The sequence below is a fragment of the Phoenix dactylifera genome, chromosome 3 (genome assembly GCF_051530095.1).
Source record: "Phoenix dactylifera cultivar Ajwa chromosome 3, Ajwa_hap1_PhDact_Kaust_v1.1, whole genome shotgun sequence".
Taxonomy (NCBI): domain Eukaryota; kingdom Viridiplantae; phylum Streptophyta; class Magnoliopsida; order Arecales; family Arecaceae; genus Phoenix; species Phoenix dactylifera.
The window spans coordinates 42890428-43129736 of NC_143192.1; the positions used below are offsets into that span (position 1 = coordinate 42890428).

Genomic DNA, 239309 nt, shown 5'->3' on the forward strand with positions numbered 1-239309 from the left:
GAATACCCCCCCAACGTGCTCGCCCACCCCAAACAAATCTCCGCATCCATTGCTCCAGTTGCTGTAGACATGCTATCAGAACCATGGTATTCGAAAGCATGTACAAGGGAATAGAGCTTAATACTGACCTCACCAATAAAACTCTGCCCACCATGGACAGGGCCCTCGCCTGCCACCCCTCCTGTCTCGGTCGGAAACTAAGCTCCACCCTGAAATTATAGACACATCAAACTAGTTACATTTGCATTCCAAAAATCTAAAAAGTTTCAGTTGGCCACCAAACCTTTATTTTCTTTGCAAGGTAGCTCAGTCATCTATTTGGATCCTGATATCGTTAACAGACTAAGAAAAAGAGCAAAATATTCTTGATTCAGAGAGGTCGGATTGTGACTTTCACGCGATCTTAAAGTACTTCATCCTCTATATTTCATCCACTTGCACATATTTTAAAGCGTTCCATTTTCTCATGCATCCAACTGCATAGATCTCAAAGCACTAGAACATTTGTCATCCATCCACTGCATAGATCTCAAAGCACTGCACCTCTATCATCCATCCGCTTGCATAGATCTCAAAGCATCTTATCCTCTCTCATTCATCCACTTAGATAGATCTTGAAGCATTTCATTTGTCATTCATTTGCTTACACAAATTTTAAAGTGCTTCATCCTCTATCATCCATCTGATTGCACATTTTAAAGCCCTCTATCCTCTATTTGCACAGATTTTAAAGAGCTTCATCCTCTACATCCATCCACATGCACATATCTCAAAGCGCTCCATCATCCATCCATATGCACAGATTTTAAAGCGCTCCATCTTCTATCATTCGTCTGCCTGCATAAATCTCAAAGCATTCCATCCTCTATCATTCGTTCGCCTGCACAGATCTCAAAAAGTCTATCCTCTATTATCCATATACATATACATATCTCAAAGCATTCCATCCTCTACCATCTATTCGTTGATATAGATCTCAAAGCACTCCATCCTTAATCATTCATCTACCTAGCATTATCTTTCAATTCATGCCAAAATAAGAGACCTCTGCTAGATTAGTGGGAAGGGCAGTTCTGCAGCTTTACAAAAGTTTAGTTGTCAAATGATCCTCACATTGTGACGTTTTATAACATAGACAGATGACTGGGCCACATTATAATGAATTTGAAGTTTTGGTCGCTAGTTGGCACTTTTAAACTTTTGGGATCTAACTGTAAATGATCCAAACCTAGAGAGGTCTATCAATAATTTTACTAAAAATTTTACAAACCGGATTTCTTGCTTTTTGGTTTTCCATTTATTTAAGGCATATTCTGGCAGCTGTAGTTTTATCAAGTGTTCCCATGGATCATTGTCTCTACAAATTATGAATTGAGACAACTCTACAAAATATTGCATGAAACTAGAGCTAAGTAAGGTTTGCTCGAACAACTGTGAATAATAGCATCCCTGCACGAACTCCATACCGTGACTCCGTCTTTGTTTAGCGGCCCCGCAGTTAGATATTATATTTTCTCTATAATTATAGGCTTTTGGTTACGTGCTGCTTTCCTTTATCAAAGAATAAGAAAATATTTAAATTAAGCAACTGCACCAAAATGAGTGAATGTGCTGTTATCTACTCATTTATAGTAAAAAGTCTTTAATCAGAAGAGAACGCACGTATCCTCCCTTTTTTTTTCTTTACAAGCCCAGCACGAGTGCTTAAAGAGAGACGATGACTCTCGATGATGCATTGCAGTTCAGTTCAAAAGTACATTAGATATCCTTCTCCTCTATCTTGTCTTATCTCTCTCTCTCTCTCTCTCCCTCTCTCTCCCCTATCAATTTCATTTATGATGACTTGTTGTGTAGGCGCCTTGCTCAAAATTATTTTGGATTCGAGGGTCTTGAACCCTCCTTTAATCCGTATTATTTGATCATGCAATGAAATGCTTTAGCAGCAAAACCCTGCTGTTTTTCCAAAAAAAAGACGTAATGAAAAGAGATTATATAAGTTTTATTGCATCAAACATGCATGTAATTCTTCTTTCCCATGCAACTGAACAATTGCAGAATAGATTCACTCTCTGTTGCCAGTGGCACTATCACAGGCAATCTTATTACAGACCACAGATGATATTAAGCAGAGAAGTAACAGTAGGGATGTTGTCAATTAATTAATTGGCACCAAGGATCCCATTATTGTGGTGCCTGGAGGAGCCGTCAAACGATCGTCGCACGCGAGCAGCCATCGGTTCATCATCATCAGGAGGAAGCGTTGTGTACACCACGAGCGGCATCCTCACGGTATGCGTCGCATCCCTCCATACGATGTACCCAGAAATGAATTGCTGCGATATAGCTCCACCACGGACCGTAACGGTAAAGGACTTCGTCTCCCCAACAGAAGAGAAGGAAAGGAGCGAAGGGGTGACGCTGACCGTCAAAGGATATGGCGCAGCCCAAGAGGCGTAGTACGTCGAGTTCGGCGCTCCCACGTTGGTCACCGTCCGAGGAAAGACCCCTAGAATTCTCTGCCCATCAATCACAGATAGCGCAAAGGATGGGTAGTTGAGGCCCCATGCATTCCCGATGGTGGTGGTGTTCGGGCAAGTGCTCGAGTCACCGGTGACCAGCCTAAGAGTGCTCGTGTTGTAGCCCTGCTTGCAGAGGAAGTCGACGTAATCTTTCTCGGATGCATCAAAGATCAATCCTGGAGTCAGAGCCTTTCTCGGGTCGATCTGGCCTGCGCCGTAGGCAAACTCGGCATCTGCGTTCTTCCTTGGATCCATGACAGTCGCTGCAAACCATGATATTAGTCATCTTCAGGTGAAATCGAACTTATGAAACGCAAAGAAAAGCTCCATTTTCTTGATCCCGTTTGCTTTACCAGTTGTCATGAGAGCAGACTTGATGGCAGCAGGCGACCACCCGGGGTGTGCCGATTTGATGTAGGCAGCAGCGCCGCTAACGTGAGGACAAGACATGGACGTGCCGGAGATCACATTATACTTCACTCTCAGTGGGTCGTCTTCGGAGACCGAAGGTGGCGCCACCGGAGACCAGGCAGCGAGAATATCTACGCCAGGTGCAGTCAGATCGGGCTGTCGATATTGCCAGTTATTCAGAATCTCATGACAGTACTAATGGGGATAGAGGAATGAATTCAAATGAAGCAAGGAACGGGTGGTACCTTGAGCATGTCGGGGACGACTGTATTGGGTCCTCTAGATGAGAACGAGACCACAGTTGGAGCCATGACATCTTCAATTGTCTCGCCCATCAAGATTGTTGCAAAAGGATTGCTGACATGGGATTGAGCTCGTGTGTTCAGTAAAACAGGAGCAGCTAATTAGCATCAGAGAAAATGAGATCATTGATTTGCTGCAATCCTCTTACGTACCTAGTGGACTGGATGTATGCCAATATTTGCGCACCATCTTCTACGCTGATCACAGTTGCAGGTAATGGGTAAGAGAAGGCCAAGTCGGAGTACTCCGAGTCGCTCATGATGACTCCAAGACCATGGGCCATCAAGACACCAGAACCATCCGAAATGCTGTCGCAAAGCACTATCTTGTGCTCTGTTTTGTAGGAATTCAGACTACCAGGAAAGCAATGCTTGGAGATATCACCTGATGCACCTGCTGAGATGTTTGGAGCACCTCCCCCATATATCAATGAATACGTGCCCACGAGCGCGAATCGATTAATGGAGTTTCCCTACATGTTGGGATCATATTAAGCAAGATAAGCTAGTAACTTTTAGATTTTAAATCTATAAAATAGGATCCAGTACTCACAATGAAGATCTGTCCATTGCCGAGGGCAACTTTGGCTATAAATTTCCTGTCGATGGAGCTCGCGGCAACAGTGATTGTCCAAGGAGCGACATTAGTCACTGTTCGTGGGTCAGGACCAGAATTGCCTGCAGAATTGGCTGTTAAGATGCCATTCTTCATCGCATGGAACGACCCGATGGCTATGGGATCGCGGAAGAAAGGACGAGGGGGTCCTCCGAGGGAGACGGACAGTATGTCAACTCCATCAGCAATGGCATCATCAAATGCAGCCAAGATGTCAGCTGATGCACATCCAAAGCTCCAGCACACTTTGTACATTGCAATCCTTGCTTTTGGTACTCCACCTCTTGCAGTGCCAAATGCCAGGCCAAAGTAGCTAGTGTCGGGCACCAGTGCTCCTGCAGCAGTGGAGGAAGTGTGTGTGCCATGTCCCTCAGAGTCTCTCGGGGATTTGAAGTCCGTGCTGGCGTAGATACCTTCACTATTGTAGTACCTTCCTCCAATGATCTTGCTGTTGCAGGGAATCGTTCAGAAGTAATGAAGTGGTTAGATGCTTGCACCTAGGGTCATATTTTCTGCCTCTTAACAATGGACAGAGAAGAAAGAGGGATTACTTGTTGCAAGTGAAGTTTGAGCCTTGACAGATCCCTTTCCATTTGGCAGGTGGGGGACCCATGTCCTTATCACTGAAACTATCAGACTCCGGCCAAATTCCTGAAAATTCAGATGCATGATCTTCAGATTAAATTCCTAGATCTACGTGGTGGGATGTATGGATTAGAATTTTAGGAGATGAAAAAGGATCCAAGTGCATAAAATGGCCATCATGAAGAAAGGATTGAAGATGGAAGAAAAATAGGTGCATATGAGGAATGGGTCCATGAATCACCTCACCACGAATCGTTAGGGAAAGCTGAAGGTGGCAAAGGCACAAGATATTGATGACTGTTTTGCTTAGCACCACAGAGTGCAAAAGAGAGGAGAACTCGTGTTAACATAGATGGAAGCTGTAAGATGCGGCGAAGTATTGAACCAGAAAGGTGCAGATGATCCTTTTTTTTTTGTGATGGAAGAAAGATTGGATATAACGTTTGATACAACGAGGGATATGGTATGTTTGATATACTTTAATCATGTATTTAGATTGGAGTGATGTTTGTTTGTTATTGGCTGCTGAAATGATATTTTGATTGAATTTAAGGAACTGGGAGGGCAGAGCTAGTGTGTGGTGCGGCCAAGCAAATTACGTCAATATATACCTGTGTCAAGCAGTCCAACGATGACATCTCCTTCACTAGGAAAGCGTACAGTTCCACCAAGCGTAAGACCCATGAAATCCCATGACTTCGTGGTATGAAGCTTGATTATGGTATTTGGAAGAACAGAGACCACTCCATCCATCTCTGCGGTCACATATAGAAATGAGTAAGGGAACGAGAACATTTAACCTAATCAAATGATGCATGTCTTATTGCTTAGTAATTCTTACCCTGAATCCTTGTAGCTTCGTTGTCAGTCAACCTAGCAGCAAATCCATTGAAGCTTCTCCCATAACTGTACACAAGAGACTCTTTGGCACCAGAAGAACTGCAGTTAGGGGACCACCATAACTTGTTAGCATATTTAGGATAACACCTATCTTAATGCTGCCCAATAAATTGGAATTTATTTAACAAAAAGCTAGAATTTAAAGTGTCTATTATTTTTTGGTTTTCCAAATGAATGATGCTATATTTTAATTACTAAGCTATGAGACCATGAGTTGAACCATATGAAAAGGTAAAGACTCATTATAACAAACTTTATTCTTGAGCTATTATCAGCAATACATACTTTTGCTACATGTTAAGTACATCTATTGTTCTGAGATCTCATTGGGAAAAATCATGAAAGACAAGAAATGCATTGCTAATGTACACATAAAAACTATAGATCAATGAAATAGCTAAGCATTACAAACTTAGTTAATATCCCTAAATAACCATGATATATAATATGGTGAAAATATCTTTATAATATAATTTAATATGGAGATAATAACATTAAAATTTATAGATAAAAAGCATATAATCTTTATTTCACACTTTTTAATTTGATTTTCTGTTTAGGTAAGGGATATGATCTTGACAGCTGTGATTTTATCAAGTATTCCAATGGATCATTACCTCCACAAAATTATACAAGACATTGCATGAAATGAAAGCCAGAAAAGGTTTACTTGAAGAACTATGAATAATAGCGTCTCTCCTATAAATATTATATTTTCTGGGTATTTATAGGCTTTTGGTTGGGTCTTGCTTGCATAATAAGAAAAAATTTTGAAGCAACTGCACCAAGAAGAGTGATCGTGTTGTTATCTATTCATTTATAATAAAAAGTCTTTAAATCAATTGAGATCACATGTATCCTTTCACTAGTATTTAGACTAGGAAATAGATGAATAATTTTTTCATGCTATTAAGCTTTTTCATTTTTTGTGTATGTGTGCATGGAGTATGTCGCATGCGACCAGGATAGTCCTATCATATTATCACAATGTTATTCTTTAGTGAGTCCAATCCAGTTGTCCCCCTATTAACATGTACGGTTTTCAACTAGTAGAAGAGATGAACAAGCTTCATAACTTTTTAGGAATATGTTTGGGATATTTGAATCAATTTAAAAACAATTTGGCGCAATGTAACCTTGCAAGCTAATTTCTTATCAGCACAGACTATTGGATAACTACAACTAGCCAAACTATATGTAGTGACCTTCCAAGGGCAGCTTCTAAGATGGAGTGATGCATTGACTTGGCAGCAAACCCACCCCTAGGCTTTTCCCCCATGTACACAATGTGGACCTGCACCCAGCTCAGTTAATAAATTAAAAAACTCCTTGCGAACTCATACTGAAAATAGGAAAAGAGAAGTACCAAAAAAACAAAGAAGAAAATATTACCTTTCTTTCCTCAGTGCAATGACAACATATCAGGAAGGATGCAACTAAAACCGTATAAAGAAGGAAAAATGGCTTCGTGGCCATTGATAGGAGTCCTAAAACACTCGGAACGCTTCCCTGAACAGATTCGATTCAACCACAGATGCCCCATTGGCATGGAGATCTGAGCTATTTATAAGCCAGCCTATTAGCGTCTTCCAAACAATGACTCTTTGCCCTCTCCGTTGACAACTAGATAATGAGCATCACTTGGCTACCTCCGCCACCAAATAGATGAGAACAATCACCAGTATCAAACCTCTTCTCGTTGTCCTCTCCAATTCGTTCCTTTTTCGGTCATTGACTCTTACTTCCTCATCATATTTGAGATGAGAACTAGCAAACAGACGGAGGATTTGAGTTTCCAAGGTTTTTAAGCGACGTTGTAAATAGAGTCCTTTGCGTTTTTGTTGTCATGTTCTGCATGATGACTTTGCGGACAGTTGGTTGATAGTCCCGCTGCAGTGCCGACTGTCCATGAGCCTGGCAACGAAAGGAAAAGGAAGAAGTATGGATGGGCTTTCCAAAGTGAACAGTCCACTTTTTTTTTCGGATGGAGGCCGACGATCTGGTCAACGGTCTACTCTAAAGTCTGTTCTTGGGACCTTGGCTTGACCCATGACCCATGTTTTAGTTTAGCTCAAGAACTAATGACATCCTGATTATTAGATAATAAGATGTCATATAAGCATTGTGATTTGTTTGCTATAAAGAAAAAGAATTCGCTGTTCTCTCTGACAATGAGTGAAGGTTATTAATTGGTAATAGTCTGACTACTTGCATACCCTTTCATGTGAAATTTTCCGAGTTCATTTACCATGAAGAACTGGCCCAACAATAGTCTAGACTCCGGGTTAGATATTTGGTCGTTTGGCTTGCTAGGGCCTTAAGAAGGTGAACCAGTACATAAGTGATTGAAAGTGTTTTAACCGATTGAACTTAGCTAAATTGTTGTATCTTATGAATTGATAAGACATCTTAATTTTTTTCTATTTTTATTCCATTATTAATGTTTGAATCAAACATTAATTCAAGGTTGAACCAGGACTTACTTGGAGCTCAATACTGGCTCAAACGGATTTCAGCTTGATTTGAATAATCGTGCTGGTGCTTTTTCGTTCAAATCAAGCTTGAATTAGGCTTGGTTGAAGGATTAAATGAGTCAAGCTTATTCTAAAATTTAGGCTACAATAAATTTAAAACCCTTTACTGAGTGCATGTTCAACCAATCGAGCATGGCTCGGTTTCATCCCTATCGCTAATTATATCGGTCTTTTTTTTCCAAAAAGTTTGCATTTTAACTTTAGTATATTCACAAATAGCAAATTATTCTGTCTTAGTTTTTTGTTTTTGTGTTTTCGGGTATGTAGGCAAACTATGCTTATGTTTATACATATATGTGTGTATATTATATATATATATATATATATATATATATAGAGAGAGAGAGAGAGAGAGAGAGAGAGTTCTGTTATTCTGTCTATTGCGAAGTCTTAACTATGTTGGGACTTTTGCAAAAGACGAAGAATTCGGACAAGTTCTCTAAAGCTATGATAGAACTCGCTTCTTAGATGTTATTGCTCTAGCAGCAAAGCCGAGGAACAGCAAGTAACTAGACTTCTTTGTCTTTGGACTCACTATGATGAAACTTTGCTGGGAAAAGATATATATATATATATATATATATATATATATATATATATATATATATATATATATATATATATATATATATATATATATATATGTGTGTGTGTGTGTGTGTGTGTATGTAGAGAGAGAGAGAGAGAGAGAGAGAGAGAGAGAGGTATACAAACTTGCACTCTTCAAAAGTAATATTTTCACGGTTAGGTTAGCAGTTTTTTATCGTTTATAGGATCCTACTAATAAATCAGATGTTCAAGTCAATGTCAGAATTTTAGTAGAACAAAATTTTGTAAATTATTCACGTAAGGATGCTAAAGGAATTGACTTTAAGGGAAGAAAAAAAAATGTAAGTTGTACAGATGTAATTATTCGTATGGTAATAAAATATGACCTTTATACCACCAGTAGACCAAATAAAAATGATAGAGTAACCAGTACTTGAGTAAGTAAAGAGACTTCATTCATACAACTTAATGTTATAGATAGCAAGAGATACTGCTTGAACTAGAAAAAGGACCAAACAAAATCATACAAGTGGAGAGCTAAACTAGAAGATTCGTGAACCGTTAGATGATTTTACATCATTACTAGGATCACGTATTGAAAATTTAGAAATAGAAAACTCGAACCTATAATTTAGTATTCCTTATGTTTTACTCGACTGAGTTTATATATCGAGCGCAACTAAATAAAATTTCAAAACCATCAAAACTATTATCACAACTAGTGCCACCTCTTATAAGTGAAAAATCATTTAGTAGGATTAGTTGAGGACTAATTTAAGTTCTCACTAATTAACATGAGAAACATTGTCCTTTTGTTGCACAATATATTCATCAAAATTGGATTTTCTTTTTTTTTTGTGCAATTCCTATGGAAATATTTGATCCATGAAAAATCTTTTGCACCTGAATTATGTTGGAAGCATCCCCTTCTGGAGGGTACGTATCCTAGCTGAAAAATTGACAACTAAGACACATCAGCATAGGCAATTGCCTGAACGCATACATGATATACCAACAAAAGTTTATTCTCATCCATGAAATCCCATCTCTCTCTCTCTCTCTCTGATGGAATTGTCCAGACTCTGAACCGGGGCATATTCATGCAGATACCAATCCCGCCTCACCCTGAAACTGTGGTCTTTAGATTTTCTTTTCCTGTTCTCTTTTTCTGCAACAATACAGTACGTATTTGCCACAAGCATCAATCGAACCTAGGGCCCCCCATGGAAAGCGGGGTGCCAACCAACGGAGAACAATCTTACGATTAACCAAGAGTCTATGAACCGCTCCCAGCCAGTGAGATACGTGTAGCTTGGCCGGTGCCCTGGGGGCCTCGTCAAAGATCTTGTGTTCTCTCTTTTTAACTACAGTTGAAATGCATTGAATTCTTTCCAACCGTGACATTGGTGCGCTGTTGAATACCGTCTTCATGAAAACAGTCCTAGATTTGCACTCCGTTGGTGGATCCCACGTAAATCAAATTCTGACCAAACTCACTGGCTCACCCTTCTTTCCACGCGCCAGTTTTTCCTTTGAGCTTGCAAACACGCAACAACCAATGAATGGATTCAGATTGGAACAAGACCCACTTGATTGGACTTCATCCAGCCTTGGTGCTGGATCAACAGCATGCCACCAAAAATAAAAGTTTTTCTCATCCAATACCGACTCAGCCATCAACGCCTCCAATTGTGACCCCACAAAACACACACCATGCAGATACCTAACTCAGGAAGTCAGAACAACATAAGATTCCACAACCACAGTTCACAAGACCAGAAAGATACAAAGCTTCTGATTAGCTCGGAGAAAGGGAGAAAAAACATACAAGCCTAAACCCTCATTCCAAATGATACACCTGATTAGAAAATAAAACACATCCACCACCTCCTCTCCGTTAAATGATCCATCAGACATGCAACTCAAAACAACAGTTAACAACTGAGAGACGGGGGAGCCTTTTACAAGACTAGAAGCTGAAGGATATTCCGGGTCCACGTCACCCACATCCACGTGTCCCTCTGGAGACCCGATCCCACGCTACAACCCACTCCCCCGACTCCACTAAGGACCGCACGAGTGTACCCAAATACCCACCCCACACGGCCACACACCTCCTTGGGCCCCATCCACCCAACATAACAAGAACCTCCCCAACCTTTCCACCCTCCCGGTGCCGCCGAGACCACCACAACATCATCTCGCCCGCCCCCAATTTCCCACCCCAAACCTCCTCCTCACGCTCTTGGGGGCCCGAACCAACCCGCGACGGACAGGTCGTGGCCCACTCACGCAGCCCCACCCCTTTCCCATTCCCCAAGCACGGTCCACGGTCCAGCCGCCCACCTTCCCACCCTCTCAGGACCCTACCTCTACCCCGGGACCACCAACTCCACACGAGTTAAAAAGCAGCTGAGTAAAAGTTAAAGAGCACGTATCTCGCACGTGCGCATGCGCCGACCCCGAGCTACAGAGAAATGGCCGGATGTCGTCCATGGCCGCGGTGCTTCCCGGAACTACAGACCATTTTAATTTAAGTTCAACAAAAATTTAAAAATAAAAAAAGAAAGACGAAGAAGAAGGGGGAGAAGTTCTCTGTGTGAAAAAATAGTTTAATCTTCGGGACTGCTCTCAGAGAGCTCCTCCTCCTCCTCCTCCTCCTCATCCTCCTCCTCCTCCTCCTCCTCGTGATTCTCCTTCTGACTTTCATCTTGGCGGTGGCGTTGCTCGCCGGACTCGCCCATCAGCTGGAGCTCTGCCCTATCTCCTCCGGCCGCCGGCGCGCTCGCCGCGGAACTTCCGGCCGCTGCGGCGGACGACGGCGGCTCCGCCGCGGGGGGAACGGCTACGGGGGGGAACACCGTGGCGGCCGAGATGGTCCGGGCCGTTGCCAGGTTGATGATCTGTGGGACCGACGGGAACGTCCAAAGCTGTGGCTGGCTCGAAGGCCCTGCTATGGCAGAGGGCGGCGGGAGCATCCACAACGCCCCAGGCGGTATCACTCTGCCGCCCGCGGTGGCGGCCCACATCGGCACCATACCCTGCGCCGCCGCGATGGGTGCCAGCCCCGTGGACATGGATGCCGCACCGCTGCCCGGGAGCAACGGGTCCTGGACGGGGTAGTAGACCGCCGCCGCGGCTACGCCGGCCCCAGCAGCGCGGGAGGGCTGGAGCTTTCGCCGCCTCTTCTTGGTGGCCTCCTCCCCGGCGGCGACCGCGGCAGGGGTGGAGGTGGAAGTCACTGGCGCTGTCGACGGGGCCTCGCTGGGGATCTTGAGGGTCCCGCCGACGTTGGTAGCGATGGCCGGGACCGTGCCGGAGCCCGTGGCTGCGATGATCGCCGGCTCCGCGTGCTGGAGGAGCCACCGGATGGTCTCGCCGTCGGACTTGTGGCCGAGCTCCCGGGTCAGCTGGAAGATCCGGGCGGCGCACGGGGCCGGCATCCGGATTCTCCTTCCCCGGCCCTCCACCTTCGTGTGCCGATCCTTGGTCCGCCCGGTCGGCCGCCGGAGAATCTGGAACCCTCCCCTCATGTCGATAGGCTCCGGTTTGGGGATTATGAACCGGTGGACCGGTATGGCGGTCCGGGGCGGCAGTGTCATCCCGCTGCCGCCGCCGCCGCCTCCACCTCCGCTGCTGCCGCCGCCGCCTCCTCCTCCGCTGCTGCCGCCGCCGGCCATTCTTAGGTCGGTTCTCCGGCAGTCGTCGTCCTCCTCCTTCTCCTGCTTCTGCGAATCCATCTCGGCCTCCGTCCCCCTCCCCACTTCGAAAACGCTTACATATTTTCCCCTTCCCTCCACTCGCCCTCCCAAATAACAGATCACTCAGACACACAAAAGGCGCGTGCGAGCAAAACCCTAGAACCCACCCGGCGCCTCCTTTCATTCCTCCAATCCCTCCCCACCCTGCGGCGATGCGACTCTTTCCCGAGATGGGCCCCACCAACTCTACCTGCTGGCCGTCCGATCAGGACCACGGTCCACCGGGTCAAGTTTGGGCGATGCGCACCAGGGTGAATTAAGCTCCAGATATACATACGGTAGATTTTTTAAAGGGAGGGGAAGGGCCTGCGGATGAGGATTCCCGTACTTCTCTCCTTCCCTCGTTCCCTTTTTGCGCTCCCCGGAGAAACTTCGCCAAACTTGTCTTCCCGATGTGCGCTTCTGGGCCCAGCCCACTTTTATTTGTACCGTCTGGCGTATCCCCATACGTACCCGGAACGAGCGCCAAACCGCGGTTTTGTGCGCCAGTCACGTGAATTGCTTTTTGTTTTTTTTTTAATTTTTTTCGTTTTTTTTTCCTAAAGTCATCAATACGTGAAGGGATTTGTTGTCCATTTCATATCTAGCGGATCGAGGTAGCCAAGAGATGAGAGCATTTTCCGTTCTACACCACACACGACGGACTGGAGTAGCTGAGGTTAGTACCTCTCTTTCCAAAAGGCACCCCCAAAAAGCCCTATGGAGGGGTCGTCGCCGCCCCAGGCTGCCGACCTCTCATGCATCACGTCAGCCGTGGTGCTCACCACTCCGTGGGCTGGGCCCAGCGGCCACCCCGGACAAAAGTAAAAGAAAGGAGATGAAAACCGAGGTGAGACTCGATTTTGTAGGAGGGTGGGGCCGGCGGGGGTGGTGGTCCTGGTAGGCTGCCCGCCCAACAACTGGTGTCGCTGGGTGCGTGGCGGGTGGGTTGCCCATCTCGGGGCTCCGGGCACGGTGTCCAACTGGCTTGTGGTCCCCGCGCCAAATATCACGCGGAAGCAGTGAGAGGAGAGTGTGGGCCCCTACACGCTGGTGGACACGTGTCGACAACGCAGTCGGTGGAATTATAAAAGTGGGGTGCACCTGGCATAGGGAACTGGGTCCCGCCCGGGGATTATCGGGGCAAGGTGGGGGATTTACCGTTTGGATGTCGGATCCTACGGTCGCGGGCTGCAGGTACAGCCAGCTGGAACCAACTGGGGTTGGGACCACCGAATAGCCGATGGTGTGGGTCCCGCGTCTGACATCGTGTTTTCCCTTGATAAAAGCTTGAGCAATGGCGTGTATGATGGGCATGCAATAACGTTTTGGCATGACCCGGACCGCCAACCTTGTCTAAACTTGTAATTTTAAAATGTTACTCTTAACGTATGCTTAAAGATTGTAGAAGGAAAGTTGCAAAAAATATTCATGGCAATTCACTCAGAGGTTTGCATCTCCAAAAGGATTATCTGTATAGTATTCGATGTTTGTGACGTAGTATTAGCAGTTTCCCTATATATATATATATAATAAATTGAATGTTGCTAAGGAAATTGTACCAAACATTCGTTCCAACAACGAATGTAGTAAGTCGTTCATTGGGTTATTTGAATGATTGTTTGGATGTTTCAGCAGAAATATCTTACAGCAATCAACCTTGTTGGCGAACTTAGCCCATATCTTGTAAAGACCTATCCATAAATCTCAATCTGTATGTTTATTGGTCTATAGGAAGAAAAAAAAATTGTATAGAGATTTTTTTTTCCCTTCCCATAGGATTCAAATCGAGAGTGCTTGATTATTATGGGCTATGCTTAAATGGATTTTCTAGTCCATGAATCCAGTAGAAAACTCAATCCAAATCCTACTTGATTATCCAAGCAGGCCCTCAAAGAAATAGATAGACAAACGCACTATTAAGTTAATTTTAGTTCTTCACATACCATTTATTTGTGCGCCTTGGTCGGCTTCATTAAGCCCCAATATCCTTATTAACTACTTGGGCCAAATTTAAATGAAAGAGAAACAATTCAAATAAGTTACCTCCAAATGGTACCAACTTGGGCTCACACATATCTGCCTACGTGCTTTTCTAAGAAAGGCATATTTGTGTTCTGATAGGACATATGTACCACCTTAATTTCCTGAATATTTATCTTTCCCATTGTATGCATACATTCCTTCCAATTAAGTTGTGCAAACCAATACAAGGTGCATTGTCTATGCCGTTCTACAACTCATCTGGTTCATTTTGTACCATGTTATCTAAGCTTTTTATTTTCTTTTATTGTCTAGTTAGAGATGATCAAACCTCGTTAGATGTTGGATGGTTTGGATTAGTGCATGTCCTCGAGACCTTTTTATCTCCTATCTGTCTCACCTTAATTTGTCATCGCTTAGTCATAACATATTTGTTAGTTAAATGAACAAGCATTTGTCTTGCAATCAGCATAAGATGGTTCACCTTTGTCATGAGAATGCATATCTGATTGCAAATACTATGCAAATAAGTTGCAGGAAAATAGGAGACACTTGTGCTATAGTTACTGAGAAATGTCAACCAATCAAACATGGCATTGCTAAGAGAAACTCGGTATTCATTTTTCCAATGTCACAATTATTTCTTTTCTAGAAAAATCAGTACTTGCAAGGCTCCAAACAAAGAGTGGGGTTTGCGTGAGGATACCACCAAGATTATAACTTGGATAACTCATCGGCCCCATGAGTTGTGATGCCTAGCAATGGGGACAGATCAAGTAATTGGGTATAATCAAGTTCAAGTCCGCATCAATCATGAGCCTGAAATGTGAGATCAAGCCAACTCGTTTGTTATTTGTCAAGCATAATCGCGCATGCTTTCAAGCTGAGCTAATATCAGGTAATTTTATGGGCTCGCTGACCTCAATAAATTTGAAATCATTAGAATTGAGCTGCTCGAGTTCCAGCCAGATCAGGCTCACTTCAAAGGTTCATGAAAGATTGTCCGTGTGCTGATCAGACCAAAGCTCGGAATTTGTATTCAATGATCGGTTATATGCTAACTAATATGTATACCATACATAATGTTACAAAACAATGATGAACCTTATCAAACCAAGAGCAGTTAAGCCCTTCATGTTGAAGCCAAGCTCGAATTTAATTTGAGGCTTTGAATCAAGTTCAAGCCTTGTTAAAATATATATCAAGTCAATTCCAATTTGAGCTTGCGTATCTCTGTTGAACTTGAGCTGCAAAGATTAATTGAGAGCTCTAAATTGGTACACAAGGTACCACTAGATGCCTAATATACAACTTAGAAAATGCAAGTATATCAAGTACTACTCCCGTGGAACCACATACATAACTCGTCCCTTTCCTGTTGGTGTGAGGAGGGCCACCACAATATACCACTAGTTGTTGTAGACAATTCTATTTTGCCCATAGGGCAGGAAAGTCAGGATCATCTGCGCCTTGTGTTCGATAATCCATTGTTCTCATGCATTAAGTTAGTGACGAATGCTAAGTATATGCACACCTTCGGCATTTTTTTTTTTTTTTTGAGATAAAGTTTATATAAAAATTAACTACTAGTTTTTAGGAAAAGGTGGAACTTTATTTTTATCTATAATGATGTCTATCCAAGTATGAGACAAGCTGTACAAAACTTTAAAATATCATACACAAAGTAAAAGAAGAAACACAAAACAGCGGCAAAGTTGACGGAGGTTTAACAAATAGCGATAACCAATTGAAGATTATAAAATATTATGCATGTGACGTAGGTCCCATGCTGGGCTGCGTGGTTGGGTCCGCCGGGTGGGGCCACGTGTAAGGCGTGATCAGCCCCGCCACCGGCCTTTGCCTGGCCCAGGACAGAATCAGCTGGGCTGTAAGCCCCGCCAATAGGATTAGATATTCCAATAGTCCTGGCCATAAACGATGGACACTAGACGACGCTGTACGTAGCGATCCGTGCACCGCCCCAAGTCATGGTTGCGGGCCTCCACTTGTCCTCCTCACAGGGGCCGGAGGGGGCCCACGCTCTCTGGAGCCATGCCGTGGGGACCTCTTACACTCGTGTGGTGGCACGTGTCAGTTTCTGACGTGGCAGTAAATGTAGCAGGTAAAGGATATGCGATCTCTTCCTATTATGCAACCATACCGCGACCATATAGATATCTCAAATAAACAATTGCACAAGCTCATGGGTACATGCTTTTTTTAAGTCTTTGTCGATTTATTGGCTAAGTGAACCATGTTTTTCACAAAAGTTACAGATTGGAATGTAAAAGTTTCTTTGATCCATTTGTTTAACAGCTTATACATGATAAGTTAGCCGTTGTTGCAAAATTGGGAGATGATTACACATTAGCTCCATAATTTTTAATATAAAATTTCTATACTATAAAGTTTGGAAAGTTGCTTAATCATACTGAAGCATATGTCATTGACACAAAAATGTTAGTGCGCCACGTCACTAAATCATAGTGGATATGTGCCTACGCAAAAACTTTCTTTAGATTTATATTTATTATGCTTACGTCCAATATGTTGTAAAACCTACACTTATATCTAATTAAATGAACGGCGTTAGTAAAACCATATACTAATATGAAAGTTGAAATTACCTTTAAATAGGAAGGAGGATGCATACGTTTTTTTAATATCTTTGGATGATTGTTATATCACATAAGGTCATTTTGATCATTTTTAATGGTTTTCCAATATTGTATTTGGGTCTTGTTTAAAATTAATGGTTTGACTAACATTCTGTTAAGTTATGGGTTAAAGTACTGGATAAAAATAAATCTTAAAAGGTAAGTGTAGAATTTTCAAACTATTAGAAATAAGTATAATTTATCCATAATCTGATAGGAGGAATTTGTAACTTACTGTTGTTCGTGCGTGCGCGCATATATATATATATATATATATATATATATATATATATATATATATATATATATATATATATATATATATATATATATATATATATATATATATATATATATATATATATATTGTTTGGGGCCACCACAGATATCTACTATGATTATTGACATGTCATTTGGAAAGTCTAAAAAATTGACTACTAATCTATGCGAAGCATAATAAAAAAATGTCAATGATAAGGATTAATAGCACATACTCAACATGCTGCAATCATAAGGCAGGGCAACATGCAACCATCCTCGTTGCATATAGCGTAGTCCCATCTTCTGCACTAGTTGTTGCCCATAAATATACATCTAGATGTGATTTATTAACACTAGCTTGTATCTCGAGTATTCATCATGCATCTAAGCAGGCTAGAATGAACTAAAATAGGCATAGCTAATAGAAATAATTACAGCTATAGAAAAAGAGCATTCCAATGCACAAAACTCCTCACATTGCACGATCTAAGAAAGATGAAATATGCATAATCTTATCCTCACACATATAGAGTAGTGTCAACAAAGAATAGGTCAAAATATCGGTCATCAAATTCATCATAATTCATACGCAAATAAAATCTACTTATCCAAGAGCTAAAATTAATTTACTTGCCTTTGAACTTTGGACTCAACCACTATCCTAGTTGTTTTAGGCCATCGATAATATTTCCCCAATATTAGATACTTATTCCAATAAAAAATAGTCCAATCACATACAAAACTAAAAACACAAGATATAAGACCAACTCAATTGTGGTCCCATCAAATAAATCCGACCAGATAACTGTTGGAGATCCATTGCTTATTCTACTTATATTAGAAGTCTATTCCTAGTTTATTTTTGTTTCTTCTTCCAATAGTAGTTGGACTAGTTTGTCTTATAATACTAGTCCATTTTAGTTAGGTTAAGCCTTAGGTTAAATATATTTGGGTTTGTTTTTTCAATTAGAGTGGGATAGTAATATTTTTGTTTTATAGCAGGAGAGAAAGTATAGTTTTATAAATAGGGGGGAGAGTTACATGAGGAAGCTTGGAAAAAATTCTTTAGTTGAGAGAGGAGGAGAATTCTTTTTCGTAAGGAGAGAATTCTTTTTGTACGTAAAGTCTCTTCAGTGAGGCATCTTTATAAGGAGAGTCAAACTTATTATATCAGCTTTTATTTTCTTGTGAATAAATTTAGTTTTTCTCTTCTAAATATTTTTTTAATTATTTTTCTCTCGCAATTCTCTATATTTTTTTTGATATTTATTATGGATCTCAGGCTAATACGATCGATCTACTTCGAATAGCATACCTATTGATTGATTTGTTGGCTCGGGTACTCACACTTGAAAAAAAATGTGGAGCTCTTTTCCCCGCATCATGCACTCACACACCATGCAACCAAAAAGAAGACCCTACGGTGCTGAGCGTATACCAGAGGAAGCAATTTGACTGGTAGCTTCTAGCCAACAACAATGGGTCTCTTCTGTGCACCCCCGCCCCCCCCCCCCCCCCCCCCCCCCCCCTAAACGGGACGCAGGAGAGCCCTCATAACTTTCCACACAAAAGCTGACCCATGTCACTAAGGATACTGCATTAAATAAGCAGACTTTTTTTTTTTGGCTCGACGCAAGTGGGGAATCCTTCCTCCATTTTCACTCAAAAAAAGACACAGGTGGAGTCGTTGGACTCCATGATATGGGATACTAATAATCCTGGAAATAAAAACCTGGCATCAATAAGATAAAGAAGGTTTGGAAAGCAAGTGACAAGCCATTGTATGAGCTGTTGGATTGGTGAGATTCCCACCATTGAAAGCTTCCTTTACTTCCATCAACTGCCCATGGCACCACCATGGTGACCCACATGTTTGCCTGCCTGCTGATCTCTCTTTTCCACTTTCTGACACCACATGGAATTTATCCAATCTGCATGAGTTTTTATCCTCACCAGCTCACTCAATTTATGAGCTTTTCTTCAGTTGGTCAGACCACCTTTTGTGATTGTGGGTTGAGGGGATTTCGGGAAGCGTTAAGAAAAAGTTGGTGGCAATTCAGGAAGTGTGCTTTTTATGAGTACATGAACCTTCTTCTCTATCCAATATGAGCTGAAGAAAAGAGATCACCCTCTTGTCTTTCAAGTAGTAGTTTTCCAATTCACTGAAGTAGGGTGAATTGTCAATTACTAAAAATCAGATCATAATATGGTTTAATGCAATTTGAATGTTTGAGTAGATTATGAATTCTATATGAAGATTTATGCAATTAATTCTTTTCCAAAACAATTAATTCTTAAATTCAGTCAAGCAACTGATATAGCTCCTTCTGACTCTCTTGAAATGTGCTTCTATATAATTTATCTCATACCTTCTAATTCGTTCAAATCAACTTCTCTCACCAGATATTTAATAAATTAATATAAAGTTTAATATCATAACTATAAAATCGATATATTTTAATTTTCTCAGCTTAATTCGTTAATGAAGAACAAATTGTTGATTGCGACTTTGAACTGAAACAAGGTAATTATGCTCTCAATAGCACGAAAAAATTATTTATGTTTTAAAATTTTAAATTCCAGCTTACTTATTTCGAGCCTTGAGAAAAGTTCGATGTTATAATAATTACAAAATGGCTCCAACCCAATCTGAACTTGATAAAATAATGACCTAGTGCAATCTGGGCTTCGAACCAACTGGCTTAATCCAAACCTAACTGACAATTATACCTTATTTCATTGCACTAGTAGAAATTGAAAGTGCTGGCGGTGAGACAATATGAGGCCAATGAGACGCAATTAAGTTTAAAAGAAAGGGGGGCAGAAATAGAGATCTTGAGTTATCTGTAATTCCTCTAGTATGATAACTAGAGGCATCATTAACGACCATTTCCAAATGAATGATTGGCATGAATAACAGTTGTGTCATCTTCACCCTTCTTGGCGTAGTATCTCCGGTACAAGGAGTCCACCTGAGTGAGGTTAAGATATTCCTGGATAAATTAGGCTTGTGTCCTTGCTTGTAACACAATCCTTGGGTCCATACTGGTTCTCTGTCAGCTTCACTTTCTCAGCAAAATTTTCAGGTGGAAACTGAATAGTAGACAACTAGGGTCGGCATGTAGATCAAACTACAATGAACAGATAATTAAATAAACATAAACTAATAATCTTCATCAAATGCATGTCATGGCCACTAAGTTATAATATGATCAAGAATACAAGGCAAGTTACAAAAAGAAGAATACGGGCCAATGAAAGGAGCAAACTCCTCTCATTCAAGTATGTATGTAGATGAATTCCTTCAGATTTCTATGCTCTGAAGTATGGCAGAAAAAACAAAAGGGATCGCATGTTTTAGGTAATTTGGCTATCCCCACAGTGATAGCGGCTTGAAAAGCAATTTCAGCAACAGTTTTAGGTAATTTGTTTGAAGGGTTTTTTCTTATTTATTTTGGAGTACAAAGCTTCAACTTTTAGAACTTTCGATAGTCTCTACAACATGTATTGCACCAAACCTGTATTTTTGCCAATTCCAACTATTCAATCAGTTTGAATTACAAGAAATCCTTGACGATGATAATATATGGATTCCTTGGTGATGGTAACAAATAACTGACAGGCTTTACTCAATATGTTTGGCATTTGGTTAACAAATACTTAGCTTTCCAACCATTTATGATGAAAAGGCATCCCCTTCCTAGGAAACTTTTCAGTCATTTTGTAGCCCCAATAAAAAAACCGTCATGTTTTAATTGCAATTAAAAACAGAAAAAGTATTTGATTAAAAACTATTCTAATTATCAATGCTCTTGTATCAAATAGGGTACCTTAAAGGTCATTGATTGATCATAATAGCTCAATCCTACTTCAAATGAGATCCCTACGTCGTTACATTCTATTTAGGATTAGGAATAGGTGTGATCGAACTAGCTTTTGACAACTAATCAGTACGACCTTGTAGAGCTGCTTTTGCTAAAACTCGAGCGGTTTCTTGAAAACTTGATTCAGTTGAGTTTGATCTTAAACTCGTGTCCACTGAAGACCAATGCACCAATAAACTAAACGGAATGGAAGACCCTTAATAAGAAGCAATGAATGGTTCGACAAAATCTTGGGAGATGTCTTAGGACAGCATCAGAGAACAAACCTTGGACTAGTGTTGGGTTCTACTTCAGCCAAGTAAAGGCAATGTTGGAGATAAGCAAGTTTAGAGGTTGTTCACAGCTATGAAGACCGACCATCGTCTAAGGATATGACTCAGAGTATGCTCATGTGGAAATAACAAGCAAATCAACCCCGCTGCTTTTGAAGAGATCTTGATAAGCAACTTGTATCGAGCTTTCTCGACTGGATGAATGCTCATCAGGGACATTGACAAATGGGCATAAGTTGTTGGAAAACAGTTGAGTTTAAGGGGTTGTTTGGTTGACAAGTTAATGACAAGCTGCACTAAAACACCGAAAACACAAAATGAATGAGTTTTGCCAAAGTTTTTCAGTCAAAAATGAGAAAATGAGCTCTATGAAAAGTGTCTCCCCGCTTTCACAAAACCTGTTTCACAGAGAATCATGTTTTATGATTTTTCTGTTTTAGAAAAAACTCACAGATAACCTAACAGCCCCTAAGTTTAATAGTGATGCATCAATATCCACTTATGCAAAAAATTGTAACTATATTCCAAAGGAAATGAAGTCCTTCAAGAGGATTTTTTCTTCCTTTTTTCCCTGTTTCTTTAGCAGCGAACTTTGAGTCTACCTGCTGAAGCATTGGCTGCTCTAAGATGACCCCAGGAGAAAAAGAATACCTTTTCACAGAAGCTTGACTTCTAGGTGTGGGAATTCTCAATTTATGCATGCGGCATAGAAAATATAGCAGGGCAGAAGCGTGGCAACATATCTGACACAAAATTAAACAAAAAGAAACTCAACATGTACCTTAACTAGAGCCCCAAGACTTTTGGATGGGTCTGAACCTAGATTTTAAAATTAAAACTTAGCAGGTCAGACAGAGCCTAAAAAATAAGCCCATCTATTAAACAGGACAAACAATGAAGCCCAGCCCAATCCACATATGGCTCGAATCACATATCATTTTTTTTTTATTCCTCCAGATGGAAGGCCATAGTTTCCTGTGCTGATATACTTTTCAGCTCGTGCCAACATCTCGGCGAAGTCTACAAAAAACCGTTTTTCCAAAGAGAAGAAACGAGACGGCCTTAAACCGTCCGTCATTATTGACATGGCAATCGACTGATCTAGATTACGGACTTCTAACGTCGCCGCATTGAAGCGGTTGATGTAATCTCTGAGAGACTCTTTTTTCCTCTTCTTGGCATCGAGCAACCATCGGAATCACGAAGCTATCTTCGGCTAGAGACGAAGTGCGCGGTAAAAAGATGTCCAAGCTGCTCGAAAGAATTAATCGATTCGGGCTGAAGCCCTGAGAACCAAAATCGAGCTACTTTGCGAAAAGTAGCAGAAAAAACTTTGTAAAGCACGACATTGGTGGTTCCATGCAACATCGTGAGAGCTTTGAAGCTCTCTAAATAATCTAAAAAATCTGCGATGCCGTCATATGGCTCCACATGAGGCATTTTGAACCGAGGTGGGATCGGTTCTTCCACAATTTGCTGAAAAAAGGGAGGTTCCATGGAGAAGTTGAGGTTATTACTCGACTTCGAAGTCTGCTCCTTAAGGGCTTGAATCTGACGATCTATTTTCTCGATTTTTCTATCGAAGTCGACTTTCCGCTAAGATAAGGGCTTCATATGACAAGAAGATGAAAGACTCGGAGTAGAATCTTTATCGGGATGGAGGATTGAAGTACGTCGATTTTCATCCCAACCAAGATTTTTTTATCAGATGTGCTGACTGAAGCGAGATCACTCTAAACTTTGGCGCTGAAAATAGTGGCTGACTTGGCATGTTACTCAGTGTTCATAGGTGTAGCGAGCTGTACCGGTAGGGCGTTGAACTCTGCAGTGAACCTTGTGAGGACCCAAAAGGCATGCCAACCCATGGACCCCTCAGTCCTCAGGGCACCCGGACTGGCTCTCGCGGTGAAGAGTCGGCCTGGCCGCTGCGGCACCCACATGAACGCTCAATGAAGAAGCTGCCAAGTGGCATCTCACGAGGCCTGCTCGGACCTTACTTTCATTGTTGTCATAAAAATTCGAGCTAAATTTCATTTTAAGTGGGATGCTCGAGAGTCAGGACCATTACCTGTCGTATTGACATTTGTTTGAACAAGGCCCAGGCCAAGGGTATAAGTAAATAGCCCAATGGTTGTCCAAAATATGGGCCAGGTCAGGCTGGTTTCTGATAAGCCTTGGATAGGGTTTGGTGCGGGGTTCGAATCTCTCGCTCGCCTCACCCTTCCCTTTCCCTTTCCCTTCCTCTCCCTCTCCCTCCTCAATTCGTCATCCTTTCAACTTCGTAGATCGATCACTTCGAAGAGGAGGAGATGCGTCTCACTCTCGAATTCGGGTTCTCTCTCTCCTTCCCTCCCTCCCTCTCTCTCTCTCTGTGCGCGCGCTTTTGCGTGTTTTCTTGTTCTGTTATTCCTACCAATTCCAATTAGTATTCTGCTAATCTTGTAAAAATATAATCTTTCTTCCTGCTTGCCGATGCAGTGGTGGCCTCGAGCTTCTTTGCAACTCTATCAAGATCCATCACGTCGATGTCAGCCCCAAAACTGGAGAAGATACGGTTGTCGTCGATTATCCAAATAATCGTGCTCCTGAGTCCCTCTCTCTTTTTTTTTTTTGACGTTTCTTTATTCTATGACTTTGATATGTACAATCCTTTTAATTTCATTGCTAGTTATCAATGCGGGACCTGCTGCCCTGGATCGAGTCCAATTTGATCAAGGAAAGGCCGGAGATGTTCGTGAAAGGAGATTGTGTGTAGGTCCTCGATCCTTTGTGAACAAATAAAGGAGAAGAACCTGATTTTGATTAGGATAATTGTTTAGAGTTAGGATTTGGGCTTCTCAGTTTCGCGATGGTATGATGCTATGGTTGTTTGGTGTGCAGGAGACCAGGCGTTCTAGTCCTTATAAATGACTGTGACTGGGAACTATGTGGTAGTCTCGATGCGGTGCTGGAAGAGAAGGATGTGGTAGTTTTTATATCTACCCTGCATGGTGGGTAGTATCTACTTGAAGAGCGTGCCTATTAGTAATACTTATGTTAAGCTGAGTTATGACAAGGTTGGGAGCATTTCACAGCACTATTGTACTGGATTGAACATTTAATAGAGATACCAAAATTTGGGATTAATGTGTTTGTCCATCATAACTACTTGTTTTTATTCAAATCCTATTCGTATAGATGAGTGCATAGATTTTTGTTCCATCAATTCTGTGTCCTCCAAACATGTTATTCATGATATTATAGTGAAAGACACTCTTTTAGTTTATATACATTTTTTTCTCCTAGATAAGCTAAGGTTGACTGCAGGTAGACCATTTTGTCCTCTAATAAGCTATGCCAAGAGTGAGTGTAGGCATTTATTTTGAAAGTGGCCATAATTTCTGTTAACTAATTGTGCTAAGACAAAAATGTAGTATATACACAAAAATTCTCTAGTATGTGCTGCGGCATTCTTGTAACAGTTCATAGACATCTATTAGAAGGCTGATCCTTCTTGTGCTTCTTAGGCAAGACGTCATGTTCATCAGCTAATTGAGGCAAGTATTTTTCCACTTAGTGACCTACATGCTTTTCCTTTTTTATCTGAAAAGATAAGAAAATTCTATAGCCTCTGTGAACTATCTTTCCAAAACTTATTCATTTTCATTCTACCAGTACGTTGTGTAATCTTTGTTAGTTATCATGATGGTTCTCGGTTCTTACTAAAGTATATCTGTTATAGAAGATTGGCCTTGCCTTGTCAATACTTTTTCCTGGGAATTGGCATCAATTGTTGCCTTGAATATATGCATGATGGCTTTTGGTCTCAAAATCCATGCAAAACCTGAATTATGGTAATCTTAGCGTCAAACTGTAAGTTAGGTTTTGCTATTATTCATTCAGTATGAAACCATGGATTGACACACTTTTTTTATGCAGTGCCTTAGTTATGTACCCATGAATTTTTCAAGGAAGTAGGTAGTGGGTGGGTCTGGTACACAGAGAAACAAGTACCTTGCTAATGTGCCTGTGAATTTTTTAAGGAAGTAGGTAGCGGATGGGCCTAATATACAGAAATCAGCTATTACTTACAGCCCATTACCATCCCCATATCAAATTTGGTCCCAAAAAAATGGCCTGAATTCCTGATGATGCAGAGGGACAAGTAATTCATGACTATGATTTTGTTAGTTAATCTGTATATGGTTGTGAATAATAAGTTATTTTATGCAGTAACCAGCCTGAGTCATGAATCTAGTATGCTTCACAAACTAAACAATTAGGTAAGTGACGAACTTTATGGAAAATCCTAGTAACATACTACCATGAGCTCTCTTTATTTATTTTGGTCCATTTGGATTAAATATGCTTGTCACTATTGGTGCTTGATAAGTGAAGACTGGATGAGCAAGGGCTGTCAACTATCTAGTTTGAATTGGAGAGAAGCACATCCATGATGTCAGATCTTTTTTTTTTATACTTTTTGTTCACATAGGTGTCGTGTAGCTCATGTCTCTCTTATCCGAAAAGCCATGGCAGTGATCTGAATACATAAATCTCTAGCTACTTACAGAGCCAATGATGGCCATTGATTTGCTCATGGATCTTTGTTATATTTAGTTCTCATGGTGCTTTGGTTGGTCTCTGATGCAGAGATCATGTCAGTAGCATTTTCTTTATAATTGTTTTTTCACCATTACATTTGAGCTGTGAAAAGTTAAGTGGATGATCATATTTTTGTAAGAACTACATTTGTATTTGCAATATTTTCTTTATCAACCTATCTTCTGTTTTATAACAATTGAAAAATCAAGAGACTGCTGGTGTGGAATTCAAATCTTAGACTCAATTTTTTCTTAAATGCCTGAAGTTATCTCACAAATGTCATTCAAAGTTTGTTGCTGATGAGATCACCTTTTGGCTGTCATGATTGCTGGACATCTTACTAGCTGGATCTTCTATCTAGGGTATTGCAGCCACCTAGTATTGCTCCACTTCACGACAATTCAACCTTTATCTTTTATTACTGCCATTATTATTTTAAATGCATCATGTTTCCATGTTAAATTATAATTCTTTATGTTGTTACACTTTTCAGTATATTTCATGCATTAGTTTGAAAGAAATAACAAAACAAGCAGCTTTATCATCTTATGATATTTAAAATTACAGTTCCTAGGCCCTCCTGTATTCTAATTTTTATCTTCACTTTCCCGCCCACATTCCAAAACCTAATCCTGAACTTGCTCCCTGTTAAGGTAATGGTAAGGATCATGTCTTTGGCTTCCTTTTTCATTATTTGTTCCTTTTTTTTTTGACAACATACTCTTTCAGGTTGTTAAATTTCAGCCAACTGCCCCATGTCCTTCAAGGGATCTAGATTCTCCTCCAAGCGCAAGGAAGCTCTTTTTTTTTTTTCCTTTTTTTTTTGGACAACAAACTCTTTCAGGTTGTTAAATTTCAGTCAACTGCACCATGTTCTTAAAGCGATCTAGATTTTCCTCCAAGCACACGGAAACTCTTTTCTTTTTGTGTGTGCATGTGCATGTGCCTTTTAAGTGGTTTTTTACTAAGCACCCAGATATGAATTGAAACATCCATATGATGTCTTCTTATCTTGAGGCACAAAGAAAATGAAGCCCAAACAATTTCCATTATCCTTATAAATCAGTAGGTTGGATCATCATTTTGGAGGGTTTCAGATTGTATTCCAGGATCATTTGGAAGCTTGAGAGAGGGGCCTGCCAAGATGCCTGGATAACGTTGGAGTAGCATCCATTGATCCTTTTAGTACCCATGCATTAACAATTCAAACAGCTTTAGATGCCTTTCAGATTGATCTTATAGATTTTAATACTGGATGTTTGTCTATACTGTTATTGCATTGATGTCAACAAAGCAGTAGGCTGCCGACTTTTTTCTTGGAAAAAATAATAAGAAGTAATTATTGCAAAAGAACTTGACGAATATGCCCGAATCTTAGATTATCTAATTTGACTTATGTAACAATATGATACATGATTCATTTTTGTTCGCAATCGTTGATGCAATCAATGAGGTTTATTGGCTAAAGTAAAGGACACCAGCAAATGGCATTCTACATAAAGACTATAGTTTTCTGCAATTGGTGTGATAGCTATTGCTATTTCTTTCTCATTTATTTCAAACCTCAATCAATTTCTGGTCAAGGGCCATGTATCTCCATTTCTCCTTCTCAACAAAATCTGCATCCAGGAACTTAGAAACAAAAGCCCAAAGCCTGTAAGCATCTTCAAAATTGTTGAGGAAACCAAATGAAGCATTAACCACAGTTATCCCCCATTCTATCTTCTCTTTCACTCTGTTACCTGCAATTCTTATCTTAAAGACTCTTCTCTCCATGAGCACATGCTTATCTTCATATTTATCTGGGAACAAGATATTCTGTAGAAATCCACAACCCAGAGATATGTTGCTTCTATCAGCTAGCTTCTGTACCAGAGTAGGCTCAACCTTCTCTCCTTTCCAGTCAAACACATTGAATGCAACTGCCGTTCCCCTGTCATATTTTCTTCGAGGTCCATAGATTCTGACCAAAGGATGGGCATCCTCTGAGTGAGGGTGCTGTAGCTTCATCAATGCATTCACTAACCAATCGATGATGCATCTTAGTCTGTTACTGATGAGTCGTAGACCCATGGAGTCTGCATGATCCAGTCCTCTGCATTCAATCTCGATGGTTGTATTCAATTCTCTGGCATCGGTTGTGGTATTGTTTAATTGCAAGATTTCAGGTTGTTCTCCCTTATTTCTGACTCCAGTAACCATCATTTCACATCTTTCTGAGGTTTCACCCTGCTTATGCCTCTCAATTTGCTTTTCTTTCAAGCGCAAATGGTTGTCACCTAACCTGTTATCTGAACGAGCAGAGTCATCAGAGATCTTGGCAGGTATTTGACCATAGGATGAGCTTGTGATTTCTGTATGGATGAAGCGATGAACCTCCAATTCTGGACTGGATGTATCATGGGAAAACTGAGATGGGCATCTTGCTGGGATGATGCTCACTAAGCCAATACTTGTGGTTGTTGTTGAGGCCTCCAAGATTGCACTGCTGGATCTTTTGATACAGAGAGCTGAAAATCCAGATGGATTCTCTCCAAAGATCTTAAAGAAAGAACAGACAATGAAGTCTGGCTGGGTCAGAGAAAGCCCCAAGGCACCCATCTCCTTCGGCCCAAGAGCGCATGCATCCAGCACCACATGCCAGCCATTTTCTTGTGCAAGGCTCATCCATTTATAAGGATACCTGGCCCCTGTCAACCGAGACTGAAGTGGGAAGACAAACAAGCCTCTCTTCTTCTTCTTCTTGTTTCTCTCTGTGATCATCTTTTTCAATTTTGCAGAGTGAATTCTAAGACTGGACCAAGAGAAGCTGGCAGACATGAATCTGACTCCTCTCTTCTTGGCACTCTCCACCAGTTCACTCACTGCCTCATTATCATGGTCATAAACTGTCAAGAGCCTCTTGTTGGAGTGAAATGGATAGGATTCTGCCAGTAGCTTGAAAGCACAAGCCCTACTACCAATGAAAACCATGCTGTATTCATCATCTGATATGTTGAGGAATCCCATTATTCTTCTCCGGATTGCCGACTCCAGAGCTGTCTCTTGATACCCATACCGCAATTGAGATTTCAAGCTTGCTGGCTTGTGAGCGATGCTGAAAAAAGTGGGCTGTGAAAGAGATGATGACGGCCAAGTTGGAGGATAAGAGGGATCATTTGATGAGTGGAATTGGGCATGAGAGAAGAGTCCGATCCCCGTGTAGTCGAGGCAGGTGAGATTGGAGAGGTGGTAGTACTCGCTGTCTCTGATGCGATCGGCTTGTTCACTCTCAACATGCTTTGGATACACCCTACTGAAATTAGATAAAGCATCTGGAAGGGAAGGCAGGGATTCATGGTTTGTGAAGTGGATGCTTGGGAATAGAGATAGAGCAGCCATCGAAAAATCTAAGCACGAGGACATACCAGTGCCAGCAGGGTGATTCTTCAGTTTGTTAGGCTCAGTGGAGGTGATGGAAAGACAACAACTGATGCATTCATGGGAGGCTTCTCTCATGCAAGATGATAGCATTTTTTTCTTAAGTTCCCCTCTCTCTTCTTCCCTGTGGTGTTCTTTGTTATCGATCTTGTTTGGTGGTCGCTTGAGGTATGTATTTGTTGTAGGATATTTTGTTTCATGGACGGGCCCGGTGGCTGCTATCAAGAAGCTGTCATGGAACAGGTCAGATTACTCAACTGGTCTTTTTTTCCGAAATCTTCAAGCTTGCCCTTATTCTTATGTAAGATGACCTGCCATATTTTATATCTTTTGTAAAGGGCTTTTAATAGTCCTTCCATTGTTTATGGACAGTTACGTGGTTGGTCTTCTAAATGAGAGAAACTCATCATCTTTAACAAAAAGCAATAATCTGTTGGTGTTAGGCTTCAACCACGCGAGGACGGGAGAGCCTTTAAAATAGCCATCAGGATGGGTCCCACTGGAGGCTTGGAACCTGTCAACGGATGCCTGATATCGTTCATGGGTTAGGTTGCTGTCTTGTCACTTTAATTGCTAATATTGACTTGATTTAGAGATTAATCTGGTGCTGCTGGATATGGATAAAGCTAAGCAAACATGATCTCTACTTTGCTGGCTTGTGCTTGGTAAATAGCTGCATAATTCTCTCAACCATAACAAGAGCCGTGATTGGTTCTAGTCTGAATAGACCAGTGGATTCAACTTTTGATATAGATCTATTGAAAGTTTTAATACTTAACCCTGTGTATTCTTCCTTCAAATTATTTTCTATGCTGTGAATTATGGTTCTGAATATATTATCTCAAAAAGAAAAAAAAAACTGTTCTGAATATTAGAGACCATGCAAAATTAGTATTAGGCAATCGAAAAGTTTACAGTATGGATGGACCGCGTGTTCTTTTTAATTATCTGAGTGCTTGTGCCGTACTCCATCTTCGGATGCTTCCTTTTGGCAGATGATGCTACGTTTCTTTGCCTCCGATATTGGACAGGATTGTCCTTAGTCACAAGAGAAAGGTGAAAATAACAAGGTGGTGGGCCGAAGCCTTCGCTATTCATCAACTCCAGAATACGGAGAGCTGAGTCATCTGTGGAGACCACCTTCTTGGGAGCTCCTGTCAATGAAGGCGGCTGTGGGATTTTCAATTGATATGAACAGGGCAGCTAAGGCAACATTTGGGTAGAGGCAGGGTGCAATCACTGCTTCATGAACCCAAGTAATGCTGCACATCTTTGTCTGTGGAACCGCTTGTTCTTGGTCGCATACGGTTGGCTGTTTGATTTAATGATCTCATCTGTCTTGTTGAACTTTGAAGCTATATTTTGTCAATTATTTTAAAGCTCGTGACTTGACAGAGAGGTACAAGTAGACCGGATAATATTTGTTTAGGTTCATTTTCGTATCTGATAATCTATCTGTATATGAATAGGAATTTGAGCATATTTAATTTTATGTGGCACTTATCAGCTTTTAAGAAAATATATGGCCATATTAGCATGCTATTAATTTGATTTACTATCCATTTAGTAATATTTTTGATCTGATTTATATTTACATTTATATCCTTAAATTTGTATTTATATTTGTTTAAAATAAATACGGATATGAATTTTTATATCCAACTAATATCTGTATCTGTATTTGTCAAATAAAATAAATATCAAAGTAGGCCTCCTATGTGATTCTCTTTGTTTTTTACATCTTCAAAGTGCGCTCTAGATTTGCTAGTGGGGGAAAGTCAGAGCCGAAGCGGTTCTCTGCACATGCTTCTTCCAACATTATTCTTCCTCTTGCTTCTGCCGATCTTTTGGCCTAAGGACATGAAGAAAAGGTAGATTCATTAGGCGATATCTAAATGCACATATAGACCAAGATCTTGGCAGGATATAATTCAAATTAGTCTTAGGCACCTACTTGTATTATTTTTTTTATAGCATGACTATTTTTTGTACCAGAAGACCTCCCTTTCGTTTCGGGGGCACAAAAAGTTTGATGCCATGTAGCATAAGAGGTATGACATAGCCTAATACCCGGTCGCCAAACCATCCTTCAAATAAAAAAAAATAAGAAAGAAAGAAAACTCAAGTCACAAGCCAAAACGAAGTGGTCTTTGAGAACTTTCCTTGAGCACTAATGGAGCCCCAATATTTATTTATTTTTAAGAGTTTATTTGGACGATTAAATAAAAAATTCTATAGAATTCACGAATTAGATTAGTACAATCAGTTAGATTATAGTATTACAAGTAGAGATGGGCATCGGGCCCGGGCCGGGCCACAGAATAAACGGGCCGTGCCTGGCCCGGCCCGCTTCGTAAACCGGCACGGCCCGCTTAGCCTAAAAGCTAAGCCCGGCCCGGCCCTAGGCCCGTGGGGTGGCGGGCCGTGCCGGGCCCTGGCACGAGATGGGCCGTGCCTGGCACGGCCCATCACGGGCCGCGAAATGGGCCGTGCCTGGCACGGCCCGTTTGGCACCGTTACGGGCCGTGCCAGGCACGGCCCGTCTAGCAGGGGGAAGAAAATAGCCGTTTTCAAACGGCTTTTTTTTGTTTTTACCCAAAATACCCCTCCCAACAGTCCAAAAACGGCTAATTTGAGGGGTATTTTGGGAAAAAAATATTTGGAGTCCTATAAATACCCCTTTCCTCCCTCATTCTCACCACACCAAACCAACTATTCTCTCCTTCTCTACTACTATTATTTCTTTCTTCTAAAGTGCTCTTCTAGCAATTTAATTTTTAGTTTGCATTTAGCAAGTGTTCAAGTGCTACACAAGAGGAGGTTCTTGTTGAGAAGAGAAGGTCACTCCTTGTTGAGAGCACAAGAGGAAGCTCAGAAATCTCGGCTCTACCTCTGCCCTTTGGTCATCTACTCAATTCCTCCTTGCGGTTAGTTTTTATTTTTTGCATTCACCAATTTAGATATGTCATCTTTTGAGGAAAGTCATTTTGGCATTCCTCCTGTTTCTGAGGGAGAAGAAACTAATCCCCAACCCCATGTTCCTAGTTCCTCTAGAACTAGTGAACCGAGTGAAGATCAAACCTCTTCTCGTAAGAGGACTAGTGCTGTATGGAATGAATTTGATAGAATTATGGTTGATGGAGTCTGTAAAGCAAAATGTAAAAAATGTGCCAAACTTTATAGTTGTAGTAGTAGTGGGGGAACATGCCATTTAAAAAGATATCAAAAGAGTCATAGGATGCATGATTCTCATGCTCAAAGTACCCTTAATATACAAGGGGGATCACTTATAGGTAATTTTGCATATAATCATGAAAATCAAAGAAAAGCACTTGTAAAATGGATAGTTAAGGATGAATTACCTTTTAGTTTATGTGAATCTTTTAATTTTGAAGAATATGTTCAAATAAACCTACAACCTACTTACAAAAGAACTAGTAGGCGTACATTTAGAAGAGTGGCTATGACTAACTTTTTAGCAATGAAACAAAGTTTAATTGAAACACTCTCTACTTTAAATGTAAAAGTTTCATTAACTTCTGATATTTGGTCAGCATCTATAGGTAGTAATTGTTTTATTGCCATTACTACTCATTATATTGATAATGATTGACAATTAAATAAACGTATTCTTGCTTTTCGTGCTTTTGATTTTCCACATTCTAGGCAACAAATTTCAAATGCCATTTATCAAACTGCATGTTCATATAATATTAATGATAAAATTATGTCTATTACTTTTGATAATGCATCTAATAATAATTCTGCTGTTATATTATTAAAGGACTCATTGCATCCCATATTAAATGGAAATTTATTGCATATTAGATGTGCATGTCATATCTTAAATCTTTCTGTTCAAGCTGGCATGGGCATGATTTAAGATGTCATTTCAAAAATTAGAAATGCAGTTTCTTTTATTCATGCTTCAAGATCAAGACTTCAAGAATTTAAGGAACTATGTATAAATCATGGTAAATATTTTAAAAAATTTAAACTTGATGTAATTACTCGTTGGAACTCAACATATAGCATGATATATATATGATCCATACCCATATAAAAACTTATTAAGTGCATATATTAATTATCGTGGATTAGGCTTTACATTGACTGAAATTGATTGGAATAAAGAAAAAATTTTGGAAGATTTTTTGCTTAGTTTTTATAATGCTACTAATGTTCTTTCTGGTATTTATTATCCAACTTCATGTTCATTTTTACAACAAGCATATATAATTAGTCAAAAATTTGCACAACATAGATATGATGTTTTAATGCCTATTATTGAACAAATGGAATCTAAATGGAATGAGTATTGGGACAAGATATGTCCTATGCATGACTTAGTTGCTGTATTTGATCCAAGAGTTAAATTGAATGGCGTGCTAATTTTACTTGATACATACTGTGAAAATATGATTCAAGATCCTGAACCTGCTAAAATTGAGGTAAAACAACTTCTTTATGATATTTATGCTATATATGATGAAAAAATTCGTGGATCTAGATTTTCCGTACAAAGCTCTATTTCTTCTTCTAGTAGTTCTCGTTCGTTATCTATTTTTTCATTCATTGCACAGAGAAAACACACACATACTTCAAGTTCATCTTCATCTTCTTCATCTTTAAGTAGTGAACTAGAATTTTATTTACGAAATGATCTTCAGTCTGCATATGATGAAAATCAAATAGAGAGTCTAGATGTATTATCTTGGTGGAAGAGTGTTAAAAATCAATATCCTGTTATGTCTGCAATTGCACGCGATATTTTAGCTGTGCCGATGTCCACAGTAGCATCGGAATCCGCTTTTAGTGCAGGTCGGCGTGTTCTTGACGAAAAGAGAAGTAGGATGACTGGCGAAACGGTTGAGATGCTTCTCTGCTTCAAAAATTGGTTGGATGCTGAGGCAAGACTTCAAGATAAAGGTGGACATAATACAACATCCTCTAATGATGATGATACAAACACTACTGAATGGTGAATACTGAATCACTGATGATTAGTAAGATTTCTTAATTTTTTATAATTATATATTTTTATTTTTTTAATTGTTAAAGTGAGTCGTCTCTATTTTTTCTCCTTTCTTATTGTATTCTGGAGGTCAGACCAAGGTCCAAACCTCCCTTCATGTACCATTTTGATTTAAATTAATAAACTGGTAGGGGTCTATGCCAAACCCCTCACCATTAAGGTGGCTTTATATTAATAAATCCTTAGTTTTCAATATTTATTAATTTATTAAAAAAATTTATTTTCATTTATTAAGGGGGACGGGCCGTGCCTGGCCCGGCCCAGGCCCGGTTCAGGCCCTTATGGGCCGTTCCGGGCTGGCTCGCGGGCCGTGCCGAGCCCAGGCCCACGAATCGTGCCAGCCCAGGCCCTTATGGGCCGTGCCGGACTGGCTCGCGGCCCGTGCCGTGCTTGGCCCACGAGTCGTGCCAGCCCAGTTCCTTATGGGCCGTGCCGGGCTCGGCCCGCAGGCCAGAAATTGGCAACCCAGCCCGGCCTCCTTTTATGGGCCGTGCTAGGCACGGCCCGTTACTGTAGCAAGCGGGCCGTGCCTAGCACGGCCCGTTTCGTGCCGGGCCATGGGCGGCCTGGCCCAGTGCCCATCTCTAATTACAAGTTGGGGCCAATAGTGGACCAATCCAAATTCTATAAAGAGAAAAAAAAGATCTATTGAGATTTATTTTTTTCTTTGCAACTGTGCCCAATTTGACAGTTGAGATCGAACGCAAATGCTTGCTCCTTTCCACGGGCTAAGAACAGGTAACCTTATGTTTGCTAGCTTCTACATTTATATCCAAAATATCCAATAATTTTATGATCCTGGTCGACGATCTTATCCACCTAGCAGTCCCCATGGTGATGCCATGTGGTAATCCCAGAATTCTTGCAGCTAATCTTCCAGAGACTCGGTGTGGTTACTGTGTCTCGGCTGCATGATTGTTAGGAAATTTTGCAGTCATGTTGAGTAGGGATTCAACTGATAAAATGAGGCACCGCTATTTGGAGATTGCTTTGGATTGTCTCACAGGTTTGATGGTCTCGAGGCCTTTGATGCAAGTTTGGAGAATTGCTTGTTTTCACTTGGTTTGTCCAGTTCAAAGACAAGAGACAGCTCAGCTGCAAAGAGCGCAAACGATTAAACAAATTTAACCATTTTTGTTGCAATGGAAGGCTTCAATATTAAAAGGTTTGTTTTTTCTTTTTATCTTCATTCTCCCTTTTCCCTGATTGAAGAGGAGGCCTCTAGGCAATGGACTAAACCATTGTGAGGGGATTCAAATTTAGGTCAGTCAGTCCCTAGTGCGAATTAGGAAATTTAGGTTAAAAGCTATCATCAAAGACATACCACTTCCAAAAATCAAGTTATCAAGGGAGAAAGCCATCAGAAATCAAATCTTTCCTTATCTATCTGCTTGTATGTATCTGATTACCATTGCCATTTTGTTCTACCCTAGGTCATTTCAAGAGGGTTCGAGCAAGGCTAACTCTTAAGACCTCATCGGTATCTTACATTAGTAATGAACTTGATAATTATATTACTTAAGATCAATCATTGTTATTTTTATTTTATGTCGACTAGATTGCCAATAAAATCACTAGATGGTTGTATCAACTACTTGAGATTGAAGTCTACATGTACATCGGGTTGAGGGGGGCGGAGAAGCAGAAATAAGCTGCAAGTGAAGGTAAATATAGAAAGACAAGATGTTTTGGCCACCTTGGATTTTTCATGAGTAGCATGGAAGGTGTTGTGGGATGGGGTTCCGAACTTTAGTCCCACATCGGCTAATCAGCGAAAAGGTCTGTGCCTTAAATGGGGGGCTCAATAACCTCTTCTCACCGAGGCGCCTTTTGGGACAAAACCATGAGGGGTAGAAAGGGTGGTTCCACCCGGGGCACCGCTAGAGAGCGGACCCCCGGGAGCGGTCGACGATCCCCGATCCCCAAAGCGGACAATACCTTGGTGAGGACGCGGTCGCTTTCCCTGCTCGGCTGGTGTGCGGGCTGTTGCCGGGATGAAAATCCCGCAACAGAAGGAAAGACGTCTTTTACCATTAGGTATCAAGGATCCGAGACTGAATTCTGCCTCTAAACGAGGCTGGGGAAAACCGGGGGAGGAGGAGGAACTAAGCTGAAAGTAGAAGCATAAAAAAAAAAAAAAAAAGATGTCAAAGTTGAGCATGTCACGCTCTCATCTTTGTTATCAAACTTGGATTTTTCATGGGAGGCATGAGGGGCAGGGAGTCAGTCTTTATAAAAGCTGACGCCGATCGCAGGGCAACTCTCCTTTGGCAGGGGCCATGCAGCTCCTACCAAAGAAGAGAAGCCCTGCAACTGGTTAGCTTAACCAGATCATGTCATCGTACCGCTGCGTCACTCCACTGCAGTTTGTTTGCTCTGGACTCGGGGCAGCATCACAAGCTTTTATACCGAGGCCTATCTGCCCTGAAACAAGGGATAAACCCCATCACCCAATGGCATATGCTGAGTGTTGGGAGAGGGTTATACCATGGATATCCGTTTTCACTTTGTGACACCCCATTTTCTTTGCTTTCATATTTGACCTCTTCAAAATGTGCAGTCTAGGTCCGAAAGAAAGAGAGTCGCAGTAGTGAAGGCAGAGTGGAAGCGGTTCTTGGTACATCCCTTCTTGTAACATTATTCTTTCTCTTCACCTCTGCCATAGGATGTCCTCTGAATGCGAGCAAAAGATGCTCATTATTGATATGGTCACTGCTCGAAGAGAACATGGACCTATTTTATCATCCAACAACACAAATCATGCCATCAGAATGCATGAAGTTGTTGAGAGAGACAGAGAGTCCAATGCTACATACTTTGGTATACATCTCACAACTCAATTCGGGCTGATCTCACATATGATCTTTCAACAGAGATGCGGAGTGGATCAAAGCCATGAGCATGCAGCATTTTAGATACCCACGCTTACATGAACAGGATCATGACAGTGGTACAAGCCCATATGAGTGATAGGCTCTCAGTTATACCACACTTTTGATGGTCTTAAGCTGTTTTTTTATTTATTTTCCACAGTCAGTTTGACGGTTGAGATTGGTCTGCTCAGAAAAGAAGGTTGGAATTAACAGTGCAAGCCCCCCTACAGGATCCCAGTAGAACTCCCCAGAAAAATGCACTTCGGCCCAAATTAGCCATTTCCTAGTATGAAATTAATTGACTCTAGAGCCAATCATTTTCTGACCAATTATGAGCTACTATTCTCGAAATTTTTTGAAAAATCTAAGAGAATTGCATATTTTCAACTGTTCCAATCTCATTAATGACTTAACATTGTCAAAGGAATTATGTTGGTGCGTGCATAATTAACGAGTCACATTATGCAATTGCCATCATAATGCTATCAGACTGTCCAAGAACAATACGTACTTAATCTCTCATGGAGATCCACGATAGAATAGCTTTTCTTGTTGATTATCTTGTGCGTTGCACATAGCCTTGCTCTTTCCCAGATATCAATAAAAGTTCAAGGACCAGCCAGCCCTGCATCAGACTATGGAATGTTGTGGTATGATGAGTGCCGAACATGTTATTCTTCATAGATATAGAAAAAAGTACGAGTATACCTCCACCAAACTACAAAAATTCAAGAAAGTCTAGGACCAAAAAAAACAAAACTGAAGAAAAATCATTGAGAACCCCAAACAGAGGGCAAAACAAACAACAGAAAACTGGAACCAAGATTGAGCGCCGCCACCAAAAGATTGGCCGATAGAAAACTGGAGCTCCTCTTGTTATAGTCTCGGCATCATGCTCTTAAAGAAAAACATATCCAGGATACACTGTTAAAAAATGTCTCTCTGCTCGGGCCCTTGGCCCAGAGGTTGCGACCCACTGTCGGGGATGGAAGCCCATATAACATGTTGGCGATCAAATACAAAATATTATCATCTTTGAATCAGAAATAAATTCTGTTTTCTTCATAAAAATCAGAACCTAATTTAAAGATTCGGAGTGTATGCATTCCAATTTACAGGGGACTTGGCCTTCCTTGTCTTTCGGAAGCCAACCAGAGTTAAACGTGGGTGTCGTACAGAGACGACAATTTTGTTCCACTTCTTAGGTAGATCATATGCAAGAAGGCCAATCCAACTCGTTGTTAGAAAGAGGAATTACTATCTGAAAGTTGAGACTATTTTGTTGTTCGCAGCGCAGTCAGTGTTGTTAAAAAGCTCAATACGCTTACGACTAATTTACCGAACTAGTTCCATTGCGGAGCTTAGGGCTGCTTTGGCAGAGTTGTGTCAAGCGCCGAGTGTGCTGCGGGCTAGCATTGCTTAAGGGCGGCTCGACTATAGTAATCGGCTAGATCTAGAGATGCACTGGCGATATGGGTAGCTGCCACCCATTGCTCAGGGATATTCGAGCCATAGCACGTGGAGATGCTGCCTTCCAAACTAAGCATGTCTATAAAGAAACTAACAAAACTATGGATTGGGTGACCTCATATATGGCTAACCACTCTGGAGGAGCTCTCTAGATAAGAAAAAGGGAGCTGCCTAGAGAGCTTTGAGACTTGTTAGCTTTTGACTTTTTTGGATGTATTCACATTAGAAGTATATGAGTCATCCATTATATATATATATATATTAAAAAAAAGTCTCATTGCGTTATTGTATTGCCAACCCTCTTAAGGATTGATTCACATGCATAAGATGTCTTTCCAATAATTACTGCGAAAAGAACAATTCCAAGGACGCTTTTTTACAAACAAAGTAGTCAGTCCTGAGATTTCTTTTTTTCTTTTTTGATTGTATACTGAGAACATATTTAAGTCGTACCAGCGCGTAGGCTCTCCCAGGAACTCTTCCGCGCATGAGAAGACCATTCAGGCTTTGCTCTCTGCTTCATGGGTTCCCAACCTCTCATTTTGGATTCTGATTCCCATATACCTAATAAAGTCCAAAGGGAGCATGCTTTAAAAATCAATACTTATGTTTGCAGGAAATAATTAAATTGGGAACTCAGGTACCATAAGCTCATGAACCAAAATCTAATAAAAATTGTAAGTTATGACTAGCTAAGTTCTGATCGTAAACACAAAAATTTTACTCATTCCTCCTCCATGCAGTAACACTCCAAAAACTTGTGTGGGTTTAATGGCTGAACAATGGTAGTAATGCTGTTTCCATAGTACAATATATAACATAATATGAGGCTTTTGAAAATGTCAGAACGTTGCAAAAACCTCTCGCCAAATTGGCCGACCATTTTCTTTTTCTTTTGAGGGTTTTGGCACAAAGCAACTCTCCCGCAAGGTAAGAACTAAAAAGAAAATTATGATGGTGGTGGTGGTAATTTGCTAAACAATGAAAGTTGGAAGAAGGAATGTATTACCTTCCCAGCATCATGACTGTTGCCTGTGGATTGGTTCCTGGTGAGAAATTAAATGTGGATCCATCTACGACACGAAGCGCATCGACACCAAGAACTTTGTAATCAGAATCAACGACTCGACCAACCTGGCAACCCCCATGGTAGTGCCAGATGGTCATCACGGTGTCCTTGCAGTACTGCTCCAAGGACGTGGAATCGTTGTCATGCCTTGGAATCAAGTTCACCGGGAAGTCTGCAGTCAAATTGAGCAACTCTTCGATGGATATGAAAGGATACTTGAATTTAGAGAATGCCATGGACTGCACTACTTTCTCGATGACCTCGATGCCTTGGATGCATCTTTGGAGGTCCAAGGGATGCTTGAAGTAGTTGAAGGTGACTGATGGGTTGTCATCCGGGTTCCTGTTGCGAAGCTCAAGATGACCTGTAGAGAGGGGGCCAGCGACCTTTTCAAGGATGAATCCACCTCTCAAGGAAGATTCCTCAAGGCTGTTCATGGCATGGACTGCTCTGGCGATGGCTTCAGGAGATCTTTGCTTGGGAGGAACTGTGGATAGTTGACCAGTCTGCAAATGCAGCCGAAAATTTGGATGGTAACTTAGAATGATGTCTAAAAGATTAAGAGAGGAAAAAGATAAATTAAGGCAGTAAATCCTTTGTAACCCAAGTTAATTTCAGGAAACAAGGAAGCAACAAACACTGCCCGTCTACGACACTGCCATCGAGCTAGACCCTCGTGCAAGCCATTTTGGGTGCACTATTAGGTAGCTTGTCTAGGTTTTTCTCTCAAGAGAAATGATAATGATGTAATTAGTGAAACTAAATCCTAGAATTTTCTTCTTTTTTTTTTTGAAAAATCTTTCAAGCAAACTTTCGACAAGGTCTTTCAATTCAGCCAAGATATCAGTTCCTATCTACATCAAGCACTCATCCACACTAGGTCCTAATTTCATCTTTATATAAATTGATGCTTTCCGAGATATTGGCCAGAAAACATCAATTGATATGATATAAATATATTGATTGAGATCTTGAAATAGCAATATCATTTTTTGAATTTCCCTTCGGTATCTTAATTCACCTCAATGTTGCCCACCGGTCGACTCAACATTTTCCAAAAACCTTGGGCTCGAGCACTCCATTTTCAGTTTTTTTTTTTTTCTTCCCCTCAGTAGAGGGGAAAGCTGATCAATCAATCATAGCCGTCCACCAAACACTTGCGAGACACAAAAAGAAGTTAGGGATAAAAGTTCACCATATCAAAGGGTGCATGGACTGCTATGATTAGACTAACCAGCTTCACCAACGTTCAATGGCGTTGCGAGGAAAAGGACTGGGAAGCTCTTTTAGTAAGCACCTGAGGAGAGAACATGCCCAAGTTTCTACTTGGAGGCTCGCCGGAGGTGGGAGTGGCAAAATTGGATCCGCTGGCCCCCTCAATGAAGCTCCCAAACTTTGTGATACCGACGACCTGAATGAGAGAAACCTCGACCGGGTCTGGGGAAGGGACGAAGATGGCGTTCATGGGATTGTCGGCCATGCCCTGCCCGACATTTGGCAGGTCCGCCAACACCCTGATGCCCAGCGACTCGAGGTGGCTCCTCGGGCCGATGCCGCTAAGCATCAGCAGCTGAGGACTCCCCATGGCCCCTGCTGAGAGTATGATCTCGTTCTTGGATCCCTTCTTGAGGTAGGCTTTGTGCGCGGTGCCTGCCTGGTCCCTGAACACCACTCCATGGGCTACTGGCCTTGGTTTTCCTAAAGACAAAATAGTACATGATAAATGGTAGAGTATCATGCAAATCTAAAGGTGGCTTGACAATATAAAATCTCATTCTTGTTATTGTAATAGAATCGTAAGAGCCTGTTTGGATGATTGGGCTAAAAATTCTATTACAATCAGTAAAATTATAAGATTACTATAATTCTATTACTCGAAAGTTACTCATGTATATTTATGAATATAGGTCTGGCCAGCGTATAATTCTATAATTAATATTCATATTGGCCCAATTCATAAATTCTATAAGATTTTCAGTCCACTCATCCGAACGGACTCTGAGATGAAAAAAAATTCCTTTTATTTCTTCATTATTCTCTCTCTTTCCTTGACCAACTCTCAGGCATATGAATGAAAGTATCGTGGATGCGTGTTAAGCAAAACCCTAGAGCTTAGTAGTAGTTTTTTGGAGAGAGCCTCACCTTTGTACCTGAACATGATCCTTCCTACTCTGGCATGCAAGAGCACTGTAAGCCCATCCGGGTTCGCGTACTCGAGCAAATCGGCGGCAGTGTGCCTGCTCCCATCTCTATCGAATATGGTTCCCCCAACTTTAGTCCCATATAAGTGATCAAAAGTGAATTCATTGAACGGCGTCACGCCAACCTCCAGAAGCCCGTCCCTCAACGCTGACTGCCATTGAAGCAAACGCGGTTCGAATGCCACAACCTTCTCTACCCATCTGTAGGACTCGTTCACCAGTCTCCAATCCCAACCAGCCTTCTGCGCGTACTGCGGGCTGGCTCGTGTGTAGAACCCCGCATTGATGCAGCTCCCGCCTCCAAGCACACGAGCCCGTGCATTGATGACTCCATCCTCAGACACGAAGCGCTGCGAGGCCGACGTAGGGGAGTCATCGGCAAGGGTGTCGGCGAAGTAGGCCAAGCTGCTTATGTTCTTGTTGCCATAGGGCGAGCCACCTCTCTCTAGCAACAGAACCTTGAACTTTTGGGAGAGGGTGGCGGCCAGAGGACAGCCCGCCGTCCCACCGCCGACGATGATGTAGTCGTAGTGCGATATTGGTGGAGCATCCTCTGCATTCTTCACAAACGTGTAATTTGGTGCTGCTCATAGCGAACATTAATTAGGAGGCAGCTCATAAGACTTCAATTTAGTACAGTGATCACTTGCCGGAAATTATTATTAAAGAAAAAAAAAACCAGTCCCCCACGGTTCAAATGTAACGGTCGAATTGGATGCATGCTATTAGACTACTCATTTGGCTGGGAGAGACTGAAGGATACAAACCTTTCTCTGAGCGGCAGAACTGCAGAAGGCTAAGTACTGCTAATGCTGATCTCCAAAGGACAGATGCCATCTATCTACCACCAATTAAAAGAAAATGTGGACACCCAATAGAATAAGTCTAAAGAAGATTTCAGACTCTTTGTTGCGCGCAAAGCCTACATATATAGGGAAAGAACAGGACTGTACGTGGATGCCGTGAAGGTGTTGACGCCGTCTCATGAATGGTAGAGTACAAAGATGAGCTCCGGTTTCTCGCCAGTAGAAGCTTCCACTCTAACCACCAGATGGGGCCACAGTCATATAAAGATAATCTCCTTGAGTCCTGTCTCCATGCAGAATGCGTGGGGCTTCGATAACAGATGCAACCACCAGCCACTCCAGAGTCAGCATGAATAAGGTATACCAAAATAAAAGAGGGAGCGAGAGGAGCCCACTGCCATAATTTTAGTGCGGTAGCCACCTTCGTACTACTCTTTCCATGCAACTCTGGGCGATACAGTGGCATTTACTGGTAGCTTAATTTGTTGCCTCTTGAAAAATTGGAACTGTATTTATGGACGTTCAAGGTGGCAGGTGAGCTTTTAGCGCGACCCACCTAAACATCTGACGTCTCCCAGCAAAAACTTTGGAGTTGTCCTGCGGTGAAGCCCGTGATATCGGAAAACACTGCGTAAAAGAGATGATAGACTTGGAACTTTTTACACTACAGGAGAAATGGCCTTTTCCGACGCATTTTTTCCGACGCTAGGTATAAGCGTCGGAAAAAAATTGAATCGGAAAAGATTTGCCGACGCTTTAACTAAGCGTCGGTAATTCTCCAGAACAGACAACGCTCTTGAGCGTTGGCATAATGTTACAGGAACAGCCGACGCTTTTTAAGAAAAGACGACGCTTATTAGCGTCGTCTTAATTGCATCCTAAGACGACGAATTAATAACAAAACCAAGCGGCCGGCCCCCTCTTCCTCATTTGGCATCCCGATCGATCAAGCCCTAGGTCCTCTCCTCCTCCCTTCTCTCCGACGACGAGCGGCCGGCCCTTGTCCTCTCCGGCGCCGAGCGACCGTCCGCACCCTCCTCTCCTCCTCCCTCCTCTGCGGCGCCGACCAACCGACCCCATCTCCCTCCGCCTGAGACAGAGGTAATTCAAAAAAAATTTACCGGGTATTACTGCATTTCTTGAATTTGAGTAATGCTAATGGAAGTATGCTAGCAAAGACAATCAAATCTCACAAAAGGTTGGGATTAGAAACAAAGCGAGGTTAGATGCATACTTTTCTCTGTGTTCTTGGTAAGAACATCCATCTCTGTAATGGTAGTTTTTATGCATCATTCTTGGTATTACCCTATACTTATTTTGGTTTCACAGAACAGGCATGTGCATGTATGAGGGGAATATGTTGCAAGTTTCAAACTGGATCAAGTTTTCTGGTTGTTTAAGTGAAACTGTTCTAATTTAACAAACAGATATTATGCTGTAAATTAATATTCAGCATCCTATTTTCTTTCTTTTTGAAGTTGAATGAGATCTCTAGAATGTGGAAGACTTGGAAGCTGTTTGGAAACTAAAAACCAAAATATTGGATGAAAGGCAGAAAGATGAAGCTATATAATATTCATGTCGAAGACCTCATGAACACTTGATATAACGTCAAATCTTGTTACTTTAGCTATGATACAATTCTAGCCTTTGTGGCATATAATGCAAGTGTTCAAAAACTTAACATGTTAAACAGTAAGATGCTCAGATTTCAAATCCCAATGTCTTCAATTACTTGAGTTCACAGCATCTTGTAGTTGCTTATAATAATTGGTCATGCTTTTCAAAAGATTCACTGTCTTATTCCTGAAATCAGGTACTAAGGCTCTGCATGTAACTTAAATGGTAAGATCAACAACCAGGATCAAAAAACTTAGCGCATCACCAAACATATGGACATACTGTTGTTCACAATAAGTGTATCACCAAAATTGTAACCATCCCAAAGACATTAACTATTTGAGGGAAAGATGCTAAGCTAAATTTTATCATTTAAATTTACGTAAGGGGGATGTCGCTGCTTCGCTAAGTGAAGTAGAATATTCCTGTTAATGTTGCCCATTAATACAGCTGCAGCAAAATCTAAATCTTGACAGAGACAACCGGGACTGTTGATCATTTGGATGAGCTTAGGAATGTTGATAACCTTGAATCCATAAAAACAATTGGTGAAAACTAAACAGCATATGCATTACAAGCAAAATTCGAGTAAAGAGTGTTTGAACAACTGGTTTAAGTTGGAAGACTTCAGAATTTAAAGCAGCCAAAACCATGAGGGAATAGTTGAATGAGGCTAATCAATGGGAAATCAGAAAATGAGTACATGAGGATGAGCTCCACATGACTGATCCCCTAGCCCCTGACTGTGACTGACTTAGAAATGTAACTAAAACTAGCTGATCAAGCCTAGGTTCAAGCCAAGCAGAATATCGGCCTATTTCTAATGCGTTGACCCTTAAAACCATTCTGGGTATCAGACTCAAGGTCATCTTTGCACAAATATTGACTATGATCTTTTAAACCATCATAAGTATATAACTAGCTGACGCATCACAAGTTGGATAATGAAAGCCATGCATAATGAAAACATATAAAACCATTATATTATCTAGATAAGCCATCACAAGGATTGAGCTGGGGTTTGCTTCAACTTGGCTTGATATCAATTTTAAGCCTAGAAGCCAAGATCAAGCTTGGCTGGTTTACATCTGATTGATGCTTGAAAAAGCTAAGAGTCAAGCCAAACACTATCCACTCACAAGGAGCTTGAATCAGATGCATAGACATTATTTTATAGGCTCGAATCACATATGATTGACTGTCATTCTGTTGGCAGATATAAAAGTAATTTGAACATTAAATCAGCTATCTATCTATATTGTTGGTGATGGGGGTTGCCTATGAGGGTGGGTGATAGTCAGTGCAAACAATTTTTAAACTCTTTTACCATTCAGCCTTAGCATTGAATTAATTAGCAATTTATTTAGATTTTATTTATTATTTAACTAATATTGCTTATTTTTGTGCATACTAGGTAACAACATGCTGCGAGGAAAACGATTCAGAGATGTTGAGTTTCAGCACACATCCGTGGGATCTTCTTCCGATCAGTCCCTGCTGTCCCAACAACCCGACGAGCCCCAGCAGCACGAGTCCCATGTTCAGCATGAGTCTCATACTCAGCACGAGTCGCAGTCTGAGCACGTGTCACCTGCTGATTGTCCAGACATGGATGACGTGCACATCCAGAGTAATTTGATTTAATTTTATATATTAATTTTTTTTACAAGCTAATTATATTAAATCATTTGCCTTTAATGTTTTAATTAATGGATATTTTATTTTATTTTTATAGATGTACTGGGGAGAGTGAGAAGGACACGAGGACCCACTCGAGCACGGGACGTGTGGAGCCTACGCGAGGATGAGAAGATCGTGGTACATTACAATGAACTGGGGCAACCCATCAAGAGGGCTGCAAGCATTTTATCGACTTTTCTAGGATCGGTTGCGCGGAAGGGTCGGTTGTGTCCGCTTAACTATACGAAATGGAATGAAATGCTTTCTTCGTATAAGGTTGAACTTCTTAAAGTTATTGAGGTAAAGAATTGAATTTGCTTACTATTACAATTTTATTTTTTGATTTAACATTGTTATAACATTCTTTAATTACTTTGATGTAGAAAAAAGTTTTTACTCCCTAAAGAGAGTCATGATTGGGTGCTGAAGTCCGTCAATCGCAAGTGGAAAGAATATAGGGCCAAGTTAAAGGCGGATTGGAAGCACGATGGTATGACAGAAGAGGAGGTTGTCCGTGTTTGTCCTCCTGATGTAATTCTTCATCAGTGGAGGGAGCTTGTCCACTATTGATTTTCCAAGAAAGCTTAAGTTGTGTATATTTTTTTCAATACCTTATATTGTATTTATTAATAATTTAGATTACAAATTTATATTGTTTATTCCTTTTTTAGGAAGACATATTCCAACATTGGTAGAGCTGCACGAGCCTCTCAGACTGTTTCTCATACTTCAGGCTCGATGAGTTATGCTCGACGTAGAGCTGAATTCGTAAGTTTTTTTGAAACTTTTTGAAACTATTTTAAACTGTTCTATCATATAGCATGTATCATGATAACTAGCTTGCCAATATATCTTTTGTTGTAGATGGATGATAATGGAAGGGAGCCTGGTAAGGTGGAATTTTATAAGATGACTCACACCCACCGAGATGGCAGTTTTGTTCGGGAGGAGTCAAGAGATATAGTTGTATGTATTCATCTTTGAATCTTTCAACGATATTTTTATTAGTTATATTATTGGCATACATTAATATGACCTTTTCTTTTGAGAGATATAGGATAGGGCAACAACTCTTATTTCAGAGCGCATCGGGGAGTCATCATCATCCGACGCGACCAGTCATGTCGAAGCTCAGGTGCTTGCTGAATTATTGGGCCCAGAGCGTTATGGTAGAGTGAGGGATTATGGCGTTGGAGTTATCCCCACTCAGTTGTCTGCAGTGGGCATGTATACAAGAAATGCTGGAGAAGGCAGTAGTAATGCAGAAGTTAGTAGACTTCGGGCAACAATTGAAGATATGAAGGATCGCCATCAGGCAGAGTTGGCGGAGTTGAAGCAGAACCAACAAACTTTGCAGTCTCAGCTTGAGCATATTTCATCTATGTTACAGCGATTTCTCCCTCCTCAGGTAAATAACTATATATATTTGATGACTACATAATTATCATTTATTTTGCATGAGTTAATGATTTTCATATTCCTAACTTCTAAAGTCTTTTTTTTTTTTGTAGATTCCTGATACTTCAACAGCTCGTAGAGATAATGATGGCGCTACATCTGGTCCGTGATACTTTTTAGACTATTATTTAAGAAGTTTTCTTTGTATCTTTCTTATATTTTTCAAAGTACATTGTAATTCTAAACTTATTAATTATATATGACAATATGAATGTTTTGAATGATCTGAATATTTGTGTTGATGTAAATGTAATGCAGGTTCATATTGATGTAAATGTTGATTTATGACAAGCATGTGTTTCTCTAATTTTTTTTTAAAAAAAATTTTACGTCCGATGCTTTAAAGCGTCATTAAAAACCACATCTGGCACAGGCTGAAACGGTTTAGCCGACGCTTATAAGCGTCAGCAAAAACCACCCCAGCAACACTGGCTGGCCCGAGTGATGGTCTATGCCGACGCTAAATTGCGTCGGCAAAACAAGATACACCGACGCTTTATTAAGCATCAGTAAATCTTGGCCTTTGCCGACGCTTTTCGCTTGCGTCGGCCAAAACCTTTTCCACTCAGGTATAGGCAACGCATCTACGACGCTTGCTGTTGCGTCGGCTGGGTTTTGGCCGACGCTAATAAGCGTCGGAAAAGATCAAGAAAAACGCTGGCAAATGTTACTATTCCTGTAGTGTTAGCAGGGTGTTCTCGCACAGGACTCGTGTAGTTCATAATTTTTTTTTCTCACCAAAATATTTTTTTTAAAAAAATTTTTTTAGAAATATAATGCATGAAAAAATAACTTTGGTATATTAGTTGATCGTGGGCAAATGGTACATTTCATAGTAGCTTATATTTGGTCGAGCATCTACTTTCCTAAGAAAGTTATCTGAAATACCTATTATACTTATAATAAAGGAAAAGATCTTATCTATGCATTTTAATGGCCTAAAAAATTTTTTAAAAAAAATGGACCCTAATTTCCAACAGGAGGAAAAGTAGCTTTCTCATATCCTCTATAAATTATTTTTTTCACGAAACATGAAAATTTTATTCTCATAAAAATGCTATATTTTTATCTCTCTCATTTAAAAACTCCAACCAAATAAAAAAATTTTTTTTATTTTTTTCTTAACCATATTTTTTCCTTCTTTTAGAGCGAACCTAAACAAATCCATAGATTTAGTGGCTAATTACATAGTTTTTTGGTTGGCACTATTTGTGAAACATGTGTTGCCACATGATGGCCGCAAGGATTTTCTAGTAGAACTTCAGCTCCATTGCAAGCTAACAATTGCAACAAAATTTTTGAAAATATATAATGAAGTTTTCATTTATTGAAGAAACAATGGATACATTATTACCTCATATTGGATAAGGATGAGGCCTACTTCTTTTATCTTAGGCAAAGATGTGCCTTGATAGATGATCTTAAACTTTACCTTTCGAAGATCGGGTTTGGGTTCTTACTTTTTTTTTTTCTGAAAAATAGAGGAAGGGGGGAGGAAGGGACAAGCCCATCCCCGCGTAGCAGCCCCCAGTGGGCCCCCACCCAACTAGGAGAATGTTCGATGTATACAAAAATGACCGTGTATTGGGCATCCCGGCTGGTTTTACTCATACCCTCCCTACACCTGGGCCCGGCTCAAATACACCCCTTTAGGCTTCGGCATAAATTTTTCGTGTGAGTACGTCACACTTGGCACCACCGAAGCTACCAGTGAACCAATAGCCCTTCCAAACCCCATGTCTGAGTAGAGAGCATCCGGTCTTTACAATTTAATCGACGCCCGTGCATTTTGAATTTGAAACCACTTAATTGAAAATAAGGTTATATTTCACTGAGCTATCGCCTCAATGGTGGGTTCTACCTTTTGAAGAAACTACTTTGAGGGGTAGGCAGGTAGATGGAAAAAAGAGATTGCAATACTTTAAGATACGTTTTTACCAAAAAAAAAAAAAAAACTTTAAGATACGTAGGATATTAAGGCGGAGTTGATGACGTGAGGGAGGCAAAGTAGTTGACATGTCAATTGTGGAACACAAAGTCATTTAGTTTAGTATTTTAAAAATAATATATTCTTTCTGACTTTGCTATTCCCTTTTAGGATTAGTATTTAGTTGCCATCTAACTTTGACATGACACGTCAACTACTTTCCGTAGGAATTATTAGTCGGACTAGGTTCATCATGGGCCACGAATAATTTAATTATATGCTATCTCTGCGTGGGTTTCACCAAGATGTATGCAAGGATATATAGCAACCCTCATATCATTTTGTGTAGAAATAATTATAATCTCTAAATGCTTAACAAACTATGTGAACCGCCGCTTGTGTCAGCTGTCATCCCCTTTGCTTGGCATCCAGAGGCTTTAGATTCGATTATTGAATGGCATGGTATGAGACTAGAGTTTGGACCAACTACTCCATTTTAGATAGCTTTCGCTGCTCTCTAGTAACATGGCAAGTTCCAAGTGATGCGTGAAGAAAGAAGTTTTGTCTCCACGATTCCATTTTAGATTGCTTGCACTGCTACCTAGTATTTATTTCTACCGAGGTTTCGTGAGCAAATATGTGCATGCAAGCGTGCGTTCCGAATGGTACCTAGTGCGTCGTTGAAGTTTTTTTTTTTTTGAAGTTTTTTAAAGGACAGGAGAGAGTTAGTAATTACCAATAAATAAATAGGATAGGAAAGGAGAGAGTTCCATCGGTCGGTGCGACTGAGGGTCAAATCCAATACTTCCACTTGGAATGCATTTCCGTTCGTATTTGGGACGGAATCATGAAATATGGCAACGTTCAGGGCGAACCGGGACCGTCACTTGGAAACAAAAGGGTACGATCGGTAAGCTTTAGTTCATTATTGCTATCAAAATTGGTTGACAGCTAATTCTATTAAAGATAATGCACGTGAAGAGAAGCTGTCCTATTCTCTTTTGTTCTTGGGTCAAACCTTTTCCTATCTGTCTTTTTCCTCTTAAAACCATCTATTTCATCTGTCACATCTTCTTTTTCATCCCTCTTTTTTTTCTCTTTTTTTAAATATTTTTTTAACAAATAAATAAACTTAACCCGGTGAATATGTATCACTTGGCCATATATTGTATGTTAATGAACAGCATATTCTAAAAATTATGAATCAATTTACTTCTATATGTATATTAGAATGATGGATGACTATATCGCTAGATGTGCATCATCTAGCTACGTGATATGTACTGGTGAACACCATAGTCTAGAAATTATATTGATTTATATGAAGATGTGTATTGGATGACTATTTTGCTAGGTATGTATTATCTACCCATGTACTATGTAGCAGAATATTATATTTTAAAAATTGTGTATCAATTAATCTAAAAATTTATATTGAGTTGCAGCTAAGCGTATACCAAAAATACTTATAATATTTATCTGAAAGCCTATACGTGTCTATCACCTGGATATAAACTGTGTACTGATGAACACCATATTATGCAAACTATATTTTGATTTATCTAAATATATGTATTGAGATGCTGGATGACTATGTTGTAAGATATGCATCATCTGATCAAATAGTATATACCGATAAAGATTATATTTTAAAAAATTATATATTAATTTATTTAGAGATGTATATTAAAATATTAGATGATGTATATTTAGCGCAGGGGGAGACGGGCCAGTGACGGGCCACGATACTGCTGGCGTTGACAACGAGGAGGAGGTGCCAACGAGGTTGGTGGGTGGCGAATTGGTGAGCTTTGGCGGCGCGCAGCGGCAGCAGGTGTCAGCGATTAGGTCATTGTATGCTACGCTGGGATTGGGATAAGAAGAGGGAAAAGTGGAAGGGAGGGCGGTCGGATCATGGGATTGTGTGTGATGTAGGCGTCAGGGTTTCCATCCCTTGGATTTTAATCCAACTACTGATTATTTGCCCCTCAAACTATAAATAAAGTATAGACTCGATACTCCGAAGGATATATTTGTTTTTTACACCGCCCTTTCCCTGATCAACCGGCTGTAGCCGGATATTTCAAACTTCACAATTATTTTTGTATTGAACTTGGTAGCAGGTCTGGTAATTGTTTCGAATGGGGGCCGGTCGTCGCCGCCACAGACAGGGAAGAGGCCGAGGAGGAGGAGTGGGGGTATGTCACCGCCGAGGGCAGCGGCGGAGGAGGGAGGCTGGGTCGTCGCCGAGGGTGGGAAAGGAGGAGAGGGGGCTGGGTCATTGCTGAGGAGGAGGAGGGCATCGCCGAGGGTAGGAGGGCGGCTGGGTCATCGCCGAGGGTGGAGGAGGAGGAGGAGGAGGAGGGGGTTGCAGGGTCATTGCCGCTACAGACGGGGAAAAGGAAGAAGGGACGGGGGAGGCGGCTTGGCCCCGCACCATTCAGAAAAATAATAAAAAATAACAGAGGATGTCAATCCATAGTTCACTCGCAACTAATCCATTAAGAACAAAATTTTCTAAAATGGTCAAAATATCTTCTATATTCTAATAAAATAATATTAAGGAGTGCCATGGCGACACCCGAGGTGATACACAAGTAGCTTGCTCATTTGACTGCCTACTTGAGTTGTATTTAAATTGAAAGATCGACCATACTAACCCAAAAAAAGACAACAGAATCTTCAAATCCAATATAACTTAAAAATGATTAAAATCAAAGCGTAAACTAGTGTTGAAAGATAAGGATCAAAATCAAGCAAAGTTTATTTTACGCAAATTATTTAGATTGAAAATTTTAAATTGGATCCAGATTTATGGATGAATAGCTACTTGCATGATCATGTCTTGTCACGTCAAGGTTGGCTATTTTTTCGGTTGAACATGTATTAGATTTGCATTAAGATCAAGAATAAGAAGACTAATTTTTTGTACCCGGCTAACGTATCTTGGTATATACAAATATTTCGGATTATTTATTTTACAATTAAAACTTACATGCCTTTTGGAAAAATGACTATAATTCAGAATTAGGAAAATGATAGAAACAATAACAGGATGATTACATTCTTAAAAGAAAGTTGCTATACTCCGTTCTTCTTTGCCCACCCAATTACTATATTCTTCATGATTTGGACTGTTGGATGCAAAACAGCAGATTTTCTCAAGTATCAAAACTTACAAATAAAAGAGGGATGTAGGAGATCGGGTAAGTGATCCAAGTTCTTGTCAGCTAATTAGAAGTCTTGCATACTTGATAGTATAGGCCAGGAATTGCAAATTTAGCAACCACATACATTTTCGCATGCATTGCAGCTAGTTAGAGAAAAACTTCGCTTGTGTCCAAGACAAAAAAATCGAATGAAATCAATTACCTGTGAAAATTACAAAGAACGTGTCCTTCTTACATCCGATCACCTTTTCTTGACCGAATAAGACAACATGCTTCAGAATTGACAGAGCAAAAAGCTAGGACAAAGCATAGTTAATAAATAAGTTATGTAGTTTTAAACATAAAAAATAACATGTGATGAGTGAATAACCGATGTGGCAAGGAACATCTGAGAATGCACTCAGATAATCAATTCCCACGGAACAGAAATGCAACCGCTCTGCTACCCTGGTAACTTTCCAGCCTCCGCTCCCATGGAGATATCCCACGACACGAATAGCTCTTGGTTACATGCTGAAGGCTCTTGGGGGCACACAGGTACTGGGCATCAAACAAGACCATGGACAAGAATAACCTGGATAGTCTCAGAAATACCATGAGAAAACAAGAGCCATGCTTTTCTTAGAGAACATGGCAGCTGATGAATTACATAAAGCCTTAACCGGACGTGGATCAATTAATGAGCCTTGCTTATTACTGCACAACCCACATACAACAGAGGGGAGCAAGATTGATGCACGTAATGTGAGAATTGGATATAGCATGCATTATCAGTATAGAGTGTTGTATGTAAGGAAGGTAGCGGCAATGGAAGCTAGACAGATCAAGAGAGAAGGTAGCAGGGTGACATTTAGGAGCTGGTCTTCACCCAAGTAGCCAGCCAATGTGATAGTGCCATCAGCAACCACCCGAGCCAAGGTCCCAGCTTCGGTTGACAGCAAGCCACCATTGTAGGTACCACGGGCAAGCCGGGATGACATAACTCGAGAAAGAAGGGATAGATTGACCCCTGTATTGGACAGCCAAAAACACTCGTGAGACAATGGCACTAGATGAAGAGTATGACAAATGTTTGAATAAGCAAAGCCAACAATGCTTAAAACTAATGCTGGGTGCTTGCTAGCTGCGACTACAATAGTGATAATGTGCCATGTGAAAGCAGACAATCAGCAAGATTTAGAAAATAACACAGCAACTAATCCAATTTACAATGTACATGGTCTGATGCTTGATTCAAGTTTATGATTTATACCATATGCAGCATGGACACAAAAGTTAAGGGAGGAAGCTTCTCAAGTGGTCAATAATGTACCAATTTAACATTACCCCAACTTTGAAATTATGACATATTTTCCACTAATCATAGTATGAGATGAACCGAGCCCTTACTTTTATTTCCATGGTGCAGAATGGAGGGATTAGAATCATGTTATTAAAACTGGATCAGAATTATTCTATGTTAATCTTATGAGAACTTTACACCCAATAAATATTATGATATGTAAGGTACATGACATTTCTGTTAAAATAGCATATACCTATGTAAAAATTAGAAAAAATATTTAAATGTCTCACCAGAAAATATTGTTATGTTCATATTTATCAATAGTATGAACACAAACTATCACATACACAGAGGCATATCTAAAAACTCTGAACAAATCAAACAAAAAGAAAGAGAGAAAGATAGATAGATAGATAGATAGATAGATACAATTAGACTTATAGTCTTTCATACTTTAGATCCTTTACAATAAAACTTTCAGAAAAAGGCAGAAAAAGAAAAGAAAAGAAAAACTTTACAAGACAGTACAGACACAAATAGGTACATATAAATAAGAAAAATGAACAAAATTACATTTTGAAAACAAATAAAGTCAGTTAAAACTGCATCTAATCAGCTCTTTTGTTTTTTATCTTTTGATTGTTTCTCATATGTAATATACAGATGATCTTGAAATTCAAAACTTGACTAATACTTGAGAAAGTCTTTGAGCCAACTAAACTAGGTGAAGAAACAATTCAAATTTTTCGTACTAGAACTTTATGATATTAAAAAATGAATGAATGGTAATAGCTATAGAGGGCTTCACTTCTTGCTTGTTAACACAGATAACTTAAGCAGGTCTATCAAGGAGGAAAGCAAAATGCAGTGGATGCTCATATAGATTGATAGAAGTAAAATATAAAATGCATGGGTTTCAAAAAAGAATGTTGCATGAACAAAAAAATCAATAGCAATCATTCATTGGTTGTGAGAAGTTCATGAGAAAACATCTAGTATTGAACCCTCATCCAAAACAACAAAGCCGCTCTCAACATCACTCAAACGGCCTAGAATGTAGTTTAAAAATATGTTATTGGAAGTATATTGTTCTTCTAAGCTCTCCTGTTTATGTCCCTCTTCTTGCAGTCCTGCTCCAGGCTTCCAGCTGTAATTTAGTGATAAGAGTTGAAAGAATGTTACTTCTCAACCACAAAGATGGAATACCCTTGAGACCCTATGATATATTTGGATTTTCAAATCATCCAGAACATTTCTACATAACCTACAAATGATACTAGAAATTCAAAATAATCAAGTTATGCTGGGTCAGCAACCACGGATTACCTTCAAGCACTTCAGAAGATACGAAGGTGATGAGTGCTGAGCAGACATATTGCGGCACAGAGTACAGTCTTGTGACACGGAAGCTTAGAATTATACCTACCAACACCAGAATTTCAGATGCCAACAGGATTTGCCTGCAAAATGTCAACTTTATAGCATAAGTTTAAATATACTTATAAGCTTAGAATATACTTTAAGCACAGAGTATAATAAGTATTATATCTTGTAATTCACAGAAAAATGGGGTTCCCCTTATGGCATAAGCAAAATCATATGCGCTAAGAAACAAATTTTTCATTATACATTTGGACAGAGGCATAAAAAATTTTGTAGTTTATATATTTAATAGTGTATGGACAAGCTACAGCACATAAACTTCAAATTCATTAGCCCCTAAGGGTTATTTTGATATCAAGGTCCTGACTAAGAGTTAAACATCCTATCAGTTTAAACATATCAGCTAATGGTAAATATTCAATTAGTCAGAATTCTGTTAGTTAATTGAACTTCATAGTACAATCTATATATTGAAAAACAGTGCACACATGCCATTCCTGAAAGAGGTAATGCAAGAATACAAGATTACCTATCAGAGATTAAATTTTCAGTAACGACAATATGGAGCTCTACCGCAATGATTAAACAGCCATTTACATTGCTACTTATCATGAGAGAACCAAATATATTGAATTAGATTGCCATTTCAGCTTTTCAGTTACCTTGGGTCATATCAATATTACATTTGTGATATGCTTACAAATAACTATGCAATCAAGAAGCTGGCATAGGACTGCTCTAATATTGGATGTGTCAAAATTTTATTTTAGATTGAGAGAATTGAAGATATGTAATATTTAACCATGTATAGAGGTGATTTGACATGAAGGAGATTACACACAATCACGTATCATCTTTAGTCATTTAGCATAAGGACTTAAATTTTGGTGCATATTGGTTCGTAAACGATATATTTGTAAGGTCCAGTACATACATACCACTGTACAAATACCATTTTACTAACACTACCCTCATTTTTAATGTGATGGCACATGGAAGCATACCTTGCATCAACATACCACTAAGTTACGAATACAAATTCTGATACTGACACTTTAAACTTTGATTCAGCCACTGATAATAGGTGGTCATGCAAATGATACAGAGTCATTTGCATGACCACCTATTATATTCCTTTTCTTTTCTCTTCTACTTTTATTTTCTCTCTCTTATTTAACTACTTATTATATCAACATATTTATGTTCTCATTTATCCTCATTATTCTTTTTTACTTTTCATTCTCTTTTAGGGACATGAGGAATACATGATCACTGGAAGCCCTTCAAGGTTAGCAGAGTCATCTTTAATCTGATCTGGCCCAGGTCTCAAAAAGAGGAGGTTAATGAACCAAATAATATTAAATGATACAGAGTAGGTAAACAACAACGAGGTTTCTTTGAAGGATTATCATATGGATAATTTACGAGGGTAAAGAAGATTGAGCGGTACCATACTTCACAAGGCGATGAACAACACTTCAAACATACCCCTTGTTCTTCAAAGAATATGACAGTTGTTATAGTTGATGAAAATTTCACCTAATGTACTTAACTAATCCTGCAGAAAACTAGAGCAAATATGTAATAGTGAATTTTTCAGAATTGTAATTAAGCATCCACTATGGTTCCTTTACCAACCATTAACTAGAGAGCTTATCTGAACCTTCACTAACCAGAGCTAGAATTCCAGAACTTACAAATGCCACAATTGGATGGACACTTGTTATGACTATAAATGCCTAGATAATATCAAATTCATGAAATAAAACATAAATATACTCTTATTAATTATTTTTCTACAGCATAATTTACTAATAATTATTACTGTGGAACATAAACCTATTAATTATTTTTATGAAATATAAATGTGGAAATATATTGAATTATTTCAGACTGATGAGTTCTATAACCAACCCATAACCAGAAAGCTTTTTTTTTACCTTAACTAACCCAAGCTAAAACTCCATAAATTACAAATGTCATGATTAGAATAGCATTTGATAATTGATATTACTAAAAACATAATTACTACTGTGGAATATAAATGTGGTATATGCTGAATTATTTCACAGAATGATATTTCATAAAGCATATAACAGACAGGAGAAAATATATGGAAAGAATTAAGCAAAACACTATATCAGAAAACAATATTAAAACATTAACCAATAATTCAAGTAACTAGTTATATAAGCCTATACAAATGAATAAAACATAATAACATACAATCATATCATCAATAGTGACAAAACAAGGTCTCCATTATTGTTAATATCATTTAAATAATCAGTATGACATATCATTTACTATTACCTGTCCTCGAACATGTTGGTAAGGTAGCTTCCAACAATGGCATTTACTGGAAGAACTGTCAGTCCAAGGATTGCTAGAAAAATGGCCACTGTGCTGGTAGACCAACTAAAGTATAATGTGGTAATGACACTTGACTCGGAAAGTAAAATCTCCATTGCATATTTGAGCATGAAATAGATCAACAACTGGACCTACAGAAAGAAAATAAACCAAATTAGGAAAGCATGTAAACATAAATAATTCCTTGGCTTCTTATATGAAGATTAACACACTACACACTGAAAAGTGCCAAAGTTGTTAGGCATCTCAAAAATGGGAAAGTATCTTAGAAAATGGACCCATATAATAAAGTGAATTTGACATTTTTAGATAGATGTCAGGCTTTTATAATTAAAAACAAACGCAATTGAAAACAATAACTGCAAAATACTGCAACCTAAGGCCCAGCTATGAACTCTGATCATATAAGACTCCAAGAGGCTTTATTAGCTCTTAATGCTCCTTAATGCTACATCAAGCTACTCCAAGGCCAGCTTCTCCATCATGACCCTATTGACATGAAAGTGTCATTTGAGCTAACCAATGAACCAAAGTAATTGAGAACTTTGGCTAAGCATCATGATTCTCTACTTGAATTTCTTGGTTATTCCTTCACGGTTAGCTCATAAAAAGAATTTCTTCTGCCAACTTTGGCACTTCGTAGTGCATTTCCTGTGGCGCAAAATAAATATAAAACAAACATAGGAAGCTGCAAGATCTCAAAACAAAAGCACTTATGGTCTCTTCCTCAAATATTGCTGTCAGAGGTAACTTATCAGTTCTGGCACATGTAGGAGTCATGAACCATCTACACACCTAGCACCTGCATCTGCACCTGTCCCATGGCACCACATTTGATCTAATTATGCAAAAACACATTCATCCCTCATCTTAATTGGATCTACATTGCCCATAAATCTCCTTCACCTGCCATTCTACACTGATCCATTGCACCACCCTATAATAGAGGCGGTCAATTAGCAAAATGTTAATGTCTTTTATGTTTCAAACTTGTCCACGATCTTCTCATTTTCAGTAAGTTCAATGATTTTGATATTGCCGAAGTCTTTCATAGCAAACAAGATAGGAAGAAACAATGCAGTTCGGCATGTGTACAGGTGTTGGGAGGGGCTGGGCTGTAACCTCACACTTATACAACCTCCAACTTATTGCATTTCTAAGTGTTCTTTGTCTATTTACATGCCACCTATCCGTTAGTAATTACTGACATCAGCATCTAACTATCCTGATGGATCTAGACTTGGGCTTTGTTTCACTAAGCAGCTTTAGAAAATATATATTATTTTATTTGAGATTGCAAGTTACCAAAACACCAAGTCATATATGTCCAGTTTTTACCACATCTGTTATGACTTCATCAACATGGTTTACACCCCAGAAAAGAGAAACGGTAAAAAAAAAATCATTCAAATGAAACTTGCCAACATCTCACTTAAAAAACTTCAAGAATTATATCCTCACAGGTTCCATTTTAAGCAATCAGGAGCTAACACTCACAAGCAAAATGTGGTTTGGCAAAATACAATATTCTTAAGATCACAAGTGCACTTCTCATCTTCATCTCCATGCCTTAGCCATTCTAGGGTATAACTAATATTACCCTGATCTCATACATATTCTTTTTTCCTCCTTAGCAGTCACCTCCAAACAGCAATTTCATAATATTTGCTAAAGAACATCTTCTCAACATTAAGTCTGCACTCCAAGAGCATGATCAGCATGGTTTCCTTGAAGTCAACACTGAAATAGAGTCCCATTGCTCAACACCCTTAAATGTTTTTGGTTTCTTAACATAGAAATGTAAACAAGGTAACACTGGGAGAGAACCCTATCGGGCCATTGGTTCTTACAAATTCCCTCTTCAAGGGGCACTTCAGTCCTCATGCTAATTTGATCAAGGATGTTAAGCACAAACCTTTCTTAGGTTCATGCAAATCCTTTTTCCTCGTTTATTTTTCCCAGCCTGCTTCACCTATTACTTACACAAACTCTCTTAATCATGCTCACTTAGCTGGTGTAGGGATCCCACTTACTTGCACTTGACCTCCTAAGATACCAGTTCTCAATCAAGTCTATAAGCACAACCACAAAAAATCGCATGAGCTATTCCAGTGTCAGCTGCTACCAAGAATTGTTTCTCTTCAAATGCTGTGTTCCTCCAAGCAGGTGTCTGTTCTTTTCCCTAGATGATAATCCTGCTGCCATTCCTCACAACTTAAATTTCCTAATCATATGAATAGGTTGTAGAGAAACTGATTACTTCCCCTTAAGGAATGATATTATAAAATTGCAGTCTTTGCTGCATCCATGTAATGCTTCACTTGACAGCTAATATTATTGTAATATTGTTCAAACCCATGAATATTTATAATTACTTATAGCTAACAAGCCCTAGACTCTGAAACAAACCCAAATACAGTCATAGTTCCAATATCAAGATAAACTTTCCCAATAATAAACAATAACAGGACTTCTGTAGCAAATTATGGTTCACATCCATATGGGACTGATATGACAATTCCTTCCATCAGTATAAAATGTTTACTATGACCTTGCACTTCATGTCTCTTTCAAGGATTGTGTAACTCTTAACGTTAGTTCACCAAGAATGTCATACAATTATGAGCTCTTCATGTAGCGTTCCTCTTCTGACATTATGTTCCTTTATGCAGATTACATGATCAATTCTCAATGCCTCCATTGTCACTCATCTAAATTAACATCTCCATGTTAAGTTTGAAATAGAGGATGATATTTGACATTTTGACTATATATTAGATTGTAGGATGTCTTTGCAAGGGTAGAAGTGCATGAATACAACCAGTTTCTTGTCCCTCTTGGACTCCCATACCGTTATTTCTTCTGACAATGCTTCATGACAACTCCTCTAGGACCCAAACAAACAACCATTAGTTGATTGCTGATTTTTATATACTATACTACTTGTTTTCTGCATTTATCTACTGTTATATATACATAAAATCATGTATAAATAGAGGCCACATATGCTATTAAATTATACGTTATAGTCTGAAAAGTGTGTACATTGCTACTGTCTAAAAGCACCACCTATTTAGTAACGTTTAGAGTAAGAAGTCAAACCTTCACAGATGGTGTAAGCAGTCTATAGGCTGAAGCAATAGAAGTTGCAGGCCCGTGGGACTCTTCAGAGGCTTCTTCACTGTCCTCAAAATCTTCCTCTCCATCTTCATCTTGCTTCTCATTTGAATTTATGAGAAGAGGTTGCACAAGACCATTCTCTAGTCTCTCATTTTCCAAGTGTCCTGCTTTGCAAAATTTCAGATAACTTATCAAATATCAAATAGTAATAAGGTAACTGAGAAAATATTTTTTCCGACTTTTTTTTGAAGGTTTAGATGCTTCAATTATATCAATACAAGGTCACCCTTGTCAACTAACTAATATTTGTACTGAACACTAAGTCTTTTTTTCAATTATTTTCAGAAATCAACATTAAATTCTACGTCACAAATCATTTTGTCTAGTAAAATTATATCAGAACAACTTGCCAAATAAACTAGGATTTATGAAACTAGACTCTTCATTTCTCCACGGCGTACCTGTGTCAACACGGCAAGACACCGACAAAGGCAGAGGATATGGATCCAACATGCTAGTGCATTGGTTGGACATGACACTCCAATTGGCGGGGTGGAGAAAATAGGAAAGAAAGGAACAAAGAAAGGAAGAATGGAAATAAAAAAAGAAGAATGAAAAGAAAGAAAGGAAGGAAAGAAGAAAGAAAGGGAAGAAAGAAAGAAAGAAGAAAGGGAAAGAAAGGAAGGAAAGAATGAAGAAGAAAAGGAACAAAAGGAAGCAAGAAGAAAAGAAAGGAAGGAGATAAGGAAGACGGAAAGAAAGAAGAAAAAAATAAAGAAAGAAAGGAAGAGGAGGAAGGAGGGAGGAGGGCACCTAGCGTTGTGATGGAGGAGAGGTAGTGGAGCAGCAGATCAGCATATTTCTGCTTCTATAGAATAGATGGCAGGGTCGGGTCAGCACAAGTTGTGCATGTGGCCATTTTAAAAGGGCAAATTAAAGTTTAAATCTTGAACTGACTTTTAGTTAATGTTTAGTCTTTATTGATTGAGTTTTTTGTTTTTGATCTTTGAATTTATAATAAATCTGTTGATCTCTGTTTGTGCATTAATATGTATGAAAGGATTCAACATTCATTTCTAATCATATAAAGACTAACTACAACAAGGAATGTTGTAAATGCCGTACAACCGGTTCAGCCGAAGAAGATGGAAGCTCAAAAGCCATCTCTCCCTCCCTCACTTTCTCTCTCTCTCTCTCTCCCTCCCTCCCTCTCTAAAAACAATTCAAAAAAAAGGGGCGGAGCCCCAGTTCCATTTCAAAACAAGGGCTCCGCCCATTTTCGTGCGGCCAAAGGAGATAGGGACTCGAAAGCCCTCTCTCTCCCTCTCTCGGCCTCTCTCTCTCCCTCCTCCATCCTCCTCTCTCTCTTTTCCTCTCTTTCGTTCTCCCTCTTCCCCTCCCTTGCCAGCTCTAGTTATATTAGTACAGGCCCGAAAGAAAATGGCACGGTACCATACCGTACCACCAAGTAACCGATATGAGTCCTGAAACTGGCATAGCATACCTTGCTTCATGTTAAATCTTTATATTTAGATCTAACATTTCAAAATCAATGATTGATCATCAAAATTGAAGATATGTACTTTTGAAAGTGATCTACACTAAAAAACAAAAAAAAAATATCTAGAAACCAAAATCCATGCACTATGGTAATCTCTAACCTAGGCATCGAGGTACAAAAATGAACAGTATCAATTACACTAGAAATACACGATAGGGGAAAGACTAGTAAATCTACCCCATTGGCCATGATCTACATATCTAAAATAGCATCTAATGATTCTAGCTATTATTGATAACCCATCTTGGGGCATGCTCATCTAGCTACAAAAGGAAAAGCTACATTATATCTTCAACTCTCTTCAATATTCAAAACCTTCCATGTTCAAAAATTCACCATTTTGTATTTCTAACATCATTAGCTTGTTTTAGCAAAACCATGTTTGCCATACCATTTGGAGTAACCAACTTCCTACCAACAAAAAGTATCTTTTTTTGTCACATCGTCATGTAGTTAGTGAGACATTTGAATGGCCAGTCTTGATGCTCAAAATTGGGCCTCCACTCAGTTTGTATCAAGAATCATACATGTATGGAACAGCTCATAAACATGAAAAATTCACGAATGTGGCATGAGAGGCCATGACCAAGGATTCAAATCTCAAGAATTGGTAATTTGGTATTGTATTGAAGGTTGGCTGGTATGGTACAATCCTCAGTGTGGGGACATTATGCCTTAGTATGTCACAAAACCTTGGTAAAAATAAGCAAAAAATAAGGAAATGTGCCGAGCATTACGGGTTCAATACACCTCAATAGAAGGGCAATATGGAACAATACATTATTCAATCAATACGGGTGCATACTAGTCCGTCATAATGGATGACACAAGGCAAACATGCACGAGATTTGAGCCCATGGATATGACATTCTTGAGAAGTTTTCATCATGGATCTTTTCGTAAAAGATGAAATCTGGGTTTTCTATCTCCTCTTCTTCTAACCTGAGATCTTGTCACAACCTTCAAAATCTAAGATGCTATCTTAAACCAGATTTCCTTATGTTTTATTGAACAAGGCCAGGTCATATCTATATTTATTTATGAATTTCAACACGATTATAGAAAATGAAAAATATTTAAGGTTGCAATCTTTCTTAAGAAGATACAATATATACTATTGTGGTGACAATCAAATTTAGCTTACCAGCATCAACATCCTGTGGAGGAAGGCCTTCTTTGCTGTCATGGTCTGGCTCTCTAAATGAAATGCACAACCAAAATAAATACACGAGCCAAGCCAGAGCCATAACCCATCCTGGTAAGGTGCTTTGATTAAATGTCAGAGAGTAAAGCTTGAACTTTATTTGGAGCAAGCCAGCGAGGGCAGGACCACAAGCCATTCCAAGAGCACTAGCACTAACAAAACCTGCAGAGGCTTGCATGCGAATTTTAAGAGGCACACAATCACTAATGTAACGACGATTTACAGCCCTAGCAGAACCCAACCTGCAAAATAAGGTGAAGTTTACAATACAATATAAATTGATGGATCACACACCAAAAAAGAGTAAGGAAACCAACATATTCATACTAGAAATATTTTTTCTAAAAAAATGTATAGTGCATATGGAATATCAGAATGAAATGCTTTTGTACAGAACAGATATTTGCAAAGTATATGCGTTGAACTTTTTAGTCAATAAATTACGGGACTTCTAATTTGCAATTTCATGTTAACAGAGGAGAGATGGGCACGGTAAGTGATCTCTGCAATTGACAGAAAATGCCAGAGCATTTAAAATCATTTAAACCCTTTGAAACCAAAGCTATCTTAAATATCATTTGGTAAGAAAATTTTGATTGTTTTCTTTTAGTTATTTTTAGGCTCTCCGAGTACTGGTTGCAAAGAGGTGGAAGGCAGGTATGATAAGCAGTCTTCTCAATCTCTATAGAAAGGTAAGTATGTTCTTATTCCATGCATTCAATCTGTTTGTAATTTAATATATACTGTTTGTAATTTAATATATACTTTCATCTAGTTCTTTGGCTTCTACATTAAGCACCAAATGGCTACCCTAAGAAAAATCTATAAAGACACCAAATGCCTACACAGAAAAATCTAGTGAAATCAAATTTTAGGTTAGTGGAGGAAAAAGGAAATAGGTTGGCCATCCTCCTTATTTGGTTGCATCTGATTTCATAGAAATGCAAATCAACTATAAATCATACTAAAAGTGCTAACAGTTGACGAGATCACTGGATCCATCATACAATCCCTTAACTTGATAGATCACATGAATTGCAAATGCCAGGTTTTAGCTGTGCATGAAATATGATGTTCAAGTTATATGGGCTACCTAACATGTCAAACTTAAAAAAAATCCAAGTTAACAATAAATAGGAATATAAAAGACTCAAGCCACTGTGGAAGTAAAAGCATAGAAATACCTAAATAGTTCAGAAACAAAAGAAAATCATATAATATTGACCGTTTCCAAAGAGGAAACAAGAATTGCTTACCCACATAAAAGGCGACCAATCAGAAGAATAGCTATTGAGTTAAGATCATAAGCCAAAGCATACAACATATTTCCCATAAAGAGCATGATGCTGCTAAATACAAGCGGTCTGAAGTATGACTTGTTTGACCATGCACTAAAATAGATTGAAGAGAATACTTGTGCAATAGCCATTGACCCAATAATTACACCACATACTGTTGCTGCAGCACCAAGGCTCAATGCGTAGTCATCTGCAGTTGGGACAATAATGTATGTGTTGACCATATAAAGGAAAGTGTTTGCCAAGTTCAGGAGAAGAGATATAAAATGGTATCTTTGGTCATCAACATGATCCTCTGCTGCACTTGGTATATCTTCTTGAACAATAAGTGCATGCTGGCCTAAGAATTGAAGGAAATTTGTTGAATGTGTTAGCCTGTCTACTGATGCATTTATTTGGTCTATAACAGGGTCCTGCATTAAATACAGATAGATATTATCAATATGGAGGTCCTTAAAGACAAAACAAAACTATGGGCTAAATAAGAAATATCTAGCTGATAAAACCTTGAGAGGTACAGATGGCTGATCATAAATGGATAAATAGCTTCCTTGACAATCCTGAAAATCTGCAAGGTTGCGAGATAAGGCACCTACAACAGCCACTATTCCCTGTTTATTGAAAAGAACAGCTTCAGAAACGATTTATGTGCCTGCTAGGAGCAAAATTAAAATAGAGAAAAGCAAAGATAATACCAATATACATTAACAAAATAATCAAACTAGAAATATTACCACATGCTTGAAGACCTGTTGCAGCTGAGAATAAGGATGATTTGCTCGAGTAGTAACATAGTAATCAGTGAATCTATAACCAAAGCGCTTATCAAATTTTTTCAGTATCTTGCGAATACCAGTAGCATTCATCTCAACAAACCTAAGAAGCTTCAGTAGATCTTGCCCTACTGTCCTATACACTTCACGTAGTTGATATATTTGGGATATATCTGGCTGCTCTAAAAGAATTGTACGCTGCTCTCCCAATTTCTGAATTCTGCTTGCAAGAAGACCTTGTTGTTCCAACAGAAAGAGGACAGTCTTTTCAATCTGGAGCAAAACAAACAAGAAAGAAATGGAAGATGTCCTCAAAGTAAACTAAAATTTAATGCTAATAACAGAATGCACATAATTTCTATAAATACATAGTTTAGTCCACATCGCAAGTCAACAGAAATATCAATTAAATAAATATTGCTAAATGCTAAATATAGAGTTGATTGATTATCTGATTGGAAAGACGAAGCAAACTGCATAGTTTTTTTCCCCTCCACAAACCTATACATTTTTCATAGAAATTTCAAGGGCTTTATTGGTTAGCAAATACCAATCATTTTACTGAGGCCTTACAATTACTATCCAAGATGTTGAGAAGTCTGTAGGTCATTTTCCCAGGCAAGACTAATATTCAGGTAAACATACATTTTTTAAGAGATAACCTTTTCCACATTGTTTATGATGACATTATATGAAATTAATTGAAACAAACCCAAAAATTCCAGACCTATACTTGTCCTCCAAAAAAAATGTTAAATTGCAGAAAGTATAACAGCTATCATCATCATTTTCTAAGATCATTTATTCCCCTACCTAAAGCTTGAAATCAGAGAAAGGCTGACTACTGCCTCCCTTGGGAGTTTAGTTGAACCAGTAGCAGTATTGTTCAAAATGGTAAAGGAAAGAAGAACACAGTAGAAAATTTGTCAATTAATTGTTAACACCAAGTAGTCGTTCAAGTCGAAAGCAAAGTTACATCAGCCCATAAATGAACAAACTCAAGGAATAATAGCATAGGTAAGTCCCTGCTGATCATATCTTCATATAATAATAGAGATCTTTCGCCAACTTAGATAGTCCTTACTGATCAATAGATATCTTATTGCAATCAATAGATATCTGATTACCAATACAGATCCTAACAATATATTACAGGAAAAGGATAGAGTCAGTAAAAATCAATGAATATAGGTGCGATCAGCAAACCCAAGAAATATCAGATCCAAGAAAAACCATGGTCCACCATGCATGCTAAAAAATGAGGAAGCAAAAAAAACGAACTGGTATTTTCTAGTTTATCCTGTTCAATCTCCTTGTTGATGACCTCAATGCAAACCCAAAATAATCAATGACCTAATCCAAACCACTAGTTTAGCCAAACTATCATAGTGCCACAATACTTGACTAAAGGACATTACCTCTTGACCAAAGCATATATACACATAGATAAATGTATTTATTATTTAAGCCATAAATGCATTTAAGTAATAAAGCATCCAAGCCATCCCATATTATATTATAATCTGAAAAAGACATTAGTCACAATACAATCAAGTTATGGCCTTAATTGTAGCTGTAATCTGATCTGAAAAGATTAAATTTTATGGCCCCTAAATCCTAAACTCAAGACCCATTGAGTTACAATAATCTCCCTTTATTGCATCAACCTTATTCCTATCTCCAGCATAGAAACTTTAATCTTCTTTGGGTTGTCAAATCTTCAAGCTCTGACAGGAAAGACCAAGGCTGAGCCTTTATACAGTTGAGCCATCATCGGTTAGATACATCTTGAGAGACCTGACATGACAGTGAAGGCCTTGTCATGGGATTCTTTACGTCACTTTAAATGTAAAACCTGTACTCGATCATGATTCACTAGTCTTATATTGACATTTGGATCGTGTGACATGTCCTCCTCATACAATCAAGCCTTAAGTTGACTAATGTCTTGAGGGACCTGACCCAACATAAGAAGGCCTCATCAAGGTATCCTAATCACATTTGGATCATGTGATGTTTCCTCTTCCAACTTTTCATCATGAGTAGATCTTAAATGATTTTTGTTTCCACTCATTGATTGAATCATGTAAAACTGACTCAACTGTCAGATTTGTAGTTAACATATCAAAATTCATCCAATTTCTAATGATAGCTCCTTCACTTTTTGTTTCATAATCATCTGGCCTTTATTGACAAAAACCATTTTTCAAAGAATAAAAAAACTCATTGAATCAACAACTCACTTAGGCCAACTCCTGTGATATCTCTGGTATCATTCGTAAATCCATGATTAGGCTTCATTTAGCAAGGATTAAAGTGCCGTCAATGCTAGTCGATATAGTCTGGCATATGATGTAGCAGTCTGTTAGCGGCACATGAGACAGCTATGTGCCAATGCATGTGTGACAGTGCATGCCAAGCATGGCATTACACATACTGCACCAAAGCCAGGCCAGAACATCACAGAGACTTAAAACTTCATCAACTATCTCTACTCATTTGGCATGTCAATCAAAGCTTCTAATAGCATTTCATTTATTCACCATGTTTTAGAACTCAATCAAGTTCTTACAGCAATTATCTATCTCTATCACTTGATAACAATTTGAATAAGCTTTTAATTAAATTATACCAACAGTATGGACCTGATTATTTTAACAGATAATGGATGATAAGTCAATCCAATGATCCCAGGAATGACTTTTATGCTGAGACAATCTTAGATCATAAATTGGAGTCCATGGCCAGCATGAGTGACAAAATTGAAATGAGAAGAAAATAAAATAAAAATAAAATTTCTTATTCGATCTATATAGATGGCCCCAAGCCTACATATATGGAAAATAATAACTTTAAACACTTATAATTCTTGACTTAGTATAAGCAACTAACTGTAAAACTCATCTAAAGATTAAAAAGAGAGGAACAGTCACATCTCGAATCGTAGCCTGACACTCATGATATGATAGCTTGATACAAAATACACAGACCCGTTTTAACACTTCTAGACAAGGTGTCTCATCAAGATTCCCCGATTTCATATATAATAAAGATGAGATGCACTGATAAATCTCAAAAAATTGATCTTAGAGATTTTGGTTGCAAATTATATCTGGAAGTAGACATTTAATTATTTTACATTTTAAACAACATGCCCATACAAAACATTGCAACTGTAGTACTCAACTACATCTGAAAGTTTCATAGCTTGATCTTGACAATAAATGACAACCCAATTGCATCCAGTAAGTGGATCTTAAGGAAAGAAAGATCAAGGAGCTCTTGTTATCCAATGTATGTATGAATGTTTTCATGTGATTGTGTGTATGCATCTACTTATATATAAATATGTGTTCGTGCTCATGAGAAAGAGGGAGGGAGGGAGGGAGGGGGAAGGAGAGGGAGAGGAGGGGAAGGAGAGGGAGAGAGGGAGAGAGGGAGAGAGAATCCCAATAGAAATTGAGCCTAAAATCTTCTAGTGCAAATATATACATACATACATACAAGGTCCGCCAAACCGCCCGATTCAGGCAGTACTGCCGGAACCACAATGGGACCGGTCGAAACCAGTCCTTTTCGGGTTGGAACCGGCCTGAACCTGCCGGAACCGGTCAGTTCCGACCGGTTGGATGCCAACTCGATGCGAATCGGTACCGAGTCATGTAGCACTGTGGCATTATTGCCACAGTGTGGGAGCAGCACTTTGGTGTTGTGACATTATTGCCACAGTACAGTGCTGCTGGTGTGGCTTTATTGCCACAAGACTACAACGCCACTTAGTTAAAGGCGTGGGTTGATATGCCTCCTGACTATACTTATGATCCGGATATATACGAGAGCCATCACCACTCAATCTGATTTTAGAAATCCGCATGTATGTTGTACTTTAAATATATATAATTGATTGTATTATTTTATATTTTTTATGTCACTACTTGAATTGAGAATATCTTATGTTGTTCATTTTATGATTTGCATCAATTTAAAGCAATAAGATGCATCATTTAGGTTAAACTGGAATCATACAAACATCAAAAAATATCAAAAAAATATCAAATTAGACTTAAATTCATAGAAGAAGTTCGAAAATAGTGATTACCAATTAAATTTTTTTGAGAACCGCAAAAAAATATTAGGGAGTGCCAGTCCATGAACCAGCATGCCTTAACGGTTCAGTTCGGCACCGGTGCCGAACCGTATCGGCGCAGACCGGTACGGGTCCCGATATCGGTTCGGCAAACCTTGCATACATATATATACATACATATGTGTGTGTGTGTTGGATCATATGTTTTGATTGTACGCTACAAGAATTAACATCTACAGCATCAGAAACCTGAAGAAACGGAATGAATATAAATACTTTGGAGAGTACTTACAATGCATAATATGGCCACAAAATGGATGGTTTTCCATAATAGTATACATGCATATCACATGTTTCAATAAATGCAACATTGTTAAATTAATTTTATTCATTTCATAATGTAACAAGAGATATGATGGCCAAGCTTAGATTAACTAATCAATTGGTTTCTTTTCATCAGATAAAGTGAAGATCTGACAGATGGAAAATACTCAAGCATGTGGAGCGATGTGCTGGATGCTCTGCTCCTTTAAGGGAGGAATGGTTTGACTGAGGGATTGTCTTTTACATTTGATTGAAACAGAGAGGAGTGGGATGGGAGTTTGCCAAGAATACCATGGCTTTTTGTTGGGAGATGAGAGTTATGGCAGTAGGTGCTGCCATTAAGAACAGGGAAAGTCTTCCTAGGACCCAAAGGTGTGGCATTGGCACCAGTCAGAACCCGAGAAGCAAAATTTCGGGCAGAGACAATGAATGAGCCTATGTGTCCTCTGGGAATTATTACAAGAGCTTAGATTTCTCACTGATCATGAACTGTGAGAAGAAGCCCATTATTACAGACCTCCCTCCTGAGAGAGCCAAAGACAACACAATTGGAAATATTCCTGTTTGTTGTAAGAATGGCGCCCTCCTTTCATCCATCATGAATCCCAGCCCCAGCAGCTGCTGCTGGTGGGATGGATGCACAACAGCTGCTGGTGGTTGTGCATGTAAGTGTGCCACATATACAAGTACCCAAGCAAATGTCACGATCCACTCATGTTTTTGTTCATGGTTTGCAGATCCCTACCCACTCACAAACATAAAAGTGCACCTTCTATCCTCCTACAGTGCCCAACTAACAGGAAACACATACACGCACAGACACATACATATTCAGAATTTGCACACACAGATATACATTCATATTCAGAATGCTGTATCAATGATAAGCCAATGCAGAGGTACAACGGTTATTCACATACCTGGTCATCTAACATCCTTGAGAACTCCTTAAGAACCTGGCGACGATCTTTTCCACCTGCCTGAGTCTGCTGAACATACTGCTTTACTTTCTTCTTCATTAACTTGTAGTTAATGTAGTATCTAGAAACAGCAAAATAACAAAAGTTCACATTGGACCAATAAAAAAAATGAAAGAATTGAATTTTGCACACATGTATTTCCAGTTAAATGGTTAACTTCAAACTGGAAAAAATCAACTTCATAAAATCAAACCATATAGACTAAACTGAAAACTAAGCATCATATACTCCACAAGAAGGACACCACAAAATAGTAATTCATGCGAAAATCGTGATAATATATGATAGAGCTTTAAATCTGATTGCAACAAGAGTGACAGAGGAGTTAATTACAACCACTAAAAATGAATTAAAGAATAATTTCTTTATTATCTTTTCTTCATCTAAGGGTATCTGAAATGGAACATTCGAATATTCCGAATAATTTTTCGTTTTCAAACTGCCTCTTAATAAATGATCCAAAATGTAATTAAGTCCTATACAAAAACAAAAAGTGGCAGATAAGCACAGACAAGAATGATGTGGTCTGATAAAGCTACAAAAAGTCCATCCGCAACTTGAATGAAAGTCAAGTCAAAGAAGAATGTCAAAGATAATGCATTGGATACTGTTACTACGTATGTGTGTGTGTGTGTGTGTGTGTGGCATAGGCATTTATTGAACTATCATGTTGCATCAAAGAAATTTAGACTTCTGCAGTTATCAGTGTTTGAAAGAACTGGACAGAACTAGGCAATACGGGGTATATTGTACCTACCCAATCAGGAACCAATCTAAAAAATAGATAGCAAGGTCTGCAATTTCGGTACCATGTACCATACCAATATCTGACTGATACAGTATGGTACCGAACCATACCATACCGATACTACCGTACCATATCGATACTCGATATGCAAATGCATATTGGTTCGATACAAGTACAACATTTTTATCTTTTTTCTTTTCCTTTTTTTTTGCTTTGAAGCTTATTTTAAGATTGATGGCTGTTTAGAAGTACGGTAATGCACTTTTGATGTACCCAATTGAGCCTTGGTTACTATTCAATGTGTCCAGCACATACATGTATTTTGGCATGCATAACTACATAGATATATAAAAACAAACTTGTGTACATACATATTGGATATAATGTGACCAAGGTTTTAAGTCCCGGCGGAATAGGATCTGTTCTAGCCATCCCGTTCTATTCCTTTGAGAAAACGGGACTGAGATGGAGTCGGGACTCTAAAACCTATCCATGCGGGAAGAAAAGAATAAAGAGGAAAGAAAGGAAAGAAGGAAAGATAAAAAAAAGGGAAAAGTAAAACAAAAGAAGAAGAAAAAAAAAGTAAAGAAAGAAAGTAAGGGAGAAGAAAAAGAAAGAAAGGAAGGAAATAATTCAAAAGGATAAAGAACGAAGAAGCAAAAGAAAAAAAAAAGAAATAAAGGAAGGGATAAGAAAAAGAAAGAAAAAAGAAAGAAAGGAAGGAAGATAGAAGAAAAAGAAAGGACGGAAAGAAAAAATAAAAAGAACGGAAAGGAAAGAGAGATGGGGGGTATCTACTAGGACACATGACTGGGACTGCTGTCGGGACGAGGCAGGACAACAGGACGTCATGTTCTATGGAGAAACCCGGACACCCCTGTGCCACAGGATTTAAAACCTTGAATGTAGCATTTAACTTATCGTCCTACAGCTACACAAGAAGATTGTGTTCTTCCCTAATAGAAGTATGAACCTCACAAAGGAGTGGTATGAAGACCATGACAAATATATAGTTTAAGCATATTGCCACTAGATAGTAGATCATACTTACTATAATCATTGATCAAGATATTCATATAAAACATTAACTATGAGGCCTCATAGTAAAACATAAAGAGATAAAAAGCCAATTGTTCATTTCAAATAAGTCATATGAGGAAATTACAGGCATGCAGAAACAAGGATTATCGTAAAGGATCATGATTAGCCTCCTTTTCTTCTTTCAGTTAGCTAGGAAAGTTTGAGTTAGGTTCTTCCTTAAATAGGGGGGGCGAAGAAAGTTGAGTTCGATCAGCACTTTCCTCTGTGCCATTAGGACAATATTCTTTATAATGCAACCTTGATAAAAATAAGAGAGAAGTTATAAGTTTCTTTTATTAAAAAAATAATAGTAACAAGGAACATGAGCATACCCCTTCCATTCCTGAACTTGATCTGCCATTAATCTCTTTCCGAAGTTAACCATCCTGGCGTCTAGTATGTGAATCTATACCCACAAGAATTATACGTATAAGATTGAAGAGGAATAATTGACAGAAATGAACTTTCCGAACTAAAACATTCTATGAGATATTAGTTATATAATTTTCTTTAAGCTACATAAAAAATAAATGTGCTAATATCATTGTTTCATTACTTCTGTCCATTTTAAAGAAAAATCATAAAAAAATAATGAGAGCTAATGCAACGAATCAAATATAAGAACTTTGCTAAAATGTTAACATCATAGACTTGCAGAGAAAAGGAATTATACAGAAACTCACACTAAAGATTTATATTACATGACAATCGAACAAAAATATGATAAAAGAAAATAGCAAAGAAGTCGAGTTGGACAGAAAATCTACTGACGTATGAAGGAGAAAGTGTCAGAACAAATATCACTTGTATTATGCCCTTTCTTTTCTATAATTCATTATGTCTACAAATTTATCTAGAAATAAGGGCATCAACAATTTCCTTGTGAACATTATGAAAGAACTAATTGATTATGGTCACAGGTAAAAAAACACCCAGTCCTTATTCAATCATGAAATGATCCTCAGATGGACTACAGCATAATTAAATTTTTAAGTTGGTCTGTATAGAGTGGAGTCACTGAATTTTCATATATAAATCAAATTATTCTTCAAAAAAAAGGCAAAAGCTTAAGAATAGAGATGTGAAACTATTATTATTCATAGAACAGGCTTTTCTGTCATATGGAAACAGGTCAAACTACCATGATCACTCAAATACAGCATGCCAACACTGCAAGTAATTTTAAAATTGGTTCAAGCAGATTGACTGAATCAAGCCTCAGTAAGGACCTCAGTGAGTCTATGGGATGGTAATCTTGTAATGTCCAATATGTTGTTTAGTTTCAGCTGCTCCACCATTTTCTTTCGATATCACATTTCCATGCTAACCTGATTCAATTAAAACTATTCTCTTCTACACATAAGTCATGCAGTGAGCTCACAAGATGATTTTCCATAACCATTCTCATTATTATAAGTTCTATATGTAGTTGGCGATCATCTCACAAAAAGGTTTTCATTGTACATCATTGTCATATTGTTCATGAAAATCGGCATTATTCCAGATGGGAGTTACTAATTTTTTTTCACCGTCATCTTCCTTATTTATCAAATACAACTGACTTGTACTTCTTACCATTGATTCACTTCTTACTAGGAGAAACTTCAATATCCTCTCCTCGCATCATTTTTCACTTCTTAGTAATTATCACTCTTCACAGTTTTTCATTCAAAGCCAGTTTAAATTCCAGCATTCTTTTCTCATTTTATAGCTTAGACATCAGATAAACCTTAAACAAATTCACTTCTCAGAGGAATTTACTTTGATCTTTACAACAATCATTTACAAGAACAGTTTTATCATTCCACCTGTTTGATCTGTGCATAATAAAATATCCAGGTGTAAGCATATATATCCATACAAATAACAATAGACAACTCAAAAGTTCTCCAAACTAGATGAATATTTGTTTCAGTGAAACAAATGTATATCATCCACATATAAAACTGTATTATGTACTGTGCAATTCCCATGATTAATTTACCAAGATGATGTAGTATTTGCATATTCAAGAAGATTGTCACACTTGCAATGGTAACTTGAAATTTACAATTCCAGTACAAAGCTTCCAAGGAGATATCTTTGTGTTTTTTTTGTAAGCCATTAGCTAAATGGAGCATCCACCAGTTTGCCTATTTTCTTTCCCCAGAATCATGGATTAGACTGTTAGTAAATGCTTCCAAGACATAGATTTGTCCTCTTCTTGATTGATAAAATGCTTTCCTGAATTTTTCTACACTCTCAAGTATGATTGTCAATGCAAAAATCTCCTTAGCAGGTCTTTCACAAATTTTACTGAATAATTTCAGGTTTAGAAATTCTGTCTAGAGATCAACTTAATAAAGTGATGGGTGTGATGCATGGAGAGAAATCATAACCTGTCTTTTTGAGCAAAAATATCTCTCTTTCTTGTGAAGTAAATGGAGCAGCAGACTTCCTTCAGGTTATCTGCATCTCAACAGCAGGAGGTTCCTTCCCAAAATGTACCACTTCAGATTTGATGGAGAGCCATGACAAGGAGAGAACTGATTTATCATATACTGATAAAGTCTCTACAAGAATGATATTGTTGTATAGGTATCAACAAACAGCTCTTCTTGATTCCAGTGCCTTTTGATTACTTTAAATTGACTAAGAGGATTGTCTGCCTGCCCTAGTACAATATGGTCTCATTAAAATAGCAGAGGTCCATGACAAACCCAGCTAGCCTAGAAAAGTCGATGGAATTTAAATAATACCACTGGTTGAAGGGGCTAAGAGATTCTAGAATGGAGGCAATGACTATAACATGCGGCTAATCCAACTTAGTTCTTCCTTGATGATCACCCAAAATGGTGAAACGAAATTCAGATCTGTTTCAACTGTATAATAGCCAACTAAATACAATCCAAGTACCATTTCTATTATTGAATTTTATTTGCCATTTGCCTGCACTTGGCATTTAATTTTGATTAACTTGCAGTAAAGATCTTTCACATTGTAGGTTTGATCTTTTTTTACTGATCAGCTAGATAGGCACTTTTTTCTAAGGTGCAGAACCGAAAACAGTAAAGGTGTCTGAAGCCACTCACAACTTCTGCACAGAACCAAATCAAAAGCTCCTGAAGCTAACTGGCAAGGCGATGACTTCATTATGATTTTTTTGCACTTCAATATAAATCATGAAACACTTTGATATAAATTATGATTTATAACTTTGATATAAATCATAAGGGAGCAAAGTGTCTTCAAAATCAATCATAAGGCAGTCTTCAATCAAATTAAGGAACCTAGGTAAATGATGTGATGACCCTGCGAATAGCATAATGGACATCTAAGGGAGAAGCAAAAGGCAAACTGATACAAAGGAGATCTATAGAAAAGAGAGTGTACAACTCGACTCAACTCAACTAAGCCTTAATCCCAGACTATAGGAAGAGAGTATATAAAGAGAAAAAAAAGCAGCTAAAGCGATCTGAGGAATGAGATAGAGATGCTGTGAACAGGGAGAATAAAGAGAACCACATGTGACTATGGAGAATAACACTATAGCATATTGAACTTCAAAGTCGAGCTTGTACCCAAGACCACCTTATTATAAAATCTCGACTTGCGGTAGAGGAGGGAGAGGTAAATCCCCTCATCACAAATTTCATGTGGGATATCTACAAAGGATAGAAAGGATGGTTATGGATCAATACAGAATCAAGAAAAAGGGGCTTCACTTGAATGAAGCTCGGATTGGCAGGGTCACTATCAAGGTAGGGACATCACAAGAGAACCAATCTTGGGAAAAATAAAATGATCTTTTGCAAACCTTTCTTGGATAGTAGCAAATGCTCTAAGCTCTGCTATCATCACATACTTGATTAAAATATAGTCATGGGTAGCATCTTACCCACTACGAATTGAAAAATGAACTTTTTTATTCAGAATAAAACCATGATTTTGACACTACCTAAAGAAAATGCTTTCATTACTTGAAGCCAGAGTAGTTATGCTACTATCCTCGCCCAAGAAATTCAAGACTTTTAGAAGTAATTCCCTTTTATTTTCTTTCTTGAGCTCCAAAGATGAAAAGCTTTAAATTTTCCAGACCCGGCACCACAGCTAAAGAGAAAACTAGAAGACAGCAAACTACGGCCCTCGTAAGCGATATAACCTTAAGATCCATAACCTCGCTAGCAGCACCAAAAGCTCTATTTTCTCTGCAGAATTGCTTCTTTCTGTAAACTACTCTCCTATGCATCAAGAAAGCAAGAAACATCCGTTTAACATCCTGTTTTCTCTACCAAACCACTTCTTCCTGATTCATTCTTTCACCCATTCCAATAAATCAAGCTTCTCAGTAGTGCGGCCCTTGTAAGGGATATAACCTTAAGATCCATGACCTCGCTAGCATCACCAGAAACTCTCTTTTCTCCGCAGAATTGCTTCTTGCTGTAAACTACTCTCTTATGCATCAAGAAAGCAAGAAACATCCGTTTAACATCCTCTGTTTTCTCTAACAAACCACTTCTTCTTGATTCATTCTTTCACCCATTTCAAGAAATCAAACTTCTCAGTAGCAATTCATAGACAACTCCAGATTCGGCCCACAGAAACCCATATATAGCAATATCATGACATATAAAACCAAGTAGCAACTTTTTTGGCAAAACGATAGGGAAAAAAGGAAAACCTTTTTCAAGTACTTTGTCAACGTCGATCATCAAACAAAAGATAATAGAAAAATAAATCTTATAGGTAGAAATATTAGGCGAGAAAGGGAATTACCGGGAAGAGATCCGAGTCTCGTGTTACAATGCTTCTTCTGAACTCTTAGATGACCATCAACAAACCCAAAGACCGAGATGGCAACCGTTTCTACCACAAAGAATTTAAATAACCCGCAGAAGGAAAGGGAAAAAATTAAAAAAGAAATGAAGATTTGGGATTTATATGACCTAAAAGATATATAGATATATATACTTCGTATAGGAAAAGGGGAAAAAAAATTCCAGAGTTGTTCGAGAACCCAATAACCAACCCTCGCAAAGTATGGAGGAGGGAAGCAAGCAAAAGAAGAGAGGGAGAGGGAGAGGCCGTCCAAGCGGGTCGGTAGCACTTCCGATTCGACACGGCGAACTGAAACCACGTGAGCGCGGGCTGAACGGCGACGGAGCTGGACTCTATTTATAAGCCGTCCGCCCGTCTAGGGGTAGGAAAAATTGATCCGACCCGAAGCTACCTATTTGGGTCGCAAGGATATTCAGTTAGGATCCGGTATGGATTAGATATTGTGACCCAAAATTTTAAATGGACCGTTGTAGATCAAAACTTTGATCGGACTTGTGCCGAATTCTATTTAAATCAAGAATATTGAGATAGACTGACTTATATTTATTACTAACTGAGTATTGCAAAATAAAATAAGTTAGGCTCAAATGGATAACTCCAAATGAGGCATGGATTGATATAAATAGGACCTCTCGACCAGTCATTTGATTTGATCGTGTATAGATCAAGATTTTATATTATTATCATCACTTAATCTGACCGAACACGGCCGCTTGTAGACCTGCGTGACAAGCTTGCAATGTAGCTTGGAGAGTTGGTTGATATGGTGTATATTTGTCCACCGACCCTCTATATTTATCAAGAACTCGAGATACTCGGTCTTGATATTGTCGAAGAGCTGGACTTTGGAGCTAACTGAAGTGCCATTATGGTCAAGACAAGAACCATGTTGCCTCCATTTAAAAATAGTTAATGCTCACAAACAACATGACACCGATCTTAGAGATAGTTACAATCCAGTTGGTCGACTGTTGCTTTATGATTAAGATAGTTAATTCTTACCCATATGCGGGCAATCGTCATATGTCGCCAATCTCGATAATCAGTACAAACTCCCTTCTATATAAAGGGACAAACGGGAGACCCTCAATCGTGATTTTCTTCTCTCCCTCAAACTCTTTTTATTTTTAGAGTCTGATTTACTTAAGTATCAGAGATTTCCTACTAAAGAAATTCTGATAATTTTTATTATTATTATTTTCAAATCAGTCAGGCATCATTATGCTAAAGCTCAAGTTTGTTTATCATCTGCAATTTCAACTAATTCTCCGGCCACCCTTGGAGATCAAAGCTCCGACCTAGACTCTTCACCTGGGTCGAGTATTGATCTTATCTCACCAATTCGGAGCATGGGTGATGGTGACTTATTAGATATGAATACCAACTTTTCCCTTTGTTTCGCTTTGTCTGTTTCTCTGCATAAAGATGCCTATGCGAACATGATCCCGGGGGTCTTAATGCGCTGTCAAAGGGGGATAATCACCGGTCATAACATTGGCCGCTTAGTGGACGGTGGATGCGCGTGGTCGCATATATGCTATAGTACAGGCGATTGGAAAATTGAAGGCCCGTGACGTATACGGAATATCTTGTAGAACATTCGCGGACCTTTCCGCGACCTCGGAAGCCTGTGGGGTCACCCTCGTATATTTCGGCGCTTGGGTGCGGAAGCGGCCGCTGATCGAAAAGCAGCCATTTATTTATGTAATCAGAAGACTAGAACCTGTGATTCAGTTGACGGTTATGATCTGGCACAAAAAAGACGAAGGTTTTCTCCATATGTTACGATCCTTGAAAATCATAGGGCTCGTTTGGTTCGCAGAAAGCATTTTTTTTCTAAAAATATGATTTTTAGAAAGCAGATTTCTAAAAAAAGAATGCTTAAAAAAGTATTTTTGGTATGTTTGGTTGATTATGGAAAAGTAATAGATTTTCAAAGTGCTAATGTTTCGTTGACCATCCATTTTTTTAGAAAAGTTATGTATAATTTTTATTATACCCTTAATAAAAATTAGATCTTTAATGTCTTTTTAATGTTGAAAAGGTTTTTTGGGAAAAATAAAAATGTAGTGATTCTCGTCTCATGAAAAAGATCTTTCCATAAAATGTGGAAATCATATTTTCATGGAAATATACTTTTACATCTCTCTTTTTTGAAAACTCCAACCAAATAAGAGGCATCTCATTACTTTTCCGTTGACTACACTTTTTCTTCTTCTTTTTCCGTGAACCAAATGAGCCTATAGTTTTATAAGCTCAAGGAGACAAACCAAAAATACCATAACAAATGATAACAAGCGATAATGACAAAAATATCACGAAAACAAGTGATGATGACAACTTAATGGCATCATCTACGATGAAGCGTGCAGCATTGTGCGAAACGTGGGGCAGAGAAAAATTGGAAATGTGGGTACAAGAGCGTGGGACAGGACATGAAGGTTTTGAAGTATGTAAACTATTTTGTTCGAGGATCACGTAATCATAATTTGAGCATTTAAATGCTTAATGAGAAATCACTTTTCTCTTATATTATTGTCATTATTTATGGCATAGAATACTACATTTAAACTACGGAAGAGGTTTGAATTTTTAAAGCATATTGTTATATTATGAACAATAATAAAAATATTAAAAAATATATAATTTTCATTACATAGTTGATATCGTGATGAAATAACAACAGATTAACAATTATTGTTTAAAACCAATCATGCATATCTATAACATATATGAAGACACTTCATAATTGTTATGATGGTATTATAATAACTGCATTAGTATTTTGCAACCTTTCGGTGAGAATTGAAATTTTAATAGAACTGATGTTATCACCGTATAATAACCTTCAATAACTATTGCTTATTATTATAATAGAAAGAATGCTATTCGAGTCTAATTATCGTTCGAGTTAACTTAAAGACGATAGAGCAACTATAATGATGACTATTATGATCAAAAAATATATTTTTTTGGATAGAGCAACAATAGAGTTTTTTTGCTCAAAGCTGAGAATGTGCAATAATATAATTATTTAAAAAAAATTTCAAGCTAGTATGGAATTTTGATTTTGAAAAATTGCTCTATATATGTATTGTCAAAATAATTTCTGTTTGGTAGACAATAAAATTTTAAATAAAAAATGTCAGCTGTATCATATAATGGTGGATATAATAGAACAATGATTAAATATAAGAGAAATGTTAAAATTTTCGTTGCATATCAAATGTACTCTGAGACCGTTATATCGACATGACGGCGTTAAGTTATTCTTTTCAAACGTGCGAAGTAGGAGAATGGAGCCCAGTGACCGTCTCCTCGAGATGGACGTCCACGATGAATGAGAGAACGAGGACGCATGGATGCCAAACAGGGCCTCAATAATTAGCGGAATATGTTTGCGGGGCCCAGAGAGAGATGGATTTGGCACGGAACTGTGGACCACCACTGCGCGCGTGGGTCCCGCATAACGACGGAGTCAAACACGGTGATGCAGTCTGTCGGCGCGCTTTTGTCGTGTGGTAGCTGCCTTCCGGAACGCGAATTCCGGGCCCGTCCGTTTCTTTCGATGGACTCGCGGACAAAATAAAGCGGGTTTGGCCGTATTATTGTTGGCGGTAGAGTTTTTCATAAATAATTTTTTAAAATAATTTTTTTAAATAATTTTTTTAAAAAAATATTTATTATTTAGTAATTAAAATTTTAGAGTTGAGACTTTAATATATATTTAATAATAAATTAAAAAATATTTTTTTGGTATAATAAAATGAGTCTAAATAATATTGTATAGTATTATACAACAAAGTATAATAAAATATAATATACATTAATACATAAATATATAATATAGTATAATATTACTGTAATATAATATAATATTATTATAATATAATAATATAATATTGTATACCATGACATAATAATATAATGTAATTTGATATTATATAAGATATATATCAATGTATTATGATACAATATAATATTATATTATATTTATAGTATAATACAATAATAAATGTATGAAATATTATAATTATTATCACTATATATTAATATTATTATTTTTCGTAATCATTATATTGTATCATGGGTATTTTAGTCCAATAAAAAAATTATAATTCAAAATAGCTTTTCGACGGACCTAAAAGTACTTTTCCGGAAAAGCTCCAAAATGAAGCTTCACCAAAAAGTTATTTTAGCTTTCTGGCGAAGTTAAATAGCTTTCCGATTTTTTTATGAAATACTCTTATTCCATCTAAAAATGCTTTTGGAGGGTCAGAAAATAATTTTCTAGCTCTCCAAAAGCTCTGCCAAACGGGGCATAAATAACGAGATCGATTCTACCCATAATGGAGTGAAATAAATGTACTTGAATAATTTTATTCTAGAATAAACTAAATTTATCTAGAATAATTTTATCCTACACTCTATATCTCTAGACTCATTACGGCGAGGTGTCTCTTTGGTCGAACTTAATACGTCATAACTGTCACGCTCCCAACCTGAGATAGCGAGCCAGGGGTCGCGCCAACCGCCGCACACCCGTAGGAAACTCTCTCCACGAGTATGCAAGGCATCTTAACAAATATCTCAAATATATAAAATAATTCAACTAAATAAAAATGTAATATTATTCCATTAACAACTCAATTATAAAATCCCACAGTTCTAAATATGCAGCAGAACAATAAATTTACCAACATGCAAAATTTAGTTATTTAAATAACAAAACATCACAATGTCTAACAATCATAATAATTGTCCAAGATGACAATTCAACCTAAAGAAATCCTAATTCAAGAATAGCTTGTGCTACCATCCTTCTAGTCGCTCTCCTATTTTGAAACCCCGATAGGTTAGTTCTCGAAATCTGTAAAACAACAAGAAATTATATAATGACCTAAATAGCCCAGTAAGTAATAAATAACTTAACTAGACAATTCATATAATAACATAAAATATAAATACAAATTACGATGAATCAGCATAATGACATAATCAATTTCTTTTCAAACACAGATCTATTGAAATCCGTATCTTTCAAATATCTATATACATAATCATAAATCTGATTCGAGACAAATCGCATTCAATTCAACAGCCTTTAACTACGACCACACTTATACCCTGTGTCTAGGCCAAAAACAGAATCGCACTTATACCCTACGAAGTGGGCCAGAATATCGCACTTGTATCCTGTGGAGTGGGCCAGAATACCGCACTTATACCATGCGGAGTGGGCCAGAATACCACACTTATATTCTGTGGTGGGGCCAGAATTGCCAATGCATAACCTCCAATTGGCAGGGTCCAGAACATAGTCAGGCTGAGAGTTCTAAATCTGATGCACATCAAAATTCTTTTGGTAACATAATAGATATATCATAATCCGATCCAAATATGCATATACGATGCAAGAACAATAAATATAACAATAGTTCGAAAAATGTTATTCCAACTCACATATCTATTTTTCATTCAAACCATCATCTCGTAAGATTCATAAATCACATATAAATTCATTAACAATTTATTCGATGTAAAAATAATATTATATAAATGAAGAGTATAAAAAAGGCAGTTCATTACTTACTTCGAACGCGATCCATAGCGAATCCAATTAATTTCACAAATCCCTCGCAGAACCTAATATCCAAAAATCATATTTTTCTTTTAAAATTCTTAATATATATAAAATTTAAATTTTAACATCCTCCCAGGACCGACCTTGCAGAAGTGTCTAACACCCCGGGTTCAGGTTCGGATTCATACCCGTAAACCACCCCCCTCCCTTTCTTTATATATATATATATATATATATATATATATATATATATATGTATATATATATATATATATGTATATATATATATATATATGTATATATATATTCTCTTTCTTTTTCTTTTTCTTTTCTTTTTCCTTTTTCTCTTTTTTTTTCTTTTCTTTTCTTCTCTTCTTGTCCAGAATCTTCTCCCTACTCCTCTCTTCCTTCTTCCTTTTCTTTCTTCTTCTTTCTTCTCCCGCAAAGTAAGGATGGCGGGCTCGGGAGAGGCCAAGTCAAGGCCGGCGGTGCCTGCGGGGCCGGCCCCCTCCTTCCTGCGGAGGAAGCATGCGCACAGGAGAAGAGAAAAAGCCCGCGGTGATCAACCTTCTCCTTCTTCCCTCTCTTCTTCTTTCTTTCTCCTTCCACTATTCCTTCTCTGTTTTCTTACTGAACAGAGAAGAGGAACAAGGGATGGTGGTGCTCTCTGGCCCTCAAGGTGGCCGCCACTGAGGGCCGGTAGCGCCTGTGGCCGAAGGCATGCCAACTACCACGGGTGCCTCCCCTTCCTTTTCCTTCTCTCTTCCTCTCTTTTTTTATCAAATGGTATAACAAAGAGGTGAAGGCTAAGAATCCTTAGCTTAGCCCCGGCGAAGATCCGGCGGCTCTCTTTCTCTCCGGCGGCAAACGGAGGAAGAAGAGCATCCAACCTACTACTTTAATGGCTCTCTTCCTCTCCCTCTCGGGCGGCAACGCAAAGAAGAAGAAGAACCCCCCAACCAGATGGGGACTCGGGTTTGGCGGTTCCTCTTCGGGTGGCCTCAAAGGGAGGAGGAAAATGCCCTAAAAATCAAGGGTCTTCGGCTTCTTTGTGATGGCTCCCCCCTTCACCGAGCTTCCTCACGTGCGACGCACGTGAGGCCGGAAGCTTGGGGCTGGGCCGGTCAAATGGACTGGGCCCAGTTCCAGGGTCTCACAATACCACTGTAATCTAATCATTGTCGTCGCATGTGGGACTAAACATACGTCCGTACGGATCCTCACATAGTTTCCCATTCAAGCAACACTATAATCTAATTATTGTTGTCATATGTGAGGCTAAACACACTCCTGCACGAATTCTCACATATTTCCTCATTCAAGCCCTGACGAGAATATCTGGCTAAGGGTTCAAATCCATTCACATTTAATCATAAATACCATGATCGACCCGTGGTCAGCCCTAATGAATCTGTACTGCAGTGTCTCCTAGTCCACATAAATTATAAGCTGGGTTTGCTCAGGTACTTGTTGTAACAATCCAGAATCTCATCCAAAATGGCTAACTGGTGATCATGTATAAGTACCTAAAATTTACCCATCGAATAAGCAATATGAAACTAAACATACATCCGTACGGATCCTAATACAGTGAGCCATGCACAAAAAGTCCTCCCAGGCTAATCAAACACGATGCTTCGGCTTTATAAAATGTGAAAAAGTCCTCCCGGCTGATCTAACACGTGGTCAAATTCCGGAGCTTTCACAAGCAAAGGAAGCCGCCATGAGTGTGAAGAAAAATTTCAAAACTCTTCCCCTTTTCAGGAAAAATCACACTCTAACGAGCGTTTCCCAAGCATTGCCATCGTAACATCATTGCTTCGAAAGAAAAGATTATAGAAGGCATAGTATAGTTGCACAACAACAATGACGTCACACACCTGCCACTCCTAACTCCACCGCTGATCCAAAATATTCCTCTAAGAACCCTACCTTGGGCCCACGTATCATGCCTCTCATCCTCTTTAAGAACTAGTTTGGTCCGCAGCGTGTTCTATATATAGTTGATATATTATATTTAAAAATAATTTTAGCATATTTAGTCCATCATATAGAAAATATAATTTTTCAAATAATTTATATTTCGTTGGACATCTATTTTTTAAAAAAATGTAAAAATATATTTTTTTTATCTTTAATCAATTGACTACAAGAAGAAAGAAATAAAATAGGAGGTATTTTTAGAAAAAAAATACTGTGAAATTTCGATCGCATAAAAAATAGGATTTTTTGTATCCCATATAGATTCTATTTTTATAAAACATAAAAAAACTTATCCTATAAAAAAGCTACTAACTCTTTCACTTAAAACTTCTAATAATACCAAAAATATTTTATTATCTTCTTGTCAAGCATACTTTTCTCTTCTTCAGTTACTGCAATGTAAACTAGCCTTATTTTTGTTGATTTTTTTTTTTTGCATGAATAGCTTTCTAAGAATTCAAATTTGTATGAATATCCTCTTCAAATTTATATTTATTTATATACCCTTATAAAATATTATTTTTGCACAAATGATTCTTCTAACACCATTAATAAAAATCATATTTATGTTAATTAAAAATAAAATAAAATTTTGAAATTATTTTTTTTCCATCGCGATCGTTTTATATTTTTTTTCGCACATATACCCATTAAAAATATTTTAGTCATTTTAATTTAAAACTGTTAATTTTTTAACGACGTTAGATGGTATGAGTACATATATAAAAATATAGATAAAAAAATAAAATAAAAAAATAATAATTTTATGAGAGTATATATATAAATATTTATTTTGGAAAATTATTCGGATAAAATTTGATATTTAGGAGGTAATCATGTGAGTTTATTTTTTTTTATTTGTTATGCGAGCAGCTCCGCAAAAAGCCGAGGCGGCCTGTATCACCGGGACGAGCTGGTTTGCGGTTGGGGATCAAAGACACGTGTAGGGAAGGCAAAAAAGTAGTGGGTGGGGCCACGGGGGACAGCTAATGACAGTAGAGGAAAAGGATCCAGCTGCAGGGTGGCCCCACCCTCCCGCAGAGATAAGGTTGCATGCGTAAATCGAAGCACATGTCTCATGCTGCAGTGATTTCTTCTTTTCCGTGCTCTTGGGATCTATGCGTTGTAAGCCATGTCATGAATCAGACACAGCAGGAGGAAGACAATGGGTTGATGGGCTTCTGATTTCAAAAAATAAATAGGCTTTGCATGGTAGCAATAGTTAAATTGAATGTGGGACATCAGTGACACATCAACTTGCCTCCCCACATAGAAAGATTCTTTTGGTTTGTTCTGCTCTACAGATCTATGTTCCATAGTTATGTTATGAATTGGATAAATAATAGAAGAAAGGACAAGTTTTGAGGGGTGACATTGCATTTTTAGGCTTTTGATATCTTAATAGCATTTGGCACTTGCATATGGATCCATGCATTGATGTTCGGATGGTTTAAATTTATATCTACATGTAGATACCGTAGGATGTATTTTATTTTTGGATGGTGACATGATGGCTGCTTAAATTCATGTCGTGTTTTATTAGGCGCACATCTTTCTTGCATTGATCTCTTTGGAAAGATAGCTTATCTTATAAAAAAGGATCCTTGTGTCTAATGATCAGCTCTAACTATGGTGATATCAGAGTTCGAATAAGTCACGTAATTAGTATTATAATAATAGAGAGCAATAATTGATAATCGATAGCTCAGCAACTTATTTTTAGGCAAATATGGCTGGTTGGTGAAATATTGAATGCTCGTCGACAAAAATTTGATGAGGTATAACCCACTCAATGGAGCTTTAGGGCCCATGATATTATAGATGAAGATTTAACACATTAAACCAGTAAAACTATACCTTGTCTCCAATTGAAACAATTGAACCATTAACATTGAGCACCTAAACTCCATACTTTATATGTCATTTAATGATCAAGACTTATTGATCAAAAATTGATTTTCTAGTTCCTTTTTTCTAATGACCAATTATCTTTCAGTTGCTAATAATCTATTTGCAACACCAGGAACAAATGTGTTGTGGTTGAAATCCGGCCTGAGGATGACCACGTCGGAAGAAGCCGAGGAGACATCGGCCGGGACGGAGAAAGAAGGTCACCTCCTGTGCTCCGGAGTACTTGTACAAAGCCTTGGCTGGGGATTTCGATGAAGGTTCTCTGATGGCTAAGTTAGCCGGACTTTTTAAGAGATTTTTGAATGGCTTAGATGGCCTCTTGTAGCTTAAAATAGCTCATAATGGTTCATCGAAGGCCTTTTCCTATCTTCTTTTTATAGGATGAGGCTCTCGGCCATTACTTGAAATTTCGAGTTGATTCGTGATCAGCTAGCCATCAATTGGAGGCGGCGTGGAGCACAGAGATCAATCCTGCGAGTGAAGAATTCGGAAGATATCTTTCTGGATCTGTTCTGAGGGTCCGTCACATCATTCCAAACGAAGGTGGTTGAGGAAGTTTTTAAATGCGTCATGTGCGCACTCACTCCGAGACATTACCTGGTGGTATGCGAGGGGCCAGTCATCAATGCCCTGCCCCCCGAGGCGGCTGTCATAATGACCGACTTTTATCATCGCGATCCAAGAAGATCTGCCGAAGGAGCCTCTGGTACGATCTGGCCGCTCGGCGGCCTGGGCATGGGATCCGCAGGATCTTCGACGAGATCAAGGTTGGCAGGGCGGAGGTCGGCTCGGTCTTCAGCGAGGTCCGAGGTCAACTTAGCTTTGGCCGAGGTCGGCTCGGCCTTCGGTCGAGGGACCCTCTTCGGGCCGCTCAGCTCTGAAGTCTGCTCGACCGGAATTGGATAACTCCATGCCAGAGTAGGACGATCCATTTTGCCTCCCATCAATATGTACATGCAAAACAATCATAATCGCATACAAACAAGGTATAATGCATACAATTATACTTCAAGGACTATAGGTAAATGAAGCATGCTCAAGAACTAAGCATCAAATTGCGTTCATACCAATAGCCCGAAAGGAATTTTATATAGATATTGTCTCATGGTAAGTTACTTAAGTACGAAGCCCACTCAACAATTGACATGCGCGAATTACGCATCAACAAACCTGTTATAAAGTACGAACCCAGCATCTATCGTCTAAGTAATTGTTAGTCATATTTCTAGAGCTTGTCCCTTAAATTTAGTATTAAATGCAGACCAATTTGAGAACCAATTCAGTAATTGGTCTGGGTCTGGTAGCTTTTTATTTTCGATCACAAATAAAGAGAAGAACTTTTGCTGATCAAAGAGATGAATTATTTTATTGGCCTGATTTTGACCTGATCTTGCACATAGCAAGCACATCAGGTTGTGTTTCATAGAAACTGGACCAGGGGGTATTATGATGCATGCTGAGATTCAACTTAATTTCCCCTAAAAAGTTATCAAACTTTTTTAGAATTAATTTAACAACTTTTATCTCATTCATTTTACAATTAAACTCCACCTATTAGCTCTAGAATTTATATGACTCCTAAACTGAAACTCTTAAGTTGCATACATGAGACTAGCTTTTAATATTCTTATTCCATTTGAAACTTGACCAAATTTTGCTGACCTGAATCCATAGCTGATATTCCATAGCTGATTTCCCCTAAGAGGATTGACATTTTTTTTTGTCCCCCATATGAGAGGGATATCTAGGGTTCAAATTCTCTGGATGACAATACCACCATGTGAGAGAGATATCTAGGGTTCCAATTCTCTGGATGACAATTGACAATGCTCATAATTTAGCTATTCGTCAGGTCCACTGTGAATGGAGGTCCCGCGTGCAACCACGGCCACATGCGGGAGCGGAAGAGCTACATGGAGGCATTTCCCAATCTCTCTTTAGTTCTTTGGACTAGAATCAAAGATAGCATGTGGCCAAGCTCGAGGAACAAGTGTCCAACTTGTCTGTTGCAAAACTATTGGAACCTGAGTGCCAATTCCAACTACATGCGACAATGAACTCGAGGCTTGGTTGGGAAGCATGATTGCCGTGGCAGATGAAATGATAGGGAGAGAGAGAGAGAGAGCACATAAAGGTGGATACTTGTGACACCTCCATGATCTTGACATGCTAAGGGAATTTTGACCCACCACATGATTAGTTGCAGTCTTCAATAATGGAGCTAACTTCAGAATTTGATGGATTGTAATGAATATGGATAGAAACTATTGGAGTGGTTGCACAAAATGAATTCATACCTTAATCTAGAAGTGCCAGTTATCAGTTCAAGAATGCAAAATTTCTTGAGCATGGTCAATGGGATCATAGACATCGATTGGTCGTGTTGAAATATTTAGAGAAAAAGAGGAAAACAAAAGAAGAAAAAAGAAAAAAGTGATGAAGAAAAAGAAAAAAAATGAAAAGAAAGAAGAAATAAAAAAAAAAAGAAGGGAGAAGAAAAAGAAAGGAAGGAAGAAAAGAAGAAGAAAAAGAAAAAAATAAAGAAAAGAATAAGTACAAGAAAGTAAAACGGAAATTTTGGGATCGTGGGCCATGAATAACAACACAGACTGGGCTCGGTGAAAGTTATCTTGTAATATAAATATGGGCTCCAATGTGTGATATCCGTTTCTTATCGCCCAGCCCAGACCAAGTTTTTCAGCGAAGCAACCAAATCCAGATGAACCCACTCTAATATGGGCGACCAAGATAAAAAAAATAGAAGGAATCAAACTTGGAGTCTCATAGGGCTCGTTTGGTTCGCGGGAAAATAAGGGGAGAAAGTGTTGTCAACGGGAAAGTAATGAGATGCCTCTTGTTTGGTTGGAGTTTTCAAAGGAGAGAGAAGAGAAAGTTGTATTCCCATCGAAATATGATTCCCACATTTCATGGGAAAGTCTTTCCCATGAGAAATATGGGAAAGTTACTTTCCCAAAAGGTGGGAATCACTCCATAATTACTTTTTCCTAAAAATTCCCTTCAGCTTTAAAGAAGCATTAAAAAGGCATTAAAAACTTAATTTTTATTAAGGGCATAATAGGAATTATACATAACTTTTTTAGGAAAATGGATTGCCAACCAAACATAAGCACTTTAAGAATTTATCACTTTTCCATTGTCAACCAAACATGCCAAAAGTACTTTCTTAGGCATCCTCTTCATAGGAATTTGTTTCCCCGAAATCATATTCCTAGGAGGAAAAATGCTTCCCGCGAACCAAACGAGCCTATAGAGTTTGTGATTCACTGAGGCAGTCCTAGTTGCAATTGATGGGCCAACATACCAGGAAAAATCCTGGCATCAAGTCGCCTATAAAGCCTCAACTCTTTGCTTTTTCACTTGGATCAATGGTGGGAGAACCGCCAATCATGGTATAAAAATAAAAAAAGAATGATCCATGCCGAACAAACAGGTTGATATTTGTATGTACATCCTCATAAAACATTTGTTTTGCTACTATACCCTTTTTTATTTCTTATTTTTGCATATGTACCTATGCTATCTAATGCTATTAAAAAATTAATGGTTTCAAATTAAAATGACTAAAATATCTTCAATGGATAGATGTACAAAAAGAAGGCGATCGTGATGGGAGACGAAAAAATCATTTCAAAATTTTATTTATTTTTAATTAAAATAAATATAGTTTTTTATTAATAGTGTTAGAAGAACCGTTATATTAAGAGTATTTGTGCAAAAATAGTATTTTATGATGGCACAGAAACAAATATAAATTTTAAGCATATTCATGCAAATTTGAATTTTTAGAAGAGTATTTATGCAAAAAAATAAAGTTATTATTAAATTACTTCTGAATTATTCATGAATTAACCAAGACTTGAATAAATCTTTATAGATCATATATTTCAACACACTGTATTTCTGATCGGGGTTCATATATAGCCAGCTCGACTTTTCTCAAAAAGATATATAACTAACCCAACAATTATATATATATATTTGATATTTCATTTGTTACTTTTTTTCTCTGCTATCCATCTATATATTTTGTAAAAATCTCCGTTATTTCTCTATGCTGAATCTTTGTGTGTAAGAGTTTGTTGTCAGAAACCAGGACATGTGAATACCTACATTACTAACCATTTACAAACAACTGAACCAATTGCACAAAATGCTCCAAATTTCACTATCGTTTGCTTCGATGGAGATGACGCGAGCCAGTCGCCTCTTTACCTCGGGAGACATCCAAGAGAATAACAACAAAGCGTTCCCCATCATCACCCTCTCCTTTGAGTCACACACACCTCACAAGCTACATCTAACATCAATCTAAGACGCCTTTATTGACTTCAATTATCAAATCTTTGAAAGGTCTCGACTCCAATTATTCTGCAGAGTCGCACTCAGAAGGATTTATTACTTCAGTGACTTTGTTTTCACCCTTTTCTCTTGTTCCATTTCCTTCTCCAAGGCAACTGTAGGAGTCCATTAATTCCACACCTATGCTTTCTTCCACGATCCGTGCTTTTCACACATTAAAGTTGATACTCCCCCCCCCCCCATAACAGTGGGGTCAATGCATCTGGACTTGAGTGCTAGCTTGGCATGACTTATAAGTTGAGATGGGCCCGGGTTCTTCTTGGATTGAAGACTTGTCAACTTGGAAAACTTTGTTTTAAAATATAGAAAATGATCGTCAAAAAGTGAATAGATCATTCCAAGTCTCCAGTATTTACCTTGAGTTTTTCTCATTGAAGGATGGATGACTTTAGAGCCTCTTTACTGACGAACAATGTGAACTTTGACAGGTGAACGTCAGCTCTATCTCTTATCTATCTTATCATACATCCTATCCTGGAATCATCTTTGTGTTAGAATTTTCAAAAGCAGATGAGATTGCAACATCTTAGTGTCATCTAATGAACAAGTGGAAGATTTTACTTAGACCATCATCAACTTTTGGTAGATAATATGTCAAAAAAGGTAAAATCGGCCATCATCAGGCTATCATTCATATGCTATTAGCATCATTTTTTGCGCCAAGCTTACGCCATGGTCTCCTATTCATGGATACTCTGAGCTCAATCAACTAGTTCCCAACCCACCTAATCTTTGAAGTAGCCAATCTGGAAGTTTGAATTTCATAATAAGGACTACATTGACGATGATATTTTAAGCCGCCGGATTACTATTGCATTTACCTATAGGAAGGGTTTGTTGGAGTGCATGTTTCAGCAAGCATTTGTACAAATTGACCTCAAAAAGGAATCTTATTTGATAATGGCCATGTCTTCATCACTATCAAATTATGCATGTCCAGATCTTTTACTCCGGCAATAGATACTATTAACTTATTATATATTCCCTATTAGATAGTGGAAATTGTCATGTTCTTGAGTATATCTACTCGCCTCCACAACTAACTCATAGAAGAAAGTCAGATGATAAGGATGTGGCATGGTGTCAATAAGAAATAGCTCATTTTCAGAGCAGCAACATTGCACCTTCCCCCTTTTGATGGTGGAAAAAGACTCGGTTGCCTGGACTTCAAGCTGGACGGCCATAGCTCCATAACATGAGAGCCACTTGGTTTTGTGGCATTTAGTTCCAAAGTTTATACCTGACTCATTTGCATCATATTCCGAAGACCAATTTGCATCCATGCCTAACCCTAGCCCATAAGCTGAACTGATCAAATCATCTCTTTCAGGCGAGATGCTGGTTTATTACCCACGACTGATGCAATCTAATTACTTGAGAAGATGTCTTCCACAAGCCTATCGATACCACATATACTTTCCAATTTCATTTTCTGCTTATCTCAAACTTGGCAGAAGAAATTTAGACTTTCTCCTGATTTTTCGAATCAGTACTTCCAAAACTGTTTTATTCTACAATTCCATGATAGCCACATTAGAGAACCATATTACATTAATTTGTTGTTTCCTCAATTCATATGCAAACTAGTTGGCACTCTTCCTCAGTGTATATGCTAATTAATTAGAATAGGATTTGAGCTGGAATCCAGATAATTAATTAATGACAGTCTCATTATATTCATCAAAATGAAATCAGATAAAGTTTGCTCTCCTAAGCAAGATCAATAAAACCTCCCTTTGTATTCATCATTTACAAAGCTATAACACTTATCTTTAACTCACTCCATCTCGGCGTATTCTTAGCGGCTCATCCAATTAAATCACCCTGTGCCTCCCACGCAAAGCAAGCACGTTTTTGGTTCTCTAGTGACAATGGCGATTAGGTTAGGTATTTTTTCTGACAACCCACGACGTCGATAGATACACTGAAAGATAAGAACACGGTCAAACTACATTAAAATTCCCACACCAGTTCACTTGCCTAGGCCCCTTAGCGGGCCCAAACGGCTGCGCGTTTACACTTGCCTTCTTTAATTTACGACGAAGCATCGGTTCCAACTGCAACCCAAAACCCTCACCAAAGTTCCATCAACCAACTTATCCAATCCAAACAGATGCAAGGCTTCAACTCAGAGTTTGGAATCCATATACAATCTCCGGCCATGTGTTACTACTATTAATCTAAGATATAATTCCATCTAGCTAATGATAAAACAAGGCCACCTGAAGCTCTTTTTCTTGGTGATACAAGACAACTCTTACAAAGGAGTTATGAATTGGTATTTCATATGTACAAGTGATGCTCAAATGATTCATAATTCACCCCTGGATGCTTTAAAGAAGCAAATAAAAATAAATAAACAGCGTACAGCTAGGATAGAATCCATGCGAGGTCTACAGAAGAAAGTGCACTCTTTCCCTCTCTACCTAGGCTTGGAGGGGGTGATCTTGATAACGAGGCCGGGGAAGACATCGTCGGGGTCGTGGATGTGCGGGTTCTGCTCGACGATGAAGGGGTCGCCGCACTTGTCGCTGATGGTGTGGAGGGTCTCTCCCTCTCCCACGACATATATCTCGTCGCATGGCCGGCTGACGAGCTTTCCACCGCGCACCGGCTCGATCGTGTCGTCGACCGGGATTTCTTGGACGGAGCTCAGCAAGATGAGGGCGACGATGGCCAGCGCGCAGTACCACGACGCGGCATCGGCGATAAAGTTGGCGGTGGCAAGATGTTTCTTCGGGAGGGAGGCCATGGTGTTGTTCAGAGATAAAAATGGAAGAGGAGTTGGAGTTGGAGGTGGAGTGGGGAAAAGTCAAGGGGTTGGATTTATATAGAGGGGCTAAGGGAGGTCGGTCGTGGGGCCCCGTGGTGGTTTCGTGGGTGTTGGGTTTGGAGACACGTACGGCGTTCAGCCTTTGGAATTTTCCTCCAGTCACGCATGATGGGTTTTGGCGTGAGGTCCGGGGGGTCGCCAAGAGAGCGTTCTTTTGTGGAGTTTTGGACTTCAAGAGGGGATGCCTGAATCTAATCTCACTGCTTGTTCTGGGAGTCCACTAGGGGACACGAGGAACAGTTCAAACTTAGGCAAATAAAGTGAGGGAAAGTATGGCTATTTGGGCCTCAAGTGTGATCTGGATCAGAGGATTCCAGACCCCAAAATATACATGGTCTTGTCATTTTGGAACTTCTTATTTGGGGTGTTGGACCAAGTCTTTGGTTGAGGACACTTGTGATTGTTTCCAAGCCGGTCATCTGTGTTTTCTATCAATTCTACGTATCTTAAAGCACCAACGACTCGAACCTCTGCCCTCTAGGTGTAAAACCGTATCAGAATTTTGGTAAAGGACATTTGCATTCCTCTAAATTCTAAAGGGGTTTAGCTTTCTTGGGCTTTTTGATCTCTTAATCATTGCTCGTTTCTGAATCATAGACTGGAATTAAATTGGGTCGCTGCTAAGCATCTTTTTGCTTTTGGTGAAGTATTGCTTATTTAGTCATTTGATAATGAATATGTAAAGAGTTACTACAGGCACCTCGAGCATGGTGGATTATTATCAAGTTGATTCCCCTGATAGATGCATGCATGCCTTGTGACCATCCTTGGGGATGGATGTCTAGTTGGTGAAACACATTCTTGGTAGTAGTTTAACAAACGATTTGTTTAAAGTATTCTGTAGATAAGTATCATATTGTGGTTAGCTAGAAGAGTTGTTAATATTCCTCAAAAGTACATCTGGACTGGTGTTCAAACAAGTAGCCTTGCATTAAAATGTGCAATTAAATAAGGTATTTAGGAAATTAGGTTTGCATTGAAATGTATTGTCAAGCGACAACTCATAAGATTGTCATGGGATGGGTGTGTTGTAGTAGGTTGGATGGTTGGTTGGTATAGGAGGGGGGTTTGTTAGGGGTGGTGGTGGTGGAGGAGGAGATTCGGGGGAGAAAAGGTGAGAGATGATTTTATGTTGATGCGGTGGAATTGGTTCAATTGAGATATTTGTGCTGTTATGTGGTATAATGGTTGAATTGGGTATTGTTCCCATGAAAGGATCCTGAAATTGACATGCTGTGCCTGCAAAGTGATATGAGAATGTATAGTTATTAGTGGTCCAAATATGCATAGTAATCTGAGAATGTATAGTTATTAGTAGTCTAAATAGTGTTGACAAGAGTAGGAAGCTGAGGTAATCACATAGAAAGAGAGTCAAGAGTAGAAGTGAGATTGTGAGAGGCTAATTAAGATGGTGATATGGTTGAAAAAGGAAAAATATGTTCATCAAAAGTGACATGACGTAATATATATATATTTTTTACTTTTACTAAATTAAAGCATCTATACTATTTGCGAACATTGCTATATAATAAGAAATAATATTTAACAGATTGAAAATCTAGTTTATTTGTCTGATATGGTCGAAGCCAAGGAAAACATAAATAACCGAAAGCTCGTAAATGGGAATAGTCCAAAGATTTTGAAAAAGTTTCCTATATGGCAAAATTTTATGATGAGAAACAACAGGCATTCGATTTATTAAATATACAGTAGTAGAAAATACCTCCAACCAAAATTTTGGAGAAATAAATGCATGAGCAAGAAGTGTAAGTCTGATTTCAATAATATGACGATATTTTCTTTCAACAATACTATTTTGTTTCAGAGTATGGGGGCAAGAATATTGGTGCATTATGCTATGTAAAAACAAAAAATGCTTAAGAGCCTTGCTTTTGAATTCACCACCTCCATTGGAACAAAAAAGTTTAATTTTAGAATTGACAAAAAATCAAAAAAATTAAATTTGTAATACATGGAAAACAACCATGAATAACGTGAAAAATCATCAACAAATAACACCTAATAAGAAAAGTTTGAGCATGAAAGAGCAGGGAAAGGTCCCCAAACATCACAATATATTATTTCTAGAGGACACTAAGAAGCTAAAATAATAAAAATGACAATTTTCTGCTTTTTTCTAATTAGCAAGATAAACATAGAGTTTGTCTTGATTTATTTGAAATTAAAAGAGAAGACAAAATAGAAGATTAGATATTATGAGATAGATGGCTAAGATGATGACACCAGAGATCAATGGAGATGCCACAGCTCATACGGACCATTGGTGACTGATTATGTGCATCTTTTGATAGGAAATGGAAAAGATAAAGTCCATATTCAGTTATCTTGCGATACAATGTCACTTCCATATCTTTGTCCCGAACAACAGCAGATTCATTAAACAAGAAATAGCAATTATTATCATGAGAGAAATAGTTTACACATAAGAGATTTGTTGAGGCTTTAGGACAATGAAGAACATTAGACAAGTAAAATTTAGTTTTATGACTAGTAATGGAAGGTAAACCAAGATGAGAGATAGACAAATCTTGTCCGTTTCCAACTTGGACACTATCATAACCGCCATATTTTGATAAGACAGATAGCTTGTTGAGGTCGGCGGTGATATGGTGAGTAGCACTACAGTCAAAATACTAAGTATTCGTCAATGAGTGAGGAAGCGGTCACCATAGCTGCAAGTTTCTCTGAAGGATGGTGATCTTGATATGCATAGTTCATTCAATGATAGCAATCGATGGCAGTATGTCCAATCTTATTGCAGATTTGACTGGTTGGGCGAGTCAACAATGAAGAACAAGCATGAGAGAAAAAGATACGAGAAGGTTCATTAAGAGAGGGGAGGATGCTATCACGTGAAGGATGATTGGGACATTGGCCATTGTTATGATGGCAATTATTTCCATGGTGAGTAGAACCATGACCTGGATTGAATGTTTTGGTAGGTCTTGAGGCAATAAATGCAGTAGTAGATTGCATGGAGGCTTCTTTCGTGAAACTAATTTCCTCACAGATTAATACGGTATGAAGTTTTTCAAGAGAAATAGGACAGGTGGGAGCATGAATCCAAATTGAAGAAAAGAATGAGCGATAAGATGGTGGAAGTCCATCCAGGATACAAATGAACAAATCATCATCACTTACTAGCGATCTACATACTGGTGATCCATATGCAGCGAGCTGGTCGGCAAGAACTTTGAATTGTTGGAGATAATCTTGCATAGAAGATGATTCCTTTTTAATGTGATGAAGCTGTCATTTCATAATCATGATATGAAAAGGAGCGAGAGAGGCAAAGCAACAAGAGAGAGCATCCCAAGCTTGCTTAGCTAAGGTAACGCCAACTATATAAGGAAGTGTTGATTTAGATAGTGTAGCATTGATCCAAGAAAGAAGCATTTGATCACGTTCATACCATGTAGCATAGGTTGGATGCGTTGGAGAAGGTAGTGAAAGTGAGCCGGCAATGAAAGATATAAGCTTGTATCCCTATAAAATTGGTTCAAAGAGAGACTTCTAAAGGAGATAGTTGCTGCCATCAAGCTTGATTGGGACTAGATTTGAGATATTGGAGATTACAAGGGATGTAGCTGGAGAGGATTCAAGTTTAGGTGAAGAATGTAATATTGTTGACACTGTTGGGATGAGAATTTTCAATATAAGAAGAAGGGCTGGGTTTGCACAAGGAAGACAATGATGCCAAGATGGGCTCTGATACTATGAAAGAAATACAATATGATGGCTAAAATCCCACTTGATTGGGATTTTTTTGAGTTTGTATTGAATATATATAGTATATGCAAGCGTGATTATAGAAGAAAAATTAGGAAAAAATTACAGTAGCAATTAAAATTCAAAATTTGAATTTGAATTTGAATAGAGAGAAAGTAGGAGAGAAATAATCAGAAAATTAGAGCGATAATTTGAATTCAAAAATTGAATTTGAATGGAGTATATTATTAGAGAGAATGAATCATGCATGTTCAGGAGGATATTTGCAGAATATAGAATGGAACATGTGGTTTGTTAGAATAGGACTCAAGATAAAATGCAGTGCAAAGAATATTCTCTATAAAATGTTCTGAATGGTCTCATTTAACCAGTAGTATAAACAATGTAAACAAACAAAAAATTAGCCAATCAAGAACTATATATAGAGTATCATCGTTTAGTGCACCCAGGACATAGCAGGGACGGATAGGCGCCAAACATAGTGAAATCAATGGTATTAGTCACGCCCTGTCTGCAATTAGCGAATCAATCACTTCGACATCCTCCAATGAACCAAGGGGTGATCAATTGTGGGTGATCTATGGCTTTTTCCTTAGGTTTAGTAAACTATTACTAGTTGCAGTGTATTTCCTCGTATCGCTTTTTCTACATTTTGACTCCCTACGAAAAAATCCTTTATCAAATATCTCATATTTCCCAATAAATCTAAACCCTTGTATCAGTTTTTGTGGTAGATGAAAAATTGCATGAATAATAAAAATGAATACCAACAAAAGAGTGAATTGCAAATCATGACCAATGAACTGGGTCACTTTGTTCCAAACCAAATAGATTGACAACATATAGGAAGATAAGGTTGGGGATGATTAGTATTCCACTAAGATTTTTTGGGACAAAGTTCTCTCATCATCAATACGAACTTGTTTTTTTTTTCGAGGATTGGCAGGTTAGGATGAGCATGAAACGTCCCCTGAAATTTATTAAAAGATTAACAAAGAACTTACATGTACAAGGAAGAGAATGTAAGAGGAGTGGGGAAGAATACAAGGAGATAAGGGAGTGTGGGACTCAGCTATTTATACAAGGTAGAGAGCTTGGTGGAATAAAACAAATTTTTTGTTTCTTTAGAATGCATTTTTAATCTTCTGTTAAAGAACTCAGCATGTCTAAAAGCAAATTCTTGTTCATAGCTAGATCCTCATAAAGCTGTCATCCATCTAATAAATATGTTCCTGTCTGGTGTGTATTAGGTCCAAAGGCTGCACACCTCTCTTCTCCTCGCTCATCTGTGCATAAACTTGGACGACGTTACAAGTCTGAATTCAGATGGATGACCATTGCATATATGCCAAAGTATAAAACAAACCAAAAAAAAAGTTATTATGGTATGTACTATCCTTGACCTTTTCATTTCTCAAATGAAATGCTCTTCAGATGTGTTCCAAAAAGCTTCATTGATCAGTGCATTCAGAAAGGGAGGTGGAAAAACGGTAGCAAATATAGTAAAACAAAATTGATATGGATTTTATAACCTTCGAATATCCAGTGAGTGAAGAAGAAAGGAACATGTCCATCCCAAAAAAATACACCACCTAAGACTTGCATGAATGCCAGAGCCGACAAGGCATTGCCATTTCGGCTGTGCCCCCACTAAATCCAGGCGTAATCTCTCATGGCCATTAGATAGATGGCGGGAGAGATCACTTGAGAGATGACCTGCCCAATATGAAGAACCTCTCGGTGTACATTTAACCAGGACATCTCATGATCCCTTCTATTCCACCGTACTTGGGATTTTTTCCCATTGATTAACATGTTGGGTTACCTCCTCTCTTGTTCTTTAAACCTCCTACAAGGTTGGAGGTATTATTATTATTATAATAATTCTCTTATTCTTTTTTCTTATTTTTCCTTTTCATTCAAGTTTGGAGGTGTTATTATTTTTTCTACAATATTGGAGGTATTATTGGGACTTGTTTGCATATCTTTATAGACTTAGGCTGAAAATTCTGTAGGAATCGAGCTTGTTGGCCCATCTATTTTGTACTTTCTAAATGCTTGTCCAAATCAAGCTCACATCCTGGCCTTCAGCCCATAATTTTTTCTTTTTATTCCTATAGGATTTGAGCTGGGTGATGTTTGAATAAACGGCTCAATCTATGAATCCTACAAAATTTTCAACTCAATTTTGTACGAACATCCAAACAAGCCTTAAGCCTTGCTGCAGCACTGGCCATCTCAAAGCCTAAATCAGTCTCTGTTGGATCTGAGACAATGATTGTTAGATGAATGCGCACTGCGTTATTGATCATCAACAGGCCGTAGGACACAAGCAAACTAATCTTTCCTTTATGGCCGTCTTTGTTTCTAATGGTGGGCACCTTGACGCTGAAAAATTCTCTTTTTGAGTCATGTATCATATTTCTGCAGGTACTTCTAATTGAAGTGGGACAAAAGAATGGATTATGTAAGCTCATGGCCGATGTGCGTGTAGAAGATGGACAAGAGTTGCTGCTAATAAGAATATGTTACTTGAATTTAGTACGCTATGGCTGAGACGTTTGTGGACTTGCATGTGGAGTGAAAAGGCAACCCAAGCTCTTTCCAAGTTAGCCATTGCTACGGCGAGGCCAACTCTGCTGATTGAATGGCTTCCTGGCGAACCACGGGGTTGACCTGATGTGGACATCAATTTCCATCAGGCTCTTCTTGAACTTGTTTACTCTGATTCCATCTGTTGTTTTTACTCTACATTTCCTATGTAATTCACCTGGCTCACCAAAAAAAAAAAGCAACAAAAAAACAAGCTTAGAGTGAGCTAAGCCATGCTAGATTCAAGCTCTAACTTTGTTATTAGATCCCAATCTGATTGAAATATTTATAACCAGACGTAATCCCCCCTTCCTTCTCTTTGATTGAGAACTCTCACTCGTTATTGAACCTTATTATCCAGATGACATGTTTCAAATTGTAATAGCCTGGAAACATCAATTATTGCAACATAAAATTATTGACCATGCATATGATGCAGAATAGAGGGAGAAAGAGATAGAGAGAGAATAGGAAGAAGACAATAGAGAAGAAGAGGAGGAGAAAGAAAGAGAGAGAATGAGAGAGAGTAAGAACGATATCTCCGTATCCTGGAGAGAACATAGTGCAGGTCGGCATCGCTATAACCATGACTCTCTTAACAGGTGAACAGAGGGGACTTTCCCGTCTTACCATGGCCCTCCAAATATAGCATATGATGATGGTTATAGTTACGTGGACGGTGGATCCCACAATACCAAGGAGTGTGACGGAGCTCAGACAATCACGACCACAATGCAATACGATTCCAAGTATGATTGTGGAATTGGATCTCTCTTATTAAATCTCGAATTTTATAAAATCCAAAATTAGTTCAAGGACTACTTTCTAAAAAAACTAAACACTATAATTTATCATAAAGAAATTTTTACGAGATCGGAGGATCACACTAATCCACTCTTACGTGTTCCGTCTCGTCTGTACCGGCGAGTAATTTCTTGCGTACGCACGTTGTATGATATCACAGTCGCGTAACGAGCGACGGCGAAAGGGCAGCGCGCGGGCGCGACACCGACGGCGAACCGGAGTAGGATCCCTGCCAGGCAGCGAGGCGGTGCCAAGAAAATAGAAAACCATAACAGGCCTTGGCTCGCCTCACTCCGCTCCTTTCCTCGACCATCATCGAAGTGGTAAAGAGAGAGGGGGGGAGGACGAGAGAGAGAGAGAGAGAGCGCGAGTTCCGAAATCCTCTCCGCTTGGATTCTCCCCAAGATCCCTCGCCCGCCGATCTCCCCTCTCCCTTCTCGATCTTGGTCGCTGGAATCCATCGCAAACCCTCCTCTCGATCGATCATTCGGTCTCTCCATCCTTCAATCCCCAAGTCTTTTCCGTTCTAGGGTATTGTCGAGTCCGCTCGTCTCTTCTTGATATGGACATCGAGACGGCCGGCCGGTATGGCAACAAGAGGGTCCACCAAAGGGTGGGTTCTTCGGCGGCGGCGGCGGCGGTCCCGGACAGGGTCAACAAGGTCTGCTACCACTGGCGGGCGGGGCGGTGCAACCGCCACCCCTGCCCCTTCCTCCACAGCGAGCTGCCGGCGCAGCCGGACGGGGTGGCGGCGAAGCGGGCCCACCACCAGGCCCTCGCGTGGCGGAACCCTAGCTCCGGCGGCGGCAATTCTGGCCCCACCTCGAAGTGGGGGAAGGGGCGAGGGGGAGGGGCGGCGGGGCGGCCCCCGGCCAAGGTCCCGGACAAGGTCTGCAACTACTTTCTTGCCGGAAATTGTACCTTTGGAGAGAGTTGCCGGTTCTTGCACTCGTGGTTTATCAGCGATAGCTTCTCCCTCTTGACCCCTCTCCAGGGGCACCAAAAGGTGGCTTTCTTTACCTCGTTATGTTCCCTTTTCTTGCTTCATGTTCTTTTAGCTGGAACCTTTGGTGGGTTTTGGTGGTTTGATAGAAAGGAGTTATCTTGGAAGGCGGTAGCAGGGATCGCACTTCCATCGGGGTCTGAAAAGTTGTATTCGGGGAGCCAGGATGAATCTGTTCGGGTATGGGATTGTCGGACGGGGCAGGTATAAATTCTCTTGGCATTGTTTACCCATGGAATATTGGATATTATCTTTAATCTATTATATGTCTGTGATAGTGCGTTGGGATCATTAATTTGGGAGACCAAATCGGTTGCATGATCAGCGAGGGGCCATGGGTATTTATTGGCATTCCCAGTGCTGTTAAGGTGAGATTTTTTTAATAAAATTTATTTGTTACTTTGTCTTGGAAAAGTTTGAATTTCGTGTTTCATGTATCACTTTGTTTGCATTTTGAATGGCCTCTATTTTTCAGCTTGGACGTGGATGTGTGTTTGCATGGTGGTGAGCCTTGTGTGTCTCAGTTTTTCTTTGGTGGTCATGCAGGCATGGAACACACAAACTGCGACAGATCTAAGCCTCAGTGGACCTGCTGGCCAAGTGTATGCTTTGGTTGTTGGTAATGAGATGCTTTTTGCTGGGACACAGGTATCCCTCTTTCCTCTTAACCTTTTTCAAAATCTCTTCTTAATTTTGTATGGAGATCAGTGTAGATGAACTGTATGGGCGAACTTGTGGCACATGCTTGAAAGAAAATCCTATGTCTTTCTTCTCTCTGTTGCAGGGTGGATGTATATTGGCATGGAAGTTCAGTGCCGTAGGGAACTGCTTTGAACCGACAGCGTCTCTTAGTGGTCATCAACTTGCTGTAGTTTCATTAGCTGTGGGTGCAATGAGGCTCTACTCTGGCTCAATGGATCATACCATAAAAGTAAAAAAATTATGACTCTTCCCTCAATTTATATTTAATTTTATATGCAATATATTTAAAAATTGAGTTTGATGTGTTCCATTCAATAGATGAGGAATTATGATGCTTCTTGTATAAACTTCCTTAAAAACATGCTAGCACATACAATAATCTAGTGCTGTTAATTTCATGTGTTCAAGGGTAGCCTTGGTACAATGGTAAGATTGCTCCATTATGACATGGGTATCATGGGTTCAAAACATGAAAAGACTGCATGCGGGGGTAAATTTACATACGTTTGACCTTCCGCAGACCTTGTAGTGGCAGAAGCCTCATGTACTTGGACGTCCTTTAAGGATTATACATCTATCAATCATTAAACCTTGAATCTACTTGACCACTAAATATAGCATTTTCAGTTTTATAATGAATTTCTCAACCATACCTTTTCCTCTTAATATTTTATTATTTTTAAAGTTTATGTATTGGCAACATCATCATGTTTGACATACATTGCAACCATAAAGCTACTACAATATTGCTTTGCATGGGTAAAACAACTACATGATCCAAGTTTACTTACCTGACTTTGATTTGTCAGGCTAGTTTCAATCACTGAGATGATTAATCTGTTTCTTTTAATAAAAAAACCTTCCCATCCAGTGTCTTTTTTTGACCTTTTGTTTCAAGAAAGAGAACAAAATTTGCATCACCCTCTTGCCATAAAGGAGGTATAAAGGAGGCAAGTGTCTGGAGCATTATGGCATTTGGGTGATGCAAGATGATTTACAAAATGTGTACCACTGGTTGTTGATTTTGATGTGCAAGATGATGTTCCTGTATCAAAATAAGATTCTCCCTTGCCAATCTTCTTGATTTTCTTTCTTTTTCCCCCATTTACTTTATTGGCATAAGATATACATTGTTCAATTTTATAAACATTGGATATATCTTTCAGGTGTGGGACCTTGCTACTTTACAGTGCATCCAGACCCTTACTGACCATACATCAGTTGTCATGTCTGTACTTTGTTGGGATCAATTTTTATTATCTTGTTCGCTGGACCAAACAATAAAGGTCAGAATTTTTTGGTATATTTAGTGTTGATCACTTACAAGTACATGTTACTTTGGCTCATAAACTCTATAGTTACTTGGTACTCGATCAACAGGTTTCTCAATTATTATTTACCCCTTTTTTTTGTTTTTTGGTCTGTGCAGGTTTGGGTTGCTACTGAAAGTGGAAATTTGGAACTCATAATGAAGAACATGTACGTCTCTGAACCATTGAACATATACTCATGAAATTGAAAATAATTGGGCATTTTACAAGTTATCACCTTTTTTGACAATAAAATTTACCTTGCTTCATAACTGACAGAATTGTGAAATAGGAACATTATAGTGCTTGCTCATATAAATCTCTCTCTATCACTGCTATGAAATCCTTGAATGTTGAAGTTTTAACTTCTAAAAACTTCTTAGCTTAATTATTACTTATTTTTTTGTTATGCTTGTTCCTAACATCAGAACAATGTGGTTAGATCATTTTCAAAATAATGGGGTCGTCTGGTGCCCAATGGGCCTTATAACAGGTTGCTACATTGTAGGTCTCGAAAAGTTATCTAATTTCAAAAAATATTACATTTCAATAGATCTTATAAGTGAAAGTTATGCCCTCTGTAAGTTTTGCAATATGAGTTTGTCTTGGATGTAGTGGATTTTGCTCCTGAACCCCATCTAGACTTAGGCCCTGTTTGGGGGAGCTGTTGGCAGTAGAGCTGTCTGAAGTAAAGCTGTTATAAAAAGCTGTTTTCTGTTTGGTAACTACATTTCTAAAGTGCTGTGGTACTTTAACATATGTTTAGTAAACAAACTGAGAAAGTACTTTTGTATGACAAAATTACCATAAAGGACATTGCATAGTATTATACAACAGGGCATAATAAAACGTAACATATATTAATACATAATATATAATATAGTATAATATTACTGTAATGTAAAATAACATTATTATAATATAGTAATATAACATTGCATAGCATAGCATAGTAATATAATTATTAGAGTAAATTAATTTTTCATAATATAACATAATATTAAATTATTTAACATAAAATATTAATGTATTATGATATAATGTAATATATATTATATTTATAGTATAATAGAATAATAAAGGTATAAAATATTATAATTATTAGCGTAAATTAATTTTTCTTCCTTTTGATGACCATTTATTTTTCTAACAAATTTTCTAGCTAGATGATAAAATTGGTTAAACAATTACTAATATTTTTATTTATTTATTTATTTATTTTTCTTTTCTTTTTCTTCTTTTCTTTTTCTTTTCTTTTATTTTTCTATTCTTTTTCTTTTCTTTTCCTCCTCTTCTTTCTTCTTCTTCCTTTCTGAAGCTTCTCTCCAAACCCGCCACCACCCACCTCGCCGAATTCCACCGCCTCCCCATCGGACTCCCCCAGCCGGCCTCCATTCCCCTTCGTCCCTCCACCACCAACGCCGCCTCCCTCTCCCTTTCCCTGCTCTCTCCCCGATCCTCCAACCCTAACCTCTCCCTGCTCTCGTTCCTCCTCCACGGCCGCAGATGACAAGGCCTCATAGGCGAAGGGGCGTCCGGAGGAGGCCATGACAACAAGTCCGGCAGGGCCGGACCCGGCAGCGGAGAAGAGGGGATCGTTGGCCGCGGCGGAGGAGGGGTGGAGGCTGAGGAGGACGAGGGAGTGGAGGAGGCAGAGGAGGAGGGAGCGGAGGTAGGAGACCCACCCGGCAGCCGCCACGATGAGGAGGATCGAGATGGAGTCGCTGGAGGCGTCACGGAGTTGGTTCAGGAGCCCCATTTCTTTCCCCCTTCTTTCTTCTTTTAATTTAATTTCTTTCTTAATTTTATAGGGTGAAGAATCGGGAGAAAGAAAGAGGGAGAGGGAGGGGGTGCGGCGGCGGCAGGGGGTGGGGGGGGGGTGGGGTGTGTGGGAGAGGAACAGATGGTGAGATAGTGGTTTTTGGGAGGATTTTTTTTTAAATGGGGGTATTTTAGTCAAAAATACAGCTTTCCGACAAAACTGAAAACAACATTTTCGGAAAGCTCTAAATTGGAGCTTCTCGCCAAAAGCTGTTTTCAGCTTTCCGCAAAAGCTGAAACAGCTTTTCCAAAATTTTACCAAACACCTTTTTTTATCTAAAAGTACTTTTGGAGGGCCAGAAAGTGCTTTTTGGCCCTCCAAAAGCTCTCCCAAATAGGGCCTTACTCAACATGGCCAAAATTGTATGAAACGGGTTGCTTCCCTTTTATTTAATCCTTTTGAGGAAAAATCTCTAAAAACATATATTGGGCATTACAGGGGTGGCCCAATACATTTGGGGGCCTAAGGCGAATTCAGTGAATGAGGCTTTTTTTTTTAATAATAATTTTTTTAATAAGTATAAAATACTTAAAAAAATGATATGAAAATAGATAGCTGTCAAGTACACTATTTCAACAAAGATGCATGAATCTAACAAAGATAGACAAGAAGCCTCTTCAGTTTAATATAATTCTTGAATGGAAGCATGGAAAAGTAATTATTTTAAAAGAAGGACCCATGAAACTGATTAAATAACTGAGATAATGCTTGGCAATACTGTTTACCATGTCAAGCAAGAGCAGAATAGGAAAAGGTTATCCCATGGCACTTCATGGTCAAGGTAAAGGAAAGAATTTGTCCAGAAAGAGACCTCTCTATAAGAGAAAGTAGGGGCATTATGGGAAATTCACTCCATCTAATTAATAAAAGTCCCATCCCACCATCTGGTCCATCTCCCCTTCAAGTGAGTACCCAAGCAGCAACTGCAACATCCCAGCATAGCAGCCATTCAACCCCCCCCTCTCTCCCTCCTTTTCTCTCTCTACCACCCAAGAGGGGAGAAGAATCAGAGAGGAAAAAATTAAAAGAATCTCCACCCTCCAAGAAGTCAATCTCCAATCCCCCTATCTTTCTTCCTGATGGCCCAGCTGGATCAGGAGTAATGTGAGGGAAGGAAAACCAAGGCCAAAACCAAAAAAGCGAAGGGATGAAAGATAAGAGTGGCTTCAGACAACCAAATCCCTCCTCTCTCTTTCTCTCCACCCAAAACAAAACTACTATCCCCAACTTCCCAAATTGCCCCTCTGCAGGCTAGGAAACTCTCCACCTCCCTTCCATCAAGGGGGAAGACTCGTAGCCAGCTCCTGTTCTCATTTTATATGGGGCCTTTGCTTCCTTTTGGTCACGGTCACACACAGAAAATAAGGCAAGGAACCTCCCTCCCCCCCCCTCTCTCTCAATCTCTTTCTCTCCTCTCCTCTCTTTATTTCATCGCAAGTCGGTGCCTTTTTGCCTTCTCCCTTCCTTCTGTGGTTATCTTCTCTTTGCCTTCCGGAGGCCTTCCTTTGGGCCAAGGCCTTAGGCGACCACCTCAGTCGCCTAAGGCTCGGGCGGCGATCGCCTAAGGCTCGAGCCAGCCCTGTTGGGCAAAGGGTGTAGAAGAAACCTTCCTAGCAATTAGCTTCAGATTCTATGATCCTCTAGATCTTAAAGTTATTTCCATGGAAGTTTGAATGAGCATATTTTTCTGATTAAATTTCAAATCTTGTTTCCTTAAATTGATTTCAACCTACATTATCATTAGTTTTCTTTTACTTTTTATTGTATTTGGCCTTAACTCTCTTTTTGAAGTCTTTTCTTATAATGGCTTGAGGTAAAAAGTGGTGATATAATGCTTTACATAAAATAATCTATTTAAAAGTTCTTCCTCTTTCCGAAGGGAATGTTTCATAGGATGTAGGTGCACCTACATTATCAAGTGTCGCTATAATGGTATATTTGGAGTCACCAAACCTGGACATGTTACTAAGGATATGTGTAGACCTATGATATCAACCAAGATTTGCTGTATTGGTCGGTACTGTACTATATCGGACGTATTGTACCATATTTGTATTGAACCGGTATGTAGTATCGTACTGTACCGACACTTAGTACACCTTACCATCTCGTACCATACTGTTTTTTGACACCGTAATAGAATGGTACTGGTACGAGATCCGATACCGATGACGAACCTTGATGTCAACAACTTTGAGATCCATGGTAACTCAACATATGTTGCTATATTGAAGATTTTGAGTGCAAACGGACCATGCTACGCCAAACAGACTAGAACCCTAGATGCTTTTCGGTACTCGATTTTGAATGAAAAGGCCTGAACCTAGGATAATACTAATCAGTATTGATCGATATTGGTCAATAGTTAATACTAAGGTTTTAAATACTAGTACCAAACCTCGTACGGTTTTTCCATTCAGTAGTTAGTATGAAGGTTTTAAATGCTAATACCAACCTTCTTATAGTTTTTCCATTGGAGTGGCAATATCAAATACGGCACCAATACTGACCCCATGTCGAAACTATATTCTTTCAAAAATTAAAAAAAAAAACTATTGATATTGACTAGTATGGTTAGCACGGTATCACTGATATGCACCATTACAGAGCAATACAAATTGGTATGCTCAGTATGTACTAATATGGCTTTTCGATGTTCCAGCACCTGTACCAGTGCCATTTTAATACTAGAATGGTAAGATATCTGTTGTATACATGATACGTCATACCATTCCGAACCGGACGGTATAGGTTGTACCGTACCATACCGGTTCGGCACCAAAAAATTTTCGTACTGTATAGTACCGATATTGTGCTAATGTGGCACCGGTATGGGGTCTGGTACCAAGACGGCGAACCTTGGCTGTACCACCATCTTATTTCAGCAGTTTTGAAACCATGGCGAGTACCAAGTCAAAAATTGTTCTATGCCATTTCCTTTTTTGTTTTCTTCCCAATTCGCCCACTTTCTCTTCAATTTGAGTTGGAGAATGAGAGTTTACAAGGGATTTCTACTTTGATATATTGGATTCAGTAAAGTTTTGGTTAGCGTGAAGCCTACAAATACATCAACCCATGATAAGCAACTTGCTCCACCTTTTTTTTGGAAAATTTTTCTATATAAAAAATACTCATATATCACTAAACCTGAGAAAGGAAGATAATTTTTTATATCCATTCTATTTAGATATGTTTCATTTTTTTTAATAATTTCAACATGTTTTCTATTTTTAGATAAATTTTTGCATAAACAATTATTCCAAATAAACTTAAATATGGGAAAAAATGATAGCATGTTAAAGCATGTTAGGAATCACTAGAATGAGCAAATCCATGCCATAGAGCATTGGTGACAACTAATAGTTTTTGGCATCCAAAGCTATGATTTGCTCGAGGATTATATGACAAGCAATCTTGGAAGAGGTCGTCTAATCGGTCCAAACCTCAAAGATTTGTATAAAAAGCTCACAAATGATGAAGCTTTGGCAGTAAGTGGACTAGACCAGGTGAACTTTTGGTAGGAGCGAGAAATGATGTTTTGTTGATAATAATGATCTCACGCTAACTGGACAATTTGATCTTGGAGAAAAGTCGTTGGCATTATTTAATTGTTTGCTAAGTTCAAGACATCAAGGAATGATATGTAGGAAGTCTCTAATTCCATTAGAGGAAGAGCTTGGAGTTTGGAGTATACCTCAACGTAAGGGTGCGAGCACTTTGTGGTAAACATATACGAAAACATATAGTATTATTGTACATGAGTTATGTACATAAACCAACACAACCTAACAAACTTGGCATAATAGAAATGGTGCATACCATGCACCATGGTCTCTTGTGCCGGTACCAGGCATCGGACCAGTTGTCCGGCGGCACGGGTCGGTACAGGCCTGCGCTGTGCCATGTCGGGCTTGTCCGACATAGTAGAGGGGGCGGGGGAAAGGGCGAACAGGAGAGAAAAAGAGAGAAAGGGGAGAAAGGGAGGGAGGCGGGTAGAGGCCGGTGGAGGCCGTGGCTGAACCTCTGGTTCTTTTGAAATAGGGATCTGGCCGCAGCCTCCGCCTCCTACTCGGGCGTCGTCCATCCGCCGGCCCTCCGCCACCCTCTGCTGGCCTCTCTCCCTCTCCCTCCCTCCCTCGCTTGCTCTCTTTTTCTCTCTTTCCTTCTCTTTTTTCTGTAATTGGTTTTGTTTCCGTTGCTGAAATTATCTCCGTCCGCCACCGATACAGCTCGGTATGATCGAAACCGTCCGGTTCGGGACGGTTCCGCCGACCCTGGCATGTACCTATGGTGCTAACTTGTGTTGTATAGGCCCATACCGTAGCATGTTTGTGCAATAATGAAATTCATGGATGTGACCAAAATTCGCCGTATCGTACCGAACTGGGTGGTATGGGGCATAGTGTACCATACGGATTTGATACTGATAAATGGTACAGAGGGCGTATTGATACCGTACCGTATCGTCACAGTGATAGTATAGCACCAGTACGAGGTTCGGTATCGAGACGGCGTACTTTGGATGTGACCAATATGTTGTGTTTGGTTTGCTATGTCAAAGGCAAAGGTATATAGGGGTTAGAACTAAACCCTCTATCTTACCTAAATATTTTATGTAAGATGGTCAGGGATGCCTCCTTGTTCATCCCAAATTATTCTTAGCCTTGTCTTGAAGCTTGTTGAATTGATCGAGGTAGAAATGACATTGAATTGAGAATTAAACCTTGATTTGAAGAGGGATGCGGTGTTATTGTTTTGGATTTTTCCATTCATTTTTAATTGAATCCATTTTCATTATTTTTTTATTGTTTAAAAAATTGTTAATTGATGCATTCTTCAATGAGTTCATGAATGAAACTCTAGCAAGAACGAAGAAATTGTGGGAGAAGTGATATTTTTTAAATAAATCCTTCGATATTCTCGTTACTCAAAGAAGTGTTTGATAAGTATCCATCTATTAACTTTCATTTTTTTAATAATTTTTTCAGTTGAAGGATGAGTAGCCTTCGTAAACATATTGTAGTTTTTTATGCTCAAATATTTATGAAATTGCTCCTGAAGGAAAAATAATTTTCTACAAAAAGATCATGAATAGCACTTGGATATTTTCAGGTTGATTATTTTTAGTGATCAATTGTTAATTTCCTAATAATGCAACTAATAGGTCGTGCCAACTTCATAAACAATATTACAAGTATCCATTAATCTCATGATAAAGATATCTCCTATGTTTATGTATTTATGTTTAGCAACTCAATATCCATTTGAACAGGGAGTTCAGAAGTATATCAAGGACACTACTATGTTTAGTGAAGCCCTAAATATGAAGACATGACTCAAAAAGGTTGATGAAAGATGATTACCTTTAATGTCTCAAGGGAAGTAGTTTCGAGCATGTGGGTCCCTTGTGCTTTTAAGGATAATGTGATTGCCAGGTCACTGATAGAAAATAAATTCACAAAGTTTGGGAACATGAAGAACAGCATTACAGGATGAGAGCATCCTATTGAGAAGCAGGACAGGGATGATGCAAGCACATGAGATGATCAGGACTGGTAATGGTCATGTGGCTGCCGGCACCTGATAATTGAAGGTTACACAGAGTATTTGGCTGGACATCAACAATGGCCATGTCAAAATGATTTTGAGATGATTTGCTGCACCATGTGAACCATGGACTCATAAGAATTAGCCTGAATAAATGGAATCAGAGAAAGAATGCTGTTGCTAATGGTGCTTTCTGTGTAAAGCATGGATTGGAGGCAAAAGGATGACTGGCAAGAATATAATAGCAACAGTAAGTTATGATCGAGGGTAAGCATTGTAGGAAAAGTTCAAGCACTGTAGGATTAAAAAGCATCAACATCATACAATCAGCAGAAACATACAGCCTCTAAAGGTAAGTCTATCACAACCTTTGTAGGATGGTGGGGACGAGCAAGATGCAAAATTAGAATCGACCTGAAGAAATAGAAAAAAATCAAATTCTATTTACCTAGATATGCATACTAAGAAGTAACCACATAAGGTCTTTTTTTCAAATCCCTACACTTATGGAGCTGGACCTTATCTGAGGGTCTAGCTCCTGACACATGGACAATTGAGGAAGCTTGGCAATATTTTACCTTTTAAATCTACGACAGCAGCAATACATATTAGTACTTCTGTCATTTCTAATTATGAGTTTAGCATATGTAAAGCATTTTTAATTGTTTGCATTCATCTATGCCTTTAAGGTTTGGTAATATGCAAATATTGAAATTACATTCGCAGTTTTTATTATAAATAATTTAATTGATTTTTTTATTATAAATTATTTACTTGAATTTTTTATTAGTACTTAGCTTGTTGCCTGGGCAATCGCCTAGGCTATAGCTATGTTTATTACTAGGGTCAACTGGACTATTTTTGACAGCTATGCTCTCCCCTAGCCATCCCTAGCATATCTCCTCTCCAACTATCCACCCTTTAAAACTCATAACGTCCTCTTTTATCTGTAGTTTTAAGATAGAAACTTATAGTCAGCCAGCCAATCATGTCAATAATTTTATAGGCTATGTTTTATGTGCTGTCAAACTAGAGTGCCAATAGTCTAGCAAAAAAAAAACTAGAGCGCCAATACACTACATATGTGAATGTATAGTGTCCTTGCTTGGATTTGTGCGGATACAAATACGCTCAGGTGTTCTTGTAGTTTCTACCCTTAGGCAATCAAGGATGAATCTCTTGACATGTCATATGTGATGTCTGTGATCCACCATTCCATTATTGCAGACTAAGGGAATTTCCTAGCACGTTCTCTTTTGAGCTCACAATGCTTATCACTCTTCGTTGCTACATTCGCCTATCATTTTCTTGTCAATCTTCACTCTTTGCATAAAAGTGTGTGCTTGATGCCAGTTGCTGCATCATCATTTCTTTCCGTATCTTCACTATCCGCATACTCTGCGGAGCTGAAGCGTCTCATTGCCTTAGGAAAAATCACTTGTTCATGCACCAAGTTTTTTATTTAAGAGGTGGGACTCACAGATATTCTTGGCTTTGACAGCTGTCATTGCTTATGAAATGGCTCATCTTAATAATGCTGCTGTCTTCCATGGACTCCAAGTTTGTTCATCATGGGGGCCCTATGTACATGAGTTCTTACAATTTTCATTGTCTAAATTAGGATTTCTATTTTTTCTGAAGCACATCAAAGTTGAGATGTCAATATGCTTCCAATAAAATTGTAAGATATGATTATGTGTACCAATTTTGTGAATGCACCATGACCTAATGCTAATTCAGATCATGTCATTAGCAGATTTAGGTCTGCTAGGTCTATGGATTACTTTGTAAGTTTTAAAGTGAGAGAACTTAAGATTCCTAAACAATTGAATGGTAGTGCATATGGGAAGATTTTATTGGTGCTATAAGATCAGCAAACAACCAGAATTTATTGTGTACTCATGGAGGTTAATTCTCTTCTGTCTTATGGTGAGATAGTGGATTCAATGGATTCTTTTGACCTATTTTATATTTCACAATTTCTTCACTGGAGTGGATATGCATTTGTTTTACAAGTTTATCTAGAAATGCAACATGCTTCTGAAAGTAGATATTAGACAGCTTTGTTTTTGTTCAACTCAGCTGTCAGGATTACATTGTTCGGTAATGCATTTATCCTTTTTCAGGGAGTGCTTGCACTTTGTGGTATGCACGATGCTCAAGCAAAACCATTGTTACTATGTTCATGCAATGACAACGGCATCCGCATCTATGACCTGCCATCGTAAGTATACATATATGTGATCTTGGAAGTTTTGGAAGTTTCCTTCAACTTGAAAGAAATCCTCCATGTAGGTTCAACGAGAGGGGTAAAATCTTCTCCAAGGAGGAAGTGAGAGCAATATGAATTGGTCCTGGTGGGTTATTCTTTACGGGAGAAGGAACAGGCGAACTGAAGGTGTGGAAGTGGTTGACAAATGAGATAACCAACTTCATGAGTTGATGATAATCCACTCTTTGTATTCTATATTCATTTCCTCATGTAATTTATAAGGGATTTATTGAAATGCAATGCAAGATGTATGGCAGCCAGTTTTGATATTTTTGCCAGTTGATCCTTTATATGTTCCTTGGAAAGCACCTTCTCTGAATAGAATCCAGACAACACGGTTTAAAAGCTTGTGCTCGGTATTACTAGCACAATCAAACTCAGGTTCCTGGCAGCATGGGCCATGTCTAGAGCCCAGAGAATAGTGTATGCTAAGATCCGATTCCCCATTGCATTCTAAGTTCTCTACAGCTTGAAAGATCTTTTTTTTTTTTTTTGCCACCAAGGTGGTAGCACAGATGGAATAGGGCGTTGGCTTCCACTAGGATGGCCCAGGCTCGAAACGCGCAAGCGTTGATTAAATTCGGAGATCGGATGCCCTATGTCTGAATGCTGCCGGTGGGAGCACTACTGGTTTGCTGGTATCGAGGTGGTGCTGGGGTGATGTACTTACACATGGATGATGAGCCCAGTGAGAAGAGTCCATAGGTCAAAGAGGGTACGTAGAAACTTGCAGTCTGCATCGAACATTCTCTGGTGGAAGGGGGGCTTAGTGGGGACTGTTATGCGGGCGAGGTTCGCCTCTCCCCCTCCCCTCCTATTCTTTTACCAAAAAAAAAATATATATCCATTTTTCTGTGGAAGAAAAATCCATTCTTAGACATTCTGGCCGGCCCAGTCAGTGGTTTCTCAAAATTTCTTGCTGATTGAGTTGCAGCTGTTTAATGCTTGTGGCTGGAATGAGGATTCTTTTCCGTTGCCTTGAGCTGTCATGATTTGGTATTTGGGGTTAACGCAATTTAAGGCGGTACCAGAGGATCACAATAGTAGAGAACATAGAAGTGCTATTGTTTATCGGATACTGAACATAGATGTGCTATTATTTGTGTATAATGGCAGTATGCTAATATTTTTCATTCTGCGTATTGATCGCATTGAAGGAACAAAACATTACTAGAATTGTCGACAAGAAGGAAATATAACAGGTTGGTTCAAAATTGTTGAAAGACGTGGCTGAGCAGGTAGATATAAGACATAAAATAGATCATGTCCAGGAAAAGTCTTCCTCGAGGAATTCAACATTCGCATCACAAAAATGTAAAATTACTAGAATTTCCACCATCCAAGCACTGAGAAGGAAGGTACGAGACACAAAATCGATCAAATTTACTTTATTTCCCACAAAAGAATTGCTTTGGAGGAATTCCACATTTACATGATGGATATGCAAAATTATTACCCAAGCACCAGTATCTCTTTGTTATATACCAAAATTGGTGCATATACAACTTGTTTTCTTACACTTGCACAATGAAAAGAAAATGGATAGACACAATGACGGATGAATGCTAGGGAGCTAACGAAGCTACTGAAAGCATTATCATTCTCCATAGTTTTAATTGAATGAGTTGAGCAGCAGAAAAAACTTGCAAGTTTAGCAAGGGGGGGACAAAAAAGACTTCCGGTTATTGTTCTGGCTCGCATCCCGAGTGCATAGATGGCCTAAAATTTGGTCCATATGACCGTCAATATCTGTACAAATTTCTCATGAATCATCGCCTCCAGGACATCTTCTTTTCAACCATTGATCCGAATTCTGGTGAGATGCTGTAGGCTGCACCAATGATGCATTTTCTGTATGAGAAATCTTCTGTCGTTCCATCGTTCCTTACCAAAACAAAACACCGTGACCCTGGATGCAATGGGCTATGTCCAATCTGAGTAGGGAAAAAAACAACTTTACTCTCTGATCTTTTGAATTTCCTTGAAATCATAACATAATACCAAACTAAGGTAATGCCAAATATATAATCTAACTTTTGTGAAGTAAATAATATCATCAATCGTCTCTACTATGAGACCATCCATGCTTATCACAAGAAAGGGAGTCCACCAAACCCCTTTAGCCTTTGCGCCTAAAAAATAAAAGAACAGAATAATACTTCTGGTGTGTGGCCCCCCTCACAGCCATATCCCTAGTATTGGTTTCTCAATTCTGCCTGTTTTCTCTTCATGTATGGCAAAGGTGTTACATTTTTCTAGTAACCATGATTAGCAAATCTTGTCCTAACTATTAGAGCAGATTTATGAATCACTTGTCAATCATACTACTGGGAGTCCACCAAGACCCCTTTAACCTTTGCGCCTAAAAAATAAAAGAATAGAGTAAGACTTCTAGAGTGTGGCCTCCCTCACAGCCATATCCCTAGTATTGGTTTCTCAATTCTGCCTGTTTTCTCTTCATGTATAGCAAAGGTGCTACATTTTTCTAGTAACCATGATTAGCAAAACTTGTCCTAACTATTTGGGCAGATTTATGAATCACTTGTCAATCATACCACTGGGGGTGTTTTTGCATATTTCATAAGGAAGATCCCTTGGGCACATGGAAGGACCAAAAATAGAGAACCTAGGCTTAGATTCATGAATAAAAAGTAAAAATTAACATGTGATTAAAAATTCTAGAGACATTACAGATTTTTCTCGAGGCCAAAACAGAACAGGAAACAGCTTCAGCTTCTATGCAGTTTCTTTCATTTGCCAGAAATGGAAGAGTATAGGCTAAACCAAAGAGGCCAGGTTGATTCTGGTATCAACTTATGTTTGGTTTTACCAAATTTTTTAGGGCCTAGATTAATTGAAATTATTCAAACCTTGATCCCCACAACCAATGCAATTTGCAGAAACTGTGCATGTGGTTAGGTCTACAGCTCTCGGGTTCCCAGTTACTTCCGCCAAATGAAGTCATTGGTGAAATGAAAGGCCTAGTTGGGTGTTCTATAATGTTATCTGTCCATGCTGTTGAGATAGATCGTACGATCATCTCTTTGAAGGGGCACAGGGATTGGTCAACTTGCAGGAAGCTTTCTTACACCAGATGCAACATGACAGCAAGTCTTTTTACATTATAATATAAGATCCTTATAGTTTGATGAGTAAATGCTGAAATTACTTATTTTGTTTCCATTGATTACCTAGAAATATTCAACATGAGTATATTAAAATGGCCTCTCGTATAAATTTGACCATAAGGGTGCATGGGGTTAGCATGGATAAATATGAGGGGACTAGACACATGATTTGGAGGCAGACATCCTGTATTTTTGTTGAAGAATAAAATACTTCTTCCTTGCAGTACATATCAACAAAAACCTAAAGAAGCAAGGTTAGGCATAGAGAAGACTTAGAAACTACAATAAGCTAAGATGATAAAGTGATTACTGGGTATCAACAAAGCATCTCCAAGTCTGTAAGGTTCATCAGGCCCCAGCAAGACAAAGGAAGTAACCATGGCATCAGAATGAGTAGAACTTAAATATACAGAAGGTGAATAGGAAACGGCTGGTTTTCTTTACCATGTTGCATTCAAAGTCCGACTTGGCAGAGTTAAGATTAGAATATGCAACCCATAAATATCTTCAATCAAATAAAGGTAAGTATCATTCATAATAAGAAAAATATTATAACCACATACATAATTTTGAGTGTATAACTGCATAATGAGGATCATAATTCTTTTCAAAAAAAGAAATAATGGTTCATTATCAAAGCATAAATTTTTATATTCCAAGGTAATAAATATAAATAAGAAAACATTATTTAATTTCTGTTAGATGCACATATTCCCCTTTTTGGCAAAAGATAATCACTTATCAAGAATATGTCACTTACAATTATATAAAAATAGTCGCCTTAAGCCAATTAAAAACTTTGAGTAACACAAAAACTACGTATGATAAAATAATCACTTTACTAAACAAGACATAAACATTGCTTATGGTTTGGCTTCTTTTTCCATGCATCTCCTTAATTCCTAAAGCAATTTTCTTCTATCAACAAGTGATATTGCTCTAACCCATGGTTGATTATATTTTGTATGATAACGCAAAACAGGTCAATGTTTTACACTATATGTTCACATAAAAGTACACATCTGATATTGATCCCATGCCATAAAAAATTGGATGGCCATATATCTCAACCTTCCAAGCGAATGATTAAGTAGTTTGGCATTAATTCAAGGGTGGGTTATTTCAAGAAGTTTGTCTCCTACTCATGATAGACTTTGGAAAAACCCCTAAACCCAAGTCTATAAAAGGGACCTTTGGGGCGTGTGCATAGATGAATTGGCTCTTCCTCTCCACGAGTATTTGATTAGAATGGTAAAGAACATGATTGTTGAATTCTACAAAGGGTATCAAATTGGTAGAAAAAAATTGATGCTTGGTCATGAAGGTGGTATTGCTATGAATGACAAAGACAAAGGTGTTTTTGGAGTGAAAAGAGAGCACTCGAAGAGATTGTGAAGGTTGAGCTAAATGCAGTTCTGAAAGCCTTGGTGTCAGGTGCCAGAAAACATTTAGGCTATTATGGCAGTGTCAAACATGTTGGGAAGTATTTATTAACAGGGTAAGATGCTACCCACTTTAATTACAGGCAACTTTTCAGGGATATAGGTTGTCAAAATTCCTGATTTGGGAAGTCAAGGCATACAGGTAGAGAAATAAATGGTGAGATTTATCTGCTAGAAAAAAAGGTTAGGAAGAACAAAGCAATGGATTTGGGCGATAGCAATTACCAAGTGAGAAATTAATGTTTGTATTCGGTATACCATGTAACAATTGTATGACTATTTCTAGTCCTTGGGATTATCTATCTAGAATTAAAAGTATTCCAAGAAGGATGATGGTAGAATCTCAAGGGAGGAATTGGATTTTTAAGGTGATTTAGTAATCGTAATCAATATCAACAAGCTTCACATTCCCAAGATGGCTTCAGTATGACAACATTGTGGGTCTAGTCTCTCCACCCTTTTGCAAGTTAATGCACTGACGTGTTTTCATTTTCCACCATAACAGCCTATGAAGTTAAAATAAATAGTAAAGCAACTAATTCTAGAAAAAAATTATGAAACCCAACACTAAAAAGTAATCATTGTATTACCTTAATTCCCTGAATTCCAGTTCCCATCTTTGCATCTCTTTTGGGATGATAGGATAAAGCCTCCATAAGACATGATTTATCTGTCTCATTTAAGTATCCATTTATGGGGTACCTTCATACAGATTTAACTCCATCAGAACAATAGGTTTAACTTTCGAGAGTACAAAAATAAAGGATAGCTACAAGGTAGAAGATTTTAAGAAAGATAAACATATGATGCATGACTACCCATTTTACAAAAACAAAAACTGACAAAACAGAATGGTTACATGTTTATACGGCACCTTGTGCAATAAGGTGCATAACTAAAATAACTACATAATATGTATCTATAAAGCTAGATTATAAGTGGTGATATTTAATTGCCAAATTTGTTTAGATGTCCTGGCATTATATATAAAATTCTCTGAATTGCCGGGCAGAATGAGTTCATATGAAATATCTCTTGCCTTAAGCTTTCTGCTACTAGATGTTTGAATCATCAAAAACGTTACTGCAGATAAGCAGAAAGTTGCTAGCCATTTGCCTGTGTAGTATAACTATACACGTCAACATAAAAAAGATTCTAGGTTGAGAATGTTTGATATGACATTTGAGGATTAATTGTTTCCAAGGATCATGGATCTCAAATTTAAAATTTCATGTCTGTGATACCAGCAGAGAGCTGGTACAATACGACGTAAAACACAAATCTCACTGAAGCTTTTCAAAGAAAGCAAGTATGAAAAGTCTCTTTAAACTCCACATGCCAGCAGCCAATTATTTACCAAAACTATTGAAGTTTGAGAGTAATTTGAGAAAAAGAGAAAATGGAAAAAAAGGCAAAGGTATAAAATTTTGACCTAGGAGGGGAAAAAAGCTCGTTACTTTCTTTACAAAATGCAAACCAAGTACAAATTAAAGGTGATGATTTTGCATCACAAGCCAAGGTCAAGATTATGCTATCAACTTCTTTTGGTTGCTCCAAGTACACCATAGAATAGAAGAATAGTGAAATCATAGTGGAAGATAGTCAAGAAGTTATTCGCATTCATTGGTGAATTCCATGCCCTTTCTTTTCTTAAATCTTTGAAATAGTTCATCAGCATTGAGTTTGTGTTTAGTTGTAGCTGAATGCATATTTCTAGAATTGAGATAGTTGATAACAGAAGAGCGCACAGTGCAAGAGCCAAAAGCTTTTTCAATGACCTGGCTACTAAATCTTGTGAACAAATGGAGACCAAAATTGGATAACAAGATATGAAATAAAGTAACCAGACAATGAAAGAACATGTAAGCCAAACGGAGGGTTCTATCTAGGGCAATGGGGATTTAGTCCTCACACGGATCATGGGAATGCAAAAAGAAGACGAATCCGAATGAAGCTTATATTTCCACATGCCATCTTGGCCTTAATAGTGTTTCCACATGATCTAAGCATTTCATGTTCTGTCATCCTTCAGTGTTGCTTTGACCAAGAGCAATCATGATTATTAAGACTATAACTCAATTTAATGTCTTGGATTGATTTTGGTTAAGTATCGGGTGGGTCCCCCTCCATCCCTCTCTTTCCAAAAAAAATGAAGACACTTCAACTTTGGTCATTAAGTACGACTTCTTTATTAATTTAGAATTAAGATAAAACAAGAGGCACATGGCCATGTGTTATAGTCCATATGCCTTCCTTGTTAATTTAGAATTAAGATAAAACAAAGGCACACGATCATGTGTTATAGTCCATATGCCTCCTCCAAGTATTCTTTCTTTCCACTACTTTGTGAACATCAAATTTCAAGAGGGCATCAAATTTATGTGAAGATCAAAAAAGCCTTTAAGGCTTCCTCTTCATTCAATCTTGACTGGTGTATCATATTTTCTAGCAATAAAAGTGCTACCAAAAATCAAGCACCCCTATTACCTCATGTGGAAACATTGTCATGCTACCATACATTGATGGGGCCTAACAAAATTAACATATTTGTACATTCGTCTAAGAAAGAATATTAAGCACCTACAAACATCAAGGTTGTGCCTTCCCCAAGGCCATCATTAATGCAAAAGTAGAATACCTTTCAATCTTGAATTTTTCTCACTCATGGTCGGCTGCGCTAGAATTCTCTGTTATATTACAATTTGGCAACAAATCTTATGCAATTCAACATCTTGTACAGCCCTACAGGACCCTATTATAATGCTATTGCTCATGCTCCCGCTTGTTGGAGGGCGTTGCTTTTTTTGATCTTAATTGTGTTAATGTCTATAGCCCAATCTTGAATTATTGTCTCACTCAAGGTAAGGCCCACTAAAATTCTTTATTACATTATTACTTGGCAACAAACCCTATATAATTCACCATCTTGTACAATCTTACAGTACGCCTTATGGTACTATTATTTTAACTCATGGTCTCCCTTGTTGGATGCTGTTGCCTTTTTTGATGTTTAATAGGGTTAATGTCTAGACAACTAATATACTCCTGTTACCCTCTGTTTTTCTCGGCAACGAGAAAAGGAGAAAGTCAAAAGTTTCTCATTTCAATTATGTTATGGTGCTGCATGATGGCTCAAACCAACACTAAGAACTACATGTTTTTTAAGGCTATTGTCTATTTCCAACTTAAGAGAAAGCCCCTATGCTCCCATAATTCATGGACCGTTGTACCGCCCCGAACCGTCTGGTACGGGACGTACTGTATCGTGCCAGGGTCGGAACCATTACGAAACTCATGTTCAGATTGGTACGGACTTCATACTACCCCTTACCAAGGCATATCAAGGTGTACCGAGATGCGTGCCAACCTATATCGAGGCATGCCGACCCATACTGAGGTGTAACAAGATAAATAGTGAGAAAAATGATCCAATAGTTATTTCGGTATAGAGTGCATACTGTACCATACCCGATCTGTACCAGGTAGCCTTATATATCCAAATAGCAACACGATGGATGCTTGTAAAATTACTTAATAATATCCTATGGATGGTCTATGGTATGGATTGTACCACCCCGAACCATTCGGTTTGGGGCGTATCGTACCATACCAAATCGGAACTAGTAAGAAAATCATATTCAAGTCGATACAGGCCTTATACCGACCCGTACCAAAATGTATCAAGATGAACTAGGTGTCTACCAACCCATACTAAAGCGTACCAACATAAAAAGTAAGAAAAATGGCTCGAAAGCTATCTCAGTATGAGATGTATACCGTACCATACCAACCCGTATTGTATCGAACTAGACACATATCGGTACAATGCTTAGTACCAAGATTATGAACCTTGATTTATAGTAACTGTATATATATAAAATGACTGCATCCAGTATGGGATAAAATTAATTTCACATCATTAACTCCACTTTATCCTCGAGCTTCAAGCTTAAATAGAATAGAATGAACATAAAGAAATACATAATTCCATTTTAGTGATTGGTACATGCATCATGAAATATTAATCCTAGAAGGAAAAGTTTGAAATGGAAACAAAAACAAGCCACTTTAGGACGAAAAGAGGGCACTTTGAGAAGGAACAAAAAATAGAGCATTTTCCTGCATAATAAGTTAATATGTTCAAACAAATAACATTTGTGATAGAATCACAAGACCGAATGTGACCAATGAAGTTGTAACCAATTACAATATCCGTATCTCCATATTTTACGAGAAAGACAAATAAGCTATAATAATTTTCTTTGATGGATCCACGAATACTCCCAACGTTTTTATAATGTGACTGATGAAGCCAGATTCGAAACAAACTGCAACTTCAAGAAGACAAAATAAAGCCTCAATCAACTTAAGTTAATCATCACAAATATAAAAAAAGGATGAACTTCTTAGATTGTAGTATTATTGGTACCATTTTTATGTTCTCTGTGGAGCACTTCTATTTTGTATATTCCAATTAAGAAAACACCTAATTCTCTTTCTAGCATTCTATTTTCATAATTAACTGATTCATTCAATTCATATGAATAACAGCAAACCAAGTCCAATAGGGATAAAGACTTTGAATTAAAAAACCTGATAACATGAATTCCTTGTTTTGAAATAAAAAAAGGTTAGGCAGAAACTACAGTAGTGCACCAAATATAGTTTCAAAGAACTGTCTAAAGTAAAAGGAAAAACAGGAGGCAGTTAGTTATCAAAAAATAACTTACTCATGTAAAATTGTTCGCAAGTTAGAACACATATCCACGATATTAGCCCATGAACCAGCACTTCTTAAAGCAGATTTTGTACTGAATCCCATTTTTGCATCAGAATTAGAACTAACACTGGAAGACACTACATGGCCTTTGGATTGCCTTTCCCATTTGTTGACAGGATACTCACATGGACATCCTTGCCTAGTGTGAGCTTCTTCAGAAATCAATTGGTCTATTGATTCTCCAGTAGAAGCACCAGTATTGGATAGAATTCTTTTATGTTTCCATTTGGTGGAGACATTTCGATCACCATGTCTGCATAATTTGTTGTCATCTTGCCAAGGCTTCTCAACTTTAAAGTTAAGCAATGTTTTATATATATTCTCAGTCTTTTGGGGATTATGCACCTGCAAAAGAATCAGAAACACTAAGAAGCCATCTAGCAAGATAGAAATTGCTATCGGTGTAAAAAAATATTTATAAAGAAATCAAGCAGATAGGGAAAAATGCTTAAAATATTAGAGATTACTACATACAGACTCTGACCTTGGGCATTCAAATATCCAGGTTATGCAACATAAACCTAGCCAGCAACTTTTAGGTCATCAATATAAGGCTATCCTTATGGATTGAGGCATAATCCATTAAATTTTTGAAACATATCCTGACTGGCTATCAAGCTGTCATAAGTGCTCTAGAGGATTGTGTCCTGTTTTGGCAACTAAAGCTTTATTCACGAGAGGGGCAAGACATACTGTTACGAAACTCAGTGATCCTACTGAAGGATCCCAATCTGGATTGGACAGGCAGCAATCATGGTTAAATTGATTATTGAATCACTGAATTGCACACAAATGATCCAACCTATGTATCAGAAGTCCAATTTACTAACTCAGCAAAGCTTTTAGGTGGAGTCAACTCAATCAAGCTCCCAAAATCAGCCATATGGATGTGTGTTACATCAATGTTACTAGTAGTAATGCTTACATAACAATTATTAGTTATTTCTTTAATACTTTTCACCAACTGTATTAGGAGGCAAGTTGATGAGTACAATGTCTCATAGTTCACACAGATCAAACGTAGCAGCGAGAAGTTTAAGATATTTGAAACAGGGAGCAATGTCTCATAGTTCACACAGATAGGGAAAATTACAGATGAGGAAGAAAACAGGGTTTCAATTCCATTAGGCGATTACTGACAAACTTATAAACTTCCCACTCTTTTGTAATGCAGGATATCATATGTTGAAAACAAGCTATTACAAAATTGCAATAGGGAATGGATGCAATCCTAAACATTAAATAATTCATTTGTTTGGATCAAAATCTCTAGTACAACAAATGTTTGATTTTACGCAGTAAAGTAGTGTTCCTGAAGACATTTTGACAAATATTGCAAAGATCAGAATAGCATTAGTTTTTAATGTAAGGACTTCATTGAAGTTGACTTAATTTACAACTAGACTTACAATGATGAAAGAAAACCAACAGAAAATGTATGCTAGCTCAGGAGCTATCATCTAGTTTCATTTCTAATATGAGGGGTTGCAGCATAAAATAAATTTAACTTGACATCATTACTACAAGAGCTTTTCCTACATTCTACACAATATCATATTTAATGCATCACTATGACAACATGGAAGGAAATTCCTGACCTGTTCACTAGCATAGTCAACATAAAAACATATACTGGTAGAGTTCAACAGATTTTGGCTTAGTGCATTGATATAAAATAGACCAAGTAATAAATGGTCATATATGATAAGCGCAGAAGTCACGTGTAACCATTACATATTCCAATTTTGCCCATCCATATGTGTAACACTTCTGTACAATGATATCCATACAAGGAGCAGGTTCAATTAAATCAAAAACATGCATCTAACTTGTGAGTTTCTAGACAGTCACATGTTACGCAATACATTGGCAGAAGCTCATGCCATCACATAGGCTATATCATGATAAAGACTGACTAAAAGCACTAACATATGGCATAATGTGTCAGTGTTGCATGCCGAAGGCACTGGCATGGCACCTGTTTTGCCAATTGACCATGCTAAACAGAACTTTAATCTATATTCAATAAGATCAATCGCACTCATCCATCCTGCACAATTCAGAAAACAAAAGGCTAAACTAAACCACATCCCCAATGACAAGTACTTTGACAAGCCATAATTTTGCGACTCACCGTATTGTCAAAATTCATCCTGTATTACTCCTGAAGTCCTTCTTTAGAGTTCTTATCTTGTTTACTCAAAAGACTACATGCTCAGTATGATCAATATTATAGAATTTATTTTAAATTAACAATTTAATTTCAAAATAGCAATGCCATTTTCACACATAGATTTAACCATCTCAATTAAAATATAGCATTTTAGCTGGCACAGAGAAAGTCCTGAATTCTTGCACTGGGATAATAATTTATGATGAATGGAAATGATAGATTTACAAATTATTCATCCTATCTCTAAAAAGCTTACATGAAACCAGAATGACATACTCACTTGTGCCACTTCATAAGTAATAAGCAGTATATGACTAGGACTATAAATACCTTTCCCGAATATATAATTTCAAAAGGTCCTCCAGTCCCAACTGGAGCTTCTTTGCCCCAAGCCATTGCATCTAATGTACCGCCAAGGTGATCCACAGAACCCTGCTTAGCAGCATTGATAAATCCATAGCCTGGATTCTGCAAAGACTCCCACCAATGTGATGAATCATGTTGAAAAGTAGTTGAATATGAGAAATAAAATGTGAAATCTTCAACTAATACTCACAGATAAACAAGCTAGAGTAAATGGAGATGAGATGGATGCTTGATCTCTTTGCTTTTTAAGTCCTTTGATGCTTAATCCATGAAATTCACCAGTCACTGAAAGGCAATCTGCAGCCATAAGCAAATGTTCTTCATGTATACACCTCCCTGTATCAGATGTTGCCGACTTCAAATGCTGCAGGTTGAATCATATAATAAAAACATTCGCTTAGTTGAGTGAAACAAATTTTTGAAGAGAAAACAAATGTTCAGCTACTTACTCTCAGAAAGTATTTCCATGCAGCATCGATCCCGTAAATGCTAAAAATATCATACATGCTGTTTGGATGACTGTGTTCCCAATCAATCAAATCCATTATTGGAATACAAGCATTTTGAAGGGCGCTCCAGAACTTTCCAGGCAAACATTTCTCAGACATGGAAACTCTCAGAAAAAGTTCATCAAGCGAATCGGGCTGAATATCACACAGTATTTCCACTTTCTTGAATTCCCAAAATCCTGTAAATCCCTCCCCCCACCCAAAAAGGAAAAAAACAAAAATGAGTATGTTAAATATCAAAAGAAGATAATAAAACAGCATGCACATCAAGAAGATTAAATTGAAATGAATTTTATCCCCTTGAAATCCCAATAACCCTTAAACCAATTTGACTCATACAGGACTCCTAAAAGATCATGGTTACTGTAGCACAAATTGTTTGTGATACAGAGATGTGAACAATAACTTCCTATTTAAATACATAAATTACTAAAAGAAATAAAATAGCTAAATCATACATAAACAATTTCTAAGATAAATAAAATTGAAAAGATTGGACTATTCGAGTTTTGTTAACTACTCTAGGGACCCAAAGGATGCGCCCACATCACAACCTCAAAGAAAGGTTACCAAGACAGTTTAGCAAGTGTTTTGACTCTTTGGGCACTTGAATGTGGAACCAAACAACATACTTTGTTGTTTCAAAACAAAGTGAAATACTGATATCAGCATCATAGATAATTTCAGAACTAGATTAAGGCAACTATTTTAGATAGGCATCCGTGAATATTATTCTGAGATTCTCGGTCCAATTAAATCTACATACTTCAAAGCATTGTTCACCACACTCGGTATGATAGCAGTAAGTTACCAAAACAATCCAAGGTTTGAGACATTGCAAGGGCCGAATTGGCCTGTGCTGTGTAGAAGCAACCAGTGCCACCCAGTTATGTGTTGTACCAACCCATACTACCCGGTTTCAAGTGGTATCATGGTTGGGTGGGAGAAAACTGTCTCCCAATCTTGTGCCAATATGGGGGTTGTCCTAACATATCAAGCAATACAGTACCCATACAGTACTCGATATCAATATAGCATACCTTGCTTCCAACTTACCAAAAACCCTTAAATTTTAAAATGGCACAGAATTAAACATTCTCAAGATACCGTGAACCAGTCAACTTGATGGGATAATCAGCACAGAAAACAGGCCACAATTATGACATGGGAAACAGAAACGCTGACATATAGAATGGAAATGCATGAGAGATCTATCTTAACCATAAAATTAGATCGTTAAGCAAAAACACATGGAGTGACAAGGAAGCACAGTATACCGTGAATGCAATAAATGGCTGAAAATATCATGCACAAAATTACAACCGTTAAGTTATAAATAAAAAAAATAAAGGAGCAAAGAAAGGTATGAATGGACTGATTACATCTAATTTGGATCAACATATTTGCCTTCTTACCAGCTCAAACTCAATAGTTAGATGTTAGGTGCTAGATTTTGTTTAGACACATAGGATGCAAGTAACTAACAGGGGCACCACTCATTTTCTACCTCTCATTCTTTTCCAATGATGTAAAGTCTTAAAAAATTTTTATTTTTACTTGATGCATCAAAGGCAGCAACTGAAAAATTCCAATGCACTCATTAGTCATTACTAGGAAAATTGAACCCAACTTTAGATATTGATTACGACAAAGCAGAAGTATAATCACAAGAGAAATGCCTTCTTTTGAAAAGTTTAGAATTGTATCGTGAAGCAGCTATAGAATAGCATATTGGACAAAATTATAACCTTTTACGAGTGTCTCAAGAAGAAGTGGTACAAGCACATCTCTTATGGTGTCCAATTGTATTTCCGACTCGGGAGTATCAACCAAAACCATAATACAAAATGTCTCATCATGTTCATTCTGGATATCGATTAACGAACAATCCCTGCAATGAAGTCATGTTTCAAAACATACAAATAAAAAAGTAATAGACACTAAACCAGACTTAGACTCACAAATAATATTATTGAAATGTTTAAAATCTGGCATGTAGTTAAAATGAGAATCTATTTTCTGTATTGCAATATCTTAAATGCATGATAAACTAGATAACAAAAAACTTAGGGAAAAATGTCGAACATACTTTAAGTCCATGTAAGTTGTGAATTTGGAAAAGCATGATAAGTGCTTGCTAACTCAGAGTAGTCCGATAAAAGAATGGCAATAAATGTAATGATGTGCCAAAGTTCATAGACAGCTTGGAATTTATGAACTATTTACTGTCGTGTTGGAATTTTGAATCTTAACAAGACATTTAAAAAAATATTACAATCATTGAGCTGCATAATAATGGGAACAATTTGCTGAAGGAACAAAGGACAATTCAAGGAGGATTTTGAATAGCAAACTTTTCTAATCAAGACATAGTTTGCAGGTTAAAAGACATTGTTCTAATGCAAATATACAGAAAGGCAGAGAGAGCAAAAAGTGTTTTTCTAAACAATCCAAGGATATGCGTATGTGTGTGCGTGCATGAATGTGTACATAAGTAGGTGCATCTATCCATATGTTTTAGCATAAAAAACCAAAGGAAAAAAAAACAACACAACTGTGGTCAATAAATATTGCAATGTCCACACAATTCAACCAGCAGATTTTTTCAATTTTTAAAGATAATACATGACTTCAAATGGCATGTTGATAATATCCAAGCACAAAGTATAATGACACATGCTCCATACCTTAGAAATTTAAAACTGAACAAATACAGTTTATCATGCACATCAAACAGAACATGAGGGTTCAAGATACCAGTTGTATCTTCATTTGTATTGCATATCATGTTTTGGGTTCATGTTGTCATATGAGCGGCCACAGCCTAGAGTAGTTCAGGAGTCTTACTTGCTTGTAATACGCAGTCCTGGAAGCTCTGTTCCAACAGTTTCTCTCACAAAATTATAGTTTGCGGAAAGCTGATCTATAATGGTCTGTACTCTTAATCTTTTCCTCATCATCCTTTCCTGAAAAAAGGGGGAATGCAGAATAGATATATCAAATAGAAACCAGAATGTATACTGTTCAAATACTTACACTGCAATATAAACTCCAGCATCCTCATTACCTTGCTCACGTGAAAATGTGTAATCCATGGGCTGAACTTTGTCCCTTGAACATCAAGCCCAGCATAACTAACATCAACACAATAGCCATAAACAAAATTACATTTCACAGGTTAATGATATCCAGAGTATCCATATGAGAACGAAGGAAGATGAAGATATACTAACAAAATCAAGACGGTGGTAACCAAATCAGAAAAGAGAACTCTGTCAAGATGATTCTTAACTTCCAATGCTCCATACTCAAAACCATATCGTTGTTTTTTAAGTCCCTTCGACAGGAAGATAGATGCAGATTTATCCACAGATGCTCTACTCTTACCACATTCTAACACCTTCTGTATGGTCAAATCCAAACTTCAGTCACAACACATGAAATTAGATTAGTAGTGACAGGTTTAACAGCAGAGCCTTAAATTTAGTCATTTAACTAGGAGGAAAGAGGAAATGACCATCATATAAATGTCGTATTACTGACTTGATGGATTAAGAAAAAACTTATTTATGTGAAAACTGACATAATAGACTCATTTGTGCAGGAAAGATTTCTCATGAATTTGTAGTACCATTTAATGAATCCTTAAAATTATAGCATACAACTCTCACCTTTAACTACACAAATTACTGCTATACAAATTAATATAAGACATAGCATGAATAACAAGTCACAGAATGAATGATCCACATTATAAAATCTCATTTGACAACCAAAGATACAATAGCATAAATGTAGTCACAATGATCACAGAGATACAATCTTTATCCACCATTACAAACAAAATCTGAATATATTTTCATCAGATACTCAGGAGTCAGGATTGATATGTACCTTTCATGGCCATAGTCATGGAGTATTTGCAAGAAACACCTCCTAATAAATAGTTGCAATAATAAATCTAAAAAAGAGCTACATGTTATATAACCAACTGTGCGGTGGGGCATTAGAGGGCTAGAGCTACCTTTCATGGCCATAATCGCTGAGTATTTGCAAGAATCACCTCCTAGTAAACAGTTGTAATAATAGATCTAAAAAAGAGCTACAAGTTATATAACCAACTGTGCAGTCGGGGGTTAGAGGCTTAGAGCTATTTGCTTTTTGAATATCAAAATTATATTAGTACTTATTTGAGTAGTCATCAGCAAAAAAAAGTGAGCTATTCCACAATGTATATTTTAGCACAATGCGCATGTTAGGCATCGAATAACCACTATATATTTGTGTTAGGAATTCAAAAATGAGAGAATAACCACTGCATGATACAGTATAATAGTATATGTTATTCTAATGAAGCAAATAAGGCACAACAGCATCAACAACTGACCAGAACAAAGACAACATATTTCTTATCAGACTACATCATGAAAATTAAAAAGTAATGTTAGATATCATAAAAGGAGTAAAAACTAACTGCACAAAAACTATTCTTTACGAATAAAATGCCACTCGAGATCTATAAAGTTGTAACTGCATAGTCACTATAATAAGTAAAACACAGATCAGATAGCAAAACAACCTTTAAGTTCAATAAAGGAGAAGCTTCCAGACTATTCATCGGGTGATCTAGAGCTCCATATGCTGCTTCTGAAATGGCACAAGAAGCCCATGAACCAACTGGTTGACCACCTAGCCTATTATTTTCAGCATCTTTTTCACCATTCATTGTACAAGAATCGCCTTGTTCACTGGATGATTCCCCAGGTATATTATAAGAAAATTGCACAAGTTGTTGTCCATAAGTACTTCTAACTGTTCCATCATAAGCAGCATACAAATCTCTCATGTAAAACATTAGCTTCCTAGTCAACATCCCCGGAAGTTCTGCATTCTCACTAAACATATTGGATCGACCTGTTATTGCATGCACAAAACATTCTAATGGGTTCAGACCATCCAGAAAAGAAGCTTTAACCACAGCATAAGAATTCTGCCCCCGGACACATTCAACCACATCCTGAGGTATCCCATACTCCAATTTCTTCTGAGCATTCAATGAAACACAAGAAAGCCTCCGAGGAATTCTAAAAGGCAATGGACTTGCTGGAAGTTGTAGACCTAGGCATGCCCCTTGCTGGACTAATTTTGACAAGCTGCCCTTGCTTCCTGCATGAATCATAGCCAACATTGAATTATCCCTGCTTATATATTGATGTATTACATTTTGAAGATCGTAAAAGACATCCCTAAATGCAGCAATAGAAAACTGGCTTATGTGTTTTTGGTTTCTTGCATAATTGTACGGATTCCTGCAAGTTCCATCATGACTCTTCAAAAGAAACTCCATCTCGGGGTCCAACATTAGCTGTTTAATATGGCAGGCATCTTCTGCCTCTTCCAACCCATAGCATACTTCATCAGTCATCTTCCTTCGGGAATATAAGTCTGAAGACAAGTAAACATCACCTAAAGAAACACTTAATCCTCTTGTTGTTAGATATTCACATAGAACTTCCTGAGCAGAAAAAAGAAAGTCAAGAGCTTTTCTGCCATAACATTTGAACATGCTAGAAAATATACTAGAAGTAGTATTCTGTAGCCAAAAGGATGCTCCAGAAGTTGAAAGAACTTCACCCTTGCTGATTGGAATCTTATTTGAACCCATGCTGAAATCCATGGTAGGTGGAAGAAGCATGCTGAATAATTGCTGGCCAGTCCAGAGAGGAGACCGAGTGGTTGGAGCTTTAATAATCGAAGGAGATGGTGACTGTGAAGGACAAAGCATTTCGAACTGCTGCATCTCAAACTTGTTCAAAAAGACTATGCTGTTTGTTAGCAAATGTGCAGCAGTTAAGCTATCATGGCTTAAGGAAACCAGGCTTCGACCATCTTGTGCATTTAACAACTGGTGGTCTAAACTAACTAGCTCCCCAAGCTCCACTCTACAATGGACAGACTGTGGTACATATCCATGGAGGCAGTCTCCATCAAAATCTCCCAATAAAGGAGCACAGCATAAAGGGTTTATTGAAACAACAGATTGAATTGGTAGGATCTTTACTGACAATGCAATTAAGGAATGTTGATGCACAGATGGAGGCCTGTTTACCAAAATGAGATCATCATTTTCCAAGGGTCTATAAATTGTATCACCAACTTGAAGCTGATTTGATTTTCTTACAGAAGTTAGTTGGCCCTTGCTCCTAGAATGGAGTTCTTCCTTTGTAAGCAGATGCAGATTGCAACTCATGTTTAGCTTTTCCAAATTGTAGGTATTAACATGCTCACTGATATACATATTTTGAGATATGTCAAACGGAATGCCTATTTGACCCAATTTTATTTTTGGATCGCCAACCATGGTCATGCGGAATACGTTGTCTGACCTCTTGCTAAGAACAACTTCTTTCAGCCATTTCAATCCAGATAAACAAGAAGAATCTCCATTTGAAGAATTACGAGCACGTAGCTGTAACAAAAGAAAATTTACCAGTAACATGCTTACAGATATATACCTTCATATATTAAATCATGTATAACATATGTATTTACATCATGGTCGGTGGAAGCATCCCAAACCGGAAAGTTTGGGGAGTACCAAGCCATACCGGCGGCGAACCGGAATAGTTCTGGCAACCGAAACAAAAATCCGTCGGAGGGGAAGAAGGAGAAGGAAAGAGAGGAAAAGAGAGAACGAGCAGGGGAGAGAGTGAGAGGAAGAGGAAGAAAGAGAGAGCCGTGGAGGCCGGCGAGCCGTGCGGAGGAGGCAGAGGAGGGGCTCCACCTCTGGGTCCCCTAATTTGTTCTCGCGAGTTCGCCGGCCTCCACCACCCTCCTCTTTCCCTCCCTCTCTCACCCTTATCTCTCTCTTTTCCTCTCTCCCGTTCTCCCTTTCCCCCTCCTCTACTATGTCGGTACGGGCCCGGCATGGAACGGTACAGAGGCGTACCGACTCGTGCCGTCAAAAAACCGGTCTGGCCCCGATTTCAGCACAGCAGACCTTGATTTACATAGTTGCAGATGTGCATAAATATCACATGAATCTCAGTGTGACCAAAACAACCTAATATAATTATTTCAAGGGCATCCAAGGCAACGCTTTACGAGCATCATTTATTTCAAGAAGAATGCCTCCACTTGGCTTTTTTTCTGTGTATCATACATGTACGATGCATTCAAATAGATCAAAAGGTATAAACTATAAAGGTTATATTTACCATGCACAGAATATGCTGACCATCATGCAAAACTAATGATAGCATGAAACAAGTAATCAAGAATCAATATGCCTACAAAACAACCTAATATAATTATTCCAAGTATGACAAACAAGGCAGCGCTTTATGAGCTTCATTTATTTCAAGAAGAACACCTCCATCATGCAAAATTAATGATAGCATGAAACAACTAATCAAGAATCAAGATGACTACATAATCCGTTTATTTATGTTATAAAAACAAACAACAGCCAATCACATTCACAAAGCCTAACAAGCACATACATGAAGACAGGTAGACGATAGAATGTCAATGTTTTTTACTGACTGTAGGAATTCAACACATGGGTGGTACAACCCTTTAATCCTTAAAGTAACAAAACATTACATGCATGATACATGGATACTAGTTTATAATATGGAAAAATATAAAACACATGAACACAAATATATGCACAACTATGGACTAACGTACTGCCCGATATGAGGCGTACTGTACCGCCCGATACGAGGCATACTGTACCGCCCGATACGAGGCATACCGTACCATATTGGAAGAAAATTGATACAAAACTTAACTTCAAGTCGGTACAAGCCACACACTGTCCCGTACCAAGACGTACCGACCTGTACCAAGACGTACTGGGTGCATACCGGCCCGTACCGACCTGTACCGAGGCGTACCACAATAAAAATTTAGAAAAATAGTTAAAAAACTATTTCAATACAAAGATGTACCATATCGTACCAAACCAATAAAATACCGAAACGGTATTTGGTAACGAGATTGCGGACATTGTGCACAACAATGTATCACACTTTTACCATCTATGCACATAGAAACACAGACAGAGAGAGAGAGAGAGACAGAGTTATTTTGCTTGCCTTAGACACATTTAGGCAGTCCAGCACTCGACTTGTAATAAATGATGTTGCAAGAGGAACAAACTGCTGATGCTGCCTAAACTCGTCAATCTTCCTGCTTATGTCAACTAGCCTTTTATAAGCTTTTGTGCTTTGATCCTGCTTCCATATGAAACATAAAGCATAACATGATCACAACAACAACCATGAAAAAAGAAAGAGTGAGATACTTGATATCTCAATAATTTATACAGGTATACATTATGTATCTACATGCAGAAACAGAGTGGTCCACAAAACAGAACCAACTTACAAAAGATAATTGCGGACCATCAGCATGCACATGTGATGTTTCCACCACACGATGGCAATTTGGAGATACTGGAAGATAAGAAAGAAATAGCACATCACGCCTTAATGCAAACTGTTTAATGAATTCTGGATCAAGTTCTTTCAATAAGCAAAATGCCTGAAAAAAGAAAGGAGAGGGTGGAATGGAATTAGAGAACAAATATGAAATTAAAAAATGAAAAATAATATCATTTCAACTAAAATCTTCATTGGACAAGAGTATATAATAGATATGACGGAGAAAAGGAACACGTTTCATAACATTTGAATCTTTAAATAATTATCAAATTGTTCAAAATATATTAAATGTGAAACCAGTGGACAAATCAACAACCTTTCAAGATTGATGTGTAAACAAATCTCACCATCAGGATTACACTTTAAACTTTTCGGCTAGCTTGGAAATAAAATGTCAGTTTCTAGCAAGGTTTCAATAATGCTGATATCCAATAATATCAGACTTTGGCATCATTCTTTAACATTATATTGAAAAAAGCGCCCATCGTTTGAACAAATCAATGCTGAAAATGATACTTTCAGAATAAATCTATCAGGTGCCATAGCAATAAGGGTGTAAGTCAGAACAAACATTCATACCAAGGGCCGATATGATATCATATCAAGCCCCTGTACCATACAGGTTTCCTTCCGGTATGGTATGGTACACTCGTTACAGACTTTTGCAGTTTGGTAGGTATAACCTTGGAATAAATTAGTAGCTGTCACAATCGCCAACAATAACTGTCCTAACAGGAAAAGGCAGATAGAATAAAATTTTGATTTCACAAAATGGAGATTTAATTTTCAATCATATCATTTTAATAGGAATGCATATGGTCAAAAAAATTCCAAAAAATACTATTGAATAGGAAAAAAGGTCATACAATCTGCACAAAAAATGCATCATTAATATTTCAATTTTAGGTGCCAATCGGACCATTGGTGCTTAAAATATCCCAATCATTGTTTTTCCTAACACAGAAAACCTGATGCCCCATGTAAAAAAGTGACAAATTAAGGACAAAGGAGATCTTAGGTCCAAATATGTGATGACCCTGCTTCAAAATATATTGCTGGTTCAATCAGTCAACCACAATCCTTATTCCTAACATCATTAAGTCATATTAGGCAGGATATATTAAGGATTAAAATAGTATGTTTTACACCCTTAACAGTCTTCTCGTTCTTATTTGAAACCCAAAGAATCAAGTTGACTCCCTGGATCTTTATGACAAACCAAACCTGAATAATGAATTGAGTCGTATTAATGCCCAAATTACGGACCCATATCAGAAGAAATCCAAGTTGGGATCTAGAAAATATAATCCATCTGCATTCAGGAATAACAAGCTCCTACCCGCTCAAGTGAGGCGAGAACAGCCTCGTCCCCCTTGGCTAAATTGTTGTATTCCTTCACTCAACCTTTGCTAGTTCTTAGCAATCAGGAAAGAGAACACTTTTTCATGACCCAATGACAAAAAATTGAAAAGGCATAACTAGCCAATAAAACTTAGCTTACATGGCTTCCCTACTTTTCTTGTCATCCTAGCCTTAGTCTTTACCTTGCACTCATCAGTGAGATCATCAACCAAGTTCATCAAAACGATCAGGCATCCAGAAATATCATCTCACAAAGATTAGGACAAGAAGCTTATTATGTCACATGCACAACAAAAGGCTTATGCATCATCAGCACCTTTGGTCAAATTCTTTAAGGCCAATTCTACCCATTCAGCCATGAAGGAGTCTAAGTTTGATATGATAAAGGCCACTATTGCTACCTTATATTTTATAATATAATCTTTATCTTGGTACAGAAGATCCTTGTTGTTAAATATATGGAAAACATAGCCTTCCATTTTTCATGTAATAGTCTGTAAACCTTCTGTTTATTCCCTTGGATTCCGATTCTGCATACATTAACATGAGTGACAAAAACATGATGACCTAAATTTGTCCAAAAAAATATGAAAAAGTTTCCGAACCGGCGGAAGTGGAATTCTAAAGAAATCAATGCAACTAGACTCTTCAACCGACATAACACCTTTCGCAATTTTCCACTAATTTAAACTTTAAATTAAACCCCTAACTGAAAATTACTGAACACAAGCGTAGTACAAGCAAAAAAGATAATGGAAAATTTTGGAACTTCATTACCTCATAAATTATTCATCATTTAGACATTGTACAAATATATTTTGTTCTACGAGCTCAGGTTCTTAAGTTTACCAAGTTGATGCAGAGTTTTATGGAAGTTGAACTTATTTTTCTTGGCTGTTCCAACCCCTTGAAGTGTAGCACCAAACCAATATTATACGGTTACAGAAATTGTTATTTTAACATTGGAATGCACTTTTAAAATGTACAAGCATAAATAGCCAACAGAATCCTTCAAAGTGTAAATTTGGTTGTATCGACCAATTGTATACCAGAAAAAATAACATGAAACTCCATGAATCAGAAATAACTAGTTGCAAAAAAAGCTACATCAACAAAATTTTGGGCAAAGATTTGATGAGGAAGAATTGCATGGAATTATTCTTATATCAAACTGGCAAGAAAGACTTACCTGATATGGTGACACAGTGATCCTGTTAGCATTTGATTCTTGCTGCTGCGAAAATGTAGGGACAAAGCTCCAAAAGTCTTGAGGCAGTACATCGCCCAGACTTTTATTTTGAAATTTCTTTGGTAGCTTGTCATTAACTTCTGCTATTACTGAAAGGCTTTTCTTCCCTAACATGTCCTTGGAAAGTAACTTAAACTTCACAGCAGGGTACCAATCAGTTGCATTCCTCTGTTAAGAAAATAAGCATCTTCTCCATAATTAATTCCACAAAAATATTTAGTTCAGAAAACAAAAATCCACTAGACTTACAGCACAATATTTACAAGTTGCTTGAGCATCCGTTTTCGCCCATTTCTTTGACAATGCAGTACATGCAATAGAAGAGGAAAGCCATCATTATCAACATGCAATTGTACGGTAAATGAAAAGATTCCACCAGAAAAGTAATACAATGTGCAGTAAAGATGAGACATCAGATCTCTAAATCAATATACTTCTGAACATTCAGGAATCAGCAAATTAAATTGTCACATTCGAGAGACCCAAATGCAAGAGAAACATCAGGGAGGATTGTCTTCGTAATTGAAGTCAACAGAAATAGCAAATAAATGTTATTCAGTCAAACCATTCTAGCATCAACAAGGTTTTCGTGAAATATAAGTATAGAGGTTTTACTTACTAGCTCTAATTCGGTTAGTCATATCATATAATAGAATTGAACAAGCATAAGAGTATGCAAAATTGGAAGTTGTGTGGATTAAGTTTGGTGAACTACAAATAGTTAGAGACCAAAGAATGGAAGTATCCATATAACTTAGTTAAAATATGGTCAAAAAGTTTCCCTGAAGAGATTTACATGCAGAACCCAAATAGCAAATAAATTACCTTTCCAACCTCCAAACTTTTCTTCAAGTAGAATTTTCTGGCATGATCTAGAACACTTTGAGGAGAAAATAACACTTTGGACTTGCATAACTTCAAAAACTTTCTCCTGAGAGCAGCGATGGTTTTGCCAAAAGCCTCTGAAATGTGATCTTCTCCAATGGATTTCTCCCAAGTTTCTAAATCAAATGAATCCTGTGAATATGCATAAACATTAAAGGGCAAACCTCAAAGATTCTCCATGGGCTAGATTGAATCATAAGTTCAGATACTTCAATTCATCATACTAGAAAATGATAAATGATTCTGTGTTCTTAAATTCATTCAAGGTGCCAGTCACAGTTTTGTTTGTCGTAACCATACCTAACATTTAGCCCTTTTTTTCTGGCAAGTGGCTGCCCCAAGATTCAAACCTGTGCCATTGCACTTGTCAGCCCAGGCTTTTTGCCATTGCACCAAGCAATAGCCCCTTAAGGAGAAAAGAAAAGCTTCACCCAAACAATATGCAATATCAAGTTATTGAAAAAAAGGCCAATATTAATAAATACTTGAGGGATATCCGTTAACATGAATGCTTTTATATTAATAAATAGGGTCACCCCAAGATTTAAGTCAGTTCAAAGTAGAAACTTCTATATGACCATTCTTTTCCCCTCAGTCACCACCCAACCAGTCCAGTGTTCCAGTCGCCATCCTTCCATGCCACACATCCAGCTTCTCCTTTAATGTTGCAAGGAAGTGATCACTACATGAATGACTGAGTTTTATTTTTATAAATATGAGCAACACATTTAGACCTGGACCCTGACAGGAACAACCCAAATCTGACCTCAACCACAGGCCTGTGGATCGGGTATGGGTCCAAAAATAGACCCATAAGACATTTCATGTCCAGATCCAAGTCTAGAAAAAGTATACACCACCAGGACGTGGCCAACCTGATCTTGTTATATATAAGTACAGGATTGATTTTTATGAATCCCATCCAGACCCCACGTTTACCAAGTATATAAAGCATAGACTTACAGTTACACTCTTCGAATTTCTTACAAAATTACTAATTATACTTTGAACATGTGTCATTAGCAAATGATTTTGAGGGCATAATGTGAATTGGAGTTACAAAGATTGCTAATCCCTCAGGACACGGACTCCCAATATATGCACAATATGAACCTGGTATGTGTTGGGTGGGGGTCCTATGCAATCTTGACTACCCAAACTGAAACTTGACCAGATCCATGGAACCCTTGGTGGATCCCTAGGATTCTTGTCAAAGATTTAGACTCAAAACCCCTTGCAAGTCCAAGGAAAGAGTGATGGAGGGAGAAACAAATGCACATGGATGGCGGAACACGACTAAAGAGATTATAAACATATTAGTAATTGTAAAATTTTAAATCAATAGAACTTGTTAAGGCACTCAATTAGAATAATCACAGGAAAACATAATAAACCAGGCAGTTAATCTCAGCAATTTCCTATGGGAATCCATCAGCAGAGTTACTGAAACTTCCATAGGAAAACATTTATGATAGAAAATAGACATGAAAACAGAAATATTAGGCTTTATAGGAAACAAACTTGGGGAAGTTTAAGTGAAAAGAAACAATGTGTGTAAACAATTATTTATGTTGTCATCTATGTCACGTGGATAAATATACTAGCTTATTTCTAAAACAATGTACATTCACATGCAAGTACCAACATGCATAATCTGTAAGCTGTTATTCCAATATAGAACAAAGTAAGCAACTGAGATAAATCTGACTTAAAATTTAAGAATAACATAATAGCAATTGATATAAATGAAGGGAAAAGGAAAAAAAAAAGAAGAAAGTAAAGGAAAAAAATATATGAACAACCGAGAAAAAGAAAGATGTGAGGAATGGAAAGAGAGAGTACTTGCCAAAAAAAATTGCAGCATAAGTATAGTAATGGTTATTATATCCATGGATTTGAGTGTCAGTCAAAATGTAACTGCATCAAATGTACTGTGCCAATGCCACAGCAGTAGAAGGCAATAGAATGTACAAGCTGCATGCCAATACTTGCCATGTTGTTGTGCCTATGAATGCCCATCACTGGCATAGAATAGCATGTAAAGCATGTCGCGATACTTATCGTGCCAATGCCAGGCCAGCACAGATACTCCAACCCAAGACCTACTGAACCGGCCCGAACCGGCCGGTTCAACGCATAACGTACCAGTATCAGCCCCAATCGGTACGCTTCAGCTGTGAAAAACGGTTCCGGCTATAGGACCCGAACCGACCATTTTTCGCTGTGTACCGATACGAACCGATCCGATTCGCATCGGCCCAAATGCGGCTTCCCCGCGCATGAGAAGAGGGACCACGCGGGGCAGCGCGCCCGCGCGGGATCGAGCTGGGAACTGCGCTCGCACGCAGTTCTCCGGAAGCAATTTTTCAAGCTAGGAACAGCGCCCGTGCACGATTACCCGCGCTAGAAACTCATCCGCGCGTGGTTCCCCGCGCTGGAAACTCGTTCGCACGCAGTTACCCGCGCTAGGAACCACGCACAGCTCGTGCCTGCGCGCGATTCCCCGCATAGGGAACCGCACCTGCAGCCGGTTCCCCAGTAGGGAATCGCGCCCGCGCGCAATTCTTGCCCGCAGGATAGCTTGCCCACGTCGGCTGAAAGCCCGCGTGGGCCATTTAATTACATAGAGTGGGCATTTAATGCGCTCACGCGCGCGGACGCGCGTTGTTTTTTTTTTTTGCGTCCACACATTATTTTTTTTTTACACGTTCGCGCGTCGCGTTCGCTCTGTTGGCTGGTTTAGTGCCGATTCCAATTGGTACCGAACCGATACTGAACCAGTACTGGTGCCCACCGGTATGTCGGTACAGTTGGTCCGGCGGATTTTGCTCCAACCCTTGAATATTATCAATAATGAATATTGAACCAAGCTTCTTTAGTTTTTATCATGTTGCGAATAGCAAAATGAGGAGAATCAAGCAAGTAAAACTATCAAAATGTCATCCAACAACAGCTAACATCATATTCATCCATTGAAGTCAACAAAATTTCTATTTATTTTTGTTTGTTAAATATACCAGATTAAATATCATCATAAGCATCCAAATGATCAATTCATATGTGGCCACATTTATCGCTTTACAGCAACATATTTTTAGGTCGGCAATGCTCACCTTAGCTTTTTTTTGAGGTCACTTCTATAACTCAAATAGATCAGAAAGTAATCGCTAAAGATTTCTTACAATCATGGTAAATGTTGACTAGTTTTCTAGAGGTTTTTCAAATGACTATATTTCCACACTTACTATGTTGAACTATATTGCATCATGGCATTTTTCTATGATTCGACATCATGTTCACGTTTCTAACACCAAGTAAGAATTTTGTTTATTATAAACATGCTAATATTACATTGTCTTCATGCCTTTCGTTGTTCAGCAATGAACATAGGGCAGAGCATCGAAAAATAGGGACATTTTATGTTGATCACATGGTGATCCTTAATCCTTTAACTGACATATTTTACTATTGCTGCTTGTCCAGATGAATGTCTGTTGTAAACACAGTTGGGCATTTCTCAATTTTTTACTGCATTGTAGGGTCAGAATAAAAGCCACTAGGCCACAAAGATTGTCTAGATGAAAGTCTAATATTGCCAAATTATCAACACAATTAGGCATTTCTTGTTTTTTACTGCATTCTTGGGTTCAAATAAATGGCACCAGGATAAGAACATTGTTTAGCTCCCCTAACGTAAAAGTTCACTAAAGCGCTTCAAAGTTCAAATACTTATACCACCATTAATTATAAATAATACTCAAAGCACTTTGTATTCTCTCATGGTTTGTTCACATAATGACTAGATTTAGCTGCACAAAAATTGGGTCAGTGTTATCACTATGATGCATGATCCAACTTGTTTCTCTAAGTAGAACAAGAAAAAGTGTAAAAAAATCTGAAGCGCACAAAATATCCATGATTGCTTCACTTGCTTGATCTCTTCTCTTGTAGCACTCAGCCCGGCTAATAAGGAACTAGGCCTAGTCCACTTGACTGGCCCAGATGTAAAAATTGGAGTTGGAGACAGAAAAAAAGAATAGAGCTCTGTTCGACTTGGAGTAGAAGACAGACTCCTCCTCCATCCCAATGTCCTACAAGGGCTAGCAAATCTAGCCTCCAACAGCTATTTAAAGAACCCCACACCCTCTTTTGCCTCACCACCTACAGGTTTTTGCCAATCACCACCACTAACCACTGTCGGTTCTTTTCTTCTTCTCTTGCTCATCGGAGATTTTAGTTGAGCGCTCGTCAGAGTCTTAGGTTCTGAGAGGGACCTTTCGCTCTTTTCTCTCCTTGCTCTTTCCTTTTTTCTCTCCTCTTCTCTCTTTCTCTGTTCATCACTCATCCTCTCTCTATAAAGCCTATGGATTTATGGGTCCTAAATGACCCTTGAACCTGGGAGGGGTCCCAGATCTCTTAGATCTACATTATACGGCCCTAGGAGAGTTCCAGATCGGCGTTATGTGGCTCTAGGAGAGTGTTCGGGCTGACCTTGTTATGATCATTTACCATAACCCATTGACGATTATGATTATTCTGATGATGAAATCCAACTCTATAGGTGAGCAACCGTCTAGGCAAGAAAATGTTGCCCGAGTTCGTAGATCAAGGAGTAGATCGGTGTACGCTGTACTTAAACGCTTATATATAAAAGCTATTTTGTGCATTGGTGATTTTGCTTTGTATAGTATATGATGGCTACTTATTATATACTTATCTATTAAGTACATGTGGATCTTTATGGACTTATTATCATATATAACTAATTCTCGATTTGGGTACATGTGTTCATCAAATTTTCACAAGAGAGTATGATCTTGAATTATGTTTACTTAACAAGCACGTAATTGAATTGTACATCTGTATGGTTGTGCTGCTCTAAGCTAGGCACATTGTTGATGCCCCACCATAGGTCGGAAATATGGTATTGTTGATGCCCCGCCACAGGCTGGAAATGTGGTACTATTGATGCCCCGCCACGGGCTGGAAATGTAGTTGATGCCCAGCCACGGCTGGAAACGCAGTACTATTAATGCCCCGCCACAAGCTGGAAACGCAATACTGTTAATGCCCCGCCACAGCCAGAAATATGGCACTCTTGATGCCCCACCACATGTTGGAAACATGGTTGAGGTAGTCCAGAGCTAAGAACCTAAATATTATCAGATCCAATAGATGCTATTTTGAGATAATTATTTGATGTGATTTATTGCATTAAAAGATGTGTGTTTGCTATGCACGTTTTATGATTATAGTATTTTGTGGCATGGAATTTATATAAGTAATAGTTATTTGATAATCTCTCATTTATTATTATTATAAAGGTGTTGATGTGGGAAAATTCTTGCTAGTCTATAAAGCTCACGCCACTTCTTTTCTTTTCCTTTTAGAGTTGCAGGATGCTTAGTCTCGGATGGGTCGGGCGCAGAGTTTGAGTGATGGAGTCTATAGTTACTTTATTTTCTAATGCCAAACGAACAATTAGATATCTAGTAATTGAATCGGTTTTATTATTTGAATATAGTGGATTTATTTAGTTAGATTATTTAGCTAGATTATTTAGCTATTAACCATTGAGTTAATGGATATCTGTTCATTTTAGGCCTTGCATGATCTCTAGGGCATCGCTCTAGGGTTCACGCGGCCGTGTCACGTGGATGGCCCAGGTGACGAGTTCGGGGAGTGACATCTCTATATGAGTGTCATCCACAACCACATATTTACCAATTGAAGACGATAACCAAAGGGATTCCTAGATCACTAGCATGACTAATCTTGGCATGTCAAGCATTAGGGATAAACATTCATTCAGCCAGATTTAGCATATCATTCAGGATCTCACTTTTAACGGAACTGTTTCTCATTATCATTATATGTCTTTAACATCTTCAAAAACATGACTCATGTGAATTTCACGCTCCAATTGAAAAGTGTCTAGAAAATGCATATTAATTGTTAATACTTTATTCTCATAAAAATAGATCTAAGAGGTCAACCAAAAATCTGTAATTGTGGCTGGTATAGATTAATATTACAATCATATTTCTTCCCATACAACTTAAGCAATAAAATTATTAAGTGTTATGTTTTAACACTTCTTTTCTAATTTTGTTTCCACGGAAAAACGCGAACTTGTACAAGCTTTTATACAGGAGAGGTTTTTCTTTATTATGTATGGCACCTTCAGCAAAATACAAAGCAACCAAGAGGCAACTAGCAAAACATAGAAGTGCGTAGTGACCATATCCTAGAAAAGTTCTTTAGTTGTATAGCACAAAAGAAAAAATATGCATGGCAAAGCAGTATTCTAATAATCCATATCCATCTCTATTCCAAACATCAACACCTTTAAAAACCTTTTAGACATGAAAAAAGTGGGGGAGGGGAAGGAGTATCTCAAAAGTCAAAAGGAAAAAAAGTATTTACAGGTCAGTTCACTAAAAAATTACAGCCATGAAGAAGCAAAAGGTAATCTGACTCAAATTCTATAGTAAGTTAAAATGCAGAGTAGTAATAAAATTATAAATAGATTCAAATCACTTATCTGAATGACACAACCAAAATTCACATCAAAGTGTACAGTAGCTCACCTTCATTTGTAGGTCTCCCTTAATGGACATGCAACCAGGACAGATCTGGTTCAGAATTTGAATGACTTCTGTTACAAAATATGGATGATAAATTGTTCTTGGTAGTTTAATCAATCCAACATGACCTGATAAAGCAATATTAGCATACTCAGAAAAATCCATTATAAAAGGAAGAAAAGTCATATAAGTAATATTCATTGCAAAACATGGACCCACCCTCACAATCTCTTGTGTTTTTGGAACCACATGTTTGACAACGAGAAGATGCATTTGGCAAGCCCAATTTAGCATTAGTCACATCATTGCTCTCTACAATGTTGACATGACATATTTTTTCCTAAAAAATCATAAAAAAAATGCAGAGTAAGATGATTTTATAAGTAGAAAAGCAGTAGCAAATGAAACAGTTCCATGACAGAAAGTTCAGTAGAAATAAGCAATGGGAAAAAAATAAAGTATAAGTACCGTAAGAAAACTGATCAGAGGGGGGGAGAGGGGGAGAGAGAGAGAGAGAGAGCTTAAACACTCCGCAACCAAGCTAAGCTAGCATGAGATCCCAATGAAATACAATTTTTCTAAAACTTCAGGAATGCAACAGGAAAGAGCATAAAACCGCAAGCCTCAGTTGGAATAAAAAAAAAATGCTTACTATATCATCATCAGTCAATATGTCAAACTCTATGCCAGTTAAGAGCCCAGATGGTGCCATCAGCTCAATAATCTGGTCGCTAGCCATGCTTAGTATCCAAATGTTTTGCTTGCCTACATGAAATAAATTAACAATTATCAGTAGAAATAATAATATATACAAGAAGAAGTGTGTCAACGTAGTAGTAACATAAAATTTGCATTAGAGCAATGTAGTGCATTTTTCAGAAGACCAAGCACCCAAAAATAATTTGATTCTGTGCATCAAGAAAGAAATGCAAATACCATGACAACAGTCTTCCATAAAAAGAAAAGGGCATGGTAACCGAGGACATGGTATTAAGTTTGTAAAGAAATGGATACCACTGTCTACCACATGATAGACTATTTAAATGTCTAAGCAACTAAAGTATTACGAAGAGATTCTTACTTTGAGATATCCAAGCCCATTTCACACTCCTCGATAGAAACAGAATTATTAAGCATATACCTATGAAAGATAACATTGAAAGCCCCTCTTGCATACCGAAACAAGAGCAACCGCTGTGGCCTAAAAATATGTGTGATATATGCATTGTTATACAATATATCAAATTGTGTATGAGAATGCCCAACTACAATAGTTAGTCTTCTCAGTTTCTAAATCTGTCAAGACAGCTTAAAATCCTCGAGTACTGACACAAATGAAAGCCAACTTTGGCAAATCAATTGGTTAGTTCTTGCCTTTCTAAGTTAATTATCATTTTAAGGCACGATCAGTTACAAATAAACCATAGCATTTATGATGAAACAGAAATAGTTTTCTCCTGAAAGATAAAATGTCCACTTTGGCATTTATGATGAAACATGATTAGTTCTATCCACAGAAAAAACGTGTCAACCTTAGCATTTATGATTTAACAGATAGGTTGTCCTAAATGAAAAAAGTTTCTAAACTGATACAAACCAATCTACACCTGCTGTTTCCGAACAGCAGGGGCATGAGAGATGATTCTTCAAGATACTTCAGGAATGTGGTTTTTCATAAAATGCTCTATGTAAATAATCAAACAGGTGCAATTTGTTTTATCACAAGCAATTTTTTTAATCACAGTCCACATTTGTGATGAAGATTCCATTATAGTTAATCCAGTAATATTTGTACATATATTATTTTATATCCATGGACACAATGAAAGTCCAATATATAAACATGAATTAAATTATTGGACTTGTAACACTTGTTTTTAATTTAATTGAGGCACATGTCAGAGAGTGAAAAAGAGCTACACTGTAATACAGAAAACTTGAAAAACAAAGCAAACAAAGAAGTCTTAGCCAAAACACACTCCCGAACACAACTTTTGTAAATGGGGGATTTCTTGAATCTACAACTCCACTTTCACTGTGGCAGGAAAAAGTTTGTGCCACACAAAAGCATCTTTTGGTTCAGTGCAAGACTACATGTTCAGCGAACTCTGTATTCCCGAATTCAAATCAAGGACTGATGTTCAGCAGATGCAGGGGGTTCAAGGGGGAAAAAAAGACAGCAATGTCAAATACAAGATTGTATAACAATCACCAATGCCCAGTTTCAGCATAAATTCCAGACGCATTGCTCAGGAAAACCATCAACACCGCATGTAAAAACAGAACACTCGCATGTAAAAAACTTTACACCAGAGAAGAAGAGAAAACAACGGAACCAATCAAAAATGGGCACAAAAAACACTAAATAGACACACAAAAATATGAATACGTTTCAAGAAACATCAAGAAATCAAAAATTCTCAGCCACATTAATCCCTTTTTCCACCAAACAATCAAGGTTCCCCCATAAAACTCTAAATTGGATCAAAAACAAGAATCCATATCAAGAAACATCAAGAAAGCCACAGAATCAGCCACATGAATCCATATTCCACCCAAACAACAATAATAAAGAACAAGGCATCATCAAAACCAAGAAAACCGAAAAAAGACCAATCAGAGCCCGCACGATTCCGCAACAGGACACCAAGAAAAGGAACGGGAGGTAGAAGAATAGGAGAAAAGGGGAAAGGCGAGAGCTTTCATACCAGCAAAAACCCAAAAGGCTCTCCTTTCTTGACCCGAGGCGTTACAAAGGGGCAGGGCAACATACACTAGACCCCAAACGCCCTTTTATGCAGAAAAGAATGGAGTTTCCGAGGGAAGGGCGAGGTGGACACAAGCCAGCAGAAGAAAACAAAAAAAAAAAACAGAGCAAGCAGGGAGAGATTAAACAAACAAAACAACGAGAGAGACGAGAGGAGAAAACCGAACTCCCCCCACCTCTGCGAGCGCTAAAGAATAGAAGAGGAGGAGAAGGAGAATAGGGAGACAGCAGCGATTAGAGAACACGCCGCCGGTTTCTCATCTTCTCTCTCTCTCTCTCTAAGAATCCTAGTTCTTATAGGGTTCTTTACTTTTATTTTTATTTTTATTTTTGTTTGGAAGACGGAAAGAGCACTCGCTGGCGCGAGAAGGCGAGCAGGTTGTCAGAGAAGACGCCCCCGAAAGAATACGGAATTACGGAACTGACACCGACTCACGAGCCAACAGCATCAGGAGGAACATTAAATTCATGGTTAGAGGGCGAGAAGTTCGCCCCTAAAAGTGACAACATTTACGGCTAATGCCCTGGCACGGTGGTCTTCAGGTCACCTGTCTCTCAGACGTCCTTTTCGTTAAATACGACTCCATGTGGAGACGAACCAAGACCAGGTTGGTGGTCCCGGTGACGTGGGTCGTAAAGTTTTTGTAAAGGGGTTCCGGAGGGGCAGGCCACGCGATTGTGGTTTTAATTTGGGGAACTTACGAGGCGTGTTGTTTGAGCAGTGTGCCGTTGCAATCCACCGTTCAGCAGGAAAACGGGATATTTTTAGATTGCGTCAGAGTGAAATTCCAAATTCATGTTTCCGGCGACGAGAACACGTAGGACTGGGAACTTAGTTCGAAAAAATTGACCATTAGAAATTAATTTATTTTCATAAATATTTTTTTAAATATTAACTTTTATATAAATATTTTTTAAAATTTGATATTTATATTCATGATTTTCAATTAAAATAACTAAAATATTTTTAATGAATAGATATAAAAAAAACAGAATAAAAAATAATTTTAAAATTTTATTTTATTTTTAGTTAAAATAAATATAGTTTTTATTAATGATATTAGAAAAATTATTATATTAAAGATATTTGTGCAAAATCAATGTTTTATAGTAGGACAGTAATAAATATAAATTTTAAAAAATTTATATGAATTTAAATTTTTATAAAGATATTTATAAAAAAATTATAATTTATTCATCTGATTAGACGGAAAGTGAATGCTTTTATTGGCGCATAAATAACCAGGGTATCCTTTGCAATATTCCGTTGAGGCGAGCGTATCCATTGCAATATTCGAGAGGAGGGGGCGTATCCGCAGCCCCGGAGGTGAACATTATCTCTAGTCCTTGCTTCTGATGGTTGTTTGATTTTCGTCCTCCCTCAGTTATGCTCACAATATGCTGATGTGTCAAAACAGCAATAAGCTAGGTATTTGGTTGTGGGTGTGACGGTTCCACTAATAAATTTGTTGTCAGAGCTACCTCGAGGGATCTGGTTTCCTACTTGTGTCAATTATAATTGAAAAATGTTCCATCTCCCGCAAAACTTTCCTGGAAGGCTGGGACTCATCTAACTCATGGTTTTTCTGAGCGATCAAAGGCAAAATTCTTATTTTAACCCCTCCTGATCACCAAAGGACCTACTTTGTTTAGCAAGAAAAAAAAAAAATGGCATTATTTTTTCAGTACCAAATGCCAGTTCTTGGAGACCAGAAATTCTTTTGAGCAGTTTTAAATATGGTAAAAAATTTGACACAGCTTTTGGACTCCTCTAAAAATTAAATAAAGATTACTTTAGAGCTTTTGGGTAAAAAGTTTGCTTGAATACGTTGAAAAGATAATTTTTTACGATGAAAAGTTCAGATTCAAATCTCAAAAACAAAATTAATTAAAATAATTTACAAGTTACAAAACCTTATAATAATTATTTTAATAGTATAATATAATATAATATATTGATATGTCATATTATGTTGAAGAATAATAGTCCTACATCGGATAGGTTAACAGCTCTTGTAATACTTATATGGCAAAATAATGTGATAAATCTTCTTCGAGCAACTAGTTATAATTTTTTTTTTAGTGCCTAGATAATAATTATATAAAATCTGAGGGTTTTGCAATTTTCTAAAATATTCCTTCTCCTGACGTACAAGGAAAATGCTTCAAGTCTCTCGGCACAGGTACACAATCATCAATTTAGCAACTTATAAGTTATAATCAACAAAACCTCATGTTTGTCAATAAATACCGTGCTTGTACCAATACCTCTTGCCACATGGCAAGAGAATTGTTTGTATGCACAACAGGAGCTCTATAGCATTATTCAAAATACATTGACCTTGATCATAGCCTAAAAATATAGCATTACACTTGGACCTAAACCAACCTAGCCGGTTTCTCCCAAAATCTCACCCAATCTGCAGGCAAGTTGGAGTGGATATAGATGGTAGACCTGGACTTAAATGGGATTGGATCTGACTCATACACCCTTAACTGTGCAAAAATAACTGAGCTGGTTAAGCACCACTGGACATAAATTGCTTACATGCAAGGACCATTAAATCACAGCTGAACAAAAGATTGATTATTAATATTTTTCTAATATCTAGAGTTTGGGGAAAGTATGTTTAATAGTTTGAACATGACTAACCTGGTGATTGCACTTGAAACAAAAGAAAAATAGGCATTAAGATTTTTTTTATAGTGTCCCTAATCTTGGCCAATATGAGAAATTATGATCCTAGCCAAAAGATAAAGCAAGACTTAACACTTAGATGTACCTTTATTTCGCTAATATGATGATTAGTCCTTGCACCAAAGGTTTTCATCCCTGCATCTCGACTGCTATTTTTACTTAGCCTTTTTTAATTAAATAGATTTTTAGTTTCGATCAATGCAGGAAACTCTACTCAATTGATTAAATCAATAATTTCCAAACTAAAAGCCGATATAACACCAACATATTGACTAATATTTTTACACACATAACCTTTTTACTTCCTTAAATAAATTTTTAGTAAAAAAAATTACATTAAATGTTTAAGAGCAGTTGCTAATTTGGGATTTATCATTCCAATATATCTGTTCTAAAAGCTCAACTAATATCTTGGAAGATCTTGGTTTTTGTAAAATTTTCTTCTTTTATCTCAATTAAGATAAATCAAGATCTTGGTTTATCTCAGTCTCAATCACTTACAAAGATGACACATATATGATCTTTGAAAACCTTACCTTGCACACTTAGCCATTCTACATGTAGTCCTTTGGACACAGTTAGACCTTCTTTCTTATGCAAAACTTATTTATATTTTACATGCAACTAAACCTAAATTACACATCAATCAGACATTAAAATTATAAAACTAAGGGCCAAGAATAAAATATCCAATAAATAGGGACTACAGATAAAAAGGAAATAAAGCCATGTTTTGCAGCTTAATTTCCCCCTACTATATAATATTTATATGAATATCAATTCCCTATAGTGGCCAATTTAATCTTTATACCACAAGATATCGAATAACTCGATGTCAGCATATAGGTCAATATGTTTTTTTAAGATACATTATATTATATTTTTAAATATTTCTTACAATCTATCATCAATCTCACTTGCACTATATCAGCTAATTTTTTTATATACCTTAGTTACTACATGTCAATCAAGCTAATGGAATATCACAAATGGTTTAAAGTTGTAAGCCTCCCATCTTGACAAGATAAATAGATATTTTGGCAAGGCTAGATAATGACTTCCCACTAAGATAAATTGTTGTTTGCACAAGCTATCGCACCAGGCCTATGGTTTGGGAAAGCTTTTGATTGCAGTCATCCAAATCGCCTACAGAATGTAACTAATTTATAATATAAAATAACCAAGCATGAATGTTTCAAAAGTATATTCAGTTATTTAGGGCAATCAAAAACAAGGATAGGAATTGGTATTGAAATTATGATGTGACATCTACCCCAAACTGATTGGTGAGTTTGCATGTAAGATTTGAAGTAGTGTCATCTCTGTTCCTAGGAGAGATCTTGTCAATGTATTTCCTCTGACATAAATATATGTGCCATAAATATATTGTAACTAATATGAAACTTTATTGCCCACAAACTACATAATTGAATGTTCTATCATAGTAGACGGTGGTTCAAGAGACCTCGCCACCTCCCAATATGCTGTACCAACTTCTTGGTAATGATTTTCTTTTTTTTTTAATTTTTTGAGAAATAATACTTGCTAACGATTGCCGCAGGAATCTTTAAACTGTTTCCAGATCAACTCTTCTACTCTTCCAATCTTCCACAAACTTCCAACTTAGTCACCCGGCTTCAATTCGTCATCAAACACTCCCAATATTAAGTGCAGCTAACATTCCGTAACCTCCTCCGCTTTTTACCAGCCCAAGAAGGCAAGAATCTCTTGACAAAGGAAAACAGAGTCCCAGCATATGGAATGTCGACTTTTAACCTCTGAAAGGCTGCAAGCTAGCATCTCCAGGTATCCGAATTTTTACAATGCTGAAGCTGGCATCGCCACTGCAACTGGGAGAAAGTAGGATGAGGCAATTGCTGATGACAGGATATCTGTCTCTGTTGATATGGTTACAGATGCATCCGATCACTTATTGGTGCAACAACAAAGCCCCTTGGCTAGCAATTGCCACCGTTTCTCAAGATAGACTTTTGTTTCATACAAAGTTTGCTATACTGGTTTGATACCATACTGTACCAAATGTACCGTACCATATCAATATCGAATCAGTATACAGTTTCGTACCATACGATACTCGGTACTCCTCATACTACATCGGGTACCGATATTGTAGTAGGATGGTGCCGGTATGGGTCCAGTTGTGAGATGGCGAATCTTGGTTCTATATCTTTCGAGAGTACAAAGCTATGTAACAGCGTATTGCTTTCCATTGAGGATGAGTTCTCTTGACATATGAAAATAGAGCCAGCTCTAATATTGAGTTGAGGCTGAGATGCAGCTTTTGGAAGAGTTAATTGAAAGGAAAAGGAAAAAGATTACAAATGCACTGAGAATGGTAGGATATGTAGTACATAGTTGATGACTATAACATGAAGCTTTCAGTTTGATCAACAAAAAGGGATGGAAGAGCTTGGTATTGTGTCACTAACAGTCATACTGAATTCTGATTCTTCCTACTCCCATCCTCTGCCTTCTCAATTCAGACCATTCAAAGACTTGCATTAGAAAAAAGTTATTGAGGCTGACGTGGATTGTCAGAACCCTCTTCCAAGAGCACAAGCTACAGGGGATATTGGTTATTTTCATAATTGGACCGTAGAATTCTCAGTATCTGGCTAAACAAATGTAGCATATTTGCTAGATCTTACAGTCGTACTATCGAAGTCATAGAAGGCATTGCTATTGCTTGCAGGTTGAACCATAGTTCAGGGCCAACTTCCAGTTCTGAGACAAAGCTCCTCCATTGATGGTGGAGAGCACACTGAAAACAGAATACAAAGGAGTGAGAGGGGGGAGATGATGGATGAAAGAGGGTGCAGGTGGTTGGGGTTGCCATAGGCGATCCAATTAATGATATTCTTAAGAACTCCTTCGTAGGACTTCCAACCGAATGCGTCGCTAATCCGAATGCAACAACTTATCAATAAAACTATCTTCTGTGCATTATACTTTTGTTCCATTATCTCATTGAAACTACCTGATCTTCCATGCAATCTTTTTAAAAAAAAAATCGAAATATTAGATGGTACTCATTAGAGCAGGAAAAGAAGATTGCGTCATCGCGTGAGGTATTGTCTGCTTTGGGGTTCGGCTACGCTCGGGCTTTTTCGGCTCTTTGGATACCATCACCCCTCATTGCTTTGCCCTTTAAAAAGATGCCTGGCGAAGAAAGGGGTGTACCCCTCCTTAATAAGGCACAATTATTTCCGCTACTCAATCGATGTGAGACTAAATCCCTAGCCCCTTCCACCTCCAACACTAGCCTCCCGAGTGGGAAGGATTTGTGAGGGATCTGTAGGGGGTCCACGCTCACCGCACCATCTATTAGAGCAAGAAAAGGAGATTGTATTCCCGTGCAAGATATTGTCCGTTTTGGGGTTCGGTCATGCTCGAGCCTCGTCGGCTCTTTGGGTGCCGTCACCTCTCATGGCTTTGCCCTTTAAAAAGGCGCCTCGCAAGGAAAGGGGTGTACTCCTTCTTAATAAGGCACAATACTTTCCACTACTCAACCGATGTAGAACTGAGTCCCTAGCCCCCTCCATCCCCAACAGTACTAAATTTTTAAATCAAATCATTGTTCTACTACAATCTTGGCCGATGCAATAAAAAAACTCAATTATTTCTAACTTGAAAAGGTGCTTATTATTTCCTATTACTTTGTGGGCCTCTTTCTTTGTTTTTTTTTTTTTTATGCAAGTGGAGGAAGGAAGACCTTCCTCCAAATTTTATTAAAAAAATAGAGAATAACGAGTTAAAAGAGTAGCGCAGGAAAAAAGAAAATTATGAGGTCCAAGAAACAGATAATTCAGCACGTGTTCTTCTCTATGATTTGAAGTCCCACCTTTCAATGTTTTGTGTCATTGTGGGTGGTTGGTAGGAATAATACCAAGCAGTCCAAACTCCACATATGCCTCCAAATGGCTGGAAGGAGATAAAGGGCAAATCTGACAAAGAATAACATGGCATTTCAGGAGGTCACATTATCAAGATAGTCAGCAAAAGACAGAAAAAATGGTTTTTTTTCTGACAAAAACACAGAAACAAATTACCAAACAATCATGTAATGGGGACATCAGAGATGATCATCCGTCCGTTTATTACACCATTTTTATTTTAGATTTTATTTTTTTATTTTTGGGCTTGTAATTTTATTGTTGTAAGACTTTATTTGTAGTATTTTGGATTTTATTGAAAATTATTTGTGTATAAGGAGTTTTATGTTAATTTTCTTATTTTGGGCCCTATATATATGGACCTGGTTATGATTAGAATTTAATGAAGTAAATTAAGATTTCTTCCCCTTATTTTCTTCTTCTCTTTCCTCTCCTTCCTCTCCTCTTTCTCTTCCTCCCTCTTTCTCCTGTTTTCTCTGTTCTGCCGCCACAGCAACAATCTCCCGTTCTCGGTGCTGCCTCACATGTCTCTCATGATAATTGATGACTATAAACTGCAAACTTGATACAACCGTTCCAATTATACGCTGCAAACTTGCACAGGAACTCATACAGCGCATGCTGCTGGAGTTTTTTTTTCTTTTTTTAATTTCTAAATTTTTTTATTATAATTTCTGAAAAGATTCAGATCTTAAAATTTTTATATGTTGAATACTTTTATATTTGATAATTTAATACATGTAGACTTGTATTTAATGAACTACAATAGCTCAAGATCAACTTGGATTTTGTGGATTGAGGGCTGATGCCAGCCTGGGTGCGCAAACAGAGCCATGCCGTGCCATGCCTTGATGCCTGCGATGATGATGCCTTGATGCTGGTATAACATTGATATACCAGCATTTTGTGATCTTCGAAAAGTTTATTGGTGTGCAAAAATCAAAGCCGACCAAAGAAAAGTTCTTCCAATCAAATACTTTTTCAGTTGTCAGTCTAATTCAAAATAAGCATGAAACACCAAAGCTCGACGTCTGACAAAAGGAACTGAAAATGCCCAATTCTCCAATCACTGCTTCATGCAAGAATTGAAGCAGCACACTGATGGGATCGACAGACCACGACGAGTTCGGAGGCCGAACCCACGTTATCTCGCGACCATCGATCACGTTTCCCACGAAGACGCCGGAGTCGCAGGGAGCCTGGTAAAGGAAAAGAAGAGGTCAGCCACTTGCAGTTCGGGTGCGAAGGAGAAGGAGGGAACGAACGCCATGCACGAGGCCACGACGTCGGAAGTGGGAAACAGTCCTCCGAAGTGACATCCGACTTTTCCGCACGTCAGTTATCAAGAGGTCACCCATGGGGAATAAATGAGGGGGTGAGATGGTAGCTGAGGGTGTGGTATTATCTCTTGTCTCTTAGTTGCATTGGGGGTTACTCTCGCCCGAAGTAGAGTATTTTATAGTTGCATGCATCGGGTTGCTCTCACCCAGAAAAGTAGAGCCTGTATCTATCTTTCCTAGCTTCCGAAGCCTATTAAAATAAAGATCCCTTCCTTTCTTCCCTTGCTACTTCTCCTTTCCTTGATCTGAGACGTGAAGGAGAGCTGGGTCCTATCAACTGGTATCAGAGCCGGTTATGTCAAATAAAGAAAGGATCGAGCGTCTGGAAGTCGACGTGAACACCATGCGAGAAGAGCTGCACGGCTTAGAAGCACGGATGGAGGAGCGTCTCACTGAGGTCCTGGAGGCTATCCGTCACCTCCAAATTACAGCGCAGTCCCCTCCGCCGTTTGAACCAACGGCATCACTACCCCCATCATCACGAGAAGGAGCCCTTGGGCGAACGGAGGACATCGTGGGGATCCAACGTCATCCCAGAATGGACTTCCCACGGTTTACTGGTAACGATCCGATTGTTTGGCTCGATCGAGCTGAGCAGTTCTTCGATGGCCAAGGAGTACCCGCTAACCGGCGGGTAACCACCGCTTCATTCTACTTGGACGAGGAAGCCAACCATTGGTGGCAGTGGTTACGGCGAATGTCCCAGGATGAGGGAGTTGTAATCACCTGGAGGGTGTTCGAACGGGAACTTCTGGCCCGTTTCGGACCCAACGAGTATATTAACTTCAACGAGAAGCTATCCCGAATTCAGCAACATGGAACTGTGCGGGAGTATCAACAGGAGTTCGAAAAACTAGCTAACTGAGTTCGGGGATGGCCGCCAGACGCACTCATTGGCACGTTCGTCGGAGGACTCAAGGAGGAGATCGCAAAGGAGGTGTGAATGCGGAGACCTCACTCCTTGCGCGAAGCAGTCACGATAGCCCGGATGCGGGAGGAGAGACTGGAGCAGAAGCGGAAGGCATTCCGCGGCGTGGCATCCCGAGTAACCAATGTTCCGAGAACCCAGGGCCCATCCACAACTGCACCGCGGCTACAGGCTCCGACACCCATCCGACGCATCACCTGGGAGGAGATGCAACAGCGCCGGGAACGTGGGCTTTGTTTTAAATGCAATGAGAAGTTCTCCCCAGGACACCGGTGCAAGACCCCTCAGGCTTATTTAATCGAAGCCGATCACTTGGAAGATGCAGAAGGATCTAAAGACGGCGACATCGAGCGCTACGACGAAAATACGACCGGAGAAGAGGCGCAACCGGTGATTTCTCTCCATGCTCTCTCGGGATGGAATGGGCCACGGACGATGCGGGTGGTGGCATGCATCCAAGGACATCCTTTGACAGTCTTGATAGACAGCGGATCCACCCACAACTTCGTGAGTGACCGTGTTGCCAAATTACTTCAGCTGCCCGTAGACGCCACCGTCAAGTTTGGAGTCCGAGTAGCTAACGGAGAGGTCCTACAATGCCAAGAGATATTCCGGTCGGTGGAGCTGGAACTGCAAGGGAAGCGATTCCTGGTAGACTTCTATACATTGCCGCTGGTGGGGTTGGATGCCGTTCTAGGCATACAGTGGCTGGAGAAACTTGGACCTGTGCTCTGCGATTGGAAGCACATGACCATGAAATTCTGGTGGAACGGCCAAGCGTGTGGGCTATCCGGGCAACCGGCGAGACCCACCCGAGCTGTAGACTTCCGGGAAATACAGAAGGAGATCAAGGGGAGTAGCCAACTCTTTGCGATCATGGTCCGAGGCACCAAAGAGCATCAACCAACGACAATGCAGATGGAATGGCCCACCGACCTCCAGCAGTTGATAAAGGAGTACTCTTCACTTTTTGAGGCACCTAGAGGATTACCTCCAGAGCGACCTTATGTCCATCGGATTCCGCTGCAAGAGGGAACCTCGGCAATCAACGTTCGGCCCTCTAGATGTGCATATTACCAGAAGAATGAAATCGAGCGCCAAGTAACTGAGATGCTAGAGGCCGGGATTATCCAGGAGAGTCAGAGTCCTTTCTCCTCTCCTGTCTTGCTGGTAAAGAAAAAAGACGGCACATGGAGGTTTTGCACAGATTATAGGGCTCTCAACGCGGTCACCATTAAAGACAGGTTTCCGATCCCCACTGTCGATGATATGTTGGATGAATTGCACGGAGCTTGCTATTTCTCTAAGCTGGATCTTAAGGCCGGATACCACCAACTCAGAGTTCATCCAGATGATGTTCATAAAACGGCTTTCCGCACACACCACGGGCATTTTGAGTACTTGGTGATGCCCTTTGGACTATGTAACGCCCCATCAACATTTCAGGCAGCCATGAATTCCATCTTCAGGAGTTACCTGCGTAAGTTCATCTTGGTCTTCTTTGATGACATTCTGGTATACAGCCCTACTTGGGAGCTTCACATATCCCATCTCCGCACCACACTAAGGATTTTGGCTGACCATTGCTTCTATTTACAACCCTCAAAATGCCTCTTTGGACAACAACAAGTGGAGTATCTTGGTCATATTATATCCGCTGCTGGGGTACAGGTTGATGCCACCAAGATACAAGCCATGAAGGAATGGCCGCGACCCACTACCGTGACAGAACTAAGGGGATTTCTGGGATTAACTGGATACTACCGAAAATTTGTTAAGAGCTATGGAGTCATTGCGGCACCCTTGACGACATTGCTAAGAAAAGGGCAGTTTCAATGGAACCCTCAGGCTGAGCAAGCATTCCATCTTCTTAAGCAAGCAATGATGACCACCCCTGTGCTTGCCATTCCTAACTTCTTAGAGACCTTCGTGGTTGAAACAGATGCTTCAGACAAAGGCATTGGCGCTGTGTTAACACAAGGAGGGAAACCAGTTGCTTATATGAGTAAGGCTTTGGGTGTAACAAAGAAAGGATGGTCGACTTATGCTAAAGAGATGTTGGCTATAATGGAAGCGGTGCGGATGTGGCATCCTTACTTGCTGGGAAAGAAGTTTCAGATAAGAACCGACCAGAAGAGTCTACGGCATTTCCTAGAGCAGCGAGTAAGCACACCGGAGCAACAGAAATGGGTCACCAAACTGCTGGGTTACGAATACGAAATAGTGTACAAACCAGGGAAGGATAATTCAGCTGCCGATGCTTTATCCCGACTACCCGAAGAGAGTGCACTTCATGCTCTCAGTCGCCCCGTATTCGACATCTGGGAGGAGATAAGGACTGCTAATCAGGAAGATCACTATTTGCAGCAAAAAATTCAGCAACTCGAAGCTACACCCGATCGCATGAAGAACTACTAGTTCAGAGGAGGAATTCTATATTATAAAGATCGGGTCGTTATCCCTCCCAGTTCGCTGTTGGGAGCAAGGTTGATGGAGGAATTCCATAATACAAAAATTGGAGGACACTCAGGAACGCTAAGAACCTACAAACGGATTTCTCAGGCTTTTTACTGGGAGTCGATGAAGAAAGATATCCAAAAATTTGTGGCCGAGTGCGTGGTCTGCCAGCAGCATAAATATGAGACTCAAGTCCCGGCCGGACTACTCCAACCATTGCCGGTGCCGACCCAGGTGTGGGAGGACATTTCCATGGATTTCATTGAAGGATTACCATGGTCTAAAGGGAAGAATGTCATCCTGGTCATCGTCGACAGGCTCACCAAATATGCCCATTTCTTAGCCTTATCCCATCCATACACTGCAAGAGAAGTGGCAACACTTTTCGTCAACCAAGTGGCTCGACTGCATGGGATGCCAAGGTCGATTGTCAGCGACCGAGACCCGATATTCGTAAGTCATTTCTGGCACGAATTCTTCAAGCTTCAAGGCACCACTCTTCGCATGAGCTCTGCGTACCACCCTCAATCCGACGGCCAAACCGAGGTGGTTAACAGATGTGTCGAACAATACCTTAGGTGTTTGTGCAGTCAGTTTCCGAAGACGTGGGAGCAAAATTTGGCTTGGGCAGAGTACTGGTATAACACTACGTTCCATTCCACTGCCGGGATGACACCTTTTCAGGCATTATATGGACGAGCCCCACCAACAATCGTTCGGTACATGGAAGGGCTCACAGCGGTGGATGAAGTTGATAAAACTTTGGCTAGCCGGGACCAACTGATAAAGGAGTTAAAAGGCAACTTGGAGAAGGCTCAAGGACGAATGAAGCAACAAGCAGACAAGAACAGAAGGGAAGTTACTTTTGAAGTAGGGGAATGGGTGTTTTTAAAACTCCCACCATATCGGCAACAGACGATCTTCCGACGAGTGCACCAGAAGCTTGCTCAGAAATATTTCGGACCCTATCGCATTATTCAGCGCGTCGGGCCAGTCGCTTATAGGCTAGCCTTACCAGAGGATGCAAAAGTTCACCCGGTATTTCATGTATCACTTCTCAAACGGAAGCTAGGAGAGGGACAAGTTCCTTGTTCAGGGTCTCCACTCATCCAAGAGGACGGACAATTCGCACTGGAACCAGCCACCATCAGGGACTATCGATGGGTTAAAAAGGGAGGGAAGATCATCGAAGAAGTTCTCGTTCAATGGCGATCATTGCCGAGGGAAGACGCTACCTGGGAAGAATATCAACAATTGAAGCAACAGTACCCAAGAACCAACCTTGAGGACAAGGCTTTGGCTGAAGGGGGGAGGGATGATGGGATCGACAGACCACGACGAGTTCGGAGGCCGAACCCACGTTATCTCGCGACCATCGATCACGTTTCCCACGAAGACGCCGGAGTCGCAGGGAGCCTGGTAAAGGAAAAGAAGAGGTCAGCCACTTGCAGTTCGGGTGCGAAGGAGAAGGAGGGAACGAACGCCATGCACGAGGCCACGACGTCGGAAGTGGGAAACAGTCCTCCGAAGTGACATCCGGCTTTTCCGCACGTCAGTTATCAAGAGGTCACCCATGGGGAATAAATGAAGGGGTGAGATGGTAGCTGAGGGTGTAGTATTATCTCTTGTCTCTTAGTTGCATTGGGGGTTACTCTCGCCCGAAGTAGAGTATTTTATAGTTGCATGCATCGGGTTGCTCTCACCCAGAAAAGTAGAGCCTGTATCTATCTTTCCTAGCTTCCGAAGCCTATTAAAATAAAGATCCCTTCCTTTCTTCCCTTGCTACTTCTCCTTTCCTTCATCTGAGACGTGAAGGAGAGCTGGGTCCTATCACACACTTTGATCTTCTGAAGGGAAAAATAAAGTACACACCAACAATACTTTAACTAGGAAACATATGGCAAAGCAAACTATATATATATATATATATATATATATATATATATATATATATATATATTCTCACAGACTTATGCAGCGGACATTCAGCAGAAGACCCATCCACAAGTCCGCGACAACTAATTTCTCCAATTTCTAGGATCAAGTCAAAGGATGCAAATCGTCGAGTACAACATGCAGGATCAAATTTGCATACATAAGCAGGCACGCAAGATCGCAATAAATCATGAATTAGCATCCACGGCAGATGGTCTACCAAAATGCCAACACAAGTCAAATGAAGCGTATTGATTATTATTTTTCTTTCCAAGCAATAACCAGGATTTGAACCTGGCCACAAACCCTTAGGAGGTAAGTACCAACAACTGTGCTGCGAATCACGTCAATCTATTACTGCAAATCATCTCAGATACCACGCATACATCTCTTCTGTGTAATGTGGGGCACGCCTATGATGCAAAGGTGACATAGTGTCGAATGTGCACCTCTATAAATCTATCATCTGTTCTGAAAATGCATCACCTGTGTGCACACATGCACAAAGACGCACAGAGGTAATGCTCATGCCCATGGGAAAAAGTTTCTGTAAGGTGTCATCAGCTGCAATCCATTAAACGTTGAAAACAGGAGGTGAGCAATCCAACAAAACTGGGAGCCCCTACTCCAGAAGAATGGAGATGCAGGAACAAGACTGTCCAGACATGAGCATAATGACAGTAATGGTGAAGTGGATAAAACTCTTCATGCAAGAGGTAGGAAAAGAAAATTAGTTTTTCGGACCAAACACTGCATCCAATCCTGAACCTTCTGTTCGAAAAATCCTGAAGACCTTTTGTCTGCCACCAAAAAATATAGCAACTTCTTCTTGATGGAATATTATTGTTTCTTTGAATACTTCAAAGCTTTTAACAGCAGACTTTTCTAAGCTGTCTTGGATGTATCCCAAAATTTGTTGCAAGAACAACATATCGCCAATCAGTTCAAGGATTGACTCCACAAATAAGATTTAGGATTACAACATTACACCAATTATAGCAAAATTCGATGATGTAATTCGGTCAGATATACTCAAACAGATGGGGCATAATCTTTAATTGCTGCAGCCAGCTTTGTGGTCTCTTCTTCATTCTTCATCCTTAATAAGTATGTACGGGCCACGACATCAGTATTGCCAGCTTCAGTACAGTTGGGCTGCCCAGAACCCTGAAATGCAACACTTACCATCACATAATGCTGACTAGAGACTAATAAATATTTGCTCTGACCATATTTGGGCCAGATTGTGTCATCTAAATTTCAGTTTAAGTTGGCTTCAGGAAAGGATTTTTGACCTGCATACTATGCATGTTAAGTTTGGGTCAAAATCATGACACGTTTTATGTCATAGCATTGTCACTGGAATGGTCAGGTTGATTAAGATACCGCAAATGCCTAGTTTCATAAAGCTTAAAAAGTTTCAACAAGTCCTGGGCCTAATCCAATACGGTGCAGAGAGGATATTTACTGAATTGCCAAGATCCCAGCCAAATGGTTTCCAAATCTTGCATGTAATCTACAGGTTCTAGTGATTAAATTTGTTCCAAGTTATTGATTCAAAATTTTTAGTTCAATTCATCAACTCTTTAAAACAAAAAAACTCATTCAGCAATGATCTAATTAATACTTATATGGATTATCAAATCAAAACTAAAACATGGTTTATTCTTCAGATGGCTCACAAAACAAGATGCTTGGGTTAATCACTTGCCCTGAAACCAAGTTTTTCCACCCCATTGCCATGCGTAAACACATACTTGGGCCATTACCCGGCTATGGTCTCAGCAATTCGAGGTCCTAGGAGGGCCAAACTAGGGATAAGCCTGGCATATTTTTGCACAAAGTGGCTGCCCCAAGACTCGAACCCACGCCATTGCACTTGCCAACCCGAGCCTTTGATCATTGCACTAAGCAATGGTTCCTATGCCTAAATACATACTTAAAAAGGATATAATATCTATAAATCGACATGCTCATATGAAGCGACAATGAAATTATAATTCTAGATCTCAAGATAAGTTACCAAAATATGAAATATCGAGGCAATCGTGTTCTTTTGAATGTTCAGCTTTATGCCTGGATATATCAAAGCATTAAGCAAGATTTTACCAACCTGCAAAAAAAAGAGAGAAAAATTTAAGCTCAAGAAAGAAAAAAATATGGCAAATAGAGCGGCACAGAAGGCCCCTACTGGCCCAGTAGAACTGAAACTTTATTGGGCTTATATCATACAGTAGTCGTTAGTTGACACCAGTAGCTTACAAGTTGCAGTCAAGAAAGCCCAATCACGAAAAACAAAAATTGAACAGACGGTCCTCAAAGCAGAATATTAAGAATAATGCACCTACAAGTCTCAAAAATAAGAGCCATACGCAAGGTTGAATTGGATCAAGATTTTAACAATAACATTCTAAAAATTTCGCTGACTAATTCGAAGAATAGTTCCAAGCCACCTATTCCGTAGAACTAGGTTTTAAAGTTCTATCTAGTATTAACTTGTGTGGTGGGAATTACTAGGATTATGTCTTTTCAGCAGTTAAGGCATCATAACACATCAACTCCTATATAGTTCTTATGTTCTGGATCCAAATGCTTATTAATTTTTCTAATGAGACAAATTCATTTAGAGAATACCAACAAATTCCAGGTTTTGTTCATGTATTCTAGTCCCATGGGAAGCTCATATACTAGCAGGACTGTGAGAAGCTTGAGTACTCCCTAGATCCCAGCAGATGTCATGTAAGTACTCAATAAATAGGGATTACCTGATAAAAAGCTAATAAAAAACTAAAATTAAGAAAGGTACAGGATTGATGGTTGCATAAAGTAGATTAATCCCTATGAACCTTTTATAAATGCCTATAACCACATGATCCATGTGATGCCATCGAATTGGTATCTCGTGATCCAATATATATAAAGTTCGATAAATAAAAGCAAGTGCTTAATTATAAAATTATCATGTCACTTACCACATTTTCTTTTTGAGATTACAGGTCACATACAACTTATAAAATTTTAACTAGTTGGGAAATGCACATCAATCTAATCAGTGTATATTTCATCTAATACAAACTGACATATGGATGCTGAAGGACTTAGAGTTTGAGAGATTTTACTTGTTATATAGTAAAAGGGGAACTTTTTTTAAAAGTAGTTGCTTCACAACTTCTTGAGGACTAGGAAACCTACTCTTTCAAAAAATTTCGAAATTAAGTTGGTATAAACTTTTAATTTTATTTTAGGAAGAGCGGGATTAACTACTGATGCAGATTTATTATTACTTATCATTTTCATGAAAATCACGGAAAAGTTGGGATAATTCACTCACAACTCACAGGGAGATTGGGATCAACGCACCATTGAATGTTGTCAAGCATATATAGATTTTGGACTTAAATATAGAAAGAAGGAAAAAAGAAAAAGTCTGGGATTATAATCCAGATAATTGATCCTTAATCTTTCGATCATTTATGAGATCTTGATGCATTTGATTGAAAAATCATATTATTCCAACTAGATGCAGCAATTTGATCCGTACAAACTGAATATTTTATTTATCTACGTTAACCGTTCGTATACCTTTATTGCTTGGTAAGAGAATGCTATAAGTCATTTGTTGTATCTTATCTTTCTATTCTGCATTGAATATGGGAATTCTATACATAAGAAATCTAATACATGACCAATTTCAGAATTTAAAAGAAATATTACATAAAGTTCAGCCATAAAATCAGGATACTAATGATCACTTACAAACCCACAAGGATCAAACTAAAGAACATACATCATTTCGGATGACAATTGTAGGCTTTGATTCTTTTGTCGCTTTCTTGGCAGCTTCCTTGCATTTGATGGATAGCTGGCCCATGCCCATATCTTTCCAACCCTTCTCTGCAGGATTGTCTGGCTGAAAATATCAAAATATAAACAATGTTAGAATTAGGTACTGAGGTCCGAATAGATGAAATCCAGTAGCTCGATACAACTCACTGGATAAACCCTGAGTGAAAGACGTTATGTAGGCAACTCAACAACAAAAGGATGGTAATTTTCTCATGTTAATCAACAAGAGGAAAAATTCAATGTATAAACGACTTAAAGATCTCCTTGTATACCTTCTTGAGGATACAACTATGAAACTGTTTTGGTGCCTTTAATTTCACTTGCCTGCAACAGAACTTGCAGGGGTCTGTCTACAACTGCAGTCTCAACTCACAAGAATTACTGTTTTCTGTTTTTGATGCCTGAAACTATGGACAGCAAGTGCAATTGCTGTTTGGTTGTCTTATATAGAGGTTTTTCGCAACCAAAACAATTGACCTGGTAAATTTACTCCCTTTAGAAACTGTGAACTGTTAATTTTATTACAGCCGTGACCAACAATTTACTTAATTTTATTACAGTTGTGATCAACAATTTACTCTGCATGTCATTACTATAACCATATTATTACAGAACACATTATTATAGTATATATCATATTTTTAGCAATACTATAATACAGTAATAAAATACATTGATATATATCTACTCTGTACATGATATTATTATATTTATCAAATGTCTAAGTTATTATTATATCATACATAATGTTATCAACATAGCATATAATTGTATTACTATAATACAATACTTATTATCATATTCTGTTAATATATTTTATATATTAATTAAATATGGTCGCTTTATTATTTCTTATGTTATGAATATACGATAGTAATAAAAACTATAATGATATTAGTAACATGATAATATGATATAATATGTCAATAAATTATTATCTATTTTATAATATAATATATAATGCCATAAAATAAAGTATCACTGTAATATAACAATAAGTTTATGCTAATAATATCACAGGATTGTTGATAAGATAATAATGTCATATAATAATATCAGCATATTTATATATCATATTTCTTATGCTATATTTTATTATTTTATTATATCATAAACTTTATAGTACTATTTCAGTTGCATTACATAAAAGGGTATTAATAATTTACTATAACAATACTGTATTAATAAGATGGTCAATTTTTAAATAATAATATAAGGATAAATATTATCAAATTCATAATTATTAAGCCTGGATCATAGTTCAATCAGGTGAGGGTTCCAGGTCACTAGTTGGTCGGACCAGGTTTATATTAAATATTTTATAATTATTGATATGTTTCTTGTTTTGAATACTAACTAAATCACAAATATCTACATTCTATATTACTCTTTAATTGTGATATAAATAGGAAATAATCCAAAGTTATTTAATTTTATAAAATATAAATATAATATGAAAAAACATATAGAATTTACTGATATTTCATTGTTATAATATATTTTCAATTATTATAAATATTAGTTTTCCATAATGGGAGAAATTATAATTTTATGAAAAGAATTGACTATCTAAATTTTATAACCTGTACATAATAAATATCACATACACAATATTTTCTGTATCATATACAGAAAATATAGACAATAATATCTTCTGCAGCATATAATGAAAAATCATCACAATAGCACCATAGCGACTACCGTCTTTGTGGTTGGGAGTTGTTTGAGCGTGTGAGGGAACAACGGTTCGAATCCCAATCAACCCTTGAAGTTTTTTAATTAAAAACAGTGTGGTTGACCCAGGTGTATCTGCCCTGTTTACCAGGTTTCACAAAAACCAGCTGGTCCAAGCTGGTTCTTGACGGGTCAATTGCAAAAAACAGTCCCAACATGAAACCACACCGGACAACCGGTTCCCTGGTTTTCTTGTCCGACCGGCTGACCCAGTCTGGTTTCAATAACTACAATGATATTATATTAATAAAGGTATGTTCCTCGAGAGGATGAAAGGGGAACCCTCATGATGAGAAGCAGGTGCAATTCAGTCCGCAGATATGCTGCAACCACTAGCTGCAAGTGCACTCAACCAAATTTCTTGGTGAGTGGTTTAGCAACAGAACGACCACAAGTTGCCAGTCATTGCTCAAGTGAAGTGAATTGCAGACAAACACACCTACAAATGCCTGCCTAAAGTCACTTGCAGCAAATTAATTTGCACCTTGCTCGGTCTCAAGCAATTAAAGAGCCCCTATATAAAACAATGTAAAATTACAATACTGCAAGTGCATGAATCCAAGCTAGTAAAGTAATACAGCACTAGAAGATGATTACGGATAGCAAGATGAATACCTTTACATAAACCTTGCATTTGGCTTCATGGACAACAACAACTCCCTTCTCTTCAGTTTTTTTCAAGGACGGACTGCTTGGCTGCTCCAGATCATTTTCTACTCATCCACAATAAGAAAAATTAAATTGTAAAAATTATGCTTCATGAGTCTATATTTACATTAGTAAACAAGGAATACTCACATTATTTAGCAGAAAACAAACTAGCATGCATAAATAGATTAGAAGTTAGAACAGTTGAACTTGATGTTTGGTACAGTATAGATAACTGCTTCCCCAATTTGGAATCTTAAAGTTAGAAGAACAGTTATGACCAGCATTGGCACAAAACATGTTCAAAAACAAAATTACGCAAGTTCTCCAGATCAAAAGTAATTCTGCCAAAGATTGTGTGCAAAGAGATTCCAAATGACAACTAATAATGGAGTAAAGAGATTGTTTTAAAAAAACAAATTTCAGTTTCAATATATATGAAATATGTCCATATTTTCCAAAATGGAACTATACAATCAATAAATTGATCCAACAATTTAAAAGGAAAATAACAAAAAAAAATGTTTTCTTTGCATTTTTCCCCTATTTATCAGGTCAATATGACATAGAATAGATACTAATTCGAGAATATAAATTGAAATTGTTGGAAAAATTGACAGCATGCAACTCTATAATCAAAGAAAGGAACTACAGACAACAGCAACTAAAAAACCCACAACCAACAAGCTCTTTAAGCCATTTGAAAAGTAGCTTTTGTATCCTTCAGAATCAGAGTTTCATAAAAGGTTATTTTGAGGTTAATGTCTCTAGCACTCGGTAATAAAGCAATCGTCCAAGACTTAAAGTAAAATCAGTGGATGGATTGCTTCTCACAAAAAGAGAAGGAAGCTTTGGTTATCATCTAAGAAAATAAAGTTTGCCTGAAAGATCTAGTGTCTCTGCTTCAAAGGTTCTTAACATGAAATATGAACCCTCACGTCACCGCTACGACCTTAACGGAGGAGATGCTTCATGAGGTGTTAGTAATTTCAGGAGAACAGTGTTCCTTGTAAAAAGCACTAGCTTACCCATGCAGGAGAATGACAAAACTATTAACATGAAAGAACCTGTCTCCACATTTTATCTCAAATATACTAAAAACATATTTGTTACCAAACTGTGAAACTGAAACCCTCTTTAATTTATAAGTTGGTAGTGATCCCCAAACTTCATATTCGCATAATGCATGATACTCATCTCACCTAAGCCATTTTCTTGAAAACTAGTTATTCAATAACCATGACTTGATGTAGAAAAGATCAATTCTGCTAAACATCCTGTTTGTCGCTGCAAGAAATATAATAATCTTCACAGAGTTTGATAAAGCACTTCACAATGATTGCGCTACCCTTTTTGTTCTTCAAACAGATAAGATTGCGTAGGACCTACTCAATTTATGAAAGCAAACATATATTGGATTCCCTGTAATCAGGCAATGCTTAAATGATTCCTTGAACTCTTTACTGCTATACAATTCAGGCATCTAACTGGGGATGGAACCATGATTTGCAGTACTGGTTTCGGAACCCATACCAGTATCATGCTGGTCTGGTATAGTGTTGATATCGTTTGGTTCGTAGTATCGACACTCGAGTACCATCAATTTGCTATCAGTACATTACAATATGACATGTATGGGGTGGTATAGTCCGATACTGCAAAAGTGCAAATTATGGATTTCTTTGAGTTTCACTAGATAGAAGTGGGGCTTACAAATTAAATGTAGCAAAAAATACAACTTTAGATATCTCTTTGGCTACAAAACTTTCCAGACAATGCATGCAGCAAAAATCGAACTGGAGTCTACAAGGAAATCGTGTACCATGAACATAGAACTAAAACAATTTAACATTTTACTCATATGATGGAAGGAAAATTCGATGTACCACATAATATTCAAAAATAAACAATACCATAGATATGACTCTCCATTTGTTGTTTAAACAACAAAACCCCAATCAACCCATTGCAGGATTCAAAATCAGACCTCCTCAATATAAAATGGAGAACTGAACCATTGAAACAACCAGCTAGAGACAAGCCTCATGATAATCAAAAGCACCAATTATACATAGTTATCCTAAGAACATAGTCTTCCCATTTCTTACCTTCATCTATATCACCTGAAGCTTCAACTTTTGGGGTAGCAAAACTTTGACTTCCTGACAAAAACAACAGATAAGAACTATAACTCTCTAACCCCCAAGAAAAGCATACAACAACAACAACAACAATTGAAGTCTAACATGAAGGATGTGGCACAATCAGGTCTACAAGCTACCTCAGCAGTCAAATATGCATGTAATTTCTTTTAAGACACCTACATTTGTCAGTCTGACATGCCATGAATAAGTATTTTTTGTTTCTGATACTCTTAATCTCAGATATCCACTTTGCTTTATGATAATCCAAAAAAATTAGTACAGAACCATTAAGTATTACAAAAACAGTTTTAAAAATATGCAAGTGTGCACAAACAGGACCAAAGTACCATCTGTGAAGCATGGATATGGCAAGACACCTTGTAGATATACCAATATGTAAATGATACAGCTGTGATACAGTAATAAATAAATATAATTTTACATATACGTAATAAAGCACCCATAAAGCATTACAAGTAACTCCATGCTTCATACAATAATGCCAACATCCACAAACTGCATCATTTAGTACTACTTAAATCCATAGAACATAGTTTATACCACCCCATATAATATCATCAACAGCATAACTATTATAGTTTATACTCTATATAAAATCACCATCCACCATGCCCATATTCTTGTTAACATTCATGAAAGATCATTAAAAAAAAGATAAACTTCTTCCCTCATCACCAAATGTATCCAACAAGTACCTGGAGCCTTTTTTTAGTTTTAGAAAAAAATTGAAATAAGTATCCAAGGCATATCCTAGCTGTCCCTAGCAAGTATACATATCTGACATGTATCAAATATAGATACAGCATGCAGCCAGTACTATCCATGCACCCAAGCTATCCAAAAACCATGCCTCCAGTATACAATTACAAAGACAGTGACCTACCAGGAAAAGTTGATGTTTGACTAAAAGAAAATAGACCAGAGCTTTGTGAACCCGAGCTCTGAAAGCTTGAAAAGCTCGTCCCTGCAGCCTGTTTCGTGATCCCATTGTTTATGTCAGAGCATACTGTGGGTTTACTGTTCTCTGATACAACCACCAAATTCTTTTGACTACTTGGAGAACCTGCAGGTAGTTGTGTATTGGTAAGAATCATATAAGAAAGCATAAAACACCATTTAAAAATTGTACCAAGTCTGTCAGCAACTAGAAGTACCAAAACATACATGTAGAAGCTGGCAATTGACTAAAAGAAAATAGACCCAAACTCCGAGAACTCGAATTCTGCAAACTTGAAAAGCTAGCTGATGAATCTTGTTTTGCAAACCCATTGTATTTATCATGGTGTGAATTGGGTTTATCATTCTCTGGTACCGCTGCTGAGTCTCTCTGATCACTAGAAAAAACTGCAGTTGATGTACTTCCTGATTTTCCAGCACTCGCCCTAAGCCAATCCACGACATCCTTGAACTTCTCCTGAAATTTTAAAAATAAATGATGTAAACAAGGAACAACTGTGTTCACATTCTAATGTTCGGGAGAACGTGACCCAGCATACACCAATATCATACTGCTCCATCTCTCAATATATAAGGAAAAGGTTCAGCAAATGAATCTATGCCAACTTCACCATGAGTTGGAACAGGAATGAACCATATGATTTAGATCTTATATGTCAGTCAGATCTTTTATGATGATTAATACTCTACTTCTTTTTTGAAGATTCTAGCATTTCATATTCTACACGCAAACATCCAGGCCTGCCTGACAAGAATTAGCCAAGCTCTCACTTTTGGGGCTTTTCAGAACCTTGCATCTGAAAATGCACTGCAGCTCAAATTGCAAGCAGCGGGAATTGCATGTAATTCAACACGTTGTTGAATCTACTCTGTTTGAAAGGCTGTAGCTGGAGATATTGTAAGTTGAAGGAAACCATTTAATTACATGAAATCACAGGAGATGCAGTTAGCCTACAAATGAGGTGGTGAGCTTACCTGCATTCTGGATTACTACAAAATATTCTTTGTGCACTTAATTAATTTATTTTAATATGATTGTGCAATGATAATTTTATATTTACTAAACTTGCTGCAAATTTGAGATTATTCATCCAATAATAAGTGTTACTGAAACTTAAAAATGAAAATCAGAATTATAAAAATACAGTTTGCAAGGAAGTTTCAACTAAAAAGTTAGTCCTTTCAAGTTCAAAGTTCGAACAATTAAAAATAATAATAATCTCTAATAGAGGCATCTGTATGTTGTCCAAAGAGCTGTTGGACATGAAATGAGAATGTCTCAACTCTCAAGTTCTTCAGTCAAGAACTTAACAACAATTTTTAAAAGCAGTATGGAACAATAATCGCCAAAGAACAAGATTGCAGCAACTAGTGACAAAGAATAGAAATAAAACTACAAGACTGGATTTTAGCAAATAATCTGACAAAACCAACAATTAGCTCAAGGAGTATCATAATTCACTAATAGAGTAACTATAGGGTTCGTGGAAAAAATGAACTTTACCCAAACAATGAGAAGAAAAAACTGAGAAAAAAAGAGAGAAGAGAATAGGAAGATTGAGGAAAATGCAGATCAGAGGTATGATAAGAAAGCAAAATGCAAAAGAAACTCTATGCATTGTCAATATGAAATCCTTAACCAAAGAAAAGAAAAATCAGGCAAAAAAAAGAGAAAAAGTTCTGGCCTGGTGACCAAGGGGGACAGAGAGTGGACCACCAGGTTGATGATCTGTTAATCCTCTCTCTGTGTGATCAGCCAGGCAGCTGGCTTTGGGAGAGATGCGAGGCAGGTGGGGCACATCCTCCACAATCGAGGTACTAGACAGACTGGGGATTTGTCCGAAGGGCGCTAATTCTGGCAGGAAAGGAATCAGGAAGGGAGATCGCAACAGAGATCTAGCCAGCTGTGAGGGGTTTAGCAGGAGACAGTGAGGAACCAAAGGAAAAGGGGTGAAGAGGTTGGGATGAAAGGAGAGTGATGGCATGGAGAAGAGGAAGGTGGGGACGAGGGGGGCAGGCACTGCATGGATGAGGAAGAGATCTCAATCAGTAAGCCGCGCTCCCTTCTCTCTCATGGATGGATGGGGTGAGGTTTCAAGTGGAGTAGGAGGTTTCAGGTAGAGCGGGTGACTCAAATTGATTCGGTATGCTCCAGCTGCTGCAGATCATCCCACAATCATTTCGGCCACGGGTCAAGTTGCTGCAGCTCAGGCCTAAGCTGCAATCCAGTCTTCTTTGCATCGTGAATTATTGCATCATTTGAGATGCTCACACCAAAAGGGCTAGACCCAAGTGCAGCTCAACCTGCAAACAGGTGGAAATACAGCATTCCAAAAGGGCCCTTGTAAGATTTACATGTAATATGGAAGACATACAGTGTTTGTTTTTCCACAGACATCGAAACATTACACCTCAGCTTAGGAGGAAAAAAATCTTATGTCTCTACAGTTTCCGCCTTCTGAAATTTCTCAATTATATAAAATTACAAAAACATGCTTGTTATCAATAAATGTGCAAGAAATGTATTAAAAGGGAATTAACTTCAAGTTACATTGCTGATATTATTGAAAGCTTGCCTGTATAATTTTTCAGCAAACTTTAAATACCAGACCAAGTGATCGAAAATTTCAACCAATCCCACATCATCAAAACTTCCTTTAGACTCTGCATAGGGAATAGCTTCAATGTTCACAAAGAATAACCAACTTAATTAGTAATTATGCCTTGAAGTGAAATTGTATGATGGGTAGCCAAATTAATAATCCATATTATTCATCATGATCTAAAATATCATTAATAATCCATATTATTCATCATGGTCTAAAATATTTTAACTATGTATAAACAGAAATTCAGATGTCTTATAGGCATATTACCTATCTACAAACAATCAAATATATGGTTTTCCAATAACACAGAGAAAAGATTTACATACATCTATGGTTGTGAACTAGTGCATGTATATGTGGAAGTATGTAGAAGTTAATGAACATCACCAATCATCAAATCTAATGGCAGGCACAACATATGTTACAGCACAAGGTACAACTAAATTAATTAAGCAATGGAAGCACTAAAGCCATTCCCATAAAAAAATCATGGTCACTTAAGAATTCCTATACCATATATAAAAGTTTTATAGCCTACTTTACACAAATTTAAAGAAAATATGCCTTTATGGAGTTATAGCTGGTTCTGAGAGGAAAGGTGGGAAAGAAAACCACAATTTCATCTCTACTATACAAAGCAAATGCATGAAACCAACTTCCTAACTTCGACAACAGATTGTCATTATTCAAGGTAATTAATTAACTAATCGCCTTTATTCTTTGGGAACTACATCTCCATTTGCTCAAAAGCAGTATTTTATGTACCGACTGCACCAACAGGTGCAGGCATACTATTATGGGTGGCAACGGTCAAGTCGGGTTTGGGTCGGGTTGAGATCACATATCAAAGCCTGTAGGGCCTGACACAAACCCAGCCCAACACACAGGCCGTTCAAGAATGCCCAAACTGCCAACCTGCTAACCTGTTTTACTCGGCCCAAGCCTATCTAATTTTGAGTTCCATATTTTAATGGGCAGCCTATTTTGTTGTAGTTTTTTGATTAAATCACATGACATAACAAAGTAAATAAAATAACAATATAAATCATTGAGACAATGGCTCACGTTCACCCCACAAATCCATCAGTTAAAGAGAGATAAATATAAATGCATAAAATATTAAAATAACATAACATATCCCCCCAACCAGGCGTGTTGAGGGGCCCTAATCCGAATCTAAACTGACCCACACTGGTAGCTCAAGAATGACTGATCCATGCCCAACCCCGAACCCAAAAGGTCCAGGTGAGACAGGTTGAGTCCAGGCTTGGTCAAAAATTACCACCCCTATAATGTAACATACCAACATGGAATCTCCCATACCAAGCAAAGTTGTCAAAGGCTCAAGGTGCACTGGTTGATGGCTTGATGTTCCCATACAGGAGAGAGCAGAAACCCACTACACCACACCCTAGAGCTCCATTAAACTCCTTGAAGTTCCTCTTCCCCCATTTTCCCTTACGGAATCAGCCACTCAATTACTTTTCTCTCAGCTTATTAACTGTGGAGCTATGATCAATGGCTAAGATTCATTTCTGCACGTCTAATCAAGAGATGAAGATTTATTTAAGACAATCACACTTTTTTTGCATCTTAGAGCCTCAATGAAGCACATGCCCATAGGATTTCCATGCACCTCTCTAAACGGGCATCTCCTCACTCCAGGCAAGGCACTTGGGGTCGGCTTCACTTATGCCTTGTGCCTAGGTGCAATTTTCACCACTATATCGAGTGTCAACAACAAGGGACGTACTACACTGACACTTGGTATATGAAGGATCAGTTGGGTACCAATATGAATACAGAAACCGCGGCTTAAAATTTTGCTAAGATGCACAATTATTCATTCTATGCTTGTCAAACATAAATCAGCTTTAATATAATTTAATATCTGATTACCATACATAAATTGTCAATCTTCGTAATTGGCATTTTACTCATTGCCTACTCTCCTTTTACAATTTCTCGTAATGTGCATTGCACAAAAGGACTACACCTCACAGTAGAAACAATAAGGTTTCATACAAGTAATCCCTAGACATAATGGAGTTTCAAAACCATTGCACTAGAAGATTAAGGTATCACTAAAGTCCTTAATATTCTTACATCAATAAATGATATAAATTTTAGTTACCTTTTCATACGTTTATACCAACAGCACTATTAGTACAAACGCAATTACAACAACAAAAAACAAATTCTAGTAGTGATATGCTGGTAGTGATCCTTACAAGTCTATATAATGATTCAAAATAAGAAATATTCCCTACTACCAATAGCTGCAACTGTATAAAAACATATATAATAACATAAATAATAACACAATTATGGCATAAATAATGTCGCTTCGGTCAATGAGGATAACCTAAAGATGTTGAGGACCGTAGTTCACATTACAGAGCAAATAGAGTTTATAACACAATGTAAATGGAAAGAGTGACTCATAAATCAAACTCGTAATATTCAAATCAAATGAAGAATTCAGAAGGGGATCTTATAGTTTAATAGTAATCTTTTAGACCTAAATCTAATTGAAAGAAGTAAAATTAATGGTGTCATTTGCTAAGAACAAATTATGGCATGAATCAAATTGAAACAAAGAAAAATAGTGTGATTACATGATTTACATATAGAAAATATTCCAGATCAACCAAATGACCAGCAGATAACCTAATATGAGAATTTGCTTAACTTTGGTAGATGATACAAAAGAATGACGAAGTGGATGGAATTAGGGAAGGGTTCATGAGGGGCGCCTCCAACTACTTAGCATATAATGAATGCCAATATAGCTTATTTCACACGAAATATAGATTGGTTGACTATTTGACTAGCTTATCTGGATCAATTAGTTAAGTGGCAGGAATACCACATGGATTTTAAATAAGTACCTTAAAGATTAGAATGCTGAGATGGGGCAAGACTAATAAAGTAGGGTTCCCGATCAATATATTAAAAAAATATGTGAGAATTACACTGGTGCGAAAAATGTATTTAAAAGGTTCGCTCACATCGCACAAAAATCCAAGACCAAATTTAGTTTTACTGGAGAAGGAAAAGACATAATAAACTTTTGATATAGAGGTATAGAAAGATATAAGAATAGTTGCTGAGATAAAACAGAAAATGGATGAGAGTTGATGCCATTATAGCAATTATGCTGATGAACCAAATTGGTGTATTAAGGCTTAACAAGTGATCATCATCTGACTCTATACGTGGATATTGTAAGAAAGAGAGACCCTTGTAATCTAGGCACAAGATATCAACATAAATACCATTTTAGACAGCTATATGGTAAAGCATTTTTACAATTGTCAACATATCACAATATGCATGTCATGTTAAGTGCAATTGTATGATAAGGAGCTTACCATGATGTGTGATGCATGAGATAAATAGTCTTTAACACCATCTTCCCAAAGCTCATCTGGATGATTTTGCAACTGTAACTGTATCCAGCTGCTCACATTGAATAAAAAGATTCAATAAATTTCAAAGAAGCTCTGAAAGAACAAAGTTACAAGATACAGACAGACAAATATAGATACACACACACCCATCTCTCTGTTTTATGTACATATGTATGTATTTATAGGCCCACAACACCAGGCATCATTATGGCTCAATTAAACATAAATAACAATATTTAAGAACTGAATTCTATTCAATAAATGATATGACTAGTCCCCAAAAAGAAGACTTTTAGGATTACACAGTTTCCATAATGTCACCAAAAAAAGGCATAAAAGAGTAGCAAAATTGAATAATTGCTTTCAGCTTATACATATTGCTTTCAGCTTATATATATTGCTTTCAGATATAGATATGACCATCAATTCTCAAAGAAGGCAAAGAAATGCAATACAGATATCAAAACTTTGATCATATGGAATCAATTCAACGACTATTTGTATATTTAAACACAAATGTGTCACTAAAGTTGATCAATTTAACAGTTCATCTTCCTGCACACTTGTCTTATATAAGCCATAGCCATACTAATATTACCTTTTTCCTCCAAAGTCCCTGATGACTAGCCCAAAGACCTCCACGTACCCAATATAATTATCAGAATAACAACCAAGTTAATAGCATGAATTTTTCCCCTTTTGTGCATGATTAAGCACATTCAAATGGAAATATAACAACAAGAACTAAACTTTGTTTTTCCTTTTGCCCATGATGAAGAAATACAATGTGCCTTTTACATACAACAGATGTCATTTGTTTATGGCCAAAAAACACGCCCACAGGCTCGTGCAGGACGTGCAGCACTGCTCTTCCCGGCAAAGCCTACCAATGCCACCAACCCGTTCGTGCGTTGGCGGCCCGTTGCAACGATTGTAAGCAGCATGTAAGTGGGCATGGCCCTTCCTCGCAGAACATGCATCCAGGCTGCCCAGGATGCGAGCCCCTCGCACACAGGGGCGCCCCTCCTTGCCAGTCGTGATGTGAGCCACATGTGCACGGGATGCGCGCCCAGGCCAGCCACGACTGCAATGCTCCTTGATGCAAGATGACACATGAATAGCACTACCCACACACACTAATCGTGAATTCCCAAGCTAAAACCAATAAAGTTGACAAAAGTACAACCAAATTTTTCCATAAACTGCCATGAAGCAATATTTATCACCTCTACTGAGCAAAATCTCTCCCCAATTCCTTTATGCTGTAGTCATATATGTATCAGAATTCTACTCTAAATCAGACCTCTCACATCTTATTTTTCCTTAATCAAGAAAGATCTGGTCTCTATTTAAAATGGTTCTATGAAACATGCAATGGTAACAAAAACAGAGCCACAACATGCTTTCACAGAAGATAAGCACAAAGTCCTGCTTTCGAGAAGTCCTCTCCTTGCAATAGCAAAGAAAAAATCTCCTAGCATGGACAACAACAAGGTTCTTAAAAACAGCCTCCTAGATGCCTGGACAACCCAATAGCCTAACACTGGGCCTTTCAAAGCCTTCAGGGGGGGCAACTGCCTAGGAGTATAGGTAGGCACCAAGGCACAAATGTGTTGCATCATTTTTGATATTCTTACATAAAGAATTTCCCCTGTATTCTCAGATATTAAACAAACATGTTTACTGGTTTACTGAAAATGTTGTAGGCAAAAACAACACAGTCATATGCAAATAGTAGAAATAGATGATATTGATGTTTGAAACACAAAATAAGTAATGACAAAGCCATATTAATGATGACAGCTTTACCATTACTGCCTTAAACATGACACCAAAAGACAACCAAACACCAGATTGAAAAGTGAAAAAATATGCTTTCTTGTATATAGTGGTGTCGAGCCAAAGTAACGACCAAAAGATGAATAACATGTTATAATATATATACATATATATGTGCATGACGGCATGTATATGAAAGAGGGAGAGAGCTAAACATAAACTATGAGCATAGAAAATAAAAAGAAACAAAAGAAAAACGACCTGGCAAACTGGGTATTAAGAGCCCTCACATGCTGGCTAGCCAATAGTGCCCGTTGAATATCTAATGGTGGTCCTGCCATCAGATGCTGATGGGAAGACTCCACCCTGTGAACATCAAAAGAGGGTGCGTCCATTACTCTTTTACTTGGTAGCTGCATCATTTTAAGAAAATGAAAAGAAAAATGCTTCACAAGCAAACCCAAAAGCACATAAAAATTATTCGGAAAGAAAAAAATGCTCCACAGTCAGGAAAAGCAATCCTTTCATGACAATAGTAGCAAATCACCAGTATGAATTATATAACGTATGCATAAAAAAATCTAATTTTCACCACTGAAAAGAATAGCAAGTTATGGAAAGTAATCTGATTAAGAAGTATCAGAAAATCATAAAATTCAATCATAATGCCTTCAAAGTACCAATAAGAGCCAAGTAGATATTAACCAAATTAAGTTGTGTATAATTTATAAATAAAAGGAGCTTCAAAGCATTTATATATTTGTATTACACAAAGAAGGGCATATGCATAGACTTCAAAAATACTTCCAACTTCTCTTTAGAGTAAGCATTTTTTTCAATACAACATCTTCTATGATGTTATAAATCAATGAAAAAGTTCGACAGTCGCGCACTTGAAAAGATATGATGAATTTAGAGAATGAAAATGTCCTCAAATATAAGATTTACAACATAACTCAATCAGCAGCATGGTGTATCTACTGCAAGCATCGAAATCTAATTATTGCCTCTGTAAGACAGATAAGGAAAAGTTATGGAAAAGTTATGGAAAACTGTAGATCTGATGAACAAATCAGTAATTCATGCAGTTCAAACAGTGCCTGTGAAGTATCAACTTCTCTAAATAAGAGCATCAATTTATATTAACATAAAGAAGGGCATAGGCATAGGCTTCAAAAATATATTCCAACTTCTCTGATTTTTTTTAATACGGCTGCTTCGATGATGTTATAAAACAAAGAAAACTCAAGACAAATCGACCATTTGAGAGAAAATATTGAATTCAGAAAATAAAAGCTTCCTCAAACATAAAATTTTCTTTTCTTGGAACTCTATATTGAACCATAAAAGATAAAAAAAGAAATCGTTATACGAAAATAAAACAGTCTTTGTTCACCGCCAAAACAAAGTATGTCGTCCTCCCGAATTAACAAACATCATAATGTTATTGTTCTAAAGCAATCAGAATTCTAAAGCAACTGAATTTTGGCCCAAAAGCCTAAATTGAAACATCTAGGAGAGGTTCCCCAAGGCACCAGAATCCCATTGCCACACGGCGTCAGGCCTCGGCGAACACAACACCAATGGAACAGCAACGGAGGAAAGCTAGGGTTTCCAGGTCCATGGAAGAGAGAGAAGGGAGCAGAAGTCCAGAGGGGAGAGAGACGTACGACGGAGTCGGGAGCGGAGTCGGAGAGGAGAGGGCGCTTGAATCCTCTCTTCATCGTGCGAGATGGGGGTCGAATCCGGCGGCGATACGGAAAAGTGACGCCGATACCGAAGAGAATCCCTAGGTGCCGGAAGAGAGAGGGGGAGGAGGGGCAAAAGCGCTCACGCCGATACACTGCGCGTGAATCATATACCGGCACGCAAAAAGCGGTGTAAGTGGTGGGCCCGGGCCGAGCAAAAATAATGGGCTTATGAAACGGGATTCGCTAGCCTTTGGGCGCATCCAAGCTCATGCCAGGCTCAAATTTAAACTTACGCCGTCCATTTATCTTATAAAATTTAGAAAGCATACTTTGAGATCATTTGATTAGCGATTTTTTTTTTTTTTTTTTTGATAGACGCAGATGGGCTACGCTCTCTCCCAATACTCCAAATAGATAAAGGCTCATGAAGATTATATGATATTATTGTTGACACAATATTAGTAACAATGCACATTAACAGCTTTTCTTATATAACTTCATCAACTTCTTTTCTGCATCTTTACTAAATTTTGCTTCTAGCTATATTATAATGAAAGTATCTTGCATCTCAATTTAATCATGAATATTAGGGCATGATTGGATCAAGCAATCCAGCCAACATGACAACAGCATTAGGCCTGCAGTCAAATCTCCAAGAGTCTTTTAGACCATTCCATTAGACCTGCATTTGGTGTTGGCAAAAGGAATGAAGGTTAATCATGAATGATGAACTCTATGCAAAGTGAAACCATTAATTCTAATAATCATCATGTAGCTTGACACTATTACCTGTCTCTTCCCACCACTGAGGAGGCTTCCACGTTCACCAACTAGTGTGTCGTATCCCTAAATCAAATAGATGGTTTTATAATACATACAAAGATGGAAGAGAAGGGGTGACGAGGATTCCAAAATGTATGAATCTGATTAGTATCGACCTGAGGAAGGGATACTATGAATTCATGAGCAATGGCAGGCTTTGGCTGCCTTTATTATGTCATCTTTGTAGGCATCCTCATCCGGTAGCCCATATGCTCCAACCGAACAGGACTGGATCTCGCAACGGAAATTTATCAAATTGTTACAAAAAAAAAAAGCATTAAAAAGATCTAATAAAAATAAAGAAGGAATTTATCAGGTCTCGCAACTAGAACCACAGCTATTAGCTCAAATCCATTGATCGATTGATTGTGCCAAAGTTAGTCGGTTTACCAAACTTCATCAACCTCCTACTCTACATAAAGGTTGCTCCTGTATATTATAACGGACGGGTAGAAATACAATTCTTTTATTTTTTTCTTCTTCTCCAAATATTTCAATATGGTATGAGAGCCACCGATCACGTAACTTGTTGTCGTCCTCTCTTCTACTTTTCTGTGGTCGTCGTCGTCGCTTGCAGATTCGCTGTTTCTCCTGCCTCGTTTGGGGGATAGCTGGAGCTTCGACCTCGGCGGCTTTCAAAACCTCCTTCTTCTCATCTAGATCCTCATAAAATTCTAGTTTTCTTTCTTTCTTCTTTTTCTCTTTAATTTTTTTTTTGTTATTTTTTCATTATTTTTTGTTTGACTTTCAATTTGAAGGTGATGCCGCCGGCCCACTTGGATCCTCATGGCTATAGTATTTTTTTTAACTCTAAAAAAAAAATAGCAGCGGCGCGTCAAACTATACCGTTAGAAGCTTGGTGAATAAACTTAGCAGGCGCGGTTTTGCTCCAAACCCTAACAGCAGCATGTCCAACCGTACCATCAAAAGCTTGACGAAGGTAAACTTGGCAGGCGCGGTCTCGCTCTAAACTTCAGCAGCTCCTACTCTTACTCTAGATCTAGTACGTTAGTTTTTCGGTACATTTGTGATCTAGTTTCCACGACTGATTAGCTTACGGACGTTTTTACTAAAGCATATCCTTCAGGCATCTTTTGATCTCTTGTTTCCAAACTGAAATTGGTGTCTACTTTACCATGTTGAGTTTGAAGGAAATGTTAGAATCCATTAATTGATTGATTGTATCAAACTTAGCCGGTCTTACCAAACTTCACCTTGATTGATTTGTGATTGATTGTGCCAAACTTAGTCGACCTTATCAAACTTCATCAACCTTCGAGTCTATATAAATGCTGCTCATGTACATTGTAACAAACAAGCAGAAATACAATTTTCTTCTTTTATTCTTCTTTTTCAACACTCATCTGGTAGCCAACGGATACTGAGAACAGGACTGGATCCTGCGACGTAAATTTATCAAACTGTTACAAAAAAAAAAAAAAAAATCTATGGAATGAAGGAATGGTTAAGCGTTAAAAAGATCTAATAAAAATGAAGAAGGGAATTATCAGGTCTCGCAACCAGAACCATAGCCATAGGTCAGATAAGGCATAAAAAATGTACTAAATTGACCCGTGGACGTCCAAGACTGACTTGATTCACTAAGGACTCAACCCTAGCCTGTTCTCTTTTATCAAATGTACGAACTTCTTCCCCTGCTATAGTTATGTATACCTCAAGTTGGCTGCCAATACATAATATCTCATCTCAATACTCTCTGTTTTTCTGCACTGGACAAAGAAAGGTTATAGATAAGTTTGAGTGGAACAACATCTTACCTCATAAAAGAGGATCTTACTCTTACCTCACAGAAGCGGGCAAGAAGTTGAACTACTGCACTTCTTCCAGCACCACTAGCCCCTGCTAATGCAGTTAATTTTCGGCAGTCAACAGTCAGGTTGATGCCAAAGGATAAGAGAACCAAACATCTGTCACCAATAGAGAAATGTAAACCTTATACCTGTATTTAAGAATCATATATTTTATTTTTTTCATTTACACAGACGTATTTACTTTAGATTGATATGAATAAAATCCAATTTTATCATTAAAAAAAAATAAATAAGTAGAAAAGTTTGAAATAAACCATATACCTCTATGCTTTAGAACCGAACAAAATCACCGAGATGTAAATGTTGACATCTAACCAATGGTCAAAGTAATTTTCAAAAAAAAAATCAAATTGATGATGGCCGTACATGAAATTAAAACTTTCAACTGAAAATGCACTATCTCTCTTGCAATACAAATAATGCAGAATTTTTTTTTTTGAATGAAAATGTACCATATTTTTATCTGAGATCTTGAACCATATATACGTATATATACACACAAATTTTGGAGGATTTGGTATTAATATGTGAGCCAAAATTTTCTAACCACTGATTTACATTAAACTAATTTTACATTACTAAATTTGGCATTCAATCTTTTAAGATGATGATTAATTTCAGAGCCATCTTATCGGACATCTGCGTTACCCGGCCCTTAGCCAAGACACCGGGTTGTGTCTTCCACGCGCGGAAGCATGATCAACCTTCCTTCTCGCCAAACCACCATTGATCACCCACTGCACAGATCTGAAAGCACTCCAAAGTCCTGTCATTCATCCGCCGGCACAGTTCTCAAAGCTGTTAGTGATGATCCAATGGTGTTTTTTTTTTGCTAAAAAATAGGAGAGAGAGGAGAGAAAACCTATAGCAGTTTTCATTGGGCTCTCCTTCCACCAAGAAATGTTTCATGCGGATAGACATCTTTTACTCATACCATTTCCGATCCACGGATTACCCCATACGTGAGTACGTCATCCTAGCACCACCTCAGTACTGACGGATGGACTTCATCAGACAAATTAGACAGAGGGCATCCAATTTTCATATTTAAACGATGTCCACGTATTTCGAATATGCATCATTTTGGTAAAATTTTAACCCTCTTTCCAACCGTGCTATCATTTTTGTGGCGGTTTCGTGCACAAGATACACCCCTGTCCCGCTTGACAATGCACACGTGGCCCTACAGGAACTGCTTCCAAGACCCTGATGCGCACGGTACGTCCGTCCGCCACCTAGTTACCAGTTAACAGTTACCAGCCTGCGCTGCACAACCCCAAAAAGCCCGGAGGGACCCCGTGAAACGAACCCAAACCTAAGCTTATATAAAAGGTTCGAAATTTCTTTCCTCTCTTCCCCTCGTGCTCAAGAATCGAAAGAAAAGGAAAGAACTCCGGTAATTCCTCCACCTTCTCCGAATCTCTCTCTTTCTATATATAATCTATGATATCTCCGTCTCCGTCGCTTCATTCTCGCTTGGCGTTCTTTTCTTTGTCTGGTTCCAGTTCTTGATCCCGCATAGGCGTGTTCTCTTTTCGTTTGGGAGAGATGTCAGGCCGTTGGGTCTTGCTGGTTGTGTTATTGGGTTGCATCTTTGAAGCCATCGGTGCCAGCGAAGGCGACGCCGATCCGCTTTACCAGTATGTCGTCTTCTTGATTTTATTCTATGTCCTTTTTAGAACGGAGTTGGTTCCTCGTTCTTTTGTTTGGATGAATTGATTAAGAATATTTGTTTACGATCTCAGCTTGTTCTTCCTTTTTGAAATTGTTGTGATGATTGTATCTTATCTTTATCGCTGAATAGCTCTCTTTCCGAGATTGACTAATGGTTTCTTTAAAAAAGTTTCTGTTATATTGTGCGATATGGTTTCGATCATTAAAATGGATATGTAGAACATCCCAAGCTTGATAGATTGTTTGTGGCTCGGTGAAAGTTTCGTGTGAAGTGAGGAAGGAAAAATAGAATTGCACAGCATTAACTTTTTCATAGCTAATTTATTAACTGAAGTTGAATGTTGCAACTTTGCAAGATTTTTTATGTGAATCCCATGCCTCGCCTTTCCTTGTTCACAAAATAAAGACAGCTATCATGTTTATTAATCTGACTCATAGATCTTACGGTTTTCATTCAATTTTGCCGTTCAATTAATTTGATCCTTCTACAGTTCCAGAAACACTTTTGGAATATTTGTTTGAACATCCTGGCTTTTATAGTTAAACAGATGAGGTGTAGGAGATCACAGGGATGTGCGTCTCTTTCTGGTATCATCAGTGTCGATTTTGTTGGTGACTTATTGGGGATTATTGGATCATCCATCATTAACAGCTTAGTGGGGAATCATTATTCGTCTGTTTTTGGTTATCATCAGTTTGGTTGTTTTAGAATCCTCTAACATTGTTATGGTCAGAGCTTTCTTTATGTTCCGGAATTAGATTCACTATTTCATAATAGCCTAATCGTGCAGGTGGAACCAAGAAATATATTTTCAAGGATTTAAAATAGGATACTTTGTTTCATGCTTCTGCCTCTAATTGTGTTGAAGAATTTGATAACTAGAAGCATTTCTTTCATAATCATTGGTGAAAGATAGCCATGCTAGGGAGGAAAAGAAAACTTTTTGTGTGTGTGTGTGTGTGGCGAGGTGGGGGGTGCTTTAAATGTATATATCATCAGTCAGCTTCCAAACTTTGTGTCATATTTATCATTTTTGGTAATAATGATTCTTCCTTTTAATTTTATAAAAGAATTAGTATGTCATGGAAATGTTTAGCTGTGCTAGGTTAGTAGTACCTATCTTTTTAATTGCTGCCACTCTTAAGTCTCATCGGCATTTCATTTATGCAGCAATTGAGGAAGCTCATCTCTAGTTCACCTCTTCCTTTCTTCTTTTAACTTTTTCAAGAGTTCATTCAAATTCAAGTTTATATGTTTAAGTACTTGTTTGGTGTCTTCATCGTGAATACAAAAGGAAAATGTTTAGCCCAGTCCATAGCCTGTGATCTTGGTGGTTGTAGTGGCCCAATCCACAAATCCTACAGGATTTTCAGCCCAATCTTGTAAGAAAATCCAAACAGGCCCTAAGTGGTGGTAAATAACCACTAGGTTTTCAAAAAAAAAAAGCTTGTGTATAATTTACAGAGCTTGAAACCATGAGTACAGAAAATACTGTGTCAACCGATTCTGTTGAGACTTAGGCATATTAAAATTCTTAACCGCGTAGCTCATCCACAGACAGAACCCCATATCAATTCGTTTTCCCCCTTTTACTTTATGAGTTCTTTGGTAGCTGTGGTGGTAGTGGTAAATGACTTATACAGCTCAGCTGTTCTGTAGTTATGGTGTCAGACTGCCACTGAGAGCACCTGTATGGTTTCCATATCTTATGCTGATAAAGATATTTGGTCTACATCACAGTAGAAATGAATATACCTACAAAGTATTGTTCATTAATATCTTTAATCAGAACTGGTGTTAATCATTGAAAAACTTATAGTTTCAGTGATTTTAGCAAGTCAGATCTATCACATGATATGAAAATTAAAGGATTCAGGGTCTTAGGTGATGTGTTGCAAGAATTTGGCCTTAAATTTATTTAATATCATCCATCTTGTTCAACTTATTGCAGCCTGCTGTGATGTCTCACTGATTTACTATGAGAATACTATGAGAAGGTAACAGAATTTCTATTTTTATTATTTTGACATTACTTGGGATGCCAGAGCCTGTGCGGAACAATGTCAAGAGACCGGATCCTTTGGGAACAACTCCATTCAATATTGCCAATTATCATCCGGTGATGTATCTGGAGAGAATACATTGTCTATGAAAAAGCAACTGTACAGTCTGCGCTTGAAGTGGAAACAGTGGAGATGCAGAAGCTACTGTCAATATCTTTGTATGATGCAACGAGAAATTGAAAGGGAAGCGCTTGGTCTCAAACCTGTAAAGTATTATGGCAAATGGCCTTCCAAGCACGTCCATGTGTTTCAGGTGGGTCATTCATTTAATTTGTGACAGAGATTCACTCCTCAATTTTTCACAATTATGTTGATGTTTTTTATGTTCTAAGTTTTCATGTTTACGTCCATGCTTATCTTTTATACAGTTATCAAAGCTGTTTCCATCCAGGTGCCTGTTTCTGCTGCCCTCTCAGCTTTGACTCTTGTAGTTCAGTTCAATGGCTGGCTATCCTTTTTCCGATTAGTATATTACAAGTTGGAACGCACGCCTCAAAGTAGGAGGCCATACTATGAGTTTACTGGCTTATGGCATATCTATGGGCTCTTGTCAATGAATGCCTGGTTCTGGAGTGCTATTTTTCATAGTTGGTGAGCTATTAAATTTCTTCTGTTCATGACTTGAGCGAGCAAATTTTTGAAGAATATGATAATTTCTGACTACATAATGTTGATGCAATTATCTTATATGCTGCAGGAATTCTGATCTTACAGAGAAGGTATATATCTCATTTGCTGTGGCTTTACTTGGATACTCGCTCATTCTGGCTATACTGCGGACATTTAATGTCAAGGGTGAGGCTCAAAGGGTTACAGCTGCAGCTCCATTACTGGCCTTTGTGACAACGCACATCCTGTATCTCAACTTCTACAAACTTGACTATGGTGAGGCTTTATCTGTCACTAAAACTTATGGCTGAGGTGCGCATTGTAGATATTCTGCTAAAAAAACAGTCCTTTGAGACCGTTTCCATGTATCTTCAACACTTGTTTCCATGTTCGAGGGCCAATTTGAAGTTGTGCATATCTGATCAATATCTGGTGATTTGGTTCTGATAGAAGGCTTTAGGTTCTTTACATTCCAAATGCCTTTTCTTTTGTTGTATTGCTTCAGTCTTGTCAAACGTAATCCATGATATTTCATCGCTCTTTCAGCCTTAGCAAAGTGATTCTAATATTCGTTTTGCACTCATACATGGAACACATTTATGTTTAGCTGCTTCTACATCATCAGTCCTGTTTTACAATTCATGAATGGAGAACCTTTTATTTGCTTCTTTGTTCCACTTGTCATGGGAAGAATTGCCAAGAAGAGTTATGTTATTGCGTCTGCTCTCCTAGTTAGCAATTTACTTCCACAACTATTTTAAGTGTGCAAGATGGATCTTAGATTGTGACTCGTAATGACCATGCAGAGCATGTATTATGATGCAACCTCTGGTTTAAATCTTCCCTCACTTGAACATTTGACATTTTAAGGCTTTGACAGATAAACAGATACTTCATTTTGTGTTTCTTTTTTCCGAATTTTCTATCAGGGCTGAACATGAAAGTTTGCTTCACAATGGACATCGCTCAGGTAATCCTATGGGTGGTATGGGCTGCCGTAACTCGTCATCCTTCATGGCTCAAATTGTGGACAGTTCTGATTGGAGGCATCCTTGTCATGCTTCTGGAGAACTATGAGTTCCCCCCATCCAAAGCATTTGTTGATGCCCATGATTTGCGGCATGCTACTGCCATCCCCCTAGCTTATCTTTGGTGGAGCTTCGTGAAGAAAGATGCAGAAACTCGTACCACTGCCATCACTAAGAAAAGAAGGTAAGAAGCAGCAGAGACTGCCTATCATCCAATGGTGCCTGCAAGACATTGATCGAATCATATTCCAGCGCTGAAGTTTTTCCTTTGTTAATAGGTTAGCCATTTTTTTCTTTTTCTTTATTTAGTGCTGTTTCAATTTTTAACCAATTTGTGTAATTAAGACATACATTTTCAATCGAAATTGTTGGGTTCCATTCTGGAAAGAGCTTCTCTTATGAGTTTTGCACTCATAATTGCCCTATTTGATCGTCAACATTCTTCGGCTTTATAAGTTCCATGCTGACTATGGGCTTATATTTCTTTTTCCTGCAATAGCAGGTTTAGAAATTGGTAAACTCTCTCATGCGAGCCGCTGGCAGTAAGGGGTTACACTAAAAAAACACAGAGAACTTGTATTGTACCCTTGAATAGCGCACCCTTGTGAATCTCCCCAATACTTCTGTTCCATATAGTACAACAGACTTTTTGCCTGGATGATTGGTGCCTCACAGCCTTACCAAATGATGACCTGGTGTCTCAGGTCAAGGGAGTGGATTATCAGAATTGATTGGCATTAGGAATTACCTATTCTTTTGGAAGCTTTTTATTTGCTGCAGATCCTATACGTGATCCATTGGCAATGTAGAATGAAACCCATACTGTTTAAAAGACCCTGCAAAGTGCAGATGCTGCCTGGCAGTACGTTTGTTCTCTAAGTACATAAACCTCCTGTATTTACGTCAGGGGCAACAGGCAAAATATTGCATCTCTAAATGTTGGATGAAATGGATGGCCTAGGTGAACACACAAAAGCTTTGGTTGGTAAAACTAAGGATCCATTTGAGTAATCTAGCAAGATTGGAATGGATTTTCTGCTGGATTTGTGGCTTGGATAGCCCTCATGCATAGCCTATATCAACACAACACCCCCAGCCTGAAGTTTGCAGTCTCTCTTTCTCTCTCTCTTATTTTTTCTGATTTCCGCCGTCTCCGTCTCCCTCCATCACCCATCCTCCACCTTCTATCTCTCCTCCCTCCTTTTGTTCCCCTACGCCCGTTCTCTCTGTCCTCGATTCCTATAGGAATACCCGAAATAGGCACTAGGAAAAATACGGCAAGGGATATCCAAACAAAGAACTAGGATCTATGTTGATCGGGAAAATGGAGAATATTTTGACATTTTTGACCATACGTGATACGATAATTATTATGAGAGAGTGATCCATCAACAATGCAATGTGGACATGGGGAGCATTTTGTAAGAGTAGCTTAAATCCATAAATACAGGGTGAAACCTATAACGCATTGTGATGGACTTGGACTATTACTTGCTCTAGAGTATTAGAACAGCCAAAGTTGCACCCAAGGTTTAGACTCAAACCTTAACTATGACAAATTTGATCGCAAGCTTCCAGTACAACCGGATGAGAATTTACTAACAGGTTAGGACTCTCTCACTCTCTCTCTCTCTCTCCCCCACCTCTCAGAATGATGAGAGGTTCTAAAGCCCAAACCCTACCTTATACACACACCTTCCACTCTACCTGGGCCAAAAGCTTGGTCCCTGAGTAGATGGAACCTCGTGCTTGCAGGAATGGCATACTAAGAAACATGATTCAAAAGAAGAGTCGATGCCCTTCAGAATTGATTTCCCGTCTTTGACTAAAGTGGCAAAGGGTAGTACAATCCAACCCAAAGTTTGGTGGTACTAGCAGGTTAAGAATTACTAGCACGGAAGATAGGCTTGGTTGCTAAGGCCTCTAGGGATGTTCTTAAAGATTCAAATTTACATCCACATGGAATAAGTGAAACTAATTCGTAAATTTGCTTTCTAAACACTCTGGTAATTTATGCCTTGTAATTTATCCCATAATTAGCAAGTACTGCTTGTCATTCTTATGTCAAAATCTTATAAACAAGACATGAACAAAGACAGGTCTCTCTATATGCACGGGAGCACGACGCGAAAAGAAAAGTTCGAGTTGATCTTCCAATCCATGAATTCATTTAGATCTTCCAAGTAATTACTTATTTTAGTTGTCAATTTGAGTCTTGTCTTGCTGCGTAAAGGTGCTGCAGCTTCTCGCTCTGCCCTGATCCTTCTATCCTAGGGGATGGTAGTGAATAGTGATTACAAATCCTGACATCCGTTATTTACTCGAGGCAAAAGCTTCACACCTTTTGATTCCGTGCCCTTTTTCATTTCCCGGCTCAGAGCACGTGGTGATGAAGCGCACGAATTCCCAACCGACAAAATCCAAAACCGTGACGAAGCACCGGTGCTCTCAGCAGGGAAGGGAGGGGCCGCCCGTCACCCGCATAACCCTCGTGAAGTGCACCAACAATAACGCTGTTTACGACACCAAGGTCTGCGAACACAACACTTGGTGCGGAAGGCAGCGGTGGGAAGATTAAAAGAGACCCGCCAATGAAAGAGAGGAGCGATTGTTATACGCTCTCAAATTGAGTGCCTGCATGCTCTCAAATTGTCTATTTTCAACCCAAACTAGGCACGAGTTAGCCCTCCGATCCAACTGCTCTTGAAAGCGATTCAGAATTAGAGAAGGAACTCGCTTGACAGAACCAAACTGCAAAATTCTAGAACTACTGCTCACAGCGCAAGACTCCTAATTCCCTGATTTTAAAATGGTTTCAAATAAAAGCTTATTATGATGGTAAGGGTCCAATATTTGTGGAATATCCTCCAGATTTCAGAAGCTCCCCAAGCTGGGTACTCCACAGATGAGATCAAGAGATCATTTTAATACTTATAAATCAAATGGTCCCAGAATAAACAATTTCGACGACACAATATAATATTTTAATTTCATTTTTGGTTTTGGCTCTGTTTGAAGGTATTCAGTTTAATTTGCTCCCCCAACCTAAATTTGGATTTTTTGAATTTTAAAAAAAGAAATTTCTTAGATGTTGTCAAAATGGGAAGGTTTCAAAAAATAAACACAAAAGCCGATAACAAGAGAAAAATATGAATTTCAAAAATTTTACTCCAAGTATAAATTTTTAATTTCCTAATTTTAGGCCGAGTATGAGTTTAATTGGACGAGACCAACATCAAGCAAACTCCAAATGCTTGGGATCAAGCAAGTTCAGAAACCACCCTGATAAACCTTCTCAGCAAAGGTCGACGCTTAGAAAGAATAACTCAGTTTTCCTGCAACGCAATCAATAACCGTACTGCAAATCTCCTGCAACTTGTCAATAACCGAAATGGCGTACTTTCCTCACTAAAGTAGTGATACACAGTTGTTTGGCTGCAATTGGAATTGAACAGGGAGTTTTTGAATACCTTGGTCCTTCAAATGTGTTTTACCATAATTTCAGCACGAAAGCCAGAAATCTACATAGTAAATGACACTAAGGATATCCTCAAACCCGTATGAAGAAAAGAGGGGATGCTTTCATGCTATCAGAGGAAAATCCAAGCATCAGCTCGCCATAGAAGTCCAGAAGGCAGGATGAAGAAATGAAAACAAACGAATCACAAACCTCACAGAAATACAATGATAAAGCTGCAAAACATCTGATGTACTTGATGATAAAATGTACAGTGGAGAAGAGTCGATCATGGTACCAATCCAAGATCCTTGAAGTACTCATGCTCCAGAGCTTGCCGAGCTGTGATTCTTTTACTTGGTTCCAAGCGAAGCATTTTCTGACAGCCATGAATATCAATCAGATAATTAGCAACAGAACATCTTAAGTATAGCATGTTACCATTATTAGCAAAGTATCTCTCTGAATAAAGAAACGAATGGGCATGACCCCAGATGTCTAATTATGATGGTTCAACAGCAGGGTTCCAAAAGTGGTTCAGAATCGGATAGATCACCAACCTAATACTTCGGTTTCTTAGTGATCAGCAATGCATGTACAAGGAGCACAGATAATGGTTGTGATCATAACAAAAAAAATAAATAGATAGTTGCGATCAAGGTCGGCAAAACCGGACCAAACAGACCCGGATAGAGACTGGGTTGGTTCGCCTATTAAAATCGAGACTGGCCCCGATCTGGCTGAAAAGGGCAGGAAACTGGACCAAACCGGCCGGAATTGTTTGGAACCAGCTGGTTCCGTTCGAACTCGGTGCAAACTAGAGTCGGCCCAGTTCGATACCGGGTCCCCTCACCCTTTTCTTTTTTTGTTAAAAGAAGATGTTGAGAATGCCCGAGGCCTTCCCAACATTTCTTCTCTGTAACATTTAGAGGTCTTCCGGCTCTCCCTTCTCCCTAATTTACAAAATCACACCGATTCAGTGCGATTGAAGGAAGATCCAAGCCTAAATAAAGTATGCTTCCTCTCCCCTATCTCATTCTCTTTAATTTTTGGGCTCCAAAAAATAGCTCGAAATTTGCAAAATAAGAAATCATGCCAAAATTTTCGATTTCGGCTTGATTTTATGATATGTTGTAGATCTATGGATGATCTACATGATCACATATAAAATTTTAATTTTCAGATTCATATAATTTTTAAAAATTAAAAATGCATATTCAAATTAAAAAAGAAAAAAATATATAAAAAATATAATTCAAAAAAACTGTAAAATCAGAAGTGTATTTAGGGACATGCAAGCTACTCTGCAGCAAAATTTGGTGTTCATTTATTCAAGTTTTGATGCAATTATGCGCGCATTGTTCTAGGCCTAAATTTGAAAAAATTATGAAATAAGTAACCTTTGATGCATGCCCACGGACCTAAAAAAATATATGTAGCATCCATTGTTGGGTTGTACATGGATCTGAGCTAAAATTAATTTTTTAAAATATTTATATTTAAAAATTTTTAATTTAAAAATAATTAAAAATATTTAATGAATATAAAAAATTATGAAAAATTAGTTGTCTTATTCGGATGGGCTCCTTCATAGCCGTTTTATCAGCCAGAAGATACCTCTCAGAGCCAAAGCTTCAACAATAGATCCGAGAGTGCCTATAATTTAGGGCGTGTTCCTTATGGAATGAACATACAAGACTACAACGCTACTTAGTTAGAGCGGTGGGCTGATCTACCTTCTGACTATGCTTATGATCTGGATATCTACGAGAGGCATCGCCACTTGACGAAATTTTAGATATTCATATTATTTTATATTTAATGTTATACATTAAATATATGTAATTGATTATATTATTTTATATTTTTTATCTCGCTAGTTAATTTTAGGATATTCATGTTGTTTCTTGTAGCATGCAACATCTCACTAATCATTTTATGCTTTGTATTACTTTAAAACAAGATGCATCATTTAAGTTAAACCAGAATCATAGAAACACCAAAAAATATCAAAAAAACATCAAATTAGACTTAAAATTATTAAAAAAGTTAAAAAAATTGATTACTAATTAATTAAACTTGAAAACTTCAAAAAAAAATGGGCGTGCTGGTTTGGTTCGGAACGCCCAAGTGTACCGTGTCGGTACAATACTGCACCAGTACCGTACCGACCCGTCCGCGGACCGGTATAGATTCCGGTACCGGCTCGGTGAACCTTAGTTGTGATCTCTAGTGGAAGAGCCAAGATTTTTATCCAGAGGGCGCGGTGCTAGTATGCGTTAGTAATAATTAACTTTAATCAATACTAAACAATCAAAGAGCAAATCTTAATTTTTCTAAAAAATGATTGAAATTAGTCTGTTGTTGATAAAAGAAAAAAAAGCGAAATAAAAAATTTAAAAGAAATTAATTATTTCTGAAAAATGGAAAAATAAAAAGTGGAAAAACAATTCCCTCCATAAAAACAATCAACACAAACAAGATGGCTTGTTGTTTAATAATCAATTAATCTGTAAACTCTATACCATTGGTAGTGTGATTTCAGAGGGAAAACAACAAAATTAAAAATAAAAATTAATTTTTCTATAAATATCATAGAATAAAAAATTGAACTAGAGAACAATATATAAGACTGTACATGTGTGTAACTCTTTTTCGTTAAGAATACATGTGTGCAAGTTAGCTTGGAAATTTCATAGAGTACATAACACCATATTACACACCAAAAGATAAATCATCAAAAAAAAAGTAAGGAAGAGCTCACTATTTATCCAAATTGGGCTCAACTAGTTTGTTGAATTTTTTATTTCCTCCTTTGCTTATCTTAGATTTGGGAATGGATAAAGATTTGATATAGTGTAGGGCATGGAAAGAATTTTATGCGTGCGGGGAACAGCATGACCTTGGACATCTGGGATTAATTAAAGCATTGCACTGTGGATGACTGGCATGAATGAAAAACATCCCACAAATTTTAACTAGAAGAGTAAATTATGTATCTAACGAACAAAAATTCCACTGTGCAGCTTGGCCTTTTTCACTCTTTCGTATCAAACACCACTTTCTCGGGGGGCAAATGCCCTTGGACTCTAAAACAGTAAAATGCAAAAATTTAAGGCACACAGTTGCTCCCCCTTGCTCCGGCCATGGTGACTGCAAGATTACAATCTTATCAAATGTATGCTAGATGACAATGGGACTCCCACTTTTGGTTCATAAACTTTTCTTGTCTCTCTTACATGAAGAGAGAAGAAATATCTAAGTTGAGCTAGAGTACATTTATTATTTACAAACATGACCTTATATATCCGGGAGACTATCAGACATCCAGTCAGGATTTTATACTATAGTGAAGGTGGTGGTGCACTCCTCAAAAATCTTGTTCAATTGCTACACTTGAGAGCTATCATCATTCAGTATTTAAGTCAATGACCCCATTTGGACTGCATAAATTCTCTAATGCAATCCTATATTTTGGTATCTGAGAAACTGGCCTATATTTAAAGCTGGCAATTATCAAATGACAAACACAACTTCTGCTTGTATTTATATTTCAGTTAATTACCTTGGAATATTAACATATCAGTTCACAAAAGATGACATGACTTACAGAGAGTAGATCAATTCCAGCAGGTTCAAGATTTGGGACCATTGCTGCCAGATCCTACAAAGCATGTAAAGCAGAAGCAGATTAAAATTTAGGAAAGTCAATCCAATCATTTTTGCAAGTTACAAATGTCATAGTATCTGATCATAGCACAAGATGGCCCACAACCCAAGGTTACCACAAGGTAGACCAAACATGTATAATTTCTAGAAACTAAACATATATGTTCAATGATTTCATAATGCTCGTTGGGAGAATAAATTTTAGTCAGCATAGGAAAGCAAACACATCATTCTTTCACACCTTAGGAGGCCACTTGGGGAAAGCAGACTTGAAGTCAGGTAAGGAAGTGACCCCCGGCCAAGTTTCTTCATTTGGGGTGCCAAGTACTCTTCAAAAATATAATGCAACAAAAATAACAAAAATCAGTATGCTAGGTATTAGACCAAGAGTAACATAAAAAGTGCAAATAAGCATGAATTTAATAAAGACACCTGAATATTTTAAACAATTCATCAATCTCGGAATCTCCTGGGAATAATGGTTTCTGATTCACCATTTCAGCAAAAATACAGCCAACTGACCACACATCGACAGGTGTGGAGTAGTGCCGGGATCCGAGTAGGATTTCTGGCGCTCTGTACCAGAGTGTGACAACCTGAAAAGAGCACCTAAAGGAGATGAGTAAGAATCTTATACCACAAACAAAGGCAAGAATTTTAGAATATGCGAAATCTCCATAGAAACATAATTAAACAGTCATATGTACATATATATATATACATCCATGTATGTCCCTGCACGTGCATGCAAATGCATTTGCAAGGAGTAAAAGGTCAGACTCCTAAATGCACTCATAAAAAAAAAACATCTACAACAGAAAAGGCAATACATGTAAATAGCATTTCCAGCAATGCTACATTAATTTTGATGGAGTGAGTTAGTTCTCAGAATAGAGGTTTTCGAGAAGATGGTCTATGCAAATATGATTCACTCATTTATGTCAGAAACCAAGCATATGCTACTTACCTACATCTGATCTAATTAACAATAAGTCAAAACTATGGAAAAATGGCAAAAATATTAGCAATGGATAGAATCACCTCATGAGTAAATGTCCGGACAGGAATGCCAAAAGCCCTGGCTAGCCCAAAGTCTGCAAGCTTCAAAGCATTTGTGCGGCGATCTATCAATAAATTCTGCGGTTTTAGATCCCGGTGAAGAACCCTATGAGAATGACAGTAGGCAATGCCACGGAGTATCTGATAGAGATATGTCTACAAAAGAAAAGAAAAAAAATGAAAGAGATAAAATGACCGATATATTTTCTACCATCAGTCCAAAATGCACTATTAATCACTATTGTCCTGCAAAGAGCCATATGAGAATGGCAAAAGGTAATGCCACAGCATATCTAAAAGAGATGCCTGCAAAAGAGAGAAAGCAAGAGTTAAACCACAGGATATATCTATGGTTTAGTGAGGAATGCATTATTAATCTCTATCAGGCGGCTCTATTTATTCCATGAGTATAGATATATTGTCACTACCAACCACGTTAATTCACTCCTTATGCTTAGAAACCTTGAAAGATCTGCTGCAAGTATGTGTTTATGACTGATTTATGTACAAACCACCAGATCAATCTTGAGTTCAAGATGATTGGTAGCTGTGAATTTTCTAGATAAAATTAAAACAAAAGTGTCTCCATGAATTCAACATAGATTCACAATAATTTAAAGCTCAAAACTGACAAGTCATTTATTGACTAAATAATATTCAATTACAATTCTACCAAGAGAACTACTTTAGTGAGAAATTCTGTTCCTAGGACAAAAGACATTGTTCATTTTGGATATACTCCAGAAACCTTTTTTTGAGGAGGGTGGGGAGGTCGATTCTTCTAGCATGCTACCTCAAACTTAATGAAGAAGCATAAATTCTTTCACAATGTTAAATAAATAAATATAACTACAAATGATGACTCATATTAGTATAACACTCTACCATGCAATCCCTGCTGCGAGAGTTCTTAGAAAGAGAGCAGCATCACTAGACACAAGAACTTTCAAGAAAATTTATGGAACCATTAGATAACCACCAAAAAGTCACACAATGACGATTGTAAAATAGATCAACATAAGATGTATATTTATAAGAGGAAAAGGGTCTCACTTTAATTAGACGAGAATCTCTAGCAAACTCTGGACAGGAATCCATGTGCTTCTTCAAGTCCAAGTCCAGATACTCAAAAACTAAATAAATCCGTTTCTCACTGTGAACTACATCTTGCAACCTGTTATCCATAAACCATTTTAAGTATGACTGTAAATGTCAAAAATAAGAATTCAAAACACAAAACCATATAATAAGCTTAAATATTCAGACTTTTAAATGATATCCAGGATTCGGATGAACTGAAGCTTGTGAACAATGACATAATACCCAAAATTTCTTGTAGCTTATGAGTTGCAAGGAACAGCCAAGACAAATACAAAAAAAGCATCTTTTCTGCATCATTTTATACTCACTCAGGAAAGGGATTCATTATCGGGCAGGTTATGCTTATTTGAGAGGATTTTATCAAATTCAATAAATTTGTTAAATGTATGGCTTCTATCCAGGCCTAAATTGAGCAGTGTAGTTTAAATAAAAAGACCCATAATTATGTAGTTAGCATATGAACATTTGACTGCAAAAAAAAAAGGAAAAGAAAAGTTCAGGTACTTGGGAATATTCTGAAGGTTTGCTCTGGAAAAGATTATGATGGCACCAGATGGTCAATCTTTCTCTTTGCTCTATAAAGGCTTCAACTTAGATGATGAGTCTTCCTGGGATTGTCATTGTCAAAGGCAGGAGCCTTCTCACTATACATAACTATAGCAACTAGTTGCAATTCATACAATTAAAGAAAAAATTATTGCTTATTATGCCCTAGAGATCATTGGTTACAGAAGTGAGGCCATAAACCTTCTCAAGAACTATACTTGTTGTCACATCCATGAATTTCTAGCTGCTCGTATATGTTTAGGTTGCAGGTCATTGCATTTGCCTTCTGAAGAGCCTTCCTCCTTTAAGTTTACTAGGCAGTACTTCAAAATTAATGCAGTTCTACATGACCATTGAAGCCCACTGACACAAACTCCAACTCAAGCCTATGGTACGTTGACTTTAGAAAAGATCTCCAATCTCCCATATATCATGTGCTTCTTCTGGCCTGGAGATATGAGAGCCAACCAGCTGATTCACACAGCTAGAAGGGTCTTTAGTATTCAGATCTCCTACTAAAATGGAGACTCTCCCAAGTTCCTAACACTCTAATCCATAAAACATAAGTCTCCAACCTTGATTCTTGCTAATAAATTTACGGATTCACTGGAAGATCAAAAGGGCTGATACCCTTCTAAGCAATAATCAGGTTAGTCAAGAAAGAGACCAACTAAATACCCTAACCCATTCTGCTAGTTAAATTACACTTAACCATAAGTGGAATAGATAAACTCTACCTTGTAGATTCTTAAACTAGTTCTATATTTTGGCTGATATCAATATTCAATGTTATAGGTAACATATAACATAATAATTTTGGGTACTTTTCCATTTTTACATGGATCAGGCCCCACATCACCTACTATGGCTATATTGACCTGTAAATAACACTGTGGGACTTATACATTACCATTTTCTGAGATGCTGGGGAGTTTTTGGTTTTCAAATAGAAATTAAGGGCGGACACATGTCAAGGATGCTTTGTTATGGATTCACCTCAAATTGCCAAAATTGCACATAATAGAATTTAGAGCTATTGATTCACATGTATCTGGATACACATAATATCATGATTCCATAATATAAATGTTTTAATTCATACCACCTTTTTCCCTTAAACTTTTTCTTCAAAAAGGCAGATGCAACATAGGAAATTTATAATCAATCAAATGATCAATACAGAGAAGACATAACTGATCCCTCTATACCCCTAGGTAAGGAAATCCCCGTAGAGCCCCTCCCGCCCTCAATAGTGAGTAAAAATTAAAACAACCAGTGTTTTCTCCCAATTAGTTATAGATCAGAAAGCTGTGAAAGAAGGGCGTTTAAATTGAAATCCTAAAATTATAAGTCCAAGGCACCTAAAGCAAGTGACAAGATCCTGTGAACCACAATTCAATCAGTTTCAAGTTCTGGAATAGGATTAGTTAGTCTGATCAATGAATGCAACTCCATTTCTTTATTCTGGCCATGAATAATGGCTTGACCTTAGATACTAGAACTGCATCTTTCAATTCCTCTTCTTTTTCTTAGTTGCCATGCAATTGAGCAACCCTGAGGCCAAAATATGGCCAAAAGAGTCATAAAGTACGTGGAATTTTAGGCCAAAACACGGGGCTTACAAAAGATCACCACATTCATAAGCAATCTTGCTCTTATGAAAGCACCTTCTCCACATTGTATGATGTTGATTCAAGTGTCAAAGTGTGACCGTAAAATTTGAACAACTTAGACAATTGGCATTTAGTTTGATATCCAAACTTGACCAAGTTATCTTCGGACAATATGACAGCCATGTAAACTAAAGGCTAAGTGGCTTGCAGGTAAATTAGATCTGATGAGTGGCAGTACCCCACTTAATATAAGGTGTTGCACTTTGATGGCCCTCATTTATCGTGTGATGGAGAATCGGTCAAACTACAAAGTCCCTTTACTACCACAGATCTATTCCCCTACACTTGGGTCACACTATAACAAAAATAGGCAACAACTTAACAATGAAGAATTACAGCTTCAACACTCTCAAATCAGACACCAAACAACTTTAGCCCATATAAGAAGATACTGATTCAGAGAAGAAAAACACCAGATAATATTAGGATAACATTAAACCAACAGCAGCCTCCCAACACAAGAAATTCCATCTAGAGTGTTAGTAAATATATTGTTATGACTTCGTTATATAATCTCATCAGGAAAGTAAAATCAAGAGCAACTTATCAATACAATGAAATCACCAAAAGCTTGGTTCTCCTGTCTCACTTTATATAGCAATTCAAGTGCAATAAAACTTTTGGCTGGATCTTGTTTTCTTTGTAATATAGTAAGACTTGTTTATTTGATATAGCGCTCCCAAAATCAATAGTTTCCAATATATCCTAACTGCTATCTCTCATTCTCCACAGCAGCAAAGATTCTAAGTTCCAACTGCCTTGCCACATCTCATTATACTTCTAAAAGTACAAAATCAAATCAATTATTATCCAGTACTGGGGCCAGCTTTATTCCATGAATACCTGCTTAGAGAATGACATCATAAAACCAAATCTTCTTACTTTGCAACCATTAGTCTAGCTGGCCCATGTTTTTCCACCTTAATAGTGTTGATAACTGTCCTTTTACAACAGGAAACTCCCTAGTAATCTTTGTGATGCTGGACAGAGTGACAGAATCTACTGGACTTAGAAACAGCAGAAATATACTTCAACATGGTCCAACGTTCTGTAATCCATCAATCTCTTTATCTACAAACTTATAAAACCAACATACCAGGTCATAGCAATGTGATTCAGGCAGTAATTTCTGAAAAAAAGCCAGGCGCATGATTCATAATAATTTGCTCACTGGAAGGTTAATTCTCAGAATTTAATTTTGACCGCAAATTCATCAGAAAGTTGAGGGGAAGTGACCCGGAGGGAGGGAAAATACCTGCAATTCTTAATTAGAATTTGTTCATGGGATTATTCAAAGCATGAAATTAAGCTTAAAAAGACTAGCTACACTACATCCTTTGTAATTCATTAACATGCATATATGTACATATGTATCCTTTGTAATTCATTAATATATGTACGTACGTACGTACGTACGTATGTATATACATATACTCATGATATTCATGTATGAACCTACTTTGAGATTATAATAATTGAGGTGGGGAAAGGAATAAAAGCAGTACTTGCACCCTTGAGTAAGCAACAACGGGTAAGATCAGAGTCTGTAGCCAGCCCACCCTAAGCCATCATTTAGACCTTGAGGGGAAAAGAGAACACAACAAAGAAAAAAGAATAGAGTGGCAGCAGAAGGATCTATTCAGATCTCACTCTCAACATTCTTATAGTTTCCCATAATACCTACCTAAAAGTCAATAAAATGGGTCCCATCAATGACATCAAATGCGCATCACAGAGATTTACCTGATTTCCCTAAGTCTCTCTCTTTCTAGTTTATTGACCGGATTATGGTGGGACAAATATATGTCAGGATGTATAGCAGGCATAATTTCAAACCTGTCTCAAAGCATTTAGCACATAGACCCCCTAATTAGCACCACAACCCATCAGACACTCGATTTATGCTATCATCTATGACGTTTGAAGATCGTTGATCAAATGGACCAAATAGAATGACTCCCACTAATAGTCATCATCAGTCGCCCATCGGACCTCCTGAAATTCGCAGCTAATCAATATCAGTTACCAAAATTGATATATAGGTACATATAAATATAAGTCAACATGTCTCATAATCTCCCACATGGTTTGTTGATTTTCTTCCTAAAACTGTTTTCAAAAAATAACTTTGCTTTTTCTAAAGGCATTACAACTCTCTATAAGGCCTCGTGTCAAATAAATTCCCTCCTGACCTTTTTTTTTTTTTACTTTTGACATTAAATTCGTGCGAGACCCTACAAAGTAATTCTTAGATTCAACGAGCAATAGACCAAACAGCAAGTAATGTCCTTTTAATACCAACATACGATTACGTTGGTATTTACCAAGCAGATCGTTAGCAAATGCTAATCGAGACAGATATGATCATTGCATAGATAAGCCATCAATTGCAAAGACTTGAAATGCCAAACACCAAAAGTTTAACTTATTGCCTCTACCAATAAATGAATCCATTGGATGCCTATTCTCCTTTCCATATTTTTCAATATATGTGCTTCTTGAAAGAAGACTAGATCATCAAAGCTCTCTATTTCTGAAGCTTCCGATATCCAATGCATTTTAATAATTGCCAAGATTTATCATTTCAAAACCATCAGAAAGCGCACACGTGCACACACATTCATTTATAGAGAGTAAATGATCCAGCTCTGCAGACCTCCCAAACAATTTATGTTTTCTTCACTTGATGTCCTCTTCTAATGGAAGTATATAATTTTCACAAACTAAGGCAAAGAGAAACAAAGTTAAATTAGATGCACAAAGGAAAATCAAAAAAAAAATTGCTGGCAGAGCACTACCTGACTATGTTGTTGTGCTGCATTTCCTTCAAGAGGGAGATCTCTCTTATGGCTGTGCTGGGAACTCCCTCATCTTCTTGCTCCAGGCGAATCTTTTTCAGAGCTATCATCTCATTGGTCAGACGGTCTCGAGCCTTGTACACCACTCCGTAGGTCCCTTCCCCAATCTTCTCCACCTTCTCGTACTGCGACCAAAATCCTCACATTATCACTCAAAACATCACATTCTACTACCAGAAGAAGGGAAAGCACATTACTTCTAACCTGGTCCATTAGATCCCAACCAAACTCTACTGGGGCACGAACACAAGAAATCCAAAACCTAGCATTCCATAAAGGAGAATAAACGAAGAATGTGAGTTGAGAGCAAACTCAACCAGACAAGAAACAAATCTAGACCGCACATGCCGCATTCATCAAAAACCATATCGATCAAGATCATAGAAATCGATGGCATTTAACCAGAAACCAATTCCGATCGGCGAAGACAAAGCATTCGGAACAAAGCCCTAAAGTCCGATCAAATCCATCAACAATCATGTAATCCAGCGGATCACTTTCCATAAGCATTCGTATAGAAGGGGAAAATCAGAAACAACAAAAAAGGAACAAGATCGGAAACGAGGTGTGGAGAGCTAAGTACCGAGCTACGACGGGGGATCGGATCCCCGAGACAGCGGAGGAGCTGCCGGAATCGAACGGAGTCGGGCGTCGAAACCGAGGAGACGAGGGTTATTCTACTTTGTGGGCTTCGAATGAAAAGAGAGTATGGGGACTGGGAAGAGAGCACACGCGAGAGAGACACGGAGCTGCCTGAATGCCTCTCCGCCCCTCTCCCTCCCTGTCTCTCTACCCTTTTTCTTCTCCTATGCTGCGTAGCGCCGTCGCAGTCAAATATACTCTCTGTTTCTTTCTCCCTCTAATTGAAGAGGACTCCTCATTAGGCCCTGATACGTGCCGGGAGCCAACCAGGAACGTGAGGGCGGCCTTAGCATTTGATACACGAAACTAATCGGAGATGCACGAGTTGCAAAGAACACGTGGGCCCTGTTGTCATTTTGTCGCCAAACAGAGCATATAATATATAATATAGGTTCCTGAGAGTAATCAGTAATCGGATTCCCGAATGGTACACATCTATCTACCTATCGCCTTCTCCTGACAGTGGCAAACAGCAACGGTGCATCGTAAAATCTTACTATAGATAATGGGTGGCTTTAACTTCATCATACTAAACAGAAAAAACTAAATTTTGTTGTAGATTATTGCATGAGATCGGCAAGACCCAGCACTCAGATGGCAACCTTTTCGGATATAAGGCATCCTTCCAAATAGGTCGACGGTGAATCTTTCGAGCAAGAGAAGAATTTGCCTTTCTTCACACGAATCCATCCTTCATATAAATCCATCATTGGATCATCCATCGATCACTTTAAAATTTGTGCAGGTAGATAAACGATAGAGTTCTAAGACATCGCTTATGCAAGAGAGACGTTTCCCCTCGGAAATAGAAGGAAAGGCTATAAAAATTTTGATATAGGACAGTTTGTATCAAATTATCTGTTTTTTTTAAAAGAAATAATAATATTATAGCCATTACAACAGTTTTAGCACATCCCCACATGATAAATGGGCGCTGCCATGTATACTCCAGTGCATAAATGGGATCAGCACCAAAAGGTGCCCATACAAGATGGATGGATGAATTAAAAGAGGCTCTAACAAGATCCAAGTATGTGATAGGGTACGCACTGAGATACAACAAGCATCATCCAGTATAAGTATATAATAATGGATAAAAAAAGACAATAGCCATCATAACATGTCACTTAGTGCTATAATAATCATTTACAATGAAAGGAGAACCCCTACTTTAATTCATACATTTTGTATGATAAAATACTATTTTTCTTTTAAAGTTTAATCTTATCAAATTTTCCTCCAAAAAATACCTGTATTATCCACAAAATAATATTTATCCAATAAAAATTAAATAAAAATATAACATCATCATTTTTTGTTGATATTTATTATTTTAGGAATAATTATTTCAATGTAAATAATTTTAAAGATTTTCTTGAGACAAATAACAATCTCTTACAATGTTCGATCACATTTTTCGGTAGGGTCTGTTATAATATCATAAAGCCTTCACTTAAAACACTGGTCCCACGAAGTTCAACGATCACATCCGCCATACTCCGTGTGACAATACAGTAAATGATGTAACTATCATGCTTATGGTACGGTTAGTGCACCAACCTGAACCACGTAGGTACGCGTGACTTTTCGCGATGCTTTAACGAAACACTTGCGTTCTCGTGACCGTTGCGATACGAAGAGAACGGTTCATGGCGCTCGGCAATTCCATGCTTTGGGGTACGTATCCATGGTCTCGGTTACTCTTTTCACGATAGATTACACGGATGCTGGCGGCTGCGGGGTCCAGCAGCGAAAGCCATTCGGTCGGCCGTGGTACGGTTGGCTGCCCTTGGCCGTAGACTGACGAGGGATCGCATTTGGTATACCTTAACGCGTTGTTTCGCATAATAGAAACTGCCGTGGATCACCGTAACATTTTTCTTTAAACTATATGCGGCAGTTTAACTTTAAAATTTCCAATTTCCAAAATAACCTGATCAAATTGATACATTAAGAAGTTAAAAAAAAATTTATAATAATTTTAATAAATACTTTAAAGGTGAAGAAATCATACTACTATAGAAGGAGAGATTTTAATGTTGTTGAAGTGTGCGCATAGCAGCAAAGGCTCTCAAATCAACAAGTATAAAAAATTCATTTTAACAAGAATAAAAAGAAATTCAGGACCTTCTAAAAAAGATATTTTAGAAGAAAAAAAAAACAATACTCATGTGCACCTGCACAATCGCCATAATCATTGTTATTTATATAAAAATAGTGTTTCAGATAGCACAATCACTATTCAAAAAATATTTAGTATAAAATTTAAATTTAAAAACTATGATTTCATTTAAACAATGGTATAAGAGGAAATAAGAACCATTATTTATGTTATAGCATATTGTCATAGCGATAAGTAATGTATTATAACAAATATTATTTTTTCACCCATTATTATAGATGCATAAGGCAACAGGGGGTGGCTGAAATTGTTATAACGATCATTATAATAGTTATTACACCGTTATTCAAAACCTTGCCTCACATTGTTGCCGGCGAAATGTCTAAAAGTTGATTGGCCTAACTCAAGCCTAATTTTCTAGGATAGACTTTGGATTTTATATCATCATCATAACCAATTATGCATCAATATAACCCCTGATTAGTAATAACAGTTTGTATAAATGCAACGATATTCATCTTTTAGGAAGTTCTTTGCTAGAAATAATAGTTTTCAATGTTAAACGAAAGCATAATAATTTCAAACCATGGCTTTAAGACATTTACAACCACACCCAAGAAAAATATAAAATGATATGCAGCACTTGTGAGGAGCTTAGAGAGCTTAAATCATCCGATGATTATCCAAATATAGGTGACCGTAAGAGGAGTTTCACCATACCAAACAAGCCCTCAATGATAGCAAGCAAGCATAAAGAAGGATTGCTTGATTAAACCCCTTGCTCTGATCCCAGCAGAAGTGAACTCCAATTCATTCAAACACTTATCAATGCTCAGCAATAAACAACCTTTGAGTTGGTCGTAATATGCAGATATTCCTCCGTGTTCTCCAAAATTAACACTAGCACTGCTTATCAAATGTTGGAGCATGATGCAAATTAGATTAAGATTCTCCATATTATTCAAATTTCTTTTTGTTGCCCAAAGAACAAATAGATTCCACAACGAACCATCATAAAGCCACATCACAAAAGTTTCCATGTTCCGAATAGTAGATGAATTTTCAGTTAATAATTTTAGGAATGGAGGGGCCTCCCTATGAATAAGCATATATTTCTATGAGCATTTCTTTTTTAACTATTCGACATTAAGAAGTCTGATGAAGTGACAAGTGTGGATTTCTACAAGCCCGAGTAATCCGAAAATGTACATTGCGAACCCCATGATTCATATGTGGACAGCAAGTGTACAAAGAGGAAGAATATTTAAATATGATAGCGAGTAATTAGAACTTCTCAAAGAATGAATCAACCATGACCAAGATTGCATGGAGAAGTTCCTAAGTTTTATACTAGATAGACTAGTTAGGAACTATAACTTGATCCATTCGAGGAGGAAAAGGTAATTTTCTTAACTTGTTCAACTCAAATCTCTAAAAAGAACGTATTTAAAAAAATAGAAAAATCAGTAAAAGTAAAGTCTAGGCCTATTTTTTAATTAATAAATAATAAAATTGAGTTACGAAAAGTCTATTTTTATATCATTGATGCTCACGCTTACACAATTTGGGTTGGATTTCTCTTGAATTATAAGAAGACATAAATTTTCCAAAATAAACATTGCCATTAAAAATAATTATGAAAAAATAAAATCATAGGTAGATCTTAATATTTATATTTATTTTATTTTTAGTTATTTTGCGTAATTCTTTCCGAATTAGGAGATATCCTCAATCAAAGTCGTTTCTCAAACATTCATTGGCTACAACTTTTTTTATTCTTAACTATAACTGTAACCACTATAGAGGAAGTGAATTTTCCTTCCTTTGAGAAGGAAGCAGTCATGTGATTGACCTAGCTGTCGGTCAACGCAGATATCACCTAATATTATGGTTTAGTAACCCACTCTTCAAAAGTAATGCATGAGACAAACATACATTTTAGAGCACACTAAATTTATTTAACGGTTACGAAAAAGAAACTTGCATTACCTTTCAAATGATATTAATTGCTCTGAAGAGAAAAATAAACTTTTTAAATGACATTTTAGAACATAATGCTCTGCCTTCAACAACGGACATGCAACGAATATCTTATAGATAAAATGGATAAAAGGAATAATTGCTGCAAACATAGTGCATTTACATGGCAGACAAATAAATACTAAGCTATCTAAAATATGAATCCATAGAAAGAATCTTTATCGACACAAAAATATGCTTTCGCATGTAGGCAATTTTTTTTGTACAAGGCTGAAAGCTTCAACAATAGCCTTTTACCTCAGATACATTACCTTTGCTGTTATGCGCTATACTGCACAAACAGAGAGAGACATACAGAAGCGCGCACACACATGGGAGAAGAGAGAGGGAGAGAAACACACGCACGTAGATAGATAGATAGATAGAGAGAGAGAGAGAGAGAGAGAGAGAGAGAGAGAGAGAGATGTTGCCATTCCACTTATTTTTTGGTTGAACTAATATAATGTAAACAATTGTTTGCCAGCTCTGTTTATGATAAACCAATATTTACTCTGGGGAGAAGTACTAGTACACTACAGTCTTTGGACCAAAATACATTGGTGACAGTCTGAACTCGTCACAGACCTAACTTATGTGATTCTTAATAACTTCTTGACAATCATCATAAAACAATTGTTCCAATCAATCTGTTGATAACCAGAACAAAATTATTTGAACACATCTATAAAAACCCAACTTAGCCAACATAAGACTGTAAAAGCAATCTGACTCGGTGCTGCTAAAACATCATATACAAAATATGCGATATGTGATTTAGATGTCATCACACGCCATCATTGCCAGTTGATTAAACGCAAAAAAAAAAGCAGTATACTCCTTCTCATAAATGCACAGATGAAGGTGAAAGAACAAAGTTGAAAGGAATGTAAATAATGTGCTCTATCACCTATTAAAGCCTATGAACCACCAACTCATTACATCAAAATTTTGATGTTTTATTTAAAATTTTAAAGAATCATACTGTTTACTGAACCATGATGATATGTGTTCATTAAGCTTTGTAAAATCGAGTTTCTATTTTCAGGAGACATGCATTTACTATCACGAACAAACAATATGTATAGAGATTAAAGGTTGCAGTTGGAGGATATCAAGTATAGATGGGATATAGAGTTGGTCTCCAAAAGGTACTAAAAAGATTCAGGCTTATATCTAGATTGATCAATAAAATAAGATTTTTTGCAGATTGACTTAGCAGCAAGATTGACCAAGATACTCCATAAACTCACTTTTATATGGGCAATAGAAATATGGGCTGGAGTGCTTACTCTTTATGTATTGAATTATAGTTTTTAGAAGGAACTTGGTTAGTCGGGCTGAAAGTTGCTATTCAATAGCTTCTTTACTATGGAAGAAAAAGGGTGACTTGGCTATGTATGCCATGACCACCCTTTGCTGGTGGGTGCTGTATCGCTATCTAAAATGCATGATTGGTTTATAAATGGAATATATATATACAAAAAATATTACCCGACCCTATGGGAGAAGCATGGGAAGGGCCAGAATCAATATACTACTAGTTGAATGAAATGAAAGATGTTTGCGGCCTTGCGACAGAACCCGCCACTACTACTCTATCCTTTCCAGTTCGAACTAATGACATGCCTGTGCTTTAGTCTGGCCAGTATCTTTGTTAGAAAAGATACTAAAAGTGGGCCATTACAATTGTACATGGCAATTGCCATTTCTTCCACTACTGTTATTCTAGGTAATACTCCCACATCTTCTCCATGTTCTAGATAGTGTAGCTGCTTCCCTTAGGTTCCGCTCTGTCAAGTGTCTTGTCCTACGTTGATAGTTTCCACCATCTCAGTCTGCACTCTGATGATCTCCTTGGGTATCAGCATCCTAATGCAAGGTCTATGTATTGGTGCTCGCCAACACCCTTGGTACTCCAGTTTGTCCTTTGGTTCTCAGTCTGCACCTTGAAACTCTGGTTTGTACTTTGATACTTGGCAGCACCTTGGAACACACTCCAATCTATATCTTGTTATTCGTTCTGCACCATAGGCTCTCGGTCTAAGACTTGGCACCTAATCTGTATCTTAATCCTCAGTTAGAGGCTTTATATATAGATCCTTTTATCCCACACAAGATGTCCTTTCTAAATATCCACAAGTGACCATCAATCAGTTTATGGATCACGGTTATCAATCTAGACGTGGTGTAAACGCCCATGTAAACAAAGCTTTTCCCTATAGTGTGAATCTGATGGGCTCATAATTAAACATCTCATTTGTGCATCCCTTATCTCCCCAAAAGAGCATAATTGTGATCCCACACTAGCGAACTATACTGCTAATCTAGAAATTTCTCTCTCACAACCTACTTTTCGGACCTATGCTTTTCCTCCTAATTTACTTAGTTTATGTTGATGCTTCGAATTGTAATTTGCTTCATCTATAAGTGGTTTTCCCCTCTCTTCTTCCAAAAAAAGAACTAGATCATAATAAAGTGGGTAAAACTAAAAATGAAGCACAAGAATGGTGCATAAATCTAACAAATTAGAATGCAAAAAAAAAAAAAAACTTATTTATTTCAAGAGGGGAATGCTGGACCTTGCATGTGTAGGTAGGCAAGAATGAGGCACTGAGACAGCTTTCAAGGATCAATCTCAATGACATGTTTTAAAAATACTAATATTAAAAGTGGAAAGATCATCACATGTGCAATATGTTAATGACAAAATTGGCTCCAACATACACATGAGGAAATGTAGGAAGTTTTTATAAGCCTAATGAAGTAAGAAACTAAATAAAGTATTAGTTTTCTGCAAATGGAAACAAATCCAAACAAACCAACTAAAAGCATCAATCAGCATTGAAGTATAATTACAAACTTCAAAAGCGGTTAAAAAAAAGGAGAAACAACAAGAACATGCTAGATATGATGATAAATGAAAAGACAATGAAAACAATTCTGACCTAATTTAAAGAGGCAAAATTCAACATGGAAGATTTTCTTCGATTAAGTTCATTGAGTGGTATGGAGAAAACAAGGCAAGAAAGGCAAATTCATGAGAAGAATTTTCAAATGGTGCATAATTTATGTGAAGTCTAAGGCAATGGAAGTGCATGAGTTCATGTCTCCCAAATGGTGAAATTAGGATAGGATAAGTTAATGGATGGAAATGTTAAAAAATGTCAAAGCATTTGATTGGGTGGGGGGTGGGGGTTGGAAAGGAACAACTGAGGCAAGCCATTGTACACAAAGATTAAGACAATAACAAGTAAATCCAGAAAAAAACAAGTAATCTACCAAAAATAAGTTGACATTAGTACGAAATACAAGCATTTTCAACAATAATTCTAGGAAAGTTACGAGATGAAGATAATCGATGACTTATTGAAAGAAATCAATCACAAGTAGGGCAGGAAAGATCATTCATATCACAAAATTAAAAGTCATAATTCAAAAATGGAGCCGAACATAAGTGGGTCTTAACAAGCTGCAAGATAGACAAACATAATCTTCACAAGGTAGAAATAGAGGTCAAAAATAAAATCAATGATAAAAAAAATCAAGTTCCTAGAATAATTAAATCAAGGAACAGAAAATCATTAATTTGGAAAATAATAGGAAACAAAAAACAAGCTGCCAATATTTCAGACAGTTCTAAGTTATTAGCAGTCAAAAGTTTCTGCTCTAAGCAATATTCATATGTCTCCAAGAAATTATTACAAACTAACAAAGTAGAACAAGATGAGTGGCCTAAGGTAACCATAAGAAGGGTTGAAAACCTGAAAGAGACTATTGAGAAAGACTTAAGATGGATGAAATATAGTAAAAGAACTTCAAGCTCTTCAATCAAGTTAAATTGACAATGGATAAGTATAGCTTGAATGTAATACAATTAAAGATAGTTCCATCGGTCGCTACAACAGAGGAAGGTCTGGGTGTGTGGAAAGAATGGGACCGTGGAAGAGTTGAGAGAGAGAGAGAAGGTGAAGAAGCAATGGTTGTGGATTTCTTGCTAAGCTATGGTATTCAACAATTAACAAAGAATAAGAATAAAAAAACAAATGATATCTCATGTAAAATGATGTCAAACAAACACCAAAGAAATAAACAAGATAAAAGGAAAAAAATGACCATAAATGACCAAATGACAGCAGCTTAAAATGATATCCTCATACACCAAATGACTGGAAGGCTTAAAATGACCATAAATAACCTCCAAATGCGGAAAAAAAAACTTAAATCAACAACAAAGCATGGTCAAATGCTCCAAAGAAATAAACAAGATAAAAGAAAAAAAAGGTGCATGCTAATTATAAGTATAAAGCAAAGGGAGATCGAAAGTGTTTTGATTTGATTTGATTGGATTAGGATGAGTATTTATCAGTTGCATCATTGGTTGTTAAGATTCAAATTCAACAATGATAAATTACAACCTTTTAGGAGAGGAAATATGACTCTAACCTCAAAAATCTGTTCAGTAGACTAAGCATGGAAAAACAAGCATTGTCCTCGTTTCTAAATAGGGGGTCTTAGATTGCCAGTTTACGATGTCACATATGTAATTAGAGGGTTGGAAATGGACCTCCACCATTAACCCAAATCAAATTCATATCGCTTGGTCTCTAATTAACCCTTAAGAATATCAAGTGGATTTAATGATTTTATTCCATGATCATGATCAACAAATGGTGGCTGGTATCACAAATGATTTGTAAGGATCACAAGACGGACGTGATGGAGAACTGTACTTATCATTATACATTTATAGAGGAATTAAACATTAGTTCAGAATGCATAAATAGCATTTATGTGTACGCTCTATCACACAGTAGATAGACGTGAATGTCTCACTAGAAAAGGAAAAGGAAGAAAATTAACTTCTATAAAATACTAAAAGTCATACAAAGCAATCTATGGAACATGTATGTTCTTTCACTTATATATTACCTGTTGCTGGTGGTCCAAATCGAGAACGATTGGCACAGCGGTGTGAACGGAGTTCCCTTGGAGTTGGGTTGGTTGCGCTCCACCTTCCACCGGGAAACCTGCAAGCAAGCCTCGCACCACCACTGGGGTAGTGGGGGCCCTCCGACGATCAAGTCAGAAAGGATTGAAGGAGAAGGAGAGATAGCAGTAGCAGGTAAGAGAATGCTCTGGAAAACTTTTTCTTACCTCCCCCCTTCTCCCCCCAGCCGCATATATACCAGGCTGGGGGGTCCTTCTGGGGGGTTGGTCATCGTGTAGCACGATGGAGCTGCCACTGACATGGCCGTTACAGGGCGTCGTGGGGCAGCGCTGGGTACGGCCATGACAGGGCGTAGTGGAGCTCCGCTTTGTACGGCTGTTACAGGGGATCGTGGAGCAGCGCCGGATACGACCGTTGCAGGGAGTAGTGGAGCAGAGGGCCGCGGCGTGCTTCAGGGGAACAGCCTGTCGTTGTCGAGAGATTACCGACTCGGGGTCGGACTGCTGGATCAAGGGGCAGCCGACTCGGGGTCGGGCTGCGAAGCCGAAGACATCCGACTCGGGGTCGGACTGCTGGATCAAGGGGCAGCCGACTCGGGGTCGGGCTGCGAAGCCGAAGATATCCGACTCGGGGTCGGACAGCTGGATCTAGGGGCAGCCGACTCGGGGTCAGGCTGCGGAGCCGAAGATATCCGACTCGGGGTCGGGCTGCGAAGCCGAAGATATCCGACTCGGGGTCGGACAGCTGGATCTAGGGGCAGCCGACTCGGGGTCAGGCTGCGGAGCCGAAGATATCCGACTCGGGGTCGGATTACTGGATCAAGGGACTGCCGTAGTCTTCCTGGGTGCGCGTGCCGGTCACGTGGGGTGTGGCGGCTAAGTTCCCCCGTAACAGTAGCCCCCCACTTCTGAGCCTGGAACCAGGAGGGGAACGGGTGAAGGGAGTGATGCTTCGAGATTGCCGCCATCCCTCGGAAAGGCGCGCGCGCTTCGAGCTCCCCGCCTCCTTTATGGCGTATAGCGGTTGTCGCTGATCTGGCAGTCTGCGGATTTCGGCGGACATCCTTCCTTAATGGCGTCGATTCGCCTTTGGGGCGCGAGCGATCCTTCGGCAGCCAGGCGTCCTCTGGCGTCACCGAGGCGTCACCCGCCTTTCCACCTATTTAACCGGGGGCCCTCCCCCGTCCGCTCTTCTCTTCACAGGCATCTTCCGAGTTTCTCCCTTGTGCTGCTGTCGTTGCCGTCGGACTGTTCGCTCGTGTAATAACCCCAAAATATTTTTTTTTATATAAAAAGGGATAGAATAGTCCTTTAAAATTGATATAAGGGGTAAAATTGGAAGGAATCAAAAGATAATGGCATAGTTGTAGATATGTTGAAGTGTTAGGGGTAAAATGGGAATTTAATAATATTAAACAAAGGTGAATAGTGCTTTGATGTGATTTAAATGGGGTGGTTGGTGGCTCACGGGAATGAAGCGGAGAGAAGAAAGGGAGGGGTTCTCAGGCGACAGAGAGGAAGAAAAAGAAGAAGAGGAAAGGAAAGGAGGAAAGGAAGAAAGGAAGAGGAAGAAGAAGAAGAAAAAGAAAGGGAAAGGAATCCCGGGTGCACTTCCAGCTGAAGGGAAAAATGTAGATCTCCTTCTCCTCTACGCAAGGACCTCGATTTCCAAAAAGAAAAAGGTAAATATCCGTCCCTATCTAGTTTTTTGATGACATTAGGCTATACAAAGGGTGGATATAGTCTAGAGGGGTCGGATAAGGGTTGTAGAGGCGGTTAAAAGAGGAAGAATCGGATTTTGACAAATTTTTCCGGCACTACGGAAAAACTGTGTCGAAGTCCCAACTTCGGCAAATTATTTAGAGGGTCAAACAACCTCCGATAGCAATGCATGTTACCTCTTTGGAATCCCCTATGAGTGTAGAATGTTAGGTAAAAATTTCATCAAATTTGGAGTTTGAAAAGTGGATCAAAACCAGGATAAAGTAACTCACTGTCAGTCCGGGTTACTGTTCATTCGAGTGGAAAATAAGGGATTTCATGTTATAATAGAGTATTAAGCCTAGATCAAGCTAAAAGGGACCTTGTACTCATGCAAAGGAGTCCCTAATACACATAAATGGTGAGTTAATTAATGAAAAAGAAAAAGAGAAAGAAAAGAAAAGATTTAGGGAACGGGGGAGTTGAATCAATTAAAGTTCCCTATATTATAATTGGCACGTAGATTATGACCTTGATACAAGACTAAATGTATGGTAAATGCATGTCACAGTTGGGCAAGAAGCTAGGGAACGAGAGGAAGAAGTTCCCCACTGCCTGCTGTAGAATTCTAGAGGCGTATCGAGGCCGTGCCGGATTGACAGGTGAGTGGGAGCTTGTACTTTGCACCATGAGCACATTCCTTATTCATTTTCATGAATGTTGCCAAGTGTGACTTGATTCCACCTGAGCTTATTGATTAATTGTTGTAGTAGATTCCTCTATAATCTTGATTCTCTATGCTTGATTATTCTGTACATGCATTTGAGGGAACATTGAGAGGAATTACGAGGGGTTGATGAGTAATCAAATTGATTCCGAATTGTGAAATGATTTCTTTTGTAAATTGATTTCATTTCCTCTATTTTAAAAACTTGTGAGTCGTAGCTTGATTATACTCTTTTATGAGTAATTAAATTGGTTCCAAATTGTGAAATAACTTCTTTTGTAAATTGATTTCATTTCCTCCATTTCAAAGATTTGTAGAGCCTTCTTAGTGGTATATTGAGTTATATTGCACTTCCTTGACCCTCACTCCTAACCCTGATGTTAGTTTATGATTGGGTCATGATCGAGTGAGTGGTAATCTTGATTATACTCCTTTTTAGTAGAGTATTGGGAGGGTGCATTATGGCATTTATGCATGGCTTGGCAGTATCTGCAGGACACCTATAGTCGATGGGGTTGAACATCGGCCTTTGTGCACATAGTAGCCTTCTGGGTGGGCGGAGCCCAGTCCCTTCCTAGGGGGGGACACGGCCCTAGGCGTAGGATCGGCCGGTCCTACGACTTATATTCTGCTTGCCGCCGGGCATAGTAAGACCCCGCGAGGTGCAGTATGGCTTTCCGCGGATGTAGAATTCCCGCGAGGTGCCGTTTAGTATGTAGATGTGAGATGGATTTCTGTTCTGGATACTGGCCAGCATTTACATGATCCGTGTGGTATTTTATCCTGCATATGCATGTGACAGTGGGGAGTTGTTGCTGGTTCGCCTGGGGCGTAAAACCCACCTCCCGATAGCTGTCTAGCATTTACATTATCGATATGGTGTCTTATCCTGCATATGCATGTGACAGTGGGGAGTTGTTGCTGGTTCGCCTGGGGCGTAAAACCCACCTCCCGACAGCTGTCTAGTGATGATTTACATATTGGTGTGGTGTCATATTCGATATATGCATATGGCAGTAGGGAGTTGTTGCTGGTTCGCCTGGGGCGTAAAACCCACCTCCCGATAGCTGTCTAGTGATGATTTCAGCATATTGACACCTGATTTGTATGTTCCAGCATTATGATCTGTTGAGCATATTCATGAGTAGCATATATGTTTACTTGATTATTCCATATATGCTTCAGATGAGTTGATATTGATTGTGGTGATATTGATGATTTACTCCATATTCTCTATGTTGAGATCATGTTCATCTTGTTATTGATCTTGAGATTTCATCTCGAGCCATGATTATATTCTGTCTCATGTGCATAGTACTCTCTACTCCACTCACTGAGTATTTATATACTCACTCCCCAGTTTGATATTTTTGATTGCAGGGCAGGTATTGTATAGAGAGGAGCAGGATTAGTGGTTGCCTGCTAGCTGTGCCGCTCCATAGTATAGTATAGTATAATGTAGATAGAGGTTTATACCCTTTTGGTGTATTATAAACCTTCTGTTGTATTTAGTGTATAGTTACAGTCATAGATCCTGTTGTGGATATGGGTTTGACCATGGATGGAATGGGAACCAGATTTTTATACAGTTGAGTTATATGCCTGAGATTATGTATTGATATATATTGTCCAGGTTCGTTATGTGACAGGTTATGTGATTGCTGCTCTGACAGGTAGCGTTGTTGTATGTAATGAGATAATCCTGACAGGTCACCATAGGAAAGGTGATCATTTTGTGCATGCATCATGCCAAAATTTTCAGAATTTATTAATGATTGATAGGTAATAGGGTTCTACGTGGTGGCTGGTGGCCTTATGCCTACCCGCACCCTAGGACCGTCGCGGCGGCCCGCCGGGAACGGGGCGGGGGTCGTGACAGAGGTGGTATCAGAGCAAAGGTTAAGAAGAGTCCTGTCAGAGCAATAGGATGAGTCAGGATTAAGTATAGGATTATACTATGGAGCATAGAATTTTTCTGTATGTTATTTTATGAGTCATTTACAACTCAGTAAAATATATCATGACTCAGTGTGCAGCGACCGTCCTCTCTTTTTGACTTTTTTAGAGAGATATAAAGAATACTTCCAAGGAAAATGGAGCCAGATATAGCATTGGATGCGGGTTCTGCACATGTCGAGCCCCAAATAGAAAAATCTCCTCCTGCTGATAGACGGAGGGTTGATGATCAAGGAGAGGTAGGAAGTAGAGATGCATTGATGGAACAGTTACTGGCGGAGAATCAGGCTCTGAGGGAGCAGATTGCTCGGGGGAAATCTCCTGCCCCGTCAGTAGTATCCATCCCACCTTCTGTACCTGTGCCAGGAAGTTTGGCCAGACGGGCTCTAGATAATGAGGGGATTACTGTATAGGAATTTCTGAGGCTCAGAACCCCAGAGTTTAAGGGGGAAGAAGGTGAAGATCCTCAGAGATTCCTGGAGGAGACTGAAAAGATGATACGGAGACTGCCCTGTTCTGATGCAAGAGCTATAGAACTTGTAGGGCTTACAATGAAGGAAGATGCCTGGGACTGGTACCAGAGACAAGTGGAGGACAGATTGTACAATAGGAATCCTCCAACCTGGGAAGAGTTCAGGCAAGCAGTGATGGATGAGTTTTTGTCTCCGGCTGAGGGGTAGAATTGGGCTCTTCAGTTTGAGAGACTGAAGCAGATGCCCGGAATGAGCGTATCTGAGTACGCTCGTGAGTTCACTAGATTGGGGAAGTATGCTCCTTACATCATCCCCACTGAAGCTGCCAGGATAGAAAGGTTCAGACGAGGTCTGATTTCTCCGCTTTATAATGCAGTACTAGCAGTAGAGGTCCCCACCTTGTCTAGGCTAATTGATAAAGCAAAACAGTGGGAGACCAGAAACAAAGAGAAAAGAGCTGAAAGAGAACAGAGAAAAATGAGTATGGGGAAAGGGCAAAGCAGTAGAGATAGATCTGAGGGAGTAGATCTCTCGGAGGGCCCGACGGAGTAGTCTGTACGCTCAGCTCCACCTGCAGAGGAAATGGAGGAAAAGAGGTCAATCACAAGATACTTTTCTGCCATCAATACCTCGTCCTCCGGTCACTATGGCCAGAACGGAATCTAAGTTCCAATCATGGCCAGTATGTGGCATATGTGGGAAGCAGCACCCTGGCAGATGCAGAATGGGTCAGGGAGTGTGCTACAGATGTGGACAGCCGGGTCATTTTGTCAGAGAATGCCCGCAGGGCGCCACCCAGCAGTTTGTGCCTTTGGCATCCTATCCTTCTGTGCAGTTGGACAGGCCTAGTAGTAGGGAGCCTGTAGGCAGAGGTAGAGGTCAAGCACAAACATCACAGCAGAGTGCTGGACCATCTCAACTGTCAGCTCCAGTAGGCAGAGGGCAAGGAAGGGTGTTCACGGTAAATCCACAGGAGGCACAGACATCGAATGCAGCTATGACAGGTAATTTACTCTTTTAAATTCGAGGACGAATTTTATATAGGGGGGGAGGATGTAATAACCCCAAAATATTTTTTTTTATATAAAAAGGGATAGAATAGTCCTTTAAAATTGATATAAGGGGTAAAATTGGAAGGAATCAAAAGATAATGGCATAGTTGTAGATATGTTGAAGTGTTAGGGGTAAAATGGGAATTTAATAATATTAAACAAAGGTGAATAGTGCTTTGATGTGATTTAAATGGGGTGGTTGGTGGCTCACGGGAATGAAGCGGAGAGAAGAAAGGGAGGGGTTCTCAGGCGACAGAGAGGAAGAAAAAGAAGAAGAGGAAAGGAAAGGAGGAAAGGAAGAAAGGAAGAGGAAGAAGAAGAAGAAAAAGAAAGGGAAAGGAATTCCGGGTGCACTTCCAGCTGAAGGGAAAAATGTAGATCTCCTTCTCCTCTACGCAAGGACCTCGATTTCCAAAAAGAAAAAGGTAAATATCCGTCCCTATCTAGTTTTTTGATGACATTAGGCTATACAAAGGGTGGATATAGTCTAGAGGGGTCGGATAAGGGTTGTAGAGGCGGTTAAAAGAGGAAGAATCGGATTTTGACAAATTTTTCCGGCACTACGAAAAAACTGTGTCGAAGTCCCAACTTCGGCAAATTATTTAGAGGGTCAAACAACCTCCGATAGCAATGCATGTTACCTCTTTGGAATCCCCTATGAGTGTAGAATGTTAGGTAAAAATTTCATCAAATTTGGAGTTTGGAAAGTGGATCAAAACCAGGATAAAGTAACTCACTGTCAGTCCGGGTTACTGTTCATCCGAGTGGAAAATAAGGGATTTCATGTTATAATAGAGTATTAAGCCTAGATCAAGCTAAAAGGGACCTTGTACTCATGCAAAGGAGTCCCTAATACACATAAATGGTGAGTTAATTAATGAAAAAGAAAAAGAGAAAGAAAAGAAAAGATTTAGGGAACGGGGGAGTTGAATCAATTAAAGTTCCCTATATTATAATTGGCACGTAGATTATGACCTTGATACAAGACTAAATGTATGGTAAATGCATGTCACAGTTGGGCAAGAAGCTAGGGAACGAGAGGAAGAAGTTCCCCACTGCCTGCTGTAGAATTCTAGAGGCGTATCGAGGCCGTGCCGGATTGACAGGTGAGTGGGAGCTTGTACTTTGCACCATGAGCACATTCCTTATTCATTTTCATGAATGTTGCCAAGTGTGACTTGATTCCACCTGAGCTTATTGATTAATTGTTGTAGTAGATTCCTCTATAATCTTGATTCTCTATGCTTGATTATTCTGTACATGCATTTGAGGGAACATTGAGAGGAATTACGAGGGGTTGATGAGTAATCAAATTGATTCCGAATTGTGAAATGATTTCTTTTGTAAATTGATTTCATTTCCTCTATTTTAAAGACTTGTGAGTCGTAGCTTGATTATACTCTTTTATGAGTAATTAAATTGGTTCCAAATTGTGAAATAACTTCTTTTGTAAATTGATTTCATTTCCTCCATTTCAAAGATTTGTAGAGCCTTCTTAGTGGTATATTGAGTTGTATTGCACTTCCTTGACCCTCACTCCTAACCCTGATGTTAGTTTATGATTGGGTCATGATCGAGTGAGTGGTAATCTTGATTATACTCCTTTTTAGTAGAGTATTGGGAGGGTGCATTATGGCATTTATGCATGGCTTGGCAGTATCTGCAGGACACCTATAGTCGATGGGGTTGAACATCGGCCTTTGTGCACATAGTAGCCTTCTGGGTGGGCGGAGCCCAGTCCCTTCCTAGGGGGGGACACGGCCCTAGGCGTAGGATCGGCCGGTCCTACGACTTATATTCTGCTTGCCGCCGGGCATAGTAAGACCCCGCGAGGTGCAGTATGGCTTTCCGCGGATGTAGAATTCCCGCGAGGTGCCGTTTAGTATGTAGATGTGAGATGGATTTCTGTTCTGGATACTGGCCAGCATTTACATGATCCGTGTGGTATTTTATCCTGCATATGCATGTGACAGTGGGGAGTTGTTGCTGGTTCGCCTGGGGCGTAAAACCCACCTCCCGATAGCTGTCTAGCATTTACATTATCGATATGGTGTCTTATCCTGCATATGCATGTGACAGTGGGGAGTTGTTGCTGGTTCGCCTGGGGCGTAAAACCCACCTCCCGACAGCTGTCTAGTGATGATTTACATATTGGTGTGGTGTCATATTCGATATATGCATATGGCAGTAGGGAGTTGTTGCTGGTTCGCCTGGGGCGTAAAACCCACCTCCCGATAGCTGTCTAGTGATGATTTCAGCATATTGACACCTGATTTGTATGTTCCAGCATTATGATCTGTTGAGCATATTCATGAGTAGCATATATGTTTACTTGATTATTCCATATATGCTTCAGATGAGTTGATATTGATTGTGGTGATATTGATGATTTACTCCATATTCTCTATGTTGAGATCATGTTCATCTTGTTATTGATCTTGAGATTTCATCTCGAGCCATGATTATATTCTGTCTCATGTGCATAGTACTCTCTACTCCACTCACTGAGTATTTATATACTCACTCCCCAGTTTGATATTTTTGATTGCAGGGCAGGTATTGTATAGAGAGGAGCAGGATTAGTGGTTGCCTGCTAGCTGTGCCGCTCCATAGTATAGTATAGTATAATGTAGATAGAGGTTTATACCCTTTTGGTGTATTATAAACCTTCTGTTGTATTTAGTGTATAGTTGCAGTCATAGATCCTGTTGTGGATATGGGTTTGACCATGGATGGAATGGGAACCAGATTTTTATACAGTTGAGTTATATGCCTGAGATTATGTATTGATATATATTGTCCAGGTTCGTTATGTGACAGGTTATGTGATTGCTGCTCTGACAGGTAGCGTTGTTGTATGTAATGAGATAATCCTGACAGGTCACCATAGGAAAGGTGATCATTTTGTGCATGCATCATGCCAAAATTTTCAGAATTTATTAATGATTGATAGGTAATAGGGTTCTACGTGGTGGCTGGTGGCCTTATGCCTACCCGCACCCTAGGACCGTCGCGGCGGCCCGCCGGGAACGGGGCGGGGGTCGTGACAGCTCGCTCCTCCTTTGACGCTCTCGGAGCCGTTCTTCCTTCCCTTCCGGTGAGTTGCCCCATTCTTCAATTTAGGGCTCCCATACTTTCTCCTTCCGTATTAGTGTACTCCAGTCGTTCCGGTCCTTTCCCCCTTCTTGACCCCGTCCTGACCGTAGATTCACTGGCCATTAGGTATGGACGAAGTAAGAGCGGACCGCATTCAGTCGGAGCTGGCCTCCGAAGACTTAGATAGGTTCGTGGCTCGGTACCACCTTCCCGAAGCCTGCAACGTTACGCTCCCGGGGCCTGAGGAGAGGATGTCCCATCCTCCTCCAGGGAAGGTCGCCATCAATGAGGGCATCCTCCAGGCCGGGTTCCGCTTTCCCCCCTCGGACTTAGTCGTGCAGGTGCTTCGGGGTTTAAGAGTGGCGCCGACGCAACTGGTGCCGAACTCATGGCGCGCCCTGACGGCCTTCCAGGTTCTTTGCCGCATGCACGAGGTCCCCGCCACCCTGAATGTCTTTTGGGAATGCTACGGCCTGAACGGCCACCCCCAGGACAGAGGGTGGTGGTGCTTTGCGGCGCGGCGAGGGTGCGGCCTCGTCAAGGAGGCTCCTTCCTCCATTCATGGCTGGAAGGAGCGTTTCTTCTTCATCGACGTAGATCCCTCTTGGGGAATCGGGGCAACCTGGGAGACGCCGATGAAGTCCCCGATTGGCCTATCGAGGTTGTCGAGGGAGGAATCCAATGGCGTCGCCGTCTTGAAGGGGTTGGTCGCCGAGGGCCGGCTCCCCCCGGTGGCTCGCCTTATTTCCGAGGATACTTTGGTGAACGTCGGTCTGAGCTCGATGCCCGTCGACCGTGAGCCTGCCACCGCTTCTTCTTTTTCAGCTCTTTTCTCCTCTTCCGTTTCTTCCTTCCATCAGTTTCTCAGTTTCTAACCACCCCGTCCTTTTTGCAGAAATCGACGACGTCATGCGGTCGGACAAGGCAAAGGCTGTCAGTAGGGTGTCCCTACTGGAAGCGGTCCGGAAGAAGAAACGGACTCCTCCGAGCGGGGTCCCCCCGACGAAGAAGTCCCGCCAGCAGGCGACTCCGATGCCGACAGACGGCTCAGGGCCCAACGATCAGGGGGACGCTGCGGGCTCAAACCGACAATTGACACCGCATCAGCCCTCTGGTGATGAGACTACTGCTTCTCCGGAGGTGTCACCCGGGCGCGCCCGAGACGGCCGGGTCGGACGTGATCGGTCCCCAGCCCGGCCTTCGACTCGGTCGGCTTCGGACGATACGAGGAGGGGCGCGCCGAGGCCCCGGCCGAGCGGGACCCTATCGATTCCTGGAGCGGCCCCCGCCCCGAGCACGGTCAGCATGGCTCTTCCCCAAGCGATGGGTAAGGGTAAGGCTGCAGAACCACCGTCCGGCTCCGGGGCGAAGTCTGGGTCAGCCTTCACTTTCGCCGGCGCCCGAAACCTCATCGAGACGGTGCTGCTGGAGAGCGACCGTAGGCGGGTCCGGCAGATGGGGATCCCTGACGTCGGAGCTGCCAGCTGCGTTTGTCTCATGTCGGTGAGTGTCCTTTTGGTCGCTTTCGTCATTTATAGGCTCTATTGATGATCCCCGCCTGACGCCCTCATTTTTTCTGTTTCTTAGCTCGCCCAGTACATGATCCGTCTGGAGGAGAGCCACGAGGAACAGGCGAGGCTTCTGGCGAGGGCCGAGAGCCAACTGAAGGCTGTAGAGGAGGGAGGCCAAGCTACGGCGGGGAGGACGACCGGGGACCTCGAGACGAGGCTCCAGGTGGCTGAAGAGCGGGTACTCGGCTTCGCTGCCCTCGAGAGGCAACTGTTGGAGACTCAAGAGCAACTCAAGGTCGCCTCGAGTCTCGAGGGCGAGATCAGGAAGGCGGAGGAGCGGGCCAAAAAGCAGTCCCGGAAGGCTGCCGACTTCCGGGAGAGGTGGGAGAAGGCCCAGCAGTCAGCCAACAACGCCCGCAACCGAACCCGGTCTCTTGAAGCCAAGCTGGGCGAATTGGAGTCGGCCTTGGAGGGGTCCCGCGCGAGCGACCAGGAGCTTCGTTCGCGCCTGGAAGAGGCTGAGGCTGCTCGCATTGCTGCCGAGGCGAAGCACAAGGAGGCTCGGGCTGATCTGCTGAGGGTCTCCTCCGAGGCGGACGACCGGATTGTGGCGAAGGTCATGGAGGCAAAGGCTCAGATTACGGAGCGAGCAGAGGCAGCACTGGCCGAAAAGAGCGCGGAAATCGGACGTCTGGCGGTACAGGCCTATCGTCAGTCCGCCGAATTCACCCGTGACATGTCGGAGGCGGTACAGGCTTATCGTCAGTCCGACGAGTTCGTCCGTGACATGTCGGACGCGGGGTCCGACTCCTTTGTCTTAGGCTTCGATGAAGGCTTGGCAAGGGTGTCGGCTAAATACCCCGGGATTGACCTGAGTGGGGTCTCCCTCCTCGACTCCCCTCTGGCGCCATTGCCTGCTGATTCTCCTGCCGCCTCCCTACCCCTTGCGGACGTGCCCGACGTTCCCGACCCAGGGGCTCCTCCAAGCTGACCCTCTGTACTTTTCTTTGATCTTTTCTTTGTATGTTGGCGTTTTGCCATGTTGTATGGGTCTCGGCCCTGAAGCAATGAAAGTTAATACAAACAGAGTGTTTCTTCATTTCACTTTCGTCCTTCCTCTTTTTAACTCTTGGTAGCGTCTCGCCGACTCCTGACTCTCGAAGTTCTTCCGGCGCTAGGCCAGGCATCCGAGGGTTAGGCCTCAGGAAATTCTTCCGGCGCTAAGCCAGGCATCCGAGGGTTAGGCCCCAGGAGATTCTTCCGGCGCTAACCCAGGCATCCGAGGGTTAGGCCTCAGGAAATTCTTCCGGCGCTAAGCCAGGCATCCGAGGGTTAGGCCTCAGGAAATTCTTCCGACGCTAAGCCAGGCATCCGAGGGTTAGGCCTCAGGAAATTCGTCCGGCGCTAGGCCAGGCATCCGAGGGTTAGGCCTCAGGAAATTCTTCCGGCGCTAACCCAGGCATCCGAGGGTTAGGCCTCAGGAAATTCTTCCGGCGCTAGGCCAGGCATCCGAGGGTTAGGCCTCAGAAAATTCGTCCGGCGCTAGGCCAGGCATCCGAGGGTTAGGCCTCAGGAAATTCTTCCGACGCTAGGCCAGGCATCCGAGGGTTAGGCCTCAGGAAATTCGTCCGGCGCTAGGCCAGGCATCCGAGGGTTAGGCCTCAGAAAATTCTTCCGGCGCTAGGCCAGGCATCCGAGGGTTAGGCCCCAGGAGATTCTTCCGGCGCTAAGCCAGGCATCCGAGGGTTAGGCCTCAGGAAATTCTTCCGGCGCTAAGCCAGGCATCCGAGGGTTAGGCCTCAGGAAATTCTTCCGGCGCTAAGCCAGGCATCCGAGGGTTAGGCCTCAGGAAATTCTTCCGGCGCTAAGCCAGGCATCCGAGGGTTAGGCCTCAGGAAATTCGTCCGGCGCTAGGCCAGGCATCCGAGGGTTAGGCCTCAGAAAATTCTTCCGGCGCTAAGCCAGGCATCCGAGGGTTAGGCTTCAGGAAATTCTTCCGGCGCTAAGCCAGGCATCTGAGGGTTAGGCCTCAGGAAATTCGTCCGGCGCTAGGCCAGGCATCCGAGGGTTAGGCCTCAGGAAATTCTTCCGGCGCTAAACCAGGCATCCGAGGGTTAGGCCTCAGGAAATTCGTCCCGCGCTAGGCCTGGCATCCGAGGGTTAGGCCTCAGAAAATTCTTCCGGCGCTAAGCCAAGCATCCGAGGGTTAGGCCTCAGGAAATTCCGCTCGTTGGTCGGCCAAGGCTGGCGCAAGCCGAGGCGACCGGTCGGAGCTTCAGGCTAGTCTGCTCCCGGGATGATCATCGGGTTAGCCTGGCATCCGAGGGCCGAGCCTCGGGAAATTCCGCTCGTTGGTCGGCCAAGGCTGGCGCAAGCCGAGGCGACCGGTCGGGGCTTCAGGCTAGTCTGCTCCCGAGATGATCATCGGGTTAGCCTGGCATCCGAGGGCCGAGCCTCGGGAAATTCCGCTCGTTGGTCGGCCAAGGCTGGCGCAAGCCGAGGCGACCGGTCGGGGCTTCAGGCTAGTCTGCTCCCGGGATGATCATCGGGTTAGCCTGGCATCCGAGGGCCGAGCCTCGGGAAATTCCGCTCGTTGGTCGGCCAAGGCTGGCGCAAGCCGAGGCGACCGGTCGGGGCTTCAGGCTAGTCTGCTCCCGAGATGGTCATCGGGTTAGCCTGGCATCCGAGGGCCGAGCCTCGGGAAATTCCGCTCGTTGGTCGGCCAAGGCTGGCGCAAGCCGAGGCGACCGGTCGGGGCTTCAGGCTAGTCTGCTCCCGGGATGGTCATCGGGTTAGCCTGGCATCCGAGGGCCGAGCCTCGAGAAATTCCGCTCGTTGGTCGGCCAAGGCTGGCGCAAGCCGAGGCGACCGGTCGGGGCTTCAGGCTAGTCTGCTCCCGGGATGGTCATCGGGTTAGCCTGGCATCTGAGGGTTGTTAGGCCTCAGGGAAATTCCGCTCGTTGGTCGGCCAAGGCTGGCGCAAGCCGAGGCGACCGGTCGGGGCTTCAGGCTAGTCTGCTCCCGGGATGATCATCGGGTTAGCCTGGCATCCGAGGGCCGAGCCTCGGAAAATTCCGCTCGTTGGTCGGCCAAGGCTGGCGCAAGCCGAGGCGACCGGTCGGGGCTTCAGGCTAGTCTGCTCCCGGGATGGTCATCGGGTTAGCCTGGCATCCGAGGGCCGAGCCTCGGGAAATTTCGCTCGTTGGCCACGCGCCTGTCGCTTGCCACTCGACGCGATTTCTCCGTGTCCAGCTACGATCGTGTTTCTCCTCCTCTCCAAGCGTCGCCTGGGGAACACCAGAAGGGCATTAAATGCTAATTGAAGCGTTACCTGAGAAATCGGACCGCCAGTTGCTGCTTGCAAGGAGTGTCAGTTAAGCGGCCGCGATACGCGCGTTCTTCGAGGCGGATGCGGCCTGAGCGCGAGCAGAGATACGTGGACCGAGGGATACATGCCGCCCGGAGTGTCCTGCACAAAGAATGCAATTAAGGAGAACGACGCTTAGGAGATCGTGGGAGGATACGCCTCGAGAGCCGGAACGGCTCCGGATTCGGTGCGCCCGCCTTTATTGGAGCCACCCGCATCGGAACGACCGGGGGGCCTCAGTTTGGCTATAAATATAAGTGCAGGTGCGGTGGAGTCTGCCAAGCCGAAGGTATTCAGGTTGCCATGGATCGTGGACCTCCTCTCCGGCGTGTGGCTGGGAAACCCCTGCTGGAGGAACGGGAGGCGCGCCCCTCGCGACTTTCGCCAACTAGCCGTTTCATCTGGGATCAACAAGGAGGTTCTCCCCGACGGAACATCCCCCCTCCTTTCAGTCCCCCCTCCCGATTGAGCTCTGCGCCAGACGCTCCATCCGGGATCACATCCCCCCTCCTTTCAGTCCCCCCTCCCGATTGAGCTCTGCGCCAGACGCTCCATCCGGGATCGCGCCTCCTCGCGCTCTTCTTTCCTTGTATTCCTTCTCTCCCCTAACCTGGGGAGGACCGGGATATCCCTTGGAGGTGGCGTTCCTCTGGAGGCAGCGGAAACTTCTTCTTCGTCCACTTCTTCTTCGTCCGCGCTGGCTCTTCGTCTTTTTGCGTGAGGCGTCCATGGCGCCTCCGGGGAGAAGCACCCACGCCCGGCGGGATTGCAGCTGCTTCGGATGGAGGGTTCAGGATCCCAGATCTTCAGCTCCACGGAGTCTCCACCTCTTCCTTGCTTTCTTTACTCCCTAATTCCCCCCTGGGAATTCTTTGTAATCACACGAACACACCGTTGTAACCAAGAATTATTGAAATGAAAAGAGTTGTACATTCTTCGAACTGTCTTCCTGGTTTTGTCGTTCTACTGGTAATACACCCGCAGGTTAGCGGAATTCCAGCTCCTTGGAATTTCTCGACCATCTAGGGCCTCCAACTGGTAGGAGCCAGGTCGGTTTACCCAGCGAACCCTATACGGGCCTTCCCAATTCGGCGCCAGCTTCCCACCTTCCGCGGGTTGAGATGCTTTGGCTCGCCTTAGCACCAGATCTCCGATTCTGAAAAGTTTCGGTCGGACCTTGGAGTTATAATATCGGGCCACCCTCCGCTGATACATCGCCATCCGAACCTGCGCCATTTCCCTTGCTTCTTCCAAGAGGTTCAGGTTCCCTCGGAGCTGCTCCGAATTGACCTCGGGTCGGTGCGCGGCCACCCGAGGTGAGGGGAGTCCGAGCTCCACGGGGACGACCGCTTCCGTGCCATAGGTTAGGCTGAATGGCGTCTCCCCGGTAGGGGTCCGATGCGTGGTCCGATACGCCCAAAGGACATTCTCGAGCTCTTCGACCCAAGCTTGCCCTGTCCGACCGATTCGCGCCTTAATTCCTTGGAGGATCGTCCGATTTGTGACCTCGGCCTCACCATTGGTTTGGGGATGCGACACAGATGTGAACCGATGCTTGATCCCGAACTCCTCGTAGAAGTCACGGAAATGCTTGTTGTCGAACTGTCGACCATTATCCGAGATGAGGACCCGAGGTACCCCAAATCGGACAATGATGTTCTTCTTCACGAACTTCCGGACTTGCGCCTCCGTGATAGTGGCCAGCGGCTCTGCTTCTACCCACTTGGTGAAGTAGTCGATTGCAACAATCAAAAATTTCCGCTGGGCTGAAGCGACGGGGAATGGTCCGAGGATATCCATTCCCCACTGTGCGAAGGGCCAGGGTGCGGTGATCGGGGCCAAGGGGACAGAAGGGACTCTCTGGACGTTGGCGTGGCGCTGGCAGGCGTCGCATTTCCGCACGTGATCCTTCGAGTCCTCCAACAAGGTAGGCCAATAATAGCCTTGCCTCATGATCTTGTGCGCTAAGGACCTAGCCCCCAAGTGCGATCCGCAGATGCCCTCGTGGACTTCGCCGAGGACGTAGACCGCCTCCGAGGGGCGGAGGCATCTTAAAAGGGGGGCGGTGAACGAGGTCCGATACAGCCTCCCTTCATAGAGTACGTAGTGGGCGGACTTCTTGACAAGTCGCCGAGCTTGCTCTTCGTCTTCAGGGAGGATCCCTTCGGCGAGGTAGGCGACGAGAGGATCCATCCAAGACGGCTCCGGATCAATCGCCATCACCGCTCCAGCCTCGCCGATGCTCGGCGCATCCAGGGTCTCTAGGTAGATCGCCCTCGACAAGTTGTGCGCCTCTGCGCCCACCAAGCGGGACAACCTGTCGGCCCTGGCGTTTTCGCTTCTGGGGACCTGCTGGAAGTCGACGCTGCCGAGGTCGGGAATGAGCGCTTGCACCTTCCGGACGTAGTTCTGCATGGTCGGGCTCCGGGCCTCGAACTCCCCACGGACCTGCCCGACCACCAGCTGGGAGTCGGTGAAGACCTTCAGACGCCGGATGCCGAGCTCCTTGGTGAGTTTGAGTCCCGCGACTAGGGCCTCGTACTCCGCCTCGTTGTTGGTCACTGGAAATCCAAACCTCAAGGCATACTCGGCTATCACTCCATCAGGACTGGTAAGGACCAGCCCGGCCCCTCCTCCTTCGGGGTTCGACGACCCATCGATGTGAAGCGTCCAGATCGGGAGGTCGAGGCTGGGCGTTTCCGGCGGTCTAGGTTCCGCCTCCTGCACCATGCACTCAGCGAGGAAGTCCGCGAGCACCTGGGCCTTGATGGCGGGTCGAGGCTGGTAGCGGATGTCGAACTCACCGAGTTCTACTGCCCACTTCACCAGCCGTCCCGCATTCTCGGAGTTGCTGAGGATCTGTCGTAATGGTTGGTCGGTTAAGAGAGTGATCGAATGGGCCTGAAAATAGGGGCGAAGCCTCCTGGTCGCGGTCAGCAGCGCGAAGGCGATCTTTTCAGCCTTCGTGTACCGCGTCTCGGCATCCCGTAGGACCCGGCTGATGTAGTACACGGGCTTCTGGAGCTTTGCCTCTTCTCGAACCAGCACCGCACTGACCGCGGTTGGGGAGACCGCCAGATAGAGGTAGAGCATCTCCCCTTCTTGCGGCTTGGACAGCAGGGGAGGAGACGCCAGATATTCCTTGAGTTGGTCGAACGCTGCTTGACATTCGGCCGTCCAGAGGAAGTCTTTCGGGCGTTTCAACACCTTGAAGAATGGTTGGCAGCGTTCGGCCGATTTTGCCACAAATCGTCCGAGCGCGGCAACCCTTCCAGCGAGCTCCTGAACCTCCTTCACTTTGGTCGGGGGGGACATACCTTGGATAGCCTTGATTTTGTTCGGGTTTGCTTCGATACCCCGCTGGTTGATAATGAAACCAAGGAACCTCCCGGCCGAAGCGCCGAAGGCGCACTTCGCTGGGTTCAGCTTCATGCGAAACTTCCGCAAGGTGGTGAAAGTCTCCTCCAGGTCCGCGATGTGCTGATCTGCATGGCGGCTCTTCACCAGCATATCGTCCACGTACACCTCCATGTTCCGGCCGATTTGCTCTTTAAAGATTTTGTTGACGAGGTGCTGGTAAGTGGCGCCAGCATTCTTCAGACCGAAAGGCATCACCTTGTAGCAGTACAGCCCCCGGTCTGTTATAAAAGCAGTTTTCTCCTCGTCCTGTGGGGCCATCATTATCTGGTTGTAGCCGGAGAAGGCGTCCATGAAAGACAGCAGCTGATATCCGGAAGTCGCGTCGACCAGTTGGTCTATCCGCGGAAGCGGAAAGCTATCCTTGGGGCATGCCTTGTTCAGGTCGGTGTAGTCGACGCACATCCTCCACTTCCCGCTCGCCTTTCGGACAAGTACGACATTTGCCAGCCACTCGGGGTAACTCACCTCCCTTATGAATCCTGCCTCCAAGAGCTTGTCTACCTCCTGGTCGACCACCCGGATCCGATCCGGGGCACAGTGTCTCTTCTTTTGCTTTACTGGTCGGTGGGTCGGGTCGACGTTGAGGGCGTGAGAAATGACCTTCGGGTCGATCCCGGGTACATCGGCCGCCGACCAGGCAAATACATCGGCATTGGCTTGGAAGAATTCCACCAACCGGGCCCGAGTTTCCGAGTCGAGATTGGCGCCGACCCGGACCGTTCGGTCTGGGCGGCCTTCCTCGAGGGGAACTTCGGCCACACCCTCGGCTGGCTCCCCTTGCCGCAAAGCCACCTCGTCTCTGGCATCAAGGGACTCGACGCTTAGGGCTTCCACGGGCTTCTTCCCTTTGAGAGTCGCTAGGAAACATTGCCGTGCGGTCGGTTGGTCACCTCGGACCTCTCCGATCCCAGCCGCCGTGGGGAACCGCATGAGCAAGTGGTACGTAGAGACCACCGCACGAAGGGCGTTCAGTCCAGGTCGTCCGAGGATAGCGTTGTAGGCCGAGGGAACACGGACGACCAAGAACCCGAGTCGCACCGTGGCTTCTGCGGGTGCAACGCCCGCAGTCACAGGCAGCTCAACGACTCCTTCGGCCGGGACAGCGTCACCAGTGAATCCGATAAGGGGGGTGGATGTTTTGTGCAACAATTGTCTGGTCAAGCTCATTTTTTGGAAGGCCTCGTAAAACAAAATATCAGCTGAGCTTCCACTATCAACAAGAACACGCCTTACATCATAGTTTGCCATAGTGAGGGAGATCACCATGGCGTCATCGTGGGGAGTCTGATCCCCCTTTACATCCTCATCAGAAAAAGTGATTACATTACCGACCCTCTGCCTCTTTACGATGGCCGTCCCTGACGCTTCCGCCGAGCCCCCTGCGTTCCTCACGGGCCGTGAGCAGCCCCCAGTGATAGTGTGGATCACGCCCGCAACGGGTCGATTCTGCTCCCGAGGCTCCGGAGGAGCCGGGTCGGCTGGACGCGGGTCTGCGGGGGGACGTCGGTCGTTCACATATCGTCCGAGACGCCCCCGGCGGATGAGAGCCTCGATCTCGTCCCGAAGCTGGAAGCAGTCTTCGGTGTCGTGGCCGTGGTCCCGGTGGTACTCACAGTACGCCCGGGAGGGCCTCCTCCCAGGGATCTTCCGCATCTGTCTCGGGGCCGGGAGGTCCTCCCGCCCCTTGATCTCCATAAGGATCTGGGCCCGGGGAGTCAGGAGAGGGGTGTACCGGTTGAAACGTCGGGGCGGAGAACGAGGGCGTGGGGCGTCGTGGTTCCTCGCCGGCGACGGGCTTCTGCGCCGACACTGGGGCGTCGGGCTCCTCCTCTGGCGTGCCTCTTTTCGCCTTTTCTTCCCAAGCTTTGGAGGGATCTCGGCGGCCTCCTTGCTCCGGTGGGCGGCCTCCTCCTCGGCGTCCGCATACTGGTTCGCCCGGGACAACAACTCCGGGAAGCTCCTCGGCAGGCGTTTGTCCAGGGAGAAGGTGAGTCTGCCCTTCCGGAAGCCGCGCTTCAGGGCTGAAAGAGCTACCTCCTGGCTCAGGTTCCGGACCTCCAGCGTAGCCTTGTTGAAGCGGGTGAGATAATCCCGCAGGCTTTCTCTCTCGTTTTGCCGAACATCAAAGAGGGAGTCGGAGACCAGTCGCCGCCGGCTACTGACGGCGAAGTGAGTGATGAAGAGGCGAGTGAACTGGTCGAAGGACTGGATTGAGTTAGCCTCCAGGCCGGCGAACCACGCCCTTGCCGGGCCGCGGAGGGTTGCTGGGAAAGCCTTGCAGAGGAGAGGATCTGATGCTCCGTGGAGGAGCATAAGGGTCCTGAAACTCTCGACGTGATCCCGCGGGTCCGCTGCCCCGTCATAGGGCTCGATCGCCGGCATCTTGAACCCCGGCGGATTCGGGGTCCGCAGGATCCTCGAGGCTAGCGCCGGCTGGGAGGAGATCTCCAAGTCGGCGAAGGGATCTTTGGAATGGTCCTTCAGGACCTGGAGTTGTCGGTGGAGATCGTCCACCCGCCGGTCCAGGGAGCGCGACCGGTGGGCGGGAGACAAGGAGCGGCAGGAGGAAGACCGACTGGAGCGCGGGTTCCTCGAGGACTGGGGGGTCTGGGAATGCGCCCGGGTCCGCCTCTCGTACCCCGCGCAGCTCCGATGAGAAGGTCCCGGCAGAATGGGACGCGTTCGAGAATCCTCCTCGCGCCGGCGCTCCTCCCCATGGGAGAGGAAGGAGCGCGGGTTGAGGAGAGCAGGCGAACGCTCAGGCAGCAGCGGCTCCTGAGCCCGCTGCGGCGCCCGGGACGTCACACCCTGCAGATTCTGCACCGCCTCCGCGAGGGTGCGAACCTGCTGGGCTAGCTGGTCGAACTGAGCGGCTTCGACCGTCTGAATAGGCGGTGGGGCGGTGGAGTGTTGCTGAGAGCGCGTTGGAGATGCAGCGGCCTCCCGGCCGGAGGCGCGAGAGGCCCCGCGACCGGAAGCGTTGGAAGCTCCACGACCACCTCGCCGTGCCATTACGATCGCTCTGAGATCCGTCCCTTCCTCTAGCGCCAACTGTTGCTGGTGGTCCAAACCGAGAACGATTGGCACAGCGGTGTGAACGGGGTTCCCTTGGAGTTGGGTTGGTTGCGCTCCACCTTCCACCGGGAAACCTGCAAGCAAGCCTCGCACCACCACTGGGGTAGTGGGGGCCCTCCGACGATCAAGTCAGAGAGGATTGAAGGAGAAGGAGAGATAGCAGTAGCAGGTAAGAGAATGCTCTGGAAAACTTTTTCTTACCTCCCCCCTTCTCCCCCCAGCCGCATATATACCAGGCTGGGGGGTCCTTCTGGGGGGTTGGTCATCGTGTAGCACGATGGAGCTGCCACTGACATGGCCGTTACAGGGCGTCGTGGGGCAGCGCTGGGTACGGCCATGACAGGGCGTAGTGGAGCTCCGCTTTGTACGGCTGTTACAGGGGATCGTGGAGCAGCGTCGGATACGACCGTTGCAGGGAGTAGTGGAGCAGAGGGCCGCGGCGTGCTTCAGGGGAACAGCCTGTCGTTGTCGAGAGATTACCGACTCGGGGTCGGACTGCTGGATCAAGGGGCAGCCGACTCGGGGTCGGGCTGCGAAGCCGAAGACATCCGACTCGGGGTCGGACTGCTGGATCAAGGGGCAGCCGACTCGGAGTCGGGCTGCGAAGCCGAAGATATCCGACTCGGGGTCGGACAGCTGGATCTAGGGGCAACCGACTCGGGGTCAGGCTGCGGAGCCGAAGATATCCGACTCGGGGTCGGATTACTGGATCAAGGGACTGCCGTAGTCTTCCTGGGTGCGCGTGCCGGTCACGTGGGGCGTGGCGGCTAAGTTCCCCCGTAACATTACCATTTAGCAAACTATGACTTTCTAGAAAGTGCAGACAATGAAGTGCTTTGTATTGAAGATATTTTGGTTCAAAGTTAAGGTGAATAAACAGAATCCTTCAAAATATCATAACATGGCTGCCATATTTATATATTGATGCATGTAAAAAGATCAATTGAATATAGTACTTTGCAAAAGAAGTGCTAGTCTGAATATACAAAAGAAAGAAATCAGACAGAGGAAAATACCTGTAGGATATCTTCCAGAAGAATAGAAGTTGTAAGAAAAGAGAGTTGAGGCAATGCTGACCATACCTTCTAATTCTGCTCATATGTTGCAGAAATAAACTCATCACTGCCTCCAAAAAGAATGAACTAAGGCATGCAAATTAGGAATGCAAATAAAACATAAAAGAAAACAATAATCAACAGTAGGGCTGAAAACAGATTGGGTACAAATCGGATATTGATATATCCATATTTGTATCCATATTTTTCAGTGAATACAAATATGGATATGGATATTAAACAGATATCAAAATTAATATCCATATTTATTCTAAACAGATACAAATATGAATTAGATATTACGCATATCCATATTTGTTATAAACGGATATGGATACGAATCGGATGTTCAACATATCCATATTTTTTTTATCCGAATACGGATATAAATTAGATATCTTTTCGGATATTTAATCAAATCTGAGCAATATTCAATGATGAAAACTAGCAATAAAGATATGATCATAAAGAAAATACTAAATTAAAAAAATATATTTTTAACAGTTATTCATCAATAATAAAAATTAATAATTTCATTAAGGATATATCGCTTAAGGTTGCTTATCATCGAAGTAGATGGAATCTATGGCACCTCCAAGCCATCTCACAGTTGTCACCGGTTGCAATTGCTGGGTGAAAACTAGAAAGTGAACGAAATTTTCGAAACTTTAGTTGCTTGAAGACGACAAAGAGAAAAAAGGGACGAAACGGACGAACGAGAGATTTGTGAGCCTTTCAGGCGTGCGATGTGATTCGAAAGATTTTATTCGAATCGGGTGTTCTGCATATGAGTTACAGTAAAAGTTATCCGATATCTGGATTCCTTTTAGTTTAACTTTGATTAATCACTTAATTGGTTTCTTGATTTAACTTAACTAGCACTTCTTTTTTCATACGAATATCCGGATCCGAATCCGAATTTCGAAAATCAGATATATCCACATCCGTATCCATATCCGAAAGATTTTTGAACTAACTATCCGAATCCGTATCCAAATCCGATCAGACCAAAAAAATAATATCTTTATCCGATCTGAATCGGATACGGAAACGAATGCAGTCAGATATAATCCGACCTGCTTTCAACCCTATCCCATATAAAGAGACCACCTAAGCTTATATCGCTGCACATTAGTGGGGCTTTTCTACTATCTCTGGATGTTATCCATCTAATTACAAGTGCACCACACCTGTTAAACAATAGTTTGTGCAACCAAAGCCACAAAAGCAAATGGCCATGATTTAGGTTTCAATCAAAAAAATCAACTGGCACTCAAAGCAAAAAATGAGACTAGAAAAAAAATGACCCTGCAACTTGGGTATAAAGAGAACCAAAAAGTCCACACATTTTACGTTGAGTTCAACTAAATCTGATCCAACCGAATGAAACCTCCTCATACATCATAGAAAAAATCATGGCTTGCGATTCAATTAAAAAAGTCCATAAATCAGTCAGCAATTCATGAAAGAGGATAAGACTGGAAGAAGAAAATCTCTCCAATTTGAGGGGAGAAGACCCTAAGACCCTCAGCTCTTAACTCCAGTACAGGCAATCTGATCAAACTTTCGATATTTCGACTGCAGCAAAGAAATTCCCGGTCGCCCATCCATATACACTACAGCCTTTCCTCTATAACTTATGCAATCAGAGCAAGAAATAGGGCACAAAAAACATGACTTGGGTATCGATCAAAAAAGTCCCAAAATAGGTCAGCGATCCAAGAAAGAAGATAAAAACGGAAAGGAAATCTATCCAATTCAGAAACAAAGAGAACCCTGACAAAACCCTCTGCTCTTACCTCCAGTACAGCCATATCTGATCAAATCTTTGATATCTCCTCGTGCAGCTGCGACCAAGAATCCAAGTTAGCAAAAGTTATTTGATATCAATATAAAGAAAGTAAACAGTAGACGGGAGATTGAGAAATCTTGAGGCATCTCAAGATCAGCATTCGAGGTATCCAGATTGGTAAGGAGATCCAGGTTCCGTTCTTGAGATCCGAATCCCTAGGCTCTGAATCACGAGCAGCGGAAGAAGGATCGATCGTACTGAAAAGAAAGAGAGGGAAAAGGACAGGAGGTAGAGGATACCTCGTGCCGCAGAGAAACCCTTGTCAGCGATCAAGAATTCCAATTAGCAATAGGGTATTAAAGATCAATGAAAAGAAAATAAAAAGTAGAAGGGAGATTGAGAATCTTGAGCTTGGATCGAGGCATCAGCCATCTGCTTGGACCTGTTGCCGATCTCAAGATCGGCATTAGATATATCCAGAATGGTAAAGATCCCGGAGGTGGTATTCTTCAGATCCGAAACTCTAGGCTCTGAATCGCGAGGGGATCGATCGATCGTGTTGGAAAGATGAGAGGCAAAAGAGCGGAGGTTGGATCTTGAGGGCCCCTCGCTGTGATTTCTTGGCCCAGGAGTTCCTTCTGAGGCTCGCCGCTCGCCATGGCTGGAGACGAGGGCGATGGCCGATGAGAAAAACAGAGGCGGACCGGAGAAGCGAACTCCCCTCTCAAACCTCGCCTCCCAGCTTTCCCGCTTTCGCTGATTCGAACTTTGGCGTGGACGCTTCGGAGGGGTCCTTCTTCCCGTTGGTTCTCCAGCCGGGCTTCCTTCGGCTGGGCTTCTTTCGATGGTGTTGATGATGCTGGCGAAGGATCTATTGTCATTTGCATTTTCGAGCAGCGCGGCATTCTCTATCAGCCTCCTTTCCTCCCGCTGGTTCCGCACGAATCGGTTGAGTACCCCACAATGTATGAGTGCTTCGATCTCGTCTAGAAGCTGGAAGCACTCCTCCGTGTCGTGGCCATGGTCTCGGTGGAAGCGACAGTACTTTCTTGAGTAGCGTCGGGCTCCTGTCTTCCGCATCAGTGGTGGAGGTCGGAGGTAATCTCGTCCTTCTATCTCCATGAGGATCTCTGCCCGAGGTGCATTGAGGGGAGTGTAATTCTTGTACCTCCTTGGGGGCATTCATGGCCGAGGTGGAGATCTCGGTCAAGGCGGCGCTCGCTGTCGAGGTGGACTTCTCAACTGAGGCAGGTTCTTATCTGGACGGGGAGACCGGCTTCTCGGACGGCCGCGCTCCTCGCGGTGCCTTTTCTGCTTCTTCGGGGCCTGCTTGGCCGCTCCTCGCCTGGAGGCAATAGCCTCCTCGGCCCTCGCATACTTTCGTGCTCGGACCAGCATCTCGGTGAAATCGGTAGGGAAATTCTTCTCAATAGAGAAGAGGAACCTATAGGACCGAGCTCCAGTCTTTAGCACTGACATAGCTATCGACTGATCGAGCTCGCGGACCTCCCAGGTTGCAGCGGTGAAGCGATCGAGGTAGTCTTTGAGGGACTCTCCCTCCTTCTGCTTAATGTCGAGGAGGGAGTCCGACGTTCGCCGCTTGCATCAGCTGGCGGCAAAGTTGGTGGCGAACTGCTTGCTGAGCTGTTCAAAGGAGGACACAGTGCTCAGCTTCAGTCCGGAGAACCAAAGCCGAGCCGTTCCTCAAAGTGTCGTGGAAAAGGCCTTGCAGAGCACGACCTCTGAGGACCCTTGCAGTGCCATGAGAGCCTAATAACTCTCCAGGTGGTCGAGGGGGTCGGTAGTCCTATTGTAGGGCTCTACCTTGAACCGTGGTGGGACCGGTTCCTCCTCAATCTAGCGGAAGAAAGGTGATTTGGTGGAAAACTCGAAGTCACCCTCGCACCTTGCTTTCTGGCTGTGGAGCGCCTCGATCTGCCGCTCGAGCCTCTCGACCTTCCTATTGAGTTCCCCACCCTGAGGGGCTGCCATGGTGGTCTACTCCGGCGCTGGTTCACCTGGAGCCGACTCTGCCTCTGAGGGCTGTGGCCGTCATCCGGGTGCCTCCCTAGCGGTTCTCTTCAGGGAGACACCTGGGTTGAATCCTGATAGCCATGCCGTTCCCCGTTGTTGACCCTCGAGGAGTTATGGGGGTTTTGACCTTGGGGCGTCGATCCGTCTGGAGGGAGGGCTGACTGGGCCTAAACCTGTGGAGGCGACATAGGGAGAGCCTCCACACGCCGCAGACCTTAGACTACTGTGGCCAAAGCTTGAACTTGCTGTACCAGAACGTTGAATTGTTCCGGTTGGACTTAGGGGATTGGGTCTGCCGGAGGTCTTGGCGGCGAGTTCTGGACTGAGTGCCCAGGACTTAGTGCGGGACGCCGGGAGGCGTTAGAGGCTCCTTTGCTCCTTAGCTTCATCGCCGCAAACCGGGCCCTTCTTCTAGCGCCAACTGTTGCTGGAAATTGGACCCGGGGGTGACCACTGGCTGAGGAGGAGGAGCTCCGGTGCGGATGGTACGTCGGCAGGTTGTGTCCTCTGGGAGACCTGCAAAAACAAGCCGGTGGCCAGGATTTCCGGCGCCGGCCCTCCGATGCTTAAGTCAGAGGGGGCTCTCTTTGGAGAAGGAGATAGACTGTGTATAAGAGCTTAAGAGTCAGGATCAGAATCTTCCCTCCGGAGGGAGAGGTTTCTCTTTTATAAGAGGGGTACAGGGTTACCTGTGATGTGACTGGGCGAATTAGGTGAGTTACCGTCATGATTGGGCGTGACCATCTGAATAAATGAAGTGTTATGGATGACTGGACGGAGTTGAGTGAGTTAACTGGTTGCCGTGGATAGCCTGAGATTTTGAGTAAACCGGAGATCCGTGGAGAGCATGCGCATTTATTGTTGAGTAAGCCAGAGATCTATGGAGAGCATGCGTATTTATTGTTGAGTAAGCCGGAGATCCGTGGAGAGCATGCGCATTTATTGTTGAGTAAGCCAGAGATCTATGGAGAGCATGCGCATTTATTGTTGAGTAAGCCGGAGATCCGTGGAGAGCATGCGCATTTATTGTTGACAGTCGTTTAGGCGGAAATCGCAGGACGGGGCTCTGGAAGGCTTGGTTCCCGGCGGAGTGAAGGAGTTTGCCTCGTTCTCTGACCTGGTCGGGCGTCTTGAGGTCGGGTGTCTTGAAATCGGGCGCCTGGAGGTCAGGCGCCTGGTCGGGCGTCTTGAGGTCGGGCGCGCCGTGAGGTCGGGCGTAGGTCGGGCGCCTGGTGTCACGTGCTGGCGGTGTGCCTATGTGCTTCGGGGCAATCCATTTTTCCCCCAACAAATACCATGAGAGAGTTTAATGATTTGGAACCTTAGTTTTAAATGTGCATGTTGAGTGCCAGAAGAAAGGAAAAGGAATTTATAAATATCTAAAGTAAGATAGTGGAATTTAAAAGAAAAATACTATAAAGGAGGAAAACTAAAATTTAAGGACTGAATTGAACAAAATATGGAACCATATGGTGAATTGTTTTAAAGATTAATCAAAGATGTCTTAGAATGGATAAAAATATATACAAAAAGAAACTTGGTGGTGGAATAATGAGGTGTAGAAGATAATTTAAAGAAAATATATTTGATCTTAATAATAATAAAAATAAAATATGTAGTATATGAAAATTTATCTGATAGGATGAGTATAAATAATGATTTATATGATAGATTTTTTTTAAAAGAAGATGAACATAAGATTTACAAAATAGGTGTAGCTAAAGAAAGGAAAATTAAAGACATCGATCAAGTTAGATGTATTAAAAATGAGGATAACAAGAAGTTGCTGAAGAACAAGAAAATTAGAGAATTATAAAGGTAATATTTTGAATAATTTTTAAAAGAGGATTCTATTAAAGAAATATTTATTGAAAAAAATACATTTAGAGAGAAATCGAGAAAATATTCATAAAAGTCGTTAAAGTGAAGTTGAGATAGTTTTGAATCCCACACCAGATAACGAATCACGTTAGACTCCAAATTTCGTGCTTGGAGTACAATCACAAGCTTTTAATTTCGGTTGCTCACCTCAAAACAATATATTTCCTGTACAAATCTCACAG

General features: G+C 39.7%; 13 protein-coding genes and 1 long non-coding RNA gene across 26 annotated transcripts; 4 read left to right on the plus strand and 10 right to left on the minus strand.

Annotated features, from left to right (window-relative positions):
• Positions 1-2159: 2159 nt before the first annotated feature.
• LOC103699310 (cucumisin-like) lies at positions 2160-7060 on the minus strand. The gene is made up of 10 exons (XM_039123924.3): positions 6726-7060; positions 6539-6627; positions 5275-5372; positions 5045-5188; positions 4400-4499; positions 3786-4296; positions 3386-3705; positions 3176-3287; positions 2873-3086; positions 2160-2782 (listed from the first exon to the last, which is right to left on the minus strand). Exons 1-10 carry the CDS (start codon positions 6807-6809, stop codon positions 2160-2162), a joined length of 2295 nt encoding a protein of 764 aa, XP_038979852.2. The 5' UTR covers positions 6810-7060.
• Positions 7061-10198: 3138 nt separating this feature from the next.
• Positions 10199-13561, minus strand: LOC103716845 (transcription factor PCF2-like). The gene has a single exon (XM_008805021.6). The coding sequence runs from the start codon at positions 12154-12156 to the stop codon at positions 11029-11031; it is 1128 nt and encodes a 375-aa protein (XP_008803243.2). The 5' UTR covers positions 12157-13561; the 3' UTR covers positions 10199-11028.
• Positions 13562-23355: 9794 nt separating this feature from the next.
• On the plus strand, positions 23356-24339 carry LOC103716847 (ubiquitin-related modifier 1 homolog 2-like). The gene is made up of 4 exons (XM_008805024.6): positions 23356-23545; positions 23692-23767; positions 23882-23964; positions 24094-24339. The coding sequence occupies exons 1-4, from the start codon at positions 23523-23525 to the stop codon at positions 24209-24211; spliced, it is 300 nt and encodes a 99-aa protein (XP_008803246.1). The 5' UTR covers positions 23356-23522; the 3' UTR covers positions 24212-24339.
• Positions 23814-30070, minus strand: LOC103716846 (uncharacterized). Its single transcript, XM_008805022.6, has one exon. The coding sequence runs from the start codon at positions 29308-29310 to the stop codon at positions 27355-27357; it is 1956 nt and encodes a 651-aa protein (XP_008803244.2). The 5' UTR covers positions 29311-30070; the 3' UTR covers positions 23814-27354.
• An 8784-nt stretch (positions 30071-38854) lies between these two features.
• On the minus strand, positions 38855-42907 carry LOC103716848 (protein HOTHEAD-like). Of its 2 annotated transcripts, XM_008805025.6 has the most exons (5): positions 42633-42907; positions 41807-42448; positions 40962-41362; positions 39605-40170; positions 38855-39159 (listed from the first exon to the last, which is right to left on the minus strand). In XM_008805025.6, the coding sequence occupies exons 1-5, from the start codon at positions 42700-42702 to the stop codon at positions 39096-39098; spliced, it is 1743 nt and encodes a 580-aa protein (XP_008803247.2). In that variant the 5' UTR covers positions 42703-42907; the 3' UTR covers positions 38855-39095. The 2 variants fall into 2 exon arrangements, with proteins under 2 accessions (XP_008803247.2, XP_088574628.2); XM_088718502.2 differs by lacking the exon at positions 38855-39159 and having other exon boundaries at positions 39601-40170.
• Positions 42908-52690: 9783 nt separating this feature from the next.
• LOC103716849 (SPX domain-containing membrane protein OsI_17046-like) lies at positions 52691-77923 on the minus strand. Of its 3 annotated transcripts, none has more exons than XM_008805027.5 (12): positions 77751-77889; positions 77498-77587; positions 73075-73148; positions 70855-70975; positions 65485-65796; positions 65257-65361; positions 64709-65163; positions 63393-63694; positions 60670-60851; positions 57508-57698; positions 55138-55271; positions 52691-53535 (listed from the first exon to the last, which is right to left on the minus strand). In XM_008805027.5, exons 3-12 carry the CDS (start codon positions 73125-73127, stop codon positions 53297-53299), a joined length of 2094 nt encoding a protein of 697 aa, XP_008803249.3. In that variant the 5' UTR covers positions 73128-73148; positions 77498-77587; positions 77751-77889; the 3' UTR covers positions 52691-53296. The 3 variants fall into 3 exon arrangements, with proteins under 3 accessions (XP_008803249.3, XP_026664182.3, XP_038978611.2); XM_026808381.4 differs by having other exon boundaries at positions 77693-77871; XM_039122683.3 differs by having other exon boundaries at positions 75121-77923.
• A 15703-nt stretch (positions 77924-93626) lies between these two features.
• On the minus strand, positions 93627-94231 carry LOC103716850 (uncharacterized). The gene has a single exon (XM_008805028.6). The coding sequence runs from the start codon at positions 94168-94170 to the stop codon at positions 93841-93843; it is 330 nt and encodes a 109-aa protein (XP_008803250.3). The 5' UTR covers positions 94171-94231; the 3' UTR covers positions 93627-93840.
• A 7082-nt stretch (positions 94232-101313) lies between these two features.
• LOC103716851 (zinc finger CCCH domain-containing protein 17-like) lies at positions 101314-114358 on the plus strand. 2 transcript variants are annotated; one of them, XM_088718504.2, is made up of 8 exons: positions 101314-102403; positions 102509-102604; positions 102679-102768; positions 102947-103048; positions 103185-103331; positions 104269-104388; positions 104532-104581; positions 111507-113901. In XM_088718504.2, exons 1-8 carry the CDS (start codon positions 101960-101962, stop codon positions 111553-111555), a joined length of 1098 nt encoding a protein of 365 aa, XP_088574630.1. In that variant the 5' UTR covers positions 101314-101959; the 3' UTR covers positions 111556-113901. The 2 variants fall into 2 exon arrangements, with proteins under 2 accessions (XP_088574630.1, XP_089785826.1); XM_089929700.1 differs by lacking the exons at positions 102509-102604; positions 111507-113901 and adding exons at positions 113908-114005; positions 114077-114358 and having other exon boundaries at positions 101419-102403.
• A 1070-nt stretch (positions 114359-115428) lies between these two features.
• NRPD1A (nuclear RNA polymerase D1A) lies at positions 115429-148066 on the minus strand. Of its 3 annotated transcripts, none has more exons than XM_017845140.4 (20): positions 147693-148066; positions 145637-145749; positions 145204-145324; positions 144988-145112; positions 138338-138529; positions 137762-137806; positions 137453-137680; positions 134846-135001; positions 134554-134691; positions 131031-132920; positions 129685-129851; positions 129519-129585; positions 129299-129417; positions 128200-128342; positions 126392-126630; positions 126133-126306; positions 125907-126044; positions 123354-123748; positions 119214-119325; positions 115429-115987 (listed from the first exon to the last, which is right to left on the minus strand). In XM_017845140.4, exons 2-20 carry the CDS (start codon positions 145721-145723, stop codon positions 115823-115825), a joined length of 4701 nt encoding a protein of 1566 aa, XP_017700629.1. In that variant the 5' UTR covers positions 145724-145749; positions 147693-148066; the 3' UTR covers positions 115429-115822. The 3 variants fall into 3 exon arrangements, with proteins under 3 accessions (XP_017700629.1, XP_017700627.1, XP_088574629.1); XM_017845138.4 differs by having other exon boundaries at positions 129685-129854; XM_088718503.1 differs by lacking the exons at positions 144988-145112; positions 145204-145324; positions 145637-145749; positions 147693-148066 and adding an exon at positions 138698-138749 and having other exon boundaries at positions 129685-129854.
• Positions 148067-161837: 13771 nt separating this feature from the next.
• Positions 161838-180006, minus strand: LOC103716852 (Pleckstrin homology (PH) domain superfamily protein). 3 transcript variants are annotated; one of them, XM_008805032.5, is made up of 10 exons: positions 179845-180006; positions 178436-178540; positions 176357-176444; positions 170581-170830; positions 170300-170479; positions 169360-169413; positions 167219-167316; positions 164811-164933; positions 163047-163136; positions 161838-162190 (listed from the first exon to the last, which is right to left on the minus strand). In XM_008805032.5, the coding sequence occupies exons 2-10, from the start codon at positions 178513-178515 to the stop codon at positions 162056-162058; spliced, it is 1098 nt and encodes a 365-aa protein (XP_008803254.1). In that variant the 5' UTR covers positions 178516-178540; positions 179845-180006; the 3' UTR covers positions 161838-162055. The 3 variants fall into 3 exon arrangements, with proteins under 3 accessions (XP_008803254.1, XP_008803252.1, XP_038978634.1); XM_008805030.5 differs by having other exon boundaries at positions 178436-178587; positions 179845-180005; XM_039122706.3 differs by lacking the exon at positions 179845-180006 and adding an exon at positions 179710-179815.
• Positions 180007-183816: 3810 nt separating this feature from the next.
• LOC103716856 (uncharacterized) lies at positions 183817-188281 on the plus strand. Of its 3 annotated transcripts, none has more exons than XM_039122719.2 (6): positions 183817-183915; positions 184025-184159; positions 186240-186510; positions 186649-186848; positions 186955-187142; positions 187796-188281. In XM_039122719.2, exons 2-6 carry the CDS (start codon positions 184068-184070, stop codon positions 188080-188082), a joined length of 1038 nt encoding a protein of 345 aa, XP_038978647.1. In that variant the 5' UTR covers positions 183817-183915; positions 184025-184067; the 3' UTR covers positions 188083-188281. The 3 variants fall into 3 exon arrangements, with proteins under 3 accessions (XP_038978647.1, XP_088574632.1, XP_088574631.1); XM_088718506.2 differs by having other exon boundaries at positions 187837-188078; XM_088718505.2 differs by lacking the exon at positions 183817-183915 and having other exon boundaries at positions 183979-184159.
• A 3054-nt stretch (positions 188282-191335) lies between these two features.
• LOC103716855 (cell division control protein 2 homolog A) lies at positions 191336-203167 on the minus strand. Its single transcript, XM_008805034.6, has 9 exons — positions 202841-203167; positions 202462-202519; positions 202198-202382; positions 197133-197253; positions 196062-196235; positions 195453-195616; positions 195262-195349; positions 194962-195015; positions 191336-191730 (listed from the first exon to the last, which is right to left on the minus strand). Exons 2-9 carry the CDS (start codon positions 202468-202470, stop codon positions 191641-191643), a joined length of 885 nt encoding a protein of 294 aa, XP_008803256.3. The 5' UTR covers positions 202471-202519; positions 202841-203167; the 3' UTR covers positions 191336-191640.
• A 4362-nt stretch (positions 203168-207529) lies between these two features.
• LOC103716857 (uncharacterized) lies at positions 207530-236174 on the minus strand. Of its 3 annotated transcripts, none has more exons than XR_016399904.1 (3): positions 235220-236134; positions 233155-233456; positions 207530-211969 (listed from the first exon to the last, which is right to left on the minus strand). XR_016399904.1 is itself a non-coding variant. In XM_089929701.1 (2 exons), the coding sequence occupies exon 2, from the start codon at positions 232300-232302 to the stop codon at positions 226834-226836; it is 5469 nt and encodes a 1822-aa protein (XP_089785827.1). In that variant the 5' UTR covers positions 232303-233456; positions 235220-236174; the 3' UTR covers positions 226780-226833. The 3 variants fall into 3 exon arrangements, 1 of the variants encoding a protein (XP_089785827.1); XR_016399905.1 differs by having other exon boundaries at positions 207530-207687; positions 233382-233456; positions 235220-236133; XM_089929701.1 differs by lacking the exon at positions 207530-211969 and having other exon boundaries at positions 226780-233456; positions 235220-236174.
• Positions 212692-219881, plus strand: LOC149768111 (uncharacterized). Its single transcript, XR_016399906.1, has 2 exons — positions 212692-213669; positions 214260-219881. It is a non-coding gene; the product is annotated as an uncharacterized LOC149768111 (long non-coding RNA).
• Positions 236175-239309: the final 3135 nt, after the last annotated feature.

Excerpts from the sequence above, each read along its gene's own strand:
- LOC103699310 (XM_039123924.3), bottom strand. The coding sequence starts at position 6,809 with ATGGCCACGAAGCCATTTTTCCTTCTTTATACGGTTTTAGTTGCATCC. Across the intron at positions 5,189-5,274 it reads CGAAGCTACAAGGATTCAGG|AGATGGATGGAGTGGTCTCT; the intron begins GTAAGAATTACT and ends ATGTGACCGCAG. Across the intron at positions 4,500-5,044 it reads CGTTGGACTGCTTGACACAG|GAATTTGGCCGGAGTCTGAT; the intron begins GTATATATTGAC and ends CTGAATTTTCAG.
- LOC103716845 (XM_008805021.6), bottom strand. The coding sequence starts at position 12,156 with ATGGATTCGCAGAAGCAGGAGAAGGAGGAGGACGACGACTGCCGGAGA.
- LOC103716847 (XM_008805024.6), top strand. The coding sequence starts at position 23,523 with ATGCGTCTCACTCTCGAATTCGG. Across the intron at positions 23,546-23,691 it reads CGTCTCACTCTCGAATTCGG|TGGTGGCCTCGAGCTTCTTT; the intron begins GTTCTCTCTCTC and ends TTGCCGATGCAG. Across the intron at positions 23,768-23,881 it reads CCAAAACTGGAGAAGATACG|TTATCAATGCGGGACCTGCT; the intron begins GTTGTCGTCGAT and ends TTTCATTGCTAG.
- LOC103716846 (XM_008805022.6), bottom strand. The coding sequence starts at position 29,310 with ATGCTATCATCTTGCATGAGAGAAGCCTCCCATGAATGCATCAGTTGT.
- LOC103716848 (XM_008805025.6), bottom strand. The coding sequence starts at position 42,702 with ATGGCATCTGTCCTTTGGAGATCAGCATTAGCAGTACTTAGCCTTCTG. Across the intron at positions 42,449-42,632 it reads GTTCTGCCGCTCAGAGAAAG|CACCAAATTACACGTTTGTG; the intron begins GTTTGTATCCTT and ends CGCTATGAGCAG. Across the intron at positions 39,160-39,604 it reads ACAGTCATGATGCTGGGAAG|GTATATGGGAATCAGAATCC; the intron begins GTAATACATTCC and ends GGACTTTATTAG.
- LOC103716849 (XM_039122683.3), bottom strand. The coding sequence starts at position 73,127 with ATGGTTAACTTCGGAAAGAGATTAATGGCAGATCAAGTTCAGGAATGG. Across the intron at positions 63,695-64,708 it reads ATTGGTCGCCTTTTATGTGG|GTTGGGTTCTGCTAGGGCTG; the intron begins GTAAGCAATTCT and ends CTTATTTTGCAG. Across the intron at positions 60,852-63,392 it reads TCCACAGGATGTTGATGCTG|GACACTTGGAAAATGAGAGA; the intron begins GTAAGCTAAATT and ends TTTGCAAAGCAG.
- LOC103716850 (XM_008805028.6), bottom strand. The coding sequence starts at position 94,170 with ATGGCCTCCCTCCCGAAGAAACATCTTGCCACCGCCAACTTTATCGCC.
- LOC103716851 (XM_088718504.2), top strand. The coding sequence starts at position 101,960 with ATGGACATCGAGACGGCCGGCCGGTATGGCAACAAGAGGGTCCACCAA. Across the intron at positions 102,769-102,946 it reads GCATTCCCAGTGCTGTTAAG|GCATGGAACACACAAACTGC; the intron begins GTGAGATTTTTT and ends GTGGTCATGCAG. Across the intron at positions 104,389-104,531 it reads CGCTGGACCAAACAATAAAG|GTTTGGGTTGCTACTGAAAG; the intron begins GTCAGAATTTTT and ends TGGTCTGTGCAG.
- NRPD1A (XM_017845138.4), bottom strand. The coding sequence starts at position 145,723 with ATGGCTAGCGACCAGATTATTGAGCTGATGGCACCATCTGGGCTCTTA. Across the intron at positions 145,325-145,636 it reads TATTGACTGATGATGATATA|GAAAAAATATGTCATGTCAA; the intron begins GTAAGCATTTTT and ends ATGATTTTTTAG. Across the intron at positions 126,307-126,391 it reads CATGGAAATACTTTCTGAGA|CATTTGAAGTCGGCAACATC; the intron begins GTAAGTAGCTGA and ends TTCAACCTGCAG.
- LOC103716852 (XM_008805030.5), bottom strand. The coding sequence starts at position 179,898 with ATGAAGAGAGGATTCAAGCGCCCTCTCCTCTCCGACTCCGCTCCCGAC. Across the intron at positions 178,588-179,844 it reads ACTCCGCTCCCGACTCCGTC|CTACCAAGTAAAAGAGTAAT; the intron begins GTACGTCTCTCT and ends AAAATGATGCAG. Across the intron at positions 162,191-163,046 it reads CCTCGATATTTCATATTTTG|GGTTCTGGGCAGCCCAACTG; the intron begins GTAACTTATCTT and ends GTTGCATTTCAG.
- LOC103716856 (XM_039122719.2), top strand. The coding sequence starts at position 184,068 with ATGTCAGGCCGTTGGGTCTTGCTGGTTGTGTTATTGGGTTGCATCTTT. Across the intron at positions 184,160-186,239 it reads GACGCCGATCCGCTTTACCA|AGCCTGTGCGGAACAATGTC; the intron begins GTATGTCGTCTT and ends TTGGGATGCCAG. Across the intron at positions 186,511-186,648 it reads AGCACGTCCATGTGTTTCAG|GTGCCTGTTTCTGCTGCCCT; the intron begins GTGGGTCATTCA and ends GTTTCCATCCAG.
- LOC103716855 (XM_008805034.6), bottom strand. Across the intron at positions 196,236-197,132 it reads GAGATTCTCGTCTAATTAAA|ACATATCTCTATCAGATACT; the intron begins GTGAGACCCTTT and ends TTTCTTTTGTAG. Across the intron at positions 195,016-195,261 it reads TCCCCAAGTGGCCTCCTAAG|GATCTGGCAGCAATGGTCCC; the intron begins GTGTGAAAGAAT and ends CATGCTTTGTAG.
- LOC103716857 (XM_089929701.1), bottom strand. The coding sequence starts at position 232,302 with ATGGCACGGCGAGGTGGTCGTGGAGCTTCCAACGCTTCCGGTCGCGGG.